At 37.1% G+C, this 288358-nt stretch overlaps 1 protein-coding gene and 1 long non-coding RNA gene across 5 annotated transcripts; one reads left to right on the top strand and one right to left on the bottom strand.

Moving 5' to 3' along the window:
• Window positions 1-85151: 85151 nt before the first annotated feature.
• LOC117072506 lies at window positions 85152-255311 on the bottom strand. Of its 4 annotated transcripts, none has more exons than XR_004432826.1 (5): window positions 255158-255311; window positions 248558-248634; window positions 236105-236265; window positions 164876-164998; window positions 85152-85837 (listed from the first exon to the last, which is right to left on the bottom strand). It is a non-coding gene; the product is annotated as an uncharacterized LOC117072506 (long non-coding RNA). The 4 variants fall into 4 exon arrangements; XR_004432825.1 differs by lacking the exon at window positions 85152-85837 and adding an exon at window positions 156943-157077; XR_004432824.1 differs by lacking the exon at window positions 85152-85837 and having other exon boundaries at window positions 163635-164998.
• A 45-nt stretch (window positions 255312-255356) lies between these two features.
• BET1 (Bet1 golgi vesicular membrane trafficking protein) lies at window positions 255357-265971 on the top strand. The gene is made up of 4 exons (XM_033192755.1): window positions 255357-255552; window positions 260058-260182; window positions 262885-262941; window positions 264821-265971. The coding sequence occupies exons 1-4, from the start codon at window positions 255534-255536 to the stop codon at window positions 264974-264976; spliced, it is 357 nt and encodes a 118-aa protein (XP_033048646.1). The 5' UTR covers window positions 255357-255533; the 3' UTR covers window positions 264977-265971.
• Window positions 265972-288358: the final 22387 nt, after the last annotated feature.

Here is a 288358-nt window from a genome sequence, read left to right as displayed (position 1 = left end):
TCAATTTGATCCTGCAGTCAACCAGATGGGTCTCTGGTTACTTTTAAACTATAAGATTAAACCTAGCATATACAATGCCCCAGTATGTAGCCCTTTCTACTTATTTCCAACTATTAGTCAAATTGATGAATCTTAGGATTTTGAGAACCTTAAATGGAATCTTCTCTACAATATTATTATCTACAGACCATCCTAGTCAAGGATTTGGCTGACTGTTAGAAAGTGCTTTCTTATGGAAAATGAAGGTCTATTTTGCCATATTGTCATGTTCTGGGCTAAGTTTTACCCTTTTGGTATTTTGTGATATTCTAAGTTTTCTGCTACATAGTAGCCCTTGAAAAACTGAAGAGAGCTGCATTTACAGGAAACTATAGATCTTATCCCTCATTTTCTTGTCAAATTCAAAATAATAGTCACAAGCTTTCTGCTTTAGTGTTCCTCATTTCGACTTAGTCCTTTAGGCCACCTATTTCTCTGCGCATTCTCTCAATTTTTACTTCTATGTCAGGGTATAATCAGGAAAGCAGAAAACATACTAGGTATTTCATAAGATAATTTAATATAGAGAATTAAACAAGTGTTGGAGGAATGAAAAAAGCAAAAAGCAAATACTGAGGTCACACACAGCATTTGCACAGTATTTGAGGTTACACAGCCTATAGCAAGAAGCTATCATTCTAGGACTGGGGACACAAAGGGAAATTTGGTGTTTGGGAAGGGTCTCACAGAGCTGGGATGCAGACATTTGAGGAGAGGGTGCTGTCCTGACTACTTCTAGTTCCTCAGCAGCCTGAGGAGGAGCTTTGTGGAGCTGGTCCTCAGACCTCTGAGGAGGAGTGCTAAGCTGTGGCCACACCTCAGTAGCTCAAGGAGCCCTGTGATGCTGGGAAGGGGATGGCGGTTGCTGGTACTGGCACCATGGCAGCTTGGAGGAGGGCCTCTGTTAAGCTGGGACTCATTCCTTGAGTGTGAGGAGCTGCCTGCCTGGTGATTTTATCCCTAGGAAGAAGGAGAAGCCCTTGGTTCTGAGATTGCCTAAAATGGCTGGACCCAACAGGAAAAAGAGGTAACCTTCCCTTCTCTAGTGCCTCTTATGGCTAAGAGGAAGTCAACTGTCAGAGGAGAAATGCATTGTTCTGCAGATCTCCAACCACGGCTTCCTGCAGCTGAGTAAAGAAAGATGGGTTTGGAATGGAGAGAAATAGCCTAGAAAATTACTTTTTAAAATTCATTTTAAAAATCTTTTGGTGAGAAACTAAAATAGAGTTTTGAGTTTCAATTTCAATTATATTTTCAAAGAAGGATTAAATTACTAATATGAATTTTTGCCTATGTATTCATGTGTAACCATATAGGAAGGGCTGCGCTAGTCATTCCTATTTATTTTATTTGTTTTTTAAAAATATTATTTTTAATTTGACTTTCTTGCAAATCAAATTTTGTCTAGCTTGAAGATTATGAATTTCTTCTTTGGAGACTTCTTCCTGTCTCAAACATATTTCTTCTAGTGTCTAACTTCATGAAATAGAGAATATGAGTACAACGTAATTACTAAAACTCAAATTACCAAAATAGAAAAGCTACAGACTAGCTTGCTAGGGAAGTTAAATTCAGGTAAAATTAATAACACAGACTTCATTCAAAACTTTCCTTGTCAGAATGGCAAGGATAAAGAAAAAATATATCGATGTTGAAGTGCTGCTTCTTCCATTGAAGAAAAGTGAAAAAAACACCTTTTTACTTAACAGTCTTGATTTTCTCCTTCATAGTGAAGGAAAGCATTCGCTGTAAATTTATACACCGAGTATGCAAGAGAAAGAAACCTTTGGCCTTCTCCAAATCTTTCCAGGGATTTCTGGATTGAGAATCACTAAGACCAGTGAAAAATCAGAAAAATGATTTCCTGATCTTGAAAATGCATTCTCTTTTTTTTTTTGGTATAAAATTAAGAACACTGTTCTGGGAATTCACATTGCTTATTTCTAGTCCTGGCTCTGCCATTAAAGACTGAGACCATTTGCAAGTAGTTCCTTGAACCTCAGATTTCCTGTATGTAAAAGAGGAGTATGATCTCTCAGTTTAGTAGTCTGAGAAGAACACGTCTTTCTAGAATGTGCTTCTTTTTGTTTTGTCTTTTAAAAGTAGGGGCTTTGGGAAAGAGAGAAGAGGGGCAAATATAACGTCTTATCATTTTTAAAATTTGTTTCAATGTTAGTCTTCTTTCTTCCTTCTGAATTTCAGTGGACTATGGAGTTGACAGTCATTGTGACATTTTAGAGCCACGCCTTGGTTCAAATTTTATTTTTGCCTTGTAAGCTGTGATATGTGAAATTACATAACATCTCTAAGCCAAAGTGTCTCATCTATTCAGTCATAAAGAGTGATATAAAACCTGTCCCAGATGTTTTTGAGGAAAACATGAGTTAATAAATGTAAGGTTACCAACATAATCCTTCATACCAATAATATTAATAAAATTCTTAGTAGCAATAGCTAATCAATATTCTTGCTTGTGCTTCTCTGGTATACTGGCATGCAATGCAATGACAGCTATACTTGCCTGCACACTTCAATGAAAGCATTTGGCCAACTCATATGCAGGGTGCAGCCCACAGAGTGCATAGGTGCTGCTACGTTGACCTTAGCCTGGATTTCTGTGTGTGTGTGTGTGTGTGTGTGGGGGTGTGTGCATGCATGTGGAGAATGGCTGGGTGAATTTCCCACCCTGTATCTTTTGTTTCCTAGTATATAAGAATTTCTTGATAAAACTGTCTTTCTCTGCTGTAGAACAAAAGATAAGTCCAAACTCTCCTTAATGTCAGGATTGTAAATCATGTAGGGAGAGAGGAAAGAAATATTGACATTGTCATACATGGACGGGTGAGGCTATGGAAGAAATTATTAGTGCTTAATGGCATGAGGTTGGTTCTACTCCTTCCAAACTACATTTTCAAACAATACAAAATTATATGAGGATTTAGTGATTTACTAATGTAGCTTCATTATGAGTTAGCTTCTTTTTCTTCAATATCTAGTTCACTATTATTTAAAATTTTAGGAAACAAAGACCATGAAAGTTTAAATACCCTGCTCCAGAATACTAGTGAAGTTTAGGTAACATTGCAAATGGAAAGTATCTGTGGGCCTCTTTATCAAATTCCAGAGGCTTAATTGTTAGAAAGGCTTGCTGTCTGTCCCAGCCACCTTTGCTATGGGTCCCAGGCCCACAGCACTTTGCTTTTCAGCGCAACAGATGGTGTCACTCAACTTGTGCCTTCTTGGTAAACACTCTTTCCGTGCTGGTCACAGGCTCAGTAACAGCAGGTGTCTACATCAGAGCCTGCTGTGCTGATCCAAGCTCAGGCTCCTTGTTTTCTCACAGGCACCAGGTCTCCTTTCCCCACCCCTGTTTATTCTGAACTTCTCAGCAGCTCAGCACAGCAAGTCTGACAGGACCTGTCTTCCTAGACTGTTAATTTCACAGTCGGATGAGTAGAAAGGTAATTTATATGGGTCAGTCAGATTTAAAATGCTGCTGTGTCTCTTGACGAGGTGGAATGAGAGGATTTAAAAGAATTATTAGTGTGGTCCAGCGCGGCCATCTGTGGTCTCTTCGACACAGTCCTATACCTTTTCCATTTGGTAAATGCCCCACGTGGCCTCCACATGTTGACTATGGATTACAACCAAGATGAGAAGCAAGCCACTGGGGGAAGATTTTTGTTTTCATTTATTTTTTAATTAATTGCAAACTTCCTCTTTCATTTGGCTTGCCATGCTTTGCAGATCCTGGTGACACAGGAGCTCTGCCAGCATTAGGAGCCACTGTGCCGAACTGTGAGAGACTTAAAAGCACCAGCCAGCTGCTTTGCACTCAGTCCTCAGGGAAGGTTGAAATAAATTTGCATGCTTGGCATTCACCTTCCAAAATGGCCCGACCAATGTTGCTGAAATCCATGTTTCTCCTTCCTTAAATCTCTCGTTAAATAATATTTATAATTATAAATCATCATTTTCAAAACGTATTTGTTAACTTTTAGTGGATGAATAGAGTGCCTAGAGGTATTTTAAGGCACAAGTCCACAGAGAGGTTTTCTTGCCATTCAGGGATTTACTGACACTCCTGGACCTAGCTGGTTTGTACAGGGAAGAGAAGAGAAGATGTTGAAAGGCAGAAATGCCAAAAGACAGGGATTGGGGAATCAGTCACATCTGTTTTGGGGTTAGACTGATGTGAGTTGCAAACTAGCTCTGATGATGAATAACAGCATCATCTTAGCCAAAATTATTTAACACTCTCTCATCACCCTGATCCTCGATCTTCAGCTTCTTCATATGTAAAATAGTTGTCATGAGAGCTAAATACAACGTATATGAAGCACTTTACACCTATGTTGCATGTTCTGTAGGTGGTAGCAATTATTACTATAATCTAACAGGAGAGCGGAAGTATAAATTATCTAAATATTGAATCATGTGTCTTAAAATCTAAATGGAAAACTTCCTGTTTCAACAAAATTATTAGCTAGTATAATGAAAACATCCTCTTGCTACAAACCCCTAGGAAACAGGAAAAAATTTAACAACAACAACAACAACAATATTACTGGATATCTGAACCCCTGCAAAAGAAATATAATTCTCCCTATGTCTAATAACTGAGGTGAGAACTGAAAACCTAAACAGCAATGGAGGGAAACTCACCCTGCCTAGGTGGAGAACTTTGTCCTAGGAAGCCAGATGCTTGGGTTTTTACAACCTAGATGGAGCCAGGGAAGAGGCCTTGGGTCCAGGCAAGTAAAGAAAGGTAAAACAGACTGTGCTTAAAGCCAAGACCTTAGGCATTTTCAGGGTAAGTTAAAAGGTATCATTAAAAAATCCACTCAGGCAGCTTGGGGTGATGAGAAGGAAAAGTAGAAGCTTTGAAAAATGAAGCCGTTTGGTGTCTGCCCTGGAAATCACAAGCCATTACCTCACTGGAGTTTGGAGTTTGACTTTACAATTCCTGCTTGTTTGGGAAATCCCAAGCCTAGAAATTAATATGCAATTTGTCCAAAGAAAGTAAAAAGAAGAGAATATAAAGGGAATGAATAAAAGTTAATGAAATAGAAAAAAGCAAACAATATTGAGTGTCAATAAAACCAAACATTGATTTTTTGAAGATAAAATAGGAACAATTTGAGTAAGACTAATGAAAAAAGAAATTTGACATAGATAAATTATATTAGGAATAAAAAAAGACAATTGCCATGTGTGTGTGTGTGTGTGTGTGTGTGTGTGTGTGTCCAGAAGCTACTTTGGTGTTAAACATGAAAGTTTTAGTTAAAAAAATAAAATTATAGAAAAATTGCCAAATTTATCAAAATGACTAAGGAACTTTGTAATTGTTAAAGAAATTTATTCAGCACCTAAAAGTAAAGCCAGATGAAATTCATCAGACTCCAAGGGCTAAACGAGCAAGTGCTACAAATTTGAGAAATACGTAATTTCTTTTTAATATAAACTCCTCTAGATAATAGAAAAAATAAATGCTCCACAACTTGTTCCATGAGGTTGATAAAAATGTGAAACTGCAGTTTTCAGAGCTCTAGTACCACAAAGAAACAATTTGTCAGAACTGTAGTATCACAAAGGAAAACTGCTAGCTGATTTCATTTATGAAAATCATCCAAAATCAATCATAAATAAAATATTAACAAAACAAGCCCGACAATTTATTAAAATATATAGCATGACCAAATGGGGTTCATTTTAGAAATGCCAAAATGATTAAACATTAGACCAACATTTATTAATTTTGTTTACCATGTGAACAGATTGAAGATGCAAAACAATTATCTCAACAGATTCAGAAAAATTACTTGGTGAGGTTTAGTACTCAGGGTGAAAAACAAAGAAATCTGTAAATTTATAATAAAATTGGAAAATGAGAAAACTTCCTTAACCTGATATAGAATATCAACCCAAAACTCTCATAAATATTATACCTAGTAGAGAAACATTAGAAACTTCATCTAAGTCTCCTGTAAATGATGCCTGCAATTACTATTTCATTTAAATATTGTACTGGAGATTTTAGTAAGTGCAATAAGACAAATAAATTAATTAAAAAATTTTAATGTGAAAAGATCAGAAAGGAAAAAATAAAATAATCATTATTATTGATGATATAATTGTCTACATGGAAAAATATATTAATAAGAAAATTTATAAACTATTCATACCAGCAATAGTTAAGCTGAATTCCTGGATGCAAGAGCAACATACAAAATCATTACTGTATCTTTATACCCTCCCTAAAATTTAGTAAATGTACCTAAAGATAAGTCTAACAAAAATGTGCAGTATGTTTATGAAGACAATTATAAAATTCTACTGAAGGACCTAAAGGAAGTATTGAATACATGGAGGGAAGATATGTGCAGTGAGTACAATACTTAGTATTGGAGGGTTACAATTCTCCAATTAACTTATGAAGTAAATTTAGTTTTACAGACTTTATGAGAAAATGCAAAGTGTTATACAAAAGTAAATATGGCTGAGAATGGTTTAAAATATTTTTATAGAAAGAAATAGAAAATGAGGTGTAGGAGGAGAAGGAGAAGAAAAAGAAGAGATTCACCCCACTCTGGGCAAAACTTACTTTATAGTCATATTAAATGAGATGGTGTTATTGATGTGGGGAGAGAAATAGATCAATGGAGAAGAATCCGGAGCCTAGAAACAGCCCCATCTCCCTGTGAGAACTTTGTGTAGAGTGGCCTTATAAATCCACTCATCAGTAAACAGTGCTACAACAACTGGCTATCCACAGAGAAAAGAATGCTAGATTTCTGTTTCATACCATACACGAAAATAAACCGAAGCTGGATTAAACACTAAATGTAAAAAGTAAACCTTTAAAATTTTCAAGAAAAGATAAAGAACAATATTTTATGACTTCAGGTGAGAGATACTTCTTAAACAACAGACAACTATTAAAGAAATAGTGACAAATTTGGCTTCTTTAAATTAAAAACCTGTGCATGACAAAATATTCCATAAATGGAGCAAAAAAGCAATCTACACAGAAAGAAGATATTTTCTATCTATGTAATTGGCAAAGGAATGGTATTCAGAACACATAAAAGCTTCCATATATCAGTAAGGAACAGAAAACAACCTATTTAAAAATGAGAAAAGGATATGAAAAAGCAATTCACAGAAGGGGAAACTAGATTTCATAAATATATGAAAAGATATTCAACTGCACTGATACAAAGAGAATATATATTAGAATAATATAAAAGACCATTTCATCCCAAGAGATAAGAAAGACAATAAGTCTATTATCACCAAATAATGGTACAAATGTAAGTAAACAGAAAGCAGGTAATGCTAGCAGGAGGATAAATTGGTACAACCACTTTGGAAAACAATATTTCATCAATTAGTAATGATGGAAATGCATGCATCCTAAAGTTCTAAAATTCTATTTCTAGTTACACGTCCTAGAAAAACTCTTACACATGTGCACAAGGGGTCATCCACCAAGATTTTCACTGCAGCACTGTTGACAAAAATAAAAAAAGTGAAGACAATATTAACTGCTTCTTGGTAGGGAACTGGAGCGAGAAGCTGGGTTTATTTATACAGTCAGTATTGTACAGCAGTTAAAATGAATTCATTAAATTTACATATATCAGTATGAATTAATCTCACAGAGTATGTTTAATGAAAAAAGCAAGTTGTAAAAAGATACATGCAATAATTGTATCATTTGTATAAAATGTAAAAATACAACAACTGACAACATACATTACTTATGGACACATACATAAGTGATAAAATAGAATAGCTTAAAAGGCAAAGATAATTCATACTTGATCAGGGTGCTTGTCACTCAAAGAGGGGAAGGAAAGCATGTTTCTGGTGGCGTTTTACCTGTGCCTGTACTTTTTGTTTCTTATGAAAATCCAAACAACAAAGAGGCATATTAAGCAAATGTGATAAAACAATGACAGTAGGTTTCGAATATGGTGGATATATAACGGCTGTATTCTTTCTGTATTTTTCTATTTGTTTGAAATGTTATAATTGCAACCAAAAATTTAAAAAGTTAAATAGGCAAGATGTTTTATATATTTAAGATAAAGCTAAGAGTCCCATTCTTCCTGTGGAGGTTTGAATATGTCTCCAGTCTCCAATGTCTTCCCTCTTGAGAATTACTGACATGCATAGGAAGGAATTGTTACCTGCTGGTGTTTTGTTGCAACTTACTACTTGTGGTTTTTGTTATCAAAATGATGAGGTTTTTATTTCCCCAATTTGAAATATATTTTAATATTAATTATGTTTCTTTAAATTGAATGTGCTATTTGGAGGTGCTTATATATGCTCTCTCCAACCTCATCTCTCTCCAGCCAATTAGGATTCACAGATACAAAAAATTAGTAGTACACATATTTTTTTTTTTGAAAAGTTCATTAACAGGGAGTTGGTGAGGTAACAGAATAAGAGTCATTAGAGCCAGGAGTCCTGGCTTCTCTCTCTATTTACTAATGGCATGACTGTCTTCTGAACTCTTCAGTGTTGCAGCTCCTTTATCTTTAAAATGGAAATGTTGACTTATCTCTAAATCCTTTCCAGCTCTCAAGTTTTGTAATTTTATGAAGTGTGTAGGTGAAGTCAGTCATAAAACTAAGTGCAACTGAAATATATGAATTGAGGAGGAGCCAAAGGGCTCCTCAGTCTTACAGTATCTCTTCCTCTGTCTTTGCCAGAGTGTCACTGTTTTCGGATGAAGGTAATGAAGGCTGAAATTTGAAAGCCAATGTTTTCTGAGATATATATGCCATTATTGTTCATGAATGTCTGGCGGAAATGGATTTAAAAATAAGCGGGTCAGATTAGCATGCTCCTTGAACGATTATGGGAAATAGGACAGGTGTGTTTTGATCAGGTGAGGTAGAAAGGTGTTAGAAAGAGGAAAGCACTGCCATAGAGGGGTCCTCGCCATTTAGAAAGATATATAGGGTACTGTGTGCTTGGAAATATGGATCCTGAATAGGGGGAAAGGGTATGGAGAGGGATATGGTGCAAAAGCAAGGACAAGCAATCACTGCACCAGTCCATGAAGGCAGCTCCCAGAGTCACCTCTTACATTTCAGTTAATGAAGCAGTTGCTTGGATAGAGAAGGTGTCTAGATGTTTTTTCTGTAATTAGAAAGGGTATTTTAAAATCCTTGGATCTGTGATAGGGATGGTATTCTCATCTTAGACTGAAATCAAAGAGGAGGCATCTGTCAAACTGCCAAAGGAAATGCCCCAGCATGTGTGATCCCTCATCACTTCAGCAGTCCTGTAACTACAGGATCCTAACTACCCTAAGCATTGTGCCTCTGTTAGAATTATGTTAGGGTTATATGAAAAAAGTAGAGGAAAAGATGGTACAAATACTTTTCACAATGAGCAATCTACTGTTTTATCATGTAGGAAATTTGAATTGGTGTTTAAGTTGTTAAGGATTCTACAGGAGAGATTTAAATGCAATTTCCTTGAGTCTTAGTTGCTAATTATTTTTACTAAAAGCTCTAAATTAAACATTCTCTATTCTGAAGGCTTTAAGGAGTTTAAAGCAATTGCTGTCACTGGAAATGTGACAGCATTCCATTCTCAGGAGTGGAATTTAATCAGCCACATAAGGATGGTGACCTCAGAAAGACAGCCAGAAGCTTCAGCCTTAATTGTACTAAGAACTCATTGTCTGCACAAATGAAAAACTACCTTTGACTGGTGGAAAGCTTTGAAACTTAAAGTTCAGTGAATTTAAGGCCATCATGTGTGGAATAGCTAGAAGATTGCTTTAAAATTTGTCTTTCTACAGGCTGACCTAGTCTTATAAACAACTCAATTAAAAAATACTTAAGATTGATGATTTGGGGGTTGAAACAGCAACCAAACATTTTTTTTTCTGCCTGATTATACCCTAAATGACATTATAAATTGTTTTAAAAAATTCTTTCAATTAATTTTGCTGCTGCTTTGTCAATCCCACCAAGGAAGCTCTAAATATGTATTTTAAAAAGAATCTATAAATATAGTACCTATGGTAGTCACGGAATCTGTAAATGTAGTACCTAAAACAACGCCTTCTTACCAAGTGCATACCAATAAGCATTTCAATACTTAAGGATACATGGCTCAGTCAAATGCTTTCAAATGCAGATGGTTAACTCATTCTTCCATTTAAAAAATATTCCGCTAAATTTTTTTTTCCCGTATTCAGGTGCCCCAAAGAATTTGAGGAGAAAAATGTGTGGGTTACTGTAATAAGAAGTGGAGCAGGATTTTATTTTTTCTCTCTCTGAGTTGTGGTAAGTCCCAAATCTGTGGTGGAAAAGTGCTAGGTATCTAGAATTCTAAATGCAGTGAACTAACAGTTGCTAGGACCAAACAACTTTCTGCAGAAAGTAAGCCCTGCAAATACAGTCCTCTCCCTCCCAATCAATAGAAGAGGACTTTGGGGGAGAGAAAAAGAGTTCCCTTTCGGGGAGCTCATGTTACTGAAAATGGCTACATGCCATAAACATTGTGTTTTCCAGTTGGATATCTGCTTAGACAGTTGACTTGCCACTTGCCACTGTACGACTGAAAAGGAAAAGGCAATTTAAGAGACAGATGACAAACCTTCCAGGTAAAGGGATGGCTGGGGCTGAGGCACACACCCTAGTTGTTCCCAATCCAACTTTTCTTGGTTCCCAGAGTTGTCTGGAATAAGTAGATGAGATGAGATGCTGTAGTGTTGCAAGACCTGCTGTGTCACAAAGAGTGAAAGGTACCTACCGATCATGGGCAATCTGTTGGGCGTCTGCCAGAAGTCATAGGGTTCTCATCCAAATCTCAAGGGTATGGACCCTGTCTGGGAAATCTGCTAGGGGCCTCACTGCTCTTCTGCAGTGGGGCATGTTGGACCTACCACACATTTTCATTGAACCACGGACAACAAACAAGAATGGTAGTCTTGGCCCAACTGGTAAGGAAAGGCAGCCTCCTCAGTCAGAAGACATGGCATTTCCCCTCTTCCAGACATGATATTCTCTTTTTACATGGCCACTATGCTAGTTTAATCTATCTTCATCTCTGTTACCATGCCAACAGATTTTTAACTGGTTCTGTGTGTCTAGCCTGGTTTTCCCCCAGCCATTCTCCAAACAACCACTAGAATGATCTTAAGGAAGGCAAACCTGGCCATCTCACTTCCCGGATTAAAACTCTTTGATGGTTCTGCATGTAACCTTTAGGATAATTCAGATTCTTTAATTCTGCTTTCCTGGTCTTTCTAGCCTCATCTCTTTACCATAATGAGCTTCTTTCAATGCTTCTGCCTTGCCAAAGTGTTCTCTTTGATTTCTAAGATTTCATAGTATCTTCTACTCTGCTAGGAATGCTCTTTCCTCAAACACTGTCCCCTTTACCTCCCACCTGCTTTGGACCTGCTAGTTCTCACTTGACCTTTATTTAACAGATTAAATGTTGCTCGCCATGATACACCTGACCATTAGTTCCTGTAACATTTTCTGCTCCCTCCAGTGTGGGGGTGAAAACCTGCCTGTCTTACTCACAGCACTCTTCTGGCCCAGAGTACACACTTAATAGATATTTGCTGAAAGAATAAGAGTTAATTAGGGACTATTTAATCCTTGGGAACTACAAAGATAAAATTAGTTACCTTAAAGAGATCAAAACTGGGCCCTCTGCCCACACCATATTAACTTCTGACTCAGACCAAATGCTAACATTACATCAAGGTATCAACTAGAGAGTAGTGAATATAATCCATCATGTTTTAGACAACAAGTAGAGGCAAAAAAACCCCAAAAACAAAAAACAAAAAACAAAACAAAAAAGAAAACACGGTGCTTATAGCAGAGTTTATTCTAATAACCATGAATCACACACTTTCTCCTAATCTCAAACTGCCCAAACTATGTATTGTTTATCCTAGCCTTTTCTTGGTCTGCTACCTGAAAAATTGTCTTCTTGGTCTAATCAATTTTGTGTGTGTGTATGTGAACCCAAGGAAGGCTTAGGCAAAATTGTGAAGTATTCAGATATACTGATATGGATTAGCTGTGTTCCCACCTAAATCTCACCTCAAATTGTAATCCCCATAAGCCCCATGTGTCAAAGGTGGGACCAGGTGGAGGTAATTGGATCATGAGGGCAATTTCCCCCATGCTGTTCTTGTGCTAGTAACTGAGTTCTCACGAGATCTGATGGTTTTATAAGCATCTGGAATTTCCCCTGCTTGCACCTGCTCCATCCTCATGTGCTGTGAAGAATGTGCCTGCTTCTCTTTTGCCGCTTACCGTGATGGTAAGTTTCCTGAGGCCTCCCCAGCCATGTGGAAGTGTGAGTCAATTAAACTTCTTTCCTTGATAAATTACCCAGTCTCGGGTATTTCTTGACAGCAGTATGGGAACCGACTAATACTCTATATTGAGAAGCCAGCCTGTGAACTTTCTCTACAGATTTCCTCCTCTCCTCAGGCTGCTCAGACCTTTCTTACCAGAATCACTTTATGAGAATTTGCTTCCTTAAACTCACCAAGAGTATCTACCCTTAAAAAAAAGTCCGATTGGGTGTTTTGATTACTGTGTTAATTAGCTAGGACTGCTGTAACAAAGTTTCACAAACTGCGTGTTTTAAACAACAGAAATTTGTATCACAGTTCTGGAGGCTAGAATTCCAAGATCAAGCTGTCAGTGGGGTTGATTCCCATCTATGGACTGTGAAGGAGAATCTGCTCCCTGCCCCTCTCCTAGCTTCTAGTGGTTTGCTGGCAGTCTTTGGCATTCTGTGGCTTGTAGGAGCATCACTTCAATCTCTGCCTTCATCTTCACATGCTGTTCTCCTTTGTGTGTCTGTGCCCAAAATTCTCTTGATCATAAATATCCCAGACATATTGGATTACAGGTTCACTCAATTGTAGTATGACTTCCTCTTAACTTAAATAATGATATCTGCAACAATCCTATTTTCAAATAAGTCACATTCTGAGGTCTACAATTTCAACATAAGAGTTTAAGGGAAGGTCATAAATCAACCCATTGATGTCCCTTTAAAATAGGTACTATCAACTTTGAAGGAGCTCAGCTTATGTACATTTGTAGGGATGAGGATTTCCTGGAAGTATCAGGGGGAGAAGCAGGCATTAAGATCTTCCAGTTCTTTGGATGTTTGCCCTTTCATAGCAATCCTCAGACCTAGAGGGGACCTTCATGTGCTTGCGCACAGAAAGCAGAACCAATTCCAGGTAAAAGGCAATCTGAGTGCTGCCTAAGCCCAACCACCCAAGGTTTTTTACCTACTGTGCTGGCTAACTTACCTTCCATATTCTTCCTGAAACTGAAAGTTCTAGCTCATTTTTAAAATAGCAGTGCAATTAAGTGGATAGGATATGGGCTTCAGAATCACTTGGATCTGTGAGGAAGATCTCCGGGGTGGACCAAATCAAATAATATACACCCTCTGAATCTCTGGATTCTCCAGTGTGAAATAGCAACAGTATCTCCCAGGCAATAATATTTGCATAGGGTTTGTGTGAGATTAACAGCAGATATGTGTGTCGAGTGCAACTTAAGCAACCCAAGAATGTAGTCTTCGGTGACAAATGAGGTTATATTAGCATTTATAACCAGATTTTACTGGCCAGCTACCCCTTTCTTTACAACTGCTACCTCACATTTCACTTTCTCTCCTCCCATAATCCACCCAAGTAGTTCTAAAATTCCCAGGGAGACTTCTTAGCACTCAAAACAGCTTTGCCAGCCTCTTCTCCGTGGACTACCTTGCTTTTGCCATTTGTCTGTTTCCCCAGGATGATGCCTCCCCCTCTGCCACTTTTGTTCTCTTCTACTGTGTGAAGATGCTGTTTCTGCCCTCTAGATATACATTATCAGTTTGATCCTTGGGCTCTTTGGACTCTTGAATCTGTCTAAAAAAGTAGTGAATATTCTACCAGGGATGTTAGATTTGCAAAGTGAAATAAAACGAATGAGTTCCAGCCTCTCCTATCACCATGCTGACCCTGTAATGAACACTTATGATTGCTTCAAAGATCACTAGAGCAGCACCATCAGCACCTGTAGCTTCCCAACATGTGGTGGCAAGATGGGAACATCTTATTGGAATAACTCAAGGATCAGTAGGCTTGAAAATTTACTTAGAAGATTAAATAATATTTTATTGTGACCGCTTCTACTTTTCTACCCAAATCTTCTCTAATAAAATTTCTTTTTTTTGAGGCGGAGTCTCGCTCTGTCGCCCAGGCTGGAGTGCAGTGGCCGGATCTCAGCTCACTGCAAGCTCCGCCTCCCGGGTTCACGCCATTCTCCTGCCTCAGCCTCCCAAGTAGCTGGGACTACAGGCGCCCGCCACCTCGCCTGGCTAGTTTTTTTGTATTTTTCAGTGAAAATAGAGAGGAAGATTAAGTTTCAAGAGTTTTTGAAATGTGTTCTCTCCGGAAATTCACTATACACACAACTACTCAAACTCTGTAAATAAACGTGAGTAATGATTTTCTGAGACTCTGGACTTTCCCAACTGGAATGGTGCACTGTCTCTCTTTGTGGGTACTTTCCCCCAGTGCCTGACGTGCCTGCACTTGGCCTTTCTGACTCCTTGCCCTCATGCTGCCTGGCCCATGCAGCTATATTTAGGCTACTCCCCTCTGTGCATTCCTCTGCCCCAACCCTCCTGAATCCCTTCTTTGTCTAAGTGTTCATCACTTTTTCATAATCTTTTTAGAGGAGACAAATGTTCCAGGATAACACTTGAGGCCTTCTGGAAGTTCTACCCATTCTTTCCCATTTTTATTTTAAAAATCAAACCTCCAGTTTCTCAAGCCTCACTCATTTACCTGCCACCTTCAAAATTTTGTCATATCTTAGTAACCCTGGTAGAATTTTCTTTGAACCAACTCTTACTTTAAACTTCAATCCTTATCCTAAGCAATAATATCTATGAAACAAGAACTTTGACCTGTAAATTATATAATACCTAATACATATTAAAGTAATATATAGCTATTAAAATTTCCTTGTAAATCATCTTAGATAGCATCAGTGGCACCCTCACTAGTCTATGTCAATTACCATGCAATAGAACTTTCTCTGATAATGGAAATGTTGCATATCTGTATTGTCCAATACGGCAGACAATAGTTGCATATATTAAGCACCTTAGATGTGGCTGGTGCATCTGAAAAACTGAATTTGAAATTTAATTAATCAATTTAAATGTAAATAGCCACATGTGGCTCACATCTACTGGGAAACAAGGACCTACATTGTGAGGCAATTAAACCAAATTATCAAATTATTTCTCAGGTTTTTTCCAGCTCTAAAATTTAAAAATCAAACCTGAGATTCCCACAGGTAGGAATATCTGGGTGGACAGGAAAAGAGCACGGTACAAGAACTAACAATTTTGAGCAAGAGGGACCTTTTCAATATGGCTAGTGAATAGCACAGAACTTGATACCAAAAGAAAAAAAAAAAATTCAAGGGGTGGTATCTTTAATCAACCCTCGAGTCATATCACCAAGATGGTGACCTTGGTGATAGAAAAATAAGATTTAAGTGACCTTCATTAGTTAAAGATGGAGTTTTTTTTGTCACCTTATCCATCAACCTGTTATAACAATTAATTCAGTGTTCATTGTGTCCAGAGCAGTTTATTAGAAAGGGGTACAGACTCCAGAAGCATAACCCCTGGTACGTGGTCAGGGGACTGTTAGGAATACATTTTATGGAACTTACAATTTATAGAGCTGGAAACTTTCAAGCACAGTTCTTTGTCCAACTTAGTTTCAACTTTAACAAACACAAGAGTACTTGTGGAGAGAAATTCTCCTCCAGCGCATACTCTTCTGGTGATTACCAGCAGGTCCACTGGCAGCAGCTGGATTGAGTGTCTGAGTCAGCCTGGCTGATTACCTTAATCACCTTAATCACAGAATCTACCCTCCCTGGAATGGCCTTAACATGGTGAGTGGCAGAATGGCAGAACAACCACTCTAAGCTGAAAACTCCTCGTTAGAATGTGTTCTGATGCCTTTAATGAAGAGTTTGTGATTTGTAGGAGGGACAAGATAATTTCAAGGCTTTGTCAATTCTTCGCTAGTTCTTTTCTTAGTAAAGAGTTTTCCAAGAACATCTTCGTTAAAATACATGGCACATCTTGAGAGGTGCTGCTGACGTCTAAGGTGAGCATCTTTTCCCGGACTGCTCGTTAACCCTTTAAAGTAATATATAGCAACTTTTCCTTCTCTATGTCTTAATTCAGAAGCCCCATTAATCCACACATATTTGGGGATAGGGAGTGGAGCTTCCCATTAATTAATTGCCAGAATAAGAAACAGGGCCTCAAATATTTTTCATCTTGAACACTTATTAGTGGGCTCTCTCAATACACATTCAGTTTACTGGAGTCAGACTACCTAAGTATTCAAGTCACTGAACCAAGTTTATTGTCTGTACTATACTTCAAATGTTACATCAGAATATAAGGAGCAACAACATCAAACTTGCACACTTGCAGCAGCAACTCTATCATTGGAATTTTTATATCCTCTCATGATTTTATAGGTTTAAGCTTGTGAAACTAAGCCATGAGAGACTGTTTATTTTCTCCTGGCGTTGCCTTTTGGTAAAAGTTGCCATGGAAATAGTGGTGATGGGATTATGCAGTAATGTGTAAACAACTAGATTTTTCATAGGCATAACTCACATTCAGTGATTATAATAGATGACTTCTTTACTGAAATAACAAAGCATGAATATCAATTGATCTCTAATTACTAATATTCAGAAAAAATTTTGAAGAATACACATTTTAGTTATAGCTAGGACTAGTTTAGTATACTTATCACAAATCTTAATTGCCCATAATACTTAGGAACATTAATCTTGGGGGCAGGAAGGCCTGGGTTTGAATTCTGGTGTTATTCTTCCATCTTCTGTGACCTAGTTAGACAGATTTCTAAACCTCTGTGTTTATCCAGTTTCCTTGTCTAAAAAATGATGGTGATAAAATATAACTCAAAATTTTCTGTGAGAAGTAAATGAATACATGTCCATAAAATGATTAGGGTAGTCTCTAGCACAATGTAAGCGCCACGTAAATGACAGTGGTACAAGTTTTAACCAATCCTTGAAAACCTTTATCTTCCAAAATTTGTTCTAACTTTAAAATGTTAGATCATTTAGTTTTTAGAACATTCTAGAACACATTTATTCAGAACAAAATAATTATAGTGCATACTTGGTTATACAGCGTTATTTGGCAAGCATTGTTCTGTGTGCTTCACGTAACTTATGTAATTGTCACAACAACCCAATGATGTAGGTAATGCGATTATCTGTATTTTACAGATGAGAAAATCGAGGCACAGAGAGGATAAATAACTTGTTCAAGAAGTCACAATGGAGGCAGGGTGTGAATCAGCCCACTGGGCTTTAGAATTAGTGCTCTGACCATTAAGCTCTACTGCCTTCTAGAATCAGAAACAAGGTTGTTTTATGCTTATAATTAATTTAATTACATTATAATCATAAATACAACATATGTTAATCAAATTTTTAAAAATGTATACATAATTAAATCTTCACTACTCATTTGACCCAGGTAACCACCATATAATTTGCATCTTCCAGCCCCTTTTGATGAATATTTCTATTCAGAAGACCCTCTGCATTTGATTTAAGACTCAGGATTTCACTTTTCTGGAATAATTTAAAGTTTGTTGCATGTGAGAGAAGTTTTATTTTTTTCTCCAAATCTCTTACTCTTATAAAGTAAGTAAAACTATTTTTATTTGTAAAAGTCATCCCGAAAAGAAAACCAGCATCTGGTGCTAGGAAGATGAAGGGATTGTGAAGGTGTTGAAGGACTTCTCCTTAGTTCAGCTAAAGATGGGGTTCTTTGTCCTATGCCCAAGAAAATTGAGGCTAGCAGAGAATGTGAATGGTCAGGGTTTTATTGGGTGAAAAGGAAGAAAAAGGGGAAACAGGGATTCTTGGTAGGCCAGAGTCCCTGGTGGAGCACTTCCTGCCTGGCTGTTCAAATCCCAGGTCCACACAGAAAGAGGAGAGGCCTGACTCCTCCTGGCTGAAAATGGCATGAACGTCCTGAGGCTCCACCCCAGGATCCAGGCTGGTTGGAGGTTTTTCGAGACCCCCTCCCACCTGGTTGTTTCAAAGGGTATGATAAAGTAATGCTTGTTTATTTGAAAATCAAAGTTTTAGACCAATTAAAAATAGATAATGGAATCTGGCAATGACTTGGCCCTGTGATTAAATGAGTTAAAAAAATACAAAAACAAACACACACATTATGCACACATCAGTATAATAAGTTCCAAGCACTGTAAAAACTGAATTTGGGGGAAAATTAAATGCCACTGAAATATTCAAACACTTGGGGATTTCCAAAGTACATATTCACAAAGAAACAGATCCTGGTAAATATAGTTTAAAACACACAATTAGATTCATAACTATATGGGGGTATACATTTAAAATTGTATTTACTTGTGTAAACAATATCATATATTTCCCCAATTTATTAAATCTTCTACAAACTCATTTTAAAAACTTTCCTCATGAAAAATAGGTTATTTCTGTTTTTCATTATTACAAATAGTTCTGTAATAACTACTCTTGTGAGTGTATTATTTCATAGCCCTTATTGTGCTTAATAACATTCTAGTAGTAGTTTACTAAGCTGAAAGCTCTACATTTCAGGGTATATTACAAATAACTTTTCACAAAAATTATACTTATTTAAACTTTTACTAGGTATGAAATAGAAAGCCTATCTCTATATGTTGAATATTATGACCAGTCTTGAATATTATCGCTAAAGAATTGTATTTCATTTTTTAATTTGTAAATTACTATATGATTGAACAGGTCACTAGTAGTTTTCTTCTGAGTATTATCTGCTCATGTCTGTATTTTGACCAGAATCATAACAACATTTCTTAATAATTAACTCTTTCTATATGAAGGATATCTGTATTTATTAATTTAAAAAATAATTTTTCAAGTTTGTCACCTTCATTTTAATTTTGCTTGTGACTTTTTTATAAGTATGTTTCAAAATCAAGGTATATAGTGGCTTATTAAAAATATAATCAAACATTATATTTGCTTTAATAGAGAATTATGCTACCAAAAGCAAAGGTTTGAGTAAAGTCTGCCTTCTAGGTTAGCATTTAGGATCTATTAGTATCAAGGCATTGAAGAGGACATGGAATCCTTACAAGGGATCAGAAGGTATTGTGATAAATGAGCATATTATGCAAAAGACACATTTTTTTTTCTTCTTTCACCATTCTTGCTAATTCTATTGTTTCTTTCTCTTTCTGGTGTATCCATATTCAAACTGTCTTACAAATATTTTCTAGAATTCATCTTTACTGAGTTGTAGTGCTGGAACCCTGTTTTCTCTAGCATTTCTTTTTTTCTGTACTATTTGCTTTTTCTACCTATAAGTTTCCTTTGTCTTCTTTTCAGAATAATACTTTCAATAAAAGAGGAAAATATGTTTAAAAAACGTTATTTTCATTGCATTTGGAAAGCAAATTAAATATCTTAAAGGCTCTCTAGCTATTGTTAGCCTAGGGCACGTAGATCTGTGCATGAACCTTGCACAAATAATTCCCCCAAGTGCTTAGAGAATAAGAACTTTTGACACGAAAAGTTTTGCAGAGACTGGTTATCATTTTGGTTCTGTTTGAAAATTAGGTAAGGGTTTTGATCAAAAGAAGACACTAGGTTGAAAAAAGTAATCAATTTCAGCAGGACATCTGGATTAGCTGAATAACAGTCTTGATAAGAAGGATCTAGGAACAGTCAGATGAGCACCAGGTCCTTCCAGAGCTTACCAGAAGATAATAGATCCTGGTGACAGTTGTTATCTTGTTCTACTTCCACCCAAACTCCAAATCCCAAATAGAAATGGATGTTTTTTTCCTACCCAGCCCTCTGCTCCGTCACTAGTCATACACCATAGGCAAGAGGAAACTGGGTGATGAGAAACCTTAGAGTGGAAAAATTCAGATGACACTAGGCGGTCCCATCGTTTCATGCATGACTCCATGTGATTCCTTCAGCTTTTCCTTCAAATTCCTTTAACTGGCTTCCATGAAGTTTCCAGATACATATTTTATGGCTCTTTTTCATGGGGAAAATGGGGCTAGTTAAACCTGTAGGTTAAATCTTATTTCCTGAAGACACTTTGTTTCATGTTTGTTCAATTTTTAAAGGCACATCACTGTTGATTCACTTGGTCCACAGCTGTATAAACTGGCAGAATCCGTACAGCATAATATTCATTTTCTCATTCAGAGGTTTATCTACTATAATCCTTCCATACTAGGATAGGGCCAAAGAGATATGGAAGTTCAGTTTTGAAAAAGCACTTGAGTGACTGTGTGTCTAGAGTCTCATTTTCATGGTCAGCTTCTGGTTCATCCCCCAATGTTGTTGCTTTGTGTAGTTTTTCTCACATTTCCGCGGATTCCTCTTTTCTGATTACGTTCATTTAACCAAGCCAGTGGTAGGCAGGAGCATACTTTAATCTGGTTTTACCAGTTTTCCAGGCAACATCATTCTTTAGGCATTCACCATTAGCCTGATATACTAGTGCCATCAGGAACCAGAACGGAGAGGAAAGTAGTTTAAAATCAACTCATTAAAAACTCACCCCTTTCATGAAGTCTCATGACATTGCCAGCTACTACCTCATTGCCTAACTGTCAGATCATAGCTATCATTTGGGGTACTCTCCTGAAAAGACAAGTTGCTGTACCCCTCTACTGGACAATACTGTTTCAGTGAGTGTAAAGTGGAACCTAGGAAGTTATGCTTAAAGAAAACCCCTGGCCGGGTGCAGTGGCTCATGCCTGTAATCTCAGCACTTTGGGAGGCTGAGGTGGGTGGATCATCTGAGGTCCGGATTTCGAGACCAGACTGACCAACATGGTGAAACCCCATCTCTACTAAAAATACAAAATTAGCCGGGCGTGGTGGCCTGTAATCTCAGCTACTCGGGAGGCTGAGGCAGGAGAATCGCTTGAACCCAGGAGGTGGAGGTTGCAGTGAGCTGAGATCGCACCATTGCACTCCAGCTCAGACAACAAAGAGCAAAACTCCGTCTCAAAAAAAAAAAAAAAAAGAAATTAAACACATGTTTTAAACATCCCTACTTGGGTCTTATGATCAGGCAAACTTAGGAAACTGTCTTAATTATTGCTTCACATCTTCTGCCTCAAAGATCTGATGATTTAATTACATCTTAAATCTTATGGTTCAAGTGTACTTTCTGGAGAGATTTCAAAGAAACAAGAAGGGCAGTTTGATTTTTTAAAAAGTGGTCATAGGGACTGGATTGTGAAAAGATAATTAAGGAGAGAGACAGGAGAAGTGCTTCACTGAAGAAAAAGTGACAGAGAGGGGATTAGTGGGGAGATGGAGCACTCTAATGGTACAGGCAGCAGGATAATGACCTCCTTATTGGTCTTCCCGCCTCAGTCTCTGTAGCCTCAATTCCCTCACAGGTGTCACAAGCATCTTCCTCAGGCCTCTTTGATTGCATTATTTCCCCTTTCTGAGTCCTGTGCCAATGCCCAATTACCTCTCAAGCCAAATTAACACTCTTAATCACAGGCATCAAGGCCCTCCACCCCCTGGTTTCCTGGAATGAATGGCCAGCCTCATCCCAGCTCAGGCTCCTGCTCCGGCCCCCGAGCTCTGTTTGCCAGTACTCGAGTGAGACTTGTCAGCTTGCTCCTGGCAGAGCACCACCTCAGCTTCAGACAGCTTCCCCTTCCTTTCAAGGAAGCTGTGTGCTTTTCTTTTATTAAAATATTGCTCAAAAGTAACTTTTTCAGTGTTAGTTTCCCTTTTCTTGTTTATTGACCAAGACAGCCTTAAAGTTCCCCTCAGCTTTGCTACATTTTAGACTTTCAAGAAGAGTTATTGTCTTCTTGACAATTGTCTCTGTCCCCTATTAAAACAGCTTGCATAAAGTCTTCCTTGCTCATTTAACTTTGTCCAGAGCAATTTTTTGTTGACATTACTTGGCATCCTAGAGATATAACTAGTTGTATTAATATACTATCAACACATTTCAGAAAAAGAATATATGTTTGAATATATTTTATTGTATCTTTAAAGTGTAAGACTCTTGAAGTTGGTGACCAGTTTGCTCAGTACTAAACTCTTCTGAACAGGAATTCTTGTTAAATCAGGTTAATGAAATCTCCATATGTGATTGAGCTGTCATTCCATGGAAATAAGTTTTCAAAAATTCTGAAGACATATTAGAACATTTTTTCAATAATTTTTTAAAAAGTGGCTCTTTTTTTTTTTTTTGTAAGCTCTGGGAAAGGATTCCTGGGTCAGAAAAGGCATCATTTTCTTCCAGATTTATACATTGCTATGATTTAAAAGGTAGAATAATTTGTTCCATATGTGTTTTGGTGCAGAGCTGGTGCCCAATTAAATGGAACCCCAGGTCCAAGTTTCCAGTTAAATGGAGCTCCAGTCCTGTTAATAGAATTCAAAAGAAATAGAATGGATTAAAAAAAATAAGATGAAGACAAGAAAAAAGCCAATAAAAATGTGCATGAACCTTTTATATCCAACATATACATGTACATTATAATTGCTGGGTTATATTGTTTTTATTGATTTGTCAAAAGATAAAAAAGTGCTTTGTTGCTGCATAGTTTCTTCAAACAAACTTGGGAGAGTGTGATACATTGAGTGTGCAAAAATACCTGCTAACAGGAGTTTGTATGTTTTGTAAGACTGTGTTAAGTTTTATTTTGTTTTATACCTTATCTACATAGTTTTTCTGTTAAGTGTGTGGAAGAAGATCAATTGTTGAATAATTTAAGAACAATGACGATTTATAGCTTTCGTTTCTGATATTCAATTCCACCGAGATTAGCCTTGTTTTCTCCCGGCCAAGGCAAAGTTGCTTATTTATTATTGAGTTGCGAATGAGGGCTCATATATTTATGAGAGGCACAGGTTTTTCTTGGCAATGCTGAGTTGCCTTGGGAATCACAACTGCTCTCCATAGTCAGAGGCTGGAAGAAATGTATTTGCTGAGGACTCCAAAGGAATCCCTGCCCTTTCTTGGGAATGTGGATTGAAACTTGACAAAAGTGCAATGAATTAATTTCCTTTTAATCTGAGAGCTTTTAAAAAGTATTGTTTAATTTTTGGACACACCACTTCTGGGTTTTCGTAGATATTATTTCAGACTCTAGGTATTGAAATGAAAAGATTGTCACTTAAGTAAAAGAGCTGTAGGATATTGATATAGTATCGGTTAGTTAATAGTTCGGATTTTGCTAAATGTTCTGACCCTGTTCTTAAGCTAAAGAAAAAATACTGTAGATTACAAAGAAGCTGTTGATGACTCTTAATATTTATTTGCATATGGATATGAGTATATATTTGAGAACCACTAAAACTAGAAAGTACAGATGACAAATTTGAACCAATCTGCTAAATTGCTTGCATCAAGCCAACATTATATAATTTTCTGTTATGAAAAACCATCCCTTATAATTTGTAGATACTGTTCTATGGCCATGTTTATTAGACCTTTTTAAAAATCACATGATTTCTGGTTAAAACTGTTTCTGTTCTTTCCATTTTCTACCTAGACATGCAGTTGGAAAACTGAATCTGTGGATGCATTTGTTAAAATAAAAACTTTAGAGAAATGGAATTTAACAATTTAAGCAAGGAGAAAGAAACAAACAGTTTATGGTTTGGGCTGCCCCAAGAATCAAAACAGACTCCAGGGCTGTGGCATGGTCAGATAAGATTTATGGACAGAAAAAGGGGAGTGACGTACAGAAAATGGAAGTGAGGTACGGAAACGCTGGATTGGTTACAGCTCTGGGTTTGCCTTATTTGAACGAGGTTTGCATGGTTGGCTGCCTGTGAGTGGTTCAGTATGACTTCTGTGATTGGCTGAGACTCAACTATTGTTACAAAAGCCCACTCTGAAGTTACGTTTTCAGTTTGTCTATGTACTTATGTAGTTCATATGTTAAGAACTCAAGTATGTGAGTATGGAGGCTTTCTTGGGCAAAATTTTAGTTTGATGTAACACGTTTTATGTTTTAAAGTTTAGTAATAATCATTCTAACAGTGACCTGAGCGATTCATGAATGAACTTAACACCAAATATGGCAATAGATAATATTTAGGGTTTTAAAGTTTCCCCCTTCTCTTAGGTTGAAAGACTATATGAGCAGTTAGACTTTTACTGAGCCCACTTTTTAATTCAGATCTTTTAGGCCTGAAGGGTTGAACTGTAGGAGTGATATTCTAAGTTATTCATGATCTAACCTGCTTCCTGCAGTCCACCCCATCTCCTGCTGCATCAACTCTCTTAATTCCTTTGTCTCTTCTCCCTTCTCTAACCATTCTCTGTTAAGTCCACCCAAGCCTGACCACTTCAGGTGTGTTTCTGCTCCAGTCTCTAAGTTGATCTTGTCTGAGAGATGAAGTGTCAGGGTTTAAACTGATTCTGTAAGAAAGGTAATATTTTAATTTTAAAGGAAAAGACCAGGTTGTTCATGTGGGGATGCAGTCATAAAATGAACTCATGTGAGTCACACATGAATCCTATGCCCACTGCGCCCATTCCTTGCCCACTGTGTGCCTTCTATGGCATTCCAGTTGACTAAATAACTCATAAACCCATCTAGAAATTAAAGGAATATAATTCAAAGAAACTCTGAGAATGTTTCTGTTAGAGAAAATGCTATATAGCAGGATCTCCAAAATGTGAATATTTTTTGTGGTGTTGTTTTCCTTGCAGGGAAGCTGTTGATTTGAGGAATTTGAAGGTTTCTGGAGGAAGGGTTTGGAAAATTTGAAGTGAACCTCTTTTGGGAATTAAAAGGTACCAACATGCCAAGTTCTTCTCCTAGAGATTAGGAGAAGATATAAAAACCTGTTGGGGAACAAATCCAGGTGGTCCTGATCCCAGAGGCAGAGATGAGCAATTCATATAGAGAGAAGGGGTTGTATCTGTTTCCCATTGCTGCTATAACAAAGTACTACACATTTAGTAGCTTAAAAGTCCACAAAATTATTATCTTACAGCTCTGTAGGGCAGAAGTTCAATGTGGTTCTTACTAGGCTAAAATCAAGGCATAAGGCTATGTTCCTTTCTGGAGATTTATCTGCCTTTTGCAGATTCTGAAGACCTCCTGCACTCCTTGAGGCAAAGCCCCTACTTCCATCTTCAAAGCCTACAAAGGCAAATTGAGTTCTTCTACTATCTCTCTGGTTCTCTGCAGCTAGAAAGAGCTCTCTTCCTTAAAGGATTCATTTGATTAGATTGGGTCTACCTGAATACTCTAAGATAATCTCCCCATCTTAGGTCCTTCACCTTAATCACAACTGCAGAGTTTGTTACATAAAGTATTCAAATTCATAGATTCTAATATTAGAGTGTGGATATCTTTGGGGGACCTTTATTCTACCTACCATGGGAATCAAGGACTACAGTGGGTTATTAGGCAGGGATGCAAGCACTTGGTCTCTGAGACAACGATCTCCAGGGATGGGATTAGGGTGAGGTAAGTGAGGTATTTTTCCCAAGTGCAAAATCTAAGGGGACACCAAAACTCAGTAATCAAACTTAATATTATTTTAAAGCAGTATTAAAATAAATCAAAATATATGTAGAAAATATATGGTGAACATATCAAAATTTTAACTTAAGACAAGCTGTTATTTGCTTGCTTTATGGCCTTACATTAATATGTGAAGGGGCCAGTTACTTCCATCAGCACACAGCTGAGGGTTAACAATAGTGTGCCACATATACACCATGGAATACTATGCAGCCACGAAAAAGGATGCATTCATGTCCTTTGTAGGGACATGGATGAAGCTGGAAACCATCATTCTGAGCAAACTATCGCAAGGACAGAAAACCAAACACCACATGTTCTCACTCATAGGTGGGAATTGAACAATGAGGACACTTGGATACAGGGTGGGGAACATCACACACTGGAGCCTGTTGTGGGTCGGGGGAGGGAGGAGGGATAGCATTAGGGAGATACCTAATGTAAATGATGAGTTAACGGGTACAGCACACCAACATGGCACATGTATACATATGTAACAAACCTGCATGTTGTGCACATGTACCCTAGAACTTAAAGTATAATTAAAAAAAAAAAAGTTGGGCTTTAGATATTCTTATATTTTTTTGATTGTACAAGTTTTATTACTATGTTCCCCTTGGTTCAAAATATGAAAACATATGCTGATACATGTCTATATAGGTGTACATTTTTCCTTTTGCCTCAGGGTACAAAAAGGCTTCATATGGCACTGCTACAAATACTGGCATTTGTGCTTCACCAGTCTTACACTGTGGAGAGGCAGCTGTAGAATCAAATTAAAAGATGAAAACATTGGAGCCCAGTTCAGTGAAGTGAGATCCACTTTGATGAAATAGAAGGCACCGTCCCAGCACTTTGGGAGGCCACGGCAGAAGGATCATGAGGTCAGGAGTTTGAGACCAGCCTGGCCAACATAGTGAAACCCCATCTCTACTAAAAATACAAACATTAGGCAGGTACGTTGGCATGTGCCTGTAGTCCCAGCTACTCGGGAGGCCGAGGAAGGAGAATCTCTTGAACCCTGGAGGTGGAGGTTGCAGTGAGCCGAGATCACACCACTGCACTCCAGCCTGGGCAACAGAGCAAGACTCTGTCTTTAAAGGAAAAAAAGAAAAAAAAAGAAAGAAAAAAATGGAGGGTACCATGAAGAACTGCCGTACACTGGCAGGACTCTGCATCAGTGTCAGTATCATTAACTGCAGCAGTATCATCCCACCCCTAAGACCTGATTCACAAAGACAGGTTCCATCACTAGCAGCTATAATGGGTTTCCTTATTAGCACAAAGAATCTCTGGCCTCCTTTTTTCATACTATTTGGGAATCTCCTTCCAGCTCAAGGCAGTTAATCTGCTGCATATCTCCAGCCACAAGGAGGAAAACTACAAGAGTGGCCCTCTGTAAACCAATCCCCAAATTCCTGTCCTTGAGAGTTTTTAGTTATATTGTGACATGGTGATAGAGATTGAGGTTATTAAACTAGTTTGATATGCTCTGGGAATATTGCTGTAGAACATGATTTGCTTTTTGGGCTGGAATAGGTAGACACTGGTTTCAAATGTGTAATGCTCTGGTTCCAAATTTCATAAAAACAGAAAGTGATAATGAGTGACCTCAGTCTGTAAACCCAGTCACCACAGGGGATTTTATGATTTTTTTCATGAGTGAGGATATGAAATGTATGTAAAGCCTAATGATGGTTTCTGGAATTCTGATGTGTTGGGGTCCGCGTGTTTCCTAAACAAAGGAATGAACACACAAGACAAGACAAACATGGCGGCCGCGCCAAACAACATGCTCCGCTTTATTTTATACTGTCGTTTGTGGAATGTTACCAAGTCACAAGACACATTATTGTTTTTCTGACCTTTCCCTGACTTTCTGGATTTCCAAGATGTTTACATATAAACAAGCCCCCAGGGTCTGCTATTTGCAACTGGCTCCTTTGTCCTCCCTGTTTGCAGGGGAGGAATGCTCTGCTTCGTTTGCAAGAGCAGGACTTATTGGGAACGCCCTGCTTCGTTTGCAAGCACATAGTCCTCTACACTGATGCATCATTTCACTTTAGTCCCAGTCAATTTCACTTTTTCTCTCTAAGATACTCTTTCTCATCATTCTTTGTCTGTATGTTAAATTCATTGTCTTTGTTCTCAGCAGTTTATGATATGCTTAGGAATGATTTTCTTTGTATTTATCTAGTGTAAGGATTTTTTTAGTTCCCTGAAGCTGACATATTTCTCAAATTTGGGAAAATGTTTGCATTATTTCTTCAAATACTTTTTGCACTACTCTGTATTCTCTCCTGAGATTAGTTGATATGTATTGCAAATCACAGCTAATTTTTTCCATCTTTTTTCCATGTTTTCTACAGTCTGGAGAATTTTTGTTGCCCTAGCATCAAGTTCACTGGTCTTTTTTGTTGTGTACAATCTGCTATTTGGCACATCCAGTAAGCCTTTTATTTCAGAAATTGTACATTTCAGGTCTAAAATTTTTTCTTTCTTCTGAGATTCTGTCTGCATTCTCATGTTCATCCCTCAAGTTCTCTAAACATATTTATAATTATTTTTTAAAAGTCTTTGCTATTTCTAACATTTGGATCATGTTTAGGTCTTTCTATTGACAGCTGTAAACTCTTATGTGTTAAATTATCTGCTTCTTTACATAACTAGTAATTTTTATTATATGTTGGACACTGTAGATTTTATGTAGTAAAGAGTCTGGATAATGTTATTTTCCTTTAGAGATTATTATTTTGTTGTGGCAGATAGTCAAATTACGGTATATCTCATTAACACTCTCAGGCTTTTCTTTTTAAAACTTTGTTAGGGTGGGTCTATTTCTGTTCTGCCCTTAGTGTCCAAGGATATGACTCTTTCTATAGGGCACAGTCTTTCTGGGAGCCATGTGAGTGCCTGAAATGCTGAGTGAGGTCCATTTACTCTTGCTGGGCCAGAATTCCAGCAGCTCCTAGAACTGATAGCCTCCAATATTTTTGCTCAGCTTTCAGCCCCACTGCAGCCATTTTCTGCTTTGCTTCTTAGTAGTTCTCACTGTGCAAGACATCCTAGTTCTCAGCCATCAGCCTATGGAGAAACTCATGGAAACTTCTGCTGTTTCTGTCCTCTGTGCAGCTTCCTCTTCTCTAATACTTTGCCTTGCAAATTAAAGTCAACTCAGCAACCCTGAACTTTTATTTATTTCTCCTTAGCTCCTGAGCAATGGAGACCAGTGCTCTTTAGCTGGGTTCTAGTACTTTTTTACTGAGGCCAGGGGACTTCTCCTAAGCAGGAAGGCCCAAGATCATCCCTTACATAGACTATTATCTGATATCTGATAAAAGTGCCTAGCTTTATAGTTGTTTGTGATGGGAGGGTAAGTCCAAAACCAATTACTCAGGGCCGAAAGCAGATATTTCCCTGTTACATTTGAAAGTTATTACTTCAACATGCAAATTTCAGGAATCAGAAGGCTCCTCTCGGATTTTGACTGTGTACTTTATAGAAAATGTACAATGTGGGAGAGGCTGAGGGTTACAAGAACCATCTTTGTAGAGGGGAATGAGAAGTCAAAAAAGAGTTGTGAGAGTGTATAACAAACACTTAATTCCTTTTGCTTGTAATCACTCTCATTTCTCTCCTTTCCCCTCTAAAAAATTATTTTTGATAGCATTCAGTTGGGTCCTCTGCTGATACCTCTTTTCTTCTACAATACCTTCCATAGAATCTTAGTTCACATACTGGTTTGGACTAATTTTCTTTTTCGAACATTGACATCTTCGAAGTTTTACTATTTTGGCACTTGATCTCTGGCCAAGAAACCCCAAATTTTCTTGCGTAATTAAGCTTAAACCATCCTTCAGACCCTAGTAATGTTGCGCTGGGAGTGATTCTATGCTCATGTATGTTCCCCTATACTCCTGATTCCTGACTTACCCTCCCAGTGTTTGTCAATGTCATTTCTCTTCCTTGACTATACTTGCCTATGAAGTTGTCCCACCTAAGATGATACTGCCCAATTTCTGAAATGCAGTTAAACTTGTTAATGTCATTTACATTTTCTGGGGCAGCCTGTGTGGCTAGGTCAGTTTTTTTTTCACCCTCTGTCCCTGCTCTCTATTCCTCTTGCTAAATAGAGCGTAATTTGGTTTCTTCCAGCTCATTACTTGCTTGCTTGCTTCCCTACCTCTTGTTGTTTTGCACTGTCCACTCAAACTACTTCGCATTGGAAGATTGTGGGAGGTTGTTAGCTGAGTGCATACAGTTGTGTTCACGTAAGACAATTCTATAGATACATGCTGAATTTTGGGAAAGTATGGTGGTATTAAAGCTATCTCTGATTTCCAAAACTATTAGCACATGCTTTGTTAATGATTTCTCACTGTTGGCTATAGCATGTAAAAGACAACCTGGTAATGTTTTTAAGTGGTTAGCCCTCCAGCTATAAGTTAACGTATTTCTTTAGTATTTAGGGAAATATGCCATAATATATTTGACCGATGTAACATTGTAAGGAACTCCTTCAACTCATTGCTGTTTACATAAACATCAATAGTAAAATCATTGTTTTATTATTAGTACCAAATTACTTATTTTATAAATAATGGCAGGCTGGCCTAGCCTGGCCTCAAGATCGAGGACTAGTTCTATAAAGAATCTCCATAGTGAAACATAACTGGTAGCATCTGTGGACATTGCAGTCTGTAATTCCTGCTTCTCATCTCCTCTCTGATAGTTATTGCAGCTTGCAACTGGTCCAGGGAGGTGGAAAGAAGATCATGTCTTATCTACTTTTCCTATAGCAGTAGCTCTCAAACTTTTGGGTGTACTAGAGTAACCTGAAGGGTTTGTCAAAACACAGTACCATTTTGAGTTTCTGTTTCAGTAGGTCTGAGAGGAACCTGAGAATTTGCATTTCTATCAAGTTCCCTGGTGATGGTTTTTGTGGAGGGCCACCCTCCTAAGATATTTCAGAATCTTCTAAACCTGAAAATCCCCTAGAACTGATTCTCCTTTTAGATACTTCTGAGACATATTGTTACTGACTCAGCTTTGGTTGACCTTCTATGGCATTGTCAAAGTCACTTAATGCTTCTGTGTTTCTATATCACTGTCTGCAAGATGGAATATGTCACCTAAGGCTTAATGATGCTTAGGCTCACATGAATAGTGCTATGGATTTGCAAGTATTATTTTAAGGTATTATTTTGTAGACTTGGAAAATTCCCCAGAGAAGTTATGGTTAAGGCTCCATATAGAAACTGAAATCCCTGTTCGGCTTCAAAATTATTCACTCTTGAGCATTGGCTTATTCGCGGAAAAAAATCATCTTTTTGTTATCTCAGTCTCTGTGAAGTTATAGTTAAAAATAATTTTTAAAGTTAAACTTTCACTAAATCCTAATGCCTGTTGATGCATTTGATCAAACTTTGCAACACTTGAGAAAATTATAAATGGTAAGTTAGGAAACCTTTAATTTTTAAGGGTTGTAGATATGCAAATTTAAAAATATATAAAATATTATTCTAATAAAGTTTGTTTCATATAAACAAAATATTGATATAATAAGAATGTCACATTACATTGAAAGATTCTTTGGGTCAGAGCTCCAGGATAAATTTGTTTTATTTTGTCATCAAGGTTTCAGTTTTGACAAATGTTTACTTTTGATATTCTGTATCCTTAGAGTAATAACTCACTTAAAACTTAGCTTTCTTATTTGATACTCATGATAATATTACACCATCCTCCATAAAATTGTTTTGAATCCTTATAAAGAATATGTTATGAAAATATTTGGAGTAATATTGGTTACTAGGTAGTTGAACTCTCAACCATTTAAATGCATTGATCCTGCAGTAATTATACAAACAGAATTTTTAGTGGATTGCTGCTCTTCTTAAGGTGTAAGGGAAATCTCTATGGCAAATCTAAAAACTCAAGATATTAATTAAAAATTAAAACAAAATATGAAACAGAAAAAAAACCCATAGGTAAAAGTTAGGATTGTTCCAGTCAAAAATCTCTTATCAGGTTTTGGAGTAGAGAATAAGCCCTTGGTTAGCAGAAAAGTGAAAGAGATGAACTTGAGATTCTCAGATTCTCATATTAATTTAAGATGCTCAAAGTGGGATAAAGTATCCTAGCCCAGTGGTATCTTCTGGCTCTCATACCTATCCCTGGAGATCGGTATTCCTATTTTAGAATCTTAGGATTTCTATAGAGTAAGTTCAACAAAACATGTTTGTAGTAAAAATGCCCAAGGAAACTAGCCACTATGAGTGAAAGTTGAAAGGACAGCAAACAACAGGTAACTGTCAACAAGGACTTCAAATATCAGAATTTGCTTATGTGGAATATAAATACCTATATAAAAATTTTAAAAGGCAAATTTAAAATAAAATACTGAAACAAGAATATGTCAAAATGGCTAGGCATATTTGAAAATCATCCACATAGAATTTCTAAATATAAAACAAGTCAAAATTAAAAGCATAATGGATATGTTAACCACAGAGTTAATGCCGTAAAGAGAGAATGAATGAATTGAAATACAGACCTAAAGAAACTCCACTAAAAGCAGCATAGAAGTAGGAGATAAAAAATATGAAAGAAAGTTTAAGAGTCATGGAAGACATTACAGAATGAAAGAACTAATGTGCATTTATTTTAGGAAATACCTAAAGGCACAATGGCAAAAAAATTTTAGACTTGATAAAATACAGAAGTCCACCCATATGGGAATCAGAATATATCCCAAGCAGAATAAAAAATAAATTCATGTTGTGCAAAGTTTTAGCAAACTTTTAGTGACAAAGAAAAGTTCTGGATAGCAACCAGAGAGAGAGGGAATACATATTAACCATAAAGGAGTAACAAATAGTCTAATATCAGACTTTTCAACATCAATAATAGATGCCAAAATACAGTAGAATAATATTTTTAATATGTTGGGAAAAACTATGTGTGCTTCAAAGTTAGATTTTAAGAACAAGAATAAAATAAAGATACTTAATGTAAATAAAAACTGACAGAATTTATGATTAAAAGACCTTCATTTATAAAGGATATATATATATATGTGTGTGTGTGTATATATATAGAGAGAGAGATGGAAGATCTGCAAGAAAAAGTGGCAAGCAAAGAAAGCAGAGCTATTTTAAGAAATCTATACAAAAATAACCTGTATAAGATATTAATTTTAATAGTACCCAATTTGGGAGTTAAAAATACGCAACTAGCCTACCAGAAAACAATAGTATGTATACTGGGAAGTAGTGATTGAAATAAAATTATTATGAAGCTCTTATGTTTTCAGGAAAAAAGATTGACTTTAGACTTTGTTTAATATGCATGATAAAATTTTAAGGTTGTCTTTCAAAAATAGAAATAGAACATACAATTTCTAAACAAACAGAAGAATTGCAATGAGAAAAAAACACATAAACTCACAGATACTTCAATTATTTCTTTTTCCATAAGGGAAAAGGAAACAATAGTGAGACAGATAAGAAGCACAAAAGTCAAAAGAGTAAAAACAAATAAACGTATATTAATAAGAAAGTATCATTTAGTTATTGCCACCAAATTAATAACAAATCATTCTACACCTCAGTGGATTAACACAATAAGCATCTGTGTTTATGGATCTTTAGGTTTGCTGAGGGCTCTGCTGAACTAAGGTAGTTTGGATCTGCTCCACATTATCTTTCATCCTCCTTGTAGGACCAGCTGGCTAACCTGGGGATATTTTTCTAATGGCTACAGCAGAGACACATACAAGCATAATTCAGTCCTTATGCTGTGTTACATCTGCTAAAATATTATTTTCTAAAGCAAGTCCTATGGCCAGTTATAAGACTGCTTCCATGACGTGAGGTTAAAGATGTAAAATATTTATAAACAATAATCTTAGACAAAGAACAACAAATGTTATTAAATTAAATTCACCAGTTATTTATACCATAAATACATATAAATTTAATAAATCCCCAAATTATAGCAATTTATAACTGCTAAAAGTTAAAGATATAAATTGTCAGACTGGGTTGAAGGGAAACATAGAAACTTGGGGAGACTGATCATAAAAGAATGGAAAAAAAGATAACCAGGACCCCACAAAACAAAGAAGTTGTGAATGTTTACCTTCTGGAATGGTACAGTGGGTAGTGATTGGTAGGGAACACCAGGGAGTTCCTGAGGAGCTGGAAAGATTCCACTGCTCAGTTTTGTGAATTTAAACAGAGAAAAAGCAGCAAGGCAAGCAAAACAAGCGAGCAAGCTGTGGTAGCTGTATTAAATTGAATAAAATAAAACTTAAAACACAGAGCATTTTTAAAGATAAAATAAATGTTTATAAGCAGTGAGAGGTTCAATTCACCAGAAGAATAATGGTATTAAACCTGTATGGGTCTAGCTAAACACCAAAATATATGAAGCAAAATATTGATAGAACTACAGAAGAAACTGACTACTAGAAAAATTAACAGATTCACAGGCCGGGCGCGGTGGCTCAAGCTTGTAATCCCAGCACTTTGGGAGGCCGAGACGGGCGGATCACGAGGTCAGGAGATCGAGACCATCCTGGCTAACACGGTGAAACCTCGTCTCTACTAAAAATACAAAAAAAAAAAACTAGCCGGGAGAGGTGGCGGCGCCTGTAGTCCCAGCTACTCGGGAGGCTGAGGCAGGAGAATGGCGTGAGCCCGGGAGGCGGAGCTTGCAGTGAGCTGAGATCTGGCCACTGCACTCCAGCCTGGGTGACAGAGGAGACTCCGTCTCAAAAAAAAAAAAAAAAAAAAAAAAAAAAAAAATTAACAGATTCACAAACTCCCTATATTTTTATTTTTAGAACATCAGAAGAAATAAAACAATAATATGAAGAATTTGAACAACCTATCAACAAGCTTGATTTAATGGGCACGTATAGAACTGTATTTCCAACAATCAGAAAATACATGTTGTTTTCTACTATATCTGAAGCTTTAAAGACTAGGGCTTTATATATTTCAAAGAATGTTATATAGATCTCAGTATTATTAAGATAGAAATAAAAAATTAAGCAATAAATTTCAGTCTTCTCCATTTGGTAATGGATAACAAATGCTTAGAGCTGAATAATAATAAAATTAACATAAAATAAAACCAAGAATATTGAATATTTTGAAGGAGTATGTGTGTGTGTCCTTTAATGCTTACGACAGAATACAAAAAGTCTGAAAATTAATTTGCTGGTCATTCAGCTTAAGATTTTACACAAAGAATCAGTAAAATAAATTCAAGGAAAATAGAATAAAAGATAATAAGTAAGAGAAATTAATGAAATATAAAACATATAATGAAGAGAAGAAAGAAGGAAGAAAGTTATTTGGATTGACAAATAATACATATAATCCTGTGGCAGAGTTTACTAAGTCAAAAAGACAAAGCTCAAGTAAAAAAATATTTTGCATAATTTTTTAACAAAAAATTTGAAACAGATAAAATGGATAGATTTGTAGAAAAATTAAAACCTATTAAAACTGACTCAATAAGAAATGGAAATTCAGATCATTAATTTTAAACTTCCCCATATTAAAAATAGTAAGTTCAATTTTATCAATGAATTCTTTGAATTTTTAAGTAAAACAGATCATTCTAACCTCATACAAATTCTTTCAGGTAATGGATAAAGAGGAAATTCTACACAACTTATATTCTAATACCAAAACACAGTTAAGGACTATATGTGGAAAAAAAATTATGGTCCGATCTTACTCACAGACATCAATACCAAAATGGAAAACACAGTACTAACAAATCAAATCTGGCAGTGTATAAAAATGATAATACATTATGATGAAGTTGGATTTATCCCAGAAATGTAAAGGCATTTTAACATCATAAAATTAATTAATATGTTTCCCCACATTTGTAAAGGAAAAATATCATTTGATCATCTCACTGAAAGCAGAAAATCATTTTGTATAATTAAACACTCATTCATGATTACTACCCTTTCTAACTTAGCAATATAAGTATTTATCAAAACTTCACAGCAAACACCATTCTTAATGATACATTTTGGAAATATTCCTTTTAAAATTAAGAACAAGACAATAATTCCTTCTATTGCTCTTTTCAATATTACACTGAAATTTCTAGTCAATGAAATATAAGTAAAATGAATGTTCTGGAAGAGAAGAAGCAAAACTGATATCTACAAATAGTATTGTTTGTATGGAAAATCCAAAGAATATAGAGATAGTTTCTTAGAATAAAAATAGGTTTATTAGGAAAGTGACTAGATATGAGATCAAAAACAAAAAATTGTATTTCTAAACACCAGCAATATATAGAAGGTGAAACTTTAAAGCCACCATTTTCAGTATAAACAAAAATGATAATGTACTCAGGAATAAGTGTAACAAAATATGTGCAATGCCAGTATAGAGAAAATTATAAAATGTTATTGAAATACATTAAAAAATAAATGCAGAGAGATGCCCATATTCACGGTTAAGAAAAATCAATATTGCTAAGATGTCAATTTTCTTTAAATTAAATGAGAGTTTCAGGGCAAATCCAATCATACTCCCAAAAGGGATTTTTGAGGAACCTGACTAGTTTATGATAATATTTAAATAGAAGATCAAGGGGTCAAGAAGAGCCAGGATACTCCTGATGAATAAGAATAAGGTTAAGAGAATAGCCCTACCAGCTACCAGGCCTGCTATCAAGCTAAGCTAATTAAAATAGTGTGGTCTTAGTGCAAAGGTAAAAATTGATCAGTGCAGCAGTGAGTCCAGAAATAGACCTCTTCATATACAGAAATAAGATATATAACTGATATGGAGTTTATAAATTTTACAGTGATAGTTATTTATCCATAGAGGAGAAAAGAAAATGGAATTCACTCAAATACAAAAATGATTTCTGGATAAATTAAATATATTAGGAAAGGTAAAACTTTACAAGTAAGAAAAAAATTTAAAAGAATATCTTTATTATTTCAGAGTAGAAAGGTTTCTTAAATAAAATGCAAAAGGGATTAGCTAAATGAGAAAAGTTTGATAAATTGAACAGCAGATCTAAGCTCTTTAGCTGCAATTCCAAAATCCATAAAGCCATGAAATGTGAAAGTTTGTTTTTATATGCAACCTTGTTTGGTGGCAAAAATAGACAACATAAGGCTACTCATAGTGTTTGTTTATAGCAGATGTAAATATTCACCCATTGTGCCCTGGGATATATTGATGAGTTTGACTACTGAATTCTCTCTAGACTCTGTTGGGAATAACCATAATATATAAGATATGCCCTATATAATCTTTCTGAAATTGATAAAAACAATCTGAATTTGAAATACATCTGGTCCTAAGGGTTTTTAATAATGGATTGTGGACTTGAATATTAACATTAAGAATGAGAAATACATGCATTGTTATGTATATGTTAGCTGGATTTAGACATTCTACAATGTATATATACTTCAAAACATTGTTTTGTATATGATAAATACAGACAACTTTTATTTGTGAATTAAAAATTTAAAAAGAGAAACATAGTTCAGAATAATTGGTGACAAGGAGGTAAGATACTAGAGGACTGCACAGGTACTTTAGTATATAGGGTAGGTAATATTTAGGTAAATGGGGTAGAGTGTCATGACTTTACTTTGTTTCATACCTCCATGTATGTTACATGAAGTGTGTTATATATTACATAATATATAAGTGAAATAACTCAGAAACAGTGAAATATCGCATGTTCTCATAGTTGGGAGCTAAATATGTGTACACATGGACAGGTTGTGGAGTGACAGACATTGGAGACTCTCAAGGGTGGGAGGAGGGAGGATCCTGAGGGATGAAAAATTACCTAGTGGGTACAATGTACATTATCCAGGTGATAGTTACACTTAAAGCTCAGACTTCACTACTATAAAATATAGCCACGTAACTACACCAGAAAATTCAAATTATCTATAAATATCACATGAAGAAATGATTAAATATATTATGAAAATGTGTCTGGAAGTTTTGTGTTACTTGAATAAAATTCTTCATTCAGGGAAATTATCTGACATTTCTGTGGTCACTACCAGCTCAAAAGAAAGTAATACTCTATCGGTAGGTGTCTGAGTTTATGCTAAAGTACAACTGATATTAAACCTGTTTTGCCACTCAGTTGATATAAAGATATTTAGTAGATTGTAAACAAGAAAATCATGCATTGTTAGCAAAGTTGCCTCACATATTAATTTGCTCAAACTTTGATATTTGGTTTCATGCATTCTGTTTCTGTGAACATCTTTTTGTTTTTATATTGTTTTCAATAAGGAATTTTAAGAGCATTATTTTAAATATATATATACTTGTCACATTAAATATCTTGAGTTTTTATGTGTGTATTCAAATTTTTTATTCCTTTTGTTCTAGTTGTTGGATGGAACACTAACTGTATTATTATATCAAATAAATCTCTCTTGTGGACCATAAAATAAAATACAGATTGAGAATGTTTTAATTCTTTATTCTTTTTCATTTTTAAAAACACATGATTTTTCTTCTCACAAAATTGGTTTCATGGCTCATGTCTTAAGCTACTTAAAAAAAAATTGACCTGGCGCAACGTTTGTCCATGTGCACTAGAAATTCTAAACAAGAATATCAATTGTCCTTATTCTTAAGCGTTAAAATGGTGGATGCTTAATGGATGGGTTGTCTTCATATTATAAACAACGTGAATTGGCCAATTGAAAACATTCTTCCTCATCACTCTGAAGTTTTTGATTTATCTCTCCTCTTTTCAGATATAGGCTAATTATTCCATAGAAAACCTCGTCTCTTTCAAAGCAGAAGCCTGACTATTACGCCTCTTGTGTTGTGAATTTAATGCCATGGTAAAGAACACCCACTGCAAACCACAAAATAGCATTGAGTCGGAGAGAGAGAAAAGCTGTCAAAGCGGTTCATGTGATCTCGTTTGACAACCTTGATTCCTGAATCAGGCACTCTTCCACAGGGTTTGGGCACTTAGGTTGTAAATGGGAGGTGTTTAAACAAACAGCATTTGCCTCAGCAGCCAGCCCTCCTGCTGCCTCTCAACAGGAAGGGCATTCATCTCCTTCACATCTCTTGTGCATTAATTTAGCAAAACAGTCGTCCTGCTGGTAAACCAAAGTAATCAGAACACACAGGAGATGAGACTTCAAAAAGAATCTGGAGCCATTTGAACAACTCTAGGACTCTCTCATTGGCACGCTTTGGGGCACATACACTCAAAATGTGTAGACATCTCTTTGGAATTTGGGATTTTTGCCCAGATCATCAGGGATTACATTTATCTAAGGAATCTCCAGTCCCCTGGATGAAATGCAGACGAGAATTTCCCATAACGTGCCCTCAGGGCGTAGGAGATTCCACAAGATGGGGATATTCTCAAAGGAAAGTAGAGTAGCCCTCCTAAAGGGACATTGATACGCCTTTACCTTGCAGCGACTACTATCATTTTTTTTCTCCTTTTCTTCAAGAGAAGAGATCACACAGCAGATGATCTTGAACTTACTTACAGACTTATTGTAGAAAATAAAGCATTATTAACATTAAATCCAGAATTCTATGCAGGTTTTCTTCAAAAGGGTCAAAATATTCTCTAATTTGCAATAGTCTGCTTTGTAAAAAAAAGTACAGTTAAATATTTTCTTTTAAAAAAGTAATAAACTGGTGAAAATTAGAAGTAAATACTAGTCACCATGAAAGAAGAACTAATATTTTTTAATGTCCTAATCATCAGCGAATATGTTCTGTAGCCTCTAGAGATTTTAATGCACTTTATTTATATCTACATGATTTTACATTATTACTTTATGTATACTTCTACGGAGTTTTCTTTTTATTCATTAAAATAGCATATAATCCTTGAAGTATTTAAGGGCCACATCAGTAGAGAGCTCCAGACTCTCCAAGTTCAAATACCAGAGGCTTTGCTTACTAAACTATATGACCTTGATCCAATTGCTTAGTTTTTTGGTATTTTTCATCTTTAAAATTGTATATTATCGATGGCTATTTGATTTCATGTGATTGCCATGGGAATTAAATGGGCTAAACCATATAAAATGCTTAAAACTATTGAATTGGTACGTAACTAGGTCCTCAGTATTCATTAGCTATTATTTTTTTATCTCCTCCTCAATTCAGAACTTAACAATTCTTACTCTCCTTCCACAATGCCACACCTTTTTCTTTTGATGAAATATGGCTTTGCAGAAAAGTTTTCCAATAGGAAACTTGAGCCTATTTTTTAAAAACCTAGTTTTAAAATAACCAGTGAAATGAAGTCAGTAAACAAATAACGCTATTAAAATTTCCTTTTTATCACTTTAATTATCAGCAATGGCTTCCATTTTTGTTTACATGGATTTTGAAAAACAAGTTTCTATGTAGAATCATAAGATATTAACCGAGTAACTTGTATTTTATTTTGATCTAGTGAAGTAGGTAAAGTTTTACTCCCTACCCAAGCCCACTTTGAATAGAGTAGCTTCAATTTTATGCATTTTTTAGTAGTTGAGCTCCTGTGAAATTTGCATTAGAATGAAAGGTATCTCATCAACTAGAATAACCAAAAATTTTGAAAACTTCATATTTAGTCCACATATCTCATTTAATCGATGAGAAATCTGAGGAGCTGAGAAATGATATAACTTGTTGACTGGATGGGATATGCCCTCACTAGAAGGCATGGGACAAAGAATCAACTAAAAATGATTTGTAGGTATTTTCTGTTCTTTATCTTGAATATGTAAAAAATTCCAAGCTACAAGCACTTTTATTATTATTATTATTTTAGAATAGCACACTCGATAGCTGCAAAACATAAATATGGGGAGTCAATATGTTAAGTTAAAAATGTAAATTATGAAACAATTTCTGTTTGTTAAACAATTGAGTACCTACAGACTATAGGATTTTAAAAATTATTTACTTTAAGTTCTAGGATACACGTGCACAACGTGCAGGTTTGTTACAGATATATACATGTGCCCTGTTGGTGTGCTGCACTCAGCAACTCATCATTTACATTAGTTATTTCTCCTAATGCTATCCTTCCCCCAGTCCCCCACCCCACAATAGGTCCAGGTGTGTGATGTTCCCCGCCCTGTGTCCATGTGTTCTCGTTGTTCAACTCCCACCTATGAGTGAGAACATGCAGTGTTTCGTTTTCTGTCCTTGTGATAGTTTGCTTAGAATGATGGTTTCCAGCTTCATCCATGTCCCTGCAAAGGATATGAACTCATCCTTTTTTATGGCTGCATAGTATTCCATGGTATATATGTGCCACATTTTCTTAATCCAGTCTATCATTGATGGACATTTGGGTTGGTTCCAAGTCTTTGCTATTGTGAGTAGTGCCCCAATAAATATACATGTGCATGTGTCTTTATAGTAGCATGATTTATAATCCTTTGGGTATATACCCAGTAATGGGATGGCTGGGTCAGATGGTATTTCTAGCTCTAGATCCTTGAGGAATTGCCATACTGTCTTCCACAATGGTTGAACGAATTTCCACTCCCACCGACAGTATAAAAGCGTTCCTATTTCTCCATATCCTCTCCAGCATCTGTTGTCTCCTGACTTTTTAATGATTGCCATTTTAACTGGCGTGAGATGGTATCTCATTATGGTTTTGATTCGCATTTCTCTGATGACCAGTGATGATGAGCATTTTTCATATGTCTGTGGCTGCATAAATGTCTTCTTTTGAGAAGTGTCTGTTCATATCCTTTGCCCACTTTTTGATGGGGTTGTTTTTTTCTTGTAAATTTGTTTAAGTTCTTGATTCTGGATATTAGCCCTTTGTCAGATGGGTAGATTGCAAAGATTTTCTCCCATTTTGTAGGTTGCCTGTTCACTCTGATGATAGTTTCTTTTGCTGTACAAGCACTTTTAAAATATATTTCTGCAAATTGTAGAGAAGCAAGAATGCATCAAATTTTTAGTATTTTTCTCTATGTGACATATTTAATACTTATTATAAACATGTTACATTTTTATGTGAATGATTTTGTTTAATATCTTTGAACAATCTTCTATGTAGTTTTTTTTTTTTTAATTATTATTTTACAGATGAGGAATGTGAGGCCCAGGATCACCCAGTTAGGGGTGAAGCTATGATTCAAACCCAGTCTGAGCTGCAAAATAAATGCTTTTAATGAGCCCTATACTAAAAGGAAGACCACAGAAGTATAAGTCACCTATGTCATCCGTAATGAATTTGAATGTTCTGATGGCTTAATAATCATGATAAAAATTATTTGAAATATAATGAAAACAAAACCTTGCAGTGGGAAACAAGTAGTTGAAAACTAAATGTGATGTAAGATACAAAACATTTTACTCACAGGAATGACTACTGATGGGAATTTTAGATACCCTATTGTCCTAATGGGAAAAGCCATTTTCAGTCCCTCTGTCTCCTATCAAATAAACTATTGCTTATTCCACCCAACTTCCTAGTGGAGGACCAGCCAAAGACCATCTAAACCAGGTGTTTGCAGAAAATGCTCCTTCATAGGGCTAAAGTTTCTAACACTTGCCTTCCCATTAATGATGTTCTTCTCTCCTGACCACAAGTAGAATTAAAAAATACGATCTCCGGCTATGGCCCTAGAGTTAGTCATATGAAGTTTATTGTGATATTTCTCAGAAGACACATTTTACATCTTATAACCAATGAACAATTTAATTAAAAATTTCCAGTGAGAAAGTGTTCTTTTAAGTTGTGGCTAGCTGTTTACTGTTTTTAGTGAAAAGAGGGATTTCATTATTGCATCCATCCTGTAAAAGACAGTAGGATTTTGAGGTTAACAGAGCAATTCATTTCTAACCTAGGAAAGACTGTAAAATTTGGTGACAACTTCCACCCCTTAAAGAAGTCAGCAGGGGTAGGTAAAATTCGGTGTCTACAACCAACCCCATCAAAAAAGGAGGGGAGTTAAGATATACTCAAGCTTTTATTATCTTGAGAAACTAGTGATTATGAAAGGCTTTAACACTTCCTCATCACCCCATCATGATAATCACTCTTCCCACCCACAGCTGTAGATTATACCTTCTCCTACTGTATACATATCTCCACAATTTTTAAAAGTTAGTTTGACTATCCACTGAAACTAATATGGTCCTTGTTATATTCTGGTAGTACTTTCATTTTAAAAATAGGGAGGGAGAGCAGTTTCATTACAGACCGGTAATAAATACTCAATTGCCTGTAGAAAGAATCAAAAGACGAAATGATCTGCTGATCAGCAGCCATACATCCAGACTTAGAAGGCAATCCAACCTTGAAGCTTTGTAACAGTCACACTGTTTTGTGTTGTACTTTCCAAGGAAGGGACTAATAACTCAGTATAGATAATACTGAAAGTTGGAGATAGGATTATAGAATATAAAGAACTCAGAATAATGCCTCTTCCCAAATTTTGTCTCAGAATTTCCTTCAATTCCTTGAAATCTCTGACTCTCCTCTGTGTCTAAAATACTAGAGCCCATGGACTACCCCATGGCACACATTTCATTTGAAATAGCAGAAGTTCCTCTCTTATTAGGGCTGGGTTGTAGTCAGTGGAATTACTTTTCCCTACAGCTGACAGCACTGCTGTGGTGTGCTTAGTAAGTAATCAATCTACCAGTTACATAAGTATTTAGACTTTGTTAGGAGAGCAAACTCAACAGGTGATGGCAATTTTCATTAATAACTTTTCATGCTCTATAGAAAATAGTTAATTTTTCTTTTATTCCCCAGCTTTATTGATGCATAATTGACAAAAATTGTATATAGTTAAAGTGTACAATGTGATTACTTGATATACGTATATATTGTAAAACGATTTCCACAATCAACCTATTTCAAATATCCATCACCTCACACAGTTACCGTGTGTGTGTGTGTGTGTGTGGGTGTGGTGTGGTGTGGTGTGAGAATACTTAAGATATACCTGCTTAGAAATGTGGTTTCTAGGAAAAATGTGGTTATTAACTTTAATATTCTTTATGTTTGGAAAGATAAATATATTTTCAGTTTCCAAAGTTCAGTTAGAAAGAGCACTTTCTAGGGATTTTAAAAAGGTTGTCAAGCTCAATTTCCTCTAGGGACCACTGCCATAACTTCATCCAGCTTTTAAACAGTAAGCAGATTTAAAAAGAAAAAAAAAAAAAGCAGTAGATAGATTTTAAAACCCTTTTGTTATAGCATGCAATTGCTGCTGTATTTGGCACACCCAGCAGGGACTTGCTATTCAGTAACAAAGAAGGGCAGTTTATCTGGTTTGCTCATTTTAGGCACTAGAATCATAACTACAGTGATGATTGAAATCAGGTGCTTGAATTCCATCCCTAATAAGATCCAAGAGTTCTTCTATTATGAACTTCATCAAGATAACTAAATAAGATTGGCTGAACTAGCACTGAACAATGGACTCTATACAAGTGGTACACATTTAGCAGACAGCATGCCTGCAAAAAACAAACTCTGATAGCAACTTCCAGTCATTTCTCAATAAGAATTCATGAAGACATAACCAGATAAGGCCAAAGAACATATTGTCCTCATTCCTGTCTTCTTTCTAATTTATCTACTGTTTCTCTCCGTAACTCATCTGCCTCACCATCTTCTATCAGGCAGTGGAATTGTACTTCCATGGATATGCACCAGTTTGTTTTGTTTGAGCAGCTAGCACAATCTTTGGCACTTGTGAAGTTTTCAAAAACCAAGTCTAGTGAGTGAGCACAGTCCTTTACTAGATTCAAGGTCCTTATTGTCTTTCTGGTGGTGTCCCCATTGCTATAGGCTTGGGCTTTGTCTTGGACTACCATGTTATTTCTCAGCTAATTCTGAGATGTTGGAATGGCAGAAAGATTTTTTTTCAAATTTATTTTGTTTTGCTTATTTAGAAAGTAATACTATTGGACAGCAATACTGTTTGTGGAAGGAAGTATAACTGTTTATTGTATTTTGAAAATATACCAAAGCACATTGAAGAAAACAAACATAATCCATGATCTCACTGCTCACAAATAAACGCTTACTGTTTTGAGAATTTTCATTTCTGTTATCTTATGTGCTTATGGACTATATATTTAATTGAGCTAATATTAGAATTATAATTTTATAACTTGATTTTTGGATTTAATATCATAGAGTATTTTCCTAAGTTGTTAATTATTCTTCAAATCATTGGGTTTTAAATAAGTAGCTCTGGTATTTTATATTTACTATATCATAGGAATTTTCATTTTTTTAACCATTCTCTATTTGTTCCAATTATTTGCTTTGCTATTGAAAATAATGTTTTAACCAGACTCTCTGAACTTAGACCTCTATATTTCTCCTACAATGCTTCCTTAGGAGTAAATTCCTAGAAATGGAAATTCTGAGTTACCGAATAAGAATATTTTAAGGAAGATGCAAACTGCTGAACTTATTCCCAGGAAGAGTGTACCAATTTACATTAACTGGGCACTTTTCTTTCATGTAAAGATTAGCTGGTAGCTAGGATTTGGAATGAAAAAGGAACCACCATGGCACAGAAGCATAAAACCTAGACTATATGCAGCCCTTTCTCACACACCACCTCTATTTGTAGCAGCCTGGGGTTAGGCTAGTTCTTCATTTCATACGCATTGTTACTTAGGCTTTAACTGTTTATTCGTGTTATTTTTATTTATTTATTTTTTACAAGGTAGGGTCTCAGTATGTTGTCCAGGCTAAGGTCAAACTCTTAGACTCAAGCGATCCTCCTGCCTTGGTCTCCCAAAGTGCTGGGATTACAGACATGAGCCATTGCACCTGGCTTTAATTTAATTTAATTTAATTTAAAGATGACTCTGTTGCCCAGGCTGGAGTGCAGTGGCATGATCTTGGCTCACTGCAACCTCTGCCTCCTGGGTTCAAGTGATTCTACTGTCTCAGCCTCCTGAGTATAGGAGCCTGCTACCATGCCTAGCTGATTTTTTTTTATTTTTAGTAGAGATGGGGTTTCTCCATGTTTTCCAGGCTAGTCTCGATCTCCTGAGGTCAGGTGATCTGCCTGTCACCTCAGCCTCCCAAAGTGCTGGAATTACAGGTGTGACCCACTGTGCCTGGCCTCCTATGAAATTTTTTCTAGAAATCACTGGTTCCAAGACTGGAGTGTTATCGTTTTTACAGTTTGTCTTTTTTTTTTTTTTTTTGGCTGTTTAGGGCTTGTCTTTTTACCAAAGTGCACAAAAGCTGTATAATCAAATTCACAGATAGGGTCATGGTTCAATTACTATAGTCAACATCTGTGCCTAGAAAGCTACTGGGACTGTAATCTATTGTGTGTGCTTAGAGAAAGTGCACATTTACTCTTTTGAAATGTCATCCAATATAATGTGTTTAATAGACTAAAGTAGATCATACCTGTCAATAATCAAGTGAAGCAGGAGCAATGATTGGTGAAGTTTAAGTTCACACAATATGAGTTTGCAAATATGTTGGATAAACAGTTAAAGTTGAGAGTCCCACACCATATCATATGAACAAACAGTACTCAAGTTGTTTCAAGTTATTGTTTCCTAGAATAATAGGTGAAGCTATGCTATGCATGGATATTCATGAAATTGTTGCCTAGGACTGAGGAACAACTTGTCTATAGCCCAATTTAGATCCATAGCCTCTAGTGTCCCTTGTTATGCCTCAGAATACAGTTTGAGTAGATGGCATTGAGTTAGGTACACAATAAAATTTAACTTTTTATTTTTAACAGAATAGTCAAGGGCATGTCTTCTATTGCTCTTTTCCTTCCTTAATATCTAACTTATTGATAATATGTCTCAGATGCACAAGTGTAGAGAGGGGAAATGCACGCTTCCAAGGAGGAATAGGCTCATATGGCACAGAATCGTAGAACCAAGGACAGACTCTGGGAGCTATCTAAAATAATTCTTAGTGATAAAACAATGCTGTACTAGAGTTAGGATAATTTCAGTTCTCTTCAGGCAATTCACAGATTCAACCAATGTTTACTGGCTTATTGCTATTTACATAAAAACTCTTCTAGGTGCAGTGATAAAACTGAGCAGAAAACAGATCTGTCTTTCCCCTTATGTCCTTATGATCTAGCATGGAGGTGGTGACATGCATCACATCATTGCACAAACAAATGTATAAATGCAACTGTGGAGAGGGCCAAGACAGATAATGAAGGGATTCAAACTGCTGAGAAGATTAGGGAAAGCTTCCCTGAGAACATGTCACTTGAGTTGAGAACAGAAAGAAAGATATATAGGTGTCTCAGTCCACTTGGACTGTTATAACAAAATACCTTAGACTGAATGACTTATAAACAACAACAAAAAGTTATTTCTTAGGGTTCTGGAGGCTGAAAAGTCTTAGATCAAGGCACCCACAGATTCAGATTCAGATTCAGATTCAGTGTCTGGCATGGGCTTGCTCTTTGCTTCAAGATGGTGCCTTCTTGTTGCATCTTGTGGTGAAAGGGGGCCAAGGTGCCCACTGGAACTTCCTTCATAAGAGACACTAATCCCATTCATCATGATGGAACCCTCATGATTTAGGTACTTCCCAAAGACCCTATATCTTAATGCTGTCATATTGTGTACTAGGTTTAAACAGGTGAATTTTGGGGGGGACAGTAACATTCAGACCACAGCAATAGACATTAACTAGATAAGGAGAGGATAGATGAGAATGAAGATGGAGAAATCATGTGTTTTAAAGCTTAGCTGAGTATGAAATACAGCCAGAGAAGTAGGAGGCAGGCCATGTGTGGCCATCTGGGTCAAGTCACATATTTTCATCTTGATTTTCAGAGTAAATGGGGAGACATTGAGAAACTCAAGTAGAATGCATGGAAGGGGGTAATATTATCAACTCCATAATTTGAAAAGATCACTCTAGTTTTAGCATGAAGAACAGATTAGAGTCAGGGTAAATGGAGTTCAATCAGGTAGAAGACCACTGTATCAATCCAAAAGAGTTTTCGGTAGCTTGGACTAGAGTAGTAGAGTGTAGACTAAGAAAACAGGACGATGATGAGGGATGTTTAGGACATGACATGAACAGAACTTGATAGGAATTTGCAATGATGGTGGAAGGAAAGTGATATGTCAATAAGAACACATAGGCCTCTGGTTTAAGGAGCTGCATGGACGGTGGTACCATGTCTTGAATTTTAAAATAATGGAAAATAACTATGTTTGGGGGAATATCTTGTGTTTGGTTTTAAACATGTATTGAAAGGTCTTTGAAATATCCTGGAGGACATGTGTAGGTAGTCAAATATGTTTCTGAGCTCAGAGAAAACATGGGCTTGAGGTACAAGTTTGAGTCATGTGAGCATTAGATATTGAGGCTGTGGATGCAGCTGAATTTACCAGGATGTGAGTTTAAGTGGGTGAAAAGACAACAAGGTATAGGATTAATCAGCTATATTCAAAAGGCCATCTTTGTCACCTGGTTTATTAGATAATGAAGCTTCTTGAGTTTTATTCTTAGGCCTTCTCCTCTTTTCATCAATCAAGAGATCATAGTATTTCATGAAGGAAATAGTGGTCAATAGTGTCAGGTTTTGTTGACAAGTCAAATGAGATGAGAACTGGGAAATGGTAGTGGGGTTAAGCATTATGGACATCTGTTGCTTTCTTGAGAATTGTTTCCTGGTAGTCATGTGGCTGCATGTTAGATTGGATTAAGCTGTGAAGCACTGAATGAGCAGTAAAGAACTAAACCAAAGTTCAGACAACTTGAGAAGTCTGGCCATGAAGGAAAGCAGAGATTGGGGCAGTAACTGGAGAAGAATAAATAATTGATGAGGATTTTTTTGATTTTCATATCAAGAACTTAGGTTGTGTAAAACGAATAACAAAGTCCAGCTGAGGGAAAGAGATGTATATATGGAAGAGAGGAAAACTAGTCAGCAGTACAAGGTTCTAAACCATTTGGGAAAACATTGAGCCAGACCACAAATAACGGAGAATGTATATTTAGCTAGGAAAAGAAACAGCATTTTTATTTTTATCAGAGGCGAGAGGAACTAAGATAATTGAAAATGCAGATGTTTGTTGGTTTGATATCAAGGACATGATGTAAATTCCATCTGATGGTTTCTATTTTCCTTGTAAAATTCCTATATCTTTACAAAAAGGCGATTTGCTGTGTTTGAGAGATGAAGAGAGTGGCTTGAAGAGAGGGGAAAACTTTTAACATAGTCATTGAGGTGAGTGTGAGAGTGAATGAGCCAGAGAAAGTTGATGAGATTATTAGGCAATGCTGAAGGCACCATTTGAGGCTGGTGATTATGGGTTTGCAATGGAGCCAATCTGGCCTATTGTGTGATTTCAGCAGCACTCAACTGCTGAAAGGCAGGCATCAAAAAAGCAGATAGTCACACACATTCAGTTTTGAGGTTTCCTTAGCAGGCAGTAATGGATAAATCAGAAAGGCAATGAAATTTATAGCATTGTCAAGAATATTACTGAAACAATGAAACATGTACTCTAAATTATCTCAGGAGGAAAATAAAAAAGAAAGAGGAAGATAAATTGGGAGGAAATGCAGAGAACATTAGCCTGGAGACAATGACAAAGTCAAAGACTTGTTATAACAGAAGCAATTAAAAATACCAAGCTGTAAGGAGAAGAGTTAGTGGTCAAAGTTTATGAATAAATTATTCATGAAAAGTTTATGAATTTCAATTATTGCTTTGGACATAGAGAAGTCTGAAGCAAGATTGTGCTCATTGGAGATGCAGAGACTGAGAAACTAAGAGGTCAAAACATTGGGCCAGGTAATTTGAGGGGACTTGGATGACACACAGGGATGGTGTCTTGGAAGTGGTGGAGAAGATTACAAGCCAAGACTGAATTCCCCTAGTGACCTACAGACAGTGATCCTGACTTCGGAAGATGGAGATATTTAAGAGATGGAGAGTTTGATGTGACTGAATGGTGTAAGCCTCAAAGGAGTGTTTTTTCTTTTCTCATTTTATTCTTTCCTTTCCCTTTCCTTATAAAAGAATAAGGTAATAACAATCTGAAAGTAGCAACCCTGGAGAACAAGAATGTCAATCCTAGTTCCTAGATTAAGAGTATGTATGATATGAGAAGATCATTTGAAGTTAGTTATCTCTAGAGAACTTGAGAGCCTTCTAAGCTGAGAGCCGGGTTGTAGATACAGCAGAAGGTAGATGGAGCATTCAGAGAGAAGGTCAAAGATGTAGAAGAATTAAGTAATTCTGGAATAATAATTAGAGAAGTTCTAATGACAGGGTATGAAGGATGGGATAGAGCAAGAGGGGCTGAACCAGGGACAAGAAAGTGCCTGTATTATGGAGATTATGGTGTATGGAGGATTGAGACTGGAGGTCTTACATTTTGAAAGTTTAAAAGGCTTTAGTCTCAAAAGAACCCATGATGAGGGCAAACCCTAGGCCCAGTGGCTGGGGTCAGGGATGGGGGCAGTTTTCTTACAGTGGAAAGGTCATGTGGGACCAGAAACTACAAATTCTACATGCTTTTCCTGACTGTTGACAGACTCAGAACTTCAGATTTCAAACGCAGCACAGGATCTGAAAGGCCTCTTTCATTCCTTTTTAAAAATACTTCCTATTGGTCGGGCATGGTGGCTCATGCCTGTACTCCGAGCACTTTGGGAGGCCGAGGTGGGTGGATCACCTGAGGTCAGGAGTTTGGCCAACATGGTGAAACACCATCTCTACCAAAAATACAAACATTAGTCAGGTGTGGTGGTGGGTGCCTGTAGTCCCAGCTACTCAGGAGGCTGAGGGAGGAGAATCACTTGAACCCAGGAGCAGAGGTTGCAGTGAGCCAAGATCATACCATTGCACCCCAGCCTGCACTATAAGAGCAAGACTCCGTCTGAAATCAAAACAACACACACACACACACACACACACACACACACACCTTCCTATTAATTGTGGTGAATATTTACATGTGATGTTGTTAAATAAAAACTTTTAATTTTTATTGATTTTGGTGTAATATTTATTTGAACTTGTTCATTGTGTATGTGTGTATATGTCTTTTTTCCTCTGACTCCACTGTTGTCTTTATTGGCTATTTAGTATGACTGGGTTAATTGGTCGTGTTTTCATTAGCTCTTCATCTGGTGGAGACTTTAAAATATGTTATGGTACCCACTCATTTGAGCTGAATTTATGAATATCTGTTGTGTGTGCAAAACCAAAACCAAAGTTAAAGACCATGTGGTATCAATAGAAGTTACAACGTAAGTGTCCATCAGTGAATGAATGGATTAAAAAAACATGATACCTATACACAATGGAACACTATGCAGCCATAAAAAAGAAAAAATTCTGTCATTTGCAAAAGTGTGGATGAACCCAGAGGACACTATGTTAAGTGAAATTAGCCAGGCACAGAAAAAGACAAATACAGCATGATCTCATGCATATATGGAATCTAAAAATATTGATCTCATAGAAGTACAGAGTAGAATAGTGGTACCAGAGGCTGGGGAGAGCAGCAGGTAGTGGGGATGAGGAGAGATTGGTCAATGACTACAAAGTTATCATTAGATAGGAAGAATAAGTTCTGGTGTTCTATTGCACAGTAGACTGTCTATAGTCAACAATAATGTATGTATACTTTAAAATAGCTAGAAGAGGGGATTTTGAATATTCTTTCCACAAAGAAATGACAGATGTTTGGGGGTGATAAATACGGTGATTACCCCAATTTGAATATTACACAATGTGTATATGTATCAAAAGATCACAATACCCATACAATTATCACAAGTTAATTTAAAATGACACTTGTTAAATACATGCATAAATAAATGCTGGGCATGGGTGATTAAATCAAAGCAGGAATGATGAAGAGGCAGTTGAATAAAACAGAGTTGAGAGCTGAGCAGGGCAATCCTGCATCTGTTTTCCTTTTCTAGAGGCCTCCACAGCCAAGGCATGAACAACTATGACCTGACAGAATCTTGGCTTGGCTTTCCAGATAGCTCAGTGCACACATTTTCTGCCATGGAAAGGTCTGGGATTACCCTGCAGTTCCGATGTCCTCTTATTTCAATGTATTATGTCATTGTTATTTCTTCTGAAGATCTAAATATATTCAAAAGAATATTATGCCACTATTATATATGTAAATATTATATCTATGACACAGATGGAAATATATCTATGATATTTTGTTAAATGAAAAAAGTGGATTATCAAATTAATGTGTTATGCCACTTAAGTAAAAGCATTAGTGATTTGTGTCTGTGTGTCTGTTATAGGCTTAGAAGGAGGAGTCTAGAAATGTTTGCTGAAGTGTTTATAGTGATTATTACAAAGAATGAGGATATGGTATTTACTTTTCTGCTTTTTTGTTTTTTGCATCAGCCAAATAATTGTATATATTTCCAAATATTACATATTTACATATATATTTATGTTAAAATAAATTAATCTTATTATATTTTTGTTACACTTTAAAATGATGAGCCCATATTTGAGATTGGAATCACTGATTCAGACTTCATGATTTGGTGTTATAATTTTGAAAAAGGGACAAATTTTTGTTGTGCTTTTATAGGTGACACGCACACACACATACATACACTCACATTTCCGTATCTTTCAGGTCTCTTCTTCTTCAACATTTTGCAACAAAACAATGTTTTGAGTCTGAAATACATATTGATTCATGTGTTTCTTCATGTGAAAGTACATGATATCTCATATTAGTTTGTAAACTCTGAGCCAGTTTGAAAGATAAATTTTAAGACTGAAGTGCTTAAAAACTGGGACAAACAATGAGAAATATGAAACTTTGATAATTCTTCAGAAGGAAAGCAGAAAGGGTTCTGGAAATATAAGTTAAAGTAATTAAGATTTTTTCCATGTTTATGAATTATTAAGTAGACACCTTGAAAACTTGATCTAGGAGGCAGTTTTCACTAGCATACTATGTGTTTAGCAAGGAGGAGCAAAGGAGAGGTGGCTTTGCCTAAGTTTAGGGAATAGTGGTGGATTATGGAAGACATCGAGGAGAAGGGACTCTTGAGGTGAGCTTCGATTGATAGGAGTTAGCCAGGCAAAAGATTACTATATGAATAAAGGGCACAAATGGGGTTGGTAGGGAAGTATCATACCAATTGGGAAGTTTACTTTCTGGAAAGAATAATAAATGGTGTTAAAATAAACAGAGATAAGTCCTGAAAGGGGTTAGAGTGCCCAGTTGATACCACTGATCCTAATTGCCAAAGCTTTTGGTGTGAGGTTTTGTTTATGGTTGGTATACTATTGAATCGCTGCCTTAATATAAAAATACTTTTCATCTTCCTTTTATTGCATGTCTACCTAAAATTACAACTGCTGGCATTTATATTTTCTGTCTGGTGGTTCTATTCAACAGAGTCCTCAAGAGCAAAATTTGGATTATGTGTATTCCCTGAGTGGAGCTTAGTGCCTGGTATATTGTATGTGGACTCTAGAGATACGTGGAAGTAAATGAATTTGTTGGCAATTTTGTGTGTGTGTATGTGTGTGTGTTTAGAGGTGCTTAGGGGCAACTTTCAACTCTGTCTTTTTGAGAAATGTGGACACATGGAGTAACTAGCAAATGGAACCCCATAACCTGATGCTATCATGCGTCCAACAGAAACATGGAGAAAAAGATGACAAATAGACAGACCACTGCCAAAGAAAGAAACTGAGATTGGGTTTTCTGAGAACCTAGGTAGGTAACAGAATTGAAATGGGTGTTAAGCTAGAGGTTGGAAGGAGAGCAAAATCCTGACATTCTTTAAGCTATTGAATTGTAAATTCCTCCAATTTAAAATTCTCATTACATACAGTAAATTCCATATTTCTGCAATTCACTGGAAACTTAGGAGATATAAAATACCATTGATTGAGTTCTGGGAGTGAAGGAGAAAGAATGCCTTCCTGTGGTCTTCTGGTTCTCAGTAGCAGTAAACATTAGGCACCAGAAAGTCTGAGGCTTGAGAATAGAATATAAGCCCCATGGTTCACAGCAAGGATCACAATTGCCAGGATAGCATTTCAAAATAGGTATAACTGAGCCCACCTTTAACACTTAAACTGAATCCAGGCATGTTCATTTATGAAGATACTTCGCAATGGATGTTTATGTATAGCCCTGGATGAGGGCTATTGATAAAGCATATATAAATAACAACACAGGGGCAACAATAACAACAGCTGCTCCACAGCTTATAAAACATTTTAAACTACATTATTTTACCTAATCTTCATAATAACCCTGTGAGATAAGTCATGCTAACCCATTTTACAAAAAGAGAAGCTGATATTTGGAGAGGTCCAATAAATTTCCCATTTCCATAGAAACAAACAGCAGAGGTACTCTCAATCCCCAGTATTCTGACTTTTCTAGTATCAAATTCTTCTTTGGCACAAAGTGTTTTACATCATACTGATCAAATTTGAAGTATTCCTTTCTCCCATCTCATTCACTGTAATTCCTTCTTTATATATATATCTTACTCAGTGGAATCCCACTTTGGAAAGCTGTTTTCACACAGATATATTAGCAGGATTCTAGAAATTTTGGTTTGGTAACTCTACTTTGGAATGAGCAATATTGATAATGATATCACTTTGATAACTCCATAACATTAGCAAAATGATATGAATTTTTTTTTTTTTAATCGAGATGGAGTCTCGCTCTGTTGCCCAGGCTGGAGTGCAGTGGCGCAATCTCGGCCCACTGCAACCACAGGTGCCCGCCACCACGCCTGGCTAATTTTTTGTATTTTTAGTAGAGATGGGGTTTCATCGTGTTAGCCAGGATGGTCTCGATCTCCTGACCTCGTGATCCGCCAGCCTCGGCCTCCCAAAGTGCTGGGATTACAGGTGTGAGTCACCGCGCCCGGCCGATATGAAACATTTTTAATTGCAAGAAATATACGGGGGATTTCCAATGACTGTTTTAAGGGAATTCCAGATGCCAGATTAATGTTGTACTAGTATCGGAGGAAAACAATTAGCATTAAAGGCTAATTCTTTCCTTGCCTCACAGTTACACAATATGGTGACTACATATTAACTTTTGAAATCAAAGCTTCAAGAATGGATATACAGATGTTCTTACTGAGCAATTTCAATTCCTGGAGAAATTTCTCAGAAAAAAAAATTGCCTTCCTGAATTAGGAGCTTTCAAATATCAGTCAAGAATTGGAGTATGTTTCCATTTACGTTCTAAAAGTGTTTACAGTAATTCCTTGTTCGGAGAAGCGCTTCAGTCCTTTGCCTTTTGTTTTCCCTCGCAGTGCAGGCTTTTCTTTCCAGAGCATTTTCTATACTCACGTTTTTGCTTTTGCATTTACTACATTTAATATTTCTTTCTGTAATCTTGTTTTTCCTCTGTGTATTTACAGCTCATTACTTTTCTTTCCACGGAATTAATCTACAAAGAGTAATGTCTCTTGATGATTAATTATTTAATAATAAATTATTATTAATGTAATCTTGATTTTAACAAAAATCTTTTTAGACAATTCCCAAAGTTTCTAGAGGTCAAAGAGAACAAATTCATAATTTAATCACGTGCACAAAAATCATGGAGGCAGCACATTTGAATGAGATATACCCTAAAGGATTGACCGCAAGATATTTAGGCATTATTCAGCAGCAACTTTAACTTAGAACTAAACTAATACAGCTCTCAAGTGAAGTCTCAGATTAGTCTGATTTGTTTTGACTTAATCCATCTAAAAAATAGAAGAGTTGAGAGTCTATTTATCAGCTCCCAAGTCCTCCTTGTGTATCTTTCCAGCCTATCATTCAAGGTTGCTAAGCTCAGCCCTGTCGCCACCTGACTTCAGCACTGAGAGGTGAATTGTGGAATGATACCATTTAGTTCACATTGTTGATGTGCCTGTGGGAAATAAAAGCTTGGTAAAGCAAAAAGGGAGCCAGCTCTGATGTCTATTTATCTCAGGACCCTTTCTGATATCTATTTATCTGGATGCATAGCCTAAAGAATGACTTGTATTAGAAATGTCTTTTCTAAGTCGTAGAATAAATGAGAGAGAAGATAGAATACGTCTACTTTGTCAAATGAACACTTTCTCAAAGCCTGCTTACTTAGTCAACTTAGTTTTGATTAAAAAGCTGACATTTAAATCTCTAATTCTGCCATATTCCATTCTCCTTCTGCCTTTGGGAGCTTTGAGGACAATTGCTGATGCTGCTTAAGGGATTATAGCCCTCCTGTCCAACAACACATATTCTTATTTGAAAGTTAGATTCTGACTGAGAATTGTGCCACGAAATTAGTCGTCTGATTAGAAAGTGAGAAGTGTATACAGAAATCAAAAGCTGTATGAGTACTGAGCCAGAGCATCACTTCTGCTCAGTAAGTAAACAGTAACTGGATCTGCTGAAGGAAATTTCTTTTTTTTTTTTTTTTTTTTGAGACGGAGTCTCGCTGTGTCGCCCAGGCTGGAGTGCAGTGGCGCGATCTCGGCTCACTGCAAGCTCTGCCTCCTGGGTTCCAGCCATTCTCCCGCCTCAGCCTCCGAGTAGCTGGGACTACAGGCGCCCGCCACCGCGCCCGGCTAGTTTTTTGTATTTTTAGTAGAGACGGGGTTTCACCGTGTTAGCCAGGAGGGTCTCGATCTCCTGACCTCATGATCCGCCTGCCTCGGCCTCCCAAAGTGCTGGGATTACAGGCTTGAGCCACCGCGCCCGGCCTGAAGGAAATTTCTTAAGATAAATGATATTAGGAGCCATATTCATCATATTGCAGATGCCTGGTAAAAATATTTGTCAGTGTGGCAACCTCACAGAATATATCCCTTTTTAATATAACCCTTATATCTAGGTAGGGACAGACCCATGATGGTTAGTACTCATTTCAAGACAATCATAACCACCTTGGGATAATATGAAACTTGAATCTTTCTTGTGAGCAAAAATGTCTTTAAGAGATGGAAAAAAAAATACAATGGCAAAAGATATCCAAATGTCCCTGAATGGTCATTTGCTGTCATATATAAAAGAAAAATTCCAGTGCATGGTTCAAAAAACTATAATAATAATAGAATAAGCATATAATTCAGGCCTTTGATTATGGTCAGTGGAAGACAGAAACAGGGAGAGTTAAACAACAATGAAAAGGTTACTGTGAAGAGGGATATTTCCAGTACAGAAAGTTTAGAGATTATTTTTACCTCAATAAAAAGTAACTACAAATAGAGCTGAAAACTACTTAGATACCTTCCAAAATTGCTTAGGTAGGGGTAAAAAACAACAATGACAACATAGCTATTATGTGATAAAAGATAAGAACACAAATAAAGCCAGGCGCAGTGGCTCATGCCTGTAATCCCAGCACTTTGGGAGGCCGAGGCGGGTGGATCATGAGGTCCGAAGATCGAGACCATCCTGGCTAACACGGTGAAACCCCGACGCTACTAAAAATACAAAAAATTAGCCGGGCGTGGCGGCGGGCGCCTGTCGCTCCAGTTTACTCGGGAGGCTGAGGCAGGAGAATGGTGTGAACCCAGGGAGCGGAGCTTGCAGTGAGCCGAGATCGCACCATTGCACTCCAGCCTGGGCGACAGAGCCAGACTCCGTCTCAAAATCAATCAATCAATCAATCAATCAAATAATCTAACAAAAAACTAAAAATTTATGAGATGACAAATGTATAACCAAACATATTTGTCGCAACAACAAATATAAATGGGATTACTCTTTAATAAAAAGAAGGACACTGGGAGTTTGGATTTTAAAAAACAAACTCTATAGTCTGCAAGAAACTCACCTGAAACAGTGATCTTAAAAATCTAAAAGTAAAATGATTGGAAAATATATACCATGCAAATTCAATATACTAGAAAGGAAATATAAGTGCTAATATACTAAAAACATTGAATTTGAGGCTTCAGAAAAATGACATGTGTATAAAAGCATTATTTTATTGTAATGAAGAATTCTCGATACACTAAAGATTAATAGAAAAAAATTCAAAAAACAAAAAACCAAATCAAACCGAAAATGGTTACGGAAAGCCAAGAGCTTACTACTTAGGGGAAAACTCCAGTATAATACAATATGTAACTATCAAGCTAACTTAATGTTATGGGCTTAATTGCATTTCCCTAAAACTCATAGGTTGAAGTCGTAACTCCTACTACCTCAAAATGTGACTGTTTTTGGAGATAGGGTCTTTAAACAGGTAATTTGATTACATTAAGTCATTAGGGTGGGCCACTATGACTAGCGTCTTTTTAAGAGGAACTTAGGACATAGGCATGTCCAGAAGAAAGGCCATGTGAATACACAAGGAGAAGATGGGCATCTATAAGCCAAAGGGAGAGGTCTCAGAAAAACCCAACCCTGCCAACACCTTGATTTCAGATTTCTAACCCCCAGAATTGTGAGAAAATATATTTCTGTTGTTTAAGCCTGTAGTAGGCTTAAACTACAGGCAAAATACTACAGTCAGTCTGTAGTATTTTGTTATAATACCCTAGCAAATTAAAACAATTAATTTTATAAAAAAAGAACCATATGTAATATTAGTATCAACCAGGAAGACAATCTATAAAACAAAATAAAAGTAAAAATAGATTCTATTATTCTATGGCAATAAACACTAAAACATGGAAATGATTAGTAATTTTCTAGGTATATAATTGTCAAAATTATTACAGAATCAGAAAAATATATAAAGGGATACTTTTATAATCTTTATATGGTAAAAACCTTTCTTAGCCTGAAATAAAAACCAGAAAGGTAGATAAGTAAACATTTTAAATGTTGACTACATAAACATTGGAAACTTTACACTGCAAAAAACACCATACACAAGGCTAATAAAAAGTAAATACCTGCAATTAATGATAGAGTTTGTGTTTGTAGTATATAATTAAAATTGTAAAGAAAAATTGATTATTACTGAAAAAATAGACAAAAGGATATCAACAATTAACTAAAGAAAAATAAATGGCCAGCAAATTATAGATACAGTATATCTATAATTTGATATATATTGATATATAATATAATATATATATATATAATTTGATATGTATATTTGATGTATCAAATTATTATATATAATATATAAAATGCATATTGATATATATGTCAAATTATGTGTATACTATATATATAATTTGCTAACCATTTATTTTGGTATGTACAGTATATGTGTATGTACATGTGAGTGTGTAAATACATCTATCTATGTTTCAGCCTTATTCATAATCTAATAAATTCAAGCAAACATGCAATAAGATATTGCTGCCTTTCTGATCTGCAAATTTAAAAACTCATCAAACTCAGACTGGCAAGAGAATGGAAACTGACTTTCTAATGTATTGTTGGAGGGCGTATAAACTGACACGTTTTTCCAGAACGCAAATTAGAAACAGATGTCAAAACTTGAAATATGCAATTACATGTCTAAGCAATTATCCTAAGTGAGTAAATATACATAAGCATAATGATTTATGGACAATAATGTTTACTGTTGCTGTATTTCTTCTTTCAAAAATAAATTTTATTACAAAAATTTTAAACATACAAGAGTAGAGAGAGAATTCATGAACCATTAGCAGAATCACCCAGTTTCAACAAACTAACATTTTATTAATGTCGTTTAATCTGTCTCACCCTGTGCTTTTATTTGGGGGACTTTGCATTTTTATTTGGGTGTGGGGTATGTTGAAACAAATCCAAAACAATATAGACACTTCACAAATACTTTGGTATTTATGTATCCTTAACAGATACTTAAATATAACATAACTAGAATAAGCTATTAATATTATTTAATAACCAGACTGTTTACATTTTCTCAATTTTCTCAAAAATGTCTCTATAGAGTTGATCTGTTTGAATCAAGATCTAAGTTCAATATATTACATTGGTTCATTATGTCATTTAGTTTCTTCTTCTTCTTCTTCTTCTTCTTCTTCTTCTTCTTCTTCTTCTTCTTCTTCTTCTTCATCGTCGTCTTGAATGTAGTAAGTCTTCCAAAATTGTATATTCAATTGCTAGTTCAGGCAAAATCAGGACACAGTTCTTCTAACTACTAATTCATTGCTGTTTTCCAAGCATATAATAATGCCAACAATAACAAATTCAGTACATGTGAGTACAATTCAGTTGCTGCTATGGAGTATGTAGTATGAGTCTAATACTGTTGTTAATAATTTTACTGCATAATTTCATGTAATCTTCATAGCAGCTTGAAGAACATACTATTCCCATTTTAAAAATAAGAAAATTGAGGCTAAAAGATGTTTAAAACCTCACACAAAGTTATATAGCTACTAAACAGCAGAGGCATAAACTTATGTAAGTGGAATCAGAGTAAACTGTTTTGTATATAAAATGGTTGACAGTGTATTTGTGTATGAAACAGAAAATTCTATCTTCTCTTCCAATACTTTGAATGCTCAATACATTCAAAAGAGGACATAGTAATTCTAAACATTCATGCACCTAGTAACAGAGCTTCAAAAATCTACAAAGCAGAAACTGATAGATCTGCAAAGAGAAATAGAAAAATCTGCAATCATAGTTGGATAATTTAACTTTTTTAAATCAACAAGCAATAGAACAAGTAGACAGAAAATCAGTAAGGATATAGAAAATTTAAACAACACCGTCCACCAATTTGCCCTAATTGACATTTATAGAACTCATCATTCAATAATAACAGAATACACATTTTCAAAGATACAAAAAATAATTACCAACTTATACTATATTCTGAGTCATCAAATAAGTCTTATTGAATTTAAAATTTTCAAGTAACCCTATTCTCAATAGTGGATAGATCATACAGACAGGAAAAACAATAAGGAAAGGGCATATTGGAATAACATCATAGACTAAATGGGCCTAACAGACATATACATAACATTCCATCCAACAGCAGCAGAATACACAATCTTCCCACGTGCATGTGGAACATTTTCCAGTATACATGATGTGTTAAGTTACAAAACAAGTCTTAACAAATTCAAAAAGATTGAATTATATCAAGTATCCTTTCTACCACAGTGCTATGAAACTAGAAAACAACAATAGAATGAGAATTGGAAAATCCACCAATACATGAAAATTAAATAACATATACCTGAAAAACTAAAGTTAAAGAAGAAATAAAAAAGGAAATCTTAAAATACCTTGAAACAAGCAAAAATAAAAACACAACATACAAAAAATTGTGGATTTTAAAAATCAATCTGAAATTGAAGACACAAAATATTTAGTGATCTTTTGCTTTTTTGCTTTTTAAATGTTTCCTATTAAAAATAAATGGATACAATCATACATTGCTGCTGCTGATGCGTAATTATATGACCCTTATGAAAAGGAATTTGGCATATCTATGAAAATTATAAATCCATTTTATCCTTATCTTAGGATTCCCACTTTTAGAAATATATCTAAAAGATACACTAGAAAAATACAAAAGGACATATCGATAAGGCTATTTATCATAGCATTATTTTTTGAACAACAAGGGATCAGTTAAATGAAATATGGGACATTCATATAAAAATATAATATGCAGCCATAAAAATAAATGAGAAAATTACAGCACTATTTATATAAAATGACATTTAGGATATACCATTAAGTGAAAAGTGGATGATTCAAAATAGTGTATAGAGTATGCTGTCTTCTGTATGGAGGATACACACACACACACACATTATCGATATTTTCAAAGTAAAGCAATTAATAGATAAAACCAAAACCTAACACAAATGATTAGCTATAGATACATGTACGAAAAAACAGCACTGAGAAGACAGAATGGAATCTAGACTTTTTTTTCCCAATGTACCTGGCTTTATAGTTTAGCTTTCTAACCATGTAAATATTTTGTATTACAAAAATTATAATTTTAAAAATCAGAAAAAATTTAACAAATAAATGTAACTCTATGCCAAAGTATTTGCATAACCACATAGTTATTTCAAGTAACTTCAATACATAGTATTTTGACAGCAAGTCCTTAGTAGGATAGAGCCTAAGGACAAAATGAATTGTAAAATAAAATAAACTACATTGTCAGTTATAACAATAGTTTTGTTATTTTGAATGTGTTTTAATTGAAGCATATTATAGAACCAAACAAATAAGTAATTGTGTTAATATCATTAGGAACCATTATTTTCAGTGAAAAAGAAATACAGGTCTAAAATCAAAGAAGTTGTAAAGCTCTATAATCTTAGCTCGAATTGAAAATGTCAACATTTTCTTTATTCTTTCCAAAAATGCATAGCTCCTTAGCTGTGTCCCCTGAAAAGCCCTAACAGTAATGACAATTCAGGAGGATTAAGTATCTTCAGTGGCCAGATTCTGATCTTTAAATGATATTACACACACACACCACACACACACACACACACACACACACCCAAAGCTCCTTGAAAATAATGGGCGAATCTAGGTTAGAGGTAAGAAATGTGCAGAACTTGCTTAGGATCTTTAGATGTGCAGCAAGGTGAGAAACTTCTCAAAAACGATTGGGTTTATATAAAAAAGACAGACTCAATTTGAAGAGCCTTCTGCTAGGCCAAGATAGGTAATTTCTGCATAAAATAATGACTGCAATACATTGAAACACATTAAGAATATGGAAATCCACAGGTTCAGAATGATGTAGACACCACACACACCCTCAATGTTCACCATTAGAGTCTTGTTGGAAACTGACTCATTATTCTCAAAAAGTGACAAAGGGAAATAATGAAGCCAGCCTTTTCTTTACAAAATTTGTTTCAGTGTAATCAATCAAATGCTTCTCTACTTGGAATGGGATTATGTCCCAATAAACCCATGTAAGTTGAAAATGTCATAAGTCAAAAATGCATTTAGTACACCTAATGTACTAAAGAAGCATCATAGTTTAAACTAGCCTTATCTTAAACATGCTTGAAACATGCTAGCCTACAATTGGGCTAAATCATCTAACACAAAGACTATTTTGTAATAAAGTATTGAAAATATCTTTATTGACTCCTGTAATGAAAGTTAAAGAACAGAACGTGTATAGGTACTTAAACTACAGTTTCTACTGAATGTACATCACTTTGGACTATGGTGAAGTTGAAAAACCTTAAGTTGAACCATCATTAAGTCAGGGATGAGGGAAAGTTCTTTTAAAAATTCAGCTAATAAACACAAAGAAAATAATAGAATTAGAAAATCACAGTGTATTATTCTGTTCTCATGCTCCTATGAAGAAATACCCAAGATTGGGTAATTTATAAAGAAAAGAGGTTTATTGACTTGCAATTCCACATGTCTGCGGAGCCTCAGGAAACTTGCAATCATGGCAGAAGGCACCTCTTCACAGGGCAGCAGGAGAAAGAATGAGTGCAGGGAGGAAGCCCCTTATAAAACCATCCAATATAGTCAGAACCCACTATCATGAGAACAGTGTGGGGAAGCTGCCCCCATGATTTAATTATTTTCACCTCGTCCTGCCCTTGACATGTGAGGATTATTACAATTCAAGGTGACATTTGGGTGGGGACAGAGCACCAAACTATTTCATTTCTTAATTTTTATATTAATTGATAAAAGAATTTGATCACTTTTTCCTTTTTAGAACACATGCTCTAAATTTAATTTCCAATATTTCATCCACAAAACAAGCTCCATTTGAATTCTTCCCCTTCTTAATGATTACTCTTTCAATTAATCGAGCCAAAAACCTTGGTGTCATCCTTAATTTATCTTTCTTTTGCATAGCCCAGATCTAGTCTGATAGCAAATCTTTTCATCTCTACCTTCAAAACATACTCATACTGCCACTACTTTTTACCATCCCAAATACCATTAGCTTGACTTAAGCCACTGTTTTACACCTAGATTATGGTAGTAGACACAAAACTTTTTCCCTGCTCCTGACCTTGGCTCACTGCAATCTATTCTCAACACAGAAGAAGGATATATAGTTAGAATCGAAGCCAGGTTATATCTCTTCTTTCTCTGCTTAGTGCCCTCAAATGGCTTCCCATCTCACTCAAAATAATGGTCAAAATACCTGCTATGAGTTACAAGACCATTCATGTTTCCTTCTCTGTCCTTATGTCCCACTGCCTTTCTCATTATTTTGTCCATTCTATCCTCTTATTCCTCAATGCCTTTGCACTTGTTGTTCTTGCCTGGAATGCTCTTTCTCCAGTATCTGCATGACTACCTTCCTTACTTCCTTCATATCCTTACTTTTCTGTTTGCCCTGTTGAAAGCTTCTAACTTGGCATTGTCTTAGTCAGCTCATGTTACCATATTAAAATACTGTAGACTGAATGGCTTAAACAACAGGAATTAACTTGTCACCATTCTAGAGACTGGAAGTCCAAGATTCAGGTGCCTGGAGCGTCAGTGTCTGGTGAAGGCCCACATCATGGCTTGCCTTCTTGCTGGGAGTTCCCATAGTCCTTTCTTGGTGTGTGCACATGAAGGGAGAGCTTCTGCATGTCTCTTACTCTTCTTATAAAGGTGCTATTCCCATCATGAGGTCACTACTTTCATGACCTCATGTAAACCTAATTACCTCCCAAAGGCCCCACCTTCAAATACCATCACATTTGGGGTCAGTGTTTTAGCATATACATTTGGGGGAAACACAAACATTTAGTCCATAACAGCCACCTTCACTGATAATTCATATTCCTCATCTTAGTTTTATTCCTAACACTTGTCACTTTCTAAAATACAATAAGTTTTACTTTTTTATCTTGTGAATTATTTGTATTCCTCCATTAGAATTATAGCTCCATGAAAAAAAGGATTTTCATCCTTCTTGACTGATTTTCCAGTGCCTCAAATAATGTATGGCCCATAGTAGATCCTCAGCAAATTATGTTTAGTGTTAAATCAGTGCCCAAAATGTCTTCAGGGTTCAAGTAGGCCATGAAGATTAAGGAAATATAGCCCTTGTGAGAAATAACTTGCTGAACTGTGGAATGTACGGTGTGCAATAGGAATTTATTGGACTATGTTCACATCTATAACTGTGAACATTTTAATAGTCATTCAGTGAATTTATAAATTAAAATACCTCTTTGGAAACATATCTAATTAAGTTACAATAAATATATTAGGCTATCTGAAAAAGGAGATACAAAATAATGTAAATTCTAAGACTGATATGGGCATTTGTTTATTACAAAACAAAGGCTTTTTTTCTTTCACTTTAGAATAAACAACTATGAGAAATTGGCTCAATGTTTCCTTTAGATTTGCTCAGAGTATATTTTAAGCAATATAACAGGCTTACAGTACCCATCAAGTTTTCAATATCCATATGGTGAATATTATGTAAATGTTCCTTAAAATAAGCAATACTGTTTAGTATACAATGTATGTTGTTTGCCACTAAAAACAAAGATTATGTGAAAGAAAAAGGCATTGATTCATCCTAAAAAAGAACTACATTCTAGGAGAATTACAAATAGGAAATAGCTGAAATGATTAAATTAATGTCAGGAACACTTAACTTTATAAAGATGACATAAGTTGGAAGAGACTTTAAGATGATAAAACACATTTGCTAAGTTTTTCAAGGAAAAGAGTTTATAGGAGTAGACTCTGAAAACTAGCTGTTAGAAAAACTGAAACGATATACAGGAAAATTATGACTGGGAAAGGTGGTAACTCAATGTAGTACTTTGTTTCTCAAAAAGCCAAATGAGTGTTAATGAGAAGAGGAGCCTTTGTAATTATTAAAGGCTATTTTATACATTTCAGAAAATGCAACAAAAAAATGAAATTTAGTAACAATTTTACAAGTTTCACTATTCCCCCAAATTATGTTTTGTTTTGTGGATTTCAAATCATAAGAATTCTGGATAATATATGTAGCCTATTGAATTGGAAGACTGAGAATATACGACACTAAGTTTAGGGGCCATGTAAGAGACAAATTTTTATCTCAGGTAGATTCCCCTAAGAGACCATTCAAATGCAGTGCTATATTCGAGTTAAAAGTCCCCTGTCACATTCAGTTATGGACACATAGAATCTAAATCTAAGCATTTAACTCTTGTTACACAAAAGTGTGGATCATGCAGACATAAAGAGCTTTCTCATGATCATGTAAGCTAGGGGATACGAAACTATTATGTTTACCAGTCTTCTTGCTGTCATGGGGATTCCAAATCTTTCTTGTTACTAGATGCGATTGGCTAAATTAAAACTACACACACACACACACACACACATATACACACACACACAGACTGACTAATACATATCTTCATAATTGTATTGATATAGCTTAATGCTATTTACAATGAGGACAGATGAGGTTCATAAGTGCAGAAAGAAGCCAGTGAAAATGGCACACGAGTTATGTGGTTGATTGATTGATTGAAGCTGGCATTTAGGAAAGATCAGAAGCATATAGTAACTCTGGATCCAACCACGAGTACCTTAAATTGCCCTATAAAGCTAGAAAACAAGAAATAGGCTGTGTCCCTGAAAAGGACATGAACTCATCCTTTTTTATGGCTGCATAGTATTCCATGGTGTGTATGTGCCACATTTTCTTAATCCAGTCTATCATTGGTGGACATTTGGGTTGGTTCCAAGTCTTTGCTATTGTGAATAGTGCCACAATAAACATACGTGTGCATGTGTCTTTATAGCAGCATGATTTATAATCCTTTAGATATATACCCAATAATGGGAGGGCTGGGTCAAATGTATTTCTAGTTCTAGATCCTTGAGGATTTGCCACACTGTGTTCCACAATGGTTGAACTAGTTTACAGTTCCACCAACAGTATAAGTGTTCCTATTTCTCCACATCCTCTCCAGTACCTGTTGTTTCCTGAATTTTTAATGATCACCATTCTAACTGGTGTGAGATGGTATCTCATTGTGGTTTTGATTTGCATTTCTCTGATGGCCAGTGATGATGAGCACTTTTTCATATGTCTGTTGGTTGCATAAATGTCTTCTTTTGAGAAGTGTCTGTTCACATCCTTTACCCACTTTTTGATGGGCTTGTTTGATTTTTTCTTGTAAATTTGTTTAAGTTCTTTGCAGATTCTGGATATTAGCCCTTTGTCAGATGGGTAGATTGTAAAAATTTTCTCCCATTATGTAGGTTGCCTGTTCACTCTGATGATAGTTTCTTTTGCTGTGCAGAAGTTCTTTAGTTTAATTAGATCCCATTTGTCAATTTTGGCTTTTGTTACTATTGCTTTCGGTGTTTTAGTCATGAAGTCCTTGCCCATGCCTATGTCCTGAATGGTATTGCCTAGGTTTTCTTTTAGGATTTTTATGGTTTTAGGTCTAACACTTAAGTCTTTGATCCATCTTGAATTAATTTTTATATAAGGTGTAAGGAAAGGATCCAGTTTCAGCCCTCTACATATGGCTAGCCAGTTTTCCCAGCACCATTTATTAAATAGGGAATCCTTTCCCCATTTCTTGTTTTTGTCAGGTTTGTCAAAGATCAGATGGTTGTAGATGGGTGGTATTATTTCTGAGGGCTTTGTGCTGTTCCATTGGTCTATATCTCTGTTTTGGTAACAGTACCATGCTGTTTTGGTTACTGTAGCCTTATAGTATAGTTTGAAGTCAGGTAGCGTGATGTCTCCAGCTTTGTTCTTTTTGCTTAGGACTGTCTTGGCAATGCAGGCTCTTTTTTGGTTCCATATGAACTTTAGTTTTTTCCAATTCTGTGAAGAAAGTCATTGGTAGCTTGATGGAGACGGCATTGAATCTATAAATTACCTTGGGCAGTATGGCCATTTTCATGATATTGATTCTTCCTATCCACGAGCATGGAATGTTCTTCCATTTGTTTGTGTCCTCTTTTTATTTCGTTGAGCAGTGGTTTGTAGTTCTCCTTGAAGAGGTCCTTCACATCTCTTGTAAGTTGGATTCCTAGGTATTTTATTCTCTTTGAAGCAATTGTGAGTGGGAGTTGACTTATGATTTGGCTCTCTGTTTGTCTGTTATTGGTATATAGGAATGCTTGTAATTTTTGCACATTGATTTTGTATCCTGAGACTTTGCTGAAGTTACTTATCTGCTTAAGGAGTTATCATGTCATCTGCAAACAGAGATAGTTTGACCTCCTCTTTTCCTAATTGAATACCCTTTATTTCTTTCTCCTGTCTGATTGCCCTGGCCAGCACTTCCAACACTATGTTGAATAGGAGTGATGAGAGAGGGCATCCCTGTCTTGTGCAGTTTTCAAAGGGAATGCTTCCAGTTTTTGCCCATTCAGTATGATATTGGCTGTGGGTTTGTCATAAATAGCTCTTAGTATTGTTGAGATACATCCCATCAATACCTAGTTTATTGGTAGTTTTCAGCATGAAGGGCTGTAGAATTTTATCGAAGGCCTTTTCTGCATCTATTGAGAGAATCATGTGGTTTTTGTCTTTGTTTCTGTTTATATGATGGATTGTGTTTATTGATTTGTGTATGCTGAACCAGCCTTGCATCCCAGGGATGAAGCCCACTTGATCTTGGTGGATAAGCTTTTTGATGTGCTGCTGAATCCAGTTTGCCAGTATTTTGTTGAGGATTTTTGCATCGATGTTCATCAGGGATATTGGTCTAAAATTCTCTTTTTTTGTTGTGTCTCTTCCAGGCTTTGGTACCAGGATGATGCTGACTTCATAAAATGAGTTAGGGAGGATTCCCTCTTTTTCTATTGATTGGAATAGTTTCAGAAGAAATAGTACTAGTTCCTCTTTGTACCTCTGGCAGAATTCAGCTGTGAATCCATCTGGTCCTGGACGTGTTTTGGTTGGTAGGCTATTAATTATTGCCTCAATTTCAGAGTCTGTTATTGGTTAATTCAGGGATTCAACTTCTTCCTGGTCTAGTCTTGGGAGGGTGTATGTGTCTAGGAATTTATCCATTTCTTCTAGATTTTCTAGTTTATTTGTGCAGAGGTGTTTATAGTATTCTCTTATGGTAGTTTGTGCTTCTCTGGGCTCGGTGGTGATATCCCCTTCATCATTTTTTATTGCATCTATTTGATTCTTCTCTCTTTTCTTCCTTATTAGTTTTGCTAGTGGTCTATCAATTTTGTTGATCTTTTCAAAAAACCATCTGCTAGATTCATTGATTTTTTTGAAGGGTTTTTTGTGTCTCTATCTCCTTCAGTTCTGCTCTGATTTTACTTATTTCTTGTCTTCTGCAAGAACAAAAAATTGAAATTATGTTGAGGCACATGTTTAAAAATAAATGCTTTTTGAAATGTGGGAAGATCCTACAGGAAGGGTCGAGGAAACCACAAGGACTTTCAAAACTTTGGAATGAAATACTGTGGAGTTTGCCCAGGAATTCTTCTTGGTTATAGTGGTTGTGCTGGATTGACTTTTTAAACATCTGTTTTAATCTCCTTCTAAGGCAGAGGATGAAAGAAAATTCCAGATGGGTTTCATCCTAGGATTCTAGATGTGATTTATGTTTTGCCCATCAAAAATTCTTAAATGACACTTGCATTCAGAAGTGAGTTAACTGAGGAGTAAGCTGAACCCCAGGGTGTAAGACATTCATTTTTCACATGCAAATTTGGCAGAATTTGCATGACTCTGCAGCCCATAGTGGCAGTGGTGGGCTTCTGTTCCAAAATCACAGCAAAGGCAAGGGTGATCCTTGAGTCAGGAGTTGGCTAAATTTCCAGAAGTCACATTCCCTTGGCAGGCCAGTTCAGCTGTGTGGTTTTTATACTCATTCCTGGAGGCCCAGCCCAGAGCCTGCTCCTATAGTTCTTGTAGCAATTTTCTAAATACCTAATTTCCTGTACTAAATTGTTTTTGAATTTTCTATAGTAGGTTGCCTGTATTAAACTCTTTTCTACTTAAGGCAGCTTAAGTGTTTTCTGTTCCCTGCCATGGAATTTTACACAATAGTAGAATACCATTATTATATACCTATCCTTATTATATACTTCCATTGTAGTTCCTCCAGAAGGGCTTAGGAGAGGAAAAGACTAAATGTTTTAAAAGGCTACCCCCAGCCTCCCACAAATATAATTGTTTTTTCCCTATTTTGTTTCCTCTGAAATTAGAACCAGACCACCTCTTTGATCTTTGACAAGTTACCTGACCCCTGAGAATAATAATAAATGTCTACCTTATACTGTTATGAGACTTAAATTATAAATGTATAAGGTACTTAGCACAATTCCTGGTACATAGTAAATGATCAATAAATGAGATCCCCTCTTAGCATTATTACCTCTGTATAGACATCTGTCGGTTATAATGATGGATTCATGATAAATGGTTTGGATACTCTTGAGGAAAAGAACGAGAATTCATTTACTTTTCTGTCTCAAGATCTTATACAAAATTTGACACTTAGTAGGTATTTAATGCTTCTTGAAGGACTTTTTCTAAATTAAGAGTCTGTGATTCAAAAGGATTCTCAAAGTTCTCAAAGAACTTTTATTTTCTTTGGGAAATTACAATATGCCTAGTTTTCCTTGTGAGGAATAGGTAGAAGAGAATATCTGAAGGAAGTTTCTTATCCATTTCACATCCAGTACTTCATGTGTGATGAACATAGGGCCCAGAGTGACCGCTCTGTGATCACACTCACAAACCTACCATTCTTTATAATTCCCCATTAGATTTTTTTCTATGGTATCACATTGAGTAGGAGATAGCCATTAAGGTCTCATCCAATCCTGGTAATCTGTGGAGGCTATGTTATCAGTGCCAACTGCTGCTGTGAAAACCTGCATGGAGGCCAGCACCCTGGCACCTGCTAGCACCCTACCACAGCTGATGATCGTGCACCTTGTCAAGCTGCAGTTGCAGTTGCTCTTGGCATATGCAAACAAGGATGGACCCCACTATCACCACCCTACAATGTACTTTGGCTGGCATCACCCTTCAGAGCGTTGTGACCAGCAGTCTGGGAGCACCTCGGTCTTTTAGCACAGCAGGTTCCTGACCTTGAGGAGTCACAGAACAAAGCAGGGCCCCAATAGCAGTCCCCTAGAGTTAGATCATGCAATCCAGGAGTCCTGAGCTGAGACTTGGGCCCCTAAAATCCTCGAGAAATGAAGGAGAAATGAAGCCAGTCGACTAAAACCAACTGGTACCACAATCAAACCTCCAAGGTCATCAAATAGAATAAAAGAAAAAAAAACTCATCCAAAGGACAGCAACTTCAAAGATTGAAGGAACATTAGCCCACAAAGATGAGGAAAGAACCAGTGCCAGTGCAACATCTCTGACAACTCAAAAGCCCAGAATGTCTTCTTTCCTTCAAATGATAGCACTAGTTCTCTAGCAAGAGTTCTTAACCAGGCTGAGATGGTTGGAATGACAGAAATAGAATTCAGAACATGGATAAGAACAAAGATCATTGAGATCCAGGAGAATGTTGAAAATAAATCTAAGAAAGCTAAGAATCACAGTAAAGGGATACAGAAGCTGACAGACAAGACAGCCAGTATAGAAAAGAATGTAACTGACCTGATAGAGCTGAAAAATGCACTACAATAATTTCATAATGTGATCATTATCAAGCATTAACAACAGAGTAGACCAAGCTGAGGAAAGAACCTCAGAGCCTGAAGACTAACTTTCTGAAATACCACAGTCAGAAAAGAATAAACCAAAAAAATAAAAAGGAAAGAAAACCTCTATGAAATATGGGATTATGTAAAGAGACTTCATCTGTGACTCACTGGCATCCCTAAAAGAGTTGGGGAGAATGAAAGAAACTTGGAAAATACTTTTCAAAATATCACCCACGAGGACTTCTCCAGCGTAACTAGAGAGGTCAATATTCAAAATCAGGAAATGCAGAGAATCCTTGCAAAATGCTTCACAAGAAGATTATCCCCAAGACATAATCATCAGATTCTCCTAGTATGAAATGAAAGAGAAACTGTTAAAGGCAGCTACAGAGAAAGGACAGGTCACCTACGAAGGGAAGCTCATCAGACTAACAGCAGATGGCTCAGCAGAAACTATACAAGCCAGAAGAGATTGGGGGCCTATATTCAACATGATTAAAGAAAAGAAATTCCACCCAAGAATTTCATATCTGGCCAAACTAAGCTTCATAAGTGATGAAGAAAAAAGATCCTTTTTAGGCAAACAAATGCTGAGAGAATTCAGTACTACCAGACCTACCTTCTAAGAGCTCCTGAAAGAAGCCCTAAACATGAAAAGGAAAGACCATTACCAGCCACTACAAAAACAAACTTAAATACATGGACCAGTGACACTGTAAAGCAACCACACAAACAAGCCTGCATAAGAACCAGCTAACAACACCATGACAGGATCAAATTCACACACATCAATACTAACCTTGAATATGGGATAAATGCCCCAATTAAAAAGCACAGAGTGACAAGCTGGATAAAGTAGCAAGAACTAATTGTATACTGCCTTCAAGAGACCCAGTCACATGCAGTGACACCTGTAGGCTCAAAATAAATGAATGCAGGAAAAGCAAATGGAAAACAAAAAAGCATGGGTTGCAATCCTAATTTCAGATAAAATAGATTTTAAACTAACAAAGATAAAAAAAAAAGACAAAGAAGGGCCTACATAATGGTAAAGAACTCAATTCAACAAGAAGACCTAACCATCCTAAATATATATGCACCCAACACAGGAATACCCAGATTCATAAAGCAAGTTTTTAGACACCTTCAAAGAGACTTAGACTCCCAAACAGTAACAGTGGGAGACTTTAACACCTTACTGACAATATTAGACAGATCACTGAAGCAGAAAATTAACAAAGTTATTCAGGACCTGAACTCAACACTGAACCAAATGGACCTGATAGACATCTACAGAACTTTCTACCCAGAAACAACAGAATATGACACATGACACATACTCCAAAATTGACCACACAATTGGACATAAAATAATCTCAGCAAATGTAAAAGACCCAAAATCATTACAACCACTCTCTCAGATGATAGCACAATAAAACTGGAAATCAAGATTAAGAAAATTGCCCCAAACCATGCAATTAAATGGAAATTAAACAGCCTGCCCCTGAATGGCTTTTGGGTAAATAATGAAATTAAGGCAGAAATCACAAAGTTCTTTGAAACTGATGAGAACAAAGATACAACATACCATAATCTCAGGGACACAGCTAAGGCAGTGTTAAGAGGGAAAGTTATAGCACTAAATGCCCACATCAAAAACTTAGAAAGATATCGATTTAACAACCTAACATCACAACTAAAAGAACTACAGAATCAAGAACAAATCAATCCCAAAGCTAACAGAAGACAAGAAATAACCAAAATCAGCTGAACTGAAGGAGACTGAGACGTGAAAAACCATTCAAAAGATCAACAAATCCAAGAGTTGGGTTTTTGAAAAAAAAAAAAGAAAAGAGAAAGGATGAAGATAAACACAATTAGAAATGACAAAGGGGATATTACCACTGACCCCATAGAAATACAAATAACCAGCAGAGAATATAATGAACACTTCTATGCACACAAACCAGAAAAATCTAGAAGAAATGAACAAACTCATGGAAACATACACTCTCCCAAGACTGAACCAGGGAGAAATTGAACAGACCAATAATGAGTTCTGAAATAGAATCAGTAATAAATAGTCTACCAACAAAAAAGGCCAAGGACCAGATGGATTCACAGTCAAACTCTACCAGATGTACAAAAAGGAACTGGTGCCATTTCTCCTGAAACTATTACAAAAAATTGAGGAGGGAGTCCTCCACAACTAAATGTATGAGGCTAGCATCATCATGTTACCAAAACCTGGCAGAGACACAACAAAAGATGAAACTTCAGGCTAGTATCCTTGGTAAACATTGATGCAAAAATTATCAACAAAATACTAGCAAACTAAATCCAGCAGCACATCAAAAAGCGAATCTATCATGATCAAATAGGCTTTACCTCTGGGATGCAAGGCTGGTTCAACATATACAAATCAATAAACATGATTCATCATCTAAACAAAACTGAAGATGAAAACCATATGATCATCTCAATAGATGCTGGAAAGGGTTTTGATAAAATTCAACATCTCTTCAGGTTAGAAACTCTCAACAAAGTAGGTACAGAAGGAACATACCTCAAAATAATAGGAGCTGTCTATGACAAAACCACAGCTAACATAACACTGAATGGCTAAAGCTGGAAGCATTCTCGTTGAAAACTGGCACAAGACAAGGATGCCCTCCCTCACCATTCCTATTCAACATAGTATTGGAAGGCCTGGACAGAGCAATCAGGCAAGACAAGGAAAGGCCATCCTTATAGGAAGAGAGGAAGTCAAACTATCCCTGTTTGCAGATGTCATGAGCCTGTATCTAGAAAACTCCATAATCTCTGCCCAAAAGCTCCTTGAGTTTATAAACAACTTCAGCAAAGTTTTGGGGTGCAAAATCAATGTAAAAAAATCGCTAACATTCCTCCACACTAACAGTCAAGCAGAGAGCCAAATCAGGAATGCAATCCCATTCCCAACTGCCAATACCTAGGAATACAGTTAACCAGGAAAGTGAAAGATCTCTACAATAAGAATTACAAAACACTGATCAAATAAATCGGAGATGACACAAACAAATAGAAAACATTTCATGCTCATGGATCAGAAGAATCAGTATCATTAAAATGGCCATACAATCCAAAGCAACTTATAGATTCAGTGGCACTCTTATCAAACTACCAATGACTTTCTTCACAGAACTAGAAAAAATATTTTTAAATTCATATAGAACCAAAAAAGAGCTAGAATAGCCAAGGCAAATGTCTAGAATGGCAACTAATAGAAAAGAACAAATCAGAGGCATCACACTACCTGACTTCAATCTATACTACAGGGCTACAGTAACCAAAACTGCATGGTACAGGTACAAACACAGACACACAGACCAATGGAACAGAATAGAGAGCATAGAAATAAGTCTGCACTGGACATAGATTTCATGATGAAGACACCAAAAGCAATTGCAACAAAAGCAAAAATTGATAAATGGGATCTAGTTAAACTAAAGAGCTTCTGCACAGCAAAAGAAACTATCAACTGAGTAAACAGTCAATCTACAGAATGGAAGAAAATATCTGCAAACTATGCACCTGACAAGTCTAATGTCCAGCAGCAATAAGGAAACTAAACAAATTTACACACAAAAAAACCAACTCCATTAGAAAGCAGGCAAAGGACATGAATAGACACTTTTCAAAAGAAGACACAGAAGGTTAACAAGCATATGAAAAAAAAAGCTCAATATCATCATTAGAGAAATGCAAATCAAAACAACAATGAGATAGAATCTCACACCAGTCAGAATGGCTATCATTAAAAACAAAAAATAACAGGTACTGGAGAGATTGTCGAGAAAAGGGAATGCTTGTACACCATTGGTGGGAGTGTAAATTAGTTCAACCATTATGGCAAGCAGTGTGGCAATTCCTTCAAAAGCTGAAAACAGAACTACCAATTGACCCAGCTATCCCATTACTGAGAATATATCCAAAGGAATAGAAATCATTCTGTCATAAAGATCCACATGCATAAGTATGTTCATTGCAGCACTATTTACAATAGCAAAGACATGGAATCAACCCAAATGCCCGTCAATAGTAGACTGGATAAAGAAAATGTGGTACATATAAACCATGGAATACTATGAAGCCATAAAAAAAATGAGATCATGTCCTCTGCAGGGACATAAATGGAGCTGGAGGCCGTTATCCTTAGCAAACTAATGTGGGAACAAAAACCAAGTTCTCACTTATAAGTGGCAGCTAAACAATGAGAACCCATGGACACAAAGAATGGAACAAGAGACACTGGGGACATACCAGAGGGTACAGGATCAGAGGAGAGAGAAGAACAGAAAAAAATTACTATCGGGTACTAGGCTTAGTACCTAGATAATGAAATAATCTGTACAACAAACTCCTATGGCACAATTTTACCCATATAACAAACCTGCACATGGACACTGAACCTAAAATAAAAGCGTTAAAAATTTAGAAAAAGGAAATAATAACAGTCGGAAAAGACCATGTATTATACTAGTCTATTTATATGAAATGTCCAGAATGGCAACTTTTTAGAGACGGAAAGTAGATGAGTAGTTGTTTAGAGCAGAGGCAGGGGAGATTGTTGGTTGTTGTGAGGCAATTGTGGAGTAATAGCTAAAGGGTACAAGGTTTTCTTTTTGGGTAATTAGAATTTGGTGAAACTGACTGTGGTAACGGTTGCACAATTCTGTGAATCTACTAAAACACATTAAATGGGTACATTTTATGGTATATGAACTTTATCACAATAAAGCTGTTATGAAAAAAGTTTCCAATGTAACAAAATGAAAATCAGCCTTCATCTGAAATTCTGTCAACTTCAAGCAATATTTTACTCAACAAACTTAGATTTAGAGTTTTACAAAATAACTTGTACAAAGATTGTGTGTGCAAATAGTATTTTGGTGAGAACAAATGCTATTCTCAAATTGCCTATTTAGGTGCCAAGGAATTTGACAAAAAAATTCACAACTCCAGAATTACACTGATAAACAGTAAACTTTCACATGAATGCCTTCTGTCCCTGCTAAGTTTTTTTGTTTCATTATGAAAGGCATCACTGTCTGGAATTTCACTTATGGTGTGATGCAAATAGGATTTCTTAAAGACAGGAAGGTTCAATAGCAGAAAGATGATTAGTCAGTGGAGAGGAATTTCTAACATCCTGGTTGACTTTTAACAGAGTCCACTCACTTTCTTTTCTTTTTCAGTGTTACTATCGGGATCATGGAACTATAACCACATGTGGTTTAGATAGGAAGTGTCTTAAACTTTATCAGAAACAAAAGGGCAGAGGGCGGCAGCACCAAGCGGTGAGCAGGACTGGACCCGAGAGCCGGAGGTCCATCCTTGGCCCTGCCAAGGGTCACTGGGTGAGGCTGGTGACTCGTTTACGTCTCTCAGGCCAACTTTCCTGTTGGTTATACATTTTCAGAGTAGATCCTGGGAAAAGTTGTATCAGCTTATTGACTCTGTTTTTAGAAAACTCTCTACAATAGAGTTCTCACTTGTCTTTAATTAAAAAAAATTAAAAACAACACTATAGTAAGACACTTCATTGTCAGGTAAGTTTAAAATAGGGGAGAATAGAAAAACATTGTTAATGGCTACATCTGAATGGTCTAGAGGTAGATAGTTATTCCAAAAATAAATGTATTTTAGGTGTAATCGTTTACATTGTTTAAAGAGATTATCCTAGGGACTGATGAGAAAATTTCTGAATACTTACCTATAGATCCCATTTCATGTAAAATTGAATACTTTGGTCCATGTGACAAACTAATGGCTGAGGGAAATGCCGTTATGAAAAACTGTTTATGTGCACATTCACATGTGTGTATGCATGTTTGTAGTGTGCTCATAGCTTAGACACGTAGTATTTGTAAGAATTCAGCTATTGCAACAGGACAAGAGACACAATTAGCAACATTATCCAGTAGTCTAAATGTCTTTTGTATAAGCTATTCAGAATTTTAAATGTTAAGGTAATTTAAAAAAAGATGTATAGTTTGCTAGTAAACAACATTCATGTTGGCCATTTGTGAAGCATTATTTTAAGTGATTATTTAAATGCTTTAAATTGTAATATGTGATTGTCTAGACTTCACCCTTGTAAGACTGGGTATGACGCTGTTAGACAGTGGCATTCTGAGATACTCCTTCTGAGTACAGAGTGAATACTTTCAGACAAAATGGATTTAAAATATTTCTTACACTGGTACAACTCAAAGAAGAGCTCAGATTCAACACGAAGCAAGAAATCTTGGTTCCTCATTCCCACTCCAACTGTCTTCCTCACACCCAGCCATTTTTCCTCACACAGGAAAAATGTGTATGACACAGATTCCAAGTGTGTATTCTGTGAATATATACAGAGTATTAATGATGGAGAGTAAGAGGGCTGCAGCATAATACTGACTGTTCTTGGGTTAGGGAAAAGGAAACTGAACTCATGTTACAGGTTGGTCATAGGATCCAGGTCCGGCTCAGTTCAACTGTAACTCACAGAGAAGAGTCTGTTCCATCAGCTCCATGCTGAAAGAGGCAGTCACAGTCAGTGGTAAGCTGGTTCAGCAGAGACAATATCCCTTATGGTTCATTGTATATGAAGTCCCTGTTAGAGGATTCCTATTCTAGCAAGTGGAGTTAGCAATATCACAGCAAGTTCTTACCCTGCCTTCAAAATTCTAAGTCTGTGAGCACAGATGTTGTTGTGTAGAACTTTTATCTAATTAGGAATTGTAGCATTTATTACTATATATTTTTTTGAGACAGAGTCTCACTGTGTCACACAGGCTGGAGTGCAGGTGCACGATCTCGGGTTACTGCAACCTCTGCCTCCTGGATTCAAGTGGTTCTCTTTTCTCAGCCTCCTGAGTAGCCGGGATTACAGGCATAAGCCACTATGCCTGGCTCATTTTTCTATTTTTAGTAGAGATGGGGTTTCACCATATTGGCCAGGCTGGTTTGGAACTCCTGACCTCAAGTGATATGCCTGCCTCAGCCTCCCAAAGTGCTGGGATTACAGGCATGAGCCACCATGCCTGGCCTGTAGCATATATTATAAAATGTTAAATGAGGAGGGGTGGAAGGTGTGTTCTGAAAAGTCTGACATTTCTTAGGACAATCTGTATTTTTCATGTTAAATCCCATATTACTCCATACTCTCTGGACTAATTATATCAGGAATACTCTATTTGTTTAGGCAGAATGGTTGATTAATTCCAAGGGCTAAGTAGCATAAATAAACCAATTTAGGAGCCAACTGGAAATGATGTTGGAGCAAAAACTATATCTGCATTTAAGGTGAACTAATGAAAATTGAAGTGCTTTGGAACTTGTAGCACATTTGCTTAAGGTAAGGTATTATTATAATAATTGAAGAATATTATGGTTTTTAACATTACTAACTCTGCATGATTTAATTTTAGATGCTTGCCAGTAAGAATTATGATTAAACACCTGTTTTCATGACACGCAGCCTTTCCTAAAGATTCTGCACATTTCTTTTTTCAGGGAACTTTCTTTAAGTGTATAGAAAAACTTTTTTTCTTTTTGGTATCCTCTCAAATATCAATAATGATGTCTAAATAAATAAGTCCTGGGTCATTGTAATCAATTAACAATTTTATAGTTTATTGCCTGTGAACCAGGTATTTAAATCCTGCTCTCTCTTTTCCATCACTAAAATTCTGGGAAACAAATACTAGAGAAACATCTTTTATTGATTGATTGATTGTCCTTGGACAAGTCTGAAACCAATAACAAAACTGCACAAATAGGGCAGTCCAGAAAGGGATAGGGCAGTATGCTAATCACCTTGCATCCACTATCCCACTGGATCTCTACAAAACCCTGAAAGATAAATAGCAACGACTGTTAACTGGTGAGAAAGATTAGCGCTCTAAATGATCTGCCCTGGTTTCAAGTAGCTACTGGCAACTCTACCTGCCTCCAGCTGAATGACATCCTTTCTTTTCTCTGGGTTTCTGCCTCTATAAGAATACTCTTGGCTAAAATATTGCCTTACAGTCTTATAAGAGAGGAGGAGCGATAGGAAGGGGAGAGGAGAGATGCTCTGGCTTCAAGCTTCTGCTCCAAGAATTCTCCCTTTTGGACAGCCTCATATTGCCTTTGCCCCTTCTCAAATCATGGGCCTTATTCTTCATGTGTGAGTCCTAAACAAGAGTGTGGTAAGCAGTAAAATAGCCTCCAAAGATGTTTGTGTCTTAATTCATAGGACCTGTACATATGTTAGCTTGCATGGCAAAGGAGAATTAAGGTTGCAGATGGAATTAAAGTTGCTAATCAGCTGACCTTAAAATAGATTATTCTGGATTATCCTGGTGGTTCAGTGTAATCACAAAGGTTCTTAGAAGTGGAGGAAAGAGGCAGAGACTCCAGAAAGGAACCTGGCCCTGCCACCATGTTGATTTTAGTCCAATGAGATTCTTGTTGGACTTCTAACCTAGAGAATGGTCAGATTTGTATTCTTTTAAGATTCCACATTTGTGTAATTTATTACAGCAGCAAATATTAAACTAATGCATAAAACCAGCCCAGTGTTCTTCTAAGTATTGGAAAGATAGAAGAGCTTTCAGTCTCTCCCTATCCCTGCCCACTTGTGTATTTTCATACAGATGAGTCACTTAGTTGGACCAAAGAAAAGTGAGGGCTCATGGGAGTGTTCTATGGTTTTCTAGTACAACCCCAAGATGCTTTGACACTGGAAGGTCAACCTTCAACATGTAAGGTCAGAGGCACTTCAATATGAAGGTTATTAGGAGACCCACACCAGGATATAGTTGGATCTCTATTAACCATTTTAACAAATAATCTGGAGAAGAAAAATATGTGAAAGTTATGATAATATTCCATCCTCAAGAATAAAAACTATCAGATAAATTTAGACAATGCTTATCAGGTAAATGAAGGTCATATAGCTTGGCAGGTCTTCAATCTCTGCTTGGACCAAAACAGCAAAACTGTTATGAAATGGGCTTTGGAGCCTGGTAGACCTGAGATGAAGGCCTTGCTCTGCACTCTAGTTGGGTGATTTTCGGCATCTACGTAGACTTGAGAGAGCCAAAGCACAGAGCTGTAGCCCAAATGCTTCCAGTTACTACCTCAACCCGTGAGTCATGAATTACAGAGCAGGGACACACATTGTAAGAACTTTGTGAGATACCTTAAAATGTGTCACCCCTTGATTCATTATGTTGATCACCTCCTGTCTATTTGCCTATTGATGTTAAGTAGTATAACACTTAAAAGTAATTATATCTGGTGCGAGTCTTTAATGGGAGCAAAGAAAGGATGAGGAAAATGGGTAGAAGAGATGAAGGTGTGAAGAGTTGAAAAGAATGTGACCTGTTTTATATCCAGTTATGGGGGGATAGCCCAGAAATCCAAGTCAGAGAGAGGGTACTGGTCCCCCAGAAAGGACAGGGAAGCGGGCTAAGTTCCTGGGCCTGTGGTGGTGAACCAATGTCTGGATGCACCTGAGAAGGAACCCTGGGCCCTTTGAATGTCTGGATAGGGAGATTACTCCTTGTGCAGGTCACAGTCTCCTTATAAACCTACCTTATTTCATCCATTAAGAATTTCTCAAAAACCTTACCTTGAATTTAATTAGTTGGGTACTACTGACATTGGAACTTGAAAAAAACAAGCAAAAAAAAAAAAAAAAAGGGAGAGACAGACTTAAAGAAAGACTCTTCCTTAATCTTCCCTGGTTGAAGTTGGTTGGATGGGGTGTAGTGGGAGCATGAGAAAGTTATTATGGAAAGGAGGCAGAAGAACTGAGGACCTTAACTCTGGTGGCAGAGCTTTTGCTGAAAACTAAAATGACTTGAAAGCAGCAAAAGACATGAAAATTACTTTCCTGTAATTATGGTTAGAAATGATTTTTGACGCCTTCAGGTTGATTTCTTGTATCACCTTCCAGAGGCCTGGAACTTCATATTCAAGATACCAGGTTATAACATTTAAATTAAAATAACCTTAATTTTTTTTTTTTAAATTCCATGCTTTGAATCCAGGTAATGTTAACCTTGGTTTTGTTTGACCCACCGGAAATGTTTCCACTTGGCTCATTTCTGTGGGTGGCAATGGATTAATTCTTTCAGTGCCCAGCATTCTGCCCATTGCTGATGTTGGCTCTGGGCAACAACAGATCATCTCTGGACTCACCTCTATTTCCCGGTAGGAAAAAAGGAACTCCCAGTGATGAGGGACTAACCTTGCGGATAGCAGGCAGTTTTTGTGATCAGATGGGTAAAACCAGAGCAAGCAAGGACTGACAGTCACAAATGCAGTTTAATAATTTCTCTCTTTTTCTTCCATTCTCACTTAGCAGCTTCTGTTCTCATTCTCATGACTACTCAACACATTCATGACTTCTCTTAAACTCCTGAACTACTCCTAAGCCCTTAGTTTATCAGGAAACCTCATCTCCCATCCTGTGGAAAAGGGAGAATCCCCATAACCTCCCTTAATTTTCCATGAATGCCATGCTGTGTGGACTCCTCCATAGCTCCTTCTTTTCTGTCCTCCCCTGATCTAATATTTCTTCCTCTCTATTGGCTCCTTCTCTTCAGCTATGTACATGCTCAAAAGTCTCATTTTCTACAACCTAACATTTCTTACACAATATTGTCTGCTCCAGATGCTCCTAAGCTCTCTCCTATCCGTCATCAATGTAGTTTTTAAGTGGAAAGTATCCACTTGCTGTTTTATTTTTCCATTCCATTTTTATTGCTCACTCTGCAGAAATTAAGCTTCTGCCCCTTCCTTTCTAATGAGGCTGTTCCTATGGTGGTCATTACCATATATTTACTTCCTAATTGCCAAATCTAGTTCTGTCATTGCAATTATTATTGTATTTTATTTTGAAATAATTATTCGGTAACCATTTTGTTCCTGGCATTGCTTTAAGCATTTTCCATATATTATCTCATCTAGTTCTCAACATATTCCTATGTATTAAGTGTTATATTTCACATTTTATAAAGAAGGAAGTAGATTTACTTGACACTATTAACAACTTCCTCCATCTGGCACATTTGCTCCTCTTGGTTTCTGTAAGATGACTGAATTCATCTTTATTTTTTTCTGACACCCATTCTTTCTCGGTGACCCAAATAAATCCCACATTCATATCTATGTGCTTGTCTCAATGTCCTTTCCCTTGTGTTCCCGATTCATGTTTTTAACTGCATAATTAGCATCTCTTCATTCATACTCAAGAAAACAAATCTAACTCATTATCCTACCATTCATGTTTTTGGTATGCATTTATAGAATCTATAGAATCTATATCACATGCCTGGAATTGTTTGCTGTGCTGAGGGCATTAAGATGTGAAAAGCACAGCTCTGTCCTTGAGGACCAGGAGATGAACTTGTAAACAATTATAATACGAAGTACAGGTACTACAACAGGAATGTGGGAAGCAGCAGGTCAAGAAGCAAGAGAAAGGAATCTGTAGCTGCTGGATGATTCGAAAAAGTTTCCCAAAAGAGATGAAAACTTTTGACATCACTATGAAAAAGATTTCTAAGGAGTAAAGGAGAGAGAAAAGTAAATGTACTATGGAGGGGCCCAGCAAATACAAATATATGGAGGTTCTAGAGAGAGAATGGTATCTGAAGGACAGCCGTTGTTTACTAGCTTAGATGCTGAGAGGTGAGCATTCTCTACATGGTTGACAACATCACTATTGAATTATTTATCTAGGAAACATCTGGCTTTCCCCTCCTCTAATAAATCGTCCACAATGATTTATGATAAGAACCTTAACAAGGGCAGTGACCACAGGAAGAAAGAGAAGATATGACAGGCAAAAAAAGTCCTATGTAAAATGGAGTCAACAATTTTTACTGTTGCAATCAGTATCTTCACCCTAACTTTATGGATAGGAATTATTATTGTTCATTTCACAAAGGAAAGAAACTGAGGCAGAGTGGTTAAGAGGTTTGCTTGAGATTTTTCCAAAAGCTAGTAATGAACAGAACTATAATCAGTTCAGTCATAAAAGAACTCTTGCTATTATATGAGCCTAAGAGTCAATTATTGAGAGGACTGAAATTATGTACCAAAATACAGAATTCTTGAATGCTGATTCTGATTCTGAAAAGTTTTGTAAATCAATGTAAAATTTGCAGACATGCTAAATAAATTTTCTAGAAAATATCTGAAAGTTATTTGCTCTAAGTTTGGATGATAAAGTTTTGTTCTTTGTTAATATTATTTGCTCAGGCATGTTCCAAATTTCATATAGCTGTCTTGTTATCTCCATATTTGCAAATATATCTATCATACTGGACACTGTAATTTGAGCCTTAGTAAATTATCATTATATAATTTGGTATTTGGTAAATTTGGTTATCATATAAATAACCACAACAGGTGTTAAACTACGTTGTATTGCTTACTTCCTGCCAATAGGTCTCTTTTCCTCTTCTAACTATGTAAAAAAAAATAATAATACTTTTTGTTTTCCCTTTTGAAAAATCAGGTACAGTATTAAAAGGGGAAATGTGTTTCTCACAGTGCTAGGTCCCTTCTCATGGGATTGAATAGCAGAGTCCTGGCTACGGGTTCAAATGCCCTGCTGAAATCCTCAGACAATTCCAACATCCACAAAGCTACGAAAGGAGTAAGTAAATTTAACTTCAATTGTTTCCTTAAATGTATGTTGTAGAATTTTATAAATTTACATATTAGTTTGTTGTTGCACTGCTATAAATACCCAAGACTGGGCAATTTATAAAGGAAAGAGGTTTAATTGACTCACAGTTCCACATGGCTGGGAGGCCTCAGGAAGTTTACAGTCATGGCAGAAGGAGAAGCAGGCACGTCTTACATGGCAGCAGGTGAGAGAGAGTGTGTACAGGGAAAACTGTCAAGCACTTATAACACCATCAGATATCGTGAGAACTCACTATCAAGAGAACAGCATGGGGGAAACTGCTCCCATAATCCAATCACTTCCCACAAGGTCCTGCCCTCAGCACCTGGGGATTATGTGATTATAATTCGACATGACATTTGGGTGGGAACACAGAGCCAAACCGTATCAATGTACTTATTGCAATCTGCTATGGCTATATTTTCAAGACTAGGGACAATTGTGACAGAACCTGACAGTCATGAGACAAGCTTATTAACCTCATTCTTTTACCTGTGATAGAGGCATGTGAGTGCCCCCTCACTGTTGACGACTTTTTTCCAAATGTCAAGTCTTTCTTAAGTCTTTAAGGGATGAAATACTACGCAAGGTCAAAAAGAGTCCTTTTTAGTCTCCCCTTTAGGCTCTGTGAATTTACTCTCTCCAGGGATGGATGGTGGAACTGCTATGGTACCCAACAAACAAGAAATCTCCAGAGCAATTCTGTATGTACAGCCTGCTTTTCCTTGCTTTCATCAAGTTTAATCTATTTCCTTTAACAGTGCATAATTTCAGACAATACATGCATGTTCTCTAGAGCTTTCCTGTGGGTTGTATTTGGGGAGAGATTATTTTTGCTATGTTTTGTCAGTTTGCCTTACTTGAAAGTAATGCATTGGAGAACTTGCAACTCCTCTCTCTCCCCCTTGGATTCTTGTAAGCTCTGACTTAACTTTATATTTTGGGATGATCTGGAAACTGAGAAAGGGAGGAGATATGCTAAATATTAAAATGTTTCTTACCTCTCTCTACTACTGTGCTAGTGAATAACATAAGGAGACAAGATTCCCCAAAGTAGTAATTTTTTACTAATATTTCTGTGGTTCATTAACAAATTCACCTATCACATTTATAGTTTAATAAATCACATAGGAGGCAATGTTTTAAAACCATAATTGCTTTAATCGGGTAAAAGGATACCACAGGGTCTGACTTTAAGATAGGGTGAGGGATTGCTATTTACATAACTGCAAAGGAACATTTTTAGTTTAAGCAGCTCATACAATTGGAAGAAAGATTAAGAACAGTTCTGTCCAAAAGTAACATAATGCAAGCCACGTATGTGATTTTTAATTTTCTAGTAGCCTCTCCTGGGAGCTAATTATCCATGATATCTCATGTTTCTTACGGGCAAGGCAGTAATTACCCTTTTGTTCTTGTCTGTCTTTTAAGGATGTTTGTATAAAAAAGAACTTTGGAAGATAAAGATAGTGTGTCACTCTGGAAGAAAGTGTAGATGTTTGTTGTCTGGTATAGTAATGTCTCTCTCCAATGCAGAAGTCAGGTAGGTTTCCTTCTAGCTCATCATAAAAGATTTTCATTCCCTCAACTGTTAAATGAGCAAACTGCACGCACACAGCCCACTTGGGCTGCTCTGCATTGCTCCCAAAGGACTTGGAGGAACAATGGGAACTGATTGTTTCCAAATACAAAGCTCATGTTGTTGGCGGTAGCATGGGTAATACATTCCTTTATTTCTGACCCAGGAGAATCATGTCTTCTGTCAGCATCCATGAAAATGTGGCAGGTTCACTTGTTAGCCTGAAAGTAGGATTAAAAACTCAGACCTTCACAGTTCTTAAGAGTCACACTGAAAAAAGTAAAGGGATAAAATTAATTAGAATAATGTACTTTATGTAACCCAGCATATCCAAAATAGCATTTCAACATGTAATCAATATAAAAATTAATCAGATATTTCAAATTTTTTATACTAAGATTGTCTTCAGATAATGGAGAAATGGATGAACTCGTATTTGGTGTGTATTATACATAAACCACGGGAAAATGCAGGCAATGTAACCAGGGTCAAAAGACCATATTCGTGAATTCATGAATATGGTTAGCTAAAGACTTAGCTAAAACAGACTCAATGCAATACCATCTTATACTCTGTAAGTAGAAGATGCATAATAAGTTAAAAATGAGATAGAGACATTAATGCTCATCAAATATTTTACTTGTTCCTTTATGCTTCCTGACTCTCTCACAACATGACACTTTCTAAGTGAGGCTTTGAAAGCCTATGTGCAATCTCCAGTCTTTTATCCTCTGAGTGAGACGTTTTTATTTACAACATCTGATCCCACATATTTATGCAGATTATGCAACTACAAGATGGTGAAGCTTCCACCAGCCTCCACTATGTGTAACACTGCACTAATATTTGTTATGTTAAGCCACTGACATTATGAGGATGTTTGTTAGCACAAAAAAAACTAGAGTGCACTGACTAATACATACATTAGAATTCTTTTTACATTCTGCAGCTCTGAGAAGTTAAAATTATTTCTTCTTTTAGCATTATAATCATTTATTGATGTCAAATACAATATAATTTAGCTGTAAATTTAAAAAAATCTAAACCAAGACCTTCTAAGGGTTTTTCTTAGTAGAATGTATTGATGGATATATTGTGTTGTGATAATAAGTAGGGATATAAGTTGTTGGTAAAATGTGGATTCTATGTCAAGAAACTAGAGTTTTAATTCTGGTTTATCATTCTAAAGGTGAATAACCTTTGCTGAGTTACTACACCTCTCGGAGCCTCTTCCTGTACTTACAAATGATAAATAATATCAAATACACCTTTACATTGAGATTCTATTATTATTTCACTGTAAAAAGACAGAAAAAATTGAAGACAACATTCATCTCTCATAGCTCCTGTATAGTTCTTTCAGAGAGAAGAATTATATTAATACTTCAAAAATTTACTTTAAATATTTTCATTCTTAATTCCAAATCAAAAATTTTGATTAGTGTTTATTGTTTTGAAACTGGTTACCTTGATTTCTTGAGAAAAAATATTTTCTAAAATGATGATACTTGACTGTAGTAAAATCGTATTTAGTGATAGGGCAATCTTGTATGAGCTACAATTAGTTTATGAGTTCATCTCTAATTCCTGGTAAGTGAGGAGAGGTATATCAAAGCCCAACAAGCCACTCAGATGCACTGGCATTTATTGAAAGGATTCAGAGATTGTCTTTAATGTATAGTGATTGCATTTTTTCTTCTGGACTTGGCCCCACAAGCATAACATATCCCCTTACTCCCATACAAATACACATACATACTCTGTCTTAATTGTTGTTGTTGTTGTTGAACCAGTGACTTTTAAAATGTGCTGATGAGTTGGAGAAAGAAATATTTAAAAGTCTCAATCCAGACACTCAAAGCCACTCCAAAAGCTTGTGCCTTCCTCCTGCTCCCCAAGGTTGTGTCACTACTTAATTATTTAAGTATTCATTCTATGAAAATATATAATATGGTGATGATCACATAAAACATGATTCTTCCACAATATCTTAGAAGCAATAGGTACTACTGGCAGATAGATTGGAGAAAGGGCATTGGATGGAAAATATAAAAATTAAATCACTGTTTAAGAAAGTAAATGAATTAATTGCCAGGGAACTCTGACAACTTGAGAATAATTCAGTCATCCTTTTGGGTTTGGAAACTGAGTAGGAGCTCTTTTGACCAACTTTGAATTAGCCACCTTGCTAGATTAACTCTCACTTTCCATTCTCTCCGTAATCATACTGATGGATGTCCATAGCATACTAGGTGCTCATGGCTAAGTGGCTACTCTCTGGCCAGCCCACGTTCTTCTGTGGCTTCCAGTTGGGTTGTATGCTTACTAAAAAAGAGTTAGTTGTGCTTGCTGCCAAATGTGTTAGTGCCAACTGTACTAATTGTATATAATATGTATATAATTATGTAATTGCACATAATTTCAACTAATATTGAAATTATGATGTTTAATTAGATATAAACAAACCAATGAAATACAAGTTTTAAAGAGGCCTTGTTTCTATGGATTCTAAGTGGCATACTTTGGAAATGCCAAAAAGAAATGGGTTATTTTAAATAGTTCTTGCCATATTAGCTCTGGATGAGAACACTGTAAAAGATGGTGTGTTCACAGGGGAATTTCCTTGTTCAGGTTGCTTCACACGTGTCATTACGTTTTTGCTCCACATTAAAGTAAGTGAAACTGGAAACTGAAGATGACACATTACAGATTTTGTTCAAGAAAGATGATGTAGAACTCTGATAATTTGATCTTCACTTAATAGAAAGACCTTAGCTCCCCAACAAAAGATGAATATATGTAGTGGCAAATAAACATGCATTCGTAGTTTTAAGTTAAAATGTTTAAGATGTATATCCTAACTATAAACTGGGTTTTTGATTAACTGAACAACTACTGGTCCCAATCATGTGAGAGAAGTAAGCACCTACCCACAGGATTCAAATTAATTTTCCTTAAGTGCAACTTTAGAATTTACAACACTTCCTCAGGTTTGTAAGGTTGACTAAGGGAGTTAGGAAAAGCTATTAGGAATCTCAGGGGAAAAAAAGCTAATAATGTTGCTGCTACCCCAACACAAAGAGAATGATTGTTTTCAGAATTTAATAAGCTGGAGCAAGAAGAGAACCTCAATCAAAGTGACGGTGGTAAATGCTGAGACTCCATTTAAAAGCTGATATAGGGGAGAATAAACTATCTTCTCTGAAACACAAGGCACATGACTATAGAAAAAGAGAGAGGATTAGAAAGAGAGGGAGAGATACAAGAAGGAGAGAGAAAGAAAAAAGACATGAGAATAGCATTAGAGAGGGAGGAGGAGGGTGGAAGTGAGAGGGGAGGACAAGAGAGATAAGGCAAAAAAATGCATATTCATGTATTCTTAAGGATCCCACTTTGTCCCAAATTTTTCTGTGTTTGTTTCTTATGTTAGAAATCCATCAATATTCAAGTCAGTATAGGAGCTATTGACCTTTTCAGTTAAATCACTGTTCACATTTTTAAATGGAACTCTGAACATTCAAATTATTGACCATCTTATGGTTCTATGAGCCATTCCTTGTTTTCTTATCAATTTAAATGACCAAAAGAGGCTATCTTTGCCACAGGCTAGATTTTCTGAGAAACAGTCACTGAGATGGAAATTAGCATACAGACAATTTATTAGGGAATGTTCTCTGGATTAGCCATCATGGAAGGCAAGCAGAAGTAGGCAGAGGGAATAGTTGGGCTGTAGTCTGCCAATGGGTTGAGAACTTTACGCAACCTCAGTAAACTCTTCAGTGAGTAGAGGCAGCCTAGCAAAGTAGTCCTTTCCAGCCAAGAGCAGCGACTGAGGGCTGAGAGCTGTCAGCAGGCCATGCTCAGTCCTGAGGGCAGTATACCATCCATGACAATCTTTGTGTTCTGTTTTGGGACCCGTGTGGCTTAGTGGGGAAATTGTAGACATTGGAGATAGGCATTCAGTTTCAATACTAACTTTATCATGAGCTATGAAAATTGGACAAGCTATTTAACTTCTCATGTTTCTCTCTGTGTCCTTATCTATCTATTACTTTGATTTCTATGGAAGGATAAAAGGAGTTAATGTTTATAAGAGACTGGCAAATAGTAGGTGCTCAATTAATATTGGAATATTGGCTCCCTCCCACTATTTTACAATCAATTAAAGAGATCTATGTAGCCTTTTTAAAAACCTGGACATTTTTCTCTTTACATTCTCCTTATTCTACTTGCCATTTAGAGAAGAAAATTAATAATATTTCTCAAGCTATATAGTTTAACATGCTACTGTTTGCTTCCAAAGAAAAATTGTATATAAAAATTTTCCAACTAAACTAGATTTAATGTATTTTTAGGAAGAAAAAAGCTAAATCAAAGAAATAGCTTTTTTTTTGTTCCTCTACTTACTGAAACCAGAGATAGAGTATTCCTGTTAACACCTAAGGTGTTTTATAATCTTCTCCCTTGATCTTAAGGTTCTAGGGCTTCTGGCGTATTCTCACACTCACCCAATACTTTTTCCTCAAAGGAACTCAGGACTATAATAGCTTCTGGTCCTTCTCCTAGACCAACGGTGGCTAAGTCCCATTGAGTCTGAGACATGATAGAGTAGTAGTAGAGTGATTCATAAAGTGTAGTCTCTGAGAATCAACTGGAAAATTGTTACAGGTATAAATTTTCAGGTCCCAATCCAGACCTATTGAATCAGAAACTACAGAGGTGTTATTCAGCAATCTCTGCTTTAACAAGTCTGCCAGGTGACTTTAATACACACTAAGTTTGAGGATCACTATAGTTGTATATCAGTCAGTGTCCCAACAGGAAACAGATGCCATATGCAAATTAGAATAACTCAACAAAGCCGAATAAGCCATAAAGTTATCAAGGGTGTAAGGGAAGCTGCATTACCTTAGAGTTTGAAATAACAAAATCACTACCATCCCTAGGCCTGAAGGAATGAGGGGAGTAAGGGGTTACTGGAACCCAAAATGAGAGGGTCCTGTGGAGAGAGATGCCTGGAGAGGAGTGGCACCTCTAGAACACAGGCCAGTCTTAGTTTCCTGCAAGAGGTAGTTTTCTTCTTCCTATTTTCTGCTGGAGCTCTCCAGTAGCTGAATACAATCAGAAGCCAGGGCAATGGGTCCTGTGGATGTCTTGTTAATAATGATAGGGAAGGATAAGGTGGGTCTAAATGGGTAAATGAAAGATACTCAGTGTACGTAGTAAAACTTAAATGTCAGTGTTAATTGTTATTCATTTAAAAGGTCTGCCTCCCTTAATTTTAGTCTTCCCAAGCAGCTAATTATTTCTGCTTTACTTTAGAAGTGACTGCCTTGCACTCTCAAGGAATATCCCTTGTTTATATTATTTAAGGTTATTATTGGCAAGAATCTGAAAAATAGGTGAAACTCTTAAGGCTAGAGAATTATTTCATTTTTCTTTTTTTCTAGTCTTTACCATCATAGGCATTGCTACATTTAAAGCTAAAAATATGCCTGCATAACTGGCCAAAAAACAAAGAATTAAAAGTATTAGTGAGGATGAAAAGCCATGGGAATTGTCTACATTGCTAATGACAATTGCTACAAAAAACTTTGAGAACAAGTTTGGCAGTACCTAAAAATATAGAACAGGTATCCTATCACTCAGTAATTCCAATCTTAGATTTACCCTAGATTAACTCATACTCATAAAATTAATAAGGTTGTTTTGTTTGTAATAACTAGAAAGTAAGCATGACCCCAAAATTCATCAAAAGTAGATTATTGATAGATAATCAAAAATACCTTGTTGATATTGTTATACCAAAGAATACCAACAAAAATAAATGAACTGCAGGTAAGTATATCAACATGAATGAATCTCTCAAATTTTTTTTTAAATAAAAGAAACAGGTTGACAAAGTGTACATATAATATTATTCCATTTACATAAAGTTCAGAAGTAAACAAAACTAAGTAATATGTCATTTAGTGATGTATCTATATATGGTAACACTCCTAAGAAACAAGGCACTTATTACAAAAGTCAGGATTGTGGTTATACATGGTTATGTAGGTGGTTATATACATATACAATATATATGTGGTCACACATTATGAATAGTGGTTGAAATACAATATCCACTGAAATTCAGGTTGGCACAGTGGATATGTGGTATTTGGGTATTTTATTTTGCTGCAGATTGTCTGCTTGAAGGTTGTCTGATATGTTAACTTCAGATATTTCTGGTTCTTTTGCCACACCTGAACCTGGTATTGGAGTAATACCTGGTGTGCCCCTTTGCTTGGCAACTGTATTTCTGTCCCACTTAAAGAGCCACTGTGTTTTCCTATAGGCAGTAAAATTAATTGGCTCAAATATAAGTTTCTTTTTATTCAAACAATAGTTACCATAACAAAATGTGTATTATGTAAACATTGAGAGAATATATAATGAATACCCATTTGTTACTCACCCAGCTTCAACAATTATTAATGCTTTTCAAAATGTTTTCTTATAACCAAATTTAGATTTTAAAAAGTGGCATTGGCTTTTTGGAGTGCTACATTGTGCATAGAAGTAGAATGAACATATTTTGGACTTTAATATAATAAATTTGAAATATATTTCAGTTCATTGCTTACACCACTTCTGTGATTTAGAGCATTTTTAGTTATTTTTTATGTAGTAGAATAAATTGCATTTTTAATAGCATCTCATATGGTTGCCTGAGGTAATACATTCTCATCCTGAATTACAATTCAGTAAAAAAAATGTATTATTTGTTTCCTAAATTAAGCACCAGTATTGTTGAAGGAATTAGGATTTAATGTTAAGAATTTAAAATTATTATCTGGCTGATGTCCAATGTTTTCTAATGAACAATATTTAAGGTATGATTATAACCATTATCAGAGAAAAAATTAGATTTAATTTTAAATGTGTAGACACTTTCACTTGTAAGTCATGTTAATTTTATAATTTTGGATTATTCTAATAATTTGATACTGATAATAGATATTATATTCCCATAATAATATTTACAGGTCTGTTATTCCTTCAAGTCTAAATAACTGTAACCAGTTTTACAAGTAAGGGAAAGAGAAATACTCCACTCTCCCATGCATATGGCTTGCCTACAAAAGAATTAGGGAGGACCAAAGGTGAACCTTTGAAAGAATTTTAAAGTTTTAATTGCAGCAGTGGATTAATCACAGTAGTTATGAATTGAGCCTATATTTTACATGAAGATGCTCAGAAAAATGGTAGGACATTCTCTAAATTTCATCCGGGGCAGAGGACAAAGACGACTCATGGCATGCTTTTAAAGGTTCAGTGAAAATAAAAGTAAAGTTTCCTTTTGCATATCATCCAATAAGTTCTGCTTACTATCTTTGTATGTTTCATCCAATAAGTTTATAGTAATTGCACATATAAATAATCAGAGAAGACTGGGATTCCATTTATAGACGGCAAGTAGTCTTACTCACATGCTCTATCAATTATCAAAGGGATATGAGAAGAACATCAATAATGGATACATCTAGTGATCATGGCCTCCCTATATCCTCCTTTCATTCCTGTGAAGATAAAACCAGGGTGGTGGAGAAGGTTCACGCTCTGCTCAGGGAGAGGAATATTCCTGGTCTAAGGGACCAGGGACAGAGCCAGGCATTAAGCTTCACACCTCCTGAAAGGGCCACACTAACACCCATTTTATCATGATTCCATGCAAGACATTCTATTTCTTAGCAAGATCATGACTCAAGCTGTCCATATACCTTCAAGTCCTGAAATTGTGTGGAACCATTCTAATGCAAAGTCCTCTTTTTTTGTGTGCATTAGCTGGGATTATACTTTAGACATTGGTTAAATTAATACCACCTGCACTCACAAACTCTAACTCTTTCTGTCCTTCTAGCTCAAGATGGACAGAAGTTCAGTAATTGCAGCTTCCAAAATTGTTGTTCCTAATTGGTAGACAAATTTCGCTCATGTGGTGAATCAAGCAAGGTTCTGGGCTTGTTCCATTCTATGCCTCTGTCATCTTCAGCACATGGGTTCCAAGGCCACTGTGCCTGTTGTAACAAGCTTGTCAAAGAGGAAAGGGCTTAGAGAAATTCTTATGAAACAGGCCTGAAATTGGTGCCTATTGTTTCTGTTTCTATATTCTATTGATTAGAATTAAGTCATGTGGCCACCTGCAGCATTAGTGAGTAACACAGAAGGCAGAGGAAATGAGCTCTGTGATGGCTGGTCATTCTCAGCCACATTACACACTTCCTTCTTTGTGTCTATAGGGTCCAGGTGTCTTACACTTACGTTTATTTAGGGGCTTTTTATAAACAAGGCTGGCCATGGCCTGCCACACAACAAAGTTAAGATATTCATTCAACTTTATGTAATTAGTTTCCCATGGCTTTTGATTTCAAGGACTAATAATATCTAATTATTTTGGCAGAAATGGTTACATTTAAGGAAGAACTATAAAGGGCACTAATTTTGGGAAACGAATGTAACAGCTTAGTATCTGCTCATTAGAGTCCATCATTGCCAACAGATTCTGTTCTTTGAAATAATTTTCATAATAACTCGACTAAATTTCTTCATGAAAATAAATGGTGAAGATTAACTAAAATTTTGCTTTAGGATGTAGATAATTAGTGAGTCTGTGTTTTCTAAATGTCTCTGTCATGAGGGCAGAGATGAGAATTCTAAGTTCTTTCCTTGCAAAAGGGCAGCACTAACCTACACACAGAGAATTGTGAAACTTGAATGTGACTCTGACATTCAATTTCTATGTGATTTTAGAACCATCATTTCATTATTCTCTGTATCAGTAACCTCATATACAAAATAGCTCTTACAGATGTTTTTAAGACAACATTTAGATGATAAGTATAAAAATATTTTTTAAAAATTTAAAGTTGCTATAAGAGTGCTAGGAAGTATTTCTTCAAATTTTGAATTACTGTGAAAGACTGATTAAAAAAAAGAAGAAAAATGATGCCCTGGTTAAACAGACACCATTCACTCAGCCTCTGGCAGACCTTACTTTTATGATGGAGGTTGGGTATTTCTGGCTGACTTCTGACTGCTGATTGGCAATACCTTGAAGTTGGCTCTGTATCAAACAGGAAGTATTAAGGATGGTTTTGTTGCCTTTGTGCAGCCCTCTGGACTTGACCCCCTCTAGAAGTTTGGGTTTGTTATTCTTGCAGGGGCAGAGAAATTTGCTCTCCTGAATGAGTATTCTAGGGCTCCTTTGTGAAGGTGCACAGAAACCCAGACTCTATTTTGTGCTTTGAGAGACAGTGAGGTGAGCATTTCAACAGAAAGGTGAGCATTTTAACTTAGACCTGGAGATACAGGTACATTCAAAAATTAAAATTGTTTCTCTGGAACTATTAATGAGAAATAAGATTACTTCATTCATTATTGTGCAGAGGCTGATTTCTAGAATAATTTAATGATTTTCTTTCTGAGAATCACTTTTCTATTGATCCTTTACATGAGCAAATATGTATATGTTGCCTCAAGGCAAATCAGGTCAGAGAAATAAAATGTCTTAATGGACTGATATTTGAAAAATGAGCAAAAAATGTTAGAGTGTAACAACTCCTTTTTATGGTTCATAAACTCCATAAGTATTCTTAAAGGTATCTCTAGTTAATACCTTTAAAAATTCCTAAGTTTACATTGTTAGCTTTGTTAGGTGAAAAACCATTAATTAATGAGATATATAGAAATTTTTGCTTTAAAAAAATAAAATTGAATTTTCCCAGGGTATTAAAAACTGGCATGGCTTAGGGATTTTGGAACCTGTTCAGAGTAGCATTATCAGCAGAAACTGTGAAAGAAACTGGAGAGCCAAAAAATTAATGCAATTAGAGGAATATTTTGTTTGATTTTACTTTGACTTTTCCTTCCTAATAGAAGCATTGCTAACAATCAGCTCTCAATTGAGATAAAACTCCTTCTCCAACTACTATAACTCATTCAGCATCTTCTTCTTGAGTACTTACTATGTGCCGGACACTGTGTATAAGTCACCAAGGACATGGTACTGAAGCCACCTGTAGCGACCAGTCTAATTTGAAGCTTGAAAATGCTTTTACAATACCCTCAGGGAACAGTCCTTGAAGGCGTTTCATCTTGAAAAAAGAAAGGAATACTTCTAAGTGAGAGAAAATGGGACACCACCAAACTGTTGCTGCAATTTTTTCTTAAAAAAAAAAAAAAATGAAAAGACTGCAGAAACTGCCATGAGGATTCCATCCTTTACCCAACGACATTTTTGAAGCCAGTATTATTAACCATAGACATCATTGTCTAAATAGCTTTCATAAAAGTTAATAGTTTAGAAATAATAGCTGACAGTTAAATGTCACCATGTGAATGATAGAAGCAGTGTGGACTTCTGAGTCTTCTCTTTCTCAAGCTAGCTGAACCTTTCCTGGTAAAAGGAAAAGAAAAAAACATACGCTTTCAGCAGGTACCTGTTTTCTCCTTAGGCAAAATATCTCAAAAATTGATATTAATTGAAGTATATATCCAGATTCTGGTGTCTGTATGAACTATAAAGGCCTAACATTATTGCCTCAAAAAGAAAAAAATTAGTTACTGACCTTTTTAGCTGTGACTTCAATTTTATTTGATTACTGATTTCATGATGGAGGATTATATTGAAAATCATCCTAATATCAATTACACATTTCAATATTCAAAATTTATTTCTAACTTTGGATCAGTTGCTCATTTGCTTATCTTGTTGACATCCCTAGTCAGTGGCCTTGTAAGATTCTCCCAGCAGTACTAACAATAAATCAAGATCATATATTATCAACCTTTGTCCCTGTAACCCAGTCCTGACTGAGACAAAAAATTCTTAGCAGACTTGAGCTGAAACACCTTTCCTTTCTGTAACTTTTGCTTTCCTTCCCATTTTGACTGTCCATTGGATTTAGCCTCCTGCTTGTGAGAGTAATTGAGTTTTAGCTTCTGTCACTCATTATTCAGAAGATTATCTATCTGATTAAGTTTTTTCCATTTTTCTCACCATTCCATATACTTCCCATCAAAACTGAGCCCTTGGTCAAACAGCAAAATATTGCTATATGCAAGAAGAGACTTTAAAGATTCAGGGTATGGTGGCTCATGCTTGTAATCCCAGCACTTTGGGAGGCCAAGGTGGGTAGATCACAAGGTCAGGATTTCGAGACAAGCCTGGCCAATATGGTGAAACCCCGTCTCTGCTAAAAATAAAAAAGTTAGCCAGGCATGGTGGTGGGTGCCTGTAGTCTCAGCTACTTGGGAGGCTGAAGCAGGAGAATCGCTTGAGCTTGGGAGGCAGAGGTTGCAGTGAGCCGAGACCCCGTTACTGTATTCTAGCCTGGGAGACAGACTGAGACTGTCCCCCCCCCAAAAAAGATACGAAAGCTGTAATCGCCATATCAATCAGTGTTCTGCAAGGTTACACAAGGAGGACACATTCCATTGTTGACCACGAGGCTCTGCTATTGTATCCTAAGGCTTCCATGATTTTGACTATTTTTATTTCCTCATAGAATGAGCATATTGGTTTTCCAAACAGGGCTGTAATTGATATTTATGTAGAACTAGGAATATCTTACATTATGTATTTGCAAAGACTAATTTACATGGGTCAAATAATATTTTGACAAGAAAAATGTGAATGATTTCAACAACTGGGCCCCAAAGAAAAAATTTATAACAAGGGAAAAAGGAACCTGACATAATAGCTGGATTCCGAAAGTTGGAGGGGAAAAGACATCAAAGCACCTGGACCAAGCCCCTCCAACAGTGTTAATATCCTCAGAGAGAAAACATGCTGTGATTTTAAAGTGGGAGCTACATCTTCAGGGTCAACACATAAAGCTGGGAGTGTTTCCCTTTCTCCTCTTGAAGAGGACTACAGTTGCCACCCGCGCTAATGATTAAGATCTTTTTCTTATTCTTATCAATAACTGTTCTCCTGTAATACTCAGTGAACCCTGGCTTTTATTCAAAGCTAATTCCTCCACATGGACCATGCTTTAGAGCTCTTCCCTTACAATGGCTATCCCTCTCTCTGCACAATCAACTTTTCTCTCCCAATGCAGCATGTACAAATGCTGTAATTCTCCACTTAAAAACAAAACAAAAACCAAAACCAAAACAAAAAACACTTCTGTTTTTTGACAGTAGATTTGCCTTCAGCTGCCACCACATTTCTCTGATCCTCTTCATGACAAAAAAACTTCAAAGAACAATGTTTCTGCCTATGTCCATTTTTATATTTGACATTCTCTATTCTACTACGGTCCCCATCATTCCACTAAAACTGCTCTTTTCAAGTCACCAATGACCTCTGTGTTATCAAACATTGTGGCCAATTTTCAGTCCTCATTTAACTTGGACCTTCACTGTCACTTGGCACTATTGATCCTTCCCTCCTTTTTGAAACAACTTTGCACTGATTCTGCAGGACATCACTGTCTTTTTTATTCTTACTTTAATTGCTGCTTCTTATCAGTCTCCTATTTTGTTTTTTCTCCTCTTCCCAGTGATTAATGCTAGAGAACCACAGGGTTCAATTGTCTTTTACTTTCTAGGCTTACTCCCAGGGTGATCTTAGTCTTTCGCAATGGTTTTGTCAGAGACATTCAAACCAGAGTGACTCCATCTTGAATAGAGGTTGGGTAAAATAAGGCTGAGACCTACTGGGCTGCATCCCCAGGAAGTTAGGCATTCTTAGTCACAGGATGAGACAGGAGGTCAGGAGGATTGGTATCACAAGATACAGGTTGTAAAGACCCTGCTGATAAAACAGGATGCAGTAAAGAAGCCGGCCAAAATCCACCAAAACCAAGATGGTGACGAAAGTGACCTCTGGTCATCCTCACTGCTCATTCTATGCTAATTATAAATCATTAGCATGCTAAAAGACATTCCCCCCAGTGCCAGGACAGTTTACAGATTTAATGGCAAATTCTGGAAGTTGTCCTATATAGTCTAAAAAGGGGAGAAACCCTAAGTTCTGGGAATTGCCTTTCCCTTTCCCAGAAAACTAATGAATAGTCCACCTTTTGTTTAGCATATGATCAAGAAATAACCATAAAAATAGTCAATCAGCAGCCCACTACTCTGCCTATGGAAGCCACCCTTTAATTCCTTTACTTTCTTAATAAACTTGCTTTCACTTTACTCTTTGGGCTCACCCTGAATTCTTTCTTGCACGAAATCCAACAACCTTCTCTTGGGATCTGGATTGAGACTCCTTTCTGGTGACAGTTTTAGTTATCAGTTTCATGCTTCACCTCCAAATTTCTATCTCTTGCCCTATCCTTCTTTACTGAAATATTTTTGAACACTTGTTTATTTAATACCTACATATGAATGTCTAGTGGACACCTTAAAGTTAACATGTGCAAACTGTACTCTGGATTTCTTTTCTCTTTCCTAAACTTGCTTTTTCTCAGAGTGCTCCATGTCATGAAATAGAATCACTACACATGGGCTAAAGTTCTATTACAAAGACAAGTAGGGGCAGAGGGATGTAATGTGGTTGCATCCTCTAGTTTATTTATCCTCATTCTACTAGGCATTAGCTTCTTAATTACCCTCCAGCCATATGCTATGCTAACTAATGGCTACATCTGTGGGAGAAAACAAACACTTTTCAGCAATGTGATAAACCCTAAATCCTTTTTAATATGCAATCAATAGTACATCATGGAACTAATTCCCATCGATCACTACTTTGTTCTAGTCTAGTTTGTGTTCTGCTTAAAACATGTGACCAGGTGATAAGTTGCAGCCCAGGTAATTAACAGACAAGTAATTTAAATACTGAAGTATACCCAGGAATTATAAATGGCTCCAGAGGAATGTTCTGAGCAGTTTTATTTATTTATTTTTTGTTTGTTTTTCTCTTTTAATGTTTCCTTTTTGTTTTCTCCCACCTTTGTCCCTGCATTTATTGAAGTTTTGTTTTTCTATTTCAACTTTTCAATTTAATACAGATTTCTGAGTCAGAACCAGGGGTGTCTTAGTTCTTCTCAGTCCTAGAAGTTATTCTCAAAACAAATCAATTTGCCATTGTATTTAATAAGGTATGTATTTATTTATCAACCACCTTGTTACTTAAAGGATTTGAGAATTGCCAATCTAAAAGTTAGTGAAGACCGTATTGATCACGAGGACTTTTTTTGTGTGTATATTTTTTGTTTTGTTTTGTCAACTTGCTCTGCCACTAGCTTTTAGCATGCTAAGTAGCTTTTTGGTCTCTTCATCTGCCATATCCAAGTAATGACAGATTCTTCTAGAGCAATAAACAGAAGATTAAATGTTTGAAAAACATGTGGAAAGTATATAACACTCTAGATATACAGATTTTAATCTTTTGATAAGACAGAAAGGGAAATAATACCTCAGAAAAATATTTATTTCATTTTTATTTTTACTCTGAGGAATTGTAGAAGTAATCATACTTCATATGTAAGCAAAAATGAAAATCCTAACATATGTATGGATATTAAAGCTTAGCTAATTTTTCTTTTATTTTTCTGTGTTAAGCAACATGTTAAATTTCATTTAACAAACTTGATATGGCAAATATCTTGTAGAATGAAGAGATTGCAAAGTGTAGAAAAAGCATGTTTTTTTCTTCAAAGAGCTTAAGCCAGAGTACAAGATTTCACAAAAGCAATTGTAATATTACATTTCTACAAAAAACTTTGCTCAAGCTTAAATATTTCTCCATGTATTATCAAAGATATACAAATTTCCTATAAGATATTTTATACTGTAATTTTAAAATCATTTGAAAAGATTAGTAGAGTCCTACTTGAGAATATCCAGCTGACCTTCCTGTAACCAAGAACTGCTGCAGACTTACAAACATATCTGTATTTGAGTTTTTGATCAAGCTGGTACCTAAAGTGACAGTTTTTCTTTGAATGTATCGATAAGGTTGCCTAGTTGCTGTTAATTTCCTAATGCCAAAGTGATCAAAATGGGCCAAATTCTGTTGAATACTCAAATTCAAAACTTTACTTCTAAAGTGATAGTTCACAATAGAAAGATATATCATAAATTGACTTTAGCTTTTAAATATATTTTAAAATATCAGTTTAATTTGATACCACAAAAATGACAGTGTGGCAGAACAATGTATTTTTTAAAAGGTTATAGGCTAATAATACAATCACAATCGATCATACTGAGGCTAACGATGGATTTGAGCAAAATGTTGGATAAGATGATGTCATGGTGCACTGTATATATGAAGTTTCACTGTTACTACAATAAAAAAAAAGAACCATTTTTCACCAACCATTTTCTAAGCACTTTATATAAATTAATTTATATAATCTTTTTGTAGGCAGAATCATAGCCCCTCAAAGATATCCACATTCCAATTCCCAGAATGTGTAAATGTGTTACATATACTTTGCAGATGTAATTAAAGTCATGGGCCTTAAATATAGAGATTACTTTGGATTATCTGGAGGGGCCCAATCTTGTCACATGAGCCCTTAGAAGCAAAAGATTTTCTCTGTCTGAGATCACATAGATGTAGTAGCAGAAGTGAGAATAATTTAAAATGTGAGGGGGACTCAACCTGCCATTGCTGGAGAGTAACACACAGAAAGTTTGAGAAGAAATGAGAGCAGCCTGCAGGATTAAAGATTGACCTCTGGCTGACAGTCATGAAGGAAATGGAAAAGTCAATCCTATAATGGCAAATAAATGAACCTGGCCAACAACCTATATGGGCTCAGAAGGAGATTTATCCCAGGAATCTGCAGAAAGGAACACAACTTTGATGACACCTGGATTTTCCCCACGTGAGACTCTAAGCAGATGACTCAGCTGATCCATGCTCTGGAATTCTGACCTAGAATACTCTGAAATATAGTACATAGGTGTTGTTTTAAGAAACTAAATTTGTGGCAATTGTTAAACTTACTAATAAGTGTTAGTATTTTTTTTTTTGTTAAGAAGTAAGTGCTGAAATCTGGTTAAACTTCCTGGATTTCTAGAAATCAACATAAAATATATGAACATTTTCTACTTTAAAAATGATCTCTGAGAATTGTGTGCAAATATGAGCACCGCAGAAATAAATCTGGCCACACAATGAACAAAACTTAGCACATGCTTCTTACAAAATGTCCTTACAAAATTCAAAATGATATAAATTATGTACCACTGGAGACTACAGAAATGATGGTCATTAAAATGCTACAATAATAAATTAAATGAATTTATTAATAAATTAATAATAATACTAAACATTATAAAATGTTATAAATATTAATATTAAATGAATAATAAATATCAGTTTAGAAAATCATTAATAAATTAGCGAAAATGTGAAAGAAGTATTATTTTCTCACAAATATATCTTTCAAAAAGTACAAGCACATCAAATAATACTAGTTATATTTTATTTAAAATGCAAACACAAACACTTTGAAAAGACTTTTTATCACTTTATCTGTTAGTCAACATTGTCATAACAATGTTAGTCACATTTTAAAATGTAAAGTGATTTTTAAATTTTTGTAATGCTACGTGTTCAACATGACTAGAATAAGAAAGATGGTATATGTGCTATATCTGAAATATATACAGGATTGTTATGAATAAAAAGGTTATTGTGTCAAAGGGTATCTTTGTAGCATATGTTGAGTAGCCTCAGATATACATTGGAATATTACTAATATTAGATAAACATTTTACAATCAGTTTTGAAATGCCTCATCCACTCAATTCCTGCCTATTTTCTGCACTTTGTAAATCAAAGGACGGTGATTATTAGCATTTTTTTGCATTCTGAAAAGTTTTGGTTAATTCATAGAAAGGTTCATAAATATTTTTAAAATTACGTGATAAAATAGAAGTATTTTTCAGTAATACTTATAATACATTTCAACTGTGTTAGCAAGTTTCAACTATGTTGGCAAGTTTTCAGCTAACTTTAAATTTTAGTATTTATAAAATGTTTAGCTGATGGAATAGAAGATTTTTCAATAACTTTTGCTATATATTTTAATTATGTTAACAAATTTTGCTAACTTTTTAAATTGTTGGCTTTGATAGCAAATTAAAGAGAAAAAAAAGGGAGCCTTGTTTACCTCTAGATATTCATAAGTTCAGCTGTTGTGATTGAATTAAAAAAGCATGAAGCCTTATAAATCATCTCACTATTAATTTTTTATACACAGCCTAATGTTGAAATCATATAGATCAAAAGGAAAACCCAATACATCTCATATTGCAAAAATTATTCTCCAAATGTGGAGGACAAAAGACATACATGTTGCATACATATGCTTATGTTTTATAGACCCTACCCCCATCTTCCAAACAATACCTTAATAGTCCTACACATTTTAATCTTAACAGTCACTGGAAGATATAATTCTTGGGTATATAATTTAATTGTTTGTCACTTTGGTCTAGAATTTATCATTATTTCTGTGCTGAAAATAAAAGTGAGCTGTCTTTTGACCATATATTCAAGTGGTACAATGTAACACAGACTTGTCTAGAAATCTATGAGTAGCATAGGCTTTGCAAACTCCACTTGTTATAAGATGCCAGTCGGCTCATGGCAATATTAGTCCAATTGTTCCAAATAGGGTTGTGCTGTTCCAAGTTTGTTTTTAAAGCATTGTTGTGTTCTAGGCATTCTAACCTCTTTTAAGACCACTTTCAAATTCAAGCCAAATAAAATGTTTCTTTGCGTTCTGTTCTTTTCTGTAAAGAACTTGACTACTTTTAGACCTTGACTTCTCTCTCATAAGCTTTTAACTCTTAGTCCTTCAAGAAAAGACAAGGTGATAACATCAGACTTTTTTTTTGGAAGTAAAACCTGGTATTAATCATCTGTCACCACAAGCATTTATGTCAAACTTCCTGCAATATGGGTTGTTAGTTGATGGAAGTGGTGATGAAGAGAGGGTGTAGACATCTTCCTTATATATCTTTGAAAATCAAGTGGTCCTCATTGTCTGGAATTGGACATCCAGAGAGCAGACTATTCAAATATAATTTAGACTTTTTCTGCCTTTTTTTTTTTTTCTCTAATGTATCATACGTGTCTTGCTTAATTCTCTTCAATAAACTGTCAGTGTATAAAGAAACAATCCTGAATGAAATAGAATGGTTTTATAAACAAAGTTCTGGAGGCAGGCCCAAGTTAAACTCATGATTATAAAGAAAGGAAAGAAAGCCTTAGTGAAATTGAATCATTCCAATGTGTTGGAACTTTGTGATTTTTGCAACACGATTTTCATTTTAAAGTACTCAAAATTTGTTTTAGAAATAAAAATATATGTTATATTTAGTAATAAATGTTGATTTCTATAAAATTTATACCCGAAATAATCAATCTGTTCATTTAATTCCTTTGTTTCACTTGAGTCATCTAAATTATATTAGTGAAAATTAAATTACCTTAAAATGCAAATTTATTCAGGCAGTTAATGAGTGTATTTTGTTGTCCTTCATATTAAATGATGATATATTGAATGATGAATAGGGAATTTTTTTCTGTCGAAAAATTACAATTTTTTTCTACAATAACAATTTTTAAATGTTCCTGCCTTGCTTAAAGTGTCACAGATTCTCTTTCCACTTTTAAAGCAATAGCCATTTTAATATTCACCTTAATCTGTTGTCAAAAAGACTCTGAAGTGCCAAATAGCTTCTCAGGAAGCCCCCCTTTTCCATACAGATGTTTAAGTCTTGTTTATGCGAGGTAATGAGATAATTCTCAAAATTTGAACAGTATTGAATTAGATATTCTTTTTAAAAATGATACTAACAAAAGCTAGAATTTTAAAAATAAGTTTGACAAATTTATTGAGATATTCACAAAGCATACAATTCAACCATTTAAATTTTAAAATATAATGTTTTTTGGTATATTCATACATTTTTACAATCATCCCTGCAATCTAATTTGAGAAAATTTTTGTTTCCCCAAAAAGAATCCCTATATTCATTAGCAGCCACTCCCTATTCTCTCACTCCAGTTCTACCCAAGTCCTACATGACCACTAATCTACTTTCAGTCTTCATAGATTTGCCTATTCTAGACATTTTATATAAAAGAAATCCCACAATATGTGGTCTTTTGTGACTGGTTTCTTTCATTTAGCATAATGTTTTCATGTTTGTCTACATTGTAGCATGTATTAGTATTTCAGTTATTTTTATTATCAAATGTTGATTTGCTATATGGCTAATCCAAATTATACTTAAGCATTCATCAGTTAACTGACTTTTGAGTTGTTTCCACTTTTTAGCTATTAAGAATAGTGCTGCTATGAACTTTAAAGTACACATTCTTATGTAGACATATATTCATATTTATATTGCATATATACCTAGCAATGAAATTGCTGGGTCATATACTCTATGTTTAGCATTCTGGGAAACTGCTAAACTACTTTACAAAGCAAATGCTCAGTTTTACATTCCTACCAGCTGCATATGAGGGTTCCAATTTCTCAACATGCTTGTCAGCACTTATTATTGTCTTTTTTATTATAGCCATCTTATAGACATGAAGTGGTATGTCATTGTGCTTTTGATGTTCATTTTCCTAATAACCAATGAGTTTTTTCATGTGCTTATCAACCTTTTATATACTTTCTTTGGAGAAAGGTTAGTTTAAATCCTTTGCTCATTTTTAATCTGGTTATCTTTTAATAATTGCAGGGTAAAAGGTCTTTATATATTCTAGATATAAGCTCCATATCAGGTATGTGATTTACAAATACTTTCTCCCATTCTATGGGCTGAACTTTCACTTTCTTAATGGTATCATCTGCAGCACAAAAGCTTTTAATTTGATAACGTCCCATTTATCTGTTTCCTCTTTTGTCATTTATGCATTTTTTTTGTCATATTGTAGAATCTATTGCCTAACCCAGTGTCACGGAGGTTTGTTCCTATATTTTATTCCAGGAGTTTTATGAAAAACTAGAATTCTTTATCCTTTGAGAGAAAAAAGAGTAAAATAGTTGGAAATAACAGTAATTTATTCCCTTCTCTTTGCCATTTACAAATTTTTGATGACTTTAGGTCATCTTGAGATGTGTTAGCAATTACAGAAATTCTAGAATCTCTTAAGGCAGACATTGCACATTTACTTATTATTTGCAGTGTCTCTGGTCTAAATTGTGACCTCCACAGGGTTCAGAAATATTGAGCAAACTATGGAACAGACCCATGTAAGCCTGTGTGAATGAGGATTCCAGGAAGAAAAATCATTCCAAGGGAAGAAGGAGTCAGATGTGAAAAGGTTGACAAAGCCTTAGTCACTAAAGGGAAGGGTCAGTCTGCATCCAGTGTGGTATCTTTTTCCCAACTCATATCCTCTAATGATATGAGGACAGCTGTCTGAAGGAATAAAAATGGGAACACCCGTAATTAACAAAACGGGGAGAGTTTTTCCTCTTCTTGAACTAAACATTGTAGAGATTTGGCAACTGCAGGGCTCCGGTGCTTCCATTCGGGGTTGAGGAGAGTCTGTAGAGACTGTCAGGAGAGAATATTCCCTGCATACTCTTTAGGGCGCAGTAGTACCTGGAGGAAACCGTTGTACTCTCAGGGCGTAGACAAATCCTATAGAAGTAAAAGAGGTGGTGCTCAGCATTAGGATGCCAGAGCTAAAGAGGAAAGAAACAGGAAACCCAACATGGTGACTAACCTCATGGCATTTGGAATTGTGGAAATTCATGTGAGGCACTCCCAGTAATACATGAGAAGGAAAAGCCAGGGGCTTTCATTAGCAGGTTTGAGCAAACTATGGAATAGACCCATGTAAGCCTGTGTGAATGAGGAACCAAGAGGACTCCAGGAAGGAATATCATTTGAAGGGAAGAAGGAGTCTGATGTGAAAAGGTTGACAAAGCCTTAGTCACTAAAGGGAAGTGCAAGTGTGCATCCAGTGTGGGGTTCATGTGCCAGCTCATGTCTTCTAATGATATGAGGGTTTATGACTACTCTTGATGCGTCCCTTGTAATAGTTTCTCAGTAACTGCAGATTGAGTAAATGATGTAAAGGCAATCTGAAAACACTCAATAGATGTGGAAGAAATAATTGAAAATTGACAAAACGTCAACTGCAACCTTTATTTGATACAGTTCTCCACTGGTGTACCTAATCTGTCTTTGGGATTTGAGCATTTGAAAGATAGAATTGAAAACGTGCATTTTTCAGTCCTCTGATGGTGGAACGAAAGTATCCCATCCTGTAGAAAGTAAACATTAATTTTGCCATAGTGGAGTCAAAGGATATTAAAAACTAATATAAATGTTTTGGAAAATTTCTTGTTTATCCATTTTATACCTATATGATGTTCTAAAAACCAGGAATATATTTCACTTCTTAATCAGGATAAGTTTCTGATTATCAGGTTTTGAAAATAAAGATTTTACTTTGTAATTCCTTGGCTCTGATACAAAATTTAATGAATTTTAATGTTTTAAAAAATCCTAAAAGTTGAATATGCTGTCAATAATGAAGAAAAATGATCCATTATCAAAAAATATAAACACTGCATGTCTTTGCAGCTGCCATACCAGCTTTTTCAGCCCTATAGGAATAATCACTGATGAAATAAATTAATTGATGTGCATTTTTGTTTAAAGCCTAATTATTTTCACATGTTCAGGAAAGCTCATATTGAAGAAATATTTATTTGATTATGTCACCTTCCTGCTTAAGTCTCCTTGGTAACTCCCCAATACCACCTGTTGCAGGATGGGTTCCCCCGTAAGGGGTCCTCAGTAAGCAGACTTGGAAACTGATGTTACTGTGCAAGAATTTTGTTGGGAAGAAGACGGGAGAAGAAAATAATAGCAGAACAAAGAAGAGAGAGAAGTAAAACTGAGAAGCTTTCTTATGGGGCTTCAGTTGACCCTAAGGCCAGTTCTGAGGTTGAGATAACCCTTCTGAGTTGTCCTGAGTTGGGGTCAAGGAATCAGACCTTATGCACCCATTTCAATCAGTCGTTGAACGTAGACTACCATGGGAAGGAGGAGGCGTGACCTTAGACATGACAGCTTTCTCCAGCAGAGGCAAACTTCTTAGGTGGCTCACGATTGAGGGCTGAAGGCTACTGACTTTCTGCTGGCAGCACTGCTAGAGGCTGGGGATATAGGTCATTTATCTTTGAAGGAGGATTGGGTATTATGGCATCTACATACCACACAACAGGACAAAGTCTTGACTCAATCTAGCTTGTAATCCCGGTGCAGATGCAACCTACCTTTCCAGATGTATCCTCTGCTATTATCCTGCAGTACCAGTCAACTGCCGTGCTCTTGTATGTCTCTGTGCTGTTGCAAACAATAACCCAAGCACATTCACTTCCCACCCTTTAAGATGTACCCCATATACTCCCTTACTCAGAAGTAGTGCTTTTCCTGTTGTTATACTGTAGGATTTATCTCGCATTACTATTATCTATTTCCTTATGAACTCTTCAAAAGACGGCAGCTGTATTTCATTCATGTTGTATACCGAATACTTAATATAGAATCAGACAGGTAGCAATAGTCTTATAAACATTGAGTGACCAAATGAATAATGAAAGAGCAATAATTCATATAAACAAAGAGGAAGCAGATGTCATTTATTCCTTTCATGGAAACTGATTATCTATTTAAAACATGCCCAATCTATTAAGTGCAGAAATCTAACAGACCAAATTTATCCCAGTCCTGATATGTGTGAGAAAGTGCTTGGATTGTGGAAAACTACAAATAAATGAGTGTTAGGTTCCCAGCCTTTAAGGCCCTGGTAATCTATTTGAAGAGACAGGAAGCAAAAAAATATAAAAAATAAGTGGTACAATATAAAATAGCATTTATTACAAGAGTGCATGAGAAATCATGGACAGCTCACCTGATATAAGTGGAGTGTGTTACAGAAAAGTAAGAGTTTTTGGTCCAGAATTCAGGTTCCATCTTTCCGCAGAACACTATCTAATCTGATTTATCAAATTTAAAATAATCTGTAGTACTAACAGTGATATAAAAGCTAATAGTATTTATTGAGACACTTTATTCATATGTAAAATTGAATTAATTAACACATTCATATACTCAGTAAATATTTTGATGAGCATCCACTACATGCCAGGCACTGGGGCGTAGCTGTGAACCACACAGATAGGCCCTGTCTCCTCATGGAACACAGTCTTTTGGAAACACAAGACATTGACCACAATAAATGGAGGTAAGTGTTATGAAGAGGAAATACAGTGTGCTATATATGATGTGCTATGGGAGTTTTCTCAGGCTGGAGCTTTTTATATAAGGTAGGATTAGGCTGAGGTTTTAAGGGACTGATGTAGACTGAAGCTTGGAGGGAAGAAGGGAGAAGGATGGGTTCCAAGTAGAAGGAAGACATGAGAGGAAATATGCATATAGAGTGCATTCATCCTGTGGCTGGAATGTTGAGAATAAAATGAAAGAAAGCTAAGGGCTGGGGAGATAGGTGCAGGGCCGATCATGGCAAGTTTTATAATGGGATTGGTCTTTATCATAAACGCCATGAAAAATTAACAGTGGTCAGAGATACTCTGAGATTTGCATTTGTGAAAGATCCCTCTGGAAGCAGTGTAGAGGAGGATTTGTAGGGGCCGGGGGTGACAGCAGGAAGACCAGGTGGCTAATACTGCCAGGGAAAGTGGACAGTGTGGCCTTATGGGCAGTAGAAATGGAGAGAAGTGAATGGAAACAAGTGGGTAGAATGAATGATGACTGGAAATTGATAAGCTATGGAGGATGAGGGAGAGGGAGGAGCAGGGGACTTACATACTCAAATGCTGATAGTATACCTCTCTCCCCACCTGTTCCAGGCACAGTGAAGGGGGCTTGGTTTTGTGGCCTCTTGAGTATAGGCAATAGCGGAGGAAAAGAGTCCCTGTCAAGGCAGGCCCAGCAGAGGCAGGGATGGAAAGTAGCAGCCCCAAGCACAGCAAGGTGAAGGAGATCAGCTCTGGGGGCAGGGCCCATGCCTAGTAGGGAGGAAAGACCCTGATGGGAGTAGCGTGTGTACACACGTGCAGCTCCTGACATCTGAAACTGTTCTGATATTCACAGGTCAACCTCAGTGTTATTATTAACTGGTCTGACATTCAGAGCCAGCCCATTTTATTTTCCTTAGACATAAACGATTTCTAACCTCAGACAAGTTTACACTGAGACAATGATAAAATGGAACAGAGCAAGGCTGCTTTATACTTCTGCCGAAGCACAGACAAAAACATAGTTATTGTTCCACCCACAAAGATACTCAAACGTAGAATTGCCCTTCTTTTTTAAGAGCATCCAATCTAGACCAAATTCTGCTTTCTTAGGCCCTCTCCCAAATCACCCAGCCCAAGCTCAAATCCTGTGAAACCGTCTTTCTAATACCTTCTCTCTGAGACACCCCACAGGTTCCCATGTTGGGTGTTCTCCCCTACTGCAAAAAATAATAAACCCAACTCGCTCAATTACATGTGTGCTCCTGGTGGTTTTTGGCTGAGGGCATTGATAGTAACTTAGGAATTTATAAATTAGCAACTACGTGCCTATACGTGATGCATCGTCATTTTAGTATCATCAAAAGGCACACCATGGTATGCAATAAATATCTGTTAGATAAACAAGCAAATATTTACAGGAATGAAGAAATTTTCAGGGCAGTAATTCTCCTGTTTGTAATTCTTTCTGACCAGTTTCTGGTCTGCACTGAAAAGGAAAACGGGGGGGCGGGGGGGTGGTGGGGAATAAAACAAACATAAAAGAACAAATCCCAGAGGATTTATGAGTAATGCTGCTTCAGTCACGACAGCCTAATTTTTTTTTTACTTTGATTTTGCTCAGGGAACTTTTAGCATTACTCATCTTTAATTATCTTAATTTCATGCTTAACCCAGGCACAGAAGATATGTTTGTAATTTCAGATGAGAGAAAATGAAATTCCCCTCAGCAAAGTCAAATTTTAAAATTCAAAAGGAAGAACAATGTGCCGGATAACACACACAAAAATCAACTTTTTATTAATACATTACAAGGTAATTTTGTGGTAATACATTATTAAAGAGCCCAAATTTTGTTTTGAAAACAAAATAAAGCAAAACAAAATCCAAGAGAGAAAGAGAAAGAGAGAGAGAGTGAGATAAAGAATTAACCCCAAATCTATTTATCTCTGGGAAGGGAGAGAATCAGAAGATGTTAATATTTTTCTTTAAGTTCTCATATTAATATTTCCCAAATGTTCAAAAAAATCAAGAATGATTCTATAATTAAAAATAAAACAAAAGTGATTCAAACTAATAAATGAAGCTAAGTGGAATAAGAAATGTTGTGACTATCTAAGGCTTGATAACGATTAAGGAAAAAGGAGGGGATTTGAGCTTACAGATATGGTTGTTTACATTCATGTTAACCAACCCCTTCTTTTTCCCTTTCTGTAGTTTATTTAATGTTGATTAAACCAATGGGTCAAAGACCAAGAAATCATCTCCTGAAACTTTTGATAAATTTCAGTTTGCCAAACTAACTACCTGAGTTTGAGAAAGAAAGTAACGAGAAAATGAAAATATGAAAAAAGTTACTAACACTTGTGCATTATGGATGACGCTATTTAGCAGTTTCTATGAGAGGCAAATACTGAGATCATATTTTGCATTTTTAATATACTTCCTATATTTGAAAAAAACTTAGTGTAAACAGATATATCTCCCTAATGAGGATTCTACAACTGATACTCCTCTTTATTTTGAAAAAAACCAAATTTTTTGAAGAACACAGAATATGTAGCAGAAGGTAGAGACTTTTTAAAAAAAAAATCATAGCTGAGTTTCTTTTTCATCACTGAAATGTGTTATTAGGAGCATGATACTCATTAATAATATAACAATTTAAAGAATGATCACTCCTTATTTAACGGAAGATATCAGTGTAAGCCTACAGGCTTTGCGTTTCCAAACTGAAGATGATAGGCATAACCCAGTTTGTTTTGGGAGATTCTATATCCAGGCAGTGACATCCTAAATGGCAGGTGTCTGCATTCCATTCTTGTGCTTTTCTGTATATTTTGTCAGTGATCTTCAACCTTGTTTTCTTTTTTAGCCACACAAAAACAATTACACCTCAAATTCTTAAAACTTCTCCTTATGGAGGGGGGCGGAGCAAGATGGCTGAATAGAAAGAGCTCCAGTCTCCAACTCCCAGCGCGAGAGACACAGAAGACTGGTGATTTCTGCATTTTCAACTGAGGTACTGGGGTCATCTCACTAGGGAGTGCCAGACAATCGGTGCTGGTCAGCTGCTGCAACCCGACCAGCGAGAGCTGAAGCAGGGCGAGGCATCGCCTCACCTGGGAAGCGCAAGGGGGAAGGGAATCCCTTTTCCTAGCCAGGGGAACTGAGACACACAACACCTGGAAAATTGGGTAACTCCCACCCCAATACTGTGCTTTAAGCAAACGGGCACACCAGGAGAATATATCCCACACCTGGCCGGGAGGGTCCCACGCCCACGGAGCCTCTCTCATTGCTAACACAGCAGTCTGCGATCTAACCAAAATGGTAGCAGCGGGGGTGGGGGGGTGGGAGGGGGTGGGGGGGTGGGGGGGCGCCCGCCATTGCTGAGGCTTAAGTAGGTAAACAAAGCCCCTGGGAAGCTCGAACTGGGTGGAGCTCAAGGAAACCTGCCTGTCTCTGTAGACTCCACCTCTGGGGACAGGGCACAAACAAAAAACAACAACAAAAAAGCAGCAGAACCTCTGCAGACGCAAACGACTCTGTCTGACAGCTTTGAAGAGAGCAGTGAATCTCCCAACACGGAGGTTGAGATCTGAGAAGGGACAGACTGCCTGCTCAAGCGGGTCTCTGACCCCTGAGTAGCCTAACTGGGAGACATCCCCCACCAGGGGCAGTCTGACACCCCACACCTCACTCGGTGGAGTACACCCCTGAGAGGAAGCTTCCAAAGTAAGAATCAGACAGGTACACTCGCTGTTCAGCAATATTCTATCTTCCGCAAACTCTACTACTGATACCCAGGCAAACAGGGTCTGGAGTAGACCTCAAGCAATCTCCAACAGACCTACAGCTGAGGGTCCTGACTGTCAGAAGGAAAACTATCAAACAGGAAGGACACCTATACCAAAACCCCATCAGTACGTCACCATCATCAAAGACCAGAGGCAGATAAAACCACAAAGATGGGGAAAAAGCAGGGCAGAAAAGCTGGAAATTCAAAAAATAAGAGCGCATCTCCCCCTGCAAAGGAGCGCAGCCCATCGCCAGCAATGGATCAAAGCTGGTCAGAGAATGACTTTGACGAGATGAGAGAAGAAGGCTTCAGTCCATCAAACTTCTCAGAGCTAAAGGAGGAATTACGTACCCAGCGCAAAGAAACTAAAAGTCTTGAAAAAAGAGTGGAAGAATTGACAGCTAGACTAATTAATGCAGAGAAGGTCATAAACGAAATGACAGAGATGAAAACCATGACATGAGAAATACGTGACAAATGCACAAACTTCAGTAACCGACTCGATCAACTGGAAGAAAGAGTATCAGCGATTGAGGATCAAATGAATGAAATGAAGCGAGAAGAGAAACCAAAAGAAAAAAGAAGAAAAAGAAATGAACAAAGCCTGCAAGAAGTATGGGATTATGTAAAAAGACCAAATCTATGTCTGATTGGGGTGCCTGAAAGTGAGGGAGAAAATGGAACCAAGTTGGAAAACACTCTTCAGGATATCATCCAGGAGAAATTCCCCAACCTAGTAAGGCAGGCCAACATTCAAATTCAGGAAACACAGAGAATGCCACAAAGATACTCCTCGAGAAGAGCAACTCCAAGACACATAATTGCCAGATTCACCAAAGTTGAAATGAAGGAAAGAATCTTAAGGGCAGCCAGAGAGAAAGGTCGGGTTACCGACAAAGAGAAGCCCATCAGACTAACAGCAGATCTCTCGGCAGAAACTCTGCAAGCCAGAAGAGAGTGGGGGCCAATATTCAACATTCTTAAAGAAAAGAATTTTAAATGCAGAATTTCATATTCAGCCAAACTAAGTCTCATAAGTGAAGTTGAAATAAAATCCTTTACAGATAAGCAAATGCTTAGAGATTTTCTCACCACCAGGCCTGCCTTACAAGAGACCCTGAAGGAAGCCCTAAACATGGAAAGGAACAACCGGTACCAGCCATTGCAAAAACATGCCAAAATGTAAAGACCATCGAGGCTAGGAAGAAACTGCATCAACTAACGAGCAAAATAACCAGTTAATATTATAATGGCAGGATCAAGTTCACACATAACAATATTACCCTTAAATGTCAATGGACTAAATGCTCCAATTAAAAGACACAGACTGGCAAACTGGATAAGGAGTCAAGACCCATCTGTCTGCTGTATTCAGGAGACCCATCTCACATGCAGAGACATACATAGGCTCAAAATAAAGGGATGGAGGAAGATCTACCAAGCAAATGGAGAACAAAAAAAAGCAGGGGTTGCAATCCTAGTCTCTGATAAAACAGACTTTAAACCATCAAAGACCAAAAGAGACAAAGAAGGCCATTACATAATGGTAAAGGGATCAATTCAACAGGAAGAGCTAACTATCCTAAATATATATGCACCCAATACAGGAGCTCCCACATTCATAAAGCAAGTCCTTAGAGACTTACAAAGAGACTTAGACTCCCATACAATAATAATGGGAGACTTCAACACTCCACTGTCAACATTAGACAGATCAATGAGACAGAAAGTTAACAAGGATATCCAGGAATTGAGCTCATCTCTGCACCAAGTGGACCTAATAGACATCTATAGAACTCTCCACCCCAAATCAACAGAATATACATTCTTCTCAGCACCACATCGCACTTATTCCAAAATTGACCACATAATTGGAAGTAAAGCACTCCTCAGCAAATGTACAAGAACAGAAATTATAACAAACTGTCTCTCAGACCACAGTGCAATCAAACTAGAACTCAGGACAAAGAAACTCAATCAAAACCGCTCAACTACATGGAAACTGAACAACCTGCTCCTGAATGACTACTGGGCACATAACGAAATGAAAGCAGAAATAAAGATGTTCTTTGAAACCAATGAGAACAAAGATACAACATACCAGAATCTCTGGGACACATTTAAAGCAGTGTGTAGAGGGAAATTTATAGCACTAAATGCCCACAAGAGAAAGCAGGAGAGATCTAAAATGGACACTCTAACATCACAATTAAAAGAACTAGAGAGGCAAGAGCAAACACATTCAAAAGCTAGCAGAAGGCAAGAAATAACTAAGATCAGAGCAGAACTGAAGGAGATAGAGACACAAAAAACCCTCCAAAAAATCAATGAATCCAGGAGTTGGTTTTTGAAAAGATCAACAAAATTGACAGACCGCTAGCAAGACTAATAAAGAAGAAAAGAGAGAGGAATCAAATAGACGCAATAAAAAATGATAAAGGGGATATCACCACCAACCCCACAGAAATACAAACAACCATCAGAGAATACTATAAACACCTCTACGCAAATCAACTAGAAAATCTAGAAGAAATGGATAATTTCCTGGACACTTACACTCTCCCAAGACTAAACCAGGAAGAAGTTAAATCCCTGAATAGACCAATAGCAGGCTCTGAAATTGAGGCAATAATTAATAGCCTACCCACGAAAAAAAGTCCAGGACCAGATGGATTCACAGCTGAATTCTACCAGAGGTACAAGGAGGAGCTGGTACCATTCCTTCTGAAACTATTCCAGTCAATAGAAAAAGAGGGAATCCTCCCTAACTCTTTTTATGAGGCCAACATCATCCTGATACCAAAGCCTGGCAGAGACACAACAAAAAAAGACAATTTTAGACCAGTATCCCTGATGAATATCAATGCAAAAATCCTCAATAAAATACTGGCAAACCGGATTCAGCAGCACATCAAAAAGCTTATCCACCATGATCAAGTGGGCTTCATTCCTGGGATGCAAGGCTGGTTCAACATTTGCAAATCAATAAATGTAATCCAGCATATAAACAGAACCAAAGACAAGAACCACATGATTATCTCAATAGATGCAGAAAAGGCTTTTGACAAAATTCAACAGCCCTTCATGCTAAAAACGCTCAATAAATTTAGTATAGATGGAACGTACCTCAAAATAATAAGAGCTATTTATGACAAACCCACAGCTAGTATCATACTGAATGGGCAAAAACTGGAAAAATTCCCTTTGAAAACTGGCACAAGACAGGGATGCCCTCTCTCACCACTCCTATTCAACATAGTGTTGAAAGTTCTGGCTAGGGCAATCAGGCAAGAGAAGAAATCAAGGGTATTCAGTTAGGAAAAGAAGAAGTCAAATTGTCCCTGTTTGCAGATGACATGATTGTATATTTAGAAAACCCCATTGTCTCAGCCCAAAATCTCCTTAAGCTGATAAGCAACTTCAGCAAAGTCTCAGGATACAAAATGAATGTGCAAAAATCACAAGCATTCTTATACACCAGTAACAGAAAAACAGAGAGCCAAATCATGAATGAATTTCCATTCACAATTACTTCAAAGAGAATAAAATACCTAGGAATCCAACTTACAAGGGATGTGAAGGACCTCTTCAAGGAGAACTACAAACCACTGCTCAGTGAAATAAAAGAGGACACAAACAAATGGAAGAACATACCATGCTCATGGATAGGAAGAATCAATATTGTGAAAATGGCCATACTACCCAAGGTTATTTATAGATTCAATGCCATCCCCATCAAGCTACCAGTGAGTTTCTTCACAGAATTGGAAAAAACTGCTTTAAAGTTCATATGGAACCAAAAAAGAGCCCGCATTGCCAAGACAATCCTAAGTCAAAAGGACAAAGCTGGAGGCGTCACGCTACCTGACTTCAAACTATACTACAAGGCTACAGTAACCAAAACAGCATGGTACTGGTACCAAAACAGAGATATAGACCAATGGAACAGAACAGAGTCCTCAGAAATAATACCACACATCTACAGCCATCTGATCTTTGACAAATCTGAGAGAAACAAGAAATAGGGAAAGGATTCCCTATTTAATAAATGGTGCTGGGAAAATTGGCTAGCCATAAGTAGAAAGCTGAAACTGGATCCTTTCCTTACTCCTTATACAAAAATTAATTCAAGATGGATTAGAGACTTAAATGTTAGACCTAATACCATAAAAACCCTAGAAGAAAATCTAGGTAGTACCATTCAGGACATAGGCATGGGCAAGGACTTCATGTCTAAAACACCAAAAGCAATGGCAGCAAAAGCCAAAAGTGACAAATGGGATCTCATTAAACTAAAGAGCTTCTGCACAGCAAAAGAAACTACCATCAGAGTGAACAGGCAACCTACAGAATGGGAGAAAATTTTTGCAATCTACTGATCTGACAAAGGGCTAATATCCAGAATCTACAAAGAACTCAAACAAATATACAAGAAAAAAACAAACAACCCCATCAAAAAATGGGCAAAGGATATGAACAGACATTTCTCAAAAGAAGACATTCATACAGCCAACAGACACATGAAAAAATGCTCATCATCACTGGCCATCAGAGAAATGCAAATCAAAACCACAATGAGATACCATCTCACACCAGTTAGAACGGCAATTATTAAAAAGTCAGGAAACAACAGGTGTTGGAGAGGATGTGAAGAAATAGGAACACTTTTACACTGTTGGTGGGACTGTAAACTAGTTCAACCATTATGGAAAACAGTATGGCAATTCCTCAAGGATCTAGAACTAGATGTACCATATGACCCAGCCATCCCACTACTGGGTATATACCCAAAGGATTATAATTATTCTACTACAAAGACACATGCACATGTATGTTTATTGCGGCACTATTCACAATAGCAAAGACTTGGAATCAACCCAAATGTCCAACTGTGACAGACTGGATTAAGAAAATGTGGCACATATACACCATGGAATACTATGCAGCCATAAAAAAGGATGAGTTTGTGTCCTTTGTAGGGACATCGATGCAGCTGGAAACCATCATTCTTAGCAAACTGTCACAAGAACTGAAAACCAAACACCGCATGTTCTCACTCATAGGTGGGAATTGAACAATGAGATCACTTGGACTCGGGAAGGGGAACATCACACACTGGGGCCTATCATGGGGAGGGGGGAGGGGGGAGGGATTGCACTGGGAGTTATACATGATATAAATAATGAATTGATGGGTGCTGACGAGTTGATGGGTGCAGCACACCAACATGGCACAAGTATACATATGTAACAAACCTGCACGTTATGCACATGTACCCTAGAACTTAAAGTATAAAAAAAAAAAATTCTCTTTATTTTCTTTAAATATTTATGTGGCATTCAGCACTTTTTGTAAAGCTATGAGACTACATCAAACCAAAAATAGGGATATAAGCTGAAAAGTCTGGAAACTACTGTTCAAGGGGAGCCATTCAGAAGATAAATGTCATTTTATAAATTGGAAAAGCAACAAGACTAACTTATTGTTGCAGACCAAAGTGATTTTGGTTTCAGACCACAGAGGAAAATCTTAAGAGTGAAAGGGATTATAGAGGCACAGACGAGGAAATCATCCATATTCAAATGAAAGCTTCTAACTTGTGCATAACTAATATTTTTTGAGGCGGTAGCAAGAGGTTTGGGATTTTTTTTTTTTAACTTTCTGTCTTTTCTATGTTCTCTACAACCATTTGCCATGGACTGGTAGTTAATTCTCCTTGACATGGCCATCACAACCCTATCAGAATCATAAAGTGATACATATTGGAATAAAGAGATAGAATATATAAGAATTAATAATCCGGTGTCAAGACAAATAACGATGCTGGAAAATCTCCACTCTGATACAAAAAATCAAAATATAGACCTTCACTCTATAACCAAGAAAGGTAATGTCCTTGTCACAATGGCATATTCCTGCAGGGCTCAAGTAAAGACTGGGTGTGTGAAACCAATGGGTCCCCTTCACCAGTAGCTATTTACATTGACTAAAGTACCTTGAAGCTGAGGAATCTTCTGCTGAAGGAAAATGGTGGTGTTGATGGGAGTAGGGAGGGGAGACCCTGTCTGTAGAGGAATCTACCCCAAGAAAAGAAAAAGTCTGGTGTAGGAGGCTAGATCCAAGAAGCAGTATCAGAGGTTCTAAGGGGAGTATTGTGACAGGTTCTGTGGGGTTACTGGCATTTGAATAGACCACATCCAGGTTCTGGAGGAGAGCAGAGTTTGTGTAAAATCACCAAAGTGAAATCTCTCAACCCAGGGTATGAAATCCCATAATCTAGGGGAGTAATAGGATATAAAGAAGTTTGTCTGTCCCACACAATAATAATAGGAGACTTTAACACCCCACTGTCAATGTTAGACAGATCAATGAGACAGAAAGTTAACAAGGATTTCCAGGAATCGAACTCAGCTCTGTACCAAGCGGACCTAATAGACATCTATAGAACTCTCTACCCCAAATCAACAGAATATACATTCTTCTCAGCACCACATCACACTTATTCCAAAATTGACCACATAGTTGGAAGTAAAGCACTCCTCAGCAAAAAAAGAACAGAAATTATAACAAACTGTCTCTCAGACCACAGTGCAATCAAACTAGAACTCAGGATTAAGAAACTCACAAAAAAAACCACTCAACTACATGGAAACTGAACAACCTGCTCCTGAATTACTACTGGGTACATAACGAAATGAAGGCAGAAATAAAGATGTTCTTTGAAACCAATGAGAACAAAGATACAGCATACCAGAATCTCTGGAACACATTAAAAGCAGTGTGTAGAGGGAAATTTATAGCACTAAATGCCCATAAGAGAAAGCAGGAAAGATCTACAATTGATACCCTACCATCACAATGAAAAGAACTAGAGAAGCAAGAGCAAACACATTCAAAAGCTAGCAGAAGGCAAGAAATAACGAAGATCAGAGCAGAACTGAAGGAAACAGAGACAGAAAAAAATCCTTCAAAAAATCAATGAATCCAGGAACTAGTTTTTTGAAAAGATCACACCATTAGCAAGACTAATAAAGAAGAAAAGAAAGAATAATCAAACAGATGCAATAAAAAATGATAAAGGGGATATCACTACCGACCCCACAGAAATACAAACTACCATCAGAGAATACTATAAACACCTCTACGCAAATCAACTAGAAAACCTAGAAGAAATGGGTAAATTCCTGGACACATACACTCTTTGAAGACTAAACCAGAAAGAAGTTGAATCCCTGAATAGACCGATAGCAGGCTCTGAAATTGAGGCAATAATTAATAGCCTATCAACCAAAAAAGTCCAGGACCAGATGGATTCACAGCTGAATTCTACCAGAGGTACAAGGAGGAGCTGGTACCATTCCTTCTGAAACTATTCCAGTCAATAGAAAAAGAGGGAATCCTCCCTAACTCTTTTTATGAGGCCAACATCATCCTGATACCAAAGCCTGGCAGAGACACAGGAAAAAAAGACAATTTTAGACCAGTATCCCTGATGAATATCAATGCAAAAATCCTCAATAAAATACTGGCAAACTGGATTCAGCAGCACATCAAAAAGCTTATCCACCATGATCAAGTGGGCTTCATCCCTGGGATGCAAGGCTTGTTCAACATACGCAAATCAATAAATGTAATCCAGCATATAAACAGAAACAAAGACAAAAACCACGTGATTCTCTCAATAGATGCAGAAAAGGCATTTGACAAAATTCAACAGCCCTTAATGATGAAAACTCTCAATAAATTCGGTATTGATGGAAAATATCTCAAAATAATAAGAGCTATTTATGACAAACCCACATCCAATATCATACTGGATGGGCAAAAACTAGAAGCATTCCCTTTGGAAACTGGCACAAGACAGGGATACCTTCTCTCACCACTACTATTCAACATAGTGTTGGAAGTGCTGGCCAGGGCAATCAGGCAGGAGAAAGAAATAAAGAGTATTCAATTAGGAAATGAGGAAGTCAAATTGTCCTTGTTTGCAGATGACATGATTGTATATTTAGAAAATCCCATTGTCTCAGCCCAAGATCTCCTTAAGCTGATAAGCAACTTCAGCAAAGTCTCAGGATACAAAATCAATGTGCAAAAATCATAAGCATTCTTATACACCAATAACAGACAAACAGAGAGCCAAATCATGAGTGACCTCCCATTCACAATTGCTTCAAATGGAATAAAATAGCTAGGAATCCAACTTGCAAGGGATGTGAAGGACCTCTTCAAGGAGAACGACAAACCACTGCTCAATGAAATAAAAGAGGTCATAAACAAATGGAAGAACATTCCATGCTCATGGATAGGAAGAATCAATATTGTGAAAATGGCCATACTGCCTAAGGTAATTTACAGATTCAATGCCATCACCCTCAAGCTACTAATGACTTTCTTCATAGAATTGGAAAAAACTACTTTAAAGTTTATATGGAGCCAAAAAAGAGCCCACATTGCCAAGACAATCCTAAGCCAGAAGAACAAAGCTGGAGGCATCATGCTACCTGACTTCAAACTATACTACAAGGCTACAGTAACCAAAACAGCATGGTACTGGTACCAAAACAGAGATACAGACCAATGGAACAGAACAGAGCCCTCAGAAATAATACCATACCTCTACAACCATCTGATCTTTGACAAACCTGACAAAAACAAGAAATGGGGAAAGGATTCCCTATTTGATAAATGGTGCTGGGAAAACTGGCTAGCCATATGTAGAAAGCTGAAATTGGCTCCCTTCCTTACATCTTATACAAAAATTAATTCAAGATGGACTAGAGACTTTTTTTTTTTTTGAGACGTAGTCTTGCTCTGTCGCCCAAGCTGGAGTGCAGTGGCCGGATCTCAGCTCACTGCAAGCTCCGCCTCCCGGGTTCACGCCATTCTCCTGCCTCAGCCTCCCAAGTAGCTGGGACTACAGGCGCCCGCCACCACGCCTGGCTAGTTTTTTTTGTATTTTTTAGTAGAGACGGGGTTTCACCGTGTTGGCCAGGATAGTCTTGATCTCCTGACCTCATGATCCGCCCATCTCGGCCTCCCAAAGTGCTGGGATTACAGGCTTGAGCCACCATACCCGGCCTGGATTAGAGACTTAAATGTTAGACCTAAAACTGTAAAAACCCTAGAAGAAAACCTAGGCAATGCCATTCAGAACATAGGGATGGACAAGGACTTCATGTCTAAAATACCAAAAGCAATGGCAATAAAAGCCAAAATTGACAAATGGGATCTAATTAAATTAAAGAGCTTCTGCACAGTGAAAGGAACTACCATCAGAGTGAAAAGGCAACCTACAGAATGGGAGAAAATTTTTGCAATCTACTCGTCTGACAAAGGGCTACTATCCAGAAAATACAAATAATTCAAATAAATGTATAAGAAAAAAATCCTATCAAAAAGTGGGCAAAGGATATGAACAGACACTTCTCAAAAGAAGACGATTATGCAGCCAACAGACACACGAAGAAATGCTCATCGTCACTCGCCATCAGAGAAATGCAAATCAAAACCACAATGAGATACCATTTCACACCAGTTAGAATGGCGATCATTAAAAAGTCAGGAAGCCACAAGTGCTGGAGAGGATGTAGAGACATAGGAACACTTTTACACTGTTGGTGAGACTGTAATCTAGTTCAACCATTGTGGAAAACAGTGTGGTGATTCCTCAAGGACCTAGAACTAGAAATAGCATTTGACCCAGCCATCCCATTACTGGGTATATACCCAAAGGATTATAAATCATGCTGCTATAAAGACACATGCACGCATATGTTTACTGCAGCACTATTCACAATAGCAAGTAATTGGAACCAACCCAAATGTCCATCAATGACAGACTGGATTAAAAAAATGCAGCACATATACACCATGGAATACTATACAGCCATAAAAAAGGATGAGTTCATGTCCTTTGTAGGATATGTATGCAGCTGGAAACCATCATTCTCAGCAAACTATTGCAAGAACAGAAAACCAAACACTACATGTTTTCACTCATAGGTGGGAATTGAACAATGAGAACACTTGGACACAGGAAGGGAAACATCACACACAGGGGCCTATTGTGGGGAGGGGCGAGGAGGAAGGGATAGCATTAGGAGATACACCTAATGTAAATGATGAGTTGATGGGTGCAGCACACCAACATGGCCATGTATACATATGTAACAAACCTGCACGTTGTGTACACGTACCCTAGAACTTAAAGTATAATAAAATACAAATTTAGAAAAAAAGAAGTTTGTCTATCTTGTGGGAACTAACACTAGTCTATTGTTTATTTGAGACATAATGGTAAATATTTCTCAATTCCAGAATATTGGAAGATTCTGGAAACTTCAAACAGGCCTTGATTTCTTTTGCCGGTTTTGACATTTTTATATTTTATACAATCTTACTTTGGTGAATAGTCACTGACAAAGCTTCAGAGTTGTACTATTAATACCAAATATTCTATGCACCATAATATAATGCTCAGTACAAAATAGTTGTGCATAAAAATACTTGTCTTCCAACAGAAAGAAAATCTTCTAAGTTGTTTAAACATTAAACACAGTTAGATGACTCAGTAGAGAAATTTGTTTTAAATAGTGACCAAAAAACTTTGCTGTAGAGATACAAATAATAGGTTGTTAAAATTTCCAGGAACGCTATAGGGTTAATAGATAAATCTAGGATATGTGTAGAAATGAGAAAATGTCTGTAAAATCATGTTTCTCAAAGGTAGATGGAATGCTTAGAACCCGACCATCCAATACCTGATCCTATCTAAGTGCAGGTACATTTAATAAGGGTTCTCCTTTTGATCAATAAGTGTAGTTGCTTAGATCTGGGTCTCTAGGTCAGAGACAGGCTGGATTAGAAATGATCTACCAAAGAAAAAGATACCACCTTTTGACCAAATTTATTTCCTGCTGCATGGGCCTGTCATTCTCATTTTAATCGAATATACTGATCTCTTTTTGCATACTGCTTTCTCTAATGTATTTTCATCATATTATTAGCAAGTACAATGTCAACATACTACCTTTATTTTTGTATCTTTGTGAAATGGCATCACTTTTAGGTGATGAGTGGCATCTCACCACCCTTTTCCCACCTGCTAATTCCTTCACATCTTGGAACTGGCCATGTGATGATAGAGCACATAAGTCAGACAGAACATTAAGCCTTCAAGAGGAATGGGGATGAGCTGGGAAAGTGATAAGCTAAAAATAGGCCTGGGTACACTTTCATGAGGGGAGCTATATAAAGTATGGGCTAGATTGAGCATAGTACAGTCTATAAAGCAGAAATTTTTGATGGACTTACTTCTAGTTCCTGGCACATAGTAGGTACTCAATAAATATTTGTGGAAGGAATAAAAGCATTAGTAATAAGAATGTTAATTTGAACTTAGGAGGTTAATTTGTTTTCATACTTTGTGTAATAATAATATAACATCAATCAAAGTAGGAATTAATCAGTTTAGGTAGTTTCATTTTAAAGTTTATTTGTTTAAAGAACATTAGGAAATTAATAATGTATTATATTCTTATTTTTCTGTATTATCCATGCCTGAAGTGAGCATAGTTGTTGAGGCTATGCTATCCGAAACAGACATTAATATTTATGTGGTAGCAGCTACCAGAAGAGCAGACATAGTACCCTGGGGAAATAATTCACTTCCTTTGGATCAGCCTTGCATCCCAGATCCTCATAAGTGAAGAAATGCCCCCAGAATATCTTCACTCAAAACCTCTCACAGTTTCCCTCTCCGTCTTGTTTCTAGGTTTTCTATTATTCTGCCAGGGTTCCCATCACTCTTTTCCAGTGAGGCAGGTACTAATAAACATACTAATTTTTTAAATCAGCTGAAAATGTTGTACAAACAAAGTATTCATGTAACTTTCTTTATGCAGTAGATGTTTTTAGAAAGTGGGTTGTAACAGCAGGTTGTTAAATATATGTTGGCTGAGTGATAATACATCTTTTAAGTGCATTAGGAAAGCTTGCTTTGTAAAAGAAATTCCATAGTGAGTTTTGGTAAATTTTACAGTATATTTGCAGAAGTAGTTAGTTAAGAAATTTGGATTTCTGTGCCTCGTAATTACCTAAGCAGAGATATGTCTGTAAAATAAACTAAGTTTTGAATTTTTTTTTTTTTTGGTAACATCCCCGCGTGTGCCATTTAAACAATTTAAGCAAATGTTTAACTTTTGTTAAGCAATACTCTCAAGAGAAACCCAGATGAATTCTGGATTCCTAACCTGATTCAGGTGGTGCTAAGAAAATGATTCTGCATTCAAATTCCTTTAGGGGTCAGGTAGATAAATAAAAATAAATAAAAAAGTTATCAGGCTAGTTGTCATGCAATAAGCAGTGGCCAGGACTGTGACAAACTGAAAATTGTATGCTCTAGCTCAAGAGTTTCTGTCAACTCTTGCCTTATGAAAATGTTGCTGACTACTGCCAGATTTTCTTTTTCAAGAAAAAAGAAAGATTTAATGTAAGTTTTCCCATTTGCAAAACATTAGCAAACAAAACACAAAATGGGTGAAGATACGGTAAGGTCCTTCACAGAAGAAGAAACCCAAAATGCCAATAGATGTCAGAAAAGTTGAATTAAACTTCATGTGTAATCAGGAAAATAAATATTAAAACAACAATGAGAGCTCATTTTGGTACCATTAGATTTAAAAGGGACCAAAATTTTTGTCCCATCAGATTTAAAAATTGCGAGTCCAGCAAAAAGAATTCTCCAATGCTGCTGGTAGCAGTGTAAATTTGCACAACCATATTTTAGAGCAATTTAGGGATATTTAATAAGATGAAAGATGCATGTGTCCCTAAGATCAGCAATTCCACTTCTGAATTGCATGCTAGAGAAAGCTGCACACATTGGTACATAAAAAACAGTACAGGAATGTTCGTAGCATCATTGTTGGAAGCAGTAAAACTTGGAGACAGTCACACTGTCCAGCATAAAAAGTTCAGAAAACTGTTCTGTGGTACATTCGTATAATGGAATGTGGTACAGCATTATAAAAATTATCTGAAATGACATCACAATATATCAAAAATATACTACGAGGCAAATAAAACCCCAAAAGTATGAAAGGCAATATACAGCTTGTGCATAAAGTTTATGCACAAAATAACACATTAAAAATAATACGGGCTGGGCGCGGTGGCTCACGCCTGTAATCCCAGCACTTTGGAAGCTGAGGCAGGCAGATCACGAGCTCCAGAGATCGAGACCATCCTGGTCAACATGGTGAAACCTTGTCTCTACTAAAAATGCAAAAATTAACTGGGCATGGTGGCGTGCACCTGTAGTCCCAGCTACATGGGAGACTGAGGCAGGAGAATTGCCTGAAGCTGGGAGTCGGAGGTTGCAGTGAGCTGAGATTGTGCCACTGCACTCTAGCCTGGTGACAGAGTGAGACTTTTTCTTAAAAAAAAAAAAAAAATATATATATATATGTATATATATAAAATATATGTTTACCTACGTATATAGTACAACAATTAAGTATTTACACATATTTAAGTTTGAAAAAATGAAAAACATGCATGAGAATAATAAACATAAACTTGAAAGAGTGATGACCTCTGAGAGAAAGGAGGATGAGAGAAATGGAATTAGAAGGATATACAGAGGTTCTTACTTTAGCTGCAAGGTTGTATGCATAAAACAAAGTAAAGATTCAATAAAACACAAAGGATTATATAAATTTTCATTATTTATTCTCTATATTTTAAGTAAATCTAATTAAATATTTTATTAAAGCAACTTGTACAGGAAGTTGCTCTGCTCAAGTATAGGAGAGCGTGACTCATATCCTCCAACTATATTGGCTACTCCTTTTTAATCTTTTTGATTGATTCTTTTTCAGCTTGTGGATCTTTCAACATTTGTGTTCTCCAGGGCTTTGAACTAGGATAGCATCTCTTTTTTACCTACACTTGTTCCTATGTGCTTCTTTCCAGTGTCTTGGTTTTAAAATCACCAATATGCTTATGACTTTCCAATTTCTATTTCTACCCTGAATGTCTCCTAACTCCCCTTTGACTCATTTATTCCACTGTCTACTCAACATCCTCACGTGTATGTCTGTTACACATCTCAAATGTAACATGTTCATTACCCAACTGCTGATTCCCATCCTGAAGGTTACTTCCTGCAGCCTTGCCCATCTCAGTAAACACTAACTCCATCCTTCTGGTTGCCCAGGCCTCAAACCATGGAGTCAACTTAGAATTCTCTTTCTTTCATATCTCATGTCCAGTCAGTTAGCAAGTTATATGATTCTACCTTCAAAATATATTCAGAATCTGACCACTTCTCACTACTTCCACTGCTATCACCTGGTCAAAGCCAACACCAGCTTTGGCCTGGATTGTTGAAATAGTCAACAGATCTGATTACTTCCACTCTTGTACCTCTTCAACTTATTTTCAACACAGCAACCAGAGTGATCTTTTAAAATGTAGGCTAAGTTATGTCACAATTTGACTCATATTCCCTAATGACTTCCCACCATATACAGAGTCAAAGCCAAAGTCCAGGTCCACAGGGCATGGTTCCTCTCTATATCTTCATATTCATTTCCTACCTCTCACTGTCACTCTGCTACATCTACTGACCTCATTGCCCTGCCTTCCAAAATCTGAGGCTGGTCTCAGGGCCTAGAGGTCTCTCTGTTTCCTATCCCCTATATCCTACTTTATTTGTCCACATGGTTCTTATCACCATTTGACATACAATCTACTTCTCTATCTACTTTTTATTATCTGTCTTCTCCCCTATAAATTAAGTTTCATGAAGCCAGGAAAGTTTGTCTCATTTATTGCTATATCCATCTGACACATAGTAAAGAATCAGTTAATATTTATTGAATGAATTAATAAATGGTGATAAAAATACCTTTATAGAGTGAATAATTGACATGGAATCAAGAGTTTAAAAAATAATCTTGATAGATTAAAATTATGCAAAATTTTATATAAATTTATGTTGTAAAGACCTGGATTTAGATGAACAAAAATCAATTACACAGGATAAGAATGTACTTATTCCCATGTAAAACAAACTAGCTTATTCAAATTGATCAAACATTTCATATCTGTTAACTTGATTGATGTAAAGAAGTTAGTGTAGATAGACTACATTTAGAGAGGAAGATGAGAGAAAGCTAATTAATGACACTAGACAGAGGTCAGATTTTAATTCTTTGGGGATAAGAATAAAATCATACTTGAATATCTTCTACTCTTCATATGATTCTAATTTATACCGAAATGAGATACCAGTTTAATTGTCATTCTAAAAATTAACTGTCCTTAGCTTTCTAAGAACATCCAGTCATTTTTGGTAACTATCTTCTATGTCTCCCCCTTTGCAGCATTGTCAATATACTTCTACTTTATTGATATTTTAATTGCAAATATAAAAAATCTAGAGAAAACTACACAAAACACAAATACAGAACTTAACAAGTTGTTGAAGCCAAGCAATGGTGAATCTAATACACTTTCCCTTTCCTGTGTCTACTCCTAATCTTCCAGATATTTATTCAAGTTTTTTATCCTTTACATTAGTGTGTTACCTTTCTTTGTTAAGATTTTCTTAAAGTTGATCTCTCCTAGGGAAGGAGATACATGCTCTTTTTAAGGAGGGATCAAAACTTCTTTCTTTCCATCAAAGTCTCTCTTCAGGGCCTTGAACATTGAAAGAGCTCAATAAGTGTGTGTTGAATACATGAACGAATTAAAAAGTATAGTTGTTCCAATAGATGGTAAGGATGCAGGGATACATGGGCCCCAGCACACCACCAAATAATGAAATGGAATCACTGTAAGTATTGAAATAAATGAGACATATTATGTGATGATCAACCCTCCCTTTCTTATTTTTTAATGCCTAATTTAATAATGGAACATTTGACATTAAAATGTTAGACTTTATGAAGATGCCACAATTTAAATGAACCAGTTAATGAGGCAGAGAAAGAAGGAGACAAGAACAAGGCTTTCACAGCATCTTTGCATCAACAGCCAGGCCATGATGGGAAATGTTCGCTTACTGCAAGAGACAAGGAACACAATCAAGTGTCAAGCATTAAATGACTGCTATCTAATGTGCTAATTAGGAGAATATAGACTATTTCCTTTTTATACAGCCCTTCCCGAACTACTGGTTATGACGATAAATTCACCTGTCTCCATAGAAAGGGGAAAAAAGCAGAGAGTCCTCAACTATGTCAAGTAAACAGCATCTCTACCATCTCCATAGAATATAACAGCTTTCTGATGTCAACATTGTCCTTATTGCTTCAGATGTACAGAAGGGCAAATAGTAATCTAAAAGCCCTCATTACTTTGCTGCATAAAGCTAACATTGATAAAATTTGATGAGTTTTATCCATAAAGAGAATTATGCAAAAAAAAATCAGTGATTATCTGCCCTAAGTCCCTCACCATCGTAGAATGCTTACTCCTGAAAACGTTATGCCCCAGTGAGCAATGTCTATCCGCTTTTGTAAATCAGTGCTGCTGCTAATTATTTTAAAAAGCGGTTCCTTTGGCTGAAAATCTCTAAGTGCTAGAAGACAGAAGAAAATACAGTGATATTCTGAATTCTACTAAGCAGAAGAACTAAATCACCAAATCAAAAAGAGTCACAGTTACTTTTAGTGCCTAGACTTCTGAATGAAGTTTCCAGAAAAATTAAAAAAAAAGACAATGTATAAAATGTAGGACAGGTAGCAACTACTGGAAATCACATAAAAATGTTAAAATTATGCAATAATACCTCTAAGAATGTTTTTGTGATTTGATGTACAATTTCATTATATTCGTAATATCAAGGCAGACTTTCCATTCTCACTTGCTTTAGGATTGTTTTCCTTTCTCTTTGTATGGTTCCTTCTACTGTCCAAATTATTCTGCCACAGGAATGTATAAAGTTTATTAATATCTCAAATTTATTGTTCATTTCTGTCTAAATGAAAGTGAAAAAGAAATAGAGAAGACATCAAATTTAGAATACAAAAGAGACACAACCGAGAAAAGAAAAAGAAAAATAAACTTAAATCTGATTTCAAATTAGAAAGCAATCCAAATGCTCACTAATATGAATTCAATTATATTATTTGTTTAGTAATTATGTTATGAGAAATACTGAGTGTCAGACCATGCCAGGAGCTGACAATAACAGCTTACATTCAGGTAGGGGCTGTGTCAGAATGCATGTCAGAACAGAGAACCAGGTAGAAAACATGGTGGTTGTATTTATTAGATAGCACCATGTTACAAATCATCCCCAAATCTAGTTGCTTGAAACAATAATCATTTTTCCCCAAGAGTTATTGGGATGGCTAGTGGTTCTCCTAGTCAGTGGCACTCTAGCATGCCAACTTCAGATCAGTTAGGTAGCTTTGCTGATGTGGGACAGACTTTCTCTGAGACCTTGAAGGGGACAACTGAGCACATTCAGCTCTGCTCCATGTGGTCTCTCATCTTCCAGCATAATAGTCTGTTCTTTTCTCATGAATAAGGTAGAAAGCCAAAGTGTGCATGGCCAGGACTAGCCTGGCATTCTACACATTTATTTCTTCCACATATCAAGAAGAGATCGAAAGGGTAGTCACATCAAGTCATAGGGTAGAGAAATAGACTCTACTAATTGAAGGAAGGAGCTGAAAAATCACACTGAAAAGAATGTGGGTAGAGGAAAAGGTGAAAAATTGTGGCCGCACAATGGTTTTACTTCGGGACAAGAAGGAACATAAGGTAACCTGAATTTGACTTCAAAGTAACTCAGCTAAGACAATGAAGTTTACCAAGTGAGAAAGGTACAGGCAACAAGGCACATATAAACCCTACTCAACATTTGTGTAACAATGTCTTTAGATGAAGAGAAGCTTTAATTCATTAGTTAGCATAGGTAATCAGTAGTTAGCATTCAGGCACCCGGGAAGGTAGGTGTTGCTAAAACCTAGTGGTAAGCTCTGCCTTTACAGTGATCTGAGATCAGGGTGGGGTTGGGCCATTTGGTAGGGAACAAAGAAGACAGTTCTCAGTAAACTACATTTTATTGCAGAAAAGTTTTGGCTTGTTTGGAAGACTGTGGATACTAGGGTTGATTGCTTCTAGAAAGTCCAATAATTTCAATAACGTCAAAGCCACACTTTTATTTGACTCTAGTTAGTTCTTGCTTTCCTTCTGACAAAATCCCTTTGGTCTCCTTTACCACATATACGATGATTCATTGTTGTGTTCTCAGCTCAGGTACATCTGGCTGAGAGCAAATATTCAATAGTGAAAAGAACTGAGAGGCAGACTCAGTCATTCTCCTCTGATTACATTATGACTCAGGAGGACACTCACCAGTAGTTTTATTCATTATTGGATATTAAAATCAAAGGCCTTTAATATGCAGCAACAAAATTGTCCAAATTGAAGCTCATCTGTGCATCCTTGTAGAAGTTTTCATAGCATGACACATAGGCAATTTTAATAATCTTGTTAGTTTTTCCGTCTGCCCCCAAGGACTGAATAAAACTTCAGCATTTTCTTGATGCTTCTTAGAGCAGCACTAGTTCTTTTCAGAATCTAGATATTTTAAGACCAGATTGCACTGAGGATGAAGGATTCGGGCACCAATTTTAAGAGCTGTCTGCTGCTTTTAGGCAGCTAAAGGTGTCTGTCCCAGGACATAGATCTCTTTTCTCCCTCTTACCTATCTCAACTGATTTCTGATAACTCCTTCAGCTTTTAGATTTTTGTGATAAACACATCAGATCCTAGTAACTCTGGCCTCAGAACCTCTGCCTTTCAAATTCACCTTGCCTTCTCTTCTCATAAATATCAGTGAAGGGGACTTTAGGAATGGAAAATATATTCTGCATGAACTTCCAATGTGTGGTTCTTCAGATGCTTGAAGAAGTTTTAGAGGCAACAAAATTCTGCTACTAAGACCTGTACTTCAATTCCTTTTGATTTTGAAATTTAGAGATCTGCTTAATTTCTTTCTCTGCTCACTTAACAACTTTCTTTTAGTTCGAGTCCCATTTCAAAGGCTAGAACATTCTTCCTAATCTTCTTTCATGGTTGAGGGGACAAAGCAAGAGATCATATAGAAAATGAATTCCAGAAGAGTCGAACAGATCTGCAATTAAGTCTTAGAGAAATTATTTAAACCTTGCTAAGTTTTATTTTCTTCATATTCAAATGAGGTTTAAAATTGTTGCTACTTCATAAGGTTGGTAAAAAAATTATTATTGTTGATACTAGACTAGGGAAATGACTCACTCAAATCTTCAGAACTGTCTTAAAGACAAACAGAATATACTACCAGACAGAAGCAGCACTTCCTATAGCATTTGCCATTAGTCAAACGTGGTTACTAGCACTTTATATATATTAACTAACTTAATACATATTACAAGTACTTTATATATGTTAACTCATTTAAATCTCACAACGGTGCTATGAAGGAAATACTGTTATTTTTCTCATCTTGCATGTAAGACAACCATGACACAAGAGTTTATATGACCCAGCTGAGGTCATATGACTGGAAAGTTTCAGAGTCAGAATTTTAACCTAGGCAGTCTGCTTCCAAAGGTTGTTTTCCAACCACCATGTTGTACTGCTTCTGGAAAGAAAATGCCCTTTGCGGAGGAAGAATGCCACAGTTATTGTAGATTTCTCCTGTAGCTGCATAGCTCTAATTAGGTGTATGGTTTATTGACTGACTTCGGTATTTCAAAATTATTTCCCTTCCCACTTTAGAATATAAAGTCCTCAGAGGCAGAGACAGTGTGTATTGTTTTCTTTATTCTGAGTACAACTTTCTGTATGTTGAGGTCTACACCAGGTCTTATTGTCTGACCTGCTCTGTAAGAATCCTAGCATTCTGCAGAACCACACTCATTTCTGGAAGCTTCTGAAATGATGACGTTCACAGTTGCTGGCTTGTTGGTGAACCCTAGCACTGCCAAGAGTCTCACTTGCCAGAGCTAGTGGGTTCCCTGGACCAAGGTTCAGATGCTTTGGAAAGGTGGAAGGTGAGAACCAAATAGAAAGAGAAGCCAGAGAACTCAAAGGAAAGAAAATACTGAGCTGTCTTTGTCAGTCACTAAAATGCTTTTCATTTGAGGATTTTTGGAAATGTTTTAAAATTATATTTTGTAGGCAAGCGAAATGTCATTCTTACAGACAATTGAGGGTACTGCAGGAGGCTGCATAAGGTACATTAAGTTTAACTGGTAAAGGGTTTAATATGAAAAAAATTATCCTGCAATTTGCTATCCTAATAGCTCTACACAAAATAAATCTCATAATGTAAAATTAATTTAATATTTCAAGAATCAAACCTTTCCGAATTTCAAGTGTTTACCAGAACACAGAACATCTATGAGGTGGAATATATTTTTGACCACTTTGTTAGTGCTCTGGTATTTAAAGCCTGTGTTTACTGTCCTGCTTAACAGTCAGGGACATGTGGGCGCAAATCCAAGCTCAAATTCTTATTTGATGTATGACTCTATGGAAGTTATTTAGCTCTTTCTTAACTTCAGTTTCTTCAACTATAAAAAGGGACAATACTATTTCTACCTCTTAGAGTTATTTTGAAGATTAAATCAGATATGACATACAAAGTGCCTGGAACTTAGTAGTTGTTCAATTAATGCATACTCCTATTTTGTCTGATAAATTAGATCCTGGCCATTTATGAAAACACAAATGTCCTGAAAATAAAGACTTTGTCTTGTTCACTGATAAATGGACATTTTAAAGAGTGCCAGGCATATAGTATTAGCTCAGAAAAATATATTGAATGAATAAGTATTTGAAACATTTTGGGCAAGCTTGAGCTTTGTAACAGGTTTGTAGTGAAGACTGGATCCCATTCTATATTAGCTGGAGAGATGCAAAGCTTTCATGTAGACTTCTATATAAGTGTCACCTTAGAGCTAGTTTCTATTTCAGATCATATGTGATTCTTGACTTTTATTCCCTTTTCCTTTTTTCTCTCACTCTTTCTTTCTGGTTCTCCTTTGTGTTTCTATTTTTTTTTTTTTTTGAGACGGAATCTCACTCTGTCACCCAGGCTGGAGTGCAGTGGTGTGATCTCAGCTCACTTTTGATCCAGTGTTTATAAATTATCAGCCCTTACCCTGCTGTAAGGATGGTGATCTATTTTCCTTACTTGACTCTCTTTCACAGATGTTGCTATCAGAAACTTCTGAGTTTTAGGAAAACTGGCTCACTTTTAAACTCTGTGTAAATTTTGGTTTAGTGAGTCTGTGGGAAAATAGAACTAGGAATAAGGTAATTCTTGCTTCTTCATGCTACAATATTGTGGTTACAGGTACTCCAGAGGACAATTTGAAATAGAATATGGGGATCTCAACAATGCAAAACTCATTCTCTAAGAAGAATTGCACAGAGTTCCCAGTAATTATAAATTATATACTTATACATCAGTCTGAACTCACTCTCTAAATACAAAGATTGGCATATCTGATTTAAGACGAAAGGGAGAGACTGATATCAAGCAGAACTTGTATTACTCAAAAAACTGAGTTTTGTGGGTCTGGGGTCATAAACAGTCATCCCTTGGTATCTGTAGGGAATTGGTTCCAGGACCACTCCTTCCATACGAAATCCATAAATACTCAAGTGTTTATATGAAATAGTGTAACATTTGCATGTAACTACGCACATTCTCCTGTATACTTTAAATCATCTGTAGCTTCCTTATAAAACTTTACACAATATAAATACTAAACAGTTGTTTTACTGTATTGTTTAGGGAACAATGACAAGTTTAAAAAGTCTATACACGCTCAGTACAGATGCGACCATCCATTTTGTTTTCTGAGGATGTTTGATCTGCTGTTGGTTAAATCCACAGATATTGAACCCATGGACAGGGAGGGCCAACTGTATTATTGAAATTTTGCAATAATTCTACAAGGAAATCACACACCTAGCCCATTTCGAAAGGGTCTGGCATAGCTGTCATGATCTGAGCTTAAAACTGAGCCATATTTATTAATAGCAGTGAACTAAATCCTCAAGTTAACTGGGCTGTTCTGACTCCATGAGAATCTCTTAGCTGAGGCTTTAGGAGCCCATCATATCCTATATTCATTATTTTTAAATGTTTATTTATTTATTTATTTTGAGGCAAGGTCTTGCTCTGTCACCCAGGTTGGAGTGCAGTGGCACGATCTCAGCTCACTGCAATCTCCACCTCCCAGGTTCAAGTGATCCTTCTGTCTCAGCCTCCCAAGTAGCTGGGGACTACCGGCACACACCACCATGTCTGGCTAATTTTTGTATTTTTTACTAGAGACAAGGTTTTGCCATGTTGGCCAGGCTGGTCTTGAACTCTTGACCTCAGATGATCTACCCATCTCGGCCTTCCAAAGTGCTGGGATTACAGGCATGAGCCACCACGCCTGGCCCAGCCCCTATATTCATTCTTTAGACTGGAACCTGCAGGGGATAGGAGCAGAGACATGATCCTTACTCTCTCTGAAGGAGCCGCACTCTGTTTGTATCACAAATTGAACACAGGTTTGACAACTAGAGAAGAGCTACAGGAGAACTGCTGGACTCTGAGGGTGAAACAACCATACAAACAGCTTTGTGGGCTAAGCAGTAGGAAAAGAATTTATTGAAAAGGTGGACTTGAATTGGAACTTGATGGTGAATAGGACAGAGAAGACAGAGGGACAGAGGGAGAGCAATCCTGGTAGCAAGAACGCCATAGGGAAATAAGTCCCAGAACAGTGTGGGAGAGTGGTGGAAAACAGGACTGAAGGAGAGTTTTCACATGAATAGGATAGGCATGGGGTCAGGTGCTCTTTTGTTTTTGTTTTTTTCTCTTTTTTTTTGAAAGAAAATGACATTGAAAACATAATTTATTCAACAAATAGGAATTGAGCACCTCCTCTGGGTAAGCCATCAAACCAGATAAACGAGTCAAACTCTGCTCTATGAAAGCTTAAAATTCATCAGAATTTATTTCAGAAGCCTTGTTTGAGAAAGATGCATTTGAGTGGATGTATGTGTGTTAAATGAACATTTCAGGAAGGATTGGGAAAAAATTTCATTATTATAAATGTAAACTCTGTTAAAGCCTTCATTAAAAATTCTTCAGCTCCATTCTTGCTCCAAATCTACTTAAAACTCAATTGCAGCACTTATTGGCACAAAAATATCTGTCGTTCAGAAAATGTCTCCAAAGACTGGCATTTAATTTTGTTCATTTTCAGAATTTGCGATATGAATTCTGAGGGTGGCTATAATCTCTGGATTTAGATCCTCTTAGCCTGATAGCTCTATTTTAGGGAGTTTAAAACGCTCATTCTTTATACTGGCTATGACCTGCCAGGGTCTCTTACCCAAAGCAGATACTAACATCTGTTGTTTTCACTTGGGATGCCTCAGATTGCATGAGCCATATTACTTGTCAAGATTGGACAAGTGACTCACTGTGTTTATCTTTCTGCTAGCTTCCGAAGTCATGTTGCTGATATTGAAATGTCAATTCCTTGACCTTTGGATGCACATGGGAGTCTCAGAAAACATTCCAAGCATTTGAAAGCAAGTTGTAAAAATCTGGTACTGGAAAGAAACATAACTTCAGTTGAACGGTCTTTGGGGTTAATGCAGTACTGTATTAAAACAGCGCTCTGTGTTCCTGGAGGTTTACTTGAGCAAATTTAGAGAGCAGTGTAGGTTAATGTAATTACACCTTGGAATTGCTGAATTCTTAGTGATAAGTGGCTTGGAAATAAGTTATTTTTCTTGGGCTATGTATTTTTGTACTCCTTAGGTACATGTCGTTGGGATAGTGTCCTGTAATCTGTTATGCAGAACTCTTCCTTCTCAGGAATGCCCAAGGCTCTCTGTACAGTATTATTTTAGTGACATCTTGATGAATAGGAAAACATTTTTACATCCCACAAACTTAAACTAATTAAAATGAACATGATTGTGACTGGGTAAAAGGCAAATGCAATTTTAAATAGTAATTAGCAAAATGTATATTTCAGGGTAAAAATGAATATGGTCAAGGAAATGAGGCATATCAGGTCTTTCCACTTGCCTCACAAATCTTCTATGAATTAATAATCACTGACATTTTTATGAAACAATGTCATTCTCAGCACAAGTCTCTGCTTTCCACATTATGACTGCCTTTATAAAGGCTTACCTCAAAGTGAGAGGAATTAAAAAAGAATCTTCATAGTACTCTTCAAACAATTACCAACGAAGCAGTAGAGGGAAATAAAGGCCCAGCTTATTCTGCCCTGCCTGAAGAATTCTGGCAATTGACATAAAAGCAATGAGTACATTGAGAAGAGAATCTAAACGCTATATAATTACAGAGAATTCCAACTAGATGAATTATCAGAGAAGACCCAACTGGAGAAATAGGGTCTGTGATGGTCATTACCTTCTAAGAGTCTTTTCTTAGATTAAGGTAACACAATCAGAATTTTCTACATCCATTAAGGTCCAATAAAAACACATGAGAATGGAACAATGTAGAACTTATTTGTCCATTAGTGTAGTATTACTTTGAAATAAAAGCAAGAGTTTCTGCTATATTTCTTTTTCTAAAAAGAATGATAAACTTGCATTTGAAGTTTGAAACTCTTAGTAATCAAAGGTTATCATCCAAGAGGAAATTTTCTTTAACTATGGTTAAAGATTATTTATTAATCAGAATGAATTATACATTCAACATTTTCTTCAGACTCTCTCTAAATTAGTTTAACCTATTTGGAAAGGCTTTTAGAGCTTTAGTAAGAAAGTGAATTATTGAGATTAAAAACACAGGGACTTCCTTGCAATGACTTTATGGCTCCACATACATGTAAGAGGAGTTTCCTTCAGTTGCTGTTGTTTTTTAAAAAAATTGGAACATCAAAGCAAATAAAGAAAATTTCCTGCCTTTATACTATTGGGGTAGTAATGATAAGAATAGTAATAGCAAAACGAGTCAAGTAAGACTTGACTTTAAGTAAGACTTTTAAGTAAGAAAAGTAAGACTTGAAAAGGGTCTTCCAACATCTTTGATGGTATTTTTGAAAATGTTCATAACATATGGTGCTTTTGTGAGAATTTATATATAAGTTTTTTTCCAAAATACCTTCCCCAAGTTATTTAATTTTATACTCAGAGAAGACTCTGAAGTATGAAAGTCATATGCCACTACACAATTATAACAGATTAATAAACTTGGGCCAAGGGAAATAAAATGACTTGCTTAAGATCACGTACTTAGTGGCAACTGGGATTAAACAACTGACTTTCCTGGCTCTGAGTCAGAATCCTTTCTGTAATAACAAACAGGTGTTTTCTATCATCTACCATCACAGTTCCTCTAAAGAGGAACGTGCTAGTGGTATCAAGGTGTCGGTCACCTCCATAAGCCTAGGTGCATGCATAAATAAATCCTCACGTGCCCAGAGCCTTTCCTTGAAGAAGCCTGATAAGCATCGACTATTCACTCTTACGTTTTTTTTTTTTTCTTTCTTGAGAACTGTTCCACAGGTCACAGCACCATGATGTCAGGTCATATGAGTTAGGTTCTTGTGTCAATTACGGTTTTGAGGCTTGTGTTTGATAGGTAACATGAGACTTCATCTTCATTCAAAAGTACTTGGGTGCCTAACTGCTTCCCACCTTCTCAATGTAAATGGCTCAGAGGAAAGGGTTCTGCTGTAATATACACTGATGTTTATAGACAGGCTGGAGAGCTCTTACAATAGGCACTCTCAACCTAAGGTCATTGGATGGATGTACTTTGGAAAGTCTATAAAACTACTGAAATTATACCTGGAATCTCCAAGTATGTTCATGTGGTTATTTTTTCTGGAGAAAGGATCCATAAACTCATCAGATGTTCAAAAGGATCTGTGACTCAAATAGGTTTAATTAGGAACAACCGCTTTCTGTTTTATTCTTTTGAGCATTTAGCAGAACATATGCCAAAAATCTGTAGCTTTACAGCAAAAGGGAAAATCCTAGGAATGCTGCTAGAAGTGGGGTTTTCTAACATGTGAAACCATTATTACTACCTCCTAAGGGATAATATGAGAATGATGTCCATAAGGATTAAGCTGATATAAGATAGACCTGTAAAAGTGTGCCAACTAGGTTAATATAGATATGTTTCATTGAAAAGGCATCTGTCAAACCAGGTGTCCTGGGATTTTGCTTTCAGCTAAGATTCTAATGCCTTTATATCATAGAATTAAACATGGTTATAAATTAGTCCCTTTTTAAAGGTTGAATTTAGGTCTTTAAGTCCTCCTTTTTTGCTCACAAATATGTAAGGTACATGAACAAGAAAAATTTTCTTTTGTAGCAGTATAGGAGATTTTTGAAAACAATGTAGAACATGAAAATAAATTAAAGTTAATTGTTAATTATTTTTTCCAGCACACAATGCTAAAAGCTGTATATTATATATAAACTCAATACTGTAAAAATGTGTGCAGTGGATGAGACAGTGGATATGCTCAGGAATTGTCCAGAGGAGGGCTGTACTTAAACAGATTGAAAGTGGGAAAATAAATAGAAAATGATAGATAAGTGAAAAGGAGCACAGATTTAGGGAAGGACAGATATTCCCTATAACACCCACTTTGCAACTAGTTAGTTTCCAATTAGTTTTAGGGGATATATGCTATATTTTCTATGGAGGAAAAGCTTAAAATGATGGTATGGCCAAGTATTCCCAGTGCCTGGTTTGATACCTGACATATACTACATAAGCGTTTGTTCAATAAATAAATTGCTCTTTAGGGGGCTATATCACTGTGAGTCACATTCCTCCTAACTGCATTTTGAAAATTATACCATTTCCAGTAAAAAAAATGGTGACCTGTACTTGACTCCTCAGTCAAGCAAAAGTGAGACCCTGTAGAAGGTTTGGCATGGTGGGCTGGCTTGCACAGTACAGGATCTCTTAAATCATCATTATCTCAAAAATGTATTTGAATGTGTGAAATTAATATTTTCTCCAACAGATCTTCTTTTATCTGATCATTAAATGATCATAGATGACATTTATTGAAAACTCATTCCATGTCAGCCACTGTCCTAAGTATCCTGCATGCAGAATCTTAGGCTCCACTTTAGCTCTTGGAGTCAGGATCCACAGGTTTACCAGATTCCCAGGCCATTTGGATAAATATTGATGTTTGAGAAGCACTGAATTCATTCATTTAATTCTTGCAACAGCCATGTGAGGTGGTGCTATTATTATTCTCCATTTTAAAGAGGAGGAAATAAAGGCACTAAGTTGAGTTACATACATAAGGACACTCAGACAGCAAAGGGTGGAACCAAGATTCAGACCCAGAGGGGCTGACATAGTATCTGTAATCTTCATCACCTTACTATTTGCTGTTTGATAGCACTACCACCAGCAGCAACCCCAAATCCATTACAGTTATCACAGTAAAAGGAACAATGACATCTTTGAGCAGGAAGATTAAATGGAATCTGGGGAGTTCTGCAAAGAGGAAGTCGGCTATAGCACAAAGGACACGGTATTTGGAACAAGAGAGATCTGAGTTTTGCCTCTTATTACCAGCCTAATCTTGTAGTAATAATTTATCCTATCAATTAGTTTCCTTATCCATTAAACTGGGCTGCAATTTTCCAAGTTGTTGTAAGAATTGATGATAATATATTCAATCTACCTTGAAAACTATCTGGAACTCAGTAAGTGGTGATGCTTGTCCTTACTGGAAAGGGATCTGCAATTATATGTTTGTCAGAGGTAGCTTGAAATATTTATTTGAACATTAGAATAGTTACAAATCATCTTGAGCAAATATTCAAACAAAACTTGTACTTTTCCTCCCGTTATTTGAGCTAGAAGAAAAGCTATTTTTAAAAACTTCGCCAGCTTTGGTAATTATTAGTTAACTTAGTCATTTAGAAGGATTAGGTTGGGTACAACAAAGGACAAACCATTTTGCAGGCATAGGTCCACTACAATAAAGTACTGAAGGAGAGAAACTTCTGGAACTCTCTATCAGTCTCAAGATGTATCTGATCTTTAGGCTTTATCTTTATTTCCTAGGAGCTCTTTGGGATATCTTTGGGAATAATACTGTAGGCAGACCCAGAATTGTTCTGGGACATCACCAGTATTAGTTACACATCTGACAAATAGAGGAGAACAGATGCAATTTCCTTGGAACTTTAGAGAGGTAGAAAGCAGAGTAAGCTGTCCTCCCTTTCCTTTTGGTCTCTGATTTCTCACAAAAGACGTTAAACTTATCCACTGAACTTTGGATTTTCAAATTTGGTTATAAACGATTTCCTTATGTACTGATCATGAGTGTAATTGAAACAGTGAGGTAGGGGTTATACCTAAAATCACAGAACCACTTCTCTTCTGGTGTCTGTGAAGATTCATCGTCAGGCTAGGTATAGGGGAAGGACAGAAAAATAAGCTCTTAGCTACTTAAGGAAAGGGAGCCTTAGCTGTTAATTCAGTTATCAAAGCCCTGGCAGCATGTTAACACAATTGGCCCACTCTAAAGCATACAATCTATTTTTGTTTATCTCACAACTGTTTCCTCAGTACTATTAGGTTCTTACACCAAGGATTTCTGAGAAGTAAAGCAATTATATTAATGTTGTCAATCACTACTCCCAGGCTGATCAATAAAAACAATGTTAACCCTACTAATTAATTGCTAGCAATGAACTAACTAACTTGAAGAAACTATTAGTTGCACAAAACTGAATAAGGAAATGCTCTCAGTGATGTTTATAATGTGCCATTTGAAAAATGAAAAATTCAATTCTTCTCTAAAATAGAACCCTCAGCTCTAAGTAAAACAGTAGCCTCTTTCTTCTATTTAGTTTTGGATAGGAGTATATTTTTGTATTGCAATTGTCATGCGTGGCTTCTGAAAATAAGTCTGGAATGGTCATTACAGATGTGTGAATTGTATAAAAGTTACTTGAATAATATTGTTCCGTCAGAGTCAGAGACAGCCAACCCCTTCTCAGACCTCATCATGACTGAATTGACACCTGTATTATTCTGGTTTGGGGGCTTCTAGTTTAACAATAGTTGAATGGGCTTCTTTGCTTGGGAATTTTGAGAAACAAAGGAGTCACTCAAATATTCTTTAAAAACATCAGCAAATTGTATTGAGATCATTGGAAATTTAATTTTAATGTATCTAATTCATTTCAATATTTTTCTGCAGATTTAAAATGTCATGAGCTTTTATGCAGGTTGAGGCACTACTTGGGAATAGTGCCTTGGTCTTTTGACTGAAGTTGTCAGTAGAACTATTTATGCTGAAAGCTTATTTATCTGGGATTGTAAAGCATCTCAGGTAATCTGAAATTTACATGGTATCTCTAATGTGGTAATTTTTTAAAAAATTAAAATGATTCATGAGTAGTGAATTAAAAATGCTGATTCCTGAGCTGAACCACTAGAGATGCTAGTTCAGTAGACCAGGTGTTGTTAACAGGAATCTGCATTTTCATGAGGCACTCAGGAGATTCCAAGGCACAGGGACTGTGGCCCATACTCTGAGAATCATGGCTACAGATTTGAATCCAGGATCCAGTCTCTTCCAGACACTGAGCTTTCTGAACCTTATCAAACCCTAAACTCCTCTGAGCCCGAAGTATCCAGGAGACTGAGGATGACATGGGGGAGTTGCAGCTCTTTCAGGAACTTTGAATGCAAGTGGTAGTAGCAGAACAACCACTTAAACATGGATAACCCCAAAGCTAAGTGTTAAATTGGTGACTGACTGAATAGCAGTCATCTGGCGTTCATGAGTTTAACATTGATGGTTTCAGTAGTGCACCAGTGATCTCATGAGTACTGCAAATATTTATTTGTTACTTTGTGAAGACAGGATACTGAATGCATGACCTGAGAAGCTAGTGTGTAAGCACCAGTCTCTTAGCTAGGAGGTGAGAAAAGCCCACCAGCCAACCTCCACACCTCAAAAACTTTTTGCTGTTCTCTATTTTCATGAACTCAGTCTTATACACGGATAAAAATGTGGTTTTTCAGTATCTACAATAAGGTGGGAGTGGCTTATTTTTTCATTTATTTTGTTTTCACGGAATGGTTCTGAAACAAAGGTCAATTCTTTGTACAATCATGCTGTGCAACAGATTCTATGAATTTCTTCAGATTTGGTGCTTGTGAATTACATTATTTTTATACTGTATGTATTATTTCTGCTTTTACATCAGGGTAGCAGAGGAGCACAAAAGTGACAAAGTGGCTGCTGAGTTAGAATCCTCCTGAGAGGGAACAGAAATTAAAATGGATTGTTAAATTGGGGAAAAGATGGATAGAATCGCTCAACTGCCTTTTAAATATGCACTGCATGATGACAGTGATATTATTATCTGTCAGTGGCAGAAGAGCAAAATTTGAATAATTTTATTTTCCTTTTCCCCCACAAATTAAAACCACAATACCCCACTGGTTCTCTTTTCAAATTAAAAATTATGAGACTTTGAGCGGGCATTAGGGAGTATCCAGAACAGTTACGCTTCAAGTCAGTTGTATTTCTATGCCCACGACGAAGATACAACCTGCCTATTTCATTCTTATACCATTGGAAATGCTGTGGCCTTTGCCTAGTTTTACCAGAAGCTTCATTTAATAGCTATTTTTGATTGTCTACTATGTGCAGGGCACTGAATAAGCTACCAAATGGAAGCACTTGCCTTTCTTCAAGGAGTTTACAGCAGGAGAGGAAGGCATGAATGTAACTTATAACCGAGGGCAGGAGGCAGAGGTGGTATTAAAAATGTAAAACAACCAGTGGGATAAAGCCAAGAGGCAACTGGGACAAACATAGGACTAAAGATATGGATGCCAGCAGTCAACAAGGATTCTACCTGCACAGGCATATGCCTGCTGGATGTTTGCACCCGCAGAAAGTGACAAAGGCTGTGGGAGAGAGACAGACTGTGAATTCAGAAAAGTTCCTTCTGAATAAAGGGATCAGAGGAAAGTATTTGGGTCTTTGAGGAATGGATGGAGTTTGAATAAATATTAGATGTAGGAAATGGCTGGAAATAAAAAAGGCATGAACTCAGAAAAGTTAGTGAATATTCAAAGTTCAGCAGTGTTTCAGCTGTTTTCTGGATCAGGGGACATTGCAGACGGGCTGTGGGGTGGAGAGCTCAGGGGAGGACTGTAGGTGGATAGAGAGAAATTCTAGGAGGCTGAAGACCAAGCCAGGTCCCGGATGAAGGAGTGGAGGTATTGTCTGGACCAAAGGAAAGATGCAGAGTGTGTGAGATACTTCATCTGCTCTTGTTCCTGTAGGCTTTTGGATGGCAGGAGAGAGAGAAACCCTGAAAGGAAGACTGAACTACAGGATTTCTGACCCTCTAGGCATGAACTGACCAACAAATCACTGCATTCAAATGAAAAATAATCAGAAATGACACGATTAAATTTCTTGCCTGAAGTAGGCTGGGGGCTCGGATCAGAGATCTGACAAATATGGCAATAAAGAAAATCACATTTTCTGCTGACACGAATTTGTGATGGTGAAATTCATACCTGCGTTGCATCTAAAGCATTTAGCTCTTATTAAAAGTTGGATATTATTGGCAGCTGACAGAACAGGAAGATCTTCAAGATGTCTAAATTAAACTTTTCTTTTGCCAGTTAAACTCTTTTTCTCTTTATCTGATTCCACTGGAGATAGAAAACAGATCCTTTTCTCACCCTCTGTGTCTTTGATTATTTTTCTTGTTCAGGGCGATTCTTTTATTCCCCCTCTAGCTTCCTATTTGTCAAACCTTGATTTATTTCAGTTTCTCTTTACTGCATGATGTTCAAACTGAACTATAAAAGTATGCCAAGACAATGCTGAAAAAAAAAAAAAAGATGGCATTTTAGAAGATGTATACTCTATTAACCTAGTATACATTGTATTTTTATTTACTAAAAGTGAAAAACAAATTGCAAGAGATCATAGCTTTTAGACCTCAGAGTCAGTCTTGATCCATCTCATATTTATGAGCAATGTATATGACTTTTTATGGCCTTTATGATGGAAAACATTATGCCTTCTAGTCTGAGTTGGCACTTATTTAAACTACCAGTCTAAATGTTGACTTCTGGTTTGAATGGGCCATTATGCATTCCAGGCCTCTGAGGCCTTGGCAAATTAGTAAGTGTTTCTTCCATGGCAGAAGTCTTGCAGTTTGAGAAAGTTGTATGAAAATGCAACTCAAGTGTTCCCATAATGTGGAATGATTTTATTTTTAGTTTCTTTTGACAGATCACGAAGCAATCCAACTCCAGTCCCATGATTTCTGACTGGTAATGGCCAAGAAAGAGTGAGGGAAAATATTTTTCCATTTGGGGACAGAGAATATTTATTTGATCTGTTGGTACCTTGATGTGAGATCATTTTCCAGCTACTCCATTTCATGCTCTGCTCATTTCCTGAAGCACGCTTCTTGTAAAGGGGGCACAGTGATTAATCCCAGTCCTGGGAGAGGCAAGCCCATGGTTCTGATGGAGCAAACAATGGGTAATACTTTCTCTTTCCTTCATACACTCTTTGAACAACCCAGGAATCTACATATTTCACCCAGGAAACACTCTTGAAAGCAGCGGAAAGAATTCAGAGTTCATTCTTCTCAGCACCTTCATGGTCCGGCTGCAATGTTGAGCCTCAAATCACAATCTCTTGAAATCAAGCTAGATTTCCCTGCCATTTATTTATAAGCGAGAAAAGTTGACACTCTGTGTTCTGGGTCTGTCATAGTGTGTGGCTCATTTTCTATGTTGAGGATTAAAGGATTGGTTCCTGCAAATGAAAATATACTGTGATCCCTGCTAATCAGAAATTCTGCAGGTGGTTACATGGCTGAATGTAATATTACCTGTTGTTGTGAGTACTTTGTTAAGAACCTCAGGGGAGAGATAAGAGGAGAAAACAGAAGGTGACCAGCATTTAATAGGTTATGGTCGTTGCCTTCATCGCCTTTATTTATTTTTCTGAACTTCCCTCATAATTTCCAGAGTGAGCTGCATCTTCATTTCACTATCTATTATTAAACACACCACCATGGCACCGCTGGTGATTGGGAAGTGCCCTAGATACTGGGAGCAGTGAATGAGAATGTGAATCCATCCTGAGGCTTGGAGTATGAATTAGAGTAAATGCCCTTTTGAACAAGGTTCTTGACTTTGTTTTGCAGAAACATAGCTTTTGTTGCCTTTTAAATATCCTTTAATTCTCTCAGGGTGTGAAATCCTCTATTAATTTGCCCAGTTTCTGTTACTCAAATCCCCTGTATCCAGGTAGGATCTGTACCTCAAACACTGCTAGATAATTTCCAAAATATGGTTGAATGTATATCAAAATTTTCCATTCTTGAAGATTGCTTAGAGGAATCGAAACATACATTTTAACAGATAAAAGGAGTGATTATGAATTATTTAAATTGACAGTTTCAACAACATTTAACTTATTTATTCAATATAGTATTATAGTTATATAGTACTATATATGGTACATATATTATTTATTTTGTTTTATAATAGCAGCACATGGTCACTTAAGATAAATTGGAAGAGAAAGAAACGAAAGTTATTTTGATGCAGTTTCACACTCAGCAATAAAAACTGTTTGTATTTAAACATATTTTCCCAATCTTGGTATATTTTTACAACTTGCTTCCTCACATATTTGTAGTGTTTCTCCCATGTTACTAAATTTTTTTTTTTTTTTTTTTTTTTTTTTGAGGCGGAGTCTCGCTCTGCCGCCCAGGCTGGAGTGCAGTGGCCGGATCTCAGCTCACTGCAAGCTCCGCCTCCCGGGTTCACGCCATTCTCCTGCCTCAGCCTCCCAAGTAGCTGGGACTACAGGCGCCCGCCATCTCGCCCGGCTAGTTTTTTGTATTTTTTAGTAGAGATGGGGTTTCACCATGTTAGCCAGGATGGTCTCGATCTGCTGACCTCGTGATCCACCCGTCTCGGCCTCCCAAAGTGCTGGGATTACAGGCTTGAGCCACCGCGCCCGGCCACTAAATATTTTTAAACATGTGCTTTTGTGACTGAATGACTTTCCATTAAACAAAATTGCCATAATTTCTTTAATACTTTGTTATTACTCATTTAGCTATTTCTCATTGTTTGCTATTACAATCACATTATGGTGAATGTTTTTGTGCATATTTGATTATTCCTTTAGAAATTCGAATAAGAAAAATTCCTGAGGGTTAAATTATTGCATTAAAATATTAACATTTTAAAGGTCACATACACTGTCAAATTGCCCTTCATAATTTGCCCTGGCAATTTACAGTTTCTTCAACAGTGATTAAAATATATATATATTTTTTAACCAGGATAAATCAGTTCTTCTAATAAAGAGTGTTTTTGATTTAAATAAAAGGTGTTTAAGATGTTAAAGAAGTTAATAATTTCAGAGGCTGTGATAGGTGACAGTGAGATGATAAAAGAGAAAACCATGTATAGTCTATTTCCAATTCCTGCCCCTTCAGTAATTTCTGTCAGTATGAGCTGCAGTACCAATAAAAGTTGTTTTTATTGCTTCCTTTCTCTTTCTTTTTTCTTTCTTTCTTTCTTTCTTTCTTTCTTTCTTTCTTTCTTTCTTTCTTTCTTTCTTTCTTTCTTTCTTTCTTTCTTTCTCTCTCTCCCTCTTTCTTCTCTCTCTTTCATTTGTTCTTTCTTTCTTTCTTCTCTTTCTTTTTTCCTTTTCTTTCTTTAGTTTTTGTTTTTTGTTTGTTTGTTTGTTTTGTACTTTAGAGGAAGAATAATTCCTAATACTCTCAGAAAACTTATAATGGTTTCTCAGACCAATAGTGTCACAGAAACTCTGATCAGTGTGATTTCTGAAGGACAGTGGATCAACTTATGGGTATTCAAGAGCTCCTCTTCCACAGGATTCATTTTACACTCTGTTCAAATGTGTCCAGCAAGACTTAAAGGCCTCCCAAACTACAGAAAGATCCCAATAAAAGTCCCAATCACAGATTACAATAGACTCTGCCTTATTCTTTCATCTATTGTCACACCCTGTCAGGCTTTCATTAAATTTCTGTCACAATAAGCCCTATATAATTCTCACACATCCTTCTCCTGTCCCTGCCTCTAAGCCTTGGCCATGACGTGTTCTTTCCTAGTTCATCTTTTCTCAAACCAGTCTCTGTGACTCCAAAGCCGTGCTTAAAATTTGTTTCCTTACAAAGTGTTCTGAATGTAATCTGCTCATTTTAGTCAGTTCTTTCTTTAGTGTTTGTTATAAAAAATTTTATGTTTAAAAATCACAGGGGCAAAAATTCATATGATTAAATTCTCACTGTATCGCAAAGCTCCTGTTTTTATTATTTTATTCTTCTGCTTTAATTTCCTATCCCCAATCCTATTTTTGGCTTGGTCTTTGGAAACCATTCTTATTCATTTAATGAAGGGCCTTTGACAGGTATGTGTACCTTTGAAAAATATACAGTGTTAGGATGTGGATGGGGATATATACCTGACATTGTACAATGGCTTTCATACTCTTTATTGCTTTTCAAAATCAACATTTCATTATTAAGATCTTCCATAATGCTATATGACTATCTAATGAATTAATTCTGACTGCTACATTGTATTCTTTTGCTGGCAGATACAATATTTTAGTGTCCTATTAGATACCATATTTAGTATCAATGTTCATTTTTCTTGTAAGGCTCTCCTGAGCTGCCCCACCTTTACTATCACAAACGATGCTGCAATCAGTATTTTTATACTTATTTCCTTGTAGACATGTGGGGGAGTTTCAAATATATATGAAGAAATGGGGTGGTTAAGTCATAAGAAATAATAAATGGAATAATCACTCCAATTATTTACTCCTCCGTGTCCACACCCTTTTTCATGTAACTTGACAGTTCTGCTTATGTAAAGTGGGGTGTGCTTCCCATCACATAACTTGCTTTGCCAATAGAGTGTGGGCAGAAGAAACAGTGTGCCAGTTCCAAGCCTAGGTATGAAGACCCTTCCCATGTTTCCACTTGCCCTTTTGTGCTTCTGCCATTGCCATGATGAGAACATGCTCCAGCTGGCCTGCTAGTCAAGAAGGATGAGAAATATCCGGGGAAGAAATCAACTCAACCAATACTGAGGAGCCCAGACTAGACAAACCTGCAGCTTGATATAGTCCCCAAGCCTTGTCCAGCCTTAATGAGCTGACTGGCAGCAGCAGATTAAAAAGAGCCTGGTGTAGATCAGCGAACTGCTCCCGCAGACACACAGTGGCATAAAGAATAAGTGCCTACTGTTGTAGGCCCCTGGTGTTCTGTAGTGAATTACAATGCAGCCATGGCTGATTGATAGAGATAAGCACACCTGGACTGCTTTCCAGAATGGCTGTGCCAGTTTATCCTTCCAACAGGTCTGGATAAGGGCTCTTGCTTCCTGTTATCCTTGTCTACAGCATTGGTTATATTATCACATTCTAAGTTTTCTTAATGTGATGTCGTAGCTTATTTCATTTTGAATTTCTTAGAAAAAAATCTCTTCATGCCAGGCGCAGTGGCTCACGCCTGTAATCCCAGCACTTTGGGAGGCCGAGGCGGGCGGATCACGAGATCAGGAGATCGAGACCATCATGGCTAACACGGTGAAACCCCATCTCTACTAAAAATACAAAAAATTAGCCAGGTGTGGTGGCAGGCACCTGTAGTCTCAGCTACTCGGGAGGCTGAGGCAGGAGAATGGCGTGAACCGGGGTGGGGGCGGAGTTTGCAGTGAGCCGTGATGGCGCCACTGTACTCCAGCTTGGACCAGACTCCGTCTCAAATAAAAAAAAAAAAAAAAAAAGAAGAAGAAGAAGAAAAAAATCTCTTCATACATATATGTATTAACCATATGGATTTCCCCTACTTTCAAGTGCCTATTTATGTCCTTTGTATATATTTTTTTCTTTAGATTGCTTGTTTTATTAGATTTGCAGGACTTCCTCAAATACTCTACATATGAAATCCTTGAAAGTTTTAGGCATTGCAGATATCTTTTGCTAGTCTGTCATTTGTCTGTCAACATTATCTAAGGGTGTCCACGGACTAATTAATTTTGATATAATTCAGCTTACCAATTCCCAGCCTTCATATGCTTGTGTTTTTTAAAATTTAATCTTTTAAAAGCAATGATTCTCTAAACAAAGATTTCAAAGGTTTTATTCTATTGGCTTTTAACCTATTTTTTTTTAGCTTTCTCTTTTCATACTTACAATTTTAGTACATTTAGAGTTTACTTTTAAATATGTTGTATAACTTTTCATTGGTGTTTGTAAATACAATTTCTCTAAAATTATGACTCTAAGATAATATGGCTAATTAAAAAACCAACATATTAGGTGTGAACACGCAACTCAGCACATTTGTCTCTAAAGTTGTCATGTTAGGGTCCCTGTTATATCTACAAATGTTTAAAACCCCTTTGGAACTGCTCCTTCAGAATTTCCTTCAGTGGTTACATAACTTCTTTGAGAATATGCTTAATTGTGAAAAATTGAATCTGGATTTTGAAAATCACTCAAAATAAAGAGATTGATCAATGTCAGGAATATTAATTTCGATGAGAAAATGCAATTCATTTACCTGTTTATGTAGAGTTGTGTATGTGTGTGTGTGTGTTACTTTTGTTACTACTTTCCATAGATGTAATGTATCAAAGTATTGAAGAATATGGGCCTGGACTTCAGAATGACTGATTCAAATACTAGTTCCAAGGGGCCTAGATCAATTCTATATACCTCAATTTCTGCACAATAAACAAATGTGAGTATGAACTAATTCAACAGAATTATTGTGAGGATGGCATGAGTTAGTAGTGCCTTTTGTGGAGTGAGCATTCATCGTAATCATTACCTGAGTCATCCCATACTATCTAAGAGCCTTGCGTCTATGAGAGAAGGCCACTTCCTTAGTCCTACTTATTTGATGATTTTCTTTTTCATGGGTTTTGCTGGCAGCTGGATCCATCTTTCCTTACAACACACTGTAGTGAGCCTGGGGAAATAGCATTTTTCTATATATTTGTCTTCTGTCCCCCTTTGGATTTTAATTATTTCTTCATCAGACACCCGCCAATCAGAAAACAAAATTACTTACACACAGTATAATACCTCCATGCATATTCATTCCATATACTTTTGAGGCAAACAAGTAATTATTTCTCTGTCTCTCAGACTTAAGAGTTTATTCTCAGCTTGCTGCCCTCAGCACTCTCACAAACAGGTAAACATAGTAAATTTTTCTGTGATAGTTAGTAACCATCAGCTTCCATTAGCATGTGTTTAAAATGTGCAACAGTTGCAGCAGAATCCTATTTTTAAAATTTTGTCAGCTCCTAAAGGAATAAATTATAGCTTAAATCGAATATACAGCTCATAGGCCCTGGCATGCCACTAAGCAGCATTTTTAACCTTCAACAAAAATAAAACATTCCCTCAAATTCAGGGTATTGTATCAGAATTAATGACTTAAATAGACATCTTATATTACTAAATTATAGGCAACAGTAACTACCCCACTGATTCCTAGTTATCAGAAATAGAATCCTTTTACATATTTTCTGTGGCTTAAATTTTCACCCTTCTTAATGACCTGCTTTTCCACTGTTGGCAGGCTTGTAGGGACAATTAAGTGCTAAGAGAATTATGAATGTTAAATTGGAGAAACAACTTGATGCTAAAGAAAGGGGATTAGGCCGGGCGCGGTGGCTCAAGCCTGTAATCCCAGCACTTTGGGAGGCCGAGACGGGTGGATCACGAGGTCAGGAGATCGAGACCATCCTGGCTAACACGGTGAAACCCCGTCTCTACTAAAAAATACAAAAATCTAGCCGGGCGAAGTGGCGGGCGCCTGTAGTCCCAGCTACTCGGAGGCTGAGGCAGGAGAATGGCGTGAACCTGGGAGGCGGAGCTTGCAGTGAGCTGAGATCCGGCCACTGCACTCCAGCCCGGGAGACAGAGCGAGACTCCGTCTCAAAAAAAAAAAAAAAAAAAAAAAAAAAAAAAAGAAAGGGGATTAAAAATTACTCTTTTTTCTGGAATATTTCTCAGTTTTATTTGTCAAAAATAGAAGAAAAGAAGAGAGGACAAGAGAGTACAGGAACAAAAAAATCAAAAACAGAGCTTGACAAAACCAAGTTTTCATGACATGTTTGGTTAGGACTAGCATTGTAATCTGAGACAACACTACGTAAATCATTCATTCCAATAATAAACTATGGGAGTATGACCACTGGCCTTATTCCCATCAGATCTATGTTGTAATCATTATAGATGAAGGTGATCAGGGTAGACCTAGACTCTGGCTAGATTACTAGAGGAGGTAGTGGAGGCAGTCTGGGGTGTGAATGAAGTTGGAAGCAAGTTGGCATTCGAGAAAGTGAAAATGCTCTTCTAGCATTTTTGAGGTACTCAGATGAAGGAGCAGGGCTGAAGGGCAGCAAAGGTGTATGGGTGATAAAAAGTATGGGACAGAAGAAAAACAAGCTCATTGCAATCATCCTTCTACATAATCAAAATTAAAGATGACCATTTACCAAAAAAGAAGAAAGTTGGTATGAAAGTCATGATACTGAGTTCATTTTCATTGCATGCAAGAAATAAGGTGACAGGTTCAGAATGTAATAATGTATCAACAGGATCTGGCCCCAGCAGTTTTGTTGAGTATTGGCAGTGATAAATGATTCAAGACTAATGCCATCAAAGTAAATAGCTTCTGTTTCTATCACTGACTTTGTACATACTCAGGTGGCTCTGTTAAAGAGAATTAAATGCACAGTACCATATGGGAAGAATTATCTTGAGTTTTCTTTATGACTGACAGTAAATAACACATTTTAACATGTAGACCAGTGAAGGTTAGGGTCATGAAGATTTTCTTTTAGATATTTGTCCTTATTTTAGAGTATGATGTTATAGCACTGAGTAAGTTAAATATAGCCACTACCCAGCAATACCTCAATCTACCACCTTCCTAATACATACATTGGCTTAATCTCTTCCTGAAGATTACATCTATCTCAGGAATAAGCACCAACACTTATGATGCTGTTTATTTGGCATAAATCATCCAGCTCCTTAATAAAGCTCATCCATATTCAATTCAGCCTATAGGAGTCATACCACATTGTCAGCCAGAATATTAATATTTCAAGATATAATCTGATATAGATCAGAAGGCACTATGAGGGCAACTCAACAATTTACAGTTTCCTATTTATTCAGTACAGGTGCATTGTACTAAGTGTAACTAATGCCTCATGATGTTATTTTCTTAGCTCAGAAATTGTTGGAATCAATCAGTTATAAATCTTTAAGTCTGATTAGTTGTATACAAAATCAGGGTAATTCTGTAATATGAACCAAATTACCAGGTTTTTGACCATGTAGTAATATATTTCACATTCATGGTAGAAGTATATATCCTGAGCCTTTTTCAAGACTTTTTTTGTCTTTGTAGAAAAAGGCAGGAAGGAAGAAAGGAAAAAAGATGAGGAAGAGAGGAAAGAAGATAGGAATGAAGGCAGGAAAAAAGAAAGGAAGGAAGGAAAGAAGGAAGGAAGGAAGGAAGGAAGGAAGGAAGGAAGGAAGGAAGGAAAGAAAGAAACAATTGAATTAACTTCACCCTTCTTTCCCTACCAGACAGGAGAAAAGGAGAATGGAGTTAAACCTCAAGGGTTAAAAAGGTAGACTGAAGTCTGATTAAGACTACTATTACTCAGCAGCTGGTATCAGCTAAAAGCAACAAGTTTTCTCTCCTCTCTCCCACCCCATTACTTTCTTCTTGCCTGGGTCAGCCTATAAGACTCAGCACAAAACTCAGATTGGCTGCTTTGATTTGCTAAAGCAAAGACTGGTCCTCACTGAATATATATATATATATATATATATATATGCTTATGTACTTAAGTCTAGTTGCAATATCTGCAATGTGATTACTCTGTTTTGTAAGTCTTATAGTCACAATTACATACGTGTATATGTGCTAATTCCTTCCTTCCTTCCTTCCTTCCTTCCTTCCTTCCTTCCTTCCTTTCTTCCCTGCCTCCCTCCCTCCCTCTCTTTCTCTTTCCCTTTCTCCCTCTCTCAAACATTAATTAAATATCTATTGTATTTCAGGCAGATCCATGGCTTCTGGGAGCACACAATCTAGGAGGAACATAAGCATGGGAACAAATAATTAAAGAATAATGCAATAGTATAGTGAGCTATATTGACTGATTGATTGAATATGTTTGATGATCTCCACAAACTTTAGCCTGTTTGAGAGGCTGTTAGGTCTCAATTCAAGCATCTTAGAGACACTACTAGTGACCTCAGGATACTGATGCCATACAGAATTAGAATAAAGAAATTTATTGCCATCACAACTGTTTCCTATATTTGCACTCTTCAATTGTTACTCCAACTAGTGGATTGTAGAATAAATCATCATCAAATGATATTTAAAACCTTGTATTTTATTACTAATGCACCTTGGAAACTATGATTAAATTGTGTTGAAAGTGAAACTAGAATCTTCAGGACTAGGATGCTGTAATCATCATTTTAGTGTTTATTACATTTACGTTATTAATGAATCAGAGATATGACAAAAACCTCCAATTTATCAGAAAAAAATCATTAAGAATTGCAACTTTGAAGTTTCCAAGACCCATTCCCAATCTAAACAGGAAAGAAATGAAAGAACACAGTGTTTCCAAACGGTTTGTAATGGAAAATCTGTATAAAAGTATTTACATAACCAAGAGAAGTGCCTAGAGAAAGGAGGAATTTGCAGGTAAATTAATGCAATGGATTCACAGAAAAAAAAAAGGGGGACTATTGTAAAGCCCAAAGGTGCACTTTACAATGAATAATTCCATCAAAATTATGCATGCAAATTAGAGCAATTAAAGTGGAAGATGCTCAGTCACATACTGGTCTAAGAGTTAACAGTTGTGAGAATAGAACAAAAACCAATTCCAATTGAAATTGTCGAGAACATCCCAGGTTGAAAACAAAATAATTCCTAAGGGAACATGAATAAGTAAAAGCGCTATTTATTTTCTTTCTTTTTGTTTTTCTGAAGGTTGACATTAGAAAAAAATATACATATTTTGTCTGGCTATTTGTACATTTCTATTCTCCCTGAACAACCAAATAACAACAAAAAAACATAGAAGAGAAAGGCACAAACCTTTTCTAAGGAATACAAAAAGGCCAATCAAAAGTAGGTCCAAAGTGGTGAGCCTAGTTTTATCAAAAATTAGAGATGACCATTTATTCACCTGCTTTTTGTTAGAATTTTTCTATACTCACTAAAATCAAATACTTATTCTTAATTAAGGATGTATAAGAGAGAAATGTGAAAACTAAACATGTTATTTTAAGAAAAAGCATATAGATAAGGTGACTTGGTTTGCATAGCAAACTGTTTATTGCTCAGATGTCTATGGCATCGACAGCATTCTTCTAGTTTCAGCTGGACTCCTGTATTTCTGGTCAGCTGTAGGTCAAGTAGCAGCTCTGCCTATGTAGGTAGGGCTTTCTAGCAAAATCAGGCACCAGCCCACTTGGAGACTGGGGTGTTTCAGTTCTCCACATTGTCTTTCGTTGTGCAGCAGGCGAGCCCAGGCTTGTTCTTAATGACAGATGCAGTAGGTTGAGACAGTGGAGGTACGTGAGCTCTCTTAAAAACCTAGGTTTGGAACTGGTGTGCTGTGGCTTCCCCCATATTCTGTTGGTCACACAGGTCTGAAGGGCATCCCAGATTCAAGAGGTGGGGAAATGGACTCCACCTCTTGATGGAGAAAGTTTCAAAGTCACATTTGCAAAGGGCCATCCGAGAGACCATTATTTGGGCTACCAATGTAGTCAGTTTCTCTACACAACAGATAAGCAGCTTTAAGGGAAACAAGACTTTATTGTAGACAAATTATTATAGGCTAGCAACATCAAAATCATTGCCCCACAAAATGACTTGTGCTGGGAAAAAAAGAAAAAGAAAAAAAAAAAAACAAACCCAGCAGAGAACGAAAAGCGAACACTGAACCACAGAACAGTCTGTCCTTCATTACTCATTCCTTTTAACTAGCATTATCTAATAATCACAAGAAGCTTTCCATGTTGTTGGCTTTATGCCATACTTCTAGCACAGTAACAAATAACACTAGGTAACATTTATTAAGCACCTATTATTTACTAAGTACTAGACTATCTGTATTACTAATCTCATTTAATCTTTAAAATGACTCTCTGATGTCAAACTTATTAAAAGAGAAAAAATGAAGGCATGGGGGAACTTATCAAAGAAAATACCTCTAATAAGCAATAGAATTTAAACCCAGAGTTATCTGAAACTCAAGCACATGCTTTTCTTTACGTTTAACATGAGTGTTTAATTACATAATTAGAAATCTGCAGGAGTATTCACTGCCTCTTCTGGTAACAAAAAGAATGCTTTAGCTTCGTGGTCCAGGTGCCTTACAGGGGTCAAAGCCTAAGATGGTGTGTTGCTATCTTCCCCCTTGAATCATTGGTTCACTTGTGGGATTCTGACTACTCAGTACTCTAGAGTGATTCTCGAGCTCCTTCTAGGATCAGTGGCTCACCAAAGACAGGCCAGCAGAGGTCAGCCCAGGTGCAGACAACAAAGAAGTGCTTTGTTTGTGTGGAGAATTTAAAAGTAATAATGAAACTACACCTTTTTTTTTTTTATCGCCACCTGCTGGCGATTCTAAACAAGGGTAATGAGAAAATACCCCTCCCTATCAATCTATCTGTCTCTTTCCCCAATTTGGAATGTGTTGAGTATGATTATTGGAATGAAGATGCTAGCTTCTTTTTCTGAATTCAAATAGAGAATCCAAGGCCCCAGCAATTGTTGACAGTTCTCTTGTGAAAAAATTTTGACCTGTTAGTGCAGACAGCCCAGGGAAGTGGAGCCCAGATGTGGATCTTGTTGACAGTATAACTTGAATCAAGCCACAAATGAATTTGCATTGGGCCTATACATTTCAGCTTATCTGAGTGATTTCCCTCTTTTTTAAAGACTGGTTTGTTTCAGAAATCCAACCAATAAATGAGATAGCATCATTTCTCCTCCTCCTCCTCTTCTTTCTCTTCCTCCTCCTCCTCATACTCCCTCCTCCTTCTTCTTACACCTCCTCCTCTTTTTCTTCCTCCTTCTCCTCCTCTTCCTCTTATTCTTTTTCATCTTCTTCTCCTTTTCTTCCTTTTCTTTCCTCTTCTTCTTCTACACGGGGTCTTGCTTTGTCACCCAGGCTGACTTCATTCTATTTTAAAACCAACTACTAAGGTAAAGCTCTCTTTGGCTACTATAATTTGTGCTTATCACTCAGTTTCAGCAAACATTTTCTGTAAAGGGTTAGAGAGTAAATATTTTATGCATGTATGTAGTGTTAATGAAACTCTAATTTAATTAATTAATTAAATATCTACAAGTATATTTATAGTCTCTGTTACCTGCTAGTCAACTCCTCCATTGGAGACTGAAAGCAGCCATCAGCAAAATGTAAACAAACGATTGCAGATGTACTCTAGTAAAACTTTGTGCACAACAAAATTGGCATTTTATATATGTGCTTCAAAATATTTTCTTCCTCTGATTATTCCCCCAACCATGTGACACTGTAAAAACCTTAGGACGCAGACCTCACAAAACCAGGCAAGCCATAGTTTGCTGCTCCTTGCATCAGACCATTTTAAGTATTCATAGACACATGTATCTATGAAAAATAAATACTGTTGCTCTGTGATTTTGCAAAATATAAATTGTATTTATATATATTATATATATATACCAGTCTAAAACATGCATTTATGACTCAGTAAAGGGTTTTTACACATTTAACTGTTAGTCCAAATCCTCATTTTTAACTGCTTCCTAATACTGAATGCTTAATATTGATACACTAATAGTTGATGCTTTATTCTTATAGTGATATAATACTGGTAATCCTAAGAAACAGGTTGTTTCCATCTTTTGTAACAAACATTTTTACTCAAGTCACCTTATTCCCAGGCACAGTACTTTTTAGGGTACATGCTCAATTGTTACTAGAAATGTATTATGCACATTTTAAATTTTAAACCATATAAGACTATCACATTCCTCACACCCTCACAATTGATACCATTAAATGTTTTAATATTTTGACAATCTGATAGATGAATATGTTGTTTGAATTTTTATTTCCCCAAATATTAGGGAAGTTGAGTACATTTATGTACCTGCATTGGCCATATGTATTTTCTCTTCTGTGAATTGATCATTCCTTTTTTTGCTAATTTTTTATTGCACTTCTTGTTCTTTCCTTATTGATTTGTAGGAATTCTTTATATATTATCAATGAAAATCTTTTGTCATTACCTTGCAACTATTTTCTCCTAGAATGCCTGTGTCTATTAATTTGATTAGTATCACATTTTATCAATCAGAAATCCTAACACTTGATGCAGCCAAATTTATCAATTTTTAGTGTCTTGTCCCAAGATCTTCCCTGTTTCAAAAACAGAAACATAATCATTTATACTTTCTTCTATTATTTTCTTGTATTGTCTTTTATATTTAGGTATTTTTAATCCATTCAGAACTTAATATTATAATTGCTATGGAGTAATATAACTGTTTTTTTTTTAAATAACTAGGCAATCATCTGAGAAGTACTTATTGAATAATCTGTCATTTCTCCATTAATATGAAATGCTACATCTATCATGGTCTAATTTCCCAAATATGCATGGGTCAATTTCTGAATTATCTTTTTAATCCCTCTGATGTATTTGTTTATGCCTTAGCCAATTCCACACAGTTTTAATCACAATACCTTATCATATACTTTAATATCTAACAGGGAAAAGCCATCTTATATTATTTTTAAATATTGTCTTGTCTATCATTATGCATTTACTCCTATACATGAATTTTGGAATTACGTTTTCAACTCCCATGAAAAATTGTATTGGGATTTTGTTTGGGATTAATTGAATTGATATATTAATATGATAAGAATTGGCAGCCAAAATACTGAGTTTATGCATCTATAAATATGGAATATCTTTTCATATATATTAAAGGGCTTTTAAAGATTCTTCAGTAACATTCTGTATTTTCCCATGGATTAAAAAAATTAACTGGTTATATTTCTAGCTATTTTGTCAGTTTTGTGTCTATCGGAAATAACATATTTTTTCTTATTACGCTTATTGTATATAATTGGTTTTCTTATTATATTATAATTAATTATGCAAGTCTCTAGACAAGCTATCAATGTTTGTACATAAATGATTTTGTCTTATAGTTTGCTATCTGAGATGATTATTTGCTATCATTAGCTATATTTGACTCCAGTGTTTTATGTGAATCATAACATAAATTTAGTAGCTTGCTATATTTTCCTATACTCTGTAATGATTTGTGTAAGTTGGGAATTCCATGCTCCTTGAAGGTTTGTACATGTCATTTGTAAAATAATTAGGTCTTAGTAAGTTTTGAGGGCCAGGACATACTTTTAAGTTGTGATTTCAATATATTTGATTGATTATGTTCTACTCAGATATTCTACTTATGTTGAGATAGTTTTTATCATTTAAACTTTCTCAGTATATCATGCATTTCAACTTTATTGGTTTAATGTTACATGTATGATCTTTACTTTTTAAACCTCTATCTTTTGTGTAGTTATATCTTAGACTATTACTATCTTTCTTATAGTAGAAAATCTAACTTTTAAGAACACAAAATTTAATTTGTACTTTATATTCAGTATCAATATTTAACCAGCACGTAAGTCATCTTTCTCAACAGGAGATTGATATGCTTTTATTTCCTTCTTCTTTCCCTCATCTCTTCCTCCTGCCTCTCATGCCTGATATTCTTTGGATTATTTTTTCCCAAGTGGCTACTGAAATTCATTTTTACATAGAATGTATAACATAAATCCCAGTTATTTAAAATTATACACAGAACATAAAAAGATGATCACAAGTATTAAAGATTATCATTGGCAAGGGTTCTGGTTAACTTTCCTTTTTATATTTTTGTGTTTCGAATATCCCCAAAAATATCAATACTCAATTTTTCTTCATGAAATATATTGGCTCATATCTTTGATCTTCATGCATGAAAGAATCAAATTACAATAAAGAAGACAGAGAATCCGCTTGTTAAACACACTGATTAAAAACTAATACTTATTTAGAATTAAGTTTTACCAGCTTTTGCATGGCATTGTTTCTTTCCTCTGCTTCTCCTGAATTCATTTTTCTGTAATTGGAGTATATTACCTAGTATTTCTTTCAGAAAGAGACTTTCAATGTTAACTTTGAGTGTCTTTGTATGTCTAATAGCCTTTCATCACCGAGATCATTCTCGGTTGAATGATCCTTTAGCACATGAAGTTCTAGGTTTCAAATGATTTTCCATCAATGTTTTGACAATGTCACAATTGGTCAAAAAGGAAAGGACACTAAATTCCACATATTATTTGATCTGAGATGACATAGAGTAATAATTACTTATATTATCATAACTTGCATTTATAGAGCACTTGCTCTGTTAGGAAAATTATAATAAATACATTATTTGGGTTATTTCATTTATTATTTATAATGACACAAGGTAGATATTGTTAGTTATCCAATTTTATAGGTGAAAAACAAACACTTAGAGAAGTGAGGTAATATTGAAATGGAAATAGAAATTATATAATAGAGTTGGGAAACACATAAAGGTAGTTTGATTAGCCTGGCTTTTTTAAACCTCTACTCCCACTCTCTGGAAGAAACCACCTGTAGTTTAATGTCATAAATTAAAAAAAAAAAAGACATTTTATTTTAAAATTGGGTAAAATGATCAGTGTGGCCATGCAGTGTTCAGAGTATATGCCTGCTGTCTTTTAAGACTTTGTCTAATTTTGAAATTATGGTTGAGCACCTGACATTGGCCTCTCGGTGGAAGAAAAAGTCACAGAAGCAAATCAGCCAGATCTTTTTGGTCAGCCTTGGCCATCCTTTCAGTTGATTATTGCTATAAAGGTAATGAGGCATTCTCAATGACAACCTAGTTAAAATTCTTGTAAACAAGTGCAAATTTACTTTCAGGGATGGTAGCCCATATGGGTCAAATTACCTCTGGAAAATTTATGATTTTCCAAAGGAAAGAACCCAATTTGAAAGAGTATGCTAAGTGGCCTGGTAAGTGACACATGTCTTTATGGTCTTAACAAAACCAATTCTAGGATAGTGGAAGGAATTTCTAGTCAAGAATTTCACAGAAGCCATTTCTGAATGTTGTGAACTAATTTCCTATTTAAATTGCCAATTCCTCTGTGATTTAGGATTTTTGTTGAGACTATGTGACCTCAGAATTTCTGTGATCATTAAGGTCTCAAAACGTTCGTATTAATGTCAACTTGGCCATTCACTTCCTAAGAAATAATTTTTCTTGTGTTGTGGCCACTTACAAGCATTGTTGCAGAAAACTTCCATATTAGCTATATCTGCAGCTGTGCCTAGACCTGTGTACTGTACTGAATACAGTACAGGCCCTTTTGCTTGTGAATAATAAAGCTTATATGCCAAATGATATGAATTACCGTGATGGTTTCTTTGACTTTATCCAAGCATATATTTTGAAATACATTCTCTTTCATAGTGACCTTTCTTTTTTCAAAGGTTTATCACATCCTTGAATTTATAAGCAGAATGTTGACATCATTTGTTCTGGTTATTTATTGCTGTGTAACAAATGTTCCTAATACTTAGCAACTTAAAACAACAAACATTGTTTCTCAATGTCTGTGGGCCAGGACTTAAGCACAGCTTCGCTAAGTGCCCTAGCTCAGAGTCATAAGGCTGCAATCAAATGGTCAGTGTGGTTTGCCTTCATCTAATGGCTAACTTAGGGGATGATCCACTTACACATTCACTCATGTGGCTATTGGCAGGCCTCAGATTCTCTTTGCCTTTTGGTCAGGGGCATCAGTTGCTTGCCACATGGGCCTCTCCACAGGGCAGCTATCTTTTGTTGGAGCAGGTGATTGAGGGAGCAGAGAGGGCACTAGAGACAGAAGCCACAATCTTTTTGTAATCCAGTTGCAGAGGTAACATCCTATCACTTGTTTCATAGTCTATTCATATGACGTGAGTCAGTAAGTTCAGCCAACACTCAAGGGGAGGAGATAACAAAAAGGTTGTGATGACCAAGAGGTAGGGATAAAGGCCATTATAGAGTCTACCTGTTGCTTATTTATCCACAGTGTCTGCTGAAGTTGAAGTATACAAATTGACTTGTAAATATATTGGAGTATTTCTGTGGAGTGCTGCTGATAGCCAGCTTATTTAATAGAGGGGCATAACTCCCTAGGCAAGGATATAATTCTAAGCTCTTTAACTTTTATATATAGTATTAATATTGATTCTAGAATAGCTGACAAGCTATATCTATATGTGTATAGATATCTATCTTTCTTTAAAGTTTACAATTGTTAATTGAGTGCTTACACCATGCCAGGCACTTTTCTAACCAACCTGTAAAATTCCTTTGCATAGTGGGTCGTATTCCCATTTTACCAAAGAAGGAACTCAGAGAGCTGATGTCAAGTACTCAGGATTACATAGCTAGTAAGCTGGGTAATTGGGGCTAAAACCTAAACATAAAGTCTGCCCTACACTTAGCCCAAGACCTGTCCAGAAAATCCACCTTTGAAAAGACTTTCATTTAGCTTCCACCAAAAATGAATTTATGACAAATGATATTTTATACTAATAATCCAGGGAGCTAATCTAAACCCTGGTTCATCAATATAATCAACTGGGGGATTTAAAGTATACATAGTTGTGTGGGCCCCATTTCAAGACCCATTGAATCAGAATTTCTGGGAATGTCTCGGAATACTTATATATTTTCAATCTGGAGACATTCCCCAGGTAATTCTGATGGTCCAGGTTTGAGAAATGCTGATGCAAGTCTTACTTAATCATTTGTCCTACTAAATTAATGTTTCTCAAGATATGGTCAATAGAGCTGATGTCTATTAAATAGTAATCTGTTAACAAGAATTCCTAGAACTGTATCTTAAGCAAGCTTCCTGGGAGAATCTTGTTTACATTAAAGTTTGAGAACTATCAATATACCCTTCTAAGTTCTACTCTTAAAATATCTTAGTTTGGCTGCCTAGTATCATCACAACTGACAAACTACTCTTGAGTTTTTGGTTTTGCAGAGGATCCAAAAACAATAACAAAACAAACAGAATATACAGAACACTTAAATAATCTTTGCAAAATTATTATTAGGTATGTTCTATTGATTGTGATTTGCCAGGCAATAAACCAAAGATAACTTTAATGTTTAGTAATGCTAATTACACCTGGTTTCAGGTTGAGTTATTGTTCGTTTTTCTACACCATTATTCTTTGTTGAAGTAGGAGGAATGGCTGTCCTGTGCATTGTAGGACATTTACAAGCAACCCTGGCCTCTACCCACTACCCACCGGTAACAATCCACCCATCCAGCTCCCTCAACCCCAGCTGTGAAAATGTCATTACACATTGCCAAATGTCCTCTGGATAGAAAAATTGCTCCAAGTTGCGAACCACTGAATTACATGATTATCTCTTCTCACTCACTTTATTTTATTTTATTTTTTTTTTTGAGACGGAGTCTCGCTCTGTCGCCCAGGCTGGAGTGCAGTGGCCGGATCTCAGCTCACTGCAAGCTCCGCCTCCCGGGTTTACGCCATTCTCTCGCCTCAGCCTCCCGAGTAGCTGGGACTACAGGCGCCCGCCACCTCGCCCGGCTAGTTTTTTGTAGTTTTTAGTAGAGACAGGGTTTCACTGTGTTAGCCAGGATGGTCTCGATCTCCTGACCTCGTGATCCGCCCGTCTCGGCCTCCCAAAGTGCTGGGATTACAGGCTTGAGCCACCGCGCCCGGCCCTCACTCACTTTATAGTTAACAGTCTCACGTAAGTATTTTAATTGCAAACTACTTTGAGCATTCATATAAGTAGAGTTGTAAATTATAAACATATTTGGAAGAAAGACAATTATAACTTTATTTAAAAATTCATTAATATTCAGAAATGGATTGAAGCTTTACATAATAATCAACAGATTCCAAAATAACTTAATAGGTTTTTCACTTCAATACAACCTTTTTGAGATCTGTGAAATTGCTTGCCATCCTGAGCTTGTTTTCTTGTGTAAAAATTTAGCTAGGATTATCAACAATACTTCAAAAATGTATCGTAGTTCTTTAGTACATGATAGCGTGTGTAATCTGTGCATGGATATTACAGCAGATAGCATATTACATAGAACTGGTCAAGTGAAGGGCAGAAGAAAGGAATCACAGGGTTAGTATTTGTCCTTCATTATATTTGTTCTTTTATTTACTGCTCAGGAAAATGTCCTAAAACATTTGTCATAGCTCTGTTTGATGCTGGCTCCAGATAATCATTGGTCCAGAAAAATAAGTATTTATTTATGGTATTTGAGATGGAGTTAATCTTGGATTTTTAGAGCTAGCTCTCATTAAAATTACTAGCATTTCTATTTGCATTTTTTCCTGTATGTTAATATTTTGAAAAGAAATATTTAAGTACCAAGTGACTATATTTATGTGCCTCCAAATATGGGAATAAAAAATGAAAGCTATAGTCATCTAGATGTTTCCTATGTTTGCATGTTTTGTTATATGTTAACAACTCTAATTAAAACCAAACAGGACAGATAATAACAGGAGGCCCCATTTTCCTACATACTCACATAAAAAGCGGCATGAGAAAATTGGGTTAATTTGAGGACATTTTATGTTTACGTAATTAGAAAATATGTACTTCACTAAAATTCACTTCTCTTTTTAAAATGTCTAAAACACAGAGATATACTGTTATGTTACATTTAGGACTCTGGTATGCATTAGAATTATACTGCTTTACATAATTAGAAGGCCACTGAAAATAAAAGTAGTTTACTTTCATTCAATTAACACTAATCAAGCACATACATTATGCAGATCTTGTGCCAGATGCTGGGAAGACTAAGATGAATAATTATGGTTTCTGCCTTTGGGAGCTCACAGTCCAAGGGAGGAACAGACAGTTAAGTGACTAGTGGTAGCATAAAGTGCAAAGAGGTGCATACTGTACCATGGGAACACAGGCCCTAGATGGAGGGACCAGCAAGCAGCTCTGTGTGGCTGGAGATCACAGAGCTCAGTGGGAGGTTGTTTCAGAACATGGGCCGTAATGGTGGGCTGCAGACTTCATTCCCTAGAGAAAAAATAAAGTGAAAGTATATTCTTCAGTTACATTTGCTAGAGTTATACAAAAGCGGGATAGTAGTTTTAGTACTTTTTTGCTGCTTTTATTGTAACAAAATAAATCAAGTTTTTGTTTTTGTTTTTAACTCAGATCTGACCAGTGGTGTATTTACCAATAAGAATACTCAAAATCAAAAAAATAATATCTCTATTACTTGAAACTTCTGATTTCCAATAGAAATTTTTTTTCCTCTAACTACACAACTTTCACTAGTATTATATTAGAACTTTTTCACTAGTGTTATTTAAGAACAAGCAAAGCTTGAAGTGACAAAACTTGTGGATGTATTTTAATTTCCTGAAGGCCATGTCAATCATAGACTTGGTGCTCCATGTTTTAAACAATTGAAGCCGATTCCGGTCATTTTTTTTTTTTTTTCATACTAAGACGGTGGCTAAGGGTTTGACTCTATCTTTAGGTAATTTGATATCATAAAACCCATGCCCAAGCATTAAGTCACACTAGCCTATTGGGGTGCTTAGGATATATCCAAGTGTGTTAAGTCAAGGGTACCATCAGTAACAGCCTTGGCTTCCCAGTTAGTTGCTCTCTTACTCACACGTCCTTCTTCCAAATTAGGTGTCCCAAGCCTCCTGGTCTTTTTTCCCTTTCTCTTTGCCAACTCTACTAGTAGGAAAAAATCCGATATTTACATCTAGGTATAAATTTACACTACTGCATGCTTCTCTCTGGGTTACTGGCTTTTAAGGTCTTACCTTCTATTTTGTATAGAATAAATTGTGATTTTTTTAATAGAAAAAGGAGACAACATTGAATGAATGATGTTAATCCAACCCTGTCTCAGTACTTAGTACAACGTGGAAAGTGGGAGATGCTTAGTAACTACTTAAAGGCTCATCAAATATTAGCTGCTTAAGAAAGGAAAGCAAAGTATGTAATTTCCTATCTCTAAATCATGTTAGAGGTGGAAGAGTATATTAGAGACCATCTATTTTAGTCCCCTCACTTCACAGATTAGTGAATTGACAGCTAGCAAGTGAAGAACCAGGAGCCCAGGGTAGCACAGCTGGAAAGAGAACTCAGATCTCCTCAGCACAATCAGTAGCATGTTCCTACTATGCAACATGCTATTTCTCACGGAACAGACAATACAATTTCTGATGCAAAAGACTGAAGGTGGATAGAGTTTGTAATACATAAATCTTAGCCGTGGCATTTTGACTCATATATTATTATTTCTGACAATCTTTACCATGACATTAGTCAAGCCCTAGCACTGGAAACACTCTACAGGATTGCTCTTGGTCAATTATGACAACTTTTGCTTTGTTTTCAGAAGTACTAATCACTTAATCACTATGTTCTGTTTACATTTCATCATACATGCCTTTTGTTTTGTTTTGTTTTTTATTTCCATTTGGGGGGAACAGGTGGTGTTTGGTTATATGAATAAGTTATTTAGTGGTGATTTCTGAGATTTTGGTGCACCATCACTTGAGCAGTATACACTGAAGCAAATTTGTAGTCTTTTATCCCTCACTTCCCTCCCACCCTTTTCTCTGAGTTTCCAAAGTTCATTGTATGACTCTTATGCCTTTGCATCCTCATAGCTTAGCTCCTACTTGTGAGTATGAACATATGATGTTTGGTTTTCTACTCCTGAGGTACTTTACTTAGAATAATGATCTCCATTTCCACTCAGGTTGCTGTGAATGCCATTATTTCATTCCTTTCTACATATATGCCTTTTTGTTCGTACAGTTGAGTGTATGTGTTTCATTTTTACTGAGCGCTTTGAGTCCCAGTTTCATTATTTTTTGTCAAATATATGTCCCACTTACATTTGTAAGCCAAATGTTCCCTAGGCTTACCAGCCTGTAATGACAAAATGAAAATACATTTCCTTTTTTTTTTTTTTTTTTTTTATTATACTTTAAGTTCTAGGGTACATGTGCATAACGTTTATATCATGTATAACTCCCCAATGCAATCCCTCCCTCCTCCCCCCTCCCCATGATAGGCCCCAGTGTGTGATGTTCCCCTTCCCGAGTCCAAGTGATCTCATTGTTCAGTTCCCACCTATGAGTGAGAACATGCGGTGTTTGGTTTTCTCTTCTTGTGATAGTTTGCTAAGAATGATGGTTTCCAGCTGCATCCATAACCATATTATGATAACTTAGAACTGTCATCAAGTTCGACTACAGGGAATCCAGTCTCTCACCAAGTTCCACCTGGAAATGTTTAAGTACTCTACAACTCGAGGCTGTCTTGTCAGGTTTTATCAGTCTTCTGTTTTCTACTCTGCCCAGTGAGTTGCTACTTGCTCCACTGCAGGTCACCATATTCTTAGAATGCAATGTCTCTGGAGCAGTTATCCTTTCCCTAACCCATGCATTCTCAATAGGGGTGATAGCGAACCCACAGGGGTGAAAATTGGTTTTGCAGGGGTGATAATATCTTACTCTTTTTATGTATAAAGCACAGAAGTGCATATGGGTATATAAAAAGATATATACAGTCTATCTGTAATATTAAAATTTCATAAGGGGAGGTGATTAGGGGAAAATTGCCTAACAAGGATTCTTAGAGGGTTGGTAACAACAACAACAAAAAGTTGAGAAACACTGTTTTAACCCTTGATTCCAAGTGTGGAAACAATGCTAGCCTCTTCCTCTAACTTTGTATAGTCTGGCTTAGACTAACCTGCAGGTGTTTTACAAAATTTTACTAAAGATTCTGGGGGTTTAGAAGATGAGCATCCTGGATTAGTGCTAAATGTGGTTTCACTCCGATCATGTCTGCCCTTAGGGTGCCTCACAACCTGCTTCCCTGCCTGCTTCCTTTTCTGTCTGGAGCTGCTGCTTTTCAGGGTGATCGACCCCGGGAATCCCCCCTTCCTTAGGATACTGGACACTCACAATGGGTAACCTTCATCATGGCCTCCAAAAGGAAAATCCTATTGGAATACCCTAGTCCAATGCAGTACAATTTTCAAATCTGTGATATCTGGTCTTTCATTCTGCTAAGATTGTAACATCAACAATTCCATCAAGATTGAGATTAGTAAAACCCAACCCAATACAGTTTTGATTTCCCTTCCATCTGGTATGAGATCATATTGGCAAGACCTCCCAGTCATCTCAAAGATCATAGTGCCCAATTCTCATACAAACATTTAGAAAATGGTCAAGAAATTATTTGCCAAGATATAATGGCTAGGGGCTTGGTGCGATGGCTCATGCCTGTAATCCCAGCATTTTGGGAGGCTGAGGTGGGTGGATCATCAGAGGTCAGGAGTTCAAGACCAGCCTGGCCAACACAGCGAAATCTCCGTCTCTACTAAAAATACAAAAACTAGCCAGGCATAGCAGTGAGCGCCTGTAGTCCCAGTTACTCAGGAGGCTGAGGAAGGAGAATCGCTTAAACCTGGGAGGCAGAAGGTTGCAAAGAGCCAAGATTGCACCACTATGCTCCAGCCTTGGTAACAGAGCCAGACTCCATCAACCAAACATATATATATATAGATATATATATATATAGATATGTAGATATAGATATAGATATATAGATATACAAATATATATAGATATTTATACACACAAATATATATGTGTGTATGTGTTTGTGTGTGTGTGTGTGTGTGTATAGGTAATCTTGAAAAGTCTACCTATCACTATTCTGTCTTCTTTTAAATACCATCACGTGTGCCCTAGCAAAGTTGTCAGTGTTTGGGTAGTTAATATATGGTTTTATGCTATTTCAGATCAAAGTGTGCACTGATGGTAAGTGAAAGACAAATTTCCAGGAGTTCTGCTAACTGGCCTTGCTTTGCCTGGGGCTTTCTCAGTCTTAGCACTGAAAGTCCTGAGTTCCAGGACAAACTCGAATTGTTGATCTCTGTAGTTTCTCACTTAGTTCAGTAACTACCTGGAGACCATTCTGACAAAGGTGACATAACATCAGCAGGTATTAGTGTGATCTGTGGTACAGTGCTGGTCTTGTTCCCTTGGTGCCACATTCTCCCTTACCCTATTCCCGTCTTTAAAAAGAAAAGGTATACAGCAATATTTTTTTCATATATAACAAGCTAGACATTGTATCTTATGATCAATATGTGAACACACATATCTTTCAAAAGATATTTAGACGGTCATTCTGTAACAGGCTTCTACAATAGAAGATGCTATTATATCTGACAGCAGAAAGTGGTGAATCATCCTATTTGGTAATCACAGTTTGCTAGTTGTCAAAACACACACACACACACACACATTTTAAATATTGCATGGTATTGCTTAGCCCTCTGCCCCTCCTTGTCAATGCCACTGCTGTGTCTCCTGAGAGACCCAATATGTTAGGGCATGTCCATTGAAAATTGAAGCTGTATAATCTATTACAATGCAAAATAGAAATCAGCCTCACGCTGTGGGTAGCATTGAAACAGGCTTGTTACATTTATAAAGATTGCTCTGATAAGAGCATCCCCAGTTGGCCAACATATGGGCACTGATGAGGCTGTGTGTCTCTCATTTAAATTATAGTTGGAGCGTCCACCTTTGAGGTTTAACTAGCTTTTCAATGGTACATTTCGCACCTGTTCAGTGTTACTAATCCCAAAGACTATTTTCTGTTTTATCCTGTGGAATTATCCAGAGAGGCCAATTAAGAGAAAAAAAAAACAAAAAACAATTCAGGGAAATAAAAATGTGCTTTATCCCAGAGGTTATGAGATAGAGCGCAGGAGGGAAAATGAACTCATCTTTGAGTTTGCTACTTTAATTTAAAAAATAATGTCTTACATATGTAAAAAATTGGTCTATACTTCAGGAAGCTTTTAATGAGCTTTAAAAATCTCTATTAATTCCTAACATATATAATTTAGGTATTTGTGAAGTTCCTACTGTGTAGATTAATGGGTATAGTCAGCCCTTCCTTTTCTCTTCACAGAAAGAATAGAGTTTAATATCTCATAACTTCCATCCTGGCTAGAGGAAAGTAGGAGATGCTCTAATTTCTATTTCATTAATGGAGAGACCATAACACAAAGATATTGTAACAGCTCATGTAACTTTATAATTTGCCAGCAAGCCTGAAATATGAGCGAGTTGGCTCCTACATCCCTCAGAGCTATTTGGTGGGAAAATGGTCCCCTATTTTTCTCATTATATGTTTTTGTCCTGAAAAACATAATTTGTTAAATTTATAAAAGATTTATTTTCTGGTGGCTTTTTAGGGTGAAACCAGAAGGAAGTCAAAAAATCAGGTATTAGAAGTTCTGTGAAACCTAAGTAGAGAAGAGAATAAATTTCTATAAATAAGTTGGAATAAGTGGAGTATTTGTGCCCTTTGAAGTTTCAATGAAAGCAGTTTTGCATTTGCTATGTCAGGATAGTGATCTTTGATATTTACTATTGTTTTGAAATGATTAAGAGGAAGTCTCTTCATCTATGCCCTGATATAATTATTGTGGTAAATTTTGGTACTATGGAATTAAATTAGATCAATCATGGAAGATTTTATGTAATTTTTCTACTTATTTTAGAAAAATTTCAGTGCCCTAATTGCTTAATAGAACTGCTCATATTCAACTAAGATAAAACTATAGTAGATTCTATTGTAATATTTAATTATGAACAAAGGACTTGGCTACGCTAAAGAGAGTTCTGACCAAACATATAGTTTAAAACACATGATTCAGTTTTATTTGGTTCAATCTCACAATTTCAGGTCCTGAAAGAATTGTGACTCTATTATTTCAATAATCCAATCCTGATGTAAAAATCTCGTTTTTAAAAATAACTCCTTTTTATTAATCAGCTCTACATTCAGAATTTTAGACTAACAGAATGTTGGGAAATCTAAGCAAGTTTTATAAGATACCCAAATTTTTGAAGTTTTGATATATGTCTTTTTTTAAAAACAATAAAATCTGGTTTGCTGTTTTCTTCAGCTAAAGGAAGTATTTGAGGTATGAGTTGTGGGGAGAGGATGCAATGAATGTTCTTTAAAAATAAGTTTTATAGAATAAAAACTTATTAAAAATAAGTTTTATAGACTTGATGGAAACATCTTAGTATACTGGGAAGAGATTATTGGGACTTACTAGCTCACCATTTTAGTGGCTTATTAAACTCTGCCTATTCTCAAAAGAATCTGAGGTGGTTCACAAAAACATGTGTAATACAAAAGGATGATAAATAAATTAGGAAATTGAGGAGGTAGGAGAATGAGAAACATCAATAAAAAACCCTTCATAAATTGAAGGACAATGGAGGTCATCTCTATACTAAAGTTTCCCAGCCTTGACTGTACATTGGGATCACATAGGAAGCTTTAAAAATTTCAGCGCCTGAACCCCACCTCACAGCAGTTATATCAGAATTCTGAGAGTGGGGCCTGGGCCCTGCTGCTTAAAAAAAAAAATCATGTAGCTTATACTAATATGCAACAAGAATTAAGAATTAAGGACGAGAACTACAAACCTCTGCTCAGTGAAATAAAAGAGGACACAAGCAAATGGAAGAACATACCATGCTCATGAATAGGAAGAATCAATATCGTGAAAATGGCCATACTGCCCAAGGTAATTTATAGATTCAATGCCATTCCCATTAAGCTACCAATGACTTTCTTCACAGAATTGGAAAAAAACTGCTTTAAAGCTCATATGAAACCAAAAAAGACCCCACATTGCCAAGACAATCCTAAGCCAAAAGAACAAAGCTGGAGGCATCACTCTACCTGACTTCAACCTATACTACAAGGCTACAGTAACCAAAAACAGCATGGTACTGGTACCAAAACAGAGATATAGACCAATGGAACAGAACAGAGCCCTCAGAAATAATACCACACATCTACAGCCATCTGATCTTTGACAAACCTGACAAACACAAGAAATGGGGAAATAATTCCCTATTTAATAAATGGTGCTGGGATAATTGGCTAGCTATAAGTTGAAAGCTGAAACTGGATCCTTCCTTAATCCTTGTATGAAAATTAATTCAAGATAGATTAGAGACTTAAATGTTAGACCTAAAACCATAAAAACCCTAGAAGAAAACCTAGGTAATACCATTCAGGACATAGGCATGGGTAAGGACTTCATGTCTAAAACACCAAAAGCAACAGCAACAAAAGCCAAAATTGACAAATGGGATCTAATTAAACTAAAGAGCTTCTGCACAGCAAAAGAAACTACCATCAGAGTGAACAGGCAACCTACAGAATGGAAGAAAATGTTTGCAATCTACTCATCTGACAAAGGGCTAATATCCAGAACTTAGAAAGAACTCAATCAAATTTACAAGAAAAAAACAAACAAACCCATCAAAGAGTGGACAAAGGATATTAACAGACATTTCTCAAAAGAAGACAATTATGCAGCCAACAGACACATGAAAAAACGTTCATCATCACTCGTCATCAGAGAAATGCAAATCAAAACCACAATGAGATACCATCTCACACCAGTTAGAATGACAATCATTAAAAAATCAGGAAACAACAGGTGCTAGAGAGGTTGTGGAGAAATAGGAACACTTTTACACTGTTGGTGGGACTATAAACTAGTTCAACCATTGTGGAAAACAGTGTGGCGATTCCTCAAGGATCTAGAACTAGAAATATCATTTGACTCAGCCATCCCATTACTGGGTATATACCCAAAGGATTATAAATCATGCTGCTATAAAAACACATACACACATATGTTTATTGCAGCACTATTCACAATAGCAAAGACTTGGAATCAACCCAAATATCCATCAGTGACAGACTGGATTAAGAAAATGTGGCACATATACACCATGGAATACTATGCAGCCATAAAAAAGGATGAGTTCATGTCCTTTGTAGGGACATGGATGTAGCCGGAAACCATCATTCTCAGCAAACTATCGCAAGAACAGAAAACCAAACACCACATGTTTTCACTCATAGGTGGGCATTGAACAATGAGAACACTTGGACACAGGAAGGGGCGCATCACACACAGGGGCCCATTGTGGGGAGGGGCGAGGGGGGAGGGATAGCATTAGGAGATACACCTAATGTAAATGATGAGTTACATTAATGAGTTAATGGGTGCAGCACACCAACATGGCACACGTATACATATGTAACAAACCTGCACGTTGTGCACATGTACCCTAGAACTTAAAGTATAATAATAATATAAAAGAAGAAATTCCAATAATTAATAAATGTAAAAATAAAGAATTATTGTCTTATAAAAAATCCCTGAAAAGATAAACAAAGTAAACAAACAAAAAATTCCTTGTGTTCTCTCCTTTAAACATAAAGAAACTTACTAGACTTTCATTGCAACCTAGTTTCTCTCTTATATCATTACTTTAATTAAAATTGACTCAAATTCTTTTTAGGAGTAAGTTATTTGTCACTACCCTAACTTGTTTTCAAGATGCTTATCATCCTGAGAAAGCAGAAACAGAAAATACTAGTTCAAACTACCGAAGAAGTAACTGTTGAGTAGTGGTATGAATATGGTGCTGTGAGAGAAAGAAGTGGTTCATTAGAATTAAAGAGGGGGGTATGAAGAATCACCAAGGACTTCATGGAGGAGAAAGCATTTGTTCCAGGCATTGAGAGCTAAGAAACAGCTCTTAGATAGAAGGTGGAGGCAAATGTGCTTGAGGCTGAGGGAGGAGTGAGCAGAGGCCAAGAATGGCCCCTGTATGTGGGGATTTCCTGGATGGAAGAGCCCTATAAGGCAGAAATGTGGCTAAATAATTACACTCACAAGTAATTCTCATACTATATTTCTGACAACATCCTTTTTTAAGGCTGAATGTAGCAGGAAAAAATTTCCCATTTGACTACCCTGGCATTAAAGAAAACGGATGGTATCCTGTGTCTGTGGCAAAAAAACTGAAATATTACTTTGTCCTTCTTGTCCCTAAGATTTTCCTGCCTCCATTTTTTTTAAAGCAAGTTACCAGGCTTTGTGGTTCTTGTAGTCCTTGCAGCCAGAATTTGAGTAGGATGAAAGACAGAAGAATCCCAAGGCACATTGTTGGAAAAGTTGTATCAGTTGAGATTTTGCTAGGAGGGTGATGGGGGAGAAAGACTTTGAGGGGGTAATGGGTATGAGACAGGGCTCATTCCTCTGAGCCAAGGGGCATTTCAGGAGGGAGATCTTGGCACCTTAGTTAAGTATTAGTTTAAGACTCTCTTACTTACATGGGTAGGGACACAATGAATCAGGGAACTTCTAAAGGACCACAGTAGGCAACAACCATCAGGAAGTCAGTAGCAGCCGGGATATACTGGACATCAGCAGCTCATCCCCTCCAGATACCTCAGAAATCTTTGAGATTCTGCCATAACCAAGGGAAAAGAGCCAGTCATAACTGATACAAAACTCCTACTGCTCTGAAGGATGATACAAGGTGAAGAGTTCATGTACACTCAAGTTTGTGGACCAAAATATGTACCTGCTAAATACATGAGAGGTCTTGGCCTTAAAAGCAATACCTTCGGCTGAAGAGGATCAGGGAGAGGTCAAACCACCTAAGTTTCTGCCTTTAGTTTTTGGCAGAGCTTCTAGAATACAACTAAATTTTTAGTACATACTAAGTTCAAGATATTTAGTTACATTGCTTTATCTTTATTGTGTCCCTATCAGGTAAGAACTCATTTTATTATCCTTATATAGATGAGACCAGACCAGTCAACTTGGTGAAGTCACTCAAAAAGTATATGGGAAAGCTGGATTCAACCCTAGGCAGACATGCCAAAAGCTTATTCCCTTAACTTTATTCTTGTGTCCCCTCCCTAGAATCTTTGTTCTATGCCCTACTAGTGAAACATACACAGTAATAAACCACAGGATAGGAAAGCTGCCAGCAGAGGACTTATTCTATTACTCTTCCTCCTTAATAATGTGAAAAACTCTGATAAAAAAGGGCTGAACAAATTCAAATCCTCACTATACCAAACTTCCTTTTAGAGATAACTGGAAGAGAAGCATCTCCACTATTACCCAGCCTGCTTTTCTGGTGTATCTCTGTACATTTTTTCCTTTTCTGACAACTGGAAATTTTTCTCTGCCAATGACTACCTGCCATTTACATTCATTCATTTTGCTCTGATAAAGCGACATCATAGCTTTAAAGTTGCAATTCCACCAAAGTAACCTTCAAAGAAACCATCCCATATCAAATGCATATAGATCTCTGTGTCCCTGCTCCTTATCTTAAAATGAATATTTGAGAAGAAAATCCTTTTGCCACATATTCACTGGGAAGGAAAATGGATTGCACTTTCCATACTTGAGGCAGGATTTTTGATAAACTTTGAGATATTTTGGTACTTTATGCATCTGTCACTTTTTTCTGCCATGGTAGTTTTGTTTTCTGACAACTTGTTTATTGATATTAAGAGGCCAGTAGGAAGGTGACCTAAATAGGGAAAGAAGTTCCTAAATGGTACTTGTGTTGAGGAGTGGCTTCTCCATAAACTCAGTTCATGGTGGAGACCTTAGGAATAAAAGCACCCTAAAACTTTCCTGGTGCTCAATTCTGTATTCTTCTGTCTCCATACAATGCAGTTGAGAAAATCTGTATGAGACAGAGATTGGATAGAATAGATCTGTCCATTTTGGTATATTCAGTAAGAGAGAGAAAGGGAGACAGAATGGATGCCTTAAAGTAGGATTACAGAAACATTAGTAGCTTAGTAATTAATGGTGAGATTTGGGGATTTTTATTACCAGTTTATATTTTTTAGGATTCACATTTTTCTAAAGTGGGCATTTATCATTCATATTAATAATTTATAAGCAAAAAATGAATAAGAGATATAGAAATAGCCTTATAGGACATCTGCAAAGAAAGGGAAAACTATATAACTCTAGCTTGAAAATATCCTTAAATACCAATTAAAATGGTACAAAATGTTCTGTCAACCACAGGCAATGCCTCTGAGAACCTTGGAATGGGGAAAGGGAGCAATGTCATCTGCACTCAGTCATGGAGGAAACAGCTGGACAAGTCAGCACAGGGAGGAGGTGACCGGTAGAGGCGACTCGGAGTTCTTCAGGTACCTAGAGATCACTGAACACTGGCCTTCCAGACCCCTTTATACCAGGTTCGCTATCCTGAGGGAAATGGCCTGCCTGAAAGGGACTAAATGAGTTTGGCCTTCATAGCCCAGAGAGGCACAGCAGAAAGTGTAGTGGGAGATCAGTGTGTTTTGCTGTTTGCTGTCTCTCCACTCTCAATCTCTGAAATGCCTTTCTTTAAAAAATAAAATAAAATGAAATATCTTTATTGGCTTGGAGTTTTCTAATGACAGAAAAGAGAAGTGAGGAGACCAGATTGGGAACTGAGGTCAGAGAAACATCCGCGAGTAGACGCTGCACTGTGAAGCAGCGCCGGGGATCTACTGATTAGCCGGTCTGGCTGCCGCTCTCCATCCACACAGGGCATCTGGCCACCCATTCCTGCTGATTAAGGGGCAGTGCCCTGGCAGCTTCTGACAGATAACTTTGTTGTTTTGTTATAAGGAGCTTTATTTCCTCAGGATGAATTATGAAGATTTTTTTTTTTCCTTTTTGTTGTTTCAAAATAGGGCTGTCTTATCTGAGAATGTGTTAATTAAAGTTATCATGTATTACCTTGTTTCTAGTCCTACACATTTGATATAAACAAATTACTGTTTACAAGACAGCTTCCTGTACTTGGAATAGCTGCTGTTGTAACTCTACCAAGAAGAGCTGCCCAGAGGGGCCAGGGCATGAGGAACTGGTTTGGAGACAGGAAGAATAAAGGAATGTTCAGATCTAGATCGAAGGCAGGCGGGATGCTTGTGGTGGGATGGTTGGGTCCACTTCGCTTTCTGTTTAGCCTCCTAACCAATCTGATGTTATCTACCCACAGACCTCCATTTCCTTGGTGCACTCTTTTGGCTGGCCCTCCTGCTAAATCTCTTTGCTGGCTGAACTTTAGCCTTCCCTAGCCAAAAGCCAATCAGGAAAACACTACCTCTGTCTCACTAGGTTGGAGCATAGCACTTTGGGAATGGAAGTAACAGCAAGTCCTAACCTCACAGTCAGTTAGGCATTCAACTCAAATACATGACCATTTATTCAGGAGGCATCTGCTGTGTTCAGTGGCTTTGGGACAGTGCAGAGAGAGATGCAAAGATGGAAACATTGTCTCTACCCCCATGTAGTTTAGGACTCATCTTGGGAAGAAAGCAATTGTTTACAATAACAATAGTAAGCACAGCAAGAGAGATGCAGTGATGTAGAATGGGAAGGAGATTCAGAGCATTCTTGAGTGAGCTGCTAATTGGAGGGCTGAGGGGATTGTGACTTCATTCTCTGCATCCAGGTGCTGCTGGCGTGTCTAGTGCACAGTGGGTACTCTGCAGTGTTTGCTAAGCCATTACTGAGAAGGGGTATCCAGTGGTGTGCATACCCCTTTGAAAGGGCTTACTAGTCATGTGAGGTGCTACTAGAGAGACAAGTTAACATTTTGAATCGGAGATGAGAGTTGGAAGAATATTCTAGTGGAAAAAAAGAATATGAGAAACAGTTCAGAAACATGGAATCCCTGCTCTACTTCCTGTGCTCACTGCCCCTGGCCCCTTCATCCAGGGATTTTGAGGACAGATTTCTCTACAGGTAACTGGAAGCAAGACTTACTTGGAGAAAATAGTTTTGTTGGTCTCTTGTCTCTGACAGTACTCACAAACCCTCCTTGCTTTTTGCTTCCTTCCCTTAATCCCATTCTTTCCCTCTGAACCTTTCTACATCTTCCTTAAGTCCTATTTTCTTTTTCCTTTTCCCTTGTTCTGAGCTCCCATCACCATCTTTTTCCCCTGTCAACCAAGGAGAGAGGGCACACGTGCAGTTACCAGGTCACCAAGCTAAACACAGCGCTTTAGAGTTGGTCTTGTGTGTGACTGTCCTGCCTCCCTCTAGGTATTTATCTCTTTTCTGTGGGTAGCATAACAGAAGCTCAGAGAGTTGATGTGCCTGCAGCATGACATAAATGGGAGTCACAAACATTCATTTTCCACTTCTTTATTTTGCTTTCTGAGTCATGGTGCCTCTGCATAATTTAAACCTTTTCTCTCCCCACCGCCTTAACTCCTGAAAATCTGCAACAAGTTCACATGCATCCTTAATTCTCCACTCTAGAATTCCAAATGGAAGTTATAAATAATGTTTTGGCTCCTTGTGAAGTCTGAGAATCCAGTGTATGTCCTTGGTCTTATAATAAAGGGCTGGTAGAAGTCCTTTTCTTTTCTTTTCTTTTTTTTTTTAACTTGCTTTCTCTACTCTATTGTCCAGTTTTGGTTTTCCTATTTTCCCTCATCTTTGTAAGATAGCCTTCCAGATGTCTCTTCAAATGACAGCAGCCCTGTCATCTTCTAAGAACCTAAAAGCACTTTGGCTGCTTTAGAAAGATGTGTTTGTTTTTTCATCTTATTAGGCAGCATCCGAAGTCTCTCTGAAAACACAAGAAAAGAATATAAAGAGAGGCTCTCAGAAACTGCAAGTCCCATGGAAATTAAGGCCATTAGTGTTTTGTATAATGAGGAGTCACCTTTGCATTTAAAATAGACTATTTTGTTTTGGATATAGGTGGAGTAGGATATAAATGTACACTTACTTGCTTCGTAGTTTATCATAGGAATGCAAGAAAAGAACTAAGGATAAGAGAAAAGGAGGAACAAAAGACAGCTCTGATGCCTTTATCTCAGGTTATTTCAGAAAAAACAAAATGATAACCCTGCAAAATTATCAGCACTCTTTCCACTTTGGTTCAACTGCTCTCAGTGGGTGACTTGTCTGGAAAGGAATCTCTTTTAGCCTTCCTGGCTACTAAGCCAGGGCAGATAAAGCCACAAGGTGTCACTATTGCTAAAATCGCTCTCCACCTACAGAATCGATTGTGGTTATGTGAATGTGAATTAGATTTCACTTTTGTTTCTAAATAGGCTCCCTGGGAGAGGTACTTCTTGACTGGCAGTGTTTGCTGCCTCCTTCACTCCAAATAAACTATGGCTTTGGCCAAATTATCTAGTGAAGCTCAGATTTCTAATATAGAAATTGGGTAGGAGATAATTTCCTTTTTCTTTTAAGACGGAGTCTCGCACTGTTGCCCAGGCTGGAGTGCAGTGGTGCCATCTGGGCTCACTGAAAGCTCCGCCTCCTGAGTTCTCGCCATTCTCCTGCCTCAGCCTCCCGAGTAGCTGGGACTACAGGCGCCCACTACCACGCCTGGCTCATTTTTGTATTTTCAGTAGAGACGGGGTTTCACCGTGTTTGCCAGGAAGGTGTCAATCTCCTGACCTTGTGATCCTCCCGCCTCGGCCTCCCAAAGTGCAGGGATTACGGGCGTGAGTCACTGCGCCCGGCCAGTGGGAGATAATTTCTGTCTTTCAGGGTAGAAAACCTTGGTATAGCTGAGTTTCAGAAGCAGCACTTAGTAGGTACGCAACAAAAGTTAGCTCCCCTAACTTAAAAGTGAGGAATGGAGTTGGAAAGTGTGCGTGAGGAAGAGGGTGGTAACTTTTTGAGACCTCTTTCTTTTTCTTTTTAAAAATTGGATTTCAAAGCTGCAAAAATATCAAACACAGATGTCTGGTTGTTGTTAATAGCTATGCCACAAAAAATGTTTAGGAAAAGCTGAATACTGTAGCTTCCTCTTACATAATCACCGTATGAAAGTCTCTAAGAGGTCCTGCTATACAGAGATCTACTTAATTTTGTTTCATCCACAGTTTCTCAAGTGTCTGTGAGCAAAGAACATATGTGTATATATGTGTATATACATACACATACACAGATTTGTGTACATATACATGTGTAATATATTTATATATGTGTGTGTGTATATAGTTATCATTAACATCCAAATTGAAAAACTTTAGTCTTGTTTAATTTCTTTGATGTACGTATGAGAAAACAGAAACCCAGACAGTAAGGTTTGGTTCACAAAACACATGTCTTATAAATTCCAAAGCTGGTTTAGAACCACTGCTGTGTTAGAATTGGCTTGTACCAGCTCACGAGAGCCAGCTATGCTCTTCTCTTACCAATTCTGTGTTTGATGATGTCAGGTTGATAGCTTGAAATCAACCACTGTGGGAATATTTACACCACAGAAATCAGCAAACACTACAAACCATTTTTTCTTTTCTTCAAGAGAGTAGGTTTACCAGTATGCTACTGTTAGAATCTAGCTATTCAGATGCCCAATATTACATTTCAGTGATTTTTCAGTTTCTAAGGCACTTTGAAGATAGTTTGGCAAAGAAATGACAAAAACTCCGACTATTGTTCTACTAAGTGTAAACGTGTGTGTGTGGGGGGGTATAATATATATGATGCCTATATATCATCTGTAATACATGTCACTTCAGGGAGAAGCAAAATACTTCCCTCATATACTAGGAGATATTTCCGTTTTCCAGCTGGGTTCTAACTGGCCAGGCCACAGTCAGTTAAATTTTAAGATGGAGAAAGAATGTTTGCTAACTCTTCAGTATCTCTTCTAGCTCAACTCTGATTTCTGGGTAGCTTCACTGACCAGATCAAATCAATGGCTCTATCCATCCCACAGCTGACTTAAGACGGCTTATTTTACAGACCCATGGGAGGTGGAGGGTCAGTGACTTCCAGGTTTTTCCCATCTGTTCTAAAAATAACTTTCTTGAACCCATCTATCTACTCTATCTATCTATCTATCTATCTATCTATCTATCTATCTATCTAGTTTATCATAGGAATCCAAGAAGAAGTATCCAGTGGTATGGCTTTAACCAGATAGACTGATCACTAGACTATGTATATATTTTCAATATATTAACTCCTCATTACTGATGTATATATTAATCAATATACATCCATCACTGGAATACCTGCTCCATGCCAAACACTAATTAGCTATTTCTCATCCCCAGTTTTAATCTTACAGAGAAAACTGAAGTGCAATGAAGTTGAACAACATTTCCCCAGTCACACCACTCACAACCATCTGCCAGACTTTAGATGCTATGACCCTTCCCTTGAGCCGTTTAGCCTTTCTTCTGTATAGAGAAAGAGGGGGAGAAATATCTGCCTGGCAAGGACATTCTTGGACAAGAAAATATACCAGAACCAAGGAAGAAACCACTGTTTTGGAGAGGCCTCTATCAACTCTTTAAACTCACACTTCCTAAAATAGGAGGGTGGAAATGGAGAAGTTCCATGCCTTGTTGGGGGGAATATTACAAAAATATGTTGGGAGACATAAAGAGATTGCCACAGTTGATTGTTGGGTTCTGGACAGAGAAAATCTAGAGAAAACTAGAAGGTTAAAGTAGTTTTTGCAAACAACAGTTTGGGTGTTAAGCCAGAATGACAAGCTGCTTCATGCTACTTGGGAAATGGCTTCAAATCGTTCATCAGTGTTTCAGTCATGACAACATTAACAGCAACACAGGCTCTGTAATTTGCAGTGCGATTGCAAACAGAAAACATAAAAAGCACATAGCCTGTGGGCTGTGACACTGGCCCTATCCCATGGGGCTACTGGGTTGTGTGCAGGTGCTGTGGAGGCCCAGTGCCCAGGCATAAGAGAGTTGGAGACACTGGTATGTCCTTTGCTTATGCCTCCGGCTCCACTCTTAGTGGCAGTGCTTATGAGAACCCAGCATTACAATAAGACCAGCTAGGAATCCCTGGCAGTGATGAAGAGGACCTGACTGCTCCAGCTACATAGTTTTTATTGTTATTATTATTATTATTATTATTGGTTTGGAGGATAAAGCTCTGGAGCTATGAAATCACTTTTGCATTCAGACTTGGATATTCAATTTGTGTTCGCTATGGTCTACTGGTTGAACACACAGATTTTTCATCTTGAAGAGTTTAAATATTTTATTGATAAATTTGAATTCGATGCTGCAAAATTTGGACTTGAAATCATATCCTATGCCACTATTTATGACTCAGATCAGAAAGGTGCCACTTCTCTACAACAGAGTTTGGTCACTCGATGGTCAAGCTTCCAGAATCAAGCCTTCATCATTTGAGGATGGATGAATTGACTCTCTTTTTAAGCACATTGTATGTTGGTTTTACAAACTAGGTTGCCTGTGCCAAAAGATCCCCCCTGTACTGACTAGTATGCTGTAGTAGAGAGGTCAGTAATGTAATATCTCATGACCACAACTCCCTTCCAAAGGGTTCAAGAGTTATTTACAGGTGATTGCTTATATAGCTGGCCACGTTCTGTGCCACATGACATTGAATTATTCTTCCACACTAGGCCCATGACCTGTGATCAGGTCAGAATTTGAACATGAACACCTAATTTCAAACTGGTCTAGAGTTGTGTGCCATGAACAGTGGTGGTAGTATGGAGTTTGGCAGCTGTAGAATAATATCTGATGAAATAAGTGGCCAAGAAGAAAAAAACATCAAAATGTGGTTATAGGGTTCTTTCACCATGACAGCTTGTGGCTCAGCACTGGCTTGGTCTCATGGTGGACAGGCCTCCTACTGAGCCAGTAGATGGAAGGTTTAACTCATGCACCCAAATAGTAAGAACCTACAGATATCCCTGAATTGGAAGTGAAAGCAGTTTAAGAATGAAACAACATGAAAATATAGAGTCTGATAGAATATGTAGTTTAAATAAAAAGTAAAATATTAAATAGTACAATAAGATCTAATATCCATTGATGTTATTAAATGCAATTGATGATAAAACTTTCACTGCCTACTATTTTATTTTAGACCCTGAAAAGCATGACAGATTCAAAAGTTAATTATAAAAAGGGAGGGAAACTACATCACAGTCTTTGTGTGCTTATCTTTATCCACCACAGCAGTTGATTAGCACTGCTTTATCTGAGGATGTTACAATGCAGACACATCAACAAAGCTCATTTATTAATTCTGTTAATGAAATCAGATTGTCAGAGCTTGTTCCTAAATTTTTGGATCAAAGTTGAATATTAATAAGTAAACAGATAATTGAAAATAGAGGAGTGCCTGCTCTGCAGAACTCCCCATTCCCACCTCTCTACCATCTTTGAACCTGTAACATTTACTATATTTGCTTAGGTCACCTATACTTGGAGAACCTTCTATTTCTTTGTTATATAGGAAGCAGATGCTTTCTAGTGGGACAGCCAATCACGATCTCACTCCTAATTGCTTCTTCATTTTTATTTTTGCTATTCCCCTACATTATAGCTTGTCTCCAACACTGGTCTCCTCACCATTTGCCGAATACAATTTGTTCTCCTGCCTCTATGTTTCCGTGGATATCATTATTTCTAAAAAGAATGCCCCTTCCTTCCAATTATAATCCTCAAGTCCTACCCATCCTTCAAAATGCAGCTAAAAATAACTTAATTTGGCCCCCAGAACAGGATATGATCTTGTCCATCTGGGGTCATCCAAAAAAGTTATTTTCAAAATGTGGTGTGTATAAGAATCACTTACAGAGCATGTTACAAATGTGGATTCCTAGGCTTTACTCCTAATGTTTCTGATTTAAGCAGATCTTGGGTGTGGCTCCATAATCTTCATTGTTTTTAAAAGTATCACCAACTAATTCTGATGCAGTGTTTGTGGATAATTGCTTAAAAGGATTGTATAAGCCAGACACCTGGCACCTTGTGTTTATTGTTTTGTGTTTTCTATTTGATTTGGATCTTGAGATAAAATGACATCATTAAATATTTTCAGAACAAATAAGTGAATTTTTGCCTGCCAGGAGTTCAACCATCATTTGTTCTGTGAACAGCAGCAGGCAGCTGAAGTAGTAATCTTTGCAAAATCAAAGATTCTCAAATCTCACTGTAAAGATATCTACTAGGTGAAAAGGACAACATTAATATCACGCACATCGGTGGTTCTTATCCATGTCCACTGAGTGGTCTTGACCGTTGATAAACTTTTCACCACTCTATCTAGAAAAGCAATAGGGTAATAGGATACATTTTTCACAAAGCTCTTATTTTTCTTTTTAAATTTAAATATGATGTTTCATTTGGGAACTATGTTTTTCCTTTTTGTTGCTATTAAATGCCTTTTTATTTTCCACATGAAATAGTAATAATAAATGACAATATTTTAAAATATACATCTTAACTTAAAAAATTTGCCTCTATAATATACCCCGCTTTTTAAAAGTGACCAGCTACTACTGGTCAGTAAAATGATAAAGTCCAAATACCTCTTAACTATGCATTAATTCCAGCATCTCCATTCCAAAGTGCATCTCCTTTTCCTAAGACTCTGATATGTGATGTATGGTGCAGCTGCTGGGTCTCTGCTATGATTTTTCAACAAACCCTCTGCAGACAGTGCCAAGAGGAATAGCTCCACTCCTTGAGGAAACACTCTATCCTAGACATTGACTGTCTTGAGGACATTCCAGACCTTTGCTAAATAGCTTATTGTGATGCCTTTCAATTTTGTTGCCTTAAAAGTGTCGCTTTTTCTTATGAGATGGTGGTAGTGAATGATAGAATTTAACAACCTTGAAATAAATCGATACACTCCTGTGATGCTGCACAAAGGACAGAAAACACACAAAGTACTGGAATTCAAGGGCTTTATTTTGATTTATCTCATTTGTATTACTACATTGACTTTATTATATTTTTACCAAGGAATAGAAGTTTATTATTAACCCTCAAGCAGTATTTCCTTGGCATAGAATGATAGTGCAGCAGAGATGTTTTCCTCTGATGTGGAGGGAGCCATCCACTGAGTTATCCGTACTTCCTGGCTGGGAGTTGCTAACAACTCTGTCTTTAGAACAGATCAGACCTAATGATCATAGGACATTCACTATCCAACTGCAGAAGCCAAGCATCATTTTTGAGATAGTTTTTAAAATTCTCATTATGAAAATATAAAGCCTTGGTCCCTGTCTTTAGAATTAGAAGAAAATTTGTCACTCTTTGGGGCTGTAATTGTTTCCATTAATTGCCCATGGTTGAGACTTGATGCCAGCTAATTTACCAATACCTTCAGAGGTGGCTGAGGAGTCTAAATATATGGTCTGAATTATTTGACAAACAACCATTGTCTCAGTTCCTCCAACCATGGAGAAAATTATGGTTTTTCATTAAGCATACATCTAGCTAAACTTAGTAAACTATTACTTTGCAGAGAAGCTTGGATCCTATTTTACCTAATTTGCTTTGTATTAAAATTGTTCAATTAAACCCAGGAAGAAAAATAAGGTGTTCCTCTAGTGTTTATATAAAAACAATTATTCCAAATGAGTTTCTGTATGAATATACATAGTATTTTGTCAAAAAGTAATAGTTTTGACTTGAACAAAATCATAGTACTATATATTAATTATCCAAAGCAGTGGTTTTATTTATGACTTCTTTGACACAGCTTTCACCTCAGTAGTCTCAACCCCAGAAGCCATGAAGAAAATAGAAAAGGAGCTGAATGTAGGTTTTCAGCTGGAACGGTGGTTAATTACTTCTGTTCTACACTATTCGTGCTGTATGGTCAGTAACATGCTAATGAGTTTCAATTAAGTTACCTTTGCAAAACTGAATTACCTTTGCAAAATTCTGCCAAGAAACAGAAATTGGGTCATATAAGGTGGGATGTTGAATAAATATTGTCTTGCTATTGGTAAAAATATATGCTTAAACCCTCTACTCTCCTATTATCTGTGATTCAGGTCACTGCTGTGTGTTATGGGGTTATGATCATGAGTGTAAGTGGCTTAGAAGGAAGTAAAAGCATTAATAGGCTAAGCAATTGTAGCTCTAACATGTTCCATGCAACCTGAAAGGTGTTCATTGAACCGTTCTATCCTAAACCTTGACAGCACAACATGCTGAGGTGGGAAGGTGACTGGTCTGAAAAAAGGGGGCTGGAATTAGAGCAACATTTGTCAACATGTTCTCCCAGAACACTAATCTCTTAAAAAATAAGAGGGTAAAAGTGTACTGGGAAACACTGCATATTCTACCTTCCCTTACCACCTTGGAGATTTATATAAACTGAAGTGTCTGAAACTCTTGCAATTAAAGAAAGACCAGCAAATTATTTAAGCCTGGTAACCAACATCTCCTGATAGTTTCCCAAACTAAATCCTTATTTTGAGAACCATTCATGGAATTGGTGTCCTCACATCTGGGAACAGAAATTTTAGGAGAGTTTCTTCCATTCCCAGAACTGGTAAGAGTGACTCATGGTGCTGAAACTATTCATATAGACAACGTGGTGTGTGCTCAACACCTGCTTTCCTTCTGGGAGTCTGGGATTTAGGTATGTACTTGGCAGAGGATCCATATGTGGTTAGCCCCGGTATAAACACTGGACACTGGGTCTCTGAGTTTCTCTGGTTGGCAACGTTTTACATGTCACAACTCATTGCTGGAGAGATTAAGTGCATCTTGTGCGACTCCACTGGGAAAGGATGCTTGGAAATTGGTGCTCGATTTCCCTGAGTGTCACCCATGTGCCATTTCCCTTTGCTGATTGTGCACAGTATCCTTTCACTCCAACAATCACAACTGTAAGCACAAGTATCTGCTGAGTCCTGGGAGTCCTCTTAGCAAATTATCAAACTTGAGGATAGTCACAGCAACCCCAAACATGTGTAGCAAGCAAAACAGACATGATTCTACCCTTGCAGAACTTACCAGCTGAGGATGCAGATATTATTATCAACAAACAATACTTACAAAATAATCATGTATAAATGGAAAATTTAGATAAGTTATTTTTTTAGGGAGAAGTGCTAGTTTCTGTGAGACAAGTAATGGCAAAACGGAATCTGAATTGGGGATGTTAGGAAGGCTCTCACTGAAGTGAGGATTAAGCTCAGTCCTGAAAGATTGGTAGGAGTTAGTTACTCAGGACAAAAAGAAAGGGGAGGAGCAATTTGGAAAGAGGGAGTAAGAATTGCAAAGGCACTAAGCCTTGTGGAAGATGACATGTCTAATAAACAACAGACCAGTATTTTAAACAGGTTTCCAGGACCTCCGTTGAGTGGTCTTCCATAGCACTTATAGTATTGTACTGCTTCACACCAATAGCGTACAAAGATTTTCAGTCCGTTTTAACCCCTCAGCACTCTGATCTTGCCATTCCATTGCTGTGTATATCAGGAAAAAAAGTCCAATCATGCCAAGGACCTTTACAGATTGAGGTTAATCCCAGAGTCAAAAGATCTGGCTTCTTTTATATATGCCTTATTAGGGAACTTCTGCGTACTCTTAATATTATACATCTTGATCTAGGTGGTGTATACATTAATGTGTTCAGTTTGTGAAAGCCTATTGAGGTGTATACTTAAAATCTGCACACTTCTTCACAGATGTAATTTAGCTCAAAAAAAAGTACTGAAAAAATGTGAATTCATACCCTGTTACTATCTTGCCCTGTTATCAGCATGCTTTTGTTTTGTTTTGTTTTGTTTTACTTTGGACAAATCATACAGTCTCGTTAAGCCTCAGGTTTATCATCTATAAAATGAATGAGAACATCTGCCTGCAGTTTTTTCAAACTTTAGTGGAAATCAGATGTCTTAATTAACAATATTATCTGATTGAGAGATGTGATCTTAGCCTGTGATGCCATTTTAAAAATTCATACTCATTTCAGTTGTCTCTCAATTATTCACTGCCTAATTATCTAATGTGTCAGTTTTCTGGACTTCAGCTCTTCTCTTCCAAACTGTTTACCCATAAGAGGCATTTCAGCAGAAAATGTGGAAATAAAGAAAGGAACAATTTTTATTTTTTTACTTGGCAGAGATTTTGATAGAATAGGAAGAGGAATAAAGTCTTGAGTTTATGTTTTAGTATAGTTTTTAGATTGTCAATGTATTTCCATTGTGTATGCTAACTTGAATCTCTAAAAATTTATTTTGATAATTAAAAATAATTGCTATCATTTATTGACTTTATGTTATCATAGACCAGGCTTTACATAAAATAACATATATATTATATGTAGATAGATGTAGGATTACAAGAGACTTTTGTATAAAACTTTACTGAATTAAAAAAAGAAGCATGACCTTTGTCACGGAAAAAAAGAGTATAGTTGAAAAGGTAGAGAAAGAGAGGGGATGGGGATTGAAATAGACGTTGAAATCTTAGGAAGCCTTTGGAAGAACATGAAATAGTTCGTGACATGTTAGAGTAAGTAAACCAAGGCGTCACAGTGATCGAGACACTAAGGTCTGTCTCTAGGGCTGGTTTAGGTAAGAAAACAAAGACAGGACCTTTCTGTCCTGTTCAAGAGAAAGAGGGCATTGGTTGTTGGGCCCTGCATACAAGATTAACAAAGAGGAGACACAGCTTTCTGCTTCTGCATGATGCCCCATCAGCATCAGCCAGGCCTTACTCTCATCCATTTTACCTAAAAGAGGCTGACAGAAAAGACCATAACACATGTGGTAGCTTCTCTGAGAGATATTCTTTAACATATGAAGCCTTAACAATGAGGTCAGCTTGCTACGAGAGGTTACAAGGTTGAGGGCAGGCAGGGTGGAATGGAATTGTGGCTGAGAGGCAGACCCCAGGTGAAAGAAATTAAAGAAATCACTGCATAAAGGAATGCTCTTAATAGTTAGGCTGGTCACAAAGTAACTAAGAACAAACTTAAGAACTTTATGGATCTAACTTTGTGTCTCTCTTCCTCTCCATTCTGCTATCACTTCCCTGGAGGCTTTTGTCTCATCTATAAAAGAAAGGCATAGAAATGGGTAATCTCCAAGGTCCTTCTCAGCTCTGACAGCCTTGGACTAACCCTTCCATGTGAGTGCAGCCCTTTGTACTGTATGTAATACCACATTTCCTATGGGGAGGAAACTAGACTGAAGCATAGCATTATGAATTTGAACTTCGAAATTTAAACTGCTTTGATTGTATTTTTACTGTTCTCCTAAGGGAGCAGTTCCTGTTCCTTTAGTATTTGGAAACTAAACATAGTTCTTAAAGCGAATTGGTGAAAATGACTATTATCCATCATTCAACACTGAGGTCTGTCTCCAGGGCTGGTTAGAGGGCACATGGCTCTTTGAGGTGGAGGGAATGGAGCAGGAGAAGAAGTTTATTATGCCAAGTACTGTGCCCACTAGAAATCTCAGGAAATCCACCCTCTGGAGCTCAGTGGAATTTGGAACCACTTGGAGCTTGAAATAATTCACTTCTGCCTAAAGGAAGAAAAAAAGTATTTCCATTTTTTTCCTCTTGAAATATCACCAGTTGTTCCAGACATTTAAAAAAAAATAGCAGTATTTGGATATTTTAAAACGAGTCAGCAAGATTCAGCTTACATTTGCCTTGAGGCTTTGTGACTTTATATTTCCAGTCAATGTGAAAAACAGTTTGAGATACCTGTTAAACTTTGAACACAGCAGGATTTACCTATCTCACTTTTTGAAGCTAAAAATAATCCTATATATTTTGGTAATGAGGTAGAAAAGAAGCAAACCATATCCATATTTCTAAATGCTCTGACAACGGAACTTGCTGTACTTTGGACCCATAAAATGAACCCAGCAACAGTTCCCAAATCCATCTTGTGGATGAACCTAAGATAATTCTTAGTTCAGATTGGCTTAGAGAGAAAATTCAAATATCTGAATCATGTGGAATCTACTTAGAGGCTAGTTATTTTCATAATAAACTTAATAAATGACATTTGCATCAAGAACTCTGTGAATTACAGGTACTGACAGAGCTGTTTCATTTATTTCAGCAGCTTATGCTGCCAGGGAGGCCCCACATGTATCTGAAAAGATGTACTATAATAAGTTGTGTCATAATAGAAGTGGATTTTTTTTTTTTTTTTTTTTTTTGCTTTTAAATGACTTCATGTGAAAGTAAAATTAAGGCCTCTTTGGATGGTCACTGATAGGTCCTATTGTCTTAGGTTAAGTTCCTTGGAAACAGATTCTGGGACAGTTATTTGTGAACAGAAAGTTTGCTGGAAAGAATCAAAATTAAGCAGAGGGAGAAACTAAACTGTGATATAGTCACAATTATGGTCTCAGCTTTGAAGGTGTGATTGCCTTTCAGATTTGTCCTGAATTAAGGTAAGGGCCGCAGGCCTTTGCACTCCCTTTCCCCTCAGTTGAGCAGTCATTGGAGGAGGGCCGTTCTTGGGGAGAGGGGAACATATATTTGAATGAGACAGAGCTCTTGGGCAAGGGAAATTTCTGGAAAGCAATTCAGCTATGAGCTGACAGTAGGCTACATTCCTGACACAGAGAAATAGGTGTCCCATTCTTAAAGGGAGAATATGGCCTTCAAACCATAGCATCCCCTATAGTCCACCCCTTGGGCTGCTCAAATCCACTTACTCATATAAAAAAGGTTTACCCCATCAGAAACAGCTCCTTCAGGATTCTAGTTAGTCACTTTCCCTGGGAAAATTTAAAATAAGAGTATTACTACGATACGCTCTAGCCCCATTTCTGTACTTAGCCTAAGGAGCTCAACTGACATTCATCACTTCTCGCCTCCACCAATTCATCCTTAGCTACTATCTTTTCTGGTTTAGATGGCTTAATTATTGAGGCAACTCAGACACTTATTCATAAAAGGTCTGATTCCCTGACTACTGTGTCTTATCAATTTACTGCCAATTTGGACAAGGTAGTACCAAGAGATGTCTCAATGCATTGCCAGCTGGTCAAATGTATTCTTCCCTGCCTCCATGTAAGGCTTACTGTCCCATTGGAAGACCTGCCTCTGCCTGATCACCAGGGTCAGTTACTTCTGCCAGGATAGTAATTCCTTCTGTAGCTTGCCAATCTTTTGGTATAAGAAGTCTGAAATAGGGCCTGGCGTGGTGGCTCACGCCTGTAATCCCAGCACTTTGGGAGGCTGAGGCAGGCAGATTATGAGGTCAAGAGATCGATACCATCCTGGCCAACATGGTGAAACCCCGTCTCTACTAAAAATACGAAAATTAGCTGGGCGTGGTTGCGCGTGCCTGTAGTCCCAGATACTCGGGAGGCCGAGGCAGGAGAATTGCTTGAACCCAAGAGGTGGAGGTTGCAGTGAGTCAAGATCTCGCCACTGCACTCCAGCCTGGCGACAGAGCGGGACTCCATCTTAAAAGAAAATAAATAAATAAATAAAAAGTCTGAAATGACCAGATGGCAGCCACAACTCAAAGTTAATAGGAATCAGAAATTCCTCTGTCCCTGGTGGACACATTACCCCTATAGGAATCAGGACCTTTAAACCAAAAATGTCCAGAATTGCAGTTATGGGAAGCACAGCTTCTTCAAGTGGGTACCTGGAAGCAGAGCCACTCTCTTCTACCACTTGTCTCTGCACCCACATAGTCTACCTATTGGAAACACAGCACCATATAAACATCATTGATTCAAGGTGTACCTCAGAGTATCACCTTCAAGCTGGTGCCTCATCTGTGCTGTTAAAATGGCCATCTGTTACTCTATCCAACTGGCAGCTTCTGTGTGCAGGTGACTTGCATAACCATATGCCCACTGCTATGACTGATACACCCTCTGTGACAGTTAATTTTTTTTTTTTTTTTTTTTTGAGACGGAGTCTGGCTCTGTCGCCCAGGCTGGAGTGCGGTGGCCGGATCTCAGCTCACTGCAAGCTCCGCCTCCCAGGTTCACGCCATTCTCCTGCCTCCGCCTCCCAAGTAGCTGGGACTACAGGCGCCCGCCTCGTCGCCCGGCTAGTTTTTTGTATTCTTTAGTAGAGATGGGGTTTCACCGTATTAGCCAGGATGGTCTCGATCTCCTGACCTTGTGATCCGCCCGTCTCGGCCTCCCAAAGTGCTGGGATTACAGGCTTGAGCCACCGCCCCCGGCCGATAGTTAATTTTTTATGTCAACTTAAATGGGCCACAGGGTGCCTAGATATTTGGTCAAACTTTATTCTGGGTGTTTCTGTGAAGGTGTTTGGATGAGATTAATATTTAAATTGGTAGACTGAGTAAAGCATATTGCCCTCCCTTACATAGATGGGCCTTTTCCAATCAGTTGAAAGCATGAAGAGAACAAAAGGATGTCCCTCCCCTGAGTAAGAGATAATTCCCCTGCCTGGTGGTCTTCAAACTGGAACATCGGCTCTTCCTAGTTCTACCGAAGCTTTTGGCCTTTGGACTCAAACTAGACACTGGCTCTGCAGATTTTGGACTTGCCAGTCATCATAATTGCATGAACAAATTCCTTATAATAAATCACACACACAGACACACACACACATGCACGCACGCACACACACACATCCTATTGATTCTGTTTCTTTGGAGAACCCTAACAAGTACACCTCCTTGCTACAAAGTGGGTTTCTTGGCTCAAAACCATGTTATTCAGACTCTTATATGGTGGTAGTTCTGCCTGAGGCCATACAAGCAGAGAAGACAATCTCATATCGATACTACTAATCAGTTTCAGGTAAGATGAACCAGTTCTCTTTCCTAGATGATAGGGGTCCAGTGTAATCAATTTGCTATCAATAGCTAGTAGTTCTCTTCAAAGCATGGTACTATATTGGAAATTCAGTGTGTCTCTGTTATTGGAAGGTTGGGCATTCAGCAGTAGCTACACACGCCTTGGTGAATATGCATTCATGCTGTTGGACATATACATAGCCTCTGTGTCTGCTACCATAACTATTCTGTTCATGTGCTCTTTGTGTCAGCCCTGGGGAGCCAGTGGCAGCCTGGCTTTGTCAGCCCAAGTACTCTATCTACGTTGTTTTTAGTGTTTCCTCCATGTAGGATGCCCTGTAGTGGGTATTATCATTCAACACACAGACCTTCACACTTGGTGCCCAATCCCATAAGTCTGTCTACTGGCCTCTACTCCAGACTGCCTTGTCTCTACAGTCCTCTAATCTCTCTCCTGGGCCCTGACCAGTCAGCCAAGCCATTTGCCACTGCTCCTCAGTCCACACATATTCTTATCATGGGTCATTTTTCTGTCTATATAAAGTAGATGACCAGGTGTACCACTCAAATCCTGCCTAGGGAAATCCCTAGGTAGGATTTCCTTTCACTATAATGTTAAGGGTCCTATGAGTGAAGCTGTAGTGTAACAGCAGTTTATTGTCATCTTTCACAGAGATATTGAGCTGACCCATCTATGAACCAAACTGAAGCTTTATCCTCCTATTTTATATGGTCATAAAGAATCCTTTCTGTGGACTGGGTGCGGTGGCTTACGCCTGTAATCCCAGCACTCAGGATCACCTGAGGTCAGGAGTTCGAGATCAGCCTGGCCAACACAGTGAAACCCCATCTCTAGTAAAAATACAAAAATTAGCTGGGTGTGGTGCTTCATGCTTGTAATCCCAGCTACATGGGAGGCTGAGGCAGGAGACTCAATTGAATCCAGGAGGCGGAGGTTAGAGTGAGCAGAGATTGTGCCACTGCACTCCAGCCTGTGTGCCACAGCAAGACTCAGTCTCAACAAAAAGAAAAGAATCCTTTATGTGGCTAAAGCTCTATGTAAGCTGAGGGGAAAAAAGTGTGGGTGCAATACTGGTGAACTTTGGGGATCTGGGCTACCTCCTGGTGAGATACAAGCATGCTATGTCCTCTGGCCCAGCTCATGCCTAATTCAGTAGGTACCACTTCTAACTTACAATTGTTTGCTGGGCTTGCTTGATGTTATGATTTAGTGGGTCTGACAGTAGCCAACTCTGTACCCGTAGCTGGTGGAATCAGGAACAGGGATTGCCTATTTTTTGTCAGCAAGACAAAATCAAGACTTCTGAATTTTTTTAATGAGAGGGGAAGGAGATATTTTCTAAGAAACCAAGAGATTTTAGAGAGATCCATTGTATTCAGGAGCATATGAGTTCATAAAAAGTGAAAGTAAAACAATGAAAACGAAGAACAAAGAAAGAATTGAGAAAAGCAGCCACTCTATAATTCAGGTTATTCAGGATGTGGCTGCTTCCCTTTTAACATTGTGGGCAATTCAAATGAACCCCGTAAAACAAAGCTTTTGGGTTGCTAAGTTTTATTATTGCTGGTGTTCGTGCGGTCTCTATCTATCTATTTATCAATCATCTAATCTATCTATAGAAAGTTTACCAGCCTGGGTAACAGAGCAAGACTCCATAAAAAAAAAAAAAAAAAATTTTTTTTTGAGAGGCGGTCTCGCTCTGTCACCCAGGCTGGAGTACATTAGTGCGATCATGGCTTACTGCAGCCTCCACCTCCAAGCTCAAGCAATTTTGAAAATTTTACTTCAATTTTTGCAGAGACAGGGTTTTGCTGTGTTGGTCTCAAACTAATCTAGGCTCAAGTGATCCGCCCACCTTGGCCTCCCAAAGTGCTGGAATTACAGGTATGAGCTATGCCACCTGGCCCATAAAATTTTTTAAAAAATTATCCAGGCATGATGATGTGCACCTGTAGTCCCAGCTATTCAAGAGGCTAAGACAGGAGGATTGCTTGAGTCCAGGAGTTTGAGGCTGCAGTGAGATATGATCACTACAGAATAAGATTCTGTCGAGAGAGAGAGAGAGAGAGAGAGAGAGAGAGAGAGGGAAGGGGGGGAGAGAGAGAGGAGAGAGAGAGAGAGGAGAGAGAGAGAGGGAAGGGGGGGGAGAGAGAGAGAGAGAGAGAGAGAGAGAGAGAGAGAGAGAGGAGAGAGAGAGAGGAGAGAGAGAGAGAGAGAGAGAGAGAGAGAGAGAGAGAGAGAGAGAGAGAGAAAGAGAGAGAGAGAGAGAGAGATAAAGGGTTTAGAAGCCAGGAGTTCAAAGCAAAGAGAGAAAGTTGTGATTTCTGGTGTTGTAAGAGACTGTGATTTGTTAATTGTGACTTGCTGCAGGGTAAAGACAAGCTTCTCACCTGAAGAGATGGTCTTGGGAAAGAGAAAATAACACCTCTAGTTCTGTTAACTGATGCCCATCCTCACATCCTTATGCTTGAAACACACATAAAACTGGGCCCTTTTTTTTCTGATTTACCATATTATTAAAGACAAGAATCCTGCCTTGTATCTTTGGTATCTCAAACTATACCAGTTTGATCCATGGAGAAATTAGTATAATGGTTCTCAGACTTCAGTGAACATATGAATCACCTAGGAGTATATTAAATTCCCAGAAACCACCTTCAGCGGTTCCGATTCAGTGAATTTAATTTTGTCATTTTCAGCAGGAAAAGCACTTCAGGTCATTCTGCTAGAGATGCTTGGAAACAAAACCTTGAAAAACATGAATCCAGTGGACCCATTTAAGGAGGTATTGGCCAAATGCCGTTAATTCTTTGTCGAGTCCTTGGTCATTGTGATCACAGTGATCATAACTCTTAAAGAAATACATTCTGTAATATATTTTAGTATCAGCATACTTTTCAGGCAGTGGGAAGTTTTCTCATCCAATTGACATAAAGAGTAGATCCTACTGAATTTCCTTTTTCTCTGTTCATTAGATGAAAGACAGACATAAGCAGTACAGAGAATTAATTGTGGATGTTTGTAATGATTCAGATAATACTTAGACATCTTGATTTGAACTTTGGTTTCTCATTTAGGCCCGCTGTCAACTCTAAAGCCATTGTACCACTCCATAGCTTGGACTGCCGAGCAACTAACCACGAAGTATGAAGAGAATCTCAAAGCAGGGTTTCTTGAAAAATGAAATGTGAACAAAAGCTTATCTATTCCATTTAGTCACTTATTATTGACAGAAGTTTCCATCTGAATATCTGAAAGAAACATTCATTAATAGATCTTTTGAAGTACTATGTATTTATTGCCTTTACTTCTGGAGAGTTTTTAATTAAACAAAATTCCCTTCCTCCATTTCTCTCCTTCAAGGGCTGTTTTTTTGTTGTTGTTGTTGTTGTTGTTGTTTTTTAACCTACTGTGGGGGCATGAAATTTAGCACTTGGTAGAGTATTTCTTTGCTCTCTAGATATCAAATAAGAAAAAGCATTGAAAGTGAGAAGGAAGGGGAGAAGGGTGTGGTCCCTGGCTAGGACTCCACCCCTGGGCCTGTGCCCACTGACCTAGGTAAGGACAGGCATTTTTATTTTCCTGCCCAAATGTTGCATCTCCCAAGACCACCCTGGCCTGCCATGCCCCCATCCTGTGCCTATAAAAATCCTGAGATGCTAGCAGGCAGACACACTTTGAGAGGAGCATAACAGGGGAGGAACACATGGTGGCTAGATGTAGAGAGGAATACACCGACAGGCACCAGCAGGTCCTCAGGCCATTGACCTGGCGGAAGGAAGCAGAGTTTGGCCGGAACAGTTGGAGGAGAACCCGGGCTGCTCAGTGTCCTGACTCCAGAGGAAAACTTTCCTGCTCCATCCCCCTTCTGACTTCCCCCATCTGCTCAGAGATACCTCCACTCAATAAAACCTTGTACTCACTCTCCAAGCCGAGGTGTGATCTGATTCTTCTGGTACACCAAGGCAAGAGCCCGGGATATAGAAAGCCCTCTGTCTTTGTGACAAGGTAGAGGGTCTAATTGAGCTGGTTAACAAAAAGCCACCTATAGATGGCAAAACTAAAAGAGCACACAGTAGCACACACTCAGTGGGACTTCAGGAGCTGTAAACATCCACCCCTAGATGCTGCCCTGGGGTTAAAACCCCACAAGCTGGCATCTGTATGCCCCCCTAGACGTTTGAGCAGGGGGGAACTGAAGAAGGGAGCCACTCCTCCTGTCACATGTCCTGTGAGGGGGACAAGGGAACCTTTCCCATTTCAAAAGCACTTCAAAAAGCTAAAGCAGTATGCTCCTATAAAATGACCATGATCACATAGGGATGGCTAAATGATTTTCCCATTGCTACAATATGGGTTACTGAGAAATAAGTGTCTGTCTTCTACTCTTGGTTCCCAGCATATGCAAATAGAAGGAGCTTATTGACTTGGCAATATTTGATAACCATATGTAAATTTGGTCCTGTCTCATGAATCTTATGAAATCAATTCCTACTACTATCATCTATTGTTCAAACACATCTGATCATGACTATGAAATAACTGGATGCTCTAAGATCAGGAACCTGTGATACCTGGCCTCTCCCTTTTTTCTTCTTCCCCTTATAGAAATTGTATTTGACCCTGAGTCCCCTTTTCTGATAAGCCTGAGTATGACTCCAAAATCCTTCTTAACACATAGGCCAGGATTCTCTGCCAGTCAGCCAGGATTTCCTACCAATCAATCAGGACTCAGAGTGACATCTTTACCATCCTTCTCCTAGATAACAATTTTAGGTTATAGGTTCATCTGGACTTCTGGGAAAGAAACTAGTTACGGCATCATAAAACCTGGGCATCTAGTCCTGACACTGCCATAAACAAGCTGTATTACCCCAGGCAAGTAAGTTAATACATTGGAACCTCCATTTTCTCATCCACCATGTAAGATATTTGAACCACATGCTCTCTGAGGCACCTCCTACCAGTTGTGAGAATTTGTGATTTGGTAAATGGAAGCCAGACAATCACAACCTGGTTGGGTTCTTAGTAGTCATAAGAATCCAATAAAATATACTTCTTTTCCATTTGTCTACCAGAAAAAGATGATTTATGTCTAACATAACTGCTAGATGTTTGTCATGAGCTTGTGTTTGCAAATTCTTGATGATTCTTTAATTTTTATAGTCCTCTGTGAGGAGAGCAGTCACACTGCTTATAATGGAGGTAACTAAGCCTTGGTTGCATAGAGTATTTAGGAACGGTCTATGGTATAACTCAGTTTTACGATAACCATTTCTGGGTCCCTCTGGAATGGCACTTTGAGGTGATAAATGTATCTATTCCTTAATTCTACTATGACAGCCATGCTCTAGCTCTCAAGCAAAAACTTGATGCCATATCCCACTTTGAGAGGCTTTGGACAGTGATGTTATGTGTCTGAATCAGCAGGCTCCTACTATAGTAACAGGCCAATCAACCCAGGATGCTGTGGTTATCAAAACCCCAGAAAGTTAGTTGTTCCGCTGTGTCTTGCTCTAGCCTTGAGCTCCAGAATGAGCTCCACAGTCCCATTAGGATCAGAGCCCAAAAGCCACCTGTGCCTCCTGGCGATTTCATCATCAGCCCAAACAGATCTGCTGGTTACTATAGGCAGTATGCAATAGGGGGTGGGAGCATATGCAATAGGGGATGGGAAAACACTGTGTTAACTGCAAATCAAAAGAATGGTGTTCTCTGCAAGAAGAGGAACATCCGGTAAACATGGCTGAAAATGACTTATGTCATGAAGACACATCCTGAGCAGTCAAATAGAAAGAAATGCAAATATTCCAAGATGTTTTGTAACTTCTTGACAAAAGTGCAAGTGGAAACACAAACTGTTTGTTTTAAATTTATGATCAGTGTTCCCACCAACACTTAGAAAGATGGACTCATCTGAAGAAGCATCATTGAGTGCACATATTTTCTTTCTGCTACTGTTTAACTCCCCCTCCCATCATCATGTCCATCTCCTCCTCCTCCTCCTGATGGACTCATCTGAAGAAGCATCGTTGAGTGCACGTTTTCTTTCTGCTGCTGTTTACCTTCCACTCCCTCCTCCTCCTCCTCCTCCTTCTCCTCCTCCTCCTCCCTCTCCTCCTCCTCTTCCTCCTCCTCCCCCTTCTCTCTCTCTCTCTCTCTCTCACACACACACACACACACACACACACGCACACCCCTCTATAACAACTTAAAGATTTTAAGTACAGGATATTATCTCTGAGGACTTGAGCTTGGGTCCAGTTGTTTTCTATAGTTTTCCAAAATGTTTCTTTTCATGGTGTTTTTCCAATCTTAGAACGAAAAGAAAGTCTATGATTCACTGTGAGGTCAACAAACACTCAACATGACAGAGCTCTTTTTCTCTCTGTGCAGATTTCACTTTTGTGCTTGCAACTTTGTTGTTTGTGGATAGAAATCCTATTTATTTTGTATTTTACTGGAGATTTATTTATCCACATACTAAGTAGGTGTCAACAGTATACAAATCTTATCAGAGGCCTCCCAGTATATACCTGTAAATTGTGTGGCATCTGAGAATTCACATAGTGTCCTCTGAAGTGTGACAAGAGTACTAGAGTATTAGTTGTGCAGAAATCTAACACTGTTTTTTTAAAAAAGAGGGAAATATGAGGACAGGCAGAAACATTTTTTTTGTAAAATAGTTTTTAAGGTCCCAATTTCTTTCTAGTCTATATGATATTTAAAATTTAAACTACCTGAACTTTCCAAAAATAAATTCACATAAAGTATAATTTCATGGATGAAGGAGTTAAGTGCCCAATAGAAGCTGCCCCTATGATTTCCTTTGTTAATGAACATGGGTTGTCATGATGACAGGAGGTTATTATAATCATGAAAAAACAGTAGATCTGTAAGATATCTGTGAAGATTTTCTTTGGTTTAAGGTGAAATCAAAGTCTTCTGTGAAGTTCACAAAGTGGACATCAGGAAAAATCACTAGTACCTAGATGCCTTTGATCAATATTTATTCTTGAATAGAAGTTAAACATTTTAAAATGGAAAGCAATATATCTTCTATGTTATTCTTAAACCCAAAGGGGACACAGCTAGGAGAGGTGTTCAAATCACTATTCAAAATCAGAAAGGGTCTGAAGACCTACTGTGCCAGGCTAATCTTTTTATTGCTGGGAATTAAGGAGATACTGGGGAAGTCTGGGTTTGACACCTGGTAGTATGTGTTATTCAGTGCTCTGGGCAGTAGCTATGTACAAACCATTGTAGAAAAATGCTAGTATTTCAATAATGAGTAAGGTCATGTTTACTGGGCACAATATGGGAGAGAAGTGGTCCTAGCACCAATAACAACATTCTTCATTCATCCCTCTTGGGACTAAAGCAAAATGTAGAGATTGTGCAGGGCTGAAGCCCCTCATTCCCAGTCCTCGGCATCTTGTTTTCTCCTTGAAAATCCTGAGAGTGGAGGGCCTGGAAGATGTTCCTGGCTCCGTAGGTTTATGAGACGGTGCTGACCTTGGAGCCGCTTTCTACAAGTTGTGCTGGTGCTCTGCCGGCTGCAGATCAGGGGAACACTGAGTTATGGCAGCCAATTCTGACAATGATAAATGATCATAGCACTTGACTTTCAAGAAGATGTCAAAGCAACCAAACAGCAATGCATGTGTCTGAGCAGTTAGACTAATTCAGTTACAACTGCTGCTACGTTCGGTTTGCAAAAGGAGCTAAGAAAAGTTATAGGCAAGCTAGAACTCGAACGGAAATGTTGATCTGGTTTCCTATTCATAGGAAGAGCATCATGCAACTGAAGGACATTTCTCCATTATAACTAAGCCAGGTGGATAATAACGTCTATTTTTCAGTTTACAGACACATGTTGTTTTCACAATGCAACAAGTTAGATATTATTTAACAGTTAACCAAGTAGAACATGGATGCAGATAAGCCTGGTGGTCATCTAGTTATTCAGGGCTTCTATTCATTCTAAGATGATTTTTGCTATATACACTACGAGAATTCATTTTTCGGAAATCGTACTCAACATTTCTTCTCTTCAGATTTGATGGTTTGTGGTGTTACAAAATAAAAAAAAAGTGTACCTTACCATCTGTAATTTTAAAAATTCGTATGGAAGATTATTAAGTATAAACTACTTATAATTTGAGGGAAAGAGGGTTATCTTTGAGCTGAAGAGAAAAGAATGTCTTCCAAGAAAAAGCTAAGTACCATTTACGTAGGAAAGGAATTTATACAGAAAAGATATCAACAATCATGTTTGGAGGGCATGGTAGATATATCCAAAATAATTTGTTTATTCTCTGTCATCTGAAGAAATATTAACTAAAGTCCTTGGCTATTTTTTGATTATACTGAATGAAATAGCAGCCCCATTTGACCAGGACTTAAGTATTTCAGACAGCATTATCTAAGTTTTTAAAGCATGAGCTGAATAGCAGTGAATGAAGATGAATTTACTAAAAGTTTCTCTCCTAGGCAGGGTAGAACTTGCTTGTTACGCAGAAAAATTGTAGCAAATAGTAGCAAATTGAAGAACACAACTCTAGGGATTAAGGCAGTCAACAAAGAGATGGGTCTCTGTTCTCACTGACTTTTATCTGAACTGGACCAGACGATGCCTGTAGGGATGGAACCAAGTCATCCTGCTTAGAAAACCATTCTCAGAGGTGGCTACATCTCTGTTCTCACAGTGGTTTTTAGTCCACCATCCTTGACCACACTAGGTCTTGATGCTGCATGGCTTGTTTGCTGAACAGAGTATTTCATACACAACAATGTGTGGTGCTCTCTGGCCCCACCACAAAGTTGCCTTGCATGCCGAGATGTCAACTGGAATCAGAAAGTCAGAAGAGACATCTTGAACAGGCTCTGTCTAGCACAGGAGTTCTCAGGAGGCATGAAAGGGCACCCTCATGCTTATTTTTCTGCCACAGGGTTCTGGCTAATATACTCATCCATCATTTTCTTTTTCTGTGCACAGAATGAGGAGATACCTTTTTATTTGGTAAAGTCTATAATACTGAAAAGTTGTCACAGAGCACAGGCCCATCTGACAGTGAATCAATGGTGATTACGAAATCACCTTAGCCATCTTATTTGACTATATGGTTAGAAATAAGAACATTTGGTTCCTTGACCAGAAATTACCACCAACTCCAAAAATAGGCATAACTCCTAACAGGTGAAACAAGTCTCTTGATTCTTCTTCTGATTTTTCTTTCAGCTTCACAGTGATTTTAATTACTTCAGAGCACTGACCAATTACTTCAGAGCACTGACCAAGACAGCCAAACACTTAGAAGAAAACATAACTAAATGACAGGCTGTGAAAAAAATAATAAGACATTTTTGAGAGATGTGGCAAAAACTGAAATGTAATAAAAGTGTCTGAAGAAGCAGAGCCTAGTAATTATATGCAAAATGAAAGAAACAAAAGCAAAAAGAGATTTTGGGTCATCGTTTCTGATTTAAGTGAAAGGACACAAACATATCACAACCTTGAGCACATCACATCCCCCCATATGCCTCCACTTCCTGGGCCGGACACAAACACATCACAGCCTTGAGCAATGCCTCCACTTCCTGGGCCCGACACAAACACATTCCTCCATTTATTTCAAAGAAAAACAACACCTGGAGAACCTCCGATAAGGTTACAACTGTTTGTAAAAGCGCAGGAACCAATAAGAAAGCTGCTAAAAGCATAATTTAAAATATAAACCAATTGTAATGCCTTGTTCCTCTGTAACCTGACAAGTCCTGTTTACCTCAAGCTATAAAAAGCAAGCGCACGCATTGTTCCGGGCCCTCTTGTATGTTGTAGAATGGAGGGACCAAGTTCGAACTTGTATTAAAGATCCTTGCCGCTTGGCTTTGACTCTGGACTCTGGTGGTCTTCTTCGGGGAATAAACGGTCTGGGCATACCATAAGAATGATGGATAACCAGTCACCCACCAGTAGTAGGCTGGTTATTCACCCCCAACTCTGCCCTCCACCCCAACACCAATACCCACATCCTAAAACCTGGAGCCTGTGATATTACTTTATTGACCAAAAAGGACTTTGAAGATGTGGCAAAGAATCCTGAAATAGGAAGATTATCCTGCATTATCCTAGTGAGCCCTAAATGCAGTCATACGTGTCTTATGAAACGAATGCAAATGCCAGAGAAGAGGAGGAAGCAATGTGACTATGGAGGAAGAGATGGGAATGGTATGACCACAAGTCAAGGAATGCCAGCAGCCACCAGAATCTGTTAGATACAAGGGACAGATTCTGTCTAAGAGCCTCCAGAGGGTGCTGTCAACACCTTGATTTCAGTTGCCAAATATTGATTTTGAGCTTCTGGCCTCCAGAACTGTGGGAGAATAAATTTCTATTGTTTTAAGATACCAAGTTTGTGATAATTTGGTATAGCAATCTCAGGAAACTAATGGTTTCCTCATACAAACCATTCTTTTTCCTTTATAGAAACCAAACCATTTCCTTTCATTCCGTTATCTGTTACACCATCCATGAATCAGCCAAAATAGGCAATATGCACTATAGATAACACAGTCAGCAGGCATTGTTTTTTTTTTTCCTGGTTGATGATAATCTTCATAAAAGACCTGCCAGACACCACTCAAGAAATTTCCAAATGGTTTTCAATCTTTTGGTTTCTCTGTTCCTTCTTGTTCTTCTTTTTTTTTTTTTTCTTTTTTAAAGGCAGAGTATTAACCTCATTTAGCAGTTACAGCTGTTGACCTGGAAGTCCTTATCAGCAGCATAGCAGATGAGTGAGAACAAGAGTTATGGGTCCTGAATCCATAGGGAGGCCAAATTAAACACAGCCAGAAAAATGCCTCCATTGTGAGTAAAGACAACATATCTTCTTTCACATGTTGTACTAAGGATCAGGAGAGCTGAAATCTCATGTTGATCTCTAATGATTACCTTTGTCTTCTTGAGCAAATGACTTAGTTTCTCTAGGTCTTAGAGTCTTCATCTGTAAAATGAATCAATAAGATACACTGTGACATTCCTTGAACCTTTAACATTCTATGAATTCATCCAGCCCTGAGTTGAAATTAAAATCTATAACAAGCCCAGCTTTATGGAAAGAATTTGTGGTCACCTCTGTGGGTACCAGACATCTCATCATCCTAATCACAAATACCAGGAATTTCACCCAAAGCAGAGAGAGAGAGAGAGAGAGAGAGAGAGAGAAATATATATATTCTGTTCATTTAAAAACTTCTGGGTAAAATGACATAACATATTAGAGTAAATTAACTTATCAATCTTCATTATAGGTGTTTTCATTCTGTTATTGTTGTAGACAGATTACGATAGAAATATTAGCTTATATGTCTTTCTATCCCACTAAATAACAATCTTTGTGACAGAAGGGACTAGATCTTATATACCACTGAATCCTCATGACCAAGTGCTTAAATGCTGGTACAAAGTAAATGCTTAGTAAATACTTGTTGTACAGATGCATGGCCAGCTGGGTAACTTCTCTCCCATGATAGGATATCAGAAGAGAAGTGGGCAGTAGAATGGCTGAGAAGGTCCCAGGAAGGGGAGCACAAAAACGAAAAACCAAAAACATCATCTACATCTCTTAGCTGTGATGGCCAGTACAGTTCCCAAATCACCTAGCCCAGACTTCTCTCATAGCTTAAAACCTTTATCATGTTTCCCTGGAGAGAAAATTGGGTGCTCTTAATCAGAGGTTTGGTTTCTTTTTAAAATATTCTTTATCTCTCTGAAGCACCATTAGACTGTTAATTGAAATAAAAGAGACTTAATTTGTAACTGGGACTTGATGAAGTGGTAATTAGAAACAAACGCTATATTGCATTTGAATGCTTTCCTTATTATTCGCATGTCTATTGATTCTTTTTAAACCACTCTGTTCAGTTGAATTTCAGTAGATGAATTTCAGATATTTTTCCATTGAAAATGACAGTGAAGAAAATTGCCAAGCAATGAGACATTAAGTAAAGAAATGAGTATTTGGCTGGGCTATTTTTCATGATCTTTGCTATTTTTAAAATAATTAATCCAGCTTGTGAGGAAAAAACTATGGTGAGTTATGCCCCCCTCTACCTGCAAAATTAGTCTAAAAACACAGTGTTATCAAGAGTGGGCCTGAACTTGATTTGTAACAGGTTACACTTTAACACGTATGGCTTAAAAAAAAAACAGAGTTCTTAATTTATAGGATCTTTAGGAAAGGGTGCTAATAGTAAATTAAAAATATTCCACTCAGTTAGGTGACTCTGTGTTTAAAATCTCTTCTGTTGCTAGGAACCAAGAGATTTACAATGTTTTGTTTCTTTTTAGGCTGACTTGGGGACTACTACTGAGTGATACGGGACCTTTCTCCACATCCTCCTCAGACAAGCCATTCAAATCACTACAGTTTATACTGTAAGATACTTTCTATTACACTCTGGTACATTGTTATCTATAAAATATATACTCAAATAAATGAGTTACAAATATTTATCTTTATTACATAATTAAACTGGACATACTTTAGCTAATAAATAAGATTTCTTTTTGAAAACTAACTTTCTGTATCTGTTAAATCTAATCCGTGGGAAAGTTGGACCCTTAGCAACTGGTCTGTGGGTGCAAATAAGATCAAATCTAAACTACGCCTTCCTCCCTGGCCCCCTTTTCCTTGTATTAGATGTCTTCGTTCACTGCCCAGAACTTCTGTTATACCTCTAGTCTCCATGTGCCTCTTCCTGAATCATCTTCATAGTTCTCTGCTCTTCACCCTTCAATTGCTTTCTTTCTCCTTGCCTGTTTCTTAGGAAACGACATCTCTCTCTGGCTTCACCAACCACACACTAGAGTGTGTCTGACTAGTAGCAGACACTAGTCTGCTGCTAGTTAAGATCTGGGTCATTATGAAATGATTATTCCACAAGATCTATATCAATAGTGAAAATAATACACTTTTAAAACCCTTATCATTGGGCTGAGTTTTTGAACATCAGCCAGCTTTAGCAGAATGTGAACATAGCAGCATGCAGAGTTAGATACAGAGTGGCATGCAGTTCCTGAGTTCTCTTATCCAAGTCACCATTTTTGGATGGGGTCTCAAAAGAATTGGGAGATCCTGGACAAAGTTCCCTAGGGAACTGAGATTCTCTGAGGAGAGTTCTCATAATCAGAATCATAGGGGAATTTATGACATTATCATTCACATTTACTCCTTCACTAAACCCTTCTCACCATCCCCACTGACTTCCAAACAAAACAACCACTAGGCATGATCTCCCCAAACAGTGTAACAATGTTGTCTTTCAAGACTTAGTTTCTGTCACGGGATAGAAAGTGTCACTGTGGTGCTGGCAAGGACACACTTTCCCTGGAAGACACTCAGAAGAAATGGAAGAATATAGTGACTTGGCTCTGGGAATTCAGAATTCAGAAGGATTCCTTTTCCTCCAGAGTAAACCAAGAGCAAATCAAATTGCTTGATCTCCCTTCAACTCTCTCATTTTCTTTTTGCACATTTGAAGTGCATACCTGCCCTTGCCTCTGAATTCCACAGCTGTCCCGGAATCACCGGATTACTTCCTGTTTGGTTGATCAATGTTATCTTCCTTTATACAAATCAATAGTCTGAAAGTCATAAGCATCGTTTAAAAAATTAAAGAGCAGACATAACTAAATGAGACAGTGGGACTTACGCAAATTTAATATCCAGGTCAAACTGAATTCACCCAGCAAAAGGAACAATAATTTATTTTGTTGTACCCAGTTACCTCCAAACAGATTTTGATTATGTTGATTGCTGAGGATGCATGACAAAGAAAAACAGCTGGAACTAGCAGTCATAAATCTTGGGTTCTTGTTCTGGGTTTGCTGCTAACAGGCTTTGTGACCATAAGCAAATCACTTAACCTCTCTGTGCCTTTTCTATCTGTTACCCCATCTGTAAAACATAAATAATAGTGCTTGCCCTAACCTGACTTCTGTGACCACTTTAATACAGCTAATGTTACTAAAATAATTAATCCAGCTTGTGAGGAAAAAAATATGGGTGAGTTACACCCACTCTACCTGCAAAATTAGTCTAAAAGCACAAAATATATAAACTAAATAAAAAATAAGATGTACCACAGTGAGTTATCCTAATCCAACTCTCTTCCTTGTTCTTTTATATCAGGATGAAGTTACAAAGTATTTAGTTAACTAACCTGACACTGTTAAAGTCTTTCTAAAAGGCTGTCCTATTTAGAAGAAGCTGAAATTAAAAAGATAAATGAATGGCTCTTTCTCTCAGGCATCACTTTCCTTGGGAGCAAAATTAACCCAGCATCCTAACCACTGACTGATGTGGCTATGGTGTTACATGTTAGTGAGAAGAGTGGGAGGGACACACAGGAAATGGAGAGGATGACTATGATTTGAGCTGTTTGCAGAGTCAGTCTCTCCTTTGGGGTCAATGGTGGGGGCAGCATGTAATAAATCTTCTGAGATGGGTGCCTGAGACCTTGTTACCGGAAGGGACTGTTTGACTAGCCACCATTCTTTTCTTCCGTCCCGGCCTCCACACCCCCCTCCCCCCCCAGAGATGGAGTCTTGCTCTGTCATCCAGGCTGGAGTGCAGTGGCGCAGTCTCGGCTCACTGCAACCTCTGCCTCCCAGGTTCAAGCAATTCTCCTGCCTTAGCCACCCTAATTGCTGGGATTACAGGCACCCGCCATCGTGCCCGGCTAATTTTTGTGTTTTTAGTAGAGACAGGGTTTCACTATGCTGGCCAGGCTGGTCTGAAACTCCTGACCTCGTGATCCACCCGTTTCAGCTTCCCAAAGTGCTGGGATTATAGGCGTGAACCACTGCGCCCGGCCCATTCTTTTATATGTTACACATTCACTTTCACTGAAGGGTATGGAAACTATTTATGTCCTCTCCCTTGTATATGTGTCAGACTTGCCAAATAAAGTGCCTGGATGTTCTTAATTTCTAAAAGGCTTTAGAAAGGAAAAGGCAGAAAGCTTAGTCAATAAAGGCTCACAAAAGACAGGCTTGGGGTCCCACTGCATGTCTTTCCCCACTAAAAATATAAATGGGCGTATCTGATCCGTAGGTGCTCTAATTCCTGAATACCCAACCTACAATCTGCTACTTAGTCAAAGATAAGTATGATTTGCTAAATTATATACTTAAACCCAGCCAAAGTGGCAAGGTTTTCCCTGTCAGATTAAGAAAGTTTAATTAACTTGTCTGTTATGTAGATAGCAAGGATTGGGGTCAGAATTTGAATGCAGCTCTCTCTGACAGTCAAACTGGCAAAGCCAGTAAGTTTTTGACTTCTCCACCCTGAGGTGATAGTTGTGAATCACATCCCTAGCACTTACTTTAGTCTGAAAGGGTTTGAAGTGATTTAGAAGTGGAGGGAGTACCTCATTTCCGATTGCATTCGTGAACTTTCGTCTCACTCACAGATTGTGAAATCTTTACTGCTGTTGTCATTACTGACACTCATTTGCAACATATGGGTTCACTGGGCTTTCACAGATGGAGCTCTGGCTGCCTTTGTTGACTGGTAAGTGGAAATTCGTCATGGGGACCCTTGGAAAGTGAGCAAGGAAAATATCATGCAGGAAAATGTTGTCACCTGAAAAAGTTATGCAATTTACAGAGTATGAATGTGCTTTCTTAAGAACTCCCAGGTCTTAAAGAAGTTTTTAATACTTTTACTCAACAAACACTTATATAGCCCTTACTATGGGCTGACAGTGTTAGTGCTTAACAATTATTAACTCATCCAATTTTCATGAAAACTTGATGGGGCAAATACTATTATCATCTCTGTTTTGCAGATGAGAGAGTTGAGGCATACAGAGCTTTAGTAATTTTTGCCCAAAGTCACAAATACAATTTATGGCAAATCTAGGATTCAAATCAAGGTATTTCTGCTCTAAACACCATGCTCTTGAGCATTCTGCTATACTACTTCCAGAAGGCAGTTGGTGTAGATGTGATGTAAACAAAAATTCAGTAAAGTGAATACTAAGTAGTATGAAGCTGAATATTTTCTCCTTTGGTTTTTAGGTTTTTATTAGCTTCCCAAGTAAAAATATCTTTAAAGCATTAAAGTTAGGAGTTTGACATCTAACATACGCTTATTTAAAAAGAAATTGAAATAATTTTCGATTAGTAAGGGTGGCTTAGAGGACTCGGTCCTCCATGTGTACTTGCTGGGGCCAACTCTACTTCACTGTGCACTGGCGGCTGGAGGAGCCCATTGCTCGCTCACGTGTATCCAGGAGTAGCACATGCTTGGCCTATGGTGGGCCTTCAAGGTTGAATGTATGAATGCCAAACCTTATCCTGCCTTCTGGTGATGGGGGCTTGACTCAAGTGCTGAGAGAAGACATTTTCTCCTTCCCGCCTTCAGTGGACCTTGAGATACATTCCTTAGTCTCCCTGAAGAAATTCCTTTGCTCCCTTGGGACTTTTCTATTTCAGCCCTTCTTCTTTATGCCTTTTCCTTCTTGTTAAATCTTCTGTTTTCATCACTCTTTTATTGTTTAATATATACCTTAACTAATATTTATTAGCAATTATTACATGCAAGCTCTCTATTGATGGTTTCATTTTAACCATCATAAAATTGTGGCAAACTCTTAAGTCAATGCAACTTCCGTCATGTGCAAACAACTGCATGACCTTCATGTGTCCCATGAACCTCCCAGTAGGAGGCTGCATCAGTTTCCTGTGGCTGCTGTAGCAAATTACATCCAACTTGGCATAACAAACCCAGACTTATTTTCTTACATTTCCAGAGGCCAGAAGTCTGAAATCAGTTACACTAGGCTAAAATTAATGTATAGGCAGGTCTGGAGACTCTGATGGGTGAATCCTTTCCTTGGCTTTTCCAGCTTCTGGGGCCACCCACAATCCTTGGCTTATGACCCTATTCTTACATTACTCTAACCTCTTGCTTTCATAGTCACATCCCCTCATTTTTCTTCTGCAGTGAAATCTTCTTCTGTCTCCCTCTTTTAAGGACACTTGTGATTACATTTAGGGCCCACCTGGCTAATTCAGGCTAACATCCCAATCTCAAGATCCTTAACTTAAGCACAACTTCAAAGTCTCTTTTGCCATACAAGGTTAGTTTTTGTGTCAACTTGACTGGGCCATGGATTGCCAAGATCTCTGGTTAAACATTACTCTGGGTATGTCTGTGAAGGTTTTTCAAGATGAGAATGACATATGAATTAGTAGAGCAAGTAAAGCAGATTGCCCTCTCCAGCGTGAGTGGGTCTCAACCAATCCCTTGAGAGTCTGAATAGAATAAAAGGTGTAGTAAGGGAGAATTCACTCTCTTTGCCTGACTGTCTTCAAGCTGGGACATTGGTCTTCTCCTACCTTCAGACTCAGATCGGAACTTACACCACTGAATCTCCTCTCAGGCCTTTGCATTTGGACTGGAGCAATACCATCAGCATTCCTAGCTTTCTAGCTTGCCAAATATAGATTGCAGGGCTTCATGGCTCCATAACCATATAAACCAATTCCTTCTAAAAAATCTCTTTCTACATGTGGTGTATGTGAGGCGGGGATTGTATCTCCTCTTGGTTCTTGTTTTCTGGAGAACCCAGACTAATATAACACATATCCACAGGTTCCAGGATATGAACATTTTTGGGGGCCATTCTTCAGCATACCTAGATGCTCAAAGACATTTATTTATACAGTATTCTAAGAATCAGATAATCATTTTTATGTTCATCAGACAAACGAAAAACACAAAATATCAAATATGTTTCCTCTTTTTAGTAAGACAGTCTGAATGCAATTAAGCACAGTCATAATTGAGTTGTATAAGGAGTCATTTTCTCTCTTCAACTCCATCCCAAGACACTTTAAAAAATTATAGTGTGACTACTATTTTCTTTTTTCAACCAAACTTTTGGAATCACTCAAATTCTTATAAAACTTAAAAATCCCTTAGTACAACAAATCATCTCCTAACTTTTTGCTCATTTCTTAGAGAGTATGGTGGCTTTAGTACATGTCCATAAATTGCTTAACATTCCACCTAAGAAAGAGGCAAACTTTTCTTCCTGACCCTCCCCTTGCACCTGGGTGGACATATGTGATGATTTCAGCAAATAGAATATGGTACATGTGACGCCAAATGATTTCAAAAAGTAGGTTACAAAAGGCCATGAAGATTTTGTCATTTCCTCTTGGGTAATTCACTTTCAAGACCTCAGCTGCCATTTTAAAAGTGTGACTAACTTCAAGCTGCTACGCATGAGTGATCATGTGGAGAGATCCCATTGAAATAGAAAGAGATGGCAGGGCGCGGTGGCTCAAGCCTGTAATCCCAGCACTTTGGGAGGCGGAGACGGGTGGATCACGAGGTCAGGAGATCGAGACCAACCTAGCTAACACGGCGAAACCCCGTCTCTACTAAAAAATACAAAAAAAAAAAAAACTAGCCGGGCGAGTTGGCTGGCGCCTGTAGTCCCAGCTACTTGGGAGGCTGAGGCAGGAGAATGGCGTAAACCCGGGAGGCGGAGCTTGCAGTGAGCTGAGATCCGGCCACTGCACTCCACTCCAGCCTGGGCAACAGAGCGAGACTCCGCCTCAAAAAAAAAAAAAAAAAAAAGAAAGAGATGCCTGAGGAGCTGCAGAATTCTAGCCTCTGGCTGTCATGTCTCCCCAGTGTTCAAGTCTTCCAGATGAGGCCTCAGACATTCCAGCAACTCCAACTGGAGTTTGCAAACTGCAGCCTGCAGGCCAAATCCAGTTCACTGCCTATTTTTGTAAATAAAGTTTTATTGGAACACAGCCATGCTCTTTTCTTGTATGCACGGTCTATGGCAGTGGGCTGTAATCGACTATTTGAGTAATTTGACAGTGACCATTGGCCCTGCAAAGCCTAAGAATACTTGCTATCTGGGCCTGTACAAGTTTGTCGATACCTATTGTAGAGTGTAGATACATTCTCCTCACTGTGCCCATCTAAATTTCTGAAAATCTAATAGCATAATAAATGCTTGTTTTATACAAGTTAGTTTTAGAGTAATTTGTTATGCAGCATTGGATAGCTGATACAGAGTTAGAGTGGTATCAGTAGGACATTTCTAGGAGTCTTTTTGTTTCTGAAGTATATTCAAGCTCATTGAATATTACTGATTTTGAAGAAAATCTCTATTAGCTATCACCTTATTTCTCTGCTTCCTTCACTGAAAACTCCTTTGAAGAGTGTATTTGCTATTTTTCTCCACTTATTTCAACCAGATTTTTGACTTTTATCATTACCATTTCACCACAGTAGCTACTATCAGTGTCATCAAGGGCACTTGCCAAAGCCAATGTGTTCAGCTTGCTCAAACTCTGCGGAGTTTTCTTTTCTTTCTTTCCTTTTTTTTTTTTTTTTAAATCTTGGTTGATGATTATTTCTTTCTGGTCTCCTTAGTTGACTACTCTTTCCTTTCTTCCCTGAGTTGCCAAGATCCCACACCTCTCTGGGTTTTTATGTAACATGACTCAGCATATTTTGCCCATTTGTCTACGACCCTTCTTCTTCTGTTAAGCTTCTAGTTGTTAAATTACATCAGGGAGATTGCTTCTGAGTCCTCAACTTTTCTTCATCTACTTTTTTCTCCTCTTTTCCTGGGAGAGTTGATCCAGCTCTGTGGCCATAAATGGCACTCCTGTACTGGGTGCATATATATTTAGGATAGTTAGCTCTTCTTGTTGCATTGATCCCTTTACCATTATGTAATGCCCTTATTTGTCTTGTTTTGATCTTTGTTGGTTTAAAGTCTTTTTTATCAGAGAGTAAGATTGGAATCGCTGCTTTTCTTTGCTTTCCTTTTGCTTGGTAAATCTTCCACCATCCCTTTATTTTGAGCTTATGTGTGTCTTTGCACATGAGATGGGTCTCCTGAATACAGCATACCAGTGGGTCTTCACTCTATCAAATTTGCCAGTCTGTGTCTTTTAACTGGGGCATTTAGCCTGTTTACATTTAAGGTTAATATTGATATGTGTGAATTTGATCCTGTCATGATGCCAGCTGGTTATTTTGCCCACTAGTTGATGCAGTTTCTTCAGTGTCAATGGTCTTTACAATACATGTAAATACATACATATAAGTACAAACACAGCAAAATTGAGAAAGATGCAAAGATGTCTAATATGTCCCCTGCCCCCCTACATGCATAGCCTCCCCCATTATTAATATTCCCCAAAAAAGATGTTTTATTACATTACAAATTATTTCAAAAATACCAATATTTTAAACTGGAGATTTGATAAAGAAGATGATGAATAAGCAAGTGGCCCAAAGCTCTAAAGTCCTGATAAAACAATTCATATAAAACCCATAAATAATACAAGTACTTCTAATTGACAGAACCAAGGTCAATTAAGTTTAATGCCAAAGGATATTAAGGAGAAACATAATTGTTGAATATTAAAAATTTGAAAGAAGAAACATCTGTGATTCAGTGTTCATTTAATATAAAATTTATGGCATACATTTTAGAATAGAGTAATTTTCCATATCCTGAGGGGGTTACATATTTTTAACTTTTTCTTTTGCTTGTAGAGATAATTTCATATTTAAGCTTAAATTCCTATTCTGTTTCTCCAAATTGAAGATCAATTAAAATATTAAGGATTACAATATTAAATTGATTATATGAGAAAAAACTATTAGGTAAAATATTAATGGAGAGAATATTAAAATGTTTGGGGCTGTATTAAATATTTACTAGCTATAGCCTTTAATAAAATAACAGTATTGCCAAAGTTTTTATTGCTGCTGCAGCTATTAAAAGTAGACACCAAAATAGCCATTGCATTGAGTATGAATAAATTAACCTTTTGAATGAATATTATTCCATTTAATGAGTTTTATCTTGCCATCTTGAATATTTGCATTAAATATTAACTTTTAGCTAACTCAATGTGAATAGCATGGTAGCCTGTGAATCTGGATAATATGAGGACTAGGGTTGTATTTTAAAGATGTTCTTTGCTCTTATTCTAAGACAATGGCATCTTTTTTCCCAAGTGAGATGAACTAGTTCAAATACATATATATGCTATTTGTACCAGTAGGTTACACTGTTTTTTTTTTTTTGTTTTTTTTTTTAGCATACATTCTCTCTATGTGTGGTAACAGCAGGCTTTTTCTCTTTGGGATTTTGAGAAGTCATTTTCCCCTCCTGCTCTCTTTCCCCTACTACCTGACATTATATGCAGTGGCTTACGTTGAGCTGTCAATCAAAGTTCACCTGCTTAACAGAAGGTGAGCACTTGACCTACTCTAGACCAGATGGCTGGACTCTTCCTTCTTTAGCAGAATGATTCACAGATAGAAAAGCAATTGGAGCTCTGGGAATGGTCCAACTGCTGGTCAGGATGCCTGAGCAATTCCGCTTCTTGTTCCCTCCTGTTCTGGTCATCTACCTTCTTTAATTTGGTGACTTCCCCATAACCTGCCAATCAACTTCTCTTTTGTTTTTTGCTCCTCCAAACACATACACATACCTGGTTTTATGTTAAGTTAACCAGAATCACTTTCTTTTGTTTTCAATACCCCATCTGAACAAATTCATTTGGGTTCATGTGAATATGAAACTAAGATCTGAGGATATGTATAACATTATGAACTGCATTTAAAAGATAAAAGCAGATAAAAATTGTTACAAATAATTTCACTATAATATAGTGAATATATATGGTGTTTGTATGTGTGTGTATGTGCATATGTATACATGCATAATCTCCATGTTTGCCTCATCTAAGTGGCAAATACTTTTATACCATGAGTATTTTGTGTTAGTTGCAAGAGATGTTATCCAAATTGGTTTTTGTGTATTGATGTTAATCTAGCATTCCAGCATGACCTACTTAACTGGAGAAAAGTCCTTTCCAGCCCACTGGTATTTATTTGAACTGTGTGAATTCTGTTAGCTAATGCTGGTTCAAACAAACACCACTGAAATAAGAGTAAACACTAAGCAAACACACCTACTTTATTGTAAAAAGTGAAAATCCTGTGTTTTGATAACAGCACTTTCTCCTAATATTGAGTGTATGTAAATTTTCTCTGACTTTCCATGGATCCTTTTATTTTCCACTATAAAAATTAAGAGGTTGCAGAGAGTGCTAAAACTTTTAGAAAAAAGATAATCTTTAAGAAACAATAATACTTCTTTTATAATGCTTACTATTACTCACGTCTTCTAAATCAGCCCTTGCAACAGCTTAAAGGAAGGCATTATCTCTGTTATCCAGGTGAAGAAACTGAGATTCATAAAGGAAAAATTAACTTGTCTGAGGTTACCCTTAATTTATGAAGAGACAGGGCTGAAATTTGAACAGAGGTATCTCTGTCGGCAAAACCCATGCTTTTAACCACTGTACTATTTAATTTCTGTAACAGATTTTTTACTCTGTTTATCAGTCCATGAAAGAATATCTACAAGGCACAAGAAAGAAATTGGATACAATTTGTCACACAGAATAGCTTTCTAAAAGCAACACAGATAAGACACTTGGGTAGGTTGTATTTGAAGAAAATAAAATGATTGGAATATGTATCTCAGAGATTCCAGTCTCTGCTTTCTTAACCTGATCAGTAACGCAGAACTCTCAAGTTCACTTATAATACTTATAGCTACTAGAGAGACAAGTTCAGTGTTCTCTTTAACAGTAAAAATAGAAAAACACAAATAAAAAACATTTAGCATTAAAAAGTGAAACAAAAGTGCCAAATTTTTATCTAGAGATGTCACAACCTTTGTTGTGAATATTGGGTGTTAAAAATAGAAATTGATTGAAACCTGCTTGCACAATTGTGCTTAGAGGAGAATGTAGAGGGTGGGTGTAGGGGACAAAAGTTCTGAAACAGGAGTGTAAATTCATGCCACATGGGTAAGGAATTTTCACTAAAAATTAGATTGAATGAAAATTCATACCAAGTCTCTGCAAAATTGTTTTCTACAGCTGTCATTATCAAAGTGGAATTCCTGTACGAACAGCACCAACATCAGCTGGAAACTAATTAGAAGTGCAAATTTTCTGGCAACACTAGACTCACTAGACCAGAAACGCTGGGAGTAAACCCCAGCAATCTGTGCTTTAACAGAGCCTCCAGGTGACTCTGATGCATGCTCAAGTGTGAGAAGTACTGTGCTAGAGATACAAACTGAGTTCCATTTCCTAGATTTATGGTTGAAGCACAAAACTCCCTGCCATTAGATGAGACCCAGTGGGGCTTTTCAGGAAGGTAGAGGGAATCCCAAATAGTGCAGCTTTTGGTTTATCTTAAATGTCTGATTTCAACAAGCAATTTCAATGACTGTCTGGTTAACACATGTTGCAAATATAAGTCTTGCTCTAGACTTCGGTGTGCAAAGAATATTATAATATATCTTTTGTTCATTCCACATCCCATCAAGTTGGCAGGGAATCCAATCATAGGCTATCATGGAGCCTCCTCTCCTCACTGTTTTAAGTGGGTCCTTGATTGTAGGGGAAAGTTAAGTCTACAAAGCTTGGGGGTATCAGAAAGTCATCTTAGGTTTTCAGTTCACACTGGTTACCACTGAGAAATCCACTGCGTAAGCCAACAGGGCTCATATAGGTCTGGCAATTTTACTATTTTATGGCAGGCGTGGGATGTAACACCATTGCTGAGATTAGGGTCCTTTGTTCCTACAGTCTGCCTCCTCTAGAAATACCAGGCAGGCATGCTGGTTGAGGTCTTGCCAGTACCCTTAGGAGATTTCAGGAGGACAGGTTCCATTATTTTTGGGACCAGAGTTTCCACCCTTTTCTCACTCTGAAGGAATTTCTTTCTCTGTGTAGGTGCCCAGAGAAACACTCTCCCCTAATAGAAACTACATCTGTGGGCCCAAACTTTCAAAGAAAACTAGAATAGGGTGTCTTTAGACACAGCCCCTGCTTTGTACTTTCCAAAAGCCTCAACACTTATTGGTTCAATGAAAAAAAAAAATAAATGATTATGGTCACTCAAACCAGTTGGCTCTGTATGCTACTCACTTACACAGTAGCCTGACCAGAGTTCATACCTTTGTAACCTCTCTCCATGCTGGCCACTGAGTCATAGGATTAGACTATCCTATCTAGGGTGTTTACAATGTTATCATTGGTAGCTGGTCTTAATAATAAAACTAATCATCATAATTCATTTTTATTTACTGAGCAACTGTTGTGTGGCAGACAGTGTGCTGGAACCTTTCTATAGGTCCTCTTGTTTTCTTTTTCAAAATAACCCTATGAGGTACTTCTAGCTTCAACACTTGAAGTAGCTTTCCCAAGATCATTCAACTCCTAAGTGGAGGGAAAGAGATCAGGATTCAGCTCCAGCTCTGTTTCCTCTCCCAAGCACCCGACAGAGCTTGGGCTCTTTTCCTATGCCACATTGCTTCTTGCTCTACCTCTCTGGGGGCAACCAACCAAAGGAACTCACATTTGGATCAGTTACCCAAAGCTCCTCAGAACCAACCAAAGCACCCACTATGTGTCCCTTGGAAGTAATCAAAATGACTGATTAGTAACGTTTCCAGAAAAAAACTTCTTCTTGGTAGCGGTGCTTTCTGGTCCTGCCCAGGGTAATGAGAGTCATATACTGTGGAGATAATAGGTTCTATCTCCTGGAACTAACTTTAGAAGCTCTATGCATTCTTTCTTTGAAGTATGAAGAGTGAGCCCAGTCTGCATTTGGACAATGAATTATTATTATTATTATTATTATTATTATTTTCGAGATAGAGTCTCGCTCTGTTGTCCAGGCTGGAGGGCAGTGGCAAGATCTTGGCTCACTGTAACCTCAGCCTCCTGGGTTCAAGCAATTCTCATGCCTCAGCCCCCCGAGTAGCTGGGATTACAGGCATGTGCCACTGTGTCTGGCTAATTTTTGCATTTGTAGTAGAGATGGGTTTCATCATGCTGCCCAGGCTGGTCTTGAACTCCTGGTTTCAAATGATCTACCTGCCATAGCCTCCCAAACTGCTGGGATTACAGGCATGAGCCGCTGTGCCCAGACAATGTATCTTAATGAATTAGCTGGCCCAAGGGCCTACACCAAAGAGGTTGTGAATTTTGAAATGATTTTTGGAAAGGGCTTAAAAAGGAAAACTAAGGCTAATTTAATGCATTCATAATACTAGTCTTCAGCATTTATAAGTATTAAGGTCTGTGTTAAGCACTCCAAATATTATCATGGTTAGTACTGTCAAACTCTCTCTGAAGTGGTTCTCTGTCCCCCAATTTCGTCATCTGTTAAATGGGCATACTATCCTCTCCATTGCAGAGGTATTGGGAGGACTCAGTGAGAGGGGACCTGGCACATGACAGGCACTCAATAAATGTTAGTTATTATTACTTCCTCACTTTCAGAATAAGGACATTGTGGCTTGGCTACATTGAATGCCCCAGGTGGCATGGTAAGCAAGAGAGTTGAATCTGTACCTGCATGGTTCTGGCAGCTGCAATGGAAACCCCAGTGCTCTCCAGCCTACCTGTGCCTCCTTTCAAATGCCAGGGAACAAAGCTTCTGTATCTCTCCCTTCCCATCCCTCAAAAAATGCACTTGGTCCTCTTAGACCTGATTACCTTTGCCTACTTAAAAATTAAGAAAGACCATTTTTTGAGAGGAGGTGTGATGTTTATTACTGAGATAATTAAGAGGAGTTCAGATAAACTTTTCTGTGAAAGCCATTGACACTTTCATTAAGTACTGAGCTGCCCACTGAAAAGTTCTTTGATGGATGTTTCCGGTGTGGCTCCTACAGAAGTCACCCACCTGCCTGCCATGGTAATGTAATCAGGTAACCTTTGTCTGTGACAAGCCCCAGGCTGATGAAAGCTAAAATGCAAACAAAAGGAAATGACTTTTTGATTGACATGACTGTTTTGTGGATTGGCCTCACAGATAAAATCAGTCAAAACAAATCAGTTTATGCATCAACACATACTTAAGAAAGATTGTATTTGGAAATTTCATGGCAGATGTGATCTTTTCTGTTTTTGCTTTTGAAGTTCTCAGTGTCTACCTTACGATAAGGGGCAATGTTAAGAAAGAGAAAGTCAGCTATAGTTCTCAATTTTAATTACAAAAGATCACATTGGGAGTCTGATAAAAAAGCAACTTTCTAGGCCTCAAAAGCAGAAATTCTGGTTCTATAAGTTTAGAATTCAGCCAAACATTTATTATTATTATTTATTTCTTAAAAATACTGCCAGCGATGTCCTTGGACTTTGAGAAATCAGAAGATGAAAAATAATGGGTGACCTATGCTTTTACATTAATGAGAAGGAATACTTAGAACATAAATTTCACACGCTCTTTATTTCTTTTTTTAAATTTTTTGTGAGTACATAGTAGGTGTATATATTTTGGGGGCACATGAGATGTTTTGATACAGGCATTCGAGGTGAAATATATCATGAAGAATGGGGTATCCACCCCCTCAAACATTTAGCCTTTGTGTTACAAACAATCCAAATTATACTCTTTTATTTTAAAATGTACAATTATTATTGACTATAGTCACCGTGTTGTGAGATCAAATAGTATGTCTCATTCATTCCTGCTCTCTACTTTTTTGTACCCATTACTGATGCCCTCTTTTCCCCCAGCCCTCCACTACCCTTCCTAGCCTTTGCTCACCATCCTTCTACTCTCTCTGTCCTCACTATGTTAAGTGAAATAAGCCAGGCACAGAAAGACAAACATTGCATATTCATATATACTTTTAAAAAGTGAATGACTATGTCTTATACTGTCTTAGGCAGAATACATATTCCCGGGGGCAGACACTGGGCTTTTCATTTTATATTCCCAGTGGCTGGGACATGTTAAGTATTGCTGAAAGAATGAAGAACAGATTAATGATAATTTTAGAGTATTGCCTTGTTTTGGTGTTCTTGGTTTGCTTAGCACTCAGGACAAAATCATTAATAGAAGATTAATGGCTTGGTTAATGCCATGGCTGCCCCTTGGCATTGATCTACCTCTAGTGGATTAGGGATGTGTGTCACTCAGGGGTGAAGCTTGCATCTTGTGCTGCCGATTGACTACATTTTAAAACATAGTGAAAATTCACAATCCCAATCTAAATTAATTCATATTTGCACAAATAATTTAAATTAATTGCAAATAATGTAAATATCATCAAACAAACTGCTCTTTAAGTAGTCCCCACATTACAAACTCCCAGCTTGCAAAGAGCCCTTATCTATGAAGCGCCTGAATGGAAGAAGTTTCCATTATCACTACTCTTGAGATCACTTCCCTGTCACCACCATTTCGTCCCATTTCACTTCCATACTACAGTTACCCTCAGATACCAGATAGACACAGATGACAGAATAGCAACGAAGTCCCTGGCCCCTACTGTCTCCACGTATTTCCAGAGATTCTTCTGCAGTCATCCTATTTGTCCCTTACTGCTTTACTGCGCCACAATGCCTGGGAGCCTCTGACTGGGACTCTCATGCACCCTCCTGCCCTACTCTTTGTAGAGTTATTCAAGCTAGCACTTTGGGATAGCACTTTTATTTAATGATTTTTACTCAGCTTCATCCAACTGAGAAAACAGAAGCAATCTAAGGCACTTTCCGGGCCTGATACATTAGACAGGAGCCACATATGAGAGGTACTCTGCATTGTCAGTGTAGACTTCTTCCCAGCCTTTATGACAGCATCATTGTGAAAGAACTAGAGGAAAAGTTAGCCCTTGAGTAGCAAACCTGAGTGCATATCTCCTATTCCTCCTTTTTAAAACTTATATCTAAGTGATTATGACAGAATTTTAAGTGATAGGAACAACGAAGAGAGGGTACCATCTAGCCAGGCATGGACAGGAAGCTTTTTGCCACCACACTCTTTTTAATTTAGGGCAATATTTGAGGTAAATATTGGTTTCCTCCTTTTAAATATGAGTAAATCTCAGAGAGTTTAGGCAACTTCTCCCAAGTGACACTGTCAATGAGAGGCTGAGATGAGTTTGAATCCCAGGCTGATGTCACAGCATGTGCTCTTCATTCTCAAAATTTATCTCTCCAGTGGCAGGGAAGAACAAACACAGACCCTATGGGATATCAGAAATATGCACCAAAGGGGCTCCCTTTCTTTTCTTATTTTATCTGTAAGTTCAAGTATACTTTTGCATTTTCACAATATGTCTGTGTGGGACGGAAGCTAAAAGGAATCATTATTTCTTCAAAACTTCAAGTAAGATGGCAGTCCAGAAGATGAACCATGGCTGTCCCTTGGCATTGATCTACCTCTAGTAGATTAGGGATGTGTGTCACTCAGGGGTGAAGCTTGCATCTTGTGCTGCCGATTGACATTTTAAAACATAGCAAAAATTCACAATCCCAATCTAAAAGCGATCTCAAATTGGAGCTGCAACTTTGAGCCAATGAGTAAAGGGAAAAACTGCCACCTCAGTGGCGTCAACCTAAAGTCTTCACTTTGGCCGACACGGTCAGCATCCGATTCAACTGGTTAGTTCATTCAGCTATCTTTGAATGTACCTTGTCTGCTATTGCTCTCAGATGTTGCCCCTTCAGTTAACTTGATTTGAAGCCCAAAGCAGTATGTTCTCCTTGAAGACTGAAATTGGGAAAAGTTTGATTTTATTAAACAATAAAAGATATATACTACAATGTATCCACCTGGAAATTAGCATTAGAATTCCTGAAGTCAAATGTAAAAAAGTGGAAGAGGAAAAGATTTTCTTCTTCTAAAACGTGTAGTCAGATATTATTCCAACAGAGAAAAAGCAAATGTTTTAGCTTGCTTGTGAGTTGTCAGGCCTCAATTTCCAGGTAGAACTTTATTTATTTAATGAAGAGCATATCGTTTTATAAAAATGTATGTCAAAATTACAAAAAGGTCATGGCATTTTTATCTGTCACTGTCTGCATGGGTTCCATTTTCCTGCACCACAGTCCAGAAATTGTTTCCAGAAAAAAAAAAAAAAAAAAACCTTAGTGAATGTGAGGGCCACTTTGTGTGCACCCTTTCTCTTAAGGATTGTAGCTCTGCCTGGGCTCCAGTTTCATAACTGCAAATAGTTATTTTATGTTTTCTGCAGGTTTTAAAGCTTAAGGTGGGAGAGTAAGTACAACACTAGCTATCATTATGTCTGAAACCATAAATTTGCTCACTGGGTCTTTCAGCAACACAAGTCAAATTTTGATAGTTTTTTTTTTTTTTAATTACCATTAATTTCCAGACTTTTGAAAGAAAAAAATTTCAGGGGCAACTTTATAAACATTTCATAGATTTTCCTGTGGATTTACAATTTAATTAAAATCTTACTTGAGAACAGTCAACTGACTTCAATCATCACAGAGAATGATTATTACAAAAGAAAAACTAACAGACCAAAATAAGCCTAGGTGATCATTATTCCCAAAAGCTTCCATGTAATTGAGTTTTTAGAAATTCAGAATCCGTTGTGCTATATAAACAACATTGACCTTGACTAGCTTATTTTACCAAAAAGTTAACTTAGATTTAATAGACTACTTTTAGGATATGTCACTATAATTTCTTTGAGAAAATAATGTCTAATGTGCCAACTGGAGTAGAACTTCTATAAAAGATTCTTGATCTCTACCTTCTCCCCCAACCAGATTTAAATCACTGAGACAAAGTTTTCACACTGCCTAACTCATGTACACACTTCTCCACCCAGTAATAGAAGGGATTACCCCCTTCACCTTAGCAATTTATACAGAAATCTTTCTCCCCTCTTCTTTATCTCACCTACTTCTGAAAACAGTCTTAGGCATCTCAAAATAAAGGCACAAATTTAAGATAGCCATTTAGATATGAATAAGAAGATGTTTTTAGAAACATCACTGGTAGAATGTATTTGTAAGGAAATGCAAATATTATTTTAGCACATGACCCTGACTTGTACTGTTAAAGCACTTAAATGAGGAAATTGCTCTGGAATATGGTAACACATGGCACTTCCATCATGGTGGTGATGACTCAGACTTGGTTAGATGCTTCCAGAGGTGCTTACTTCAGCTTTTAGTTATTGCCTAACTCTAAATCCTCCCAAATTGGTTGTATGCTTGTGCACATGAGAACTGATCTGAAAGAATCCATTACTTTCCTGTTCCTTCCAGGAAACTGTGTGTGTACAAGTGTATAGCTATGTAAACATCATAACCAGATGGGCGGAACCTCATATGGAGTGGGGCAGAATATCCCGGTTATGTATTTCCCTCGTGGAGACCAAGGCTTGGAGTTTCTAAACTGAGGTTAGAAACAAAAAAACCTGTGATCACACATTACAACTATGTCCAGTGCATAAACAGTACCTACAATCAGAGTTTTTTGTCCCCTACTGATAACCAAGATAAAAAACCAATTTTGTTTCAACCTGAATTCAAAATTATCGTATTGTATATCACATCAAATAGTTTTCACGCTATTTTTCAAAATACAGTCAAAACAACAGTTCTTTACCTTGTTTTTGTAGTATTTCTTCTGGCATTTTCCCCACAACATATACTTACATAAAGGGCAGCCCAGTCAGGTTCCTATAAGTGGTGTCAGTATTGGTTTGCTGGAAGAGGGGAAATTTCTGAGATGTTCTCTTGTTAGTGGACATGATTTCTTTTATCTTTTTTTTTCTTTTGACTGCTCTCTCTGTAACACACTAGTGCTGATCCTTACTGTTTGTTGCAGAAACAGCAGTCATAATAGCACATTTGGGTTGCATGAGTTGTTAAGAGTAATCAAGTAGGGCATGGGAAAGTCCTGGGTGCGCCTCTAATTAGCGTATGACCTTGGGCCACTCACTCAAATACATAGACTTAGTTTCTTCACATGTAAAATGAGGTCTTTTAGGTACCTTGCAGCTGTAACTTTTTATATTCAAAACTAGAATCTGTCTGTTCAATATATAAGTTCTGAAGGAATTAAATTTTTCAGATACTATGTCAAGGACTAAGAACAAAGGCCTAATGTTTTGAGTTTTTCCATCATAAATATCTAAAAATGTCTTATTTAACAGAGTTTGTGATTCTACAGGCCAAATTAAATCAGTCCCATCCTGGCCCCAACACAAATGTGCACATACAACACCCCCAAAAATGCACATATGCATGCTAAAATAAAACATTTATATCAGTAATAATAATGACTAGATTATAGTGTATTAATAAGAAAATTAAAAATCCAATTAAGAATAAAAGTAATACATAATGGCACATTTAGCATTTTAAAATTTATATAGCTACCCTTTTCAGGGAAAGCTAATATTGGGTGTTTTTCTGGTGATTCACAAAGAAATAACCAATTAATTGGATGTGGGTATGTCAATTTTATAATGACTCAAAGGAGATGTATACTTAAGATTTGTGTACTTTTCTGTTTGTCTCATTCAATAAAAAACTTAAAAATATTTCTAAGTGGGCCGGGCGCGGTGGCTCAAGCCTGTAATCCCAGCACTTTGGGAGGCCGAGACGGGCGGATCACGAGGTCAGGAGATCGAGACCATCCTGGCTAATACGGTGAAACCCCGTCTCTACTAAAAATACAAAAACTAGCCGGGCGAGGTGGCGGGCGCCTGTAGTCCCAGCTACTTGGGAGGCTGAGGCAGGAGAATGGCGGAAACCCAGGAGGCGGAGCTTGCAGTGAGCTGAGATCTGGCCACTGCACTCCAGTCCGGGTGACAGAGCGAGACTCCGCCTCAAAAAAAAAAAAAAAAAAAAAAAATATTTCTAAGTGTTGAAACTGAGACTGCATCTCAGTTTGTTGATAAAATCTTTGTTTAGGGGCCACTTAAATATCAACTATATCTAAAATATTATATAGGAAACTTGTGACACATATTTGGATAGATATAAGAAGGCTATAGATCATGCAAAAGAGCAATGAAATTATTAAATTACTCTCTTGCTATTGGTAGTTTGTTTTACATGCAAAATCATGCTGAGAAATCTACAGTGTGGCTATTGGAAACATGAACATTAAAAAACGTTGCAAAGATGTCTACAAAATCCTCATTATATACTGTATTGCAAAATCACTGCCATACTTTAGATTAATGAAAATGACTTTGTGTTGATTCTATTTCAAACAAGAAAAAAATTTAAAAGGTCAAGACACTTTGGGTTGGGCTGGTCCTTGGCAAATTAAAGAGTCTCTCTATTGGGCAGCTTCTCTCTGTTTTAAAGGAGACTTGAAGAGGGGAGGAAGAGACCCATAAACAATTTTCAGGTACTACCACTGGTCTCTGAAGGGCATTCTACCAGGAGTAATAATCTCAGTTGGGACCATAGAGAGTAAAAAATTATGCATTCCTACTTTTGAGTCAATCTGGGTAGGCTATTCAAATGAGAAGTCACCAAAAATATGCACTATTTAAAATGACAGATCTAGGATGCATTTAAAGTGGGTCAAATATCTGCATTTCTCAAGCTCCTCTGGTTAGTGAGGTCAGACTAGTTTGGAGTCATCTCAGTAGCTGTCAGTAGACGTGCTATTGCCTGGGCCTATGAAGGAATCTTCCTCTTCATCCTCTGTATCTAAATGTAGAGCAATAGGGCTTTGGATTGTTCTGAGAATAGCAAGAGACTGACTGAAGTTAATTAAGCAATAAAACATGACTGAGAATGGATCAACAGTGATTAATCAACATCTCAAACTTCTGTTGGGAAACTAGGGGTGAGGAAGATGAGTTCAATATGCTGAAAGTGAGTTAAAACCAGTTGAGACCTGAGGCCTGAGACCTGAAGTGCCTCCTCAAAGTTTGTAAAACCTCCAGAGTGATGCTCTTTGGTGGTTCTTTGATTTTATGTATGTGTATGTAGGAGGAGCAACATACATGGCTCAGGCTTCTTGTAAATAGGATGAGTTTGTCACAATGAACAATTGAACTTTTATTATCCTTTCCCTGCACAGTGGGAAGGAGTAGGTATTTATTAACATGTGCAACATATTGGTGCAAAAACTAAGGATAATAGAAATTAAGTGACTCAATCAAACATCATAAGCCATGAAAAAAGAACCTAATTAAGGAGAAGAATAATTTGCAGGAAGCAGAGGTTCACACAGGCAGCAAGGTGGCACTTCAAGGCAGAAAACCCCTAATGTATGGCCCAAAAATTGCAAGTGCATTTGGAAAGTAATGGGAATCCATGAATGTAATTTGATAAGGAAAGTGATACTGTAGTGCTTAATGGCAGTTGTTCTCATAGCAAAGAACAGGATTCAGAGAGAGAAATTATCATCTATATGGATAATGATAATAATAATAAAAACTGGCACTAAATAATAATAACAAAAACTGGCAGTTACTATGCTCTAACACCTTTACTATGGACTTTACATGCATCTTCTCATGTAATCTAAGAGGGTAGTAATACTAATGGCTCTATCATTTGAATAAAACAACCCTTGCTGTAGAGAGGCATAACAAGATCATCTATAATTAAATAGCAAAGCCTGGATTCAAAGCTACATCTACGGCTTTCCAGCAGTCATATCTGATACCCATGGTGTGTCCTTAGAAAGAGGAAGTGAAGATGTACTTGAGGAGCAATTACTTTAAGTTAAGGCATCATTATCTGTTTGGGCTGCTGTAGAAACATCCTACTAACATTTCCATGTTTATCTTCTATATTTATTATCTATTGCTGCACAACAAACCATTCCAACATTTAGCTGCTTAAAATAACAAATAATTATATTCTCACACAGTTTCTGAGAGTTGGGAGGCCAGGAGCCATTAAGCTGCCTTGTTCTAACTTGGTGTCTGTCAAGATGTTGGCAGAGGCTACCATCATCTGAAGGCTTGACTATGGCTAGAGGATTTGCTGCCTAGTTGGATCACATGGCTGTTGGAGTTCCAAGCTTCTTGTTAGAACTTTTTAGTTTCTTATCATAGGGCAGCTAGCTTCCTCCAGAACAAATGATTAAAGAGAACGTGGTAGAGGCTGCACTGTCTGTTTTTATTAGGAGTGAATCACTGAACCCATCCCACTCAAGAAGAATTATACTCTAACTATTGAAACAAAGAATATCAAAGAATTTGTGATCATACTTTAAAACCACCACACCCTCTCTTTAATCAGTTCTACATGCTGCAGTTATTTTATTTATTATAAACAAATCTGATCATATATCTCTTTTTATTAAACGTTAAATATATCTCATTGGTTTGTAGATTAAAAACCCAATATCTTTGGTCCTATTTGATGTGGCCACTGCTTCCCAACCCTGCCTTTGTCATCTCTCACTCTTCTTTGGCTTTCTGGCCACACTCTCTTGCTTTCAGTTACACCGATATGCCAAATTCCTTTTGGTTCAGGACCTTTGCACCTGCTGCTTCTGTGGCCCAGAATTATCTTGCTTTTGCTTTTACTTATTCATCAGGTCTTGATCCAAAAAAATCATCCCTCAGGAAAGCTTCTGTGACTCATCAGCCTTTATCAGCTCCCCAAACAAGTTATTGTTGTAGCTTGTACTTCTCCTCTGTGCCACTGATTATAGTTTACAGTGTTATATTTCTTTGATTTTTTGGTTATGGTTTTAAGTTTCTGTTTGTTTTGCTCACTATTGAATCCTAGTGCATGATACAGGGTATGGCTGGTATTAGTGTTTAATAAATGTATCTGCATTTATTATGAATATGCTACTATGAGCGGAGGATGAGTTGATGGAACAAACACATCTGCTTTAAGATCCACTTTAAGAGTAGGCAAATACATCTTTATCTCTTATTTTTAATAAAGACCTAAAGAAAAACAAACCTTGATGAGATAGGCCAACAATGGGGGCATCAACAGAGGAAAAAAAAAAATTAGAGGAAGACAAGGAAGGGATGTGTGTAATCAGAACTCTGCTGTGGTGTCTCAGAGCTGGCTAGGTCAGTGAAGAGATGTAGCCCTAATCTCAATGGCATTGATCCGGAACAGCTTGGACTCAAACTTTAGAATATATCTGCACATCAGGGAGGCTCCACAGATGGGAGGCTTACTATGCTTTAGAACTTTTATTCTGATGTTTTTCTTCATCAGCTGCCCATGATCCCATCATCCACAAATAATCTTAAAATACGCACACATGACAGTCTCTCGGCAATAGCCCATGGGCAAAAACAGTACCTAGAGAATTACTTCTTGAGTTTCATCCTCTTTGTTAACACTTCCCTGGGGAGGCTCCTAGATCAGAACCATCCTAGGATTTGGTGAGTCTCTTCCAATAAGTACAGGCTTCTGGGTGACAGTTGGGAATTGTCCACAGCTACTCATTGTGTTGTCAAACCCTTTGCACTTGTGGGGACTAAGATGCCTGCATTTCTGAAGTTATTCACATAACAAGTGAGAAACAAAAATAGTTTGTTGGGAAATGAGTTCAGTCCCAGCAGCACAGCTCTGAGCCTAGAGAGAAGACAAAGCTGCTTCTAAGAATAAAAGCAAAGTCCGTGTTTTCTCATTACAGTTTCTCCTGCGTGAGCCCCTTAAAACCGCTTCTATTGTGTCCAGGACTGAAAGCTTCTAGTGATCTGACTGAGGCTCTCTAATTGGGTGGTTGCAGTTCATCATATTTTTCATTAAAAAAAAAAAAAAAAAAAAAAAAAAACTCATCAGCACTGTAGCCTCCAGGGTCCACAAGGAACATGTTTATAGAGAAGAAGTTTTTGTGTTTATTAGCATGAAACAAAGTCCATTACACAAAAGCCTCAGAAACCCACTCTAGCCTCAGCAAGCTGTGGTTTCAGACATGAGCGCTCGCTGTCACAGCCATAAATCATTGCTTGTGACAGTCCTACAGGGCCCTGAGAAGGCTGTTCCTTCACTCAGCTAGGCTATTTGACTCAGGAGAGCTTTAAAAAGACTTACCTCCAAAAAATCACAACCATTCATTTTGGGTTGAGGCTGTAGAAAGGACATTTCCTTCCAAGTAGGAATTTTTGAAGCACTTACTAACTTATTATGTGTCTGGCATATGATAGGTAATACATATGTATGTATATGTGGTGTTGAAATGAGTTTCTTGTTTTACAGATGAAGTCACTAGGTACTGAGAGATTAAATGGCTTGTCCCAGGTCATACAAGTAAGGGGTAGAATCAAAGTGTGAAAAGGGGGCTATCTAAACCCAAAGCTTCTCGTTTTCCTACCACAGTGTATATCTTCTTAATATAAGTTGAAGTTTGCACAAGAGCCTCTTTAGAGTCTCATTCTAAATAGGCAGATGGAGAAGGAGAAAGAGGGCAACGGAGCAGCTGACCTGGGTTTGGGTTCCGTGTCTGCTGCTGTGACAGCCTGGGTTGCCTGCTGGGCCATTGTCTTCATGGGAATTAGGTTGGCTGCCCTGCTAGGGGAAGACTTTAAGTGCAAGTTATGCATCAAGCAACCAATATGTCAAGAACTAAGAAGAAATAATGTTTCACAAGGATAAGCCAGCAGGAAGAACACCAAATTAATTTCAATTGCTGCCAGAGGAAGAAAAGACGTTTTAGCAATTGATACCAAATGCCGACTGTTATGAGACACAGCGTAAGAGTAAGCGACTTCAAGTTATACCTGACCTGACTGATTAACAGAAACCATCAAGTAATTGCCTACTAATAGCAGTTGCCTGAAAGGTGCTGGAACCTATGTGAGGAAGTCTCAACTCTATCCAACCCACGCATTTCACAGCACTTGAAAAGCAAGAACAGGGCCAGTGACTATATTAATATATATAAACTATCGTCTTTAATTACTGCACTTAAAGGTGGCTGATTTGCATATGCTTCATAGTTTTAACCTCCTCTTCCTCCTCCTCAAATAGGCATCTAATAAATGTCGAAGCAAGAAAGAAATGAAATGCAAGTAGGCAAAGATAGTGCAACAGGTTGACTTGATGGTGCTTTCTGAGTCAAACTAAGGTGCATTTCACTAAGACAGGTGAGAAATGAGACATAAATGGCTATCTGATTAACCCCATATTTAGCAAAAATTTTGTATAGTAGAAACCAATTTCTCATATCCAATTTTTTGTGAAATTGGTTTGACTTTTCACAGTTTCCAAGTGAATTTTTAAATAAAATGATTATTTGAGTTAATCATTACCACAAATCAGCTGTCTATAATGGCAATAATTGCTATGGAGTTACTTATGTCCTGAGCCAAAATAGACCCCTTTCTCAAATTCAGTATGCTTGTTGTATGTCAGGAGACCATCTACAAATACCTGACTTGTGTCTCATCCTGAGGGAAAAGATTCTGAGGGCAGTTAGTACAGAGCAATGCTGCAAGGTCTGATTAGCATCAGTGTAATTCTAAGGAGTCTAAATCTGTATGATTTTGTTCTAAATGTGAGTTTGCCTTAGGAAAGACCCGGAACATTTTGTGACTTTAAACCAAGTTGTTAAACTATGGCCCAGGGGCCAAATGTAACCCCATTCACCAGTTTTTATAAATAAAGTTTTTATTGGGACACTACCACACCTAGTTGTTTACATAGTGTCTATATCTGTTTTCAAGATACAAAGGTAGAGTTGAGTAGGATAGACAGACCCACAATGCTGAAAGAATTTACTATCTAGTTCTTTACAGAAAAACTTTGTTCTCCATGATCTAAATTATGCCCAATTATCCTTCAAATCCTATCACATAAACCCAATCAAATAAACAATGCTTATTAACATCTTATTGTGAATAAACTAGATCACTCACCATTTACTGACAATCCCAGGTAGAATCTCCCTCAGATCATCTAACAGGGTAGAGATAATGGCACTGGCTATTTGCACATTCTAGAGTTTTACAATAACAACCATCACTCCAATCTTTTTTTTTTTTTTTTTTTTTTTTTTTTTTTTGAGACAGAGTCTGGCTCTGTCTCCCAGGCTGGAGTGCAGTGGCCGGATCTCAGCTCACTGCAAGCTCCGCCTCCCGGGTTTACGCCATTCTCCTGCCTCAGCCTCCGGAGTAGCTGGGACTACAGGCGCCCGCCACCTCGCCCGGCTAGTTTTTTGTATCTTTTAGTAGAGACGGGTTTCACCTTGTTAGCCAGGATGGTCTCGATCTCCTGACCTTGTGATCCGCCCGTCTCGGCCTCCCAAAGTGCTGGGATTACAGGCTTGAGCCACCGCGCCCGGCCGATCACTCCAATCTTTAAAGTAGCAAGTATTTACTCATGGTCCCTCTCTCAGGGCTCTCTTTTTAGTGTTCTGGGAAATGTAGGACATATGAAGCTATCTTAATCCATTTTGTGCACTGTAGTAGAATATCTGAGATTGGCTAATTTATAAAAAAGAGAAATTTATTCTCTCACAGTTCTGGAGGCAGAGAAGTCCAAGATTAAGCTGCTGGCATCTTGTGTGGGCCTACTTGTTATGTTCTCACATAGCAGAAAAGTGGAAGAGAGAGAACCCACTATAGCAAACTCTTTTTATAGCAGCATTAATTCATCAAGGTGGAGTCCTCATTACCTAAGCACTCTCCCAAATGCCCCACCTCCCAACATTATTGCACTGGGGATTAAGTTTCCAACATATGAATTTTGGGGGACATATTCAGATCACAGCAGAGTCCCATACCATATAGTGACACAGCTAAAATTCTACCTGGATAAAATAGATTTACAAAATCTAACACCCACCACATCTAAGAATTAGCCTTAACAACCTATTCAGACTTTCAAGTCCCTTAGGCATTTCTAATTCTTTTGGTAATGTAGATTATTAACAAAAACTCACAAAACACATAAACAACTTGACATGTAATGTTAAGTGGCCATACACATACATTTATCCCAGTCTATCAGTAAGGGTTCAAGAACTCAGACAGAAAGATGACAAAAAACCCAGGCCATTGAGATTTAAATTTGAATTGTGGCAAAACAGTAACATGTTGAGACCAGTAGGGTAATCACTGAGCACATTCCTGCCCTGGTCCACTTCACATGTCAGTATTTAGAACCCTAGAATTATTGCTGTTTGAATGATAGCTTTATTATTAGAAAATTGCTTATATCCAAGCAGGATATGACTAATACTTCATTTGATGTTTATCATTGTGCTATGGACACATTTCTCTATAATCTGTTGATTGCACATTTATGAGAAGAAAAGGGCTCTTGTTAGTTCTCTTAGAAAAGAAACATTAGATATTTAAAAGTTAGTGAGTTTTCTGGCAGTATGCTACACAGGTTCATGACATTTCCATGAAGCTGTCTATAACACATCACCTATCAACCTCTTTGACACTATCTACACCAAAACATCCCAAAGGCAGTCAAAGGTGAAGGCTCCGGAGTCTAATTAACCTGGAAGTGTCAAGTTTTTTCAAATTCACTCCAACTTGAAGATTCTAGGAAATTTCATATGTTCATTAATTCCACAAATATTTATCAAGTTTAAGGTAATGTTCAGGATACAAAAGTGAGTAAGAACAGGTCCTTGCCTCAAAGTGACTCAAAATTTATCTGTGCCATAAGAGAGTGGGAGTTTGAGCTGTAAGTGAGCCGGAAAATTCCTAACAAAAAGTTCTGAGCTTTTCTGAAATCAATCAAATCTAGCCTATCAGAAAATCAGTTCCTAGTTGAAAAGGATTTTGCTAGAAGGAAGGAGATTCTAGGTGTCTAGAAATGGTTGCAGTTTTTAACCCATTTTCCTGATGCTCAAGCTTAAAATTCCACACAGTACATTTCTTATTGCTTTAAAGCAGCCAGCAGATTTAATGTAGAAGTTTAACACTAATTTTTTAAAAAACTATGAAGCTATTAGTTGCCTTTGATGATCCTGAAAGAGCAAAGCTCTTAAAAATAGTAATGCTATATCTATTGTAGTATTTGAAAAGAATAAGAGGAAAGTAAAAATGCAAGAATGCAGTTAGATCCAGGAACAGAAAAAAGGTGGAAATAACTTGGGAAATCTGAATGAAGTCTGTAGTTTAATAGTATTATAGCAATGCTAATTTCTTAGTTTTGATAAATGTACCATGAATATGAAAATGATAACATTAGGGAAATCAGACAAAGAGTATATGGGAACTGTCTGCTCTATTTCTGCAATTCTTCTGTAAATTTAAAATCCTTTCAAAACAAAATTACTGAAGAATAAACCATCCCTAGTTATTGTTGAAAACTACTTTTCTTTTATCTTATCTTGGTATATATATATGAAATATCTCAAGTAAGAACATCTGAAATTGACTAGATAGATAAGGCATTATTAGGACTTACCTATTTCTAAGTGACGATATGCAAGTATAGATTTCCAGTGGGTCTTTCAAACACGAAATGCCCCATTTGTTATGAGAATTAGAGACAAAAGTGTATAACTATCTGTAAAAGTAGAGCTGAAGGATTTTAGGTGTCTTTTTCACAGTGCTTCTCAATTTATTCATTAATACATCTCTTATGGTCAAAGAATTAAAGTGCACTCCAGAGCATGCTGAGGTTTGCCAGAAGTGACACACCTATAGAAGGAAACCATCTTTCTAGTCTCAAGGTTGAACCTTACAGATTCACAGAATATATTATGTTGTATATTATGTTGTTATTTAACTTTTTCCAAAATTTTCTGGCAAAATTGATGTTTTAAAAAAAGTTGATGATCTTAGTAATTGCTTGAAAAAATGTTAGCTGATTATTCCATGTTGATCCAAGGGAATTTAATCTTTGGCATAGTACTGCAAAATTTGGTAAAGTAGCAGGAGGGAAAAGAAGGGCAGACAGTCATTTGAGAAGTATAGAGTTCCTGGTCTAATAGATTTGATGTCTTGGGTTCAAGATCTCTATCAACTGACGGAAGACCAATCATTATTGTGCTGGGTCTTGAACATGTGGAATGCTATTCTCCCTTTCCCAGCCACAGTATCACAGTATCCTTCAATCAGTCAGGGCAGCTTTCGTCCTAGATAATTCTGGAGGAACTTTTCCCTTTTTATATTCCCTGACCTTATTATTTTTCTTTTTCTTTTTCCTTTTTTTTTTTTTTTTGGCCATTCTCTGTGTTTTTCCGCATATGGAAGTGGGAAGAACCTTTTTTCTATACTCCAAATTCAGTAAATTTAGCAACCCAAGGGGCTGACATGCATTTTATGGTGCCTTTTCTTGCAGCCACCATTGAGCTTTTTACAGTGATGAGACCATCATCATGGAGTGTGAAATACTGAATGAGAATATGTGTCCTCAGAGCGCCCTTTCTGTCAGGGCCACAGAGCACAAGGTGGAGTGAACTCAATCTGATGATGTCAGGCAGTACAGATCAGAGTGCAACTTTGATTGGAGAAATTCCAACCCCAAATGCCATTTATATAAAGTCCAGTTTGAATTTTTTAGATAATTCCCCAATTTATGGATTTGTTTGGTCTAATAGAGCCTGACCTGACATTTATTACTCAGATATCACTTTCTGTAATCATTCAGGAAGTTTGCTTGCCTGTTTCCTTTTCTCTTTAATTCTAACTGACGACCAAAGTTAGTATGGTAAAAACTCTTCTACCCAGTATTCTCTCAATTAATTAGAACTGCAATGTAATATACACCTAAAAATTGTAATTAGTGTGAGGAACTAAAATCACAATTATTACATTGCATAGCCATGTTCTAAGAATTGCAACAGAAAATCTAAGACCGTAATGTTTCTGATATATGGTTAATTTTGTTACTGCAGCTCCAAAAAGCATGCTTGGTTTTTATCTCCTAAAAGGAGGCAATAAAAAAACTCAAGTCATCCTCTCTGAAAAACAAACTAAAATAAAACAAAATGTAAGCAGACTCAGCCAGCTCCTGGATTATTTTAGAACGACATTACATCTGATCCTCAGATCTCCAACTTCGAAGAAACTTTATATAGATGCATTCACTGGGGCATGTGAATAAGAGGCATGAAAGAGATTTTGGTAATGTGGCACTATGACATTTTAGAATTGTCATTTATCTCCTGTTTTTCACAAGGTAAGAGTATTTCCTCTATTTTTCCACTGATGCCCTTTTGAATTCATTTCTAAACATATTTTTGAGAAATTGGAAAATGTAGTTTGTCAAGCTTGTAATGTACGTATTTTCATGAGTTACAAGTATAAACCAAATAATTGTCTTTTCTACATGATATTATTCCAATCCTAGCACGTAGTTGAAAGAAAATTGCTAGATTTACTGATCCCCAGTATTCATGGAATATTAATGTACTGAATTTTTCTCCTCTGGGTTTATCTTCAGTTCTTATAAAAGGAAATATGAATTTTAATAAGACCACAACACAAAAAATGTATGAAAAAATTTTAAGATTTTATGTTATTTGGTGGAGTTTATTCCTTTGCCTGGTAAAATATCTAAAATTACATTTGGAGGGCATAAATTTACAAAACAAAAATCTCTGACTTTGATATTTAATAATCATCTTACAGCAGGTAACAGTATAACAGTGTAGTACCTTCTGAAATCCGAAGGTCAGAAAAAAATATCCTGTGACAAAAAACTGAAGCTAAATGATAAAACATCAACTTTGATTATATTATAGTCCAGATATCCTTTCTCTTCTCAGCCATCCAAATATCCCTAATCAAACACAATAGGATAACAGTTGTCAGATAGCTATGAGATTTTAGCATTTGCCTTGGTTCATTTGGGCTGCTATTACAAAATACCTTAGGCTGGGTGGCTTATAAATAACAGAAATTTATTTCTCACAGTTCTGGAGGCTAGGAAATCCAAGATCAAGGCACCAGCTGATTCAGTGTCTGGAGAGGACCTGCTTCTTCATAGATGGACACCTTTCCATTATAACCATTATAACCCATAATGAAAGGAGCTAGCTAGCTCTCTGCAGTCTCTTTCATAACGGCACTAATTTTGTTCATGAGGGTTCTTCTCTCATGACTTAATCACCTCTCAAAAGCCCTGCACTCTAACACATAACATTGGGGATTAGGTTTCAACATATGAATTTTGGAAGGACAAAAACATTGAGACCATAGCAGTATTCAACCTCAGAAGAGTTACTAACAGGAAACAACTTATGTGTTTCCTGTTATAGCAATCATAATTTCTATTATGTAGCACACTTCCCTTCTCCTATCCTCTGAATTTTTTAAAGAAAATACTTCCTCCATTCTATGTGCTTTTGATGGGGTATCAGTTTTGCTTCTTTACCTCTGTAACTGGGCTGAGCAGATGGCCTAGACCTAGTCACTCACAGTACACCATTCCCATGAATATACTGAGTAGAACAAACATAAGCATATGCTGCATGTAATGTCAATAAGAGTCTTGTCTCAGATTGATACAGAGCTACAGAGAAGAGTGCTGCTTTCTTTCTGCCTGTTGTCAAGGTGAGACATTGTATAGTTGGGGTTATAAGTGGCCATATTCTCTGGCCACATTGAAAAAGTTGCCAGCATCAAGAAGTAAAGAGACCATCGTGCAGAGAAAGAGACAGACAAACAACCTGGGGAGTAAGAGATACTGTTAAAGAGAGAATGTGAATGCAGATTCAGTCATGCCTGAAGGCATCATTTCTGGACTTCCTAGTTAAGTGAACCAATAAATTACTTTTTTGCTTAAATTCATTTGAATTGTAATCAAGAGAACCTTGACTAATACAGACTGTGTGTCTATGTTAAATAATATATTGATGGTTCTACTTACATACTAAAGGGTGTCTGTTGTATAGGTAGATTTTCCTTGTTGGCCAAATGGACAGCTTTGGGGATCATCACACAGAGCCATGAGAAAGGATTAGAATAATTGGCCTTCCAGTTGAACCAGTCCTGGAGAACCGTGGGTTGGCAATACTACAGCCAAATGACCTATGTGAGAGTCAGGCAACAAGATGGTAGAAAGGTTAAGTCTGTAACAAACACAGCCTGCACTGCAGACTTTTACAAGCCGTAAGTCAATGAAAACTAAATTTAAGCTACAAGAGGAATGACATAGGATCATTCCTTCTCAAGTAGCAGTTCTAGGTCACAAAATGCTAACTAGAGATCCAGTAAGTCTCTTCCTTACAAGATGTCTAAAAGAATAACACAGAACCTCTGCAAAGTATAATGAAAGACAAAATGTGAAATATGAGCTGGAGCAAACAAACTCTAGGGCGCTGCGAAGACCTCTATGAATTAACACCTTAGTCAATTTTTAATTTCACAGATACTACATGAGTATGCGTTTAGTAAGAAAAGCTGTCATGACATTTATTTTACTAACTGAAGGCCAGAAATGATGCCTTCAGGCATGACTGAATCTGCATTCATATTCTCTCTTTAACAGTATCTCTTACTCCCCAGGTTGTTTGTCTGTCTCTTTTCTCTGCACGATGGTCTCTTTACTTCTTGCTGCTGGCAGCTTTTTCCATGTGGCCAGAGAAGATGGCCACTTGTAACCCCAAGGAAGAAAACAGGGGGTCCAAAAAGCACAGAATAGTATCTGGGTCCCAGGGATGGATCATCCTTCTTGCTCTCTGCCCCACATATCCTACGTGACAGCGTTGCCTTCCATTATAGCATAGCTTTCTCTAAGTTCTACTGTAACATCACAGATCACCATGTCCTGCAGATGGGGGTTGTGTTGTATTCTACTTATCAGAAATTTAATAGAATAAGAAAACTGATAAGACAGAGGAATAGCTGCAAAATCTGAATAAGAAGTCATATTTTATTCTGCCATAGTGTAAAAAACTGAAAAGTACGATTGAAGTAGAGATTAAAAATTAAAAAGAAATGAGGAGCCTCACCTCATAGAATGACCAACCACTCATTTCACATCACTCATTACACATACACTCTCTCATCTTTTTCACGTTATCCTGTGTCTCTGCTCAGAAGCTCCCTGTGTAGCCCTGCAAAGGAAGTCACAGCTTTTCCACCCTTTAGCCAATCCTAGTCAATATAATATACTAGCATGAAGAGAGATATCATGAAAAGTCAGATTCTGGCCAAAACTTTTTTCTGTGACTAATATATTTTCTTAGATTCTCTGGATCCACAGAATGACTAACCAAAACACTAAGTTTCTTAGCCATGCCTTTCAAATGGTACCAGCAAAATGATCAATGAGAATCTCACACTCTGTATTATCAACTTCCTGATGCTTCATATACAGGTGCCATGCTGAACACCTGCCTTATACCTGTAATAGAAGCTCTTCATTCACAGTGAGGGGTTGCAGTGTTTAATCCTTCCATGAAGTCCCTCAGCAAAGCTACAGGCCTAAACCAACCCATACAATCTGCCAGACTATGACTTGGAAGCAATGCTTCTTTAGGGATTTTAGATGTGATTTTAGACATTCCTGTGAAATCTAACCGAAATTCTACATTTGCACCAAAAGGGAGGTTTAGCTACAAAAGACTTGGTCTTCCTTTTTCTACACTTTCTCAGGATTTTTGTGTGAAAGTAGTCCACCCAGATTTAATGTTCTCAGCATTTACTCATGTTTGTGGCTTTCCTTCAAACTTCCACACATATTTTCCACATCCTGCTTTCCTTGAAAAGTAGAATATTCCAGGTCTGCTCAGTGTAAAGCATAAGAAAATACTTGTTTCACAGTCCTCACAACTCTGCTTTCAAGTGGGTCCCCCAGACTCTGCCCCCACATGATGCAGTGGTTTGCAGTCGCCTGGTACAACCAGGCTCTGAGATTCTTCCTTGCCCTTGTCTCACATGGCCAGTTCTCACCCCCTGACCTCTTTCATATGTGGCTTCTCTTTCTGTTTTCTTATGCTTTCAAATGAGTCCTTACACTATGTATTCTGACCATTTTGCTAACTCATTAATGTGTGGTTGAATTGTAATCCCCTCCAAAGTGAAACTAATAAACATGTTCCCTCTTTTATCACAGATGATAATTTTTACCTTGACATCAAATGTCTTAAATCACTAGCTATCCCAGAAATCCAAAGAAATAGAGGAAAAAATAGATGCCACAAAAAGCAAAAAAACAAACACACTGATACAAATAGCAAAGGTCAAAACGTTGACCTTCTTCTATTCAAACATCTCATCTTTCTCCCTGCTTTTCTATCTATTTGAATCTAATTTATTTTCCCTTAAAAGGTGGTAGAGCTTTTTACACTTAATGGAATTTACTTCTAAGGTATCAAAGTCAATATTCCCAAACATTGTAAATCCTGCTTCACAATATTTCATTTACAGTATTTCACTTACAGCGCTTACATTATTTTATTTGACATTCAAAACTACTTAAATAGACCTCAGGCAAGTAGGCATTTATTTAAAAAAATATGCATTGAAAATTCGTGATATGCCAGATGAAGGGACAGTGATAAAAGGCCAACAATTTAGGATTCTCTATGGAAAATGGATTATAGGATGTGAGAATGGATAGGGGAAGAATAGTTGAAAAACTTTTATGGCGTAGGTGTGAAATGATTATGGCATGAATTAGACTGTGTTTATAGTGGTGATGGAGGAAGCGAGGAGAGGCCAATTTGAGAGATATTTAGTATGTAAAATCCACAGTCTATGTTGATGGACTGCACTTTGGGTGTGAGCAGGATTTAACTGTCAATGCAGGAGATGTCAAGGAACTCCTAGATTTCTGGGTGTGCAACTGGAAGGATGAAGGTGCTATTCATGAAATTAAGGAACAGTAGAAGAAAAAATTTGGAGGAAATAGATTATGAATTTGGGTTCAGATAGGTCGAGTTTGAAGCACACCTGAATAATACCAAAAAGGATGTCAACAAGGCAGTTAGACATACAGGTCTGGAAGTCACAGGCATGATCTGTGCTGGAAATACGAATGTGGGAGTTGTTTGCATGTGGCTGTTCATGCCAGGAAAATAATTGTAGTCATCTGGTGTGAAGCTGTAGAATGACGGGTCTCTAGGAAAGTGCTTCCAGTAGGAGAAACCATCAAAAGAAACTGAGAAGATGTGGTCATAGTGATAGAAACCAATGCCAAAGATTGTGATAAAATAGACACTATGAACATGAAGAAAATAATAAAGTTGGGGCTAATGTTGCTGAGAAGTTGTGCAAGAAATAATGTGTCAGGCACCTCCTAAATTAAGACATAATCATATTAAGTTCTCACAGTAACTCGAAACTAAAGTTCACAGAAGATGACATGACCTGCCTAAGCTCATGCAACTCTGTGAGGCAGAACTAGAACTCAACACCCAAATGCTAAAGATATCCAATTGAGTCTTCTTGCTGATGATATATATGTATTTTAATTTACAGATGAAATACTTCTTCAAAATGAAAATGGAATAAATTTGTAAATCACTTTTTAAATTGTCAAAAAAAAATCACCATAGTCTTTCTTTTTAGGTGTTACTTGTTTCATTTTATTAGTAATACATGAACATATTTAAAAGGGGTTATTATAAAAAGCAACTCAACTCTGCCCCACCCCCACACAATTTCTGCTTTGGAAAGAAATCACTTTTAACACTTTTAGCTGTGTAGTTATTCTTGGTTATGTCATTGTACTTATTTTCATATTTCTAAATAAATGGTTTATGCTGCTATTTCTAAATTTGTAATTTTTGGATACTAACTGTGTACTTCCTGTTACGGTAGATGCAGCCTCATTGCACATGACCATTTCCCTGTCTCTTCCTACCCAGTTTAATTATATCATTATTTCAGTTATAGAAAATCACATTATACATTAATGTAACTTGCTGAATATTATAGAGACAGATGTTTTATTATGTTTATATTTTCTCGCATTAATAATTGCCCCATTTTAACTTATGTAGTTTTAAATAAACCTATCCTTAATTTCCCTTCTTAATTACCTCATTACAGTCACCATAAACCAACTGCTAGTTGTTTCAAAATGCTCAAATTTGTCAACTAAGTCCTCTCACTCCCCAGAATTTTCATGCCTCATTATGTTTTTATTCTCCCTCCATCTGCTTTCTGTATTCTGGCTTTCAGCTTCCCCTGGAGGTGTGTTCCCCTCTTTGGCTCTCATCCTTATCTTCTTTAATAATGGAATCTATTATAAGAGAATGGAAAGCAATGTGATATCTGTCCCAGGTCATTGATACTTCACGTGTTGTATCCCTCAACTGTGAAATGTAAGGATTTGTTCTCTACAGAAGGCAAATGGATAAAAAGCAGATTCTATTTGCACCTTGAAATCAGCTTAAGAGGCCACCATTTGTCACTGTGTATGTTGAAGTGTATTGCCTTATCAGTGTCACAAGCACCGGGCATACTGATTTAAGACAATAACTTAACTTCCCATGAGAACCCTCCCTCCACAAGAGTGGTGCCATAATCATTCTTAGTTACAGAAACATTCGAGTGAAGGCTGATTTCAAAACTCCATACATCATCAATCTTGCATTAAACCAAATCATTATTTAAAATGTAATATATGTTCTGCAAGTTATTTTTCCTAGTTTTTAAGGCACATTATTAAATATTTTATGAGCAATTGTCACTTTGTCAGAATATAATAACATCGGGACATTTTACATTCATTTTTAGGAAAATAATCATACAGTAGGTTGTAGGTTGTAGAGCAAAGCAAACTGGTTTACAATTACTTTTAATCCATTTTTGCAAAGACTGTTGTTGTTTCAGAAAATCATGCAATCTTAAATATGTACAATTAAAAACTAAATAGTCTTAGATATATTAACTGGATTGCTCAACCTAACTGCCATTTGCTGTAATATAGATGTAAGCTGGATTTCATAAAGGGCCATAATAATCTTGCTCTAAAAATAAATACAGACTTCTGGTTTAGGATGACATATAAACCACAAAATGGTAAGTCATAAAAACCTGTAAGCTGTGAGATTTTTTTGACCAAATTCCACTAGAAGTCCCCTGGCCTACACATTGTTTAGGTCAGTTATTCTCCAAGTTAAGTCCCAGGAATAGCAGCATCAGAATCACTTAGAATTTTTAGAAATGCAAATTCTTAGGCCCTACTCCACACCTACTAAGTCAGAAATGCTGTGTGTGGGGCCCAACAATCTGGACTAAAGCAATAATTCTCAAACTTCAGCATGCATCATCAGATCACGGAAACAGCTTATTAAAATACAAATCCTAGGATCCACCCCTAATTTAGTAGTTCCCAGGTGATACTAATGCTTTGGTCAGGGGATAACACTCTGAGAATTAATGACCTAGGAAAGTTAAGCACTATGGGAATTAAATGGGTTACTATATGGAATCTGATGATCTTTGCCCTGTGAGGATTTTGTTTGGGCGATTTTCTCTGATTTCCTTTGGAAGCATATGTATGTAAGGAAGAGAAAGGGGAGAGCCAATCCCTGAATAAACATTTATTGACACTGTGGAAAGCACAGACAGACAAGAACTATACTCTTGGGGTTTACAGACAAGCAGGGAAAAACAGCCATAAACACCTAAGTTAAATTTTAGTTATGGCTATTTTACATACTTCAAAGTTTTTTAAAATAAGTACTGGGGTAACAAAAGGTCTAACAGAGAAACATGGATATCTGGAGAAATTAATAAGTGATTTTTAACTTCCAATCTGAAGGATGATGTAATTGTTTTCTATTGTGACTGTGTGAAGAGCACAAACTTAGTGGTCGTGACAACACAAATGTTTTAATTTACAATTCCATAGTATCAAATTCTGATGTCAAGATCACACATTGAATTCCAACATTGAGGTCCCTGGACTAAAATCAAGGTGTCAGCAGGACTGCATTCCTTCCTGGAGGTTCTAGGTGAGAATCTGTTTCCCTGTCTTTTCCAGCTTCCAGGAGCTGCCCTCATTCCTTGGCTCAAGGTCCCCTTCCTCTGTCTTCATCACCAGCAACATTGTCTCTCTCTGTGCCTTGTTCCCATAGTCACACCATCCTGTGACTCTCCTCTTCTACCTCCCTCTTCTATTTGTAAGGACTCTTCTGATTAAATTGGGCTCAGCTGTATAATCCAGGCTACTTTCCCTATTTTAACATGTTGATTGACAGCTGTAATACTATCTGCAGTCGTAATTATCCTTTACCATGTACACATTCACAGGCTCTGGAGACTAAGATGTGAACATCATTGGAGTATTCTGCCTACTACAGAGGTTATGAATTTAACAGAGTATAAAAAAGGGAAAGAATATTCCAAGCATGTGCTGTTCCATGAACAACATATGTAGAGACCCAGGGAATGACAAGAGCAAGGCAATTAAGAAGACTTACAGAGGCCAGTATTCCCTGAGGTCTGAGAAAAGATGAGGATAGTGATTTGGAGATGGGGTCTCCAGAAGAAATAAATGTGCAAACAAATTAAATGAGGTCATAATTTTGGCAGAAGAAATGAATGGATACAAAAATAAGCCACCAAAATTTTTGTAATCTATCCATCTGACAAAGTCTAATATCCAGAATCTACAAGGAACTTAAACAATTTTACAAGAAAAAAACAAACAACCCCATCAAAAAGCGGGCAACAGATATGAACAGACACTTCTCAAAAGAAGACATTTATGAGGCCAAGAAACATGAATAAAGCTAATTATCACCGGTCATTAGATAAATGCAAATCAAACCCACAATGAGACACCATCTCATGCCAGTTAGAATGGCAATCATTAAAATGTATAGAAACAACAAATGCTGGTGAGGATTCAAAGAAATAGGAGTGCTTTTACACTGTTGGTGGGAGTGTAAATTAGTTCAACCATTGTAGAAGACAGTGTGGCAATTCCTCAAGGATCTAGAACCAGAAATACCATTTGACCCAGCAATCCCACTACTGGGTATATACCAAAAGGATTATAAATCATTCTACTATAAAGACACATGCACACATATGTTTACTGCAGTGCTATTCACAATAGCAAAGACTTGGAACCAACCTAAATGCCCATCAATGATAGACTTGATACAGAAAATGTGGCACATATACACCATGGAATACTATGCAGCTATAAAAAGGAATGAATTCATGTCCTTTCTAGGGACATGGATGAAGCTGGAAACCATTATTCTCAGCAAACTAACACAGTAACGGAAAACCAAACACCGCATGTTCTCACTCATAAGTGGAAGTTGAACAATGGGCCCTACAAAACATATGGACACAAGGAGGGGAACATCACACACACTGGGGCCTGTTGGGGGGTAGGGGGAAAGGGGAGGGAGAGCATTAGGACAAATACGTAATGCATGCGGGTCCAAAACCCAGATGATGGGTTAATAGGTGCAGCAAACCACCATGGCATATGTATACCTATGTAACAAACCTGCATATTCAGCACATGTATCCCAGAACTTAAAATAAAAAATTCTGGAATCATCAAAGCAAATATACTCAAAACTTTTCATCCAAGTAATGTGCAGACATATTCAACCCTCAATTTTAAAGTGACTATTTTGCTTTGTAATAACAATTCATGTATTTCCGGGGATGCTTAAAGTTATATTCAGGTTTCCTAGCTTTCTGCCAGAACTGTCAATAGAAGGAAGGTCAGTGCTCCTGAAGGCTACAATAATAGAAAGCTCTTAGTAGGAAACATAAAGGATTCCACATTATTTTTCCTACCCAGGCAAACTAGTTTATCTATTTGATGTGATAATTCTTAAAGGATAATTTATCATTATCAGCAAATGTTACATGGAAATATTTTTTTCTTTCTGACATCTAAATGTCCTGAGAGACACCCATGAGCATCATTAGTACGTAAGATAATCTATTTTGCCCTTGGAAAGTGTCTATGAGGGAGTACTGTTCTGAGTCTAAACACAATTCTCTGTGCTAGAGAAGGTGTTCCTAGGTAGCCTGAAACTCCTGATTCCATACTCACTTTTTTGGGGGGGAAGGGGGACAATTGCTTTAATCAAAGAATTATCTGCCTCTAAAAAGCATAAAAATGACCACCTTAGGGAAATCATCTCCATTTTCTCTCTCAACTCTTCCAATGGGGACTGATTGAACAAAATTTCAATACAGCCATGAAAGTAAATTCAAAAATCTTTAAAGTTAAAATAACTAGAAGATGAAATATGCATTAAGTCCTATTTCACATTTTAAAATAGCTATAGAGACTAAAATGATTTGATAAAACTATCAATAATAGTGGATGCTACAGAGAAGAGAAAACCACAGGTGAAAGTTCTGGATACTACATCTACTCACTACACTGCTGATGGAAGTGGATTGAGGAGCACACATTTAGATTCCTTGCCACATATTACACTTTTTGAAGAATCCCCTAATTGTTCAAGAATATCCTCTGGGCACGCAAAAGCCCAGAAAGGCACTTCTAGCTGGAGAATATTATTGTGATCAATGAGCACATTGAATAAAAATATTAGGAAATACATTATTCCATGTAGTTAATCCAAAAATAAATACATCTCTTTCCCAAGTTATACTGATTGTTTATATTATGTATTTGACTAGGTTTGGGGCATGTCACTTTTTTCTGTATGTATAATTCCTTTTGAAATGGATATAATAATTTCTTTTGAAATAAAGAACCACAGTAAATAATTTTCTGTAAGAAGGAAAATGGTGGCTTGTACACACAAAAAATAATTTTTTTCTAGCATATTTTATCTTTCATCCTTTGTTCTAAAGAAATATTTCAAATGATGACTGCAAAAATGTTCTTCAAATTAATGAACAGTGCATTGCATTACTTAAGCGTTTTTGTTTTAAATGTTAGAATTGATGCATTAGATATGGGAGCAGCCTTTTACTTCTCAAGAACCACTTTAAATTTCAGCCTATTACATCATTCTTTTATATTAAACTATCCATGACCATTTATCCATCCATGTCATGTTTATTTATTAATGAACTACAAAAAAAATGAATAATTTTTTTTTTTTTTTTTTTGCCAACAATCAGGAAATTACACTTAACTTAGGGTGGATAAACTCCTAGAAACAAGTACTATCAGCAAAATTTCCTCAGCCTGATTGAATATTGAGCACTCTTTTGGTTTTAAATGTTAAAAATCCAATTTAATGGCAATTGAAGCCAAAACAAAACTATAGGAGTTTACTGACACATAACTTAGTACAAATCTGAGGTTAGGCATGGCTGGATTCAGAGTCCAAACAATATCATTATAATCCTCTATCTCATTTCTCTATTTCCATCTCCATCTCCACCTCTGTTTTTATCTTCATCATAATCAGTTCTATGTGTCAAGGCTTCTCTGTGTTGGCTACATCCTATCCTACTATGGATACCTTTTCTTCTTGAGTTAGGAAAAATGTCTTCTAGCAGTCCTCAGATTTTACCTTAACAGCTTGTGAGATAAAAGAAATAGATCAACTCTTTCAAAGTGTCCATACAGCACTCTTACGGAAGATGTCCGGACTTGCTTGTGTTATGTGCTCATGCTTTAGAGCAATCACTGTGCTAAGTGTATGGGTATCTCCTGTAGACAGGACACAAATAGAGTGACTTGATCGACAATCCAATCAGGGGCACATGAATTGAGGAGAACAGCTCTGAAATTAAAGAGAGTGCTGAAGAAATTCAGATATCTAGTCCTTGGTTCCTTGAAAGTATGACAAGTGAAAGGTCATACTCATGTTTCCAAAATCGAACGGAAAATTCCCAATGATCTCTCTGGCATAATAAAAGAAGAATGGCATTAGATCTCCATTATCAGCAGGTTTACACTGTATGGAAATACCACATTTTATTTACCTCTTCATCAGTTAATAGAAATTTGGTTTCGGGCCGGGCGCAGTGGCTCATGCCTGTAATCTCAGCGCTCTGGGAGGCAGAGGCGGGTGGATAACCTGATGTTAGGAGTTCAAGACCACCCTGGCCAACATGGTGAAACTGCATCTCTACTAAAAATACAAAATTAGCTGGGTATGGTGGTGGGTGCCCGTAATCCCAGCTACTGGGGAGGCCGAGACAGTAGAATCACTTGAACCCGGCAGGCAGAGGTTGCAGTGAGCCAAGATCGCACCATTGCACTCCAGCCTGGGTGACAAGAGCAAAACTCCATCTTAAAAAAAAAAGAAAGAAAGAAAACAAAAAAAGAAAGAAAGAAATTTGGTTTTGAAGTCACACACACAAAAAAGGAAGAATAATTTCGAAATTAGCTGATGAATAAAAGTTGTAGAACAGAGACAACTTAGAGCATGGTCCTTCTAGAACACTTCAGAATGGAGCACTTTGCTCCAATGTGAGAAGGTATGAAAAACAGGAATGGTGGAATGGCTGTTTAGGCTGTTCACTTAAGGTCTAGAGACTAGCAGTATCAATACAGGAAGAGTGGAGGAGGCAAGACCATTACAAGGGTCCAAATCAAGGTCTACAATAACTCTGCTATCTCAAATTTACTTTTCCCACAATTTAGCCTCACGGACATTCTCAAATTCTGGCAGAAACAAAGAATACTAAACTCCTATCATGCACCATAAACCTTTAGAAGACCAAACACAATGGTCCTGTGACAGGAAACAAAATATTTTGATTTATTTAACAACTCTTATACTGCCAACCATTCTTCCACACTTTCTTTCACTTTCTCCTATATAAAGCCTTTCTGTGTTTGTTTCCCTTCTTTTATTTCTTTTATCTGTACCCTTATATTCATTATCTTTTGTTTTAATCCTTAAACAACTCCACTCTCTTTCCATTCCTATAGTTGCCTTTTTGTTACAAATCTACCTCCCTCTAAGAAAGCTCAGTGATCCTAGATTTGCCTCTCTAAGCCCTAAGTAAATTTCATGTACTTACCTCATTACAAATATATTAAAAGACAACTATGTGTTTACTCAAGGAAGAGTGACAATATCAACAACTCACAATGAGAAGACTTGATTTGTGAACAGTCAATCAGTAGATATTTATTGCATATTTTATCTGTTCTGTAGAAGTCAAAGAAGGAGAGGCCTTCAATGACTATAATTGGAAGAGCAAGATAAACTTCTTCTTAAAACAAAGTCAAATAAGGATATGTGAATTAAGAAATACTGAGAATGAAGAAAGGAGAAGTCATTCATAACGTATTAGTATTTTTCAGGTCATTGCTATGGACAACATCTATGGTAAAGTCTAAAGAAATTTAAGACCACTGTGCAACAGTTTTATACTTTTTAATTGAAATGATCACATGGTAAAGACTTAGGGGTTTTTGTAGATTATGAGACATGGAGAGATGTGAGAAGAAGAATGAGAAGAAAAAAGGAAGAAGTGAAGTGTATAATTGCAGCAAGGGAAAGAATCATGATCGCTGAAAAAAAATAGAGGAAAGAAACTTTTGTGTCCTTCTGCACTGCTAACCTACTGGTATCCTCTCTGAAATGTGGGAGAAACAAGATGTAGATTAATGTGTCGAAACTGAAGAGTGTAGGATCCTAATAAGATAGAAACTGGAGAAAGTTTGTGGAAAAGAGTGGTTGACTGCACCCTATAGAACCGTGATCCTCTCCAGAGGATCCTGATCAAATGGAAAGTGACAGGCATGGGCTTCCAAGCCAATTGCTGTTGCCTTCTGTGCCTCCTTTGGCCTCTTAGGGGTCCCTAACAGGGAATCTGCAGGATGCCCTATAGGAGGCACTCCCTGGCCAACTTCAAGTCTACAGTCTGTACCCAACACAACCACCACTTCTGTGGTATCTTCAGGGAAACTGAAACATACCTCTTCACGCTTCTCCACACAGGTCATGGAGAATTCATTAAATGCCTTTAAATAGTAATCAGATGAGATTAGAGTTCTTGAAATTTTAATCTGGTGTGTTTGGGGAAAATGGACCTGAGAACAAGGAAGTTAAGAAGCTCTGGTAAGATTTAAGGTATTTGAAATTTGTATTAATATTGTTAGTTTTGGAACGGAAAGAAAGAGGACAAACATGATATTTCACATGAAGTGTCAATAGGGCTTTGCAGATGGGTTGCTGTAATAGGCAAAGTAGAAAAAAATCCAAAAAACCCAGAGGCTTTGGGCCTTAATGGTATTTTTAACATGGATAAAAAAAACCCATGAAGGCAAGCTGGTTTAGGAGTGAAAATTATTGAGTTTGAGATTATGGTGACATATCTAAACAGGAATGTCCAAAGAAATGGTAGAAATAAGTTATTGGAAGTGAAGAAAGGAGGCAGGCCTAGAGTGATAAACAGGATGTCAATAGCATCTGCAGATAAATGACATGTGGCTACTCACTGTCTGTCTCATTTCTCCCACCTCCATTCATTGCATTACAATCGTGGTGCCATCTTCTTAACAGGTCACTAAGCTGGCTTTGGAATGAAGAAGAAGGAACAAGTGTTGATATTAATAGAGACTGACAACTTCTGCTGAGGTATGGGTGTGAGTAACTCTTAAGTCAAACAGAATATTGAGCAAAATTGAACTAACCTTGTCTTAAGGACTTCTAGATAAAGAGATGTCTCAATATACTCTGACAAGCTACTCCATTATTTCACTAGCATTAGAGTCTGTCAGACTGTTTCTTTCATCAGTAAAGTTAACCCTCACCCATTAGAATAGTACAGTACTGTGATGACATACTTGATGACCCATCTACTTAACTCTTTCACTTGGCATAAGGGAGGACATTCATGATCTGGTAGGGAAGAAAAGCCTCTTTGCAACTCGTTTTTTTGTTTTGTTTTGTTTTTTTAAATTCTTTATAATATAGGGTTAAGGCACTAGATATTCTGTGGGTGGCACCTGGAAGAAAAAAGAAAGGAAGGAAGGAAGAAAGGAAGGAAGGAAGGAAGGAAGGAAGGAAGGAAGGAAGGCAGGCAGGCAGGCAGGCAGCCCAGCAAGCAAGCAAGCCCAGATTTCATAGGATTGTATAAGCATGAATATTAATGTCACACGTTATTATTTAAAAACTTGTTTTTCTCTTTGCAAAGTTTTCTAACTGAGCCATAAAATTTGCACTGGCCTAGAATGAGGCATCCAAGCTAAGTGTCCAAAAGTGCCATATTAATAATTTAATAAAGTTTGAGCAGCCAGAGCAGTGGTGGCAAATTCTCTCCCCTCTGCTCCTATAAAACCAGCTTTCTAATTCTCCCTGTAACAATTCTTATTTCTGCATAACTCCTTGCTAACAGTGACCAAACTACCTTTTTGATCTTGGGGGGGCCCTATTAATAGAGATTTTTAGTGAGGAAAGCACTTCAGCAAGAGAATAAATTAGATCCATAGTGTCTTCTATTTGGCAATAAACAGCTTTTACAGGTGAGTAAACCACAAAACAAAGATGGCTTTTATTTTATAACTGCAAAGATTATACATTATGACTCAAGTTTTGTGCCATCAGAAATGGTTTCCCTGTGGAAAAGTAAAAAGCAAAACCTTGCCAGGGAAGAATTTTAAATTAATAAAATGCTCTATTACATTAAAATCGGAAGCATATATCTGATTTCAGAATTCCTAACCATAATGAGTGAGCAAAGTAATGCAATCTATATATCCTGATATAGATGTCCCATAAAGTAAATCAAGAAGAGTAAGTCAGTATAAATTAGTTACAGGAAAACTTTACTCAAGCACAAATGTATTTTAAAGGATATACCAGATTCTATCCTCCTGGAATGTGGATGTAAAATAATAATGATTCTTGGTACAATAATTAAATCATTTTAATGCTATCTGATATTCTGAAGCAGTTAAATTCAACCTATAAGAAAAAAACCAAAAATACTAAAGATATAAAAATTAGATCTTTTCAGCTGAGTGTGGGATTATGGTTAACACACAAGGTGAGAAAACTGGATCATTTGGGCTCCAAGGAGTGCTTCTGTGTCAACAGCCAAGGCAAATCGAAATGAGATGACTTGCATACATCTGTGACACAGTCTTGGCCTGATTCTAGAAATCAAAAGTCATGAGACCACTACCTTTAGTAAAACAGGAAAATTAGGTGAAGTGAATGTCTATTACATAAAAATGGATAGCATATTTTAATATCTGAATAACATATTGAAGTGTTTTGTCTATGATATAAACTCAACTAATCACCACTGGGAAAAAAAAAGCATGTCAGTAGTGGAGTAATAACATGTCTGTCAAAGTGTCTAACAGTGCTGTAGGAATAAAACTAAGTTGTATACTTCATTTTTCATTTTGTAGTTTAAATGTATCACTGTGATAATTTGATATACTTACTGAATAATAAATGCTATTAAAATAAAATGACTATCAACTTGACTAAATTAGTCTTGAATGATAGATAATGCAGAGAATTTTAAAACATACAACACCGACATATTCTAGGCAATCAAAATTAAACCTATCTTCTTTAATCTAAAATAATGTTTTAGAAATGTCAAAGATGTCTTCAAAATTGGAATATTAAAAGGGCAACCTATGCAAAGTACTCACTTTAAAATTTAGCTTTATAGTACTGTTCTGCTGTGGGGCCGGATATTCACATACAAAAAAAAAAAAAAAACACAGCTACTGATTAACTGATATTGAGGAAGGAATCATTTCCCAGAATGAGAACTTAGTAATACATTAGAATTGCTGGAAGAGTGAAACATCTTGCCATGAAACACAGAAAAAGCCTCATCCCTGAAGTCATGCCCCATCACTCAGTTTTGCTGGCATCATGCCCACCTTGAGGACAGTTTTTCTTACTGCTTATACACACTAGAGTTTTACTCATCTATGGCTCATCAATCACAATAATAACTTACTTTAGACAGAAAGTGGCTTGGTCAGTGGTTTGAGAGAAGTGTGCAACTTACCGCCTCTTCCCTTTCTTCTTTCCTTTCTCTTGGGGCAGTACCTGTATACTCTCCTCTCTTGCTTCCCTGTGAATTTCACTGCCCAATTTAAATGTTTTACTTTAATTCTATCTGTGGATATATATGTCCTCTGTATTCACTCATTCACTCTTTTTCCTCTACCAATTATGGCCCTATTTCCTTTGAAAATTTCCTTCTGAAGACCAGGGCCAGGTTCAGGAGCGTGCAACTTTTGCAGTTGCATAAGGTTCCTTGATCAGAAGGCCCCCAAGCTTGGTTTAATGCTCTGTGGTCACTGTCTTGAAATTCTTAATAATTTTACCTTTGGCCTTAAGTTTTGTACATAAAGTCTTACGGAACAAGAGAGAATGCCCATGATTGCAGCAGATAGGTACAACATGCATTTTCATTGTTCTTTGCCACTTCATTTGAATATTACATTTGCAGTGACCCAGGAACACAGAATGCCAGTGGACCAATGACGCATGGGAGTTCAGAAACACTCAAAGAGAGTACAAGGTGTGTCAAGTTTGTGTCAGAATAAGTATGGACACTGACAGCCCCAAAAGGCCACGTGTTCTGCTTGAACCAGAACTTCTTCCACAGAAAGAAGAAAATGACCAAGGAACCCTATCACATGCTTTTTTATCTTACATTGTTGTATTAGCCAATTGTATTAAAAATGATGGCATAGAAGGAAAAGAATAGATAAGGCAACCCCTTGCTGTCTTTCTTTTAAGTCCCTCCTAACTTATCAGCAGGCTGAAGGTAGAATGTTGGTAGAATACGTGCCTATCAAGACATGAAATAAAAACAGTTGACTTAGTTTTGATGCAGTGCTTAGTTTTGACTGCTCTGTCATGGTTAAGAATGAAATACGGATTCAGGTGTGAGGTATCTATTTAGGCCATTCTTGCATTTTTATAAAGACATACCTGAGACTGGGTAATTTATAAGGAAAAGAGGTTTAATTGACACATGGTTCTGCAGGCGGTACAGGAAGCATAGTGCCAGCATCTGCTCAGCTTCTGGTAATGCCTCAGGGAGCTCTTACTCATAGCAGAAGGTGAAGTGGGAGAGGGCAGGTTATATGGTGAGAGTGGGACCAAGAGAGACAGGAGGTAGTGCTACATACTTTTAGACATCAGACTCATGTGAATTCACTCAAGGGGATGGTGCTAAGCTATTCATGTGGGATCTGCCTCCATGATGCAAACATTTCCCACCAGGACTTACTTCCAACACTGGGGATTACATTTCAACATGACGTTTAGTTGGGACAAATATCCAAACCATATCCAAGTACAAAATACAAAATGTGTAATTTTAGTGATTTCATGAGTAGCGTGCTCTTATGTTTGCATTTAAAACTGTCATTGCACAATATAAAGATCAAGGGTAAAATTAATGCTAATAATTTATGTTTTTCTTTACTCAGAAGAATATTAAATAGCAAATAAAAACACCATGACAAGTTGGTGTGGGGAGGAGAGGAAGGATGGTAGGGAGATTACAGAAGAAATAAAAGTGTTATATCTTAATACCTTTAACTGGACTTTTCCCGTTTTCTGAACTAGAGGCACAACATTTTCATTTTGCCCTGAGCCCCACAAATTATGTGTCTGGCTCTGCTGAAGACTTTAAGGTTAGAATTGTGTGCCTAATTTTTACTTACTATGACTGAGAAGCCTGCCATCAGTGCCAGTAATATTCCCAAATTATGGAAAAGAAAAATCAAATTGGTGGCTTTTTGGAAACTCCTTGAAAATATTCTTTGCATTCTTAAAACTTTTAAGTAAAACTCATTCTTTCTCAAACATGAATAACCAAAATAATTTTTTAACACTCTATTTCTTCTTCAAAGGCATGGCTTTATTTTATCACAAGTATTACAACATTATTTTTCTTCTATTGGTCTTGAAAATACGCAGTATTTCTGCTGTCCTATAGGTTACACAGATTTTGATTGCCCAGCATAGTATCTCTAATAGCCATGTGTTTTCTGGGCTGAGTTAGGAACCCGACCATCATTTCAGTCTTCAGGGAAAATGTGCTTTAAATACCAAGCAACTAACTTAGAAACAAACTTTATTCCACAGCTTGTTTGTAAATCAAGAGCTTTTTGTTTCTAGTTTACATTTTGTGACAGTTCAAATATGATGCCCAAGATACTGAATTTGCTTCATGATTGAAAATTTTGTTGATGTTTATTGAACCAGTTTTGAGAGCTTGGTATGCTCTTTTCCCCTTGGATTGGACTTGTCCTACCGGGAAGAGGTAGGACAAATGGGCAGGCAGGAAGCAGACAGATAGGAGAAAGAAAAGTTCCAATTTTGCACCTCAATTCAGACATTTCCTGCTTATATTCTTGCTTTTGTAGTTACTAGAAGGAATACTTAATATTATTTTAAATAATTTTTAGTCCTTTGTCTCCTAGAGACCTACAAACATTAGATGTTTTCTGTGAGGCTATCCTACGAGAATAGAGAAGAGGTTCTAAATGCTATTCATCTCTACAAACTTTATTTGCCTTCAATCAGTAAGAAAAGTTAAGTATTTTAATTTAAAAAGGAAAAAGCACAACGAGAAAAGTGAAAATTATCCCCCTGATCGCTAATATCAACTATGGTCACATTGAATAATTCTTTTTCTGCACATTAAATTCATTTTTCCTGCCTCATCTTTTGAGTGCAAATTTTTTTTCGGATGAGATTATCCTAATTCAATACTGGCAATGGTAACTGAAAACAATAATTTGGATTTTTTAGGTAACAACTTCAATATGAACTAGCTTTGCCTTACTTCAGTTATATTCTTAGCACATTATATGTTTTCCTTGTAACTACATTTCATTCTTATGTCTTCCTATCATTTAAAGGAAAGAGTATATTTTATGTAATCTAAATGGTTAGTTCTGGTAAATATTAACATATTTTCAGAAATAACGGTTTCTACATTTCTATCAGCAAACCTTCAGTAAGACAATTTTTAAACATGTTTTAATTATATAACATGCATTTTTTTTAACCAGAGGACGTCACAGATTTTAAGTCATAAAGGGACACCTAGCCATCATTTCTTTTATTGAATCTTCATCTTTTATTTGTAATAATTGTCCCTGATATTATGCTCAGTTAATTCCATTGCTTTTAGAAAATGGAGATTTTTTTCTATCAAAACACTATTGGATAAAGCTTCCTTCCCAGGTTAATAACTCTTATCAAAACTTGTTTTCGTGTGTTTTTTACCAAAGCAACTTAACGCAGAGACTTATGCCACTGTTATAGTCAATGTTAATAATGTCCTGGGAAACTATGAGGAAACGCTAAGTCATCAGAGATCACATATTAGGAAATCTCTAGTGTGGAGACCATTCCACTGCCATATATACAGCAGCAACAACAAAACCGCAGACACCCAGTGGATTTTGATGGCCTCCTGTGTATCAGGCTTTTTTTTTTTTTTTTCCTTCAAAAACCATGATTTCATCGTATTCTCACGATAAATAATCCTGTGAGATAAAATGAAATTCTAGGATTAACCCCGATACCAGTAACACCTCCAACTCGCCAGCAAGCTTTTAAATTGGCACACTTAAGCCCTAAATTGGCACACTGCCTTGTGTAAAAAGTTAAGTGGGAGGGAGTTTAGGGGTCCTTTGGTCCCTGTAACAACTAAAAGTCTTGGTTCCTTCTACAAGTACAACAGATGCAGTAACAGGGAACTAACTATTCACAAACTATTCAGTGCCTCCGACGAGACCCCGAGCCTTTCCTAGTTGGCTCTTATCTGAGCAGCAGTCCTACTCAAAGGCACCTGGTTTTCTCTCCTTTACCGGATACTACGAGGCACAAATCGGTTACTTCTGTGGGTGTCAGATTACTTGTTTGTAAACTGAGAAACCTGAACAAAGTTTTGTCTAACTTTCCCTCAACTGCCTCTGGAGGTGAGAGGGAGTACGAGGCTGAATCAGGAAAGATACCTCAACCACCCACTTGTGGGTCGAGAGGAGCAGATCTGCTGGGTTAATCTTGGTGGTTAACAAACTGAAAGCAGCTACCTGGAGCCGCGAGCGGAGCAGCGCGAACGTTGGATCAGAAACCCAGAGTCGGAGCAGCAGTAGAAGCCGTCCCCTTTTCCGGAAGCCCCGGCCGATCCTGGAACCTGGCTCACACCACGCCCTCAACAACAACACGTTATGCGTCGGTGAACTACATTTCCCAGAATGCCATTCAACCTTCTTCCCAGGGCTCCAATGAGCGCCCTGGTGACGCCATCAGTAGGCGCGGTGTTTAGACTCTACTGATGTCGTGGCGCTTTAGGGGAAGAAGTTGGTGTTTCCCCCGGCCCTGGAACTGAAGACGCGGTCCGGGTCACAGCTCTTTCCTACTCACCCAACCCCCCGCGCCCGCCTTTCCTCTCTCTCCTCTGGCAGGATGAGGCGTGCAGGCCTGGGTAAGAAGAGGGCCGAGGTTCGAAGTTCGGGGCCCTAGAACCGGCCATGCTGGGCGCGGGAAGAAATCGAACCTGTCTTCTGTTCCTGGCATTTGGTCCAAAAAACAGGATGTCTAGAGGGGATCTTTGTGGGCCACCTCGAGTGGAAACACACCGTTTGTCCCAGATCCTTGGAGTTTCCTTAAGTCTGAGTCAGATTCAAGTTTGGATGGTAGGCTAGAGAAAGTAGTGGACTGGGGGTGGGTGTGTACAGGTGGCATCTCAGTGGTCAAGTGTTTTAGTGTTATTGCCTGAGCGTGGTTATGGACACTGCTATGTTTTCCAAAGCCCGACTCCGGTTTCTGTTTCGCTACTGGCCTTTCTTCAGAAGCGGAATTTGAAGAATGGGTGGTTGCACGCAAAACACACTAGTAGTGGTCGTTAGTCTGGTAACAGTGAGTTACAAAGGTAAATAAATGTACGTGTCATTAATGTTAAAGGTCCTGGAACTGTAACTTCTGGGTCAAAAGTGATTTCTTAATCTGAACCTTGTGCCACGGTTAAGGCAGTAGAACGTGATAAGGTTTGGCGACTTAACATTTGATCTTCACCTTTGGTGTTAGTAAACCGGCTCATCAGCAAGAATGAGACCCAAGGAATTTTAATGGGCCCTTATAGTAACGCACAGCTACTAGAACAGCATTTTCTGATTCTGAAGCTTTCTCTTAGGACACGATTTTTTTTTTTAAAGAAGACTCTGCTAAATTAAGAGTGCATTTATTATTCAGAAAATAAATGAAACATTTGAAAAAAGATAATGTTACCTTTCTCAGTCATTATAAGATTGAAAAAAGAAAAAAGAATTGCCCAATGTGTCAGATATTTAAAGTCAATGAAAGTTGCCAATAACCATAGACTTGTTTATTTATTAATAAATTGTAGTATGAAAAAGTTTTTTGTTTTTTTAATGAAGTTTTTATGAATACTTGGATCATAGAAAGTGGGGCCAGGTAAAGTGGGGCCAGAAAAAAAAAAGAAAGAATTTTGAGTAAGTTTGGTTTTATATGTCTAAATGTTTTTCTTGTTCATCATCATTAATGACAAAAAAAGATTTATTGTGTGCTTGAGTAAGCTCTAGGTATACAGTTGTTTGTTGCCCGGTTTGCGATCCTTAAAGCTTCCAGTCTAGGTGGGGAGTAGAAATATGTGCAAAGATAAGTTATAGTACAAAGTAGTCGCTATACATCCAAATACCAGATAGGTTCTACATATAAGGGATGGTCTCAGAGATTTCAGAGATAGATTACTGTGTACTTTGTGGAGAGGCTCCTTGTGTATTTTGTGGAGACATAGGAATTTGAAGTAGACCTTGAATAATGGAGAGTGGAGGAAGTGGGTTCCAGGTAGGAGGAACTAAAAAGAAATAAGGGATTATGATTAAACCAGTTTGGGTGAAGTAGGTGATGCGGGATCACATTGTGGAGATCTTTGCATGCGAGGCCAAAGAGTTTGGATTTCATCAGTAGGCCCCTAGGCCCTTTTGAGCATTTTTCTGCTGCAGTGTGCCATGTTAAATTGCAGGAAAGTGACTTGAGTAATGGTTCTCAGCCCTGACTGCACATTAGAATCCGCTGGGAAGTTTTTAAAGTATTGTTTCCTGGACCTCAGCTCAGCCAGTTAAATTAGAATTTCACTAATTTAGAACCCACTACCTACTCTTTTTTATTTTTTTTAAACATTTTTTCTTATTTTTAAAGTATGAATGTATATTGACCTGAAATTTTAAATTTGGGATCATAGTGAATCTGATAGATACCTGTAGGCAGAAGTTGCCACACTTCACATGAATCTCTAACTGGTTTTGTTAGCTTACTGATAGAACCCATCCAAAAGAAGTAGCATTTATCTAAATAAACAAAGGCTGAGGATGATCTTCAGTACTCACTAGCTTTTTTACAACTTTTCATAGCAGTACACCACCAGAAGGGAAGTGGCTCTGTTTGGAATAGCAATTCTAGCATTTTATTTGTTTTTTACTTTTTTCATTGTGTTTGGGATGGGTCATAGTTTGAGGGAAGATCAACTCTTTAATAGAAATGTGCATTGATATATTTTTGGCAATAAATACAACAAGAACTTCACTTTGAATAAATGGAACAGCATGGAAGAACTCTAAAATTAAAATTAAGATAGGCAAAAGCAACTAAACAAAGGAAAGGAAAAATAGGAAAGAAAAAATTTAGAATGAATTCCTTGGTGAAGTTGTCAAATGTTTCCATTCAACCAGTCAGTAATTACTTACTGGGTAAATGTTGTATACTCAGAACCTCAGCCACACAAAATAGGCAGACATTATTCTTTTCTTTAAGTATCTTGGCCTTTATTAAACTACAGTTTGCACAGAGTATCATTGATTAATAGAGTAGGAATGCATTTTTAAATGGTAACTTTAGTTGTTGACTAGGGGAAAAATATGCCCACTCCTTGAGTTATTTTATAATAACACATGTGGAGAGCTTCATGGATCGTGTGTCATGGATAGTGTGTCAGCAGGAAAATTCAGATAGTACAACTCTCTTCTGTTTGGAAAATACTTCTTCAATATTTTGTTGTGGTTTTTGTGGTGGTGGAGATTGCATATATGTGCTGCATATAAAGTACTCATTAGGTACAGGGAGGATATAGAAGCATGAGATACTGTCTTTGCCTTCAGAGAAGCATATGACTCCATTCTGGACAAAGGTGTGCACATTCAAAGTTCAGTAACAGTGAACTCAGATTCTTTTCATTAATTTGTTCACATCATGTATTCATTGAGTGTACCTTACAGTGTGTATGTGTTTGTCGGTTTATGGGGGGACATACAGTCTTGAGTCAAACAAACTTAGTCTCTGCCCTTATAGTACTGTACAGAGTGCAATATTAATGTTACATACAATCATAGCTGTAAGAAATCAGTGAGAGTTTTGCTTCATAGGGAAAATGAAATTTGTATTGTGCCTTGAAAGAACTTCCTACTCTCACCTTGACTGTCCTTCAGTGATCAGTGCTGTTATCTCCTGTCATTGCTGCTGCATCGCTCATTGAGCATATGGAGACCTCTAGTTTTGTTTGTTTTTAATAGATGCGGCCTTGCTATGTTGCCCAGGCTGGTGTCAAATTCCTGGCCTCAAGTGATCCTGCCTCCCTCCCTCAGCTTCCCGAGTAGCTGGGATTATAGGCGTGAGCTGCTGTGCCCAACAGGCTCTGAGACCTTTAGTTTCGATATCATCCTTTTTCCCACATTCTTGAGCCACTGTTGAATCTACTTCAATATCTGTGCAATCTAATCCCCATAATCCAGATCTTCAACCACTCTTTTGGCAGGCAGTCTCAACCTCTTGGCGCTCTGTTTTTCTGCAACCCCAATACTATAAACTTCCAACTACAGATTAGTCCACCCATCCGGCTTCTCTTGGACTAACTCAGACCGATAAACTCTTCTGTAGGAAAAAAACCACACACCTGGGAGGATTGAAGCCACCATAGTATATTGCCTCAAACAAGTTTGTTTTATCTTTAGTAATCCTGTGCAGTCCCGGTCCCTTTCTTCCATTCATTCTCCTTACTGTATATTCTGAATGATCATCCATTCTTCAGCAGTTAGCCCATATTCTCGCTTTACTGAGAAAATTGATGGCAACAATTATGTTAAAAAAAAAAAAGTGTAGTTAACTAACACCCTGAACTATGCCGTTGCCTCTCAATGGCCCAACATATTTATGTACGTATTCACTGTCTAAGGCCCACTCCATCTGTTGTTTGATAGCCTGATGACTGTGAAGTACTACATTAGGCAGGGTGGTGGACATTCTTATCCCTTAGAGTTCCATAAAAGTAGCACCTAGAAAGAACAATGGATCTGATACATGGTACTTCTTCAAATATATGTTGGAGAATAAATGAATCTCCCTCTTGACTCTCAGCTAACATTCTGCATGACTTACTCCATCTCTTTCCTAGAGCTTCAATTTGCCCCCTCCCTGCTTTGGCTCTTTCCTGTCCTATTGTCTGTTTAAGAGAAAGAGATGTCAGTAAAGGTCCCTCACTGCTATGAGCTCCCCTCCTGCTATATTAACCACTTTTCCCTTCCTCTTCATAGCCATGCTTCTTCAGTGTTAGCAGTAGATGATGTTACTGCTTTTAGAACTTTTATTAAAATATATGTTTCTCTTGAGCAGGGAATGTATCCTGAATATCCTTGTGTATTAGTACCTATTTTTATATCTTCTGAGCAATCAATAAGTAGTCCAGAAATGTGTATTAAAATGAACTGAACTGAATATTCTTTGGTTAACAGAGGATAATGGAAAGAATTGATCTGATCTCTGTTTGGTTATTTATTTTTTAAATTCATTTGGAGTATGAATATTAGAGACATATGTGGTTTACAACGCCCTCCAGGGGGCTTTTTCAGTTCTTTCCTAACTATCAATGTTTCAAAAGTGGTTTCTCTACAATCGCCTTTGTGACTCTGATCCTTGCAGGTGAAGGAGTACCTCCTGGCAACTATGGGAACTATGGCTATGCTAATAGTGGGTATAGTGCCTGTGAAGAAGAAAATGAGAGGCTCACTGAAAGTCTGAGAAGCAAAGTAACTGCTATAAAATCTGTAAGTGTATAACAAATTTTATATGTGTTTTAATTCATCTATTTCTATACATATATAATTATAAACTATATTCTTATTGACGTCATCCTAAGGAATTCGTTTACTCAGATACTGTGGTTTTGTGAGGTCAAAGTACACTCAAAATTTAGACTGTGCTCTGAGTAAGTTAGAAAATGTGGCACATCAAAAGATAGGGTTTTTTTTTTAATACTTAAGAAAAATCTCCAGCTGTTTTTTATATACTGTGTGCTGTCTGCTGTAATGTCTCAAACAGAGCTGTCCATCTTCCACCCCCAAGTAGCTCTTCTGCTTTTTTTGATCCAGTCTTCTAAGCTATAAATCTTGGTCTTTCTTATTTCTACCTTTGTACTTCATTTCGGTCATTGAGTATTGCAATGTCTTTCTGATGTTTCTATCTTTGCCTTTCTATTTCTAATACTATCCCCTGGTTTTCTTTTCTTTTTTTTTTTTTTGAGATGGAGTTTTGCTCTTGTTGCCCAGGCTGGAGTGCAATGGCGTGGTTTTAGCTCACTGAAACCTCTGCCTCCTGGGTTAAAGCAATCCCCCGTCTCAGCCTCCCAAGTAGCTGCGATTACAGGCGCCCGCCACCACACCTGGCTAATTTTTGTATTTTTAGTAGGGACAGGGTTTTACCATGTTGGCCGGCTGGTCTTGAACTCCTTAACTCAGGTGATCCACCCACCTTGGCCTCCCAAAGTGCTGGAATTACAGGTGTGAGCCACTGCACCCGGCCTATCCCCTGGTTTTCTTAGTTGAACTATTGGAAGAACCTCTTAACCTATCTGTTCCTGGTTTTTTGCACATTATGATCTGAGTTATATAATCATTGCCACAGTCCTCTTTTAGAATATTTTAAAGCTTGCATCCTGCACTCCCAGAAGTCTTCAGTGTACTTCCACGATTTAGTAAAGTTCATGCTTCATAGCTTGATTAAATCAGATAGATCTTTCAAAAATTGGCCTTAGCTTTTGAGATCCTATCTCTCACACTTCCAGAATCTGTATGTGCTTTCTACTAGACAAAAAAGTAACTTTTCTTCTTATGAACATAAGACCATTTGTGCCATTTCTGTAGCACTTATTCATATTGATTTGCATTGGCCTTATTTGTATGTAAAAGGAATTTACCAGAATGCAGGTTTTCTATTGTACTTACTTTATATTCTATATAGCACCTAGCATAATTCCTTATCAGTGGTGTTGAGTAAATTTGTATTGAGCAAAGGAATTACACAAAGATGATTTTAATAATATATGTGATTGATACTGCGTTATAATGAACATGACGTTCACTTGTAAAGCATTCAGTAGAAGTCCATGTTGATAAAACTTAATTGGTATTTCATTATAATCTTTGGAAAATCGAATTACATTCAGCTGGAGACCTTTAGATTTTGAAACAGGATTGTTTTCAAAGTCATATTAAACTAAAATAAGTTGATTTATGAACTGAGTAGTATTGTATAATACCAATTTTAAAAATACAACACTTGGAAGGACTTAAGAATTAAATGCCTTAAAAAAATGCTTAATGTAGATAATTTAGATTACTTGTTAGAAGAAAGTTGTGATATCCTGGAAATATTTTTCCTTGGCATAAATGACAGTGATAGAAGTTGAGTAATTTGGGCAATCTAGCTTTATAGTTACTTTATTATCTCTGAGTTGTTAAATCTGGCAGGAAAGCTCATGTTCTGATTTACAGAATTCTAGTATGGTTTTGTGTCAGTATTATCCCATGTGCTTTCACACACATGAAGAACAGTATTTGCAGTGGTTTACCAAGATTTTCAGTAGATGATTCTGTTTATTTAAATATCTTGGAAGTGAAGCCTTTGATGAATCTGTCCTATAAAGTATTAGATAGATTTTAGTTTGAATAGCTGTTGTAATTACCTATAGTATTGTGTTTGTAAGCTATGGCTCTTTTCTGCAGAGCTTCAGAAAGTAACACTAATATATATATTTTTTCAATTTATTACCATATTTTAAAGCAAAAACCCTTAAAATCTAAGGAAATAATCAATTTAGACATATTTAAAGTAATGTAACATTTCATTAGGAAAATATTAAATACTTTTGTCTAGATTTGAATTGGTTGTATGGGTATTTGTCAATCTTTTGAAATGTAAGAAGGTTGGGTACTGGGCTTAATTCTTGGGTGATGAAATAATCTGTACAACAAATCCATGTGACATGAGTTTACCTGTATAACAAACCTTCACCTGTACCCCAAACCTAAAATAAAAGTTAAAAAAATAAAAAATATGTAATTTATAAAATATAATAAATAAATAATAAAGAAAATGTAAGAAGGAAATATACAGATATTTGTAGGAATTTGTAGCTTTTATAGGAATATAATAAAGATATAAAAGCATGCAAGTGTAAGAGAATCAGAGAGAAGTAGTACATACCAAATTAAAAGATGGAATTGAATATTAAGATGAAATTAAAATAAAGAAGAAAGAGGAAATGTCCATAATTTGGGAGGAGTAGAAATTCCAAATTCCAAATTTATTTTGTATTGATCTTGATGGAAAGAGTATCAGAAGAAGAGAGTTTGTGTCTAGAAGACCGTTTCATTTCAGAAAATGTGTATGCTTAGAATGACATTATTTTTACTTTATAACCTTGAATACTTTTATGTGAGTAATCATGTGTATACCTTCTTCTTTACAGCTTTCCATTGAAATAGGCCATGAAGTTAAAACCCAGAATAAATTATTATCTGAAATGGTAAGTGGTTATGTTTTTAACTTTAAGAAATTTGATCTAATATTTGCAAATAATAGAATTTCAACTTTTATTCATTTTGAAATAGATACAGAGAGCCTAAGTCCTTGATTCCCATCCATTTGTATCTAATGTGTTTAGAATAACTATAAGGTTTATTTTTTGCCATGCTTTTGCATTTTTCATCTCGTCTCACACATGTAAGTGGGAGGAACAAGTAGAAGCCAATATATCTTTAATCCTGTTTATAGAAAGATTGTTAAAAACTCAAGACAAATGACTATTTTGAGTAGTCTTAGAAATCTCAATAGTAGAGACTGCTAGTAATTTATTAACCAAGCAATCAAAAAGCACTTTATATCCAGCCAACCAAATGTCGTTCACTTAATGGAAACTTACTCTTTTGCTTGATTTCCTAAGGATCACGTCTGAAAAAAGTGCTCATAGATGTGAACAGCCCAGAACCTTTTCTCTCTAACAACATATACCTTTTCTTGTTAGAGTCCTCTTCCATTTGTTAATGTTTATCTTGAATGTCACGCTTCTCTGAACCTTCTCTGGTTCCATGTGCTTTTAAAATTGTGCTATTCAAAAATGAATTTGGCATCAAAAGCAATGTTCTTGCTAAGCTTGTGCGCTGTAATCAGCTAGGGACCTCTTTAAAAATGTATTGAAGAGACAATGTATTCTGTCTTTAAATACACTGATTTAGAATTTTGTGGGGAGGGATCTAGACATAAATATTTTGAAAGAAGCATCTCTGGTGATTCTGTTGCATAACTGTGGTGAAGAATCATAGATCTAAAGTGTATGAGCCACATAGACACTGAGCTGTACAAAGGATATTATTATGCCAGGGCCTTTACATCTCAGGATATTAAAATTTCTGTGAAAGTATGTGTAATATTTCTAGTCCATACCTAGGCCTGTCTCATCTTTAGGATTTTCCAGCTATGTTTTAATATGGTAGTTTTTCCCCATCCATATTTATAGTCCTTATCACATTTTACTACTTCTATATGATGTTCTCTTAACTTTTAATAGACTCTACTTCAAAGTCAGCTGTCTAAACAAAAGGATATTAAAAGTAAAGGTCCAAGGCCAGGTGTGGTAGCTCACGCCTGTAATCCCAACGTTTTGGGAGGATGAGGTAGGCAGATTACCCAAGGTCAGTAGTTTAAGACCAGCCTGGCCAACATGGTGAAACCACATCTCTACTAAAAATACAAAAAAATTAACTGGGCGTGGTGGCCTGCGCCTGTAGTCCCAGCTACTTGGGAGGCTGAGGCAGGAGAATCACTTGAACCTGGGAGGCAGAGGTTGCAGTGAGCTGAGATTGCACCACTGCACTCCAGGTTGGGCAACAGAGCGAGACTACATCTCTAAATAAATAAATAAATAAATAAAGGTACATTTAACTGCTAACCATATTATATTTAACTGCTAACCATATTACATTTTGGATGAATTCCTCTACTTGGGTAGCAATCAACCATTTGACCTTGGGGAGCAATGACACAACAAAAAAATGGGAAGAAAAATCTGTGTGATAATGCACAAAGTACTTAAATTTATTGTTAATGTTTTTTTATCCACATAATTCGAATAACACCTAAATAGTTTTGAGTTGTTGAATTGCTCTGTGGGGCTGAAAGAAGTGTTTATTGGACAGTGAAAGAGCTTTTTATTCACTGAGAGTATTACTGTATTTTGCATGGAGAAATCAGGCTGATTATCCAAGGTTATCAACAGGCTCCTGAATTAATTAAACACAAAACTGTCATTACAAATGTACTATGGTAACAGTTATTCAATTACTTGGATGTGCATATGTAGACTTAGAATCTAACTATTATATTTTACTTGCCTTTATCTCTGATAGGATTCACAATTTGATTCCACAACTGGATTTCTAGGTAAAACTATGGGCAAACTGAAGATTTTATCCAGAGGGAGCCAAACAAAGCTGCTGTGCTATATGATGCTGTTTTCTTTATTTGTCTTTTTTATCATTTATTGGATTATTAAACTGAGGTGATGCATGTAATTGTGAATTTGGAATTTGTTCCAACTTAATGGCTTGGAGTACCACTTTGATAAAAATCAGCATCAAAACATTCCTCGTGTTCAAATACTGTGGCATTTTCCATTGAAAATTGCTGAATTTAGCTTATTTTATAAATCACATTAGTTAATACAGGGCTCTTTGAATACTGTTTCTTAATGACTCATTTTAGCCCCTATTTTCAGGGGTAGTGAGATGGTATGGCTCCACTGATTTCCAGTTTGTTTTTCTATTATTTGCCAACTGTCAGATTAAATAGCATTATAATATTTTGTTGTAATCATAAATGCAGGTTTATGTGCCATATAAGGAAACTTAGTGGGAGAGTAACAGAATGCCTGGAGAGCCTGATTCTGAGCTCTTGAAGTAGTCAACCAGTTTGTGGTAGAATGGTAATTGAATTTTCCTAACTGTATCAACTCTAATGATATACTCCCTTCTCCTCCTTTATTTAGTTAAAATCGTAGGCTGATTTCTTTTTACCTACAATCTTCCTAATAATTTTTGATGATAATGACCCCTCATTTCTTTCTGCCCAAAGACCTCATTCTTTAAATAAAGCTTGTTATTTTGGCATCTTTCTGGTAGGGCCTATTGCACATGTGTATCAGTATAGTTATTGTTTCATATTAACTTTACAAATTCTCTTGGCTTATAATAGTTTTATGATTTTTACTATGTAGGTAGGATATTTGATTATCATTTGTGACAGCATAATGTGAAGTTAAGTAATTACTGAACTCTAAATGGAAATAGTATGCAATAAACTCAGACGTTGAACTTGAAGATAAGAGTATTGTTGCTTTAATCCAGTGTATTTGTTTATGGAAAGAAAAACCTAACAGCAGACTGTTGAGTAAAAAAAAAATATTAAAATATTGTTAAATATTCTGTATTACTATTTTGGAATTTGTCCATTTATAGGCTCCAAAAATAAATTTTTAAATAAAATGTATTAGTTGACTGTGTTGCTTCCTTGTTTAAGCCTCTTTTACATTCTTAATAGAATCTGAGAAATGGTCCTGAAAACTCAGATTCCAACCCAAATCAAGCAAAGCTAATATTTGTATTGTTGGAATTTGCTTCAAACAAATAAGCAAATCTTGACTCTATTTCAAAAATCTTTTTAATTCTTCATATTTTTGGTTACAAATGTATTTTCTTTGATTTTATTGAGTTTTCAATTCTTTTTGTTCATCCCCAATAACCTGTCAATTTGGGTCCTGTTTTTACTGGCTGCATTTGTCATTATTTGGGCCTCTACCTGACAGGTTGAAACCAACGGAACTGAGTGTGGTTAAGTGACTTAAACAGACAAGCCTGAGGTGTGATGGGAGAGGCACTGGTTTGAGTTAGATGACGTGGGTTCACATCTCTGTGCCTTCACTTGCTCAGTGCTTTTGTCCTTGAATTCATTACACCATCTATTTCATAGGATAATTTTGAGAAGTAGATAATGTATTGTAAAGTGTCTGGCATGTGATAATCACAATAAATGTTGGTTCTCACTGTCATTAACAGAAATTCTCAGAAAAGGTAGTTATTTTAAGGACAAGAAAATAGGTTGTTTTCAGGCTTTGAGGTGATGAAATTCCTCCAAGTAGGTATTTTCATCAGACAATTGGAGAGTGACTCATTCATTCAAGAAGTTTTTAATTGTACTTCATGTCAAGTATGTGACACCAGAGCTCAGGGGAGACTCAGAAATCATTGTCAATAATTAAAGTTGTGAAAAACGGGAAGAGCAGAAGGCCAAAGAAAATGACTTAAAGATGAAAACAGGATAATCAACAATGGAAGCAGAAGATATCAAAGCCTTAGGAAAACCAATGATGGCAAGAGAAGGATGGATTTCAGGATTGTTTGGCTATTTTATGAAAGTACTTTGTAAAATATTTAAAAACTTTAAATGTGGACAGTATCATCAAACAGATTTCAGGAAAAGGGATTTGGGGTGGTATAAAAGTGATTCTCATCACTGCATGGTTCAACATTTCTTATGATTTTTATTTCTAAGTACTATGTAAAGTAGGTCTCTACCTGGCATTTTGTCTTGCTCGTTCACATCACTGTGTCTGCTGAGGTTCCTGGCAAACTGGCATGTCCCTGCCCAACCAGGGATCCTTCTGCCAACACCCTATTTTCCCATCTAAAACAAATAGGCAACATTTTAAGCATCAGAATTCTGGAGCAGAGAATACTATCACCTGTCCCCATGAAAAGCTCTGGTTCTATAAAATAGCTTTCCTAATTTTTTAATGCTCCTAAATTTCAAGTTAGATATATTGAATTTACTTCTTTGAGACAATGTTGAAAAAGTGCTTGATAATTTGGGTTTATGCAGTCAGTAAATAATGTCATCATTCTATACTGATGAATAAACTTTGACTAAATATTTACTGGGAAGCAGAGTAGCATCGTGGCTAAGTCCGAAGGCTGTGAAGTTACACTGCCTATAAATCCTAGCTCCACCATTCACAGTATGATTTTGGGCTGGTGACCTCTCCGTCTGAGTTACTCTATTTGTGAGACAGGAATAAAAAGTGTATAAAAATATAAAAATACACACATAGGCTGATAGGAATAATTAAATAAAATATTAAAAAATAGTAATTTTTTATTTCTGTAGTATAAAATCTCCCACCACACTCGATTCCAAGCACTATTGTGACAGCACTGAAACACAAGAGTTGTGAAAATACATGCACAATTGACTCTCATGAGTTGGTAAAAGCTAAATTCAGTACACTGTGGTTATGTTTATAAATGTTCTTCAGAAATATTTAGAAGTTATTTGTTTCCCAAATGAGAATCTCTTAATTAAATTTTAATAGAGAAACTTCAGATGACATGAAATTAACTGGTGAATTAACTTGAGAATGATACCTTTCAAAGGCAATAGACACTTAGAAGATCATTTATACATTTTGCATATGTTAACTTTTTCTCAACTTGTATGGATAAAATCTTCCAACATTTATTGACCTTCCATCTTCTGGTGTTTGAAATCCTGTCTAAGAATCATACATGAAAAAGGCACGAGGTTATTGTTACTCTGGCTTTCTCCGTGCTTTTCCCTTCGGCTAAATGTTCAGGCAGGAGAGCAGGATCCTTCTGTGCATTTCATATAGCTTTGTTCTCTTTGTATATATATTGGCATCTATATCTTAGCCAAGTAATTCACCTTGTCCTTTTAGAAGAATTTTTCACAAGACTTGGAAAGACTCTTGCATAAACCAAAGAGATATGCAAAGTCCCAAGTTCAAGTCTTAAAGTAATCTTTCCTTACTCTTCAAAATGAAGAGAAAAAAATAAACATAAAATGTTTCTGACCAGAAAAACAAGCATACACTAGATGTGAGACTCCAAAATTCATTCAAGCTTGATCATTTATAACTTTAGTAGCTAAAGTATAATGCAAAATGTAACCATGTTATCCATTATAAATGTAAGTATTCTACAAAGTCTTTGTGACACTTAGAAAAGAAAACCTGTTTAATGTTTCTTTTGACTAACTTTGCTAATTTCAACATGCGTTATAATTATACAATTATGTAAAGAATTGTTCCTACTATGCTTTCTCAAAGATCTATGATTGTGGTGTGATACACTTGAAAGCAGACAGCTGAATCTGACTTTTAGTATTTATGGCTTCTCTAATGCCTGTAATTAATTTAGAAATGAGCAGGAAAAAATGAAATACATACATAAAAATGTTTGTATACCACAGATATTAATATATAATGGAAAAATGTTTGTATACCACAGATATTAATATATAATGGAAAACCTTGTTAGGTCATCAATTTACATTTTAAAAGAATATTTATAATTATTGCTTTCTCCTCAAATTTATCTCATTAATTAATAAATAGTCCAACCAGCTGGTAATTTAGTAAGCTTTTACATTATTTAATAATCCATTTGCTTTAAAGCACATAAGATAAACTCTCTTGTTTTTAAGGAAAGTGGAACATGAGTTTTATGTGAGGTAATTTGTATTTCAGAAAAATTACTGAAATAAAATACTTTAGTCTGATTATACACAGATTTAATGCTTAGTTTCTCCAAAGATCTTTTAATATTTTAATTTTACATATTTTTATTTATATTTAACTTATTCCAAAATTGTTTAAAGTCTGTAAAAGGCAAGTTGAATTTGTTTTGTTCACACACAAGACAATTTCAAGGGGTCCAAATATGTTATGATGATGTCTATTAAAGGTATCCATACTAATGATTAAAATCCTTTTTCATAATTAATGGATTATCTTCTAGGTTACTGCTTGAAAGACAAGCAAACTTCTAAATGGTATGTGCTAGTCAGCTCCCTTAAACTCTTTGTCTGCATTTGTTTCTCATGGCTAAATCATTTAAATTTAATTTTAAACTATTTCTAAAATAGTTTTTAGATTCACACAGAGAGCATTTTAAACCAGATCAATGGGAATATAGAAAACATTCTTTCTATTGGTTTCTCACTCTTTTGTCTTCAAAATTACCATAAACCCCATTTCCACAGGCTCAGTGAAAACTGAGCACCAAGAGCATGATATATTTTTGACTCTACCAAAAAACTAGAAAAGTACACAAATTTTGTTTGCATTCACAACCGGTCACTTAAGGCAGCTGACAATGCCAGACTCCCTACTGTGAAGTTTGTAACAGATGGGACAAGACAAATTGCAAAGTTTAGTTCACTTGCTCTTTTACACACAGTGTATCTGAATCTACCTTTTGGGCATGGCTAGCAAACCACCCCAGGGCAGTTTCACAGTATCCGCTCTCTAAATTTAAAAAAAACTTAAATTTATTAAAAAAAAGAAGAAACTACAAATCTATTTCATAAAACAACAGCATTCTAATATTTGAATTTAAGAGTGATTTTAATATACTTGCTTCGGCCAGGCACAGTGGCTCACACCTGTAATCCCAGCATATTGGAAGACCAAGGTGGATGGATCACTTGAGGTCAGGAGTTCAAGACCAGCCTGGCCAACATGATGAAACCCGTGTCTACTAAAAATACAAAAATTAGCCAAGTGTGGTGGGCACCTGTAATCCCAGCTACTCAGGAGGCTGAGACAGGAGAATTGCTTGAACCCAGGAGGTGGAGGTTGCAGTGAGCCAAGATCGCGCCACTGTACTCCAGCCTGGGTGACAGAGTGACTCCGTCTCAAAAAAACAAACAACAACAAATATATATATATATATATATATATATATAACATATATGTATATATATGTTTTTTTCTACCATTGTATGTCTTACAATTAATCACAAGTCAGTTGTGATGGAATAAGTTTAAATATAAGTGAAGGGTGTATGGGTAAAAATGGAAGGAAGGAGAGACAAGAGAAAGTTAAACTTCAGTCCTTTTTGTATTAATATAGTCTTTGACCTAAATTATATTTGGCTTTTTTTGGAGGATGTAGACCCTCTGTGGGCAGATGGGCAGTATGAAAATATTATATGTTAACTCATTTGCTTCTTAAGTGTGCGAGTGTTGCTTTATTCAACATACAGTTTTGCTCTTGTTTCTAGTAATGAAATTATATATGTTTTCAGAAAATTTAATTAATTACTAATTAAACAGTTCCTACTGGAACTAATCCATGCCAGGTAAGCTCAAGATGGCATATATATATATGCATGCATATTTACTCATGACTGTTAAATTTTTGTTCTAGGACTTCCCTAGAGAGGTTATACACATACATCCATCCTAAAATGTAACATCTGCTATGTAAAACTCAGGTTTTTCTTCACCAGTGAGGAATTTTAAACTGTTAATGTCTTCAAAAGATATCTCTTTTGAAGATATGGTGTTTGATGGCATATGCACATAAATAGTTTTTCAATTCTTTTAGAGATATGAATTCCTAATAAAGAACATAACAATTATGTGGAAAAGAACATTTTTATTATAAAAATAAAATATTTGTGTTTAATTCATTTAGGAAAGACATATTTGGTGTGTACCAACATAAAGGACCTTATGTTAAACACCCATGTTTTCCATTAAGCACTTGGCACAGTAGTAGATCCCAAGTGTTTGTTGAATAAATTGATACTTTGGTTTTCATCTTTTCTACTAGAGAACATATCTTTTTAATCACCTCTCATTAAAATTCCAGTGCTGAGACCATAAAAAGCCCTAAATAAAAATGTATGGCTTGATTAATAACATACCAAGTTTACTTACTAGCTGAGCTTCTTTGAGTATTAGAGGTACAATATTTTAGCCATTAGATTAATCGGGGGCCAAAAATTATTGCTAAATTAAAATTCTTCTTACGATTTTCCCTACTGTAAAGCTGAGGGAAGATGGGTTAAAATTGAATGCCATGTCTACAGGGTCAAGTATGGATGCCACTTACTCAGGCACAAGTGGAAGAACAATTGAGGAAAGCTGTTTAATATTCTTCCTCTTCCATCAAAATTCACATTTTGTAATCAAATATCTTAGTTTTAAAATGCACTTTAAAACCTTTTTTTCTCTAAACTCAGAATATAGCCTTGAAATGACTTTAAAACTCTGTTTCTCTCCCTTTCCCACCAGATGCTCCCTAGCACCATGCACGCTTATTTAATGATGTCTTGTTTAGAAGCTTCTGGGGCTACCCTAGAAGCAAACTAGATATGGAAACCCAGCTGTAGAATTCTCCCCCATCTAGAAATTAACTCAGAGGGGATAATCTATGACCCACCCACAGTGAAGATGATACCAGCTTGAGTTCTGTTCAGGTAGACAATAATTCAAGATAGTCATTGGAAAAACACGTGCAGACCTGCACAACTCCTGCAAGTTTCTTTTTTTAAACCCCCACAGTGAGCCCAAAAATTTAAAATGGTTTTGTAGGGGCATAAACCCAGTCATTTCCTCAACTGCCGGCATTTGATTAATACAACTGCTTTCCTTCCCCTATACCTCACCTCTTGTGTATTCAGCTTCTCAAGTGGCAAATGGCTGAACTTGCCTTCCATTACAATTTCAAGGCATAAGAGGTTTATCAGTATCTATGACCCAAGCTGATCCAGTGAGTCAGGCATTTTACTCCCAAAAGTCTAGATTTAAAAAACAAGAAAAAACAAAAACTAATTTTTTTAAAGTTTTATTTTTTATTATACTTTAAGTTCTAGGGTACATGTGCACAACGTGCAGGTTTGTTACATATGTATACATGTGCCATGTTGTGTTCTGCACCAATTAACTCATCATTTACATTAGGTTTATCTTCTAAGGCTATCCCTCCCCCCTTCCCCCACCCCACAACAGGCCCCGGGGTGAGATGTTACCCTTCCTGTGTCCAAGTGTTCTCATTGTTCAATTCCCACCTATGAGTGAGAACATGCGGCATTTGGTTTTCTGTTCTTCTGATAGTTTGCTGAGAATGATGGTTTCCAGCTGCACCCATATCCCTACAAAGGACATGAACTCATCCATTTTTATGGCTGTATAGTATTCCATGGTGTATATGTGCCACATTTTCTTAATCCAGTATGTCATTGATGGTCATTTGGGTTGATTCCAAGTCTTTGCTATTGTGAATAGGGCTGCAATAAACATACGTGTGCATGAGTCTTTATAGCAACATGATTTATAATCCTTTGGGTATATACCCAGTAATGGGATGACTGGGTCAAATGCTATTTAGAGTTCTAGATCCTTGAGGAATCGCCACACTGTCTTCCACAATGGTTGAACTAGTTTACAATCCCACCAACAGTGTAAAAGTGTTCCTATTTCTCCACATCCTCTCCAACACCTGTTGTTTCTTGACTTTTTAATGATTGCCAACTAACTGGTGTGAGATGGTATCTCATTGTGGTTTTGATTTACATTTCTCTGAGGGTTAGTGATGATGAGCATTTTTTCATGTGTCTGTTGGCTGCATAAATGTCTTCTTTTGAGAAATGTCTGTTCATATCCTTTGCCCACTTTTTGATGGGGTTGTTTGTTTTTTTCTTGTAAATTTGTTTGAGTTCTTTGTAGGTTCTGGATATTAGCCCTTTGTCAGATGAGTAGATTACAAACATTTTCTCCCATTCTGTAGGTTGCCTGTTCACTCTGATGGTAGTTTCTTTTGCTGTGCAGAAGCTCTTTAGTTTAATTAGATCCCATTTGTCAATTTTGGCTTTTGTTGTCATTGTTTTTGGTGTTTTAGACATGAAGTCTTTGCCCATGCCTATGTCCTGAATGGTATTACCTAGGTTTTCTTCTAGGGTTTTTATGGTTTTAGGTCAAACATTTAAGTCTCTAATCCATCTTGAATTAATTTTCATATAAGGAGTAAGGAAAGGATCTAGTTTCAGCTTTCTACTTATGATGAGCCAATTTTCCCAGCACCATTTATTAAATAGGGAATCTTTTCCCCATTTCTTGTTTTTGTCAGGTTTGCCAAAGATCAGATGGCTGTAGATGTGTGGTATTATTTCTGAGGACTCTGTTCTGTTCCATTGGTCTATATCTCTGTTTTGGTACCAGTACCATGCTGTTTTGGTTACTGTAGCCTTGTAGTATAGTTTGAAGTCAGGTAGCGTGATGCCTCCAGCTTTGTTCTTTTGACTTAGGATTGTCTTGGCAATGCGGGCTCTTTTTTGGTTCCATATGAACTTTAAAGCAGTTTTTTCCAATTCTGTGAAGAAACTCATTGGTAGCCTGATGGGGATGGCATTGAATCTATAAATTACCTTGGGCAGTATGGCCATTTTCACAATATTGATTCTTCCTATCCATGAATATGGTATGTTCTTCAATTTGTTTGTGTCCTCTTTTCTTTCACTGAGCAGTGGTTTCTAGTTCTCCTTGAAGAGGTCCTTTACATCCCTTGTAAGTTGGATTCCTAGGTATTTTATTCTCTTTTAAGCAATTGTGAATGGAAGTTCATTCATGATTTGGCTCTCTGTTTGTCTGTTCCTGGTGTATAAGAATGCTTGTGATTTTTGCACATTAATTTTGTATCCTGAGACTTTGCTGAAGTTGCTTATCAGCTTAAGGAGATTTGGGGCTGAGACGATGGGGTTTTCTAAATATACAATCATGTCATCTGCAAACAGGGACAAGTTGACTTCTTCTTTTCCTAACTGAATACCCTTGATTTCTTTCTCTTGCCTGATTGCCCTAGCCAGAAATTCCAACACTGTGTTGAATAGGAGTGGTGAGAGAGGGCATCCCTGTCTTGTGCCAGTTTTCAAAGGGAATGCTTCCAGTTTTTGCCCATTCAGTATGATATTGGCTGTGGGTTTGTCATAAATAGCTCTTATTATTTTGAGATATGTTCCATCAATACCGAATTTATTGAGAGTTTTTATCATGAAGGGCTGTTGAATTTTGTCAAAGGCCTTTTCTGCATGTATTGAGAGAATCATGTGGTTTTTGTCTTTGGTTCTGTTTATATGCTGGATTACGTTTATTGATTTACATATGTTGAACTAGCCTTGCATCCCAGGGATGAAGCCCACTTGATCATGGTGGATAAGCTTTTTGATGTGCTGCTGGATCTGGTTTGCCAGTATTTTATTGAGGATTTTTGCATCGATGTTCATCAGGGATATTAGTCTAAAATTCTCTTTTTCTGTTGTGTCTCTGCCAGGCTTTGGTATCAGGATGATGTTGGCCTCATAAAAAGAGTTAGGGAGGATTCCCTCTTTTTCTATTGATTGGAATAGTTTCAAAAGGAATGGTACCAGCTCCTCTTTGTACCTCTGGTAGAATTCAGCTGTGAATTCATGTGGTCCTGGAATTTTTTTGGTTGGTAGGCTATTAATTATTGCCTCAATTTCAGAGCCTGCTATTGGTCTATTCAGGGATTCAGCTTCTTCCTGGTTTAGTCTTGGGAGAGTGTAAGTGTCCAGGAAATTATCCATTTCGTCTAGGTTTTCTAGTTTATTTGCGTAGAGGTGGAGTTGGTGGTGATATCCCCTTTATCATTTTTTTATTGCGTCTATTTGATTCTTCTCTCTTTTCTTCTTTATTAGTCTTGCTAACAGTCTATCAATTTTGCTGATCTTTTCAAAAAACCAACTCCTGGATTCATTGAATTTTTAGAGGGTTTTTTGTGTCTCTATCTCCTTCAGTTCTGCTCTGATCTTAGTTATTTCTTGCCTTCTGCTAGCTTTTGAATGTGTTTGCTCTTGCCTCTCTAGTTCTTTTAATTGTGATGTTAGAGTGTCAATTTTAGATCTTTCCAGCTTTCTCTTGTGGGCATTTAGTGCTATAAATTTCCCTCTACACACTGCTTTAAATGTTTCCCAGACATTCTAGTATGTTGTATCTTTGTTCTCACTGGTTTCCAAGAACATCTTTATTTCTGCCTTCATTTCGTTATGTACCCAGTAGTCATTCAGGAGCAGGTTATTCAGTTTCCATGTAGTTGAGTGGTTTTGATTGAGTTTCTTAGTCCTGAGTTCTAGTTTGATTGCACTGTGGTCTGAGAGACACTTTGTTATAATTTCTGTTCTTGTACATTTGCTGAGGAGTGCTTTACTTCCAATTATGTGGTCAATTTTGGAATAAGTGCGATGTGGTGCTGAGAAGAATGTATATTCTGTTGATTTGGGGTGGAGAGTTCTGTAGATGTCTATTAGGTCCGCTTGCTACAGAGATGAGTTCAATTCCTGGATATCCTTGTTAACTTTCTGTCTCATTGATCTGTCTAATGTTGACAGTGGGGTGTTGAAGTCTCCCATTATTATTGTATGGGAGTCTAAGTCTCTTTGTAAGTCTCTAAGGACTTGCTTTATGAATGTGGGTGCTCCTGTATTGGGTGCATATATATTTAGGATAGTTAGCTCTTCTTGTTGAATTGATCCCTTTACCATTATGTAATGGCCTTCTTTGTCTCTTTTGATCTTTGATGGTTTAAAATCTGTTTTATCAGAGACTGGAATTGCAACCCCTGCTTTTTTTTGTTCTCCATTTGCTTGGTAGATCTTCCTCCATCCCTTTATTTTGAGCCTATGTATGTCTCTGCATGTGAGATGGGTCTCCTGAATACAGCAGACTGATGGGTCTTGACTCTTTATCCAGTTTGCCAGTCTGTGTCTTTTAATTGGACCATTTAGTCCATTTACATTTAAGGTTAATATTGTTATGTGTGAACTTGATCCTGCCATTATGATATTATCTGGCTATTTTGCTCGTTAGTTGATGCAGTTTCTTCCTAGCCTCGATGGTCTTTACATTTTGGCATGTTTTTGCAATGGCTGGTACCGGTTGTTCCTTTCCATGTTTAGGGCTTCCTTCAGGGTCTCTTGTAAGGCAGGCCTGGTGGTGACAAAATCTCTAAGCATTTGCTTATCTGTAAAGGATTTTATTTCTCCTTCACTGATGAAACTTAGTTTGGCTGGATATGAAATTCTGCATTTAAAATTCTTTTCTTTAAGAATGTTGAATATTGGCCCCCACTCTCTTCTGGCTTGTAGAGTTTCTGCCAAGAGATCTGCTGTTAGTCTGATGGGCTTCCCTTTGTGGGTAACCTGACCTTTCTCTCTGGCTGCCCTTAAGATTTTTTCCTTCACTTTAACTTTGGTGAATCTGGCAATTATGTTTCTTGGAGTTCCTCTTCTGGAGGAGTATCTTTGTGGCGTTCTCTGTATTTCCTGAATTTGAATGTTGGCCTGCCCTACTAGATTGGGGAAGTTCTCCTGGATGATATCCTGAAGAGTGTTTTCCAACTTGGTTCCATTTTCCCCCTCACTTTCAGGCACCCCAATCAGACGTAGATTTGGTCTTTTTACATAATCCCATACTTCTTGCAGGCTTTGTTCATTTCTTTTTCTTCTTTTTTCTTTAGATTTCTCTTCTCGCTTCATTTCATTCATTTGATCCTCAATTACTGATACTCTTTCTTCCAGTTGATCGAGTTGGTTACTGAAGCTTGTGCATTTGTCACGTATTTCTTGTGTCATGGTTTTCATCTCTGTCAGTTCGTTTATGGCCTTCTCTGCATTAATTATTCTAGTTATCAATTCTTCCACTCTTTCTTCAAGATTTTTAGTTTCTTTGTGCTGGGTACGTAATTCCTCCTTTAGCTCTGAGAAGTTTGATGGACTGAAGCCTTCTTCTCTCATCTCATCAAAGTCATTCTCCGTCCAGCTTTGATCCGTTGCTGGCGATGAGCTGCGTTCCTTTGGAGGGGGAGATGCGCTCTTATTTTTTGAATTTCCAGCTTTTCTGCCCTGCTTTTTCTCCATCTTTGTGGTTTTATCTGCCTCTGGTCTTTGATGATGGTGACGTACTGATGGGGTTTTGGTGTGGGTGTCCTTCCTGTTTGTTAGTTTTCCTTCTATCAGTCAGGACCCTCAGCTGTAGGTCTGTTGGAGATTGCTTGAGGTCCACTCCAGACCCTGTTTGCCTGGGTATCAGTAGTAGAGGCTGCAGAAGATAGAATATTGCTGAACAACGAGTATACCTGTCTGATTCTTGCTTTGGAAGCTTCCTCTTAGGGGTGTACTCCACCGTGTGAGGTGTGGGGTGTCGGTCTGCCCCTAGTGGGGGATGTCTCCCAGTTAGGCTACTCAGGGGTCGGGGACCCACTTGAGCAGGCAGTCTGTCTGTTCTCAGATCTCAGCCTCCGTGTTGGGAGATCCACTGCTCTCTTCAAAGCTGTCAGACAGAGTTGTTTGCGTCTGCAGAGGTTTCTGCCGCTTTTTGTTGTTGTTGTTTAGCTGTGCCCTGTCCCCAGAGGTGGAGTCTACAGAGACAGGCAGGCCTCCTTGAGCTGCTGTGAGCTCCACCCAGTTCGAGCTTCCCAGGGGCTTTGTTTACCTACTTAAGCCTCAGCAATCGCGGGTGCCCCTACCCCAGCCTCGCTGCTGCCTTGCAGTTAGATCGCAGACTGCTGTGCTAGCAGTGAGGGAGGCTCCGTGGGCATGGGACCCTCAGGGCCAGGTGTGGGATATAGTCTCCTGGTGTGCCCCTTTGCTAAGACCCTTGGTAAAACGCAGTATTCAGGTGTGAGTTACCCCATTTTCCAGGTGTTGTGTGTCTCAGTTCCCCTGGCTACTAAAAGAGATTGCCTCCCCCCTTGTGCTTCCCAGGTGAGGTGATGCCTCACCCTGCTTCAGCTCTGGCTGGTCGGGCTGCAGCAGCTGACCAGCACCAATTATCCGGCACTCCCTAGTGAGATGAACCCAGTACCTCAGTTGAAAATGCAGAAATCACCTATCTTCTGTGTCGCTCACGCTGGGAGCTGGAGACTGGAGCTGTTCCTATTTGGCCATCTTGCTCCCGAGGATTTTTATTGGTGTTTAAGAATGCTAGTGACTTTTGCACATTGATTTTGAGGCAATAATTAATAGCCTACCAACCAACAAAACTCCAGAACCAGACGAATTCACCGCCGAATTCTACCAGAGGTATAAGGACGAGCTGGTACCATTCCTTCTGAAACTATTCCAATCAATATAAAAAGAGGGAATCCTCCCTAACTCATTTTATGAGGCCAACATCATCCTGGTACCAAAGCCTGGCAGAGACACAACAAAAAAAGAGAATTTTAGACCAATATCCCTGATGAACATCGATGCAAAAATACTCCATAAAATACTGGCAAACTGAATCCAGCAGCACATCAAAAAGCTTATCCACCATGATCAAGTGGGCTTCATCCCTGGGATGCAAGGCTGGTTCAACATACGCAAATCAATAAACATAATCCAGCATATAAACAGAACCAAAGACAAAAACCACATGATTCTCTCAATAGATGCAGAAAAGGCCTTTGACAAAATTCAACAGCCCTTCATGATAAAAACTCTCAATAAATTTGGTATTGATGGAATGTATCTCAAAATAGTAAGAGCTATTTATGGCAAACCCACAGCCAATATCATACTGAATGGGCAAAAACTGGAAGCATTCCCTTTGAAAACTGGCACAAGACAGGGATGCCCTCTCTCACCACTCCTATTCAACATAGTGTTGGAAGTTCTGGCTAGGGCAATCAGGCAAGAGAAAGAAATCAAGGGTATTCAATTAGGAAAAGAGGAAGTCAACTTGTCCCTGTTTGCAGATGACATGATTGTATATTTAGAAATCCACATCGTCTCAGCCCAAAATCTCCTTAAGTTGATAAACAACTTCAGCAAAGTCTCAGGATACAAAACTATTTTTTTTCTATTTCTGTTTCAGAAACACATTCTGAGAAATGCATTGTTAGGTGATTGACTTCGTCCTTGTGAGAACATCCTAGAGTGTGCATACACAAACCTACATGGTATGTTCTACTGTACACCTGGGCTATGAGGTGTACCCCATTGCTTCCAGGCTACAAACCTGTACAGCATGTACTATACCGAATAGTGTAGACAATTGTAACACAGTTGGAAGTATTTTTGTATCTGAACACATCTAATCATAGAAAAGGTAATGCATTGCACTGTGATGTTACAATGGCTACATCACTAGATTACAGGAATTTTTGCAATGTTACAATGGCTACAATATTACTAGGGGATAGGAATTTTTCAGCTCCAATTAATCTTATGGGATCACCATCATATATGTTGTCCATTGTGAACTTTAGCCAAGAAGTCTGCATTCTACTCAAAGCCCTACAGCAAGATGTGTAATCCACTTAGCCCACAATGTAAATGGTGACATCTTACCAGGGAATTTCAGTGGCACATAAATTAAGAATGTATTCAAGTAATAGGCGGGGCATATCCCTGGTGTTGGCAATTAGGCACACCCAGTTAGCTTAGCATCCATGAGTAGTTCACATTTTGCTGTCATTGATGATGCAGTCATCACCTTTCTTCACGTTTCTTATGCTGATATAAGGGAATCAGAGAAAAAAGTTTCAGTTTTCAACTTTCAGAACAAGCAATCCATTCTTATTTGTGAAAGGCAAGTGACAAATATTAACAACTTAGAAACTCAGCTCTTTAGGTCTACCATGGATTTTCAGAGCTAAACTTTCCAGTCTATTCACTAGATTATAGAATTTTGAATTGCAAATGAGACACTATTTAATTCAAACATTATTTTATAAATTCAAGTTTCTTGCCTTCACATGTTCACAGGTATAATTGAGAGATAATTGAGGACAAACTGAATCAAGAGGATGCACATAGGTAGAATAACAGCTGCAAGAAATTAGTCTAGAATGAGCAGTATAATTATTAGCACTACACTCTTTCTATGCTTCACACACTACAGAACTTTCCAGAATCTTCATCTTCAAATCTGTAATTCCTCAAAGTACATGGATCAACATTTAGGCTTCTGGAGGCCAGAAATGAACGAGGCAGAGCAAAAATGACCATAATTCGTAGTCAACCAGCCAACATGTGTTGCTCTGGGCATGTGTTATTGTATTCACTGGATGTTAACAGGATTTCCAGTTAGACTGAGAGATGAGAAACTTTATTTTATTTATTTATTTATTTAATTATACTTTAAGTTCTAGGGTACATGTGCATAACGTGCAGGTTTGTTACATATGTATACTTGTGCCATGTTGGTGTGCTGCACCCGTCAACTCGTCAGCACCCATCAATTCATCATTTATATCAGGTATAACTCCCAATGCAATCCCTCCCCCCTCCCCCCTCCCCATGATAGGCCCCGGTGTGTGATGTTCCCCTTCCCGAGTCCAAGTGATCTCATTGTTCAGTTCCCACCTATGAGTGAGAACATGCGGTGTTTGGTTTTCTGTTCTTGTGATAGTTTGCTAAGAATGATGGTTTCCAGCTGCATCCATGTCCCTACAAAGGATGCAAACTCATCCTTTTTAATGGCTGCATAGTATTCCATGGTATATATGTGCCACATTTCTTTTTTTTTTTTTTATTATACTTTAAGTTCTAGGGTACATGTGCATAATGTGCAGGTTTGTTACATATGTATACTTGTGCCATGTTGGTGTGCTGCACCCATCAACTCGTCAGCACCCATCAAGTCATCATTTATATCATGTATAACTCCCCAATGCAATCCCTCCCCCCTCCCCCCTCCCCATGATAGGCCCCAGTGTGTGATGTTCCCCTTCCCGAGTCCAAGTTTCATCATTATTCAGTTCCCACCTATGAGTGAGAACATGTGGTGTTTGGTTTTCTCTTCTTGTGATAGTTTGCTAAGAATGATGGTTTCCAGCTGCATCCATGTCCCTACAAAGGACGCAATCTCATCCTTTTTAATGGCTGCATAGTATTCCATGGTGTATATGTGCCACATTTTCTTAATCCAGTCTGTCACTGATGGACATTTGGGTTGATTCCAAGTCTTTGCTATTGTGAATAGTGCCGCAATAAACATACGTGTGCATGTGTCTTTATAGCAGCATGATTTATAATCCTTTGGGTATATACCCAGTAGTGGGATGGCTGGGTCATATGGTACATCTAGTTCTAGATCCTTAAGGAATTGCCATACTGTTTTCCATAATGGTTGAACTACTTTACAATCCCACCAACAATGTAAAAGTGTTCCTATTTCTCCACATCCTCTCCAGCACCTGTTGTTTCCTGACTTTTTAATGATCACCATTCTAACTGGTGTGAGATGGTATCTCATTGTGGTTTTGATTTGCATTTCTCTGATGGCGAGTGATGATGAGCATTTTTTCATGTGTCTGTTGGCTGTATGAATGTCTTCTTTTGAGAAATGTCTGTTCATATCCGTTGCCCACTTTTTGATGGGGTTTTTTCTTGTATATTTGTTTGAGTTCTTTGTAGATTCTGGATATTAGCCCTTTGTCGGATGAGTAGATTGCAAAAATTTTCTCCCATTGAGGCGTCACGCTACCTGACTTCAAACTATACTACTAGGCTACAGTAACCAAAACAGCATGGTACTGGTACCAAAACAAAGATATAGACCAATGGAACAGAACAGAGTCCTCAGAAATAATACCATACATCTACAGCCATCTGATCTTTGACAAACCTGAGAGAAACAAGAAATGGGGAAAGGATTCCCTATTTAATAAATGGTGCTGGGAAAATTGGCTAGCCATAAGTAGAAAGCTGAAACTGGATCCTTTCCTTACTCCTTATACGAAGATTAATTCAAGATGGATTAGAGACTTAAATGTTAGACCTAATACCATAAAAACCCTAGAAGAAAACCTAGGTAATACCATTCACGACATAGGCATGGGCAAGGACTTCATGTCTAAAACACCAAAAGCAATGGCAACAAAAGCCAAAATTGACAAATGGGATCTAATTAAACTAAAGAGCTTCTGCACAGCAAAAGAAACTACCATCACAGTGAACAGGCAACCTACAGAATGAGAAACTTTAAAAAGCTCATTCTCTTTGGTAGAATGATTTATTTTCCTTTGGATAGATACTCAGTAATGGGATTGCTGGGCTGAGTGGTAGTTCTGTTTTAAATTAGTTGAGAAATCTCCAAACCGATTTCCATAGTAGCGGGACTAATTTACATCCCTACCAACAGTATATAAGTGTTCTCTTTTCTCTACAGCCTCGCCAGCATCTGTTATTTTTTGACTTTTTAATAATAGCCATTTTGACTGGTGTGCAATCTCATGGTGTCTCATTGTGGTTTTGCTTTGCATTTGTCTAGTAATTAGTGATGATGAGCATTTTTTTGATATGTTTGTTGGCTGCTTGAATGACTTCTTTGGAGCAGTGTCTGTTTACATCCTTTACCCACCTTTTAATGGGGTTATTTGTTTTTTGTGTATTGATTTAAGTTCCTTAAAGATTCTGGAAGTTACACGCACTCATATGTTCATCGCAGTGCTGTTCACAATAACAAGGACATGGAATCAACTGAGGTGCCCTTCAACAGTGGACTGGATAAAGAAAATGTGGTACATATATGCCATGGAATATTACACACCATAAAAAAGAATGAAGTCATATCCTTTGCAGCAACATGCATGCAGCTGGAGGTCATACTCTTAATCGAATTAATGCAGGAACAGAAAACCAAATACTGCATGTTCTTACTTTTAAGTGGGAGCTAAACATTGAGTGCCCATAGCCAAAAAATTGGAACAACAGGCAGTGTAGAAGGGGGAAGGGAGGAAGGAAGGTATGGGTTGATAAACTAGCTGTTGGGTACTATGCTCACTACTTGGGTGAGAAATTCATATCCCAAACTTCAGCATCACGCAACATAACCATGTAACAAATCTGCGCATGTAACCCCTGAATCCAATATAAAAGTTGAAATTGTTTGTATTTTTGTATTATTTATTTATTTTTATTTTTATTTACTTATGTTTTGAGATAGAGTCTCGCTCTGTCGCCCAGACTAGAGTGCAGTGGCGCAATCTCGGCTCACTGCAACCTCCACCTCCTGAGTTTAAGCGATTCTCCTGGCTCAGCCTCCTGAGTAGCTGGGACTACAGGCACACACCATCATGCCCAGCTAATTTTTGTATTTTTAGTAGAGACGGGGTTTCACCGTGTTGGTTGGAGGCTAAGGCTGGCAGATCGCCTGAGGTCAGGAGTTTGAAGTTGTTTTAAAAAAGTATGTTTTGATATAAAGCCTTTTTTCAATTTTTTTAAAGTCTAATTCTTGACAGAGCAACAGAAACAAATAAAATAGAAGCCCAAAAGGAAATTTGTCATTATTAAAACCAACCAGGCTCAGGTGCCTTTTCTTGTCCATTCAGACGGGAGCTTAGGTTAACAAAAATACCTTTAACAAATTGAAGGCAACTTAAAGATCAGTTTATTTATTCATTCAACAAGTGTTTATTAACTGGCTGCCACATACCTATCATTGTTCTAAATTCTGCAGATATAGTAGCCAATTAAGTTCCTTCCCTCAGTGAGGACTTAACTTTGAGTGGAGAGAACAAAAAATAGACAAATAAAATACATAGTATGTCAAATGATAAGTGCTATGAAAGAAAAAATGACTACTAGATTCAGCACGCGTGTATCCTGACCTGCTCTTTAAATTTTAGGAGTTTTAGGAAATGTCTACTGTATTAGTTTTCTTCTCATACTGCTATAAAGACATACCTGAGACTGGGTAATTTATAAAGAAAAGAGGTTTAACCAGCTCATGGTTCTTGGGGCTATACAGGTTTAGGCTTCTAGGGAGGCCTCAGGAAACTTACAACCATGGTGGAATGCGAAATGAAAGTAGACACGACAGAGTTTCAGTTTTAGTCTTAAAAGCAAAAAAAAAAAAAAAAAAAAAAAAAAAAAAACACCTATAACTGCCTCTAGTCCTTTTGTTGGCCAGAACTATGCTTTTTGACTTGTTAGGGAACGAGCATCTTTGACATGGACTTGAGGAAGTCATGGCCAATGTTAACTTTAAATAAGTTTGAAACTATTGTTTATACTAGATCAAATAAATTGCAGAGGATTTTTTTCCAAACAGCCCATAAATGCACAGAATTGAAAGTAAGTTTCATTTCCAATAGTTAAAGAGTCTAATGTGTCCACTTTTAATTGTAGCCAAGATGTTTATAATCTTATTAGACGTTCTGTACTGTGAACTGTTGGGAATCTATTAGCTCAGTATTTTGAACTTCAGATAATGTATCCTGTGTTTTTTTTTTTTAAATAAAGGTTTATCTTACCATTAGATTATGAAAGCTTTGAACCCTGTGTGTAAAGAAATAAACTCAAGTCTTAGGAATTTATCTTAGTAACTGGTGATTTCCAATTTGTATTATTAAACATTACTTGACAGTTTTCTATTAACTTTCAAGAGATTCAACTTAGTTTCATTTTTGTTTATTGTGAAACTGGACTTCCAGGCTCATCAGAGTTGGTTTGCATGGTTCAGATATAGTTTCAGACTATGGGCAAATGTAGAAAAACACTAAAACAAAGACTGTTTTTTTGTAACATGGTTGAATTTTCATATATTCCATTTGACATCATTTATCTTCCCTCTGATTTCTTTTCAATGACAATCTTTTGACAAGACTGGAAATGTACTGTTGAGGTAGAGATAAATCCAGAATATAGATGATGAGTCATATTTTGTACATAGGTCAAGCTTATTATAAAAACTTGTATTTAAACTCAGTAGCATGTAACTGATCTATAAAAAGAGTAGGAGATTGATCATTGAAAAATTACATTTGTGAGGAACGATTTCTGAATGGGATTAGAAATACTGAGGCAATTCTTAACACCTTCACTAGAACTAGAATCATTCCCATAAAACACCATACTAACTTTAAAGAGTGATATTTGGTGTGAAAAAAGACGTTCACCACAACTAACGAACTATGGTATTGTTAACAAACTAATTTCTAAAAACAAATACATGCCAATGAAAAGCACACAACTTCTCAGAAATCTTTGAAATTTTATAGAACTTTATCAAACACTTTCATAACACTGGTCCATCATTTGATACCTATTGAGTTGAAATTTTATAAGCATATAGATGCACATGTAACACACATATATGTATGGATGGATGTATAAAAATAGTGTTTTCTCAGTGAGGAGGAGTATTATCCTCTTGTATTATTAGTGTGGTAGACAGCCTCCGAATTGGTCCCCCAATCTCTCCATATGGTAGTAAACCCATATAGCTATTGAGTATTTGAAAATGAAATCTCACAAGTTTACAAGCTTAAGGAGAGGTGCTAACATCAGAGCAATGCAAATTAGAACATCACTTAGAATGTCTTAAATCCTGTTTTTCTGGCAAAATTAGCTACTAAATGAAATACATTGGTGGAAGAAATGGAAATACAGATACCCTCATGCACCTGTAGTACCTACATTGTCAGAACATATGTACGTGTGTACGTGTGTGTGTGAGTGTATATATATACATAATAAACACATATGCATATATACATATATAAATTATACATACAAACACAAATACTATACTTAAGTGTTTGCGAATGTACTTTATATTATACACACACATACTTTTCTATTTTGTTCTGTCCTACTATTTTCTTCATTTGTTTTAGGCATAGTCATACAGCCAGATATATTCAATGTTTATTACTCTTTGGTGCAAAAGAGATAAAATTACAAGATTTAAAAAGATCATATTAATAATATTGTACTCTCCTCTTGTCTGTTGAAAACATATACCTGTAGTCTTCAGACTTGAACAGCTTAACTACATGTAAAAGCCCTGACTCACACATTTTTTCCCCTATCTGGTCACCAAATCTTCCAGCTTCTTATTCTTCTTTAAGATTATCCTGGGCCAGGTGCCGTGGCTCATGCCTGTAATTCCAGCACTTTGGGAGGCTGAGGCGGGGGGATCACCTAAGGTCAGGAGTTTGAGACCAGACTGGCCAATATAGTGAAACCCCGTCTCTACTAAAAATACAAAACTTAACCAGGCGTGGTGGTGGGCGCCTGTAATCCCAGCTACTCAGGAGGCTGAGTTATGAGAATCGCTTGAACCCAGGAGGCAGAGGTTGCAGTGAGCTGAGATCACACTACTGCACTCCAGCCTGGGCAATAGAGGGAGACTCAACTGAAAAAAAATAAAAAATAAAAAATAAATTATCCTAGCTATTCATGGCCTTTTGCTTCTCCACATAGACTTTAGAGTCGGTATGTCAAAGTCCATAAAATAATCTGCAAAAGGCTTTCATTGAAATAACATTAAATCTATGAATTATTTTGAGGGGACTTGACCCCTTTACAATATTGAATCTTACAATCCATAAAGATAGAATACCTCCCCATTTTATTATATTATCTTTAATAACTTGCTATACTATTTCATAGTTTTTGGTGTGGAGTTATTAATTGCATTTCAGTAGCAAGTATTCCTAGCTATTTGATGTCTTAAGATACCTTTTTAAAATTTAAAGTTTTATTTTTAAGCTAATGGTATATAGAAATACAATTGAAATTACCTATTGACTGTTTATCCAGCAACTTTGTTAAATTCAACTGTTAGTTCTAAGAGTCTGTAGATTGTTTTAATCCTGTTAAACTGTATTTTTATTTTGTGTTTATTTTTATTTCTATATCCACATGCCTTATGTTTACGTCAAGTGTCTAGTGTTCCTTGTACTCATTCTAATTTTCTTTCATTATATTTTTTACTTTTATTTTAATTCTATAACTTACTTTTCATCTATTTCAGTTTTTTTTTTTCTATGTCTTCCCTGATTTCTTTTATTTCTACTTTGTGATCTTCCTTCACACAGGTGATTGTGTCAATGAGATTTTCAATTCATTATAAACTTTTGGTCACAATTTTCATTCATTCTATGGCAACAATTTTCTAGTGAGTACTCTATCTCTTATAAAATTTTATTGTTATTTTTCTTCCTTTTTCTATATACTTTTAAAATATTTGTATATGCTATGTATTCTCTTTAAAAAAAAAATAACTATAGATGACAGGCTTAAAGGTGGCCTTCCCAGTGATCCAGGCCTCCTGGTATTCATGCTCTTATGTGATTTCTTCCCTTGGGTGTAGGTGGGAACTTGACTTGTTTCTAACCAAGAGACTATGGCAAAAGTATTGGAATATATGTGATTACATGATTATGTTTCATAAGACTGTAACCTTTCTTAAGATTGTAACCCATCTCCTTTGCTGGCTTTGTAGAAACATGATGTGAGGCATCATATGGGGAGGGCCATGTGACCATAAGCTGAGGGCAGCCTCCCACTGACAGCCAGCAAGAAACAAGCCCTCAATCTCACTGGCACAAGGAACTAAATTCTACTAACAACCACTTGAGTTTAGAAGTAGATCGTTTGCCAGTCAAGCCTGCAGCCCTAGAAACACCTTGGCTGAGTCTTTGTGAGACCCAGTGGCAAAAGACCCAGATAAGCTGTGCCTGGACTCCTCATCCATAGAAACTGTGAGATAATAAACGTGTTGTTTTAAGTCACTAAGTTTGTGGTAAGACTGTTACACATCAGCAGAAAACAAATACAATCACTCATTATTGCAGTTTGCTGAAAAATATTACAGTCTTACTTTATAAGATATACTTTACTATAAACATACTTTATATATTTATATATAATATATAATATAAAAATATTTTGCTATATAAAATATATTATTTACTTTATAAATATAATGGCCCCTCCTGTTGCTGCTTCCAGAAGGAAATTGCTGCTTGCACATGTCAATCTTTGTGCAGCCTCACTTCCTCCATTTCTCTGAGTCAAACCAGTCCCTCCAGCTATAACTCCATTCCTGTACTCTCTGCTGCAAACAGGGCTATAGCTTACGTATATCTGCCTTTACGCATATTTTGGCATTGATGTATCGTATCTGTGTTTTAGATTCACTGAAAATGAAGTTTAATTTTTTTTTGATTAGTTTTAAATCTCTCCTTGTTGCTTTTGGATGATTACAGGAAGAGAGGTGAAAAACGCTGACGTAAATAGCCATATTCATCCTGGAGGTCCAGACCTGCATTATGAGATTACTACTCTGGCAACCC

This window comes from Trachypithecus francoisi, unplaced genomic scaffold (assembly GCF_009764315.1).
Source record: "Trachypithecus francoisi isolate TF-2019V2 unplaced genomic scaffold, Tfra_2.0 Lachesis_group4, whole genome shotgun sequence".
NCBI lineage: Eukaryota > Metazoa > Chordata > Mammalia > Primates > Cercopithecidae > Trachypithecus > Trachypithecus francoisi.
This window is presented reverse-complemented; position numbering and strand designations above follow the sequence as displayed.

Bases quoted from the DNA above. Each gene is read 5' to 3' on its own strand.
- BET1 (XM_033192755.1), top strand. The intron at 260,183-262,884 runs GTAAGTGTATAA...TCTTCTTTACAG, and splicing joins AAGTAACTGCTATAAAATCT to CTTTCCATTGAAATAGGCCA. The intron at 262,942-264,820 runs GTAAGTGGTTAT...TATCTCTGATAG, and splicing joins ATAAATTATTATCTGAAATG to GATTCACAATTTGATTCCAC.